Source organism: Peromyscus leucopus, chromosome 5, assembly GCF_004664715.2.
Source record: "Peromyscus leucopus breed LL Stock chromosome 5, UCI_PerLeu_2.1, whole genome shotgun sequence".
Lineage (NCBI taxonomy): Eukaryota > Metazoa > Chordata > Mammalia > Rodentia > Cricetidae > Peromyscus > Peromyscus leucopus.
Window position 1 is genome coordinate 5,510,951 of NC_051067.1, and position 288,358 is coordinate 5,799,308.

At 42.5% G+C, this 288,358-nt stretch overlaps 6 protein-coding genes and 1 long non-coding RNA gene across 23 annotated transcripts in view; 5 read left to right on the forward strand and 2 right to left on the reverse strand.

The window, feature by feature from the left end:
* Positions 1-583, forward strand: part of Hnrnpk (heterogeneous nuclear ribonucleoprotein K) — an 11,322-nt gene extending 10,739 nt beyond the window's left edge. For all 8 annotated transcript variants that reach the window (XM_028863163.2, XM_028863179.2, XM_028863187.2 and 5 more), the window contains one exon: positions 1-583. This exon is cut by the window's left edge. The gene's annotated coding sequence lies outside the window, so the exon portion shown is untranslated.
* A 6,569-nt stretch (positions 584-7,152) lies between these two features.
* C5H9orf64 (chromosome 5 C9orf64 homolog) lies at positions 7,153-17,771 on the forward strand. Its single transcript, XM_028863204.2, has 4 exons — positions 7,153-7,525; positions 9,268-9,527; positions 12,535-12,730; positions 16,165-17,771. Exons 1-4 carry the CDS (start codon positions 7,195-7,197, stop codon positions 16,395-16,397), a joined length of 1,020 nt encoding a protein of 339 aa, XP_028719037.1. The 5' UTR covers positions 7,153-7,194; the 3' UTR covers positions 16,398-17,771.
* Positions 17,772-27,305: 9,534 nt separating this feature from the next.
* Kif27 (kinesin family member 27) lies at positions 27,306-132,655 on the forward strand. 3 transcript variants are annotated; one of them, XM_037205682.1, is made up of 18 exons: positions 27,306-27,470; positions 31,059-31,442; positions 36,076-36,276; positions 37,057-38,015; positions 45,158-45,301; positions 64,541-64,747; positions 71,173-71,342; positions 72,106-72,209; positions 82,432-82,587; positions 88,778-88,983; positions 97,140-97,337; positions 107,727-107,840; positions 109,561-109,737; positions 117,939-118,154; positions 125,032-125,238; positions 126,692-126,890; positions 128,762-129,007; positions 132,144-132,655. In XM_037205682.1, exons 2-18 carry the CDS (start codon positions 31,145-31,147, stop codon positions 132,605-132,607), a joined length of 4,266 nt encoding a protein of 1,421 aa, XP_037061577.1. In that variant the 5' UTR covers positions 27,306-27,470; positions 31,059-31,144; the 3' UTR covers positions 132,608-132,655. The 3 variants fall into 3 exon arrangements, with proteins under 3 accessions (XP_037061577.1, XP_037061576.1, XP_028719043.1); XM_037205681.1 differs by lacking the exon at positions 27,306-27,470 and adding an exon at positions 27,557-27,799; XM_028863210.2 differs by lacking the exon at positions 27,306-27,470 and adding an exon at positions 27,558-27,799 and having other exon boundaries at positions 128,762-128,929.
* On the reverse strand, positions 118,006-146,181 carry LOC119087989. The gene is made up of 6 exons (XR_005091538.1): positions 146,037-146,181; positions 135,587-135,871; positions 135,009-135,092; positions 132,100-132,221; positions 127,299-127,409; positions 118,006-118,091 (listed from the first exon to the last, which is right to left on the reverse strand). It is a non-coding gene; the product is annotated as an uncharacterized LOC119087989 (long non-coding RNA).
* Positions 146,182-157,947: 11,766 nt separating this feature from the next.
* Positions 157,948-199,557, forward strand: Gkap1 (G kinase anchoring protein 1). Of its 5 annotated transcripts, none has more exons than XM_028863219.2 (13): positions 157,948-158,216; positions 159,038-159,213; positions 167,069-167,327; positions 167,988-168,131; positions 173,122-173,199; positions 177,078-177,201; positions 181,308-181,330; positions 189,489-189,641; positions 192,189-192,290; positions 195,197-195,260; positions 196,573-196,643; positions 197,068-197,145; positions 199,242-199,557. In XM_028863219.2, the coding sequence occupies exons 3-13, from the start codon at positions 167,112-167,114 to the stop codon at positions 199,287-199,289; spliced, it is 1,101 nt and encodes a 366-aa protein (XP_028719052.1). In that variant the 5' UTR covers positions 157,948-158,216; positions 159,038-159,213; positions 167,069-167,111; the 3' UTR covers positions 199,290-199,557. The 5 variants fall into 5 exon arrangements, with proteins under 5 accessions (XP_028719052.1, XP_028719073.1, XP_028719079.1 ...); XM_028863223.2 differs by lacking the exon at positions 157,948-158,216 and adding an exon at positions 158,724-158,816; XM_028863233.2 differs by lacking the exon at positions 157,948-158,216 and adding an exon at positions 158,724-158,816 and having other exon boundaries at positions 159,038-159,135.
* A 26,694-nt stretch (positions 199,558-226,251) lies between these two features.
* On the forward strand, positions 226,252-263,403 carry Ubqln1 (ubiquilin 1). 2 transcript variants are annotated; one of them, XM_028863252.1, is made up of 11 exons: positions 226,252-226,633; positions 242,792-242,943; positions 245,376-245,491; positions 247,921-248,183; positions 249,029-249,187; positions 249,331-249,565; positions 256,082-256,224; positions 258,496-258,579; positions 259,718-259,833; positions 260,044-260,212; positions 261,532-263,403. In XM_028863252.1, the coding sequence occupies exons 1-11, from the start codon at positions 226,481-226,483 to the stop codon at positions 261,682-261,684; spliced, it is 1,743 nt and encodes a 580-aa protein (XP_028719085.1). In that variant the 5' UTR covers positions 226,252-226,480; the 3' UTR covers positions 261,685-263,403. The 2 variants fall into 2 exon arrangements, with proteins under 2 accessions (XP_028719085.1, XP_028719094.1); XM_028863261.1 differs by lacking the exon at positions 258,496-258,579.
* Positions 263,404-273,048: 9,645 nt separating this feature from the next.
* On the reverse strand, positions 273,049-277,671 carry Idnk (IDNK gluconokinase). 3 transcript variants are annotated; one of them, XM_028863267.2, is made up of 5 exons: positions 277,584-277,671; positions 276,738-276,768; positions 276,259-276,345; positions 274,103-274,146; positions 273,049-273,770 (listed from the first exon to the last, which is right to left on the reverse strand). In XM_028863267.2, the coding sequence occupies exons 1-5, from the start codon at positions 277,631-277,633 to the stop codon at positions 273,422-273,424; spliced, it is 561 nt and encodes a 186-aa protein (XP_028719100.1). In that variant the 5' UTR covers positions 277,634-277,671; the 3' UTR covers positions 273,049-273,421. The 3 variants fall into 3 exon arrangements, with proteins under 3 accessions (XP_028719100.1, XP_037061578.1, XP_028719110.1); XM_037205683.1 differs by lacking the exon at positions 276,738-276,768 and having other exon boundaries at positions 277,584-277,656; XM_028863277.2 differs by lacking the exon at positions 274,103-274,146 and having other exon boundaries at positions 273,684-273,770.
* Positions 277,672-288,358: the final 10,687 nt, after the last annotated feature.

Below are 288,358 nucleotides of genomic sequence, written 5' to 3' on the forward strand. Positions count from 1 at the left end.
ATATAGGCAAAACACATTGGCAATTTCAGTTTGGGTGATTTCCTAATGGTTGGAAAGATGTGGCTTGATTAAATTTCCATCACATATTCATGCTTATAATAAGCTTGGGATTTTGTTTGTTTTTGCAAATGTTTGCTGATACTTTTCAACAGTTTTCTGTGTTAGTTGTGGAGAACTAAGGTGGGGAGCAATATTTCAAGAGTTAACCATCTTAAGTATATGCCAGAAGCCTGATGGGCAATGAGCTTTATTAATCAGAATAACACTTGGTAATGAAAGTGGCTGATGCTGAGTAAATCTGGTTATTTTTGTTAGATAATTTCTCACCTATAGACAAACTGTCAACCTGCTAGTGTCTTGTTAGTTGAACTTTGTAAAAATATATATATACTTGTTTTTCCGTTGTATGCACAATGAAAGAAAAAAGATGTACCATTTCTCTGTTGTGTGTTGAATTATGTAGGAAATGTTTGTGAACGATTCAAAACAAATGGAAAAAGTTCCTGTGGATGTTTTGTGTAGTAACTTGGCATCTGTATTGATAGTTCAAAATCCACATCTAAATAAAACTTCCATGATGTTAGTTTGATGTGTGCCCAATTTGAAAGGGGGTTGACTGATACATGTAAAGTTTGTTGAAGTGTTCCTCTTGTAAGGAAATATAGTGATCTTAAATTACATTGGGGTTTTTTTGTGTGAAATGTTTTTTTAGCACATAGAGACAAAGTCTGGTTAAGGGCAGTCCATAGACAGTTCAGGAAGTGACACTGTGATACTAAATAGACCTCAGAGCTCGGTCATTTTGAGTAAATCAAGCCTCAAATGTGTGACTTATTGAAGACAGTATAAACTGTAGTGAGTAAAGATAACTTGCTTTCTGCGCCAGTAAGTTTGAAGTGGAGTTACAGCTTAAGCTTGAAAAGGTTGGTGTAAGAGTGTAAAGTGGGCAGGGTTTTGTTGTAACACATGTTGAGTAGTGCTTGCCAGAGATTATAGAGGCTGGCATGTTTATGAAGGGTATAGAGTTGGGTTAGGGAACCATTAAATGAGTTCACTCTCAAAACCAGCAAGTCATAACCTGAGATTCCTTTCCAGAAGGTAAGGCTTGGCTGTATTGCATCCTAGGCATGGCTGGCCTTGCCTTGGCATTTAAGTGAATTATGGTTTCAGTTTGGAGTGAAAAAAAAAATCAGTAACAAAATGGTAGCACTAACGGAGGGAAGCATCCCTTAAGACTGCTTTCACAGAGTTAAAGTGAAAAAACACATTGTTCTTTCAACAACATAAATGCATCAATACATGGATGCCCTGCATAGTGACACTGATTTGAATAAAGTTTTGGAAAGGATGGGCTTTTTACCCAGTGGTCTAAGGAATAAGAACTAGGCTAGCCCACAGGAAAAGGAGTGGCTTAGTTGGTGGAGTGCTTGAGGCCTTTGGTTCTATCCCCAGTGTCTTGGCAGCTGGGCAGGATTGTGTATGTCTGTAATCTTGGGACAGGCAGATGGATCATTGAAGGTTTGGGCCAACCCAGGGGTACATAGCAAGATTTCAAAGGAAACTATACAAAACAGTTTTCAAGGGAGAAACGTGCATAAAAGACTTTACTGAAGTTTGTATGCATGTGTCTGCTTATGAGGGGATTATACATGGGGTGTGGGGGCCAGAGGGTTTTCTGACTTCACCTTCCTTGAAACCGGTTGCTCATTGGCATTCTTAGCAGTTTTCAGGCTCCTGCCCTGGCTTTCTATGGGGTTCTGGGAACCCTAACACATGGTTGTACAGCAAGCACTTTTCACCAACTGAACTATTTTACTAGCCCATCAAAAATAAGATTAATAGGGTCGTTTTTAATGTGTCTACCAGAAGTTTGGAAATAAGATTTTTCCAAAAACTCATAAAATAATCCCAAATTCTATATTCAATTTATTTGGGTAAGGTGGGAGGTGGGGTGAACATTTGTGCCATGCATATGTGGGGGTCGGAACAATTTGGAAGGCTAAATAACCTTGACTATGAGCATTCCATGGATGAAACTGGTCAGAATTGGCACATTTATGAATTATCTCTATGAACCCAAATCAACTTGTGTTCTTTGTTTACTTTAAGACAGGCTAGCTGGCTGGCCTTCAATCTGTGGTCCTGCCTGAGCCAATGTAGGAGATTATAATCTTATACCACCACACCAAGGCTGGCACAGCTTCATGGTACTACAGAATTCTTGAAAATCACTATTGCAATTAGAACAAAAACAAGGGTACTAGTTAATTAAACCCAGGGGCTAGCCAGCACTTGTCACACAAGCCTTGCAACCTGAGGTCAATCCCCAGAACCCACAAAGTTGTCCTCTGATCTCCATTTACAGGGATCAGAGTGTCCACTCACGTCATACACAAGAATTTTAAATTGGTATTAACAAAAATGAAATTTCAATGTCCATTTAAAGTTTTTAAGTGAGGAGTGGAGTGCATTTCCTTTAATCCTAGCACTTGGGAAGTAGAGGCAGGTGGGTGTCTTGAGTTTGAGGCCAGCCTGGTCTATAGAGGGAGTTCAGGACAGCCAGAGCAACACAGAAAAACCCAGTCTTGAAAAACCAAATAAAAAGGTTTATGATGCAAATTGACAGCACAGGAGAGGCAGGAATAGGAAGGCGCTCAAGACCGGCCATGGCTGCGTGAGACCCTATCGAGACAAAGCAAATTAATAAGCATACCTCAACAACTAAACCAATTTATGGAGGGACTAGCAATGGGCATGTTCCTAGGAGTGATGGTGAATATTGCTGCCTATGAGAGGGAATCTAGATTGGGTTAATCGAGGTGGGAAAGACTCGCCTAAATTGGAGGCGCATCCTCTCTATGGACTAGGGTCTGAGACTGAATAAAGTGAACTAAGCATAATCATTTGTTGCTTCCCCACTGCAGACATGTGAGTGGCTAGCTTAAACTGCTGCTGCCAAGATAAAACTCTTCAAGCTGGGCCAAAGCAACATTTAAGTTTTTTGTCAGGTGTTTTTGTGACACCAATAAGACAAGTAACTAACAGCCTAGGTTACTCAACCCCATCCCCCTATGGGAATGAGTGTAGGTGCTTGGGGACCCCAACCTAAGTGGAGGTCAGAGGACTGTTTTGAAGTCATTTCTCTCCTTTAACCTTGACTTCGAGGCAAGGTCTCTTCTGCCTGCTCTGCTGTGTACTCCAGGTGGCCCGTCATGTGTATATACATTCTCAAGCATGTTGGGGCTCCAAACGTCTACTTCTCTTAGGAGAGCCTTAAAAGTCGGCACTGTCAGTTTGTGTGCACAGATAGATAGGATTCCTCCAAGGTTAGTCATTTCCCTTCAAGAAAAAAAAAATCTGACCCAAGGAAAAGCTCAGACACTTGAGTCTGAGCTCCAGGCCCGTGAGCACTCCCCTAGCCCTTTGTTCTGTAGTGTATCTAACTTGTACTGTTGCTGTTTGTTCCCTTGCTACTTTATAGTGTAAAATAAAATAATAAAGCTTTTAAAATGAGGAACTTGTCTGAGTTGGGGTGGCTATATACAATATGAAATGTTAATGGTGATGACTAATTTCTTTGAATGAAGAGATATTTAGCTGTGGCTCAACATAGATATCAAAAATGTAATAACCTGGGCTGGAGAGATGGCTCAGCAGTTAAGAGCACTTACTGCTCTTCCAGAGGTCCTGAGTTCAATTCCCAGCAATCACATGGTGGCACAGAACCATCTATAGTGGGATCTGATGTCCTATTCTGGAATAAAGGTGTATATGCAGATAGAGCACTCATACATAAAATGAATAAATCTTTTTTAAAATGTAATACACCATATAAACAAAGACAGAAACCATATAATCTCAATCAAAAAGGCTTTGACACAGTTCAACATGCCTTTTGATAAAAAGTTCTGCAGGTGTTAGAAATAGATGGATTGGATCATACTTCAAAATAATAGAAGCTATATACAACAAAACTAAGACAGCATTTTTTCTAAAATCAAGAATGGCACAAGGTTGCCCATTCTCCCTGTTTATTCAATACAGGGCTTGAAGTCTTGGCTGTAATTGAAAATAGGAAATACATGCAGGCATACATGCAGGCAGAACACTACATAATAAATAAATAAATCTTAAAAAAAGAAATAGGGGGGCTGGAGAGATGGCTCAGAGGTTAAGAGCACTGACTGCTCTTCCAGAGGTCCTGAGTTCAATTCCCAGCAACCACATGGTGGCTCACAACCATCTGTAACGAGATCTGATGCCCTCTTCTGGCCTGCAGTCACATATGCTGTATACATAATAAATTAAAAAAAAAAAAATAGGAAAAGAATCCATCGATTCCTGTTTTAAGGAAATGGAACTCTTATTTACAAGGCACTCTATATGGACTTAAGAGCTGTCCCAAAGGTGAAGAGCACTGGCTGCTCTCCCACTGGACCCAGGCGGAGCCCCAACACCCACATTGCCACTCACAATCTCCTGTAACTCCAGCTCCAGGGGCTCTTCTGACCTGTGTGGGCTTAAGGTACATACATAGTTACACATACATGCATGCAGGCAAAATACTCCTGACAAAAAATAACAATTTTTTAAAAAGACCTTTATAAAATTTACTAGAAGAATTTTGGGGGTTGGGGACTTAGGCCCTGGGTTCGGTCCTCAGCTCTGAAAAAAAAAAAAAGAATTTTGAATCTAATAAACAGCAAAATTGCAGGATACAAAATGTAGTTTTGTTTTTTAACTCTTTGAGGGCCTGCCACCCAGCTCCCAAATAAATATACAGATTTATTCCTACTTATGAATGCCTGGCCTTAGATTGGCTTGTTTCTAGCCAGCTTTTCTAACTTAAATTATCCTGTTTCTCTTTTACTGCATTTTACGTCTGGGCCTTTTACTTTTCTCTATTCTATATATATCTTTCTTTCCTTCTTAGTCCAGGCTAGCTGTGTGGCTGGGTGGCTGGCCCCTGGTGCCCTCCTCTCCTCCTTTCCTCACTCCTCGCTCACTTTCTCTAGCCTAGATTTCCCCTATTTCTCTCTTCTGCCTAGCTATTGGCCGTTCAGCTCTTTATTAGACCAATCAGGTGTTTTAGGCAAAGTAACACAGCTTTACAGAATTAAACTAATGCAGCAATAAAGAATGCAACACATCTTTGCACCATTAAACAAAATGTTCCACAGCATAAATGAATATAACACATCTTAAACTAATATTCCACAACAACAAATCAACATCTAAAGAACAAGACAAAGTTGGACATGGTGACCCATGGGTGCCTTCAATTCCAGCACTCAGGAGACAAAGGCAGGCAGATCTATGTGAGTTCAAGGCCAGCCTGGTCTACACAGTAAATTCTGGGTGATCCGAGTCTACACAGGCCTTGCCTCAAAACAACAAAATCTCAAAGAATAAAAACATCCTTTTATACTAATTCTGCATTCCCAGGCAACTTTGAATCACTTCTACATTGACCAATGTATCTATCGATAAGTCTGTTAAAACTTGGAATTTGGGGTGATGTTTCATTTATTGTCTATAGTTGCTACTTTGTTCTTCTGGGTAGCCCACTAGAGACCACCACTTACAGTACATAGTCAATTGAAAGTCTTTATTCTAGCCAGCTGGGACCACACCCAGGTATTCAGGGACTTGGGTGTGGTCCCGAGGGCCCAGATCACCAGTTTTGTTTGTTTTCCAGACAGGGGTTCTGTGTGTAGTTTTTGGTGCCTGTCCTGGAAGATGACCAATCTTTTAAAGGCAGGAACCACCACATCCTGGCACCTCGCTCAGCCGCTGTAGGGAAGTTTTCAAGAAACAGGCAGTTTTAACAAAATCGGAGAAAAGCAGTTAGCTGGAGGGGATTCCACAAAAACAGGGAGTTTTAACAGAAGCTAAGTTAGCTGACCTCTGGGTCCTAGAATAGAGTTGGATAATTTTCTATGGGATTCTCCATCAAGAGCGGCAAGAATACATGATAGAGGAACTTTTGCACTGTCTTTCCCTGTCACCACTTAATGACCAGAATGGTTGGCATTTATGATTGGTGTAAGCATTGCAACTCTGATGGAAAGGGGTTCTGGCAATCGGCAGCCAAGGAATACTAAGTGTTACAGCTCGGATGGAAAAGTGTTCCGGCATTTGGGAGCCAAGGAATAGCACAAATCACAGAGAGCGTAGCAACTTAGCCCTGCTCCAGGGCAAGATTGCTGCAATGTAACAGCTTTTGCTCCAGCAGCACAGGGCTTCACCAACGAAGTTGTTAGTTACAATTCTGCTCAGGTTTCAACAACTCTGGTCCCCTAGGGGAAGGTTTTTCCCCAGCCAAAGCGTTAAAGCCCTTCTCTGCTCCGCTCGGTCCAGGGCTTCATCTCTGCTCTGGCGAAAAAAGAGATTTATTTATTGGGAGGGAAGAATCCACTCTGCCAGGGTGAAAAAAGACAGCTGCGAACTGAACAGGCAGGCGCGCAGGGCTTACACAGTCTTCCATGAAGTTTTTCTGGGTGGGAATTGGTCAGATTTCAGTCCCTTGAGCTCTGATTGCCTAGATCTCGTCCTCGGGGATTGGTTCATTTTCTGCTTAGTTGGTTAGGGGCAGATTTGGATCTGGTTTCAGGGCTAAAGTGTTTCTTTCACTGGCTCTGGATTCAGGGCCAGGGTGGGTTTCTTTGGCTGGTCCTTTTTCCTACAGTTGGCTCATACAGTTCCCTTCGGGGAACCTCATCATCTGGTTATTCCCCTTTACTTGCAAACCGGGGCTCACCATCACTCCTGTTACATGCAGGAAATCCAGTGATTGCGCACAAGGTCAGACACACAACAGTGTTCCCTCCTCTACTCAATGTTCCAACTAATCCTAAACATCCATTCGGCCTCTGAAGTGTGGAGACAGAGGGGCTCCTGGGGGTGCAGCCCAGTAGCCGTTTGCTGGTTGCCGCCGAAGGCTTGTCTACATCTCGCCACCAGGCGGCGCCGCAGTAACTTTGAGTCCCCACAACCCACGCGACCCCCAAGTCTTCCTCAAAGACCCGCGTGCCACTGGCGTGCGACCAGGAACAATTTGGCCGAGCCCGGAGCCACAGAGCCCACCCGGAAGCCTCCTGGTGCGACTTCCGGATTTCACACCCGGAAGTGGCCCCAAGTGAGTGGCCCCAAGGTGGGCGTGGCCACAGCCGTGGGGACCAGGGCGAGAGCAGCATGGAGTTCCCGCTGCCGCCGCGCGAGGCGGCGAGCTTCGTGACCGAGAACAGTCGCGACGTGTACGTGGACCCCGAGGGCGTGCGCAGGACGGCCGAGCTGCTGCTGCCCGCCGCCTCGGCGTGGCGCGTGGAGCAGTGGAAGTCCCTGCACGAGCTCAACCCGCGCGGGGCCGACGAGGCTGCGCTCAACTGGGTGTTCGTGGTGGACACGCTCAACTTCTCCTTCTGGGCGGAGCAGGAGGAGCACAGGTGTGAGGTGCAGTACGGCGGGAGAGCGTACACCGGCTACTGGGCCCTGTGCGCCGCGGTGAACCGAGCGCTCGACCAAGGTGGGTGTGGCCGGCCCTTCGCACCTGTGGCCCGGTGCGGGTCGGGAGGTGTCCTCTGCCTGAGGCTGAAGTCTGCACACAGAAGCCATGTCAGTCAGCAGAGGTGACTGTTGGACCCAGAGTCCGCCGAAGACCACCAAGAGACGGAAACCGATGCAAAAGCAGACTCTGTATTGTTACCGGTTAACTCGGGACTCTCCGTCAGTCTGACAGCAGCAGAGCAGGAGAGACCCCCCCCCCCCATTAGCAATGGGGCAGGGTTTTTAAAGCAAGGGAGGCTTGGGGTCTACAGACTACATAGAACAGGGTGGGGGGAACAGACTCAGGATTGGTTTATGGGAGTGGCAATCAGGTTAGTGACTTTTAATTGGCTAGGGTTGTCGGCAGCAGTAAGTTTGCTGCCTTAATTTTAAATGCCCTTTTGGGTCCTGTCCCAGTTAAGTTGTTTGTGTGAAAAATGTGCATTTTGGTTCCGGAGGGTGCTGGAGATCAGTTAGTTCCCCTTTGGTTTTTCGTGTTTGGAAAAGTGTTGGGCTTGCCTCCGGATACAGAGTAACCAGTCCTTGACCCCTGCTGTTAGAGGGGTATATAAGCCCGTGTTGGTTTTACTAAAGAGAGCTGCTTCCCTGACGAACTGAAACTGGGTGTCTAGAGTGCTGTTTAACCTCGGCGTCCCTCGCCAGATTTCGTGCTCCAGCTGCGCAGGCCGCAGCAAGGGTTGTTAGTTGGGGGTTACCGTAATCATTTGGGGCAGGCCTGGAGCTGCCTTGAAGGCTGGCTGGACGGGGACGTACTGACTGGGAGCTAACTCAGTGGTCCAGGCTCTGTCCTTGACTCATGCACACAGCTCTGAGTTGGTGAGGGGTCCCAGACAATAAACAATTGGCTGAGCCTTGAGCAGTCAGAGTACATGCAGAAAGGGAGCCACTGCAAGACAAGGATTTTGTCTTTTGTTTATGGCCCTCCTAGAAACTGCTTGCTCCTGTTAGGGCTTCTGCCTGGTCCTTTCAGTGACAAAGCCAGTTTTCTTTAAAAAAAAAAAAAGTCACTTTAAGTTGGCCATAGTGGCTCCTGTCCACAGTCCAGCACTCCAGGCCACAGCAGGAACCGGAGGATCACCGGTTTCTAGGCCAGCCTGAAGAGCGTAGTTTCAGGCCAGGCTTGTAGGGAGTGAAACCCTGTCACAGGAAAATAAATGAAAAGTGAAGGCCACCTGAAGAAGAAAAGGACAGATTATAGAACGTTTTACACAGTGTCACATTTTACAGCAATGTCACATTGCTGTCGTGAGTAGTGTTGGAGTAAATACACAGCGAAGCAGGGGTTACTTCAGATTGTTATTTGTGCACCTTTTATGCATATCTGGAGCACTTATTTAGAGTTATTTATTTTGTTTGTATGTTGTTTTGTTTTGCCTGAATGCATATCTGTGCACCATGTGCATGTTATGCCCACGGAGGTCGATGCCCTTGAACTACAGTTACAGAAGGTCGTGAACCGCCACGTGGGTGCTGGGAACTGAACCCTAGCCTTCCGACAGAAAGACATCTCATTGAGTAGCCCTGGCCGGTGTAGAATTCAGACTTCACTGGCCTTGAACTCACTGGGATCCCATCCTGCTGCCTCACCCCCTACCCCGGTGCTCAGAGTAGGCCAGCAGCACCGCACTCCATTGTCTTTAATGCGAATTTGATTCCATATTATTTACAAGTTGTGAAAATCTCTGAATTTTCTCTTTAAAGGGATACCAATAACTAGTGCCTCCTACTACGCCACAATGACTCTTGATCAAGTTCAGAATATATTTCGTTCAGACACAGCTGTGCCCATGCCTTTAATAGAAGAGAGGCATCGGATTCTAAATGAGACTGGGAAAATTCTGCTGGACAAGTTTGGAGGCTCTTTTCTTAATTGTGTCAAAAAATGTGAAAAGAGTGCACTGAAGTTAATGTACCTGGTTGTAGAATATTTTCCTTCTTACAGAGATGTGGCACTGTTTAAGGTGAGTTTGTCGCCAGAGGATTTGGAATCCGTAATGATTCTGAGTTAATGCTTTTCTTTCTAGAGCTGTTTTTAAGGCTAGCAGCTTAAAATTTGAAGCTTGTTTACTGTGGACTAGAAGCAATAACGAAATTTGCCTTTCAGATCCATTATTTTTTGTTTTCCAGTTGGAGATTTCCTTTATTTTGTCTTTTATTCCTTTAAAATGTTTCAGCCCTCAAAATAATGCTGTCACTTGAGGATAAAGAAACACCTTTAGTACTTTAAAAGTTCACGATGTTGGATGAGAATCAGAAGGTAGAATGTATAACAGTTTTTCTCTAGGAAAAAAGTATTTCTTGGAAAGCTTGGTGTATGTTTTCTTACACAGTTATAATAATTTGTTTTATGATACAAAAAAAATTAAATGGGTGTACTTTTTAATGATGAGCATTGGTTTTATGCTCCCACTACACACCTAGGTTTCATTTTTGTGAAATCCTTTGGAAGCCTTGTCACTGAGTATTTTCTGTTTTGACTGATTAATTTTATGTGTATGAGCTGTGAGCTTTCGGCCTCCTGTGCTATGCCGTCAGTCATGCCTGTGGCCCATGGCCAATCTCCTCACCCAGAATCTCCCTCTGGATCTGTAAACCCAAACCAACTCTACTTTTTCTAAATTGCTTTGGATCATGGTGCTTTATCACAGCAACAGAAAAGCAATTAAATCTCCCTCCTCCAGGCTGAGTTTCTTTTCTTTTTTAGATGTGTTTAGCTTGTGTATGAATGTTTTGCTTGCCTGTGTCCACGTGTGCCATGTTCATGGTTGGAAGGAAGGAGTTCAGAAGAGGGTGTCCCCAGGAGCCAGCGCTAGGGATGGTTGAGAACCACTCGTGGGTGCAGGGAACCTGCTTCCTCTCACCCAGAAGTCCCCAGTAGCCACTTTAGAAATGTTCTTTTCATAAAAGGAGGTAAACCTTTTATGAAAGGTTAGGTAATAGGTTACTCCTCATTATGATGGGGTATTTTTATAAGATATCATTTTTTACTGTTTAAAATTTACGTTTTTACATTTTTACTTCTCTGTGTGTGCATGTACACATGCCCAAGCACTTGTGTACACTGCATGTGTGTCAAGGCACCCATGTGGATGTCAGAGGACAAATATGTAACCGCTGGACTATACTCCCCGACCACAGATAAGCATGTGGTCAAGGTTAAAGAATTTCTCAAAAACAATGCTGTCTACATATCAAAATAATAACTAGTTGAATTATAGCACATTGACATATATTTATGACTAATATTGAAAATGAGTGCGAGAGACTGGAGAGCTAGCTCAGAGGTTAAGAACACTTACTCAGTAGGGCAGTGGTGGCTCAAGCCTTTAATCCTAGCACTCAGGAGGCAGAGCCAGGCGGATCTCTGTGAGTTCAATACCAGCCTGGTCTACAGAGCCAGTTCCAGGACAGGCTCCGAAGTTACACGAGAAAACTTGTCTCAACCCCCACCCCACCCCCCAAAAAAACCAAACACTTGCTTTCCCAGAGGACCAGTGTTTGGCTCCCACCACCCATGCTGGGCAGCTCACTACCACCTGTGACTCCAGCTCCAGGGTATCTAATGCCTCTGGCTTCTGCAGGCACCCATGCATGTGTCATAGACCACCACCACCCCAAACACGTGCGCAAATGATTAGAAATGAAATAGTTTGTTTTTTTCCTTTTAAAGAAAGAAAATGCTGGTGTCTAGGGATCTAGCTCCTTGGTTGCTTGCTATAGCTCCCTGTGCTTACCTTGTGCACATGAAGCCCCGAGTTTGATCCCTAGCACTGGGGGGTGGGGGGAGGGAGGGAGAAAAGAAAAGAAGAAAATGACTACTGAATGCCGAAAGGTATCAAGACTGAATATGGTGATATTTTATTTGTGGTGAAATGTGATCTTATTTGTATGTTAATAAATAAAGTTACCTGGGGGTCAGAGCTAATAGCAAGCCATAGCAGAAGTCTGGCAGTGGTAGCACATGCCTTTAATCCCGATCACATGATAGGCAGATCTCTTGTGTTCAAGGATACAGCCAGCATGGAGACACAGGCCTTTAATCTCAGTACCAACCACAGAGACCTAGAGGTCAGTATAGACAGGCAGTGACGAGGAGGTCATGTGGTTGGGTTTACAACCAATAAGAAGGCAGAACAGAAAGTCAATAAAAAGACAGACACACAGGAAGTAGGTCTCTTTCTGAGGGCTTTTAACTCAGCATTTGCCTCTGTGTTTCTTATTTAATAAGACCGTTACATCTACACTGAATATTTTGTGTACCTTGGATAGCCGGGTGAGGGGGTGGTGGTGGTGTGGGACATGACAAAACCAGGCAGGCATAGTGGGCACGCCTTTAATCTGAGCACTAGAGAGGCAGAGGCAGATATGTCTCTGTGAGTTTGAGGTCAGCCTGTTCTATGGAGTGAGTTCTAGTACAGCCAGAGCTACACAGAAACCCTGTCTCAGAAAACAAAAACAGAGGATTTGTAATGATAATGTTAATGTTTCGAGACAGGGTCTCACTGTGTAGCCCTTGCTAGTCTGGGCACTGTGTAGACCAGGCTGCCCTCAAACTCAGAGATCTGCTTGCCTCTAGCGCTGGGATTAAATGCATGGGTTGCACACTGGGCAAGAATAATTTAAAAATTACATGTATTTATTATGTGTTTGGGTCAGGGTTGTGTGCTGTAGTGCAGTGTGAGTGTGGAAGTCAGAAAACAACATTTGGGAGTTGGTTTTACCATGTGGGTCCTGGGCAACACAGACTTTAGCTTGCTGAGCCATCTTGCTGTTAGATCCTTTTATTTTCTGTAAAAAGTTTATAAATTCTTACCAACAGAATAGGATTGTTGTCTCTTGAAAAAATGCTTTCAACAAGTGCCCTTTTTTGTTTTTTTGGGACAGTCTGTCTCCATCAAGTGCCTTTTTTAAATAGTATACGTTAAGAGTACACAGAAGCCACAGTGATCTGTATTCTTCACTTACCAGGGGAAAATGATTGCCTTTTACAAACGAGCCCAGATCCTGGTGGCGGACACATGGAGTGTGCTGGAAGGAAAGGGAGATGGCTGCTTTTGGGACATCTCCAGCATCACCGTATTTGCTGATTACAGACTGCCACAAGTTCTCCTTTACTTTGGAGCCCTGAAATACTCGAAGGAATTACTGAAGAAGCTTCTCAGAGGTTTGCAACTTACATCCTTGTTTGCTGTTCTGTGGTTTGTTGCTGAGTCTGTTTGGGCTTGTTTACAAACAACTTTGCTTACAGTGTGGAATGTGGACAGATTAAAAATTGTGTTTATATGGACATTATAATTTCAGAGCTTGATAAATGAAACCTATTTTGTTACATGGAGATGTGTAGAATACATGTAGTGACTGATGTGTGTTAACTGAGCTGACTAAAGTACATTGTGATATGAAGGTGGTATCAAAGAGGTGGTAGGTACAAGATTTTGAGTCGAGAGAGTTAAGGCCTGCCACTGAGTTATCTTTTGTAGTCATGATTGGGCACAGTTACAGACATGAGGCTGGGCATCTTGCATGTTAGAATAGGTAAGGTAAATTAAAAAGTTTGTGTGAAAGTTGTTGCACAAATCCTAAATGGTAGTATAATAAAAACTCAGCGCCAGATATTGGAGTAAATGCCAAGAGATCGAATGTCTCTAAGTCTTCAGCCAAAGGCTCTAGTTCCTGTCTCCTCACACCTTACGTGCCTTTCTCCACCCAGCCATTTCACTTCCTGTCTCAACCTTCCTAGTGCTGGGATTAATGGCGTGTGTGCTTCCTAAACACTGGAGTTAAAGGTGTGTGCCACCACTGCCTAGCTCTGTTTCTCTCCTAGACAGGATCAATCTCATGTAGCCCAGTGTGGCCTTGAACTCACAGAGATCCAGACGGATCTTAAAGGGTGTGTGTCACCACTGCCTGACCTCTATGTTTAACTCTGTGGCTGGCTCTGTCCTCTGATCTTCAGGCAAGCTCTATTTCTTAGATTACAAATACCACCACAGAAAGTGACTTCTTTTTACAAGAAAAAGGACTGTATTACTTTCATGTTAGTTCTTTATTTTTTAACTTTTTTTTTGGGGGGAGGGGGGTTCGAGACAGTTTTGGTGCCTGTCCTGGGTACCAGCAAGCTGTGTATCGTATTGGTTTGGACACATTTCTCCCCTCCTTTTCTGCTGAAATCAGCCAGTGAACTCAAAGATAACTTGATCATGAAAACGCTGTAGTTTCTTTAGGTTCGGTGTTGTGCTTCTGGCTAGTGAAGGGCCCCAGCAGGCCCCAGCATAGCAAACGTGGTGCCAACGGTTCCCCTCCCCTGAAGAAAACCGTGAGATCACACTCCTAAAGCCAGCCGCCAGGAGCTAGGCCCTTGTTTGGCCACTTCCTCCTCCTGAGGCTGACTACCAAGGTTCAGCTATCAAAGTATTAAACTCCAACACAAAATCCCCCTTTGGCCACCCTAATTAATGTGCCCAATTAAAATTAAACACCTCATCCTAACATGGTTTCCCCTTTTCCCTTTATAAACCGCCATTTTCCTATGGGCCACATCTGTCTCCTTTATATCCAGAGGCAGTCCTTTGCCCCTGGGGAAAATATTCCTTCCCTCTCCCTCCTTCCCCACCCACCCCCTCTATCTCCTGTCTTTGTCTCTTATTCCTGCCCTTTGTCCCTCTGGGGCAAATCAGTCTTTGTGCCGAGAACTTGGTCTTGTGTCCTGTGCTGACTGATTCTTTCACATTCCCCGTTCCTTTTCTGCTGAAATCGCAGTTAGCTGAAAGATAAGTTCTTCGTGAAATGCTGTAGTTATTTTAGGTGTAGCACTGTGCTTATGATTTGGGTTCTAAGAGACTTATTGCAAAGCTGTGAGCCAGCGTGCTTCAAGAGTCCATTCATGTTGTCCTCAGTGGCCTCTTACCAGAGTCAGTGTAAACTTAGCCCTGGGTTCTCTGTAGCATGAATCTTAAAGAGTCTTATTAATAAAAACAAATCCGGGCCAGGTATTGGGGTGAAATGCTGGATGGTCAGAGAGACAGAACAAGCCACAGCTATCTCACCTTACCAGTTCCTCAGCTGGTCCTGTTTCCCCAGACTGGAGGCCTCTGAGTCCTCATCCGGAATGAATCTCAGCTGAACTGTGTTGCTCCAAAGCCTGAATGCTTAACCAGCCACATGCTTAACCAGCCAAATGCTTAACCAGGCCAAAATCTTCTAGTTTCTCGTCCTCACGCCTTATAGATCTTTTTGCTTTCTACCACCACTCCCTGGGATTAAAGGCTGGCTTTCTGGGATTAAAGGTGTGTCACCATGCTTGGTTATTTCCAATGTGGCCTTGAACTCACAGAGATCCAGAGGGATTTCTATCTCTGGAATGCTAGGATTAAAGGTGTGAGTGCCACCATTTTCTAGCCTTTGTATCTAGTGGTTGTCTGTTCTCTGACCCCAGATAAATTTATTAGAATACACAATACCACCACATTTCCTCTCTTTTTGTCTAAAATTAAAGAAAGCTTATAACTAATACAAGAAAAACTATCTTCAATAAGTATATGCAATATACAGTCAAGATTACATTAACAATGTCTAGTCCATTAACATTTGACAGATCCAGACAAAAAAACTCCATTATATATATTAACAATGTCCAGTCCAGTAACATCTGATAAACTCAGACCAAAAAATTTTCATTACTTATCTTATTTAAAACAAGTAGTTCCTTTTTAAAAGCAGATTCCATAAGTTCTCTACCTGCAGAGACCTCAGCCACATGGGTGCTTTCTGGAGTGAGTATCGGCTAGTTGGAAAATAAACAAACTCTGTTTCCTCCAGTTTGGATAACACATGTTGAGAGGAAACAACAGCCAGGAAACTGTTGGGTAGCTGTCCTCTGACGTATTCCTTATATTGACCTCACTCGGGTCCCCTTATGTGAGGTCATGCACACAGTTTTGGTAAGTGGCTCTGGTATGAAGCTCCTACATGGAGGAAACCTATGAGAATGCTCATCTGTATCTCTACCATTTAGTTCTGATTCACATCTTAAGAAGCCTTACCGCTAACCATGTGTTATGGAGCACACCTTTAGTCCCAGCATTGGAAGACAGAAGCAAACAGATCTCTGTGAGTTCTAGGCCAGCCTGGTTTTACCTAGTGAGTTACAGGCCACTCAAAGCTACATAGTAGGACCCTGTCTCCGAAAAAAAAAAAAAAAAAAGTCCTTTAAATTTCGGGCTACCATATCTTCATATAACAGATTTGCTTGAGGAACTAGTATGTGCACAGTGTAATACTAGGTTCTGGTTCTGGGAGTACTGAATCAAACAAGCCAGACACAGCCTCAGTCACTGCGAATTTAACTTGTGTTCTTACATTAATGCCTAGACTTCATTTTTTTTTTTTTTTTGTTTTTGTTTTTGTTTTTCCAGACAGGGTTTCTGTGTAGCTTTGGAGCCTGTCCTGGAACTCACTCTGTAGACCAGGCTGGCCTCGAACTCACAGAGATCAGCCTGCCTCTGCCTCCTGAATGCTGGGATTAAAGGCAGGCACCACTGCCGCCCCGCAATGCCTAGGGTTCTAAGTGATTTCCTTTCCCTTTTTTAATTCTTGCAGGAGAAATGCTCTTAAATGGAGATAGACAAGAGGTGGAAATTAGAGGTTGCTCAATTTGGTGTGTCGAGCTGATCCGGGATTGTCTTCTGGAGCTTTTTGAGAAAAGCGGTGAGAAACCTCAGGGCGAGATCAACTCTGTTCTTCTGGATTTTCACTTGTGGGACTATGCCCGCAACCACAGGAATGACATGAGAGGAATTCCCTTTCATCGCACACGCTGCATTTATTACTGACCCTGAATGTAAATGGATCCAGTGTAAATACTTGCACTTTTAGGTCATACAGTCATTTGCATCATTTTGATTTGATATAGATAGAAATCACAAGAATAGGTAATTGACTATCCAGTCTTTTCTTTTTTTTTTCTTGGCATATCATTGTGTATTCCCATAATCCCATAATCATATTGCATAATCTTCATTGATAATAGTCATGTTCTTCTTCTTTCCCTCTTTTGTGTTTCTATGGCCCTGGGGTCCTTGTGTATGCTAGGCAAGTACTCTACCACTGAGTCACAGGCCAATTCACTTATTTTCTATGTGCTATAATAATTAATATTAGATGGCGTACTTTAAGGATGAATCTTTAGCCTTTCCAGCTGCAGAAGGACTCAGTCTCTCTCAGACTGAGACACCCTTCCTTTTTTATTTACAAGGGCATCTTTATTATTCTTCAATTTACACTTTTAGCAAGTCGATATCCATATCCCCAAAACATCCTAAGCTTCCAAAAGGACAATGGCAAATGCAGATTCTCAATTTACAAATATCACAGTGTGCCGGATTTTTCCCAACTAAGTTTTGCATAGGCTTTGCACCCTTGGGACTCTCTCAGACAAGACTGACTTTGAGGGCAACAAGGAAAACAAAAGGTGGATCAAGGCTAGGTGCTCTGGAGCCAGACTAGGTGTAGCTCAGTGGGAATTCTCCCATCAAGTAATGCTTGGTATGGTGTGGCACACATACATGTAATCCCAGTACTCAGAAGTTGGAAGCTGAGGGATCATGAGTTCTAGACCATCTTGGGTTATCTTAAAAGTCAAAAATAAGTGCTAAAGAGACAGTTCCCCAGTTAGCGACATTTGCTGCTCTTGTAGAGGACATGAGTTTGGTTCCCAGCACCCACCCTGGGCACTAACAACTACCAGTAACTCCAGTTCCAAGAGATCAGTGCCCTCTGCTGGCCTCCACTGTAATCCGCATACATGTGCACATACACATAAAGTCTTTAAAAAAAAAATGGGCTATGAATGCAGTGCAGTTGATGGAGTGAGTGCCTGCCATGAACAGGGGCCCTGAGTTCAGTTCCCAGCACTGTATAAAACCAAGTGTGTGATGTTGCATACTGTGATCCCAGCACTGAGGAGACGGAGTCAGGAAGGAGACATTTAAGGTTATTCGTCTCAGCTAGATAGTACAAGACTAACCTAGAATACTTAAGACCTTGTATTATTTTAATACAGCACTCTAATTAATTCTTTGAGAATTGTATACAGTGAACTTTGACCCTACCCCCTCAGTCTACCCCTAACTCCTCCCAGATTCACTCTTACCTCACCACCTCCAAGAACTTGTCTTTGAAAAAAATAAAAAAGATGAAGCTTGGCATTTGGGGGCTTTTTGTTGGTAATAGTAGTGGGTTTTGAATATCTGTTTGCCTAAATGTTTGTTTTTAGACTTCACTGGAACTGAATTAAGATCTTAGAAACTTCTTTAACATGGAATGGAATATTATCATCAAGATAGAATTTTCCAAGTGTAATTTTAAGAGACTTACAGTAAGATGATTTCCTGTGTCACGGAGCTAAGTACCAAAGCTCTGGTACAGCTGGTTAGTGTGTGGCGATGAATGCCTAGGGCCTCTCCTCACCCCTGCCTTCTTGCTGTAAGCACATAAACCCGGGAGAGGTGCTTTGTGTCTGAGTACCCTGCTGCCATCTGCTGGACACTTGTGACAGTGACTAAGCAGTACACAGCTTACATGGAGTAGCTGGTGCCTATCCCTCTTTTTTGTGTGATTCAAGGGCAGGTGATCCTGTGCCCAACCAGAGGTAGGTGTGGTACAGTTTCAGTGAGTAACTGTCAACCTGTCTCCTTGCTTGTGATCATCCTGGTAGCGGGAGATGCAGCTGTCAGGAAGGACACAGGGAAGTTCTCTTCTTTGAGAGATGGTCTGTTGAAGCATGGCAGCTGAGACAATAGTAGCCTTTGTTTTTATTCCATTTGATGTTGGGAATGGAACCTAGGGCCTCTGGTATTCTGTAGGTAGGCAAGTACGCTCCCACAGAGCCACATCCTCCCCCATTGCTGCCAATTTGAGGATCCAGAGTTCTGCTGTACCCCTGGTACCTGTTCTGTTCGTGCACTTCATGCTTGAGACAAAAAACACTGTTGCTAGAGTTTTCCGCCTTGCCCACAGTCAGGACAAATCTTTGTCACCCGTCAGTCCCACAGCCGCTCAGACCCAACCAAGTAAACACAGAGACTTATATTGCTTACAAACTGTATGGCCGTGGCAGGCTTCTTGCTAACTGTGCTTATAGCTTAAATTAGTCCATTTCCATAAATTTATACCTTGCCACGTGGCTGGTGGCATACCGGCATCTTCACATGCTGCTGGTCATAGCAGTGGCTGCAGTGTCTCTTGCCTTCCTGTTCTTTTATTTCTCCTCTCTGTTAGTCCCGCCTATACATCCTGCCTAGCCACGACCAATCAGGTTTTATTTATTGACCAATCAGAGCAACTTGACATACAGACCATCCCCCAGCACAGCCAAGTGCAGACCATCTCAGACACCTGCACTCAGGCCCATGGTCCTAATCATCCTCTATGCGGACCTGCTGGGTAACGCCACAAAGAACCCAAGAAGGGCTCCCACAGGACATACAGAACATCCCACAGCAAAATACATTACATTTTCAGTTTGTTTTGTTATGTACTGTGTGTGTGCACATGCATGTGCTTGCCATGGCACATGTGTGGAATTCAGAGGGTAACTTGCAGGTGTTGAGTGTCTTCTGCCACCATGTGGGTTCCAGTGATTTAACTAGAGTCATCAGGCCTGGATGGGTTGATATGTACCATGTGCACGCAGGGTCCTGCAGAGGCCACAAGTGTCACTTCCCTGTAATTGAAATAACGGGGTTGTACACCACCTGATGAAGGTGCCCAGAACCAAACCAAGGTCCTCTGAAAAGGAGTAAGCACTCTTAACTGCTCCAGCCCCTTGCGGAAAGTAGTTTCCACTGCTCAGCCCACATGGTACCACTGGCTTCTGATGTCGCTACATCAAAGCAAAGGGCACACTGTTTTCAGGCTGCTTTCAGAAATTGTTTTCTCTATGCTACAAATGCAGCAGCTGTGCATTTGGAAGCCAGGCCACCATATGTCACAAGTAGCTTTACACGTTTGCTGTGACAGAGCTCAAAGTCTGTCAAGAAGAGCATCTATAGGAAGCCTCGGTGGGTCATGCCTGTGGTTTCAGAATTCTAGAGGCAGAGGCAGGAGGATGACTGTGAGTTTGAGGTCAGTCTGTGCTATAGAACGGAATTCTACTATTAGCCTGTACCATAATAAAAGGTCCTACCCAAGTAGTAACAACAAAAACCTATAGGGAACAAAAAATTTAGTTTTCCAAGATTTTCTCCAAAAGACAAACTGTTAGTTTGACTTTTATAATGTGAAGAGCAGCTATTACAGCCTCATCACTTTCTTTCCTATTTCTCTGTTCTCAGGGTGGGCTAAAGGTCCGTCGATACTAACTAACTAACCACTATCCATGTTGCAGGGCTGAAATTCAGTTTTTAAAATTTGATTGTGTGGTTTTTGTCTTTTGTTTTGTTTTTTAACTTATTTTATGTGTGCGAGTGTTTTGCCTGTGTATAGGCATATGCACCATGTGTTGTGCCCAGTGCCTACAGAAGTCCCATCTCCTGGAACTAGTGTTCTGAACAGTTGTAAGCCATCATGTGGGTGCTGGGAATCATACGCAGGTCCTCTGCAAGAACACGTGCTCTTAACTGCTAAGCCATCTCTCCAGTCCCTAGTTCAATTAAGTTTAATGAAGCCTGGGTCAAAATGAAATGAAAGAATCTGTGGTGAGGCTGGAGAGAGGGCTTGAGAGCACTGGCTGCTCTTGCACAGGACCTGGGCTCTCTTCCCAGCACCCACATGGTGGCTCACCACCCTCTGTGACTCCAGTTCTAGGAGATCTGATGTCTTCTCTGACTTCCTCAGGCACAAGGCACACATGTGGTACAGAGATACATATTGCAGACAAAACATACACACACATAATAATAAATCCTTTTTCAAAAATAATAGGTGATGATGGTATCTGAGAAGCCTAGAAACTCTTTGAGACCCAATAGAGTATTGGAAAGCAAACAAATAAAAATCTATAAATTCATAATTACACATACTCTAAGGAAAGAAACTATATTTGGTTTTGGTATGTTGGTAGGAGTCAGTTCATCACTGTCAAAATTGATAAATGAAAGAAGGGAAGCAGCACTAGCCCTCTTATTCCTGCATGAACACCATTTCAGGGTAACTAGGTGGAAAGAGGCCTTTATTATAGAAAAATGTGAGCTAATGAATGTAAAATGACTATTAGAATTTGAGGGCTGGAGAGATGGTTGAGAGGCTAAGAGCACTGGCTGCTCTTCCAGAGGTCCTGAGTTCAATTCCCAGCAACTACATGGTGGCTCACAACCATCTGTAATGAGATCTGATGTCCCCTTCTAGCATTCAGGAATACATGCAGACAGAACACTGTATACATAATAAATAAATCTTTAATTAAAAAAAAAAAGGCCAGGTGGTGGTGGCACACGCCTTTAATCCCAGCACTACGGAGGCAGAGGCTGGTGGATCTTTGTGAGTTCAAGGCCAGCCTGGTCTACAGAATGTGATCCAGGAAAGGCACAAAGTTACACAGAGAAACCCTGTCTCCAAAAAACAAAAACTATATATATATATATATATATTACTGTTCTGCAATCCAATGAATAGATCTTGAAAATGACTGTCAGTGGCCACTGAAGTCATTAGGTGAGATACTGAGGAGGGAGGGGCTAGAGAGGTGGCTTAGAGGTTGAGAAAACTCTGCTCTTGCAGAGGATCAATGTTCGATTCCTAGCAGGCACATGGCATCTCCCAACCATATGTATCTCCACTTCCAGGGAACCCAGCACCCTTTTCTGGCACCAGGCACACATGTGGTGCAAAGACATACATGCCGGCAAAACACCCACATAAAAATAATCTTTAAAAGCAGGTTGTGTGGACATCACCCATCTGGTGGTGTGCGCTGCAGGAAGTGCACAGACACTCTGATCTTGCCATAAGCTCTGAACATGAATCTAATAAAGACCTCAATTCTACTGTTTTACAAAATCTGATCTTGCCATAAGCTCTGAACATGAATCTAATAAAGACCTCAATTCTACTGTTTTACAAAAATGAAGGCAATAAAAGAAGTTAAATGAAAACACAGATAGGCTAGATCAAATCTAGTTTAAGAAATTCTGCTGGGCAATGATGGCATACTCCTTTAATTCCAGTATCTGGGAGGCAGAGCAGGAGGCTCTCTTGAGAGTTTGAGGCCAGTCTGGTCTACAGAGAGTGTTCCAGGACAGCCAGGGTTATTACACTGAGAAAACCTGTCTCAAAAAACCAAAGGAAAGGAGAAAGGAGAGAAAAGGAAAGGAAGGGGAGGGGAGGGGAGGGAAGAGGAGGGGAAGAAGGGAAGGGGGAAGGGGAAGGGAAGGGGGAGGGGAGGGAGAGGGAGGAAAAGAATTCTGTACTAATTGATGGAGCTTCTTCTCTCCCCTTTTTTCTCCTCTCTTCCCTTTAACATGCTCTTAGTACATATCCAATCTGTCCTCACACTTGTGATCCTCCTGCCTCAGCATTTCAAGTGCTGGATTACATTTCACCTGACCCAACATAGATTCCTTTTAATGAATGGTGAAACAAACAATCCATAAAGAAAGGGGGTGGGTGGGTGTGGAGGTTTGGGGGTTGTCTGTCCACAGGTATCCTAAACTTCTGGTCTGCCATTAAGTCCTTTGTGCTCTTATCAGGAAAAACATAATTCTGCCAGGTGGGCAAGGTAAACCTGGGTCAACTATTTGAAAAGAGTTAACTGAAGTGTTTATCTAATTTTTCTTTTATCAATAAAAACTTGGGAGTCAGATATGGAATAAAAACCTGAATGATCAGAGAAGCGGTGAAGAAGCAACCACTGATGTCCTCTCTCTCCTCCCTTGATCCAAAAGGGCCGAGACTCTTTCTGAGCCCCTCCCTACTACTTCCTGTGTCTCTATATGTCCTCAGTCCTCCAAAACCTCTATGGCTGGTTCTGGTCAGCTAGTAGCTAGTTCTGCCCTCTGATTCAAGATAAACTTTATTGGCAGTCTCAGGAGTGTCAGGGTACAATCAAAATATCCCACAACAAGAAAGACTGCTGTACTTAAAATAATTCCAGTAATATGTAATATTTTTGCTGTGTAAATAAATCCCCTATCTGCCAGAACAGCCAGACTTTAGTCTTCTTTGTGTAAATTGTTCGAAATGTGACCTGGGGCCAGGATCTGGAAGAGATTTAAGGATGACAGTGTTTGTGGAATGCATAAGCCTAAAGTGTATATAATTTAGTAAAATCTGTTGAACACCCAGCTCTTCCTTGGACCTTAGTCCAGCCAACAAGCACCATGAAAGAGATTTTCCTTAATTAATCTCTAAGTGTGTGGAGTGATTTCTCACTAGGAAGTTATTGCAGGCAAAGGTAGGTACACTCAGTATAACAGAAATTATCTTTTGTTATGCTGAGGGTCTTCACACAAGGTTTGCACTCCAGGTTCCTGACTGTGATCCTAAGCCTATCTCCCCAAGGCTGCATGTCTTAGCAGGAGGTCAGGTCCAGTCTCTAATAGTAGTCTCCAATTCAAGGGTCAGGATCCTGGGGGACAGTCTTCAGCAGCAGGACAGATCAGGTGGCATCTCTCCAGTCTTCAGCAGTCCTGAAGAGTGTCAAGTGGGTGTCATAGGGTTTCTACTTACAAAGTTGTATGCCTGGTTACCTTGAGTAAGCGGTGTCACTGGGTTCTGGTTATTAGGTACAGCATTGAGTGTAGTGGGGATCCTGACTAGGCTATTTCTATGTCCAAAAGTCATTTTTAAAATATGTTCATTACAGAAGGCTTTCTATTTTATCAGGGACCTTTCTCCCCTTATTTTGATTTATGCTCTAGACTAGAGCTTCTCAACCTTCCTAATGGTAAGACCCTTAACACACTTCCTCACGTTGTGCTGACCCCCAACCATAAAGTTACTTTCACTGCTGCTTCATAACTGTAATTTTGCTACTGTTTTGAACTGTAATGTAAAAATCTGTGTTTTCAGATGGTCTTAGGTGACCCCTGTGAAGGGGTTGTGACCACAGGTTAAAACTGCTGTTCTAGACAGATCACTAGAGAGAGCATAGGACCTTTGTGAAGCTCCTGAATCAGTACTCGGCTGAGCCATTCCCAGGCTCTGGACTCAAACTGTGGAAACTTTCTGTCTTTTTTCAGCCACTAATTTTCAGGGTAATTTGTTGTTTGGTAGTAGGTATTAAATGCAATAGGTGAATAATGTATCAGTCATCTTTCTGTTACTAGAGCAAAATATCTGGGCTGGTTTGAATGAGATTGGCCCCCACAGACTCATGTATTTGAATACTTGGTACCCAGTTAGTGGAACTGTTTGGGAAGGATTTGGAGGTGTGGTCTTGTTGAAAGAGGTGTCACTGGGGGTAGATTTTGAGGTTTCAAGGGCCCAAGCCAGGCCTGGAGGGGTCCCTGCAAGGTTTACAGCAAGTAGGGAAATGATCTGCAAAGAGACAAGAATGAAACTCAGTCTAGACCAATTTTTAGATACCGGTGCTGGGCCATAGCTTCTAGAGTCTGATACCAGATCATTTACGTTAGCCATAGTTAAGCACAGCCCAATTTTGAAAAAAAAATTTTTTTTCTGATAACTTATTTCCAAGTGCACAACAAATTTAAGACATCTTTACATTGAGACTTGGCCTCGAACTCAGAGATCCACCTGCCTCTGCCTCTCCAGTGTTGGGATCAAAGGGATGTGCAGCCACCACCACCGGACCTACATTAAGATTCTTTACAAAGTACATCTGGCTTCTTTCACAAGAATCATTACTGTTGACTCAGAGATAGTACCCAAGATTTAGGGTCTAGTGAGATTTACTGAGGTAAACATAATGCCTGTGGGAGTCAGGATTGGCCTGGCCCTAAGATAACATAGAAGTCTCTTAGGCTGTTGTAAATTACAAGTGACATTACTCATAAGGATGGGTTTTATGGCCTAGAAGTAATGCTCAAGGTTTTAGGGGGAAAGGGTCTGGAAAATATGGGCATATTTCCTATATTCTGGGAAATATGGGCAGAGCCTGGCTCATCAGACAGCAAAGGATCATCAAGCTGTAAAGCACACCATTCCCAGCATTCCAGGAGGGGCAGGTTAAACATCTCCTTCCTTTGAAGGATGCCTGGGAGTTTAACTTCCCTGGCTTCTCCAGGGCTTATCTGTGTGCACTTCTTGCCCTCTCCAAGGCCCCTGTCTTACCCTCTGTGCCTACAACTTGAAGATCATATGTGTGCTCTCAGCTGCTGCTCTACTGCCTGCCTGCCTGTCACCGTGCTCCCTGCCATGACGATAATGGACTGACCCTCGGGAACTCTAAGTGAGCCCCCGATTAAATGCTTTCTTCTATATATTGCCTTGGTCTTGGTGTCTCCTCACAGCAGTAGAACAGCGACAGACAACACCTAGGATAAATAACTCACAAATTCTTGTAACAAGAAGTTATCTGGCTCACAGTTTCAGAGGGTTTATATGGTGATATTTTATTTGTGCTGAAATGTGATTTTATTTATATGTTAATAAATAAAGTTGCCTGGGGGTTCAGAGCTAATAGTAAGCCATAGCAGAAGCCGGGCGATGGTGGAGCATGCCTTTAATCCAATCACATGGCAGGCAGAGTCTGTGTGTTCAAGGACATAGCCAGCTTGGAGACACTCGCCTTTAATCTCAATACCAACCATAGAAACCTGGAGGTCTGTACAGACAGGCAGTGACGAGGAGGTCATGTGGTTGGGTTTACAACCAATAAGAAGGCAGAACAGAAAGTCAATAAAAAGACAGACACACAGGAAGTAGGTCTCTTTCTGAGGGGAAGGACAGCAGCGGCAGCAAAGGGTAAGAAAGGGTTTTTAGTCTCAGCTCTTAGCTACTGCTCTGACCTCTTGGGCTTTTAACTCTGCATTTGGCTCTGTGTTTCTTATTTAATAAGACCGTTCATCTCCAGGTTTAGTCCGTGGCCAGTCGGTGCCACCCTACTCTGACCCATGGTCAGGCTTACCATATAGCAGCTAGTGCACACAGAAGCAAACTGCTTACCTCAGGACCTCGAGGTAAAAGAGGGAAAGAGGAGAGGAGGCTTCTCGTTAAGGACAGACTCTGGATGGTTGATGAGATATCCATCACTTCCCAACAGCACATTTAAACCCAAGTTTTAATTCGGCTGGACACAAGCTACAGTAGTGTGAGAGGAAGGAACCTCAACTGAGAAAATGTCTCCACAAGGTGGGGCTGTAGGCAGGCCTGCAGGGCATTTTCTTGATTAGTGATTGATATGAGAGGCCCAGAACATTGAGGGTGGTTCCACCTGGCCTGGTGGTCCTGGGTTCTGTGAGAAAGCAGGCTGAGCAAGCCAGTAAGCCGGACCCCTCCATGACCTCTGCATCAGCTCCTGCTCCAGGTTCCTGCTCAGTTTGAGTTCCTGCCCTGACTTCCCCCCTCAATGGACTGTGACTCAGGATAAACCTGAGCCAAATAAACCGTTTCCTTTCCTCTCCAGGTTGTTTCATTACAGCAGTATCAACCCTAAGACACCAGAGTACAGCAATAACTGTTGTGTAGAAAATGTCTTATCTGGTCATCTTCAGCTTTATTTTCACTGAAGACCAAAATACATTAAACTGCAGGTTCTGTCCTATCACTGAGTTGTGAAATCAGTTGTTTGTGGAAAAAGTCACGGGAAATGAACTATGGGCCTTGTACATTATAAACACATGCTCAATCGCTATACTATACCCTTTGTGCCAATGTAATCAATTTAGGGAGTTGTAGTCAACATTAAGTAAAAGTTAAAGGGGGCTGGAGAGATGGCTCTCCAGTGGTTAAGAGCATTGACTGCTTCCAGAGGACCTGGGTTCACACCCACATGGCAACTTCCAATTGCCTGTAACTCTACCTCCAGGAGACCGACATTCTCACACAGACATACACGCAGGCAAAATACCAACAATGCACATAAAATTAAAATAAATTAAAAAAAGAAAAGTTAGAATAAGATCAGAGCTAACTTTTGTTTCATGAAACTCGTTTTCATTTATGTACTTACACATATGTATTGAGTCATATGGTAAATTTTTTTTCATACTGCCTCATACATTGGGTTCTCAAATTTATCTCTGTTAATGGAACAGGTAAAAGTTGAAAGCCATTGTTCCACTCCCCCCACCCCAACTTTTTTATTCCTAATCGGGTATCAATATATAGATCAGGCTGACATTGAACTCAGTCTTCTTGCCCAGGTCTCCAAAGTGCTGAGAATTACTGGTGTTCACCCCCACCAGGTCAGGTTCTGCACCTATAAGCAGTGTGGTGCCAGGTGCCTGGGGTTCTAGGTTTCCAGAAGCGAAGGCAAGATTCGCCTGGGCTACATAAGACCCTGTCTCAAAAACAAGCTACCTGAGATGGTAGCTGGATACTGAAACTCAACGTGGGATCCAGTTTATTCATTTTCAAACCTGGCTCACATCTGTGTGTTTACTGGGATGCTCAGAGAAGGCTCCTGGGCAGAGCCAAGCCCGGGACTCCTCAGAGGGGGACCTTTGTGGGCGGGGCCTTGTGGGCGGGCTTTGCGTGAACCTGGGCCTACCTAGGGCGGGGACATCTTGGGGCGGAGCCAGCGGGGGGCGGGGTCGCGGAGGGGAGGGGGGGCGGGAGGCGTGCTGCGCCGTTGCCGGGAGAACTGTTGACAACAAAAGACGTGCGCGCGGCGGGGCGGAGAAAGGCCGCTCTGTGAGGCGGGGGCCTGCGAAGACCTGGGCTGTCCCGAGCCGGACGGTGTGCGGCGGGCCCGACGGGCGCGAAGCTGGCGGCGCCGGCCTGCGGCTGTCCCGCTGAAGATCGCGAACACGGCGGGCGAGCGGCGGACGGAGCGGGGTCCTGAGGTAGCCGCGGGGCCAGGGCGCGGGCCGGAGGGCGGCGGGGCGCGCGCGGCTGCGGCGTGAGGTGGGCGCCGCGGTGTGCCCTGCCCTCGCGAGGGAAGCCTCGGTGCGGCGCCGCCGGTGTCCGCCACCGGCCCGGGGCTGCTCCCCGCTCACGCTCAGGCTCCTTTATGCCGTCGTGAGATGCTGCGAGCTTCGTCACCTGCTGGAACCCGCAGTCCACAACTTCTGCACTCCCGCCACGTCCGGAGAAGCCGGTATTTGAAGACCCTATTCCTGGCAAATGACAAGGCACGAGGCCCAGTACTTACCTTGCACAGTTCAAAAATCCAGTGGGTGTCCCTAAATATTACCAGCCAATTAGATCTCCCTGCTGTTTGTCTTTTAATAGGTTTCCGAGGACCAAACTGAAGCTGAAAAATAACTGTTGCATACAAGCTTTAAAAAACTTGACTGAATATTGTTTATGAGCCATATATTTATGTATCATTTTTCTTATGATTGCAGTAAGTGATTGCAACTGCATATGGCCACACTGCTTATGTCAACATTGCCGTCACAAAAAACAGTGAGGTGAAAATACTCCAATTACAGTTTGTATTTCGTTCATTTGTTTTTTGTTTTTTTTTCCAGACAGGATTGCTTTGTGTATCTCTGGCTGTCCTGGAATTCACTCTCTAGACCAGGCTGGCCTCTAACTTGGAGATTCTTCTGCCACTGCCTCCCGAGTGCAGGGATTAAAGGCGTGGGCCACCACTGCACAGTTGAAAAATACAATTGGTATTTTTTTAAATTAGCAGTTTCATCGAAAGAAGTTGGGTTAAGCTTAACATAGACTATAACCGTGTGTGTGTGTGTGTGTGTGTGTGTGTGTGTGTGTGTGTGTTTGTGAATGTGAGCATATGGAGGTCAGAGGACAACTTAAAATTGTCAGTTCTTTACCTCTGCTATGTGGGTTCCAGAGATGGAATTCAGGTTGTCAGGCATGTGGCCACAACTGCCTTTGCGGGCTGAGCCATTGCACCGGCCCAGACCTTGGATTTTCCTTACTGAGATGACCTATTTTTTTAAAAAGTGGTCTAATCTGTATGATGGCTGTTGGAAGAACCATCAAAGACTGCATCCCTGAATTTCTTAGAGTGCTTTAGAATATAAGTATTTACCATACAAATGAGTGTTGCTTTTTTGTTGTTGTTGATTTGATTAGAATTATTGATTAGAATTACTGCCAAGCTATGTGTTATCCATCGCACCCCACCCCACCCCACTAAAGATAGTTTGTTGACTCTGGGATGTTGACGCTCAAGGGACCTGAGTTTTTAGTAGTGTCACATACAAGGTTTCTGTTGTGATCCTCTTGGGCATTCGTTTTTTACTGTTGCTCAGCTTTTTTTTTTTTTTTTTAAGGACTGGAGACCATTAATTTCATGGCTAACATTTCCATAACTGTTGGCTGTTGTAGCTCACAGCTCTAATGCCAGTGCTGGGGAGGTGGGGGCAGCAGGACTGCCTTGAGTTCCAAACCAGCCTTGGCCACAGAGGGGGGACCTGTGTAAAACCAAAATGAGTATTTCCACACCAAGTAGTTCACAAGATGCCATTGTTGTCCAGTGGTCTTCTAGGTTGGTGATGATCTTAAGACCCACTCTTACAAAGACTATGCCCCATTCCGGACTGGCTACTTTCCCTCCTACTCCTAAAACGAGCGCTCTGGAAACCAAAAGAGATGTCCAAACAAAACAGGATCCAAACAGCCAATTCAGAATAAACCAGCGCACCACTGTCCAAACCAAGGGGGGCTGAGCCCCAGAAAGAACTCATTGACACACATGTGAGGAGGCACTGCCTGAACATTGAGCATAAGAAGTACCGAGGGCCAGACCGGGGGGGCTCCTCCTGTGAAAGCGGATCGTTCTTGGGCCCCCATATTAAGGCATCAGAAACTGTTATAAAAAATTGGCACTTCAAAAAGGAATAAGAAATAGTTTATTCTAGGGCTAAATATGTGTGACCATGGTGCAGTCCCAGCATCTGGGCATGCCTGTAGGACATTATCATATGTTAGTTGATGTAGGAAGACTCGTGTGTGTGTGTGTGTGTGTGTGTGTGTGTGTGTGTACACATTCATGATGATCAGAGGACATCTGTGAAAGCCTGTTCTTTCCCATGTAGGTACAGGGATCAAACTCAGGTTGTCAGGCTTGGTGGCAAGTACCTTTACAAACTGAAACATTTTGCTGTCCTGGGAGATCCATCTTAATTTTGGGAAGGACTGTTTCCTGGGAAGGGAACACTGGCCTATATAAAATGTAGAAGGCAAGCCGAGCACTAGCATGCACTAATTGCTCTTTTCGGGCTGTGACTATAACATGATCAGTTTCTTCAAGCTGCTGTCTAGGCTTCCCTGCCATGAATGACTGCACCTTTAAGTTACTGTCAATGGGATGTTTAAATCACAGCACAGGAAAAGGAACTAAGACAGTGTTTAGAGATAGGAAGACAGACATTTTCCTATTTGTTAGGATTTTTCAAAGTTAAAGTCATTGTGTGTGTTGGGGTTGTGGAGTGAGTCATGGAACATGAGTGGAAGTCAGAGGACAACTTAGTGGAGTTGCTTTCTCTTTCCACCTTTCCATGTGTCTCAAGGCTTGTGTGGCAAGTGCTCACCTGCTGAGCTATCACTATAGCCTATAGTTTGGATTGCTTTTGAACTAATTATTTTAATTATTCTGATACAGAAACTCTTAAAACTGCTTTCATGGTTTAATTCTGATGTTCGTGAGATGAAATGCCATTTATCAATACCTTCAAATATAATACAAATAATTTATAAAATTTATTTACTTACTTTGGTTTTTGGAGACAGGGTTTCTCTGTGTGGCCCTGACTGTCTTGGAACTCACTCTGTAGACCAGGTTGGGCTTGAACTTGGAGATCTGCCTGCCTCTGCCTCCCAAGTACTGGTGGTTTGTCATCACCGCCGGGCTAAAATCTATCTATCTATCTATCTATCTATCTATCTATCTATCTATCTATCTGTATGTATGTATGTATGTATATATGTGTGCCTGCATGTTTATGTGTACCATTTGTGTGCAGGAACTGGAGTTGTAGGCAGTTGTGAGTTGCCTGATGTATGTGCTGGGAACTGAATCAGGTCTCTGGAAGAGCAGTAAGTGCTCTTAACCACTGAACTATTTCACTGCCTTCCCAAATATTTGCTTTTAACATGTTTAGAACTCCTCAGTTATTTTTTTCCTGAATTTTCTAATTCTGTTAGACATTATTCACTATATTAGTGAACTAGAAAACATTACAACTGTATAAATATACAATAGAATCCTTTATATTTACTCCTTAACTTTATAATTAACCAATTCAGTGTCCCAAGTCCCCTCAACTATTTTGAAGCAAACCTAAATGCTGAGTTGTTTCATTATTAAATTAAGCACTTTACAAGACAGATCAACTCTTTGTAATTTAATTTGTACTGGTAAAGAATCCGTTCTAAAGGATTTTGCTTTAAAATGTGTGGTTTTATTTGTGTAATGGAGCCAGTAATTAAGTTGTATCTTTTATTTTAATATACAGGAGTCCTGATCTTACATAAAATGGATGTTTCTCACACTGTTACTGAACATTAAGTAGGTAATCTATTCAGTAAAATCCAAGCTGCAATGGAAGAAATACCAGTAAAAGTCGCTGTAAGAATCAGACCTCTGCTTTGCAAAGAAGTTCTTCATAATCATCAAGTTTGTGTGAGGGATATTCCAAACACCCAGCAGATTATCATTGGGAGAGATAGAGTTTTTACTTTTGACTTTGTTTTTGGCAAAAGTTCCACTCAAGATGAAGTTTATAATATATGCATAAAGCCCCTGGTGTTATCACTCATTGAGGGCTATAACGCAACAGTTTTTGCATATGGACAAACTGGATCTGGGAAGACATACACCATTGGAGGAGGCCACGTTGGTAAGATTTTCAGACTCTGACTTAGCATTTTATAGCATGTTTGAAGACTTGGTTTCTTTTTGTGACTGAGCACTGTTTTATTGGGTGTGTTTTATTTGGCTTTGCCCTGCTGATAAGCCGTGGCTTGTCTCCTGTTCTGGATGCTGCAAACACTGGTGTACAGCTGCCTGTTTGAGTCCTTCATAGACCTTAACATTTTAATTTGTTTGGTTTCTATGGTACTGAGATAGAGCTAGGCTGCTGTGCTTGCTAGCTACGCACTGGCTGCTGAGCTGCATCCATTGCCTCCTTTTGACTTTTTTGTTTCAAGGGAAAGTGTCATTCAGTTGCCCATGCTGGCCTTAAACTCACTCTGTAGCTCAAGTAGTCCTTGAAAGTATGATTCCCCTGCTTCAGCCCTCACCAGAGTTGGGTTTGCAAGTATGTGGCACTAGGCCCTACCCTGCCATAGCCTTTTAAAATAATTTTTGAGGTTAACATACAAAGTCCCAGGTCTCCTCAGGCGTCTTTGTGTGCATATGTCACTACATTTTCTTCTCCGTCATTGGCCCCTCGCTACCCTCTCTCGTGCCCGATTCTCTCCAGCGATCCCTTTCTTCCTTCAGCTAGTTCTCATTTCTGCCTCTTGTTGCATGTTCCTTTACATTGTTTCCCAACTCCTGTTAGATCTCTTCCTTCTCATGAGCCCCTTTCTAGTTTTGTGACCACACATTTGTGCATATATATGCATATATATGATTCCTGCAAGCATCATGGTTTCATTTTTTATGGCTGTATAAATTCCATTTTGTGTATGTACCACATTTATCTGTCAATGGACATCTAGGCTGGTCATACTATCTGTCTTCTATACATATGTGATGTGTCTTTTTTTTTGTTTTTTTTTTTTTTTGTTTTTTTCAAGACAGGGTTTCTCTGTGTAGCTTTGCGCCTTTCCTGGAACTCGCTTTAGAGACCAGGCTGGCCTCGAACTCACAGAGATCCGCTTGCCTCTACCTCCCGAGTGCTGGGATTAAAGGCGTGCGCCACCACCGCCCGGCGTGATGTGTCTTTTTTTTAAAAAAAAAGATTTATTTATTCTAAGTATGAGTGCTCTATCTGCATGTACAACTTTATGCCAGAAGAGGGCATCAGATCCTCCGTGTGGTTGCTGGGAACTGAACTCAGGCAGGACTTCTGTTAGGGTAGCCAGTGCTTTTAACCGCTGAGCCATCTCTCCAGCCCACTGTGTGTCTTCTATACATATGTGATACCGTATGTATAGAAGACACATGTGTCTTTGTAAAATCTAGACCCACAAATAAGAGAAACCACATGATGCTTGTCTTCTTCAAGATGATGATAATATGAATGTCTCCAATTGCATCTATTAAGATGACATAACTTCACTATTCTCTATTGCTGAAAAAAACGCCACAATGTATATAAACCACATTCTTTATCCATTCTGCTATTGATGGATACCTGGATTGCTTCTACTTGGCTGTTGTGATTAACACTGCAGTGAACATCCACATGCAAGTGTCTCTGGAGTGTGTGAACTCAGAATCTTTTGGTTAAATACACAGAGGTGGTATAGCTGGGTCATATGGTAGGTCTGCTTTGTTTTCTGAGGACATTCCATTTTTCTGATTTCCACAGTGGTTAGACTAGTTTGCACCCCACCAGCAATGTGTGAGGGGTCTGTGTTATCTGCATCTTTGCCAGCGTTTGTTGTTTCCATGGTGACTGCCGCCCCAACAGAGTCTTCTTTTAAGAACTGTCTGTTCCATTAATTAGTTCATTTATTGATGGGATAATTTTTGGAATTTAATTTTTGAAGTTGTGTATTCTGGATATCAATACGGGTGTGTTGTGTAGTTGAGGAAGATATTTTCTAATCCTGCACTCTGTTCACTCAAGTGATTGTTCCCTTTGCTGTATGATACACATTTTAATTTTATGTAGTTTGTCAGTTTGGGGGATAATTTTCTGTGCCATTATAGTTCTTTACAGAAAAGCTATCTTTTAATTTTTTTTTATTTATTATTGGGGGGGCATGCCATGGCATATGAATGGAGGTCACAGGACAACCTTCAGGAATCAGGGTTTTATTTTGTTGTTTGTTCAGTTTTTGTTTTTAGATCCAGTTTCTAACCCAAGCTGGCTTGAACTCAACGTGTAGTCATCCTTTGGCCTCCACCTCCTGGGTGCTGAGGTTACAGATACACACCACTGTGCCTGATTTACGTAGTGCTGGAGCTCAAACCCAGCACTTCCTGCACACTAGGCAAACACTCCACCACGTGAGCTACAGTTCCCAGCTCCTTGAAATTGATTTTCAAATTAATTTACATCAAGGCCTAAAACTATCATCTGTGACTATTTTCATTTTCCTCCCGCATTCTTTCCTTTTTTTAAAAAATTGTTTATATTTTATGTATAAGTGCACTGCCTGTATACCTGCACAACAGAAGAAGGCATCAGGTCCTATTATAGATGGTTGTGAGCCACCTTGTGGTTTCTGGGAATTGAACTCAGGACCTCTAGAAAAACAGCCAATGCGCTTAACTGCTGAGCCATCTCTCCATCCCCCAACCCCATTCTTTTTTTTTTTTTTGTTTTTTTTTTTTTTTTTTTTTTTTTGAGACAGGGTTTCTCTGTGTAGCTTTGCGCCTTTCCTGGAACTCACTTGGTAGCCCAGGCTGGCCTCGAACTCACAAAGATCCGCCTGCCTCTGCCTCCCGAGTGCTGGGATTAAAGGCGTGCGCCACCAACGCCCGGCCCCAACCCCATTCTTAAACTCAATCTATTCAGACTTCTACAGTCATTGAGATTGCACCTGTTGAGATCACTCTGATAAATCTAGTGGTCAGTTCATTTCTTACCTTACTGGACCCATTAGCACATTCTCCACTTGGTTTCCAGGTGACCGACCACATTCTTGGTTTTTCTCCTACTCTACTAGTCCCTTCATAGGTGCTCTGGCATGTGAACTAACAATTACAATGCTCAAGCTCAGTTTTTGCTCCCCCTACCCCTTTCTCTTTAAAAATTCTTGTCCTTAGTGGTCACAGCCAGCCTCATTACATTACATGCTGTCGGTCTATCCTGATATCATATCAGGACCTGTTATATTTATCTTCCAAATCCCTCAATTACCAGAGTCCCACTCTGAAGTGGTCTCTCCACTTATCTCTGCAAAAGACAGCAGCGAGAATAGTCTGTGTAAAACTTCAGACAGTAATGTTACTCTTCTACCCCTGTGGCTCTGACCTCAGTCAGAATGACTCCAAATGTACAGTAATCTACCAGGACTTCCATGATCTAGTGTTCGCCACCCTCTGACCTCACCTCCTGTTCCTCTGTTCTTGCTCCCTGTGTTCTGGCCATGCTGGCCGTGTTTGCAATCACATCAGGTAGTGCCTTCAGCATGTGTCCTTCCACACCAGGTTTTTGCTCATGACCTTCGTATTTCAAATTGCAATTACAGAGTCACACTCCAGTCTCCGTACCTTGCCCTCCAAACACTCTTCCAGTTTTTGTTTATTTGGACTTATTTATTTATTTACTTTTGAGATAGCCTCCTCTGTAGCCCAGGTTGGCTGTACTCCCAATACCTCCTTTCTCAGCACCTCAGTGGAATGTTAGGTGTGTGTACACCACTGCGTGTGGCCAGGGTTTTAATAGACCATAGAGTCTGAAGCTTTCCTTTAGGATCTCACAGCATTAGAGAAGTTTTCCTTTGTTTTGTTGATTGATTGTTCCAGAGCCCTAGACTATTGCATTGTATGTAGTAGATACTAAATGCATATTTGTTAAATGAATAAATTCTGCATGAGGGATACATGTGAAAATGTTTGCCCTGAATTTTTTGTATAGGTATATGTGCATGGTATGTATACACACACGTGTATGTTTTCATGCCTGTGTATCACTCTCAACTCTATTCCCTTGAGACAGGGTCTTTCACTGAATCTGGAGCTAGGCTGGTGACCGTCCAACCCCAGTGATCCTTGTGTCTCTGCCCTCTGGAGTTACAGGCGTGCTTGTGCTGTGCCTGACTTATTACATGGGTACCTCAGGGACTTGTGCCTGTGCAGCAAGTGCTCTTACCTGATGAAGCATGCCCCAGCCTCCCCCTCGCCCCCCCGCCGAATTTTTTTTTTTTTCCGAGACAGGGTTTCTCTGTGTAGCTTTGTGCCTTTCCTGGAACTCACTTGGTAGCCCAGGCTGGCCTCAAACTCATAGAGATCCGCCTGGCTCTGTCTTCCGAGTGCCGGGATTAAAGGCATGCGCCACCACCGCCTGGCTCCCCCTCCACCCCCAAATTTTATGGTTGTATGGTTTAACCCTAGAAGGCCTTGAACTTGCTATATAGACCAGGCTAGCCTTGCATTCATTAATTCAGTTAGTTACTATACATTTTGAGACTGTGACTTGCTATGTAACTCTGACTGGAACTCTGTCTATAGGCCAGCCAGGCTGTGTCTGCCTCTAGAGTGCTGGGATTAAAGGTGTGAGCCACCATGCCCACCCAGTTTTTAAATTTTCATAATAGAAATGTAAGAAAAATATATTAAGCATAAATTTTGGATTGTAGTTTTTCTTATATTTCAAGTTTCAGATATACTTTCTATTTCTAAATTTTCAGCGTCAGTTGTGGAGGGTCAAAAGGGAATCATTCCTCGGGCTATCCAGGAGATATTTCAAAGCATCTCTGAAAACCCTAGCATTGACTTTAAAATCAAAGTGTCATATATAGAAGTGTATAAGGAAGACCTAAGAGATCTTCTAGAGTTGGAGACTTCCATGAAGGACCTTCACATCCGCGAAGATGACAAGGGAAACACAGGTGAAATAGCTCAGTGAAATTATGGAGTGCCTTCAAGTGGCATCTAGAAAATGTCAATATTCCAAGAATTAAAAATGCATGCACAATGAATTTGCTGTTACTTTTTATTCATATACTTGCTTTTCCATGCTGGAAGTCATCCAGCCAGGAAAGTGCCACCAGCCTTCTCTTTTCGTATTTAAATTTAAAAGATTTGGGGTCAGAGTCTCATTATAATTCACCTGTGCTGGCCTTGAACTCACGATTTCCCAGACTGGCTTTGAACTTTAATTCTTCTGCCTCAGCCTCATGAGTAGATGGGGGTCACAGGTTTGTGCCACCAGGCATGGCTCCTGTGTTCTTGTAATAATTACAATCAAAATATTGAACCAGAGTTTTTCTGTCTTTTTCTTGATTTGAGAAATGGCCTCAAATGCTCTTTGTACATATTCTCCCACTGAGCTATATAACCCCAGCTCCAGAGGTTTTAATTGTCAGTCATTTTAAAGAATTAAGTATGATGTTTGACCAGAAGCAATAATTGGATCTTAATGAATAAAATACGTCTTTTAGAGTTTAAACATAATACTACTTCTTAAAACCGTTCCTCCTGGAGCTTTGCTGAAATTATTTAATGATGCTAGTATTTGAAACATTTGAATCATGCTAGTCTGAAACATTACTGCTTCTTTTAAGGGACTATCTTTTGGGGTTGCTTAGCAAAGGGCAGCGGTTGTGTGATTAATTTAATTTGTACTGAATTTTGATGAAAACATGGTTTTTAAAACTTTTTGTTTTAAGTGATTGTTGGGGCCAAGGAATGCCAAGTAGAGAGCGTGGATGAAGTAATGAGTCTTCTGGAGGTAGGGAATGCGGCCAGGCACACAAGCACCACCCAGATGAATGAGCACTCCAGTAGATCCCATGCAATTTTTACAATAAGCATTTGCCAAGTTGAGAAAAACACAGAGGCAGCTGAAGATGGAGAGTGGTATTCACATCGGCATATTGTCTCCAAATTCCATTTTGTGGATTTGGCTGGATCAGAAAGAGTGACCAAAACGGGGAACACTGGTGAACGATTCAAAGAGTCCATTCAAATCAACAGTGGGCTGCTTGCTTTAGGAAACGTAATAAGTGCCCTTGGGGACCCACGCAGGAAGAGCTCTCATATTCCATATAGGGATGCTAAAATTACCCGGCTTCTGAAAGATTCCCTGGGAGGCAGTGCCAAGACTGTCATGATCACGTGCGTCAGCCCATCCTCCTCAGATTTTGATGAGTCCTTAAATTCTCTCAAATATGCCAACAGAGCACGGAACATTAGAAACAAACCCACTTTAAATTTTAGCCCTGAGTCAGACCGAATGGATGAGATGGAATTTGAGATTAAGTTGCTTCGAGAAGCTTTGCAGAGCCATCAGGCCAGTATCAGCCAAACTAGCCAGACCCCTTCAGAGGGTGTTCCTGACCAGAATCGGATCCATTCTCTAGAGGAACAGGTATCTCAGCTCCAGGAGGAATGTCTGGGCTACCAGGACTGCATAGAGCAAGCATTCACCTTCCTGGTGGACTTAAAAGATGCTGTCAGGCTAAACCAGAAACAGCAGCACAAGCTACAGGAGTGGTTTAGCAGGACTCAGGAAGTCAGGAAGGCTGTCCTCGCCCCATTCCCAGGACACCAGGGCATTGGGAACCTGGAAGAAGGACCCCAGCATGTGACAGTTCTCCAGCTGAAGAGAGAACTTAAGAAATACCAGGTACTTAGACATTACTTTATTAATTAATGTGTGTTTTGAGATGGTGTCTTGCTCTGTAACCCTGGCTGGAACTCAGTATGTAGACCAGCCAGGCTGGCTGGATCTCTTTCTTCCCTTGTTTCTTGTGTTCTGGGATAATAGGAGTGTGTGATCCCACCTGACTAATAGAATGCCCCTCCCTGCTCTGGTGGTAATGGGATTGAACACACAGCCTTGTATATGCTAGCAAAGTACTCTCCTTTCTGAGATACATTGCCAGATCTGTTTTATCTTCTTTTAAATAAAGTCTTATTTGGTTATCCAGGCTGGTCTTGAACTCAAGAACTGCCCCTGCTTCCTAAGTGCTGGGGTTTTGGGTGTGAACTCTCACACCTGGATCATAGACAGCACTTGCTTAAGTACTCCATTTATTTGGACAAGTAAGTCCTAAAAGTCATTTTGGAATTTCAGAAGTTCTAATTTTTTTATTTTATTTTATTACTGTGTAGATGGTATGTGAGGAATGCAAGCATATATTTGTGGAAGTCAGAGGACAATACTTAAATTCTTTTTTAAGTATTATTTAAAAATTAGCTGGATGTATTGGTAGACTTCTTTAATCCCACCACTGGGGAGGCAGAAGCAACTGGACCTCTGTGAGATCTATACCATCCTGGTCTATACGGCGAGTCTAGGCTGGCCAGGGCTGCATAGTGAGATCCTGTCTTTACAAAAAAAAAAAAAAGGAAAGAATTATATAAAAGTCTCACTCGCCTTTCTTCCTTGACATCTCTCCATCTCATTTCCTGTTCTTCTTAAATTTATTCTTTATTAGTTTCTTTTCGCTCTCCTGTGATGTGAGCAGAGTACATTTTAAGGTACTGTGTTATTAAATAGAACCTTTGAACTTCTATAGAAATTTAGAGGATCAGAGAAACATTTTTATTTATTTTTTAATTTTTTATATTATTATTATTATTATTATTATTATTATTAGGTTTTTCGAGACAGGGTTTCCTGGTGTAGCTTTTACGCCTTTCCTGGAACTCACTTTGGAGACCAGGCTGGCTCACAAAGATCCACCTGCCTCTGCCTCCCGAGTGCTGGGACTAAAGGCGTGCGCCACCACCGCCCAGCTCAAAGAAACATTTTTAGAAACAAAATTAAGTTATGTTGCACTGAGTTCCCCTTCTTTGGGTGTGTGTGTTTGCAAGCTTAAACCCAGGGCCTTGAACATGTTAGGCACTCACTGTGTCACTAAGCTACACCCTCAGTCCGTTCTTGATTCTTTTTCTTTGAGACAGTCTGGTACGATAGCCTAGACTTGCCAGAAACTCCCCTAATATTCTAGTCTTTTCTGGAACTTGGAGTAATCTTCTGCCACAGTCTCCCAAGTGTTGGAATTTCAGGTATGAGTCACCATGTCTGGCTTATTGGGTCTGTGGTTCTTTTTGGTTTTTCGACAGGATTTCGTATAGCCCAGGTTGGCCTCCAACTTGTTAGCCAAGGATGGCCTTGAACTTCCAGTCTTTCTTCCTCTACCTCAAAGTGCTGAGATTATAGGAGTATGTCAGCCACACTTAGTTTTATTCATTGCTGGAAATCAAACTCGAGGGTTTTTTTTTTTTTTTGGTTTTTTTTTTTTTTTCAAGACAGGGTTTCTCTGTGTAGCTTTGGTGCCTGTCCAGAATCTTGCTCTGTAGACCAGACTGGCCTCGAACTCACAGAGATCCGCCTGGCTCTGCCTCCTGAGTGCTGGGATTAAAGGCGTGCGCCACCACCGCCCGGCTCAAACTTGAGTTTTATGCATGCTAGGCAATCACTCTACCAATTTAATTATATCCCTAGAGTGCCCACTATGGTTCTTTTTTTTTTTTTCCTGTTTTTTTTTTTTTTTTTTTTTTTGGTTTTTCGAGACAGGGTTTCTCTGTGTAGCTTTGCGCCTTTTCCTGGAACTCACTTGGTAGCCCAGGCTGGCCTCGAACTCACAGAGATCCGCCTGCCTCTGCCTCCCGAGTGCTGGGATTAAAGGCGTGCACCACCACCGCCCGGCTTTTTTTCCTGGTTTTTTTTTTTTTTTTTTTTTTTTTGGTTCCACTATGGTTCTTGAAAGAAGAAAATACTTTATCCTTTGAGTCTGGATTATACCTTTTTTTTTTTTTTTTTTTGAGACAGTGTTTCTCTGTGTAGTCCTGGCTGCCTAGAACTTACTCTGTAGATCAGGCTGGCCTCGAACTCACAAAGATGTGCCTGCCTCTGCCTCATGAGTGCTGTGATTAAAGGCAAGGTATGTGCCACCATACCTGTCTACATACTTGATTTTTAAACAGTGGGTGTATGCATGTATACATATTGTGTGTATATATATTTAGTCCAAAATTATCTCCTTACATTTAAAAAATTAAATTTATTATGTGTGTGTTTGTACCACATTGCATATATAGAGGTTAGAGGAAAATTTGTAGGAATCAGTTTTCTCCTTCCACCATGTAGGTCCCAGGGTTTGAACTCACATCATCAGGCTTAGTGGCAGGCACTTTTACCCACTGAACCATCTCACTCCCACTTTTTTTTCACTAAAGATTATGTACAGGAACTAGTAGAGAACAAGATAAAAATCAGTTCTGCTTTTGTGGAGTTTGCAAGCAAATTCCAGTGAGAGGGGCCTTCAGTTGTTCCTTAAATAACACCAAGACCAATTTCCATGGTATTGCTATTTGCTTTTTAAAAAATTTTGTGTTTTTTTTATTTTTCATTATTTTATCCTTTTATGTATATGAACATTTTTGTCTGCATGTATGTATGTGTACCACATGCTTGCCTGATGCCCACAGAGGCCAGAAGAGAGCATCAGGTCTCCTGGAACTGGAGTTACAAACAGTTCTGGGCTGCCTGGGTTCTGGATATTGAACCCATGTCCTGTAGAAGAGCAGCCAGTGTTCTTAAACCATTGAGCCATCTCTCTATAACCCTATTTTTCTTTTTTCCAAGGAAGGATCTCCAGTAGTGTGAGATAGCCTTGGACTCTATATGTAGCTAAGGATGGATCCTCCTGCCTCCATCTCCCAAGTCCTAGGATTACAAGCATGTGCCACCATGCCCACTGTTTTTTGTTTGTTTGTTTGTTTAAGCTGGAAAACAATTAAACACAATCTTTTTAGTTATAGATTTCAGCAAAATACCTCTTTACATGTACTAGGAAGAAGCCATTCCAAGCTGTACATGTGGCACATGCCTGTAGTCCCAGTACTCAGGAGGTTGAAGCAGGAGGACCCAGAGGTGGAAAAGTCTTCTGGGGCTACAAATTGAGCCTTGTCTGAAAATAAACAAAAAAGCTCTTCTTGAACTTTTTAAATTCAGAGTTTGTTTTCACTTTTAAAGTTTGTAACTTCCCCATAAACCTTTGAAAACATGGACTGTGTGTGGCTTAATGGTAGAGTACTTGCCTGTAACTTGGAAAGCCCTGGGTTTGATCTCCAGCACTTGGGAACAACTTAGTAGAGCCGTTTACATTTTGGTAAATGTCTTTGATATGTGACTTAGTAGAAGATACTTGTAATTCCTTATGATTTAGCAAGATCTTGTCAAAGTTATAAGGAAAATATATCTTTTTTTTTTTTCAGAGCTGAGGACTGAACCCAGGGCCTTGCGCTTGCTAGGCAAGCGCTCTACCACTGAGCTAAATCTCCAACCCCAGAAAATATATCTTTATGTAGATTTATAATTGGCAGGGATGAGTATTTCAATAACTTTTGAGATAGTTGTGGACATTTTTTGATATTACACCAAAACTTAATAAGTGAAAATTATCTATTGACTTGCAAAGAGTGATTTGAAGTTATTTTGTTATATTATGATTTGTAAACTAAAACCTACTGGTCTCTATCTTGACCTTTGAGTGAATCTTTTTTCTGCTTATGATTTTAATGATTATACAGTGGTCATTTGGAAAAGAATTTAGTATTACAGATATTCCAAGTGTTTAAACATTTTTATTTTAAATTTCTTAATGTCACTGGTGATCTCACTAGCAGAGAGTCTTTAGCAGTTATATGGGGCTGTTACACTCACAGTTGCAGAAATGGTTTCTAAAAAAATCTTAATTTTTTAAAATGAAACTTCAAGTTTATATTTTTGTAACAAAAATATATTATAGCACAAATTCTAATTGGTCTTAATAATAAAAACCCAGAGTCAGATATCAGAGAAAGATCAGAGAAGCAGAGCAGCCAGCCACTAGAAATACCTCTTGGAATCCTCAGCCTGAAAGGGCTGAGCTCTACCCCACCTGTCACTTCCTCTTTCCTTCTAGCCATATCACTTCCTGTTTCCTTCTCCTAAGTGCTGGGATTAAAGATGTGTGCCACCACTGCCTGGCCTCTAGTGGCTTAGCTCCATACCCTGATCTCCATGCAAGCTGTATTTGTTAGAGCACAAAGTATCACCACAATGTAACAGTTACTTTTTGTTACTGTGACAGAATATGTACCAAAAGCAACTTTTAAAGGTGAAGTTTTCTTTTGGGTCACAGTTTGAAAGTCTAGTCCATCATGGCAGGACAGGCATGACAGCAGGAACGGGGCTGCTGGCCACATAGAGAAGTGAATGCTGGTGCCATACTCACTTTGGGTTTTTTATTCATTCTGGGATGGGTCTTCCTTCTTCAGCTAAAACATTTTATAATATCCTCATAGACACACCTGCAGTTGTATGTTTCCGTAGTGATTATAAATTTAGTCTAGTTTACAATGAAGATCATCCATCACAATTCCATCCCTTATCAACTTGACACCCATTGTTTTAGGTCATAACATCCCATCCCTGTCTCTAGATCTCATAATACAAAATGCATTTAGTTTATCTCTAAATATCCCCATAGTCTAACAGTCCTAAGACTGCTCTAAAGTCTAAAGGATCTTCTGAGACTCAGATTCCTTAACTTTGGGCCCTGTAATGTCAGTGTGCAACAGCACCAAACAAACGTGTGTAATGTAGGAGGGGGAAACGGGACATAGCAAGGAAGTGGGACCGAAGCAGGACTGAAACCCAGCAAGGAAAACACCAAATCTTGGCATCTTCATGTCCAGCATCTGGGGCTTGTGATGTATCACCTGGGCTACAAAGGGCTTAGGTAGCCACATTTCTCTAGCTCTGCTGCTTCAGTACAGATATTCTCTCTCTTAGGCTTGTCCTACTGCTTGTCTATAACTTTCCTTAATTGGTGTGCCATGGTCCTGGCATCTCCAATACCCTGGGGTTCCATTACAACTTAGGCATTGCTCTCACAGCTTTACCCATTGGCCTCTCAGGGATTCCTTGCAGGGAATTCTACATTGCAATACATTGACTAGCCTCGGTGGCTTTCTAAAAACTTGGTACAAGCCTCCGTGACCTCCACACTCTTGCATCTGTCACGCCTACACAATCACTATCTCCTGGATAATGCTGCTAAGTTCTGCTGTTAGCTGGTGCTGGGGCCTGGCTCCTTTGTACTGCAGTCGTGTCCACCTTTCGATGAGACACTTTCCTAGGTTTTTAGAAGGGAACCCCTTCAACAGCAAGGCCAGTTCAGGCTTTCTTCTTTCAAATGAATTTTTATTCTTACAAGTTGGAGCCTTTCTTAGGTAGACTCTTGCCATCAAGGCACATTTCCTATTGTCCAGCCATCTCATCAATAGCTTTCAGCCCATTTCTTTCCCTGCCAAACGGTACATTTTTCCAACAAATGTATGCTTTGCTTGCTGCTTTATCCTACACTATGGATCTGGGTAAGAGGAGTGGGTAGTAACTATGCCATAGCCTGAATGCTATCCTGTTTTGAAGTTTTCTTCACCAAACAAATTAGTCCAGAATGCTTTGAATTCAGACAGACTGCAGCCTAAGTCTTTGTCAACTGTAACAGTTCCCATTAGAGTCCTTGTTTCCCTCTGAAGCCTCATGAACTAAGTCGCCACTGTCCACATTTCCTTTGGTGTTCTGGTCTACCAAACTGCTGCCAGAGTGGTCATTAAACTCCAAGTATAGCATTCTAGGGTTTTCTACATTAAATTTCCAAACTCTTTCATAGTCTTCTGGCACACCAGGTCACGTGATGAGGTTCATCACAGCAATGGCCCCGCTTGTTAGTAGCCATGCTTTTCTGTCAGTTAATTTTCTTGTTGCTGTGACAAAATATCTGAGAGAAGCAGCCTGAAGAGAGGAGGACTCCCTTTGGCTCACAGTTTGAAGGGTCCGGTCCCCCATGCAGGGCCGCCGTGATGGCAGGAGCAGAGGGCTACTGGTCATGTTGCTCCTGCTGTCAGGACAGATGAGTGCTGGTGTTCTACATGCTTCCTCATTTTTGTTCCTGGAGAAGGGTACCATTCACAGTTACTGTGGCTTTTCCCTCAGTTAAGCCTTTATTCAAAAACCTTAAGGACACATCCACCTTTTAAAGCCAGCCTGGCTGACAGATTTCTTTGTGCTTATTTAGTTTAAAAACTGTTTACTATGTATCTTAAGTTTATGTTAAACCTAACAAAAGTAGTCACAAACAAGAAATAAGACATTAAATTTTGTTTCCAGGCTTTAGAATCTGTCTCTTGCTAGTAAAAGTATTAAAAATCCACAAGGAAACTTTATTTAAATGCCCAAATGAGTTTTTATATCTTATAGGTCTTATAGGAAAATATGAGAGCTTTGATTATTAAAAACCCACATTAAAATCTCATGACAACTGTAGCAAAGTTATAAAAATCTTATTGATCACACTCTAGAATCTAGATAAGGGAAAAATCATCAAAAAATCTTGTTTTCGTGGTAATTAATTCTCAGAGAGCCACAGTGATAAGTCCCTCTATTTCTGCCTTTCTCAAAAAGAATCTAGGAGAAGTGAAGGGAAGAGGATAAGAAAACACTAAATGAGCCGGAAGGTGATGGCACACGCCTTTAATTCCAGCACATGGGAGGCAGAGGCAGGTAGATCTCTGTGAGTTCGAGGCCAGCCTGGGCTACAGAGTGAGTTCCAGGTCAGGCTCCAAAAGCTACACAGAGAAACCCTGTCTTGAAAAACCAATTAAAAAAGAAAAAACAACACTAAATGACACCATCAAGCGGCCGGGTTTTATATCATTGTGTAGTTCTCTGAGTGGTTCTGAGCTCTGCCTTCTGCCCCCCACCCCCAGTGTGCCCTGGCTGCTGATCAAGTGCTGTTCACTCAGAAGGAGCTGGAGATGGAGGAGCTCAGGAGTCAAGTGCAGCTGATGGTGCAGGAGAACAAGGGACACACTGTGACTTTGAAGGAAGCACAGAAAGTGAACAGAATACAGGTAGGTCTCAGTGGTGAAGCTTTGCAATGCAGCATCTGGGTGAACGAAGAACATCTGAAACCATAAACTCGTGCTTCACAGAGGTGTATTCAGGTGGATAGCTCTGGACACTGGCAGCTGAAAGAGTTACTTTTTTTAAACCCTAAATCTTTTTTTTTTTTGTTTTTCGAGACAGGGTTTCTCTGCGTAGCTTTGCGCCTTTCCTGGAGCTCACTTGGTAGCCCAGGCTGGCCTCGAACTCACAGAGATCCGCCTGGCTCTGCCTCCCGAGTGCTGGGATTAAAGGCGTGCGCCACCACCGCCCGGCCTAAACCCTAAATCTTAAGGAGAAACATTTTGTTGTTAGCCTGGTATCTGTTTCACAGACAAAGAAAATACCTATGGACTTGATTTACAAATCATGCACTAGTTATCTTTTCTCCAGACTTTTCTATTTACTTTTGTCAAATTACTAGGCAATATGGTATTAAGTAAGAACTGCAAAGCAGGACTGGTGGTGTGGTGCAGTGGTAAACAACATATATATATATGTATATATATATACACACACACACACACAAACACACACACATACATACATATATATAACTTACAATGTATATTCAAGACCATGGGTCAAGTCTCTCATAACATATACTCTTTCTCTTTCCTCTCTCTCTTCTCTCCTCAAACCCCAAAGCAATTGTAGGGTAATCATAAAATTGAAACTTTTATAATTTATGAGGTTATCCTTTTACACTACCTGAGTGATTTGCTCTTTGATTTTAGTTAAGTCTTCAAATTCTCTATCTTGGAATTCTTATGCATAATACACATATGCCTGTATATTTAAATTTTTCTTGCCCATGGCCAAGTGTGATGGCTCATACCTTTAACCTCAGCACTCAAGAGGCAGATGCAAGTGATCTCAGTGAGTTAGAGGCCAGCCTGGTCTACATAGGGAGTTCTAGGTCATCCAGGGCTACATAGTGAGACCCTGTCTCTAAAACAAAACAATATTTTGCTCAAACTAGTGTTCTGAAATATTTCCTGGTTTTTTTCCCCATTAGTTTCAGGCCTTGCATTTTGACCCCATTTTAACTTGATTTTTGTATAGAAGAGACTGATGTCCATCCAGTCTCTCTCTTTTTTTTTCCTTTTATTTTATTTTACAATACCATTCAGTTCTACATATCAGCCACGGGTTCCCCTGTTCTCCCCCCTCCCACCCCTCCCCTTACCCCCGGTACACCCCCCATTCCCACCTCCTCCAGGGCAAAGCCTCCCCCGAGGACTGAGATCATCCTGGTAGACTCAGTCCAGGCAGGGCCAGCCCCCTCCTCCCAGACTGAGCCAAGCGTCCCTGCACAAGTCCCAGGTTTCAAACAGCCAACTCATGCAATGAGCACAGGACTTGGTCCCACTGCCTAGATGCCTCCCAAACTGATCAAGCCAATCAACTGTCTCACCTATTCAGAGGGCCTGATCCAGCTGGGGGCCCCTCAGCCTTTGGTTCATAGTTCATGTGTTTCCATTCCTTTGACTATTTTTTTTCAGTAATTGAGTAAAACTGAAATTTATTATAAGCCACAGTCGTCCTAGGGACCTCCATGCTATATATATAGCCTCCATGGTTCTATGGGTTGTGGTCTGATTGTTCTTTATTTTATATCTAGAATCCACTTATAAGTGAATACATACCATGACTGTCTTTCTGGGTTTGGGTTACCTCACTCAGGATGTTTTTTTCTAGTTCCATCCATTTGCCTGTAAATTTCATGCTTTTATTGTTTTTTTCTCTGCTGAGTAGTACTTCATTGTGTATATGTACCACATTTTTTCCATCCATTTTTCCGTTGATGGGCATCTAGGTTGTTTCCAGGTTCTGGCTATTACAAATAGAGCTGCTATGAACATAGCTGAGCATGTATTTTTATGGTATGAATCAGCATTCCTTGGGTGTATGCCCAAGAGTGGGATGGCTGGGTCTTGAGGTAGTTCGATTCCTAATTTTCTGAGAAACCGCCATACTGATTTCCAGAGTGGTTATACAAGCTTATATCCCCACCAACAGTGGAGGAGTGTTCCCTTTGCTCCACATCCTCTCCAACATTGGTTGTCATTGGTGTTTTTGATCGTAGCCATTCTGACAGGTGTAAGGTGGTATCTCAGAGTCGTTTTGATTTGCATTTCTCTCATGATTAAGGATGTTGAGCATTTCTTTAAATGTCTTTCAGCCATTTGTGATTCTTGTTTTGTGAATTCTCTGTTTAGCTCTTTAGCCCATTTTTTAATTGGACTGTTCAGTATTTTGATGTCTAGTTTCTTGAGTTCTTCATATACTGTGGAGGTCAATCCTCTGTCAGATGTGGGGTTGGTGAAGATATTTTCCCATTCTATTGGCTGTTTTTTTGTCTTATTGACTGTGTCTTTTGCCCTGCAAAAGCTTCTCAATTTCGAGAGGTCCCATTTATTAATTGTTGTGTTCAGGGTCTGTGCTGTTGGCGTTTTAATTATAAATGGTCTCCGGTGCCAATGCATACAAGAGTGCTTCCTACTTTCTTTTCTATTAAGTTTAGTGTAACAGAATTTATGTTGAGGTCTTTGATCCACTTGGACTTGAGTTTTGTGCATGGTGACAGATATGGATCTATTTGTAACCTTTTACATATTGACATCCAGTTATGCCAGCACCATTTGTTGAAGATATTTTCTTTTTTCCATTGTATAGTTTTGGCTCCTTTGTCAAAAACCAGGTGTTCATATGTGCATGGATTAATGTCAGGGTCTTCAATTCGATTCCATTGGTCCATATGTCAGTTTTTATGCCAGTACCAAGCTGTTTTTATTACTATAGCTCTATAGTAGAGTTTGAGGTCAGGGATGGTGATGCCTCCAAAGGTTGCTTTATCGTATAGGATTCTTTTAGCTATCCTGGGTCTTTTGTTTTTCCACATGAAGTTGAGTATTTTTCTTTCCAAGTCTGTGAAGAATTGTGTTGGGATTTTGATGGGGATTGCATTGAATCTGCAGATTGCTTTTGGTAAGATTGCCATTTTTACTATGTTAATCCTACCTATTTATGAGCATGGGAGATCCTTTCATTTTCTGATGTCTTTTTCAATTTCTTTCTTTAGAGATTTAAAGTTCTTATCAAAAAGGTCCTTCACTTGTTTAGTTAGTGTTATCCCAAGGTATTTTATATTATTTGTGACTATTTTAAAGGATGATGTTTCTCTGACTTCTTTCTCAGCCCTTTTATTTTTATTTTTTTTTTGAGTTGATCTTGTATCCTGCCACTTTACTGAAGGAGTTTATCAGCTGTAGGAGTTCCCTGGTAGAGTTTTTGGGGTCACTTATGTATACTATCATATCATCTGCAAATAGTGAAAGTTTGACTTCTTCCTTGCCAATTTGTATCCCTTTGATCTCCTTTTGTTGTCTTATTGCTCTAGCTAGAACTTCTAGTACTATATTGAATAAGTATGGGGAGAGTGGACAGCTTGTCTTGTTCCTGAATTTAGTGGTATCGCTTTGAGTTTCTCTCCGTTTAATTTGATGTTTACTTGCTATAAATTGCCTTTATTATGTTTAGAAATGTTCCTTGTATTCCTGATCTTTCTAAGACCTTTATCATGAAGGGGTGTTGAATTTTGTCAAAGGCTTTTTCAGCATCTAATGAGATGATCATGTGGTTTTTTTCTTTCAGTTTGTTTATATGGTGTATTACATTGACTGATTTTTGTATGTTGAACCATCCTTGCATCCCTGGGATGAATCCTACTTGGTCGTGATGGATAATTGTTTTGATGTATTCTTGGATTCGGTTTGCCAATATTTTGTTGAGTATTTTTGCATCAATGTTCATGAGGGAGATCGGTCTGTAGTTCTCTTTCTTTGTTGCATCTTTGTGTGGTTTGGGTATCAGGGTAATTGTAGCCTCATAAAAAGAGTTTGGTAGTGTTCCTTCTGTTTCTATTGTGTGGAACACTTTGAAGAGGATTGGTATTAGTTCTTCTTTGAAAGTCTGGTAGAATTCTGCACTGAAACCATCTGGTCCTGGGCTTTTTTTGGTTGGGAGACTTTTGATGACTGTTTCTATTTCTTTAGGGGTTATTGGTCTATTTAAATGGTTTATCTGGTCTTGATTTAATTTTGGTATGTGGTATTTATCCAGAAAATTGTCCATTTCTTGCTGGTTTTCCATTTTTGTGGAGTACAGGTTTTTGAAGTATGATCTGATGATTCTCTGGATTTCCTCGTTGTCTGTTGTTATGTCTCCCTTTTCATTTCTGATTTTGTTAATTTGGGTGCCCTCTCTTTGCCTTTTGGTTAATTTGGCTAGGGGTTTGTCTATCTTGTTGATTTTTTTCAAAGAACCAACTCTTTGTTTCATTGATTTTTTGTATTGTTCTCTTGTTTTCTATTTCATTGATTTCAGCCCTCAATTTTATTATTTCCTGGTGTCTATTTCTCCTGGGTGAGTTTGTTTCTTTTTGTTCTAGAGCTTTCAGTTGTGCTGTTAATTCATTGGTATGGGATTGCTCCATCTTCTTTATGTGTGCATTTAGAGCTATGAATTTTCCCCTTAGCACTGCTTTCATAGTGTCCCATAAGTTTGGGTATGTTGTACTTTCATTTTCACTGAATTCTAGGAAATCTTTAATTTCTTTCTTTATTTCTTCCTTGACCCATTGATGTTTCTGGTGGGCATTATTCAGTTTCCATGAGTTTGTTGGTTTTCTATAATTTTTGTTGTTGTTTAAGGCATGTGGTCTGATAAGATACAGGAGGTTATTCCAATTTTTTTGTATCTGTTGAGATTTGTTTTGTGATCAAGCATGTGGTCAATTTTTGAGAAGGTTCCATGGGGTGCTGAGAAGAAGGTATATTCTTTTGTGTTAGGATGGAATATTCTGTAGATATCTATTAAGTCCATTTGAGTCATAACACCTGTTAGGTCCTTTATTTCTTTGTTACGTTTCAGTCTGGTAGATCTGTCTTTTGGTGAGAGTGGTGTGTTAAAATCTCCCACTACTAATGTGTGGGGTTTGATGTGTGTTTTAAACTTTAGTAGTGTTTCTTTTATGAATGTGGGTGCTTTTGTATTTGGAGCATAAATGTTTAGAATCGAGACTTCATCTTGGTGGATTTTTCCCGTGATAAATATGTAATGTCCATCCTGATCTCTTTTGATTGATTTTAATTTGAAGTCTATTTTATTAGATATTAGGATAGCTACACCAGCTTGTTTCTTAGGTTCATTTGCTTGGAAAGCCTTTTCCCAGCCCTTTACTCGGAGGTAGTGTCTGTCTTTGAAGTTAAGGTGTGTTTCTTGTATGCAGCAGATGGATGGGTCCCGTTTTCTTATCCATTCTGTTAGCCTGTGTCTTTTTATAGGTGAGTTGAGACCATTGATATTGATGGATATTAATGACCAGTGATTGTTAATTCCTGTTATTTTTTTGTGGTTGTGTTGTGTTGTCCTTCTTTGGTGTATGTTGGTGTGGGATTATCTATTGCTTGATTTTTCATGGATGTGTTTAGCTTCTTTGGGTTGGATTTTCCCTTCTAGTGCTTTCTGTAGGGCTGGGTTTGTGGACAGGTATTGATTAAATCTGGTTTTATCCTGGAATATTTTGTTTACTCTGCCTATGGTGATTGAGAGTTTTGCTGCATATAATAGTCTGGGTTGGCATCCGTGGTCTCTTAGTATCTGCATAAGATTTGTCCATGATCTTCTAGCTTTCATAGTCTCTATTGAGAAATCTGGTGTTATTCTGATGGGTTTGCCTTTATATGTTACTTGGTCTTTTTCCTTTGCGGCTCTTAATATTTTCTTTGTTTTGTGTGTTTAGTGTTTTGTTTATTATGTGGCGAGGGGACTTTTTTTTTGGATCCAGCCTATTCGGTGTTCTGTAAGCTTCTTGTATCTTCATAGGTATTTCTTTCTTTAGGTTAGGAAAGTTTTCTTCTATGATTTTGTTGAATATATTTTCTGTGCCTTTGAGTTGGTATTCTTCTCCTTCTTCTATCCCTATTATTCTTAGGTTTGGTCTTTTCATAGTGTCCCAAATTTCTTGGACGTTTTTTGTTACGACTTTCTTGTCTTTAGTGTTTTCTTTGACTGACGAATCTGTTTTCTCTATTGTGTCTTCAGTGTCAGAGATTCTCTGTTCCATCTCTTGCAATCGGTTGGTTATGCTTGTTTCTGTAGTTCCTGTTCGTTTAGTCAGGATTTCTATTTCCAGCATTCCCTTAGCATGTGTTTTCTTTATTGTCTCAAATTCATTTTTCAGATCTTGGAATGTTTCTTTCATCTAATTGCTTTTTCTTGGCTTGATTTGATTTCTTCCCATTTTTTGTTCGTTTTTTCTTCCATTTCTTTAAGGGAGTTTTTTTTTATTTCCTCTTTAATGGAGTTTTTCATTTCCTCTTTAAGGGAAGTTTTTATTTCCTCTTTAATGGATTTTTCATTTCCTCTTTAAGGGAAGTTTTTATTTCCTCTTTAAGGGAATGTTTTATTTCTTCTTTAAGGGCCTCTATCATCCTCTTAAAGTCATTTTTAGGATTGATTTCTTTTGTCTTGGTATGTTCAGGTCTTGCAGGTGTGGAATCACTAAGTTCTGATGTTGCCATATAGGTCTTTATGTTGTTGCCTGTATTTTTGCACTGGCGTCTACTCATCTCTTCCTCTGCTCGGTGCAGGTGGTGTCTGTGTCTGAGAGTGCCTCCCTTGTTCTAATTTTTAGCCTTGGTTCACTAGGAGTTTTTGGTTAAATTGGTGCTATTGGGCTGTTTCTTCAGGAGCAGCTGATCTCAGTCGGTGAAGTATATACTTATGATTCTGGTGATCTGGTTTGGTGGCTAGGCAGCGCCTTCTTCTGTGTTCCCAGGTCACGTTTTGTTCATTCGTCAACTCCTCAGCTGATCTTGTTTCTTCAGACTTCAAACTGTAGGGATCTGAATCCTCTCCCGGATGGATTTCAGCTGAGCAGGGTAGTCTCACCAACACCTCCAAGTTTTTGGTTTTCGCAGGATCAGCAGCTGGGCCCTGGGTTGTCCTCAGACGGAGTTTTCAGATTCGTTCTGGTTCTGTCCCACGGAGATAGCTTCTTTTCCGGGTGTTGGGGTTAGAGGCGTCCCTGTTCCAAGCTCTTGATTAAGAGCTTGTTTTCACTAGCTCTTCAGCGGGTAACAGCTCTGTTTCTGGTCTTTATTGCAATTGTGTTTCAACCGACGCCCGCTGGGCCTGCCTGCCTCTGCACCGGGCCTGCCTGCCTCTGCCGGGCCCATCTACCTCTGCCGGCCGCCGCTGCGGGCCTACCTGCCTCTGCTTGTCTCCGCTGCCGTGCCTGTCTACCTCTGCTGGCCACCGCCGCTGGGCCTGTCTGTCTCTGTCGGCCGCCACCACCACCACCGGGCCTGTATGTTTCTGCTGGCCACCGCCTTGGGCCTACCTGCCTCTGCTTGTCGCTGCTGCCGTGCCTGTCTACCTCTCGATGTCCAGTCTCTTTATTCTTTGTGTGAATATCCAATTTCCTAAGCACAATTTGTTGAAAATATTGTCTTTTCTCCACTGTGTATCTTTACTGTCTGTATAAGTCAGGGTCTCTGTTGCTGTGACAAAACAGCATGACCAAATAGAAAATTGGGGAGGAAAGGGTTTATTTGGCTTTAAATTTCCATATTGCCATTCATCATCAAAGAAGTTGGGACAGAAACTCAAATAGGGCAGGAACCTGGAGGCAGGAGCTGATGCAGAGGTCATGGAGGGTGCTGCTTACTGACTTGTTCGTCATGGCTTGCTTAGTCTCTTTTCTTATAGAACCCAGGACCACCAGCCTAGAGGTGACACCACCCACAGTGGGCTGGGCCATTCCCCATCAATCACTAATTAAGAAAATGCCCTACAGTGGATCTTATGGGGCATTTTCTCATTTGAGGTTCCCTCCTTTAAAATAACTCTAGCTTATGTCACGTTGACATAAGACTAGCCAGCACAACTGACTTTGTCAGCTTGACACACAAACACATCACTATTAAGCCTCAACCCTTCCCTTCTTATTCTGTCCCCAAGGTCTCACATTAAAATCATAAATAACGTTAAAAATCCCACAGTCTTTAAAAATTCAAACACATTAAAATTTCAGTCACTTTAAAATAGCCAATCTCTTTTAAAATCTAAAGTCTTTTAAATTTCAAAGCCTCAACTGTGGGCTCCAGTAAAATAAAAAATAAATTAAATACTTTCTTATTTCAAAAAAGAAACACTGTAGCAAGCTTTCTCATCAGACTTTCTTTGCACTGCCAGCCCGAAAATAATGAGACAGAGACTTACTAATTATGAAAGCTTGGCCTATAGCTTATGCTTTCCCCCCAGCTAGCTCTCATAACTTAATTAACCTGCTTTTATTAATGTACGTTTTACCATGTGGCTTTTACCTTTCCTCAGTATGGCACATCCAGCTTGCTCTGATTCTCACTGTCATCTCTCTGCTTCTCTTCTTCCCGGAGTTCTCTCTCTCCCCCCCCCCCAAGTCCTGCCTATTCTCTCCTGCCTAGCTATTGACCATTTAGCTCTTTATTAAGCCAATCAGAAGGCATCTCAGACAGAGACACATCTTTACCGTGCAAACAAACATTTTTACAACAAAGAATCAGGGCACAATTACAATCAAATCAAAGCAAAACCAAACTCCAAAATTATAAATAACTCAGCATCCAATATCTAGATTCACTCACAATCTTCTGGGTTCCTCCAAGGGACTTGGGTCAGTCACTTCTCCAGGTCTGTCCTCTGCAGCACATACAGCTTGTCTTCTAGGCTTCAATTGGCTCCACTCCAATTGCTGCTGTTCTTGGTGGTCATCACATGATGCTGGCCATCCAAAATTCTGGGGTCTTCTACTGCAACTGGGATGTACTTTCACCAGTATCCTCATAAGCTTTCTTCCTGGTACCAAGCCTCAACTTCTCTGCATGACCCCTTCAATCTTGGGCCTTCAACTGCCGCTGAGGCTGAATCTTCACCAATTACTTCTCCTGGCCTCTCATAGTGCCAAGCCTCAGCTGCTTTCCATGACACCTTCATTCCTTCAAAACCAGTACTACTTAGGTGATTCTTTTTTTACTCAAAGATTAAAACATCTATTCAATCACACATATCTTCAGCAGATCATCACAATAAAAATAAATGTTCAGAAACATTATATAACAATTAATAACATTCTAAAAACCAGGGTGATTCTTAACATTACCCAAGTTTGGCTTCCAGCATGAGGTACAACCTTGGCCACCTTTGGAACACAGATTCTGTGTGCTGACTCTGAGGAAACACTTCTCAGAAGATTTCCCCTCAATGATTGATGCTAGTCTCCTCCTCCTCCTTCTTCTTCTACTTTTTTCTTTTTAACATTTTTTCCTTTATTTTACATACCAACCACACTTTCCCCTCACTCCTCACCTCCCATTCCCCCCCCACACTCTCATCTACCCACCTCCCCATCCACCCATTCCTCCTCTGTCTCCATTCAGAAAGGGGCAGGCCTCCCATGGACTTGAACATAGCATGGCATATCAAGTTGAGGCAGGACCAAGCTCTTCTGCCTGTATAAAGGCTGGACAAGATCATCCAGTTAAGCATCAGGGACAGGTCTTGATCTCACTGTTAGAAGCCTTACAAATAAACCAAGCTACACAACTGTCACACTTATGCAGAGGGCCTAGGTTGGTCCCATGTAGGCTCCCTGTTTGTCCAGAGTCCATGTGTTCCCATGAGCTCAGGTCAGTTGTCTCTGTGGGTTCCTCTGTCAGGACCTTGACTGCCCCCTGGCTCATACAATCCCTCCTCCCTTTCTTCAGGATGACTCCCAGAGCTCTGCCCAGTACTTGGCTGTGGATCTCTGCATTTGCTTCCGTCAATTACTGGATAAAGGCTGTCTGATGACAATTAGGGTAGTCACCAATCTGATTACAGGAGATGGCCAGTTCAGGCACCCTCTCCACTATTGCTAGGGGTCTTAGTTCGGGGTCATCCTTGTGGATTCCTGGGAGTCTCCCTAGCACCAGGTTTCTCCCTAACATCTGGCCCCCAAACTGCCTTCTGCACCCAGCCTGCTCAACCCACTCCCCCAAGTTCCCATCCCTCCATTTCTCCTCACCCCTGCCCCCAGTTTACCCAGGAGATCTCTTCTATTCCCCTTCCCAGGGAAATCCATGCATCCCTCTTTGGGTCTTCTTTGTTTTCTAGCCTTTGGGGCTGTGGATTGTAGGTTGGTTATCCTGTACTTTACTCCTAATACTCACTTATGAGTGAATATATACCATGTTTGTCTTCCTGTCTGGTTACCTCACTCAGATTTGTTTTTTCTAGTTCCATCCATTTGCCTGCAAATTTCATGAGATCATTGTTTTTTACAGCTGAGCAACACTCCATTGTATAAATGTACCACATTTTCCTTATCTATTTTTTGGTGGAGGGACATCTAGGTTGTTTTCAGGTTCTGGCTATTACAAATAATGCTACTGTGTAGTTGAGCAAGTGTCCTTGTGGTATGACTGAGCATCCTTTGGGTATATACCCAAGATTGTTATAGCTGGGTCTTGAGGTAGATTGATTCCCATTTTCTGAGAAACTGCTATATTGATTTCCAAAGTGGCTGTACCAGTTTGCATTCCCATCAGCAGTGGAAGAGTGTTCCCCTTACTCCACATCCTCTCCAACATAAGCTGTCATCATTGTTTTTGATCTTAGCCATTCTGACAATTGTTTTCAAGTTCTACTGTAGAGCTATAGTAATGAAAACAGCTTGGTATTGGCATAAAAATAGACATGTGGATCAATGGAATTGAATTGAAGACCCTGATATAAATCCACACACTTATGAACACCTGATTTTTGACATAGAAGCCAAAATTGTGCAATGGAAAAAGGAACGAATCTTCAACAAATGGTGCTGGCATAACTGGATGTCAACATGTAAAGAATGCAAATTGATCCATATCTGTGGCCCTGCACAAAACTTAAGTCCAAGTGGACCTAAGACCTTAACATAAATCCAGTTACACTGAAGAGAAAGTGGGAACTATCCTTGAATGCATTGGCACAGGAGACTACTTCCTAAATATAACACAGACACTGTGTTATTGGCACAGACACTGAGATAGACAATTAAATGGGACCTTCTGAAACTGAAAAGCTTCTGTAAGGCTAAGGACACTGTCAATAAGACAAAACATGGGCTGGAGAGATGGCTCAGAAGTTAAGAGCACTGACTGCTCTTCCAGAGGTCCTGAGTTCAATTCCCAGCAACCACATGGTGGCTCACAACCATCTGTATGAAATATGGTGCCCTCTTTTGGCCTGCAGTCACATATGCTGTATACATAATAAATTTTTTTAAAAAAAAGACAAAACAGCAGCCTACAGAATGGGAAAAGATCTTTACCAACCCCTCCTCTAACAGAGGGCTGATATCCAAAATACATAAAGAACTTAAAAAACTAGACATCAAAATATCAAATAATCCAATTAAAAAGGGATACAGATCTGAACAGAGAATTCTCAACAGAAGAATCTCAAATGGCCAAAATACATTTAAAGAATTGTTCAGCATCTTTAGTCATCAAGGAAATGCAATTCAAAATGACTCTGAGATATCATCTTACACCTGTCAGAATGGCTAAGATAAAAAACACTGGTCTCTTCTTAATCACAGCTGATTGGCTCCAGCTAACCAGCACCAGTTGTCCCAGTAAAGGTTTCACTTCTCTTGTTAATCACAGCTGACTCTTCAGCCCCAGTTGACCAGAGTGACAGAATCTTAATTCAAATAGAAGACCCTGATAGAGTATTTAAATTTCCCTCTGAATATTCATAAGCCGGGCCTCCATTGTCTGCATTACTCTTAACACTCAATGGCTTTTCTAGCTCAAAGTTCCAAAGTCCTTCCATAATCCCCCAAGAAACATGGTCAGATCTGTCACAGCAATACCCTGTAGCATGATTCTTAAAGGTACTTAATAATAAAATCAAACCTGGAGCCAGGTATTGGGGTGAATGCTGGAAGATCAGAGAAGCAGAACAAACCACAGCTACCTCACCTCGCCAGTTCCTCAGCTGATCCTGTTTCTTCAGACTGGAAGCCTCTGAGTCTTCATCCAGAATGAATCTCAGCTGAACTGTGCTGTTCAAAGCCTAAAAGCTTAACCAGCCAAATGCTTCTAGTTTCTGGTCCTCACGCCTTATATACATTTCTGCTTTCTAACACCACTCCTTGGGATTAAAGGCGTGAGTCACCATGCTTGGCTGTATCCTTGAACACATGGATTTCTGCCTCTGGAATGCTAGGATTAAAGGCATGTGCTACCACTGCCTATCCTCTATGTTTAATATTGTGACTATTCTGTCTCTGACCCCAGATAAGTTTATTAGCATGCACAATATTTTGGGGGAACACAATACCACCACAGTACCCCACTCCAGGTACCAACTTCTGTCTTAGAGTTTCTGTTTCTGTAACAAAACATTATGACCAAGAAGAAAATTGGAGAGGAAAGGGTTTATTTGGCTTAACACTTCTGGATTCTTCATCATCAAAGGAAGTTGGGACAGGAACTCAAACAGGGAAGGAACCTGGAGGCAGAAGCTGATGCAGAGGCCATTGTTCTTTTTTTTTTTTTTTTTTTTTTTAACAAATTCTCAGTTGTTTGAGTTTACCAATAAAGACTTGGGAACCGCCGGGCGGTGGTGGCGCACGCCTTTAATCCCAGCACTCGGGAGGCAGAGTCAGGCGGATCTCTGTGAGTTCGAGGCCAGCCTGGGCTACCAAGTGAGTTCCAGGAAAGGCGCAAAACTACACAGAGAAACCCTGTCTCGAAAAATCAAAAAAAAAAAAAAAAAAAAAAGACTTGGGAACCAGATGCTGGGGTGAAAGCCTGTGAGCTCAGAGAGGCAGAGAAAGCACCCAGCTGACCTTCCTCCTCAGCTGATGCCCCAGAAACCTCTCCTCTCTCCTGCTGTCTCAACCAAGTCTCCTCAAACTCAGTGTCCCTCCCTTCTATTCCCTATATCTCTCTATCTGTCCTCCCGACTCCCCTTTACTCTCTATGGTTTTTTTTTCTTAATTATCCTGTGTTCAATTCCTGTCAACTGGTTGCTTGCTCCACCTCTTGACCTATGGTTGACTTTATTTAATTCTGTTTACAATATTCAAGCAGAAAGCTCTTGGATTAAAGGTAAGGTGTATGCTAAGGTTGAGCCACACCAAAACTAGAAGCAGGTTTTTCCAGCAATCTTTGGGTTTACAGTATGATTAGATATCCTGCAACAGGCCATGGAGGAGGGCTGCTTACAGACTTGCTCCTCATGGTTTTCTCAGTCTGCTTTCTTATAGAACCCAGGACCACCAGCCCAGAGATGGCACCACCCATAATGGGCTGGGCCCTCCTCCATCAATCACTGATTTTTTTGTTTGTTTACTTTTTGCTTTTCTTTTTGTTTTTAAAGGCAAGGTTTCTCTGTGTAGCCTGGCTGTTCTGCAACTCACTCTGTAGACCAGGCTGACCTGAAACTGCCTCTGCCTAAGTGCTGGGATTAAAGGTGTGCGCCACCACCACCTGGCTGGCATTAGTCACTAATTAAGAAAATTACCTACAGCCGGGTCTTATAGGGTGTTTTCTCAATTGAGTTTCCCTCCTAAAAGATAACTTTAGCTTGTGTCAAGTGGACATAAGACTAGCCAGCACACTGTCTTTATCAAAAATCAATTGGCTGTAAACACTGTCTGTAAGGACTCTGTTTCATTGTTCTGTGTAACAACACACCCCATGGTTTAAATAAACATATGTTCTGTTTTTTGCATGTATCATGCTGTTTGGATTGAAGTTAGTGTTTTTTAATGGGCCTAACTTTGTTCCTGTGCTCAGAATTACTTTGGTTATACAGTCTTTGTAGTCCTGTACAGATTTTAGTAGTATTTCTTATACCTCTATGAAGAATATCACTGCTGTTGGGATAGGAACTACATTGACTCTATAGACTGCTTTGGGTACTGTGGAGTATTAATTTAACTGTTATTTCTTCCAGTTCACGAGCATGGAAGGTCATTCTGTCATGGGTTTCCCCTTTACATTCTTTCATTAGGGTTTTGTAGATGTAACTGTCTTATTCAATAAGAAACACAGAACCAATGCAAAGAAGAAAGCCAAGAGGTCAGAGCTAAGAGCTAAAAACCTTACCCTTCCTCTTGAGGTGGTCCTACCTCTCTGAAAGAGACCTACTTCCTGTGTCTGTCTTTTTTTATAGTTTCTGTTCTGCCTTCTCATTGGTTGTAAACCCAACCACATGACCTCCTAGTCACTGCCTGTCTGTACAGACCTCCAGGTCTTCTATGGTTGGTATTGAGATTAAAGGCATGTGTCTCCAATGCTGGCTGTATCCTTGAACACACAGAGATAGATCTACCTAGCTCTGCCTGCCAAGTGCTGGGATTAAAGGCATGCACCACCACCACCACCACCACCACCACCACCACCACCACCACCACCACCGCCCAGCTTTCCTATGGCTTGCTAATAGCTCTGACCCCCAGGCAACTTCATTTATTAACATACAAATAACATTTTAGTACAAATAAAATATCACCATAGGGTTTTATAATTTTCATTGTAGAGGTTATTCACTTTTTGGTAATATTTAATATTTAACTATGAATGAGGTTATTTTCTTGATTTCCCTTTTCAGGAATTTTGTTATTAGTATTTAAAAGCTCTACTAGTTTTTATAAGTTGATTTATATTCTGCTAACCCTGATGAGTTCATTAGCATTTTAACAAGGTTTTTTTTTGTGGAGCATTGTTTGTTTGTTTGTTTTAAATAAGATCATAGGGCTGTAGAAATGGCTCAGCCATTAGAGGCTAGGCTCACAACCAAAAATATAAAAATAAGATCATATTGGAGGTGGAAAGATGGCACATTAGTTAAGAGTGCTTACTACTCTTGCAGAAGATCTGGGTTTGGTTCCCAGCACCCACATCAGGGAGCTCACAACTATCTGTAACTCCAGTTCTAGGAGATCTGACACCTTCTAGCCTCCACAGGCAGTGCATGCACAGTACCTCAACTCATGCAGGTGCACATATAGGCATATAAGTCTTAAAAAGATCACATTATCTACAAACAGGACCAATTTGATCTTTTCTCCTTTAAAATTTATTTATTTATTTATTTATTTATTTATTTATTTATTTATTTTTACAATTTTGTATAGGTATAGATCGTATTGTGATAATATTCAATGTTCATCACTCTCTTACCCCTTTCTCACTCTTCCTCACAACAACCCCTCCCTCCCCCCACCCCGTGTGTGTGTGTGTGTGTGTGTGTGTGTGTGTGTGTGTGTGTTGTGTTTGTGGCTTTAACATGACATAGGGTCCAGAATATGATATTTCATAGTGTTCCTCTCCATTCTCTGGCTCTTGTAATCTTTCTAACCCCTCATCTGTGTTGTTTCCTGAGCCTTGGAGGGAATGATAAAGATGTGATGTTTAGGGCTGAGAGCTCAGCAATCACTAATTCACTTTGCCAGTTGTGAGCCTTGCATTGACTGTCATCTTCTGCGAAAAGAAGCAATAGTTAGAAGATAGTATTGTCCATTTAGCAGTGCATCAGTAGTATATTCTTTCCCAAGGCCATTAACCTTCCCAGCCATAGGCTGTTGACCAAGTTTACAATACTAAGTACGGATCTCTTCCTGTGGAATGGGTCTCAAATCCCATAGTGAAGCAACTGGTTAACACCAAAACATGCCTGCCTGGAAAGTCAGCTTGTTCACAAATTGTTCACAGCTGGGAAAGACTGGCGTTGCCTTTTCTCCCCTAGAAGTATGCACAGCACCTGTGGCACTGTGAGAACTAGGCACAGGGGTGAAGCTTCCAGTTCAGTTCAGCTTGATTTCTCTGTTTTGCAACCAAAGTGTGGTGCCTTCAGCTTTATGTTCTTCATTTAGTTCTGATGAGTAACCAAGAACAGTAGCAATGAGCTGTATCATGGAGAGCCCTCAGAGGGCTCACAGGGAGGAGTCCAGTATTGCACAGGGGTATTTACTTAAAGATCCATGGCTTCTGGGGGCAACAGTTTCACCTCTGCATGGCACTTCCTCCATTCAAGCTTCTTACATTGCATTTTTAGTTAGTTTATACAGTAGGTGTCCATACATCCTTACTTTGGTTGACCCTTTCTCCAACCTTCCCTTTTCCCCATCTCTGTACCCTCATCCCTGTTTCAATCTTTCAGCCCCTAATATTCTGCCCTCCACTTTATAGCAGATGCTTTTGCTCTTCCCATTCCCATGAAGAACTTACCTTCTTGTCCCCCTCTAATGGATCTTTCTTGCTAGCTGGCCTGTGCAAGTATTCATTCCAGCTGGCACATATTGACTGAAGGTTTTGAAGTTAGGATCCACATATAAGAATGTCTGGAATTTGTTTTGCTGGGCCTGGGTTACCTCATTCATAGTCCTTTCCAGTTGCATCCATTTTCCTGAAAAAGCTCACTTTTCCTTTCAGCCAATTTTCATTATCCATTCATTAGTTAATGGGAGTGTAGGATGATTCCTTTTCCTAGGTATTGTGAACAGAGCCACAGTGAACCTGGATATGTAAGTATCTCTGTCCTATAGTATAGATTTTTCTTGATAAACACTCAGGAGAGGTAGAGCTGGGCCATGTGGTAGTTGTACTGTAACCTTCTTAGACACCTCCACCCTGATGCTCCCAACAGTAAGAGTTGCTCTTTTCCCCACGTTCTTGCCACCATTGCTGTCCTTTTATTTTCTTTTACATTTATTTACCCCGCCCCCCACACGCACACGGTGTATATGTGTGTACTTCTGGAGGTCAGAGGATAACTTACTGGAGTTGTTTTTTTCCTTCCACCATGTGTGTCCTGGGGATCAAACTTGAGTCATTAGGATTGGCAACAAACATCCTTAACTTTTAACTGTCTTGCCATCACTTTTGGTTTTTTGGTAGCCATGGTGTCTTAGGGTAAGCTGCTATCTCAAAGTAGTTTTCACTTTCTTGATGATGACAAGTGATGTTAGCAACCTGATACAGGGCCTCATGAATGCTAGGCAAGCACTCTGTACATTTGTGCATGAATCCCCAGCTTTCTCTGTTCATCTCTCCCTTCCTTTTCCTCTGTGTGCGCACGCGTGCTCGTGTGTGTGTGTGTGTGTGTGTGTGTGTGTGTGTGTGTGTGTGAGAGAGAGAGAGAGAGAGAGACAGACAGAGACAGACAGAGATAGACAGAGAGAGAATGAGTGTGTGTATGTGCATGCGTGTTCCTGGAAACTGAACCTAAAGCCTCATGCGTGCTAAATAAACACTCTACTACTGAGCTATATTCCTCAATATTCTTTTTATTTTATTAAATTATGTATTTTATGTGTATAGGTGTTTTGTTTCCATGTATGTCTGCATACCAGAAGAGGGCATCAGACCCCAGGAGAATATAGTTATAGACTGTTGTAAGCTGCCATCTGGGCACTGGGGATGGAACTTGGGTCCTCGGAAGAATAGCCACTGCTCTTAACTGCTGAGCCATCTCTCTAGCCCCTTACCTTTTATCTTGAGCCATGACTTTATTATATCATCAAGGTTGATCTTGAACTCATTTATAGCCCAGAAAGGCATTGCACTTAGAATCAGTCTTCCTGTCTGTTTCCTACACCACCAGATCCAGCTATCTCCAGTCCTTCATTGTTTGTTTTGAGACAGAATCTCACTCTGTAGCCCTGGCTAACCTGAAACTTGCTGTGTAGACCAGGCTGGTCTCCAACTCACAGAAATCTACCTGCCTCTGCCTTTCAAGTGTTGGGATTAAAGACATGAGCCACCACTCCCAGCCCTAATATTGTATAGTTCAGTGATCCTACAAGGTAATTTTAAAATAAGATTATATTTTATTATTCTGTATCAACTCAGTGAAATCTTAGCTGTTTTCTCCCTAATTAAACTTCATAGTGTATGTGAAGTTAAGATGAATGACATTTTTTTTTTGTTTATCTATTTGTTTTGCTTTTGAGGTCAGATCACATAGTGTGAGGCTGGCTTTGAACTTGTGATCCTGGTCCTTCCTCTTTCTCACACTGCACCTAGCAGTCCCTTGCTTTGGTTGTTTGAGACTGGGTCTCATGTAGCCTGGACTGGCTTCATACTCATTACATAGTCAAGGATGACCTTGAACTTGTGTTTCCCCCTCCCAGGTGTTGGGATTATAGGCATGAGCTACTGTGCCCACTTTATGTGGCACTGGGATTGAATCCAGGGCTTTGTACATGCTGGGGGAAGTTCTATCACTAAGCCACATTCCCAGCATTGTCTGATAAGTTTTTGTTTACATACTTTCTGTGTTTTTGTTGTTATTTTTAAGACAGGGTCTCATGTAGCTATGGCTGAATTGAAATTTGCTGTGTAGACTAGGCTGGCCTCAAACTCACAGATATCCAGCTACCTCTCTGCCTGCAGAATACAGGTACTAAAGACAGGTGGCACCACTGGTGCACTTTCTGTGCTTGTGAGACATTATTGAAGTTAGAGCTTTCTGCATTGGCCATGCTTCAAACCCAAACTGTCCACAGAGCAGAGATACACTCCTGTCATATCCATTCTGCCTTTAAGTTCCAAATCCTCTGTCCCCGGACTGTTGGTTCACTGTCTCCTGTCTGTGTGTGCGTCGGGCTTCCTTCGTCACATAGAGTTTCACTTGCTCAATTCACCATTTTCCGTCTCCTTAGCTGTAATCTCCTATGTGTAACACTTTTTGTGCTTCTCAGCTTTGTCTAGTGCATCTTGTATTTCCGCCAGAAAGTTCAAACTTTTATAAAAATAGCTAGTTAAGTAGACCGTTAGAACCACAGTGTCAAATTATCCAATTACAGCTAATGAACATTATTATTCTGTAGTATTTTCTTTTTTGCCTAGTTCTGCTTACTATTCAGTAGGTTTCTATGGGTTAGGGATGCAGCTCAATGGTAGGGCCCTTGCCTAGTGTGCACAAGGTCCTGGGTTTGATGTCAGCACTGAAGAAGAAAACATTCTCAGCTCTTAGAGTAGCACAGTTACTGATGAATACCAGAGGGAAGTGGTGAGGTGCCATTTAGGCTGTTGTGATTTTGGCCAGTGTAACTTAGTCCTTATTCATGATTACATGTATACTAAGGTTCTCTGTTTCCCAATTATCTCTCTTTTGCAAAGAATGAAAAGATAATAGAACAGCAACTTCTTGTGGATCAGCTGAGTGAAGAACTAGCAAAATTTAACCTGTCAGTGCCATCTTCAGTTAAGGAAAATTGTGGAGACGGGCCTGATGCCAGGATCTCTGAAAAGAGACCTCACACGGTACCATGTGATAGTCACGGGGGACATCATGTTTATATCCCATCAAGGCAGGATTCCAAACAGGTGAGTCAGGTGTTAGCATCAATCCTGCTTTTGTTTGTTTGTTTGTTTTGTTTTTCGAAACAGGGTTTCTCTGTGTAGTTTTGGTGCCTGTCCTGAATCTCGATCTGTAGACCACGCTGGCCTCGAACTCACAGAGATCTGCCTTGGCTCTGCCTCCTAAGTGCTAGGATTAAAGCATGCACCACTGCAACCGCCCGGCTCCTGCTGAGATCTTAAAGTTATTTATAATATCAGAGTGTTTATAAAGTCTTGGGAGTTTTTTTTTTTCCTTTTGGTTTCATGGACACTCTGTGTGTGTGTGTGTTTCCTTTTAAACACTTTTTAAGATAAATGTTAGTAAATAAGAGGGTGTCTGTGTAAGAGGTTTAGGGGGAATGCTGAGTGAAAGCAACAGCTGCATCTGCTGCTGTATTTTCAGACACGATTAAGATTGATGGTGTCATGAGATTGTCCCTGTAACTTCTCACAGTGAAACGAGGCTAGGCAGTGGTTTTTGCTTGTTTGTTTGATCTAATTTATCTGTCTTTGTTTTCAAAGTTAAACTTTTGTATCATTTGGCATTATCAAGTTGACAGTCAAGACGGTGTAAACATCACATGAAACTTAGTTTTAATTTTTATTTGTAAAGATGTAGGTAGCAAATATACGTCCATGTAGATTAATTATCTCTTTAAAGTTTTATCTTATGTGTATGGGTATATGCATCATATGCTTGCCTGGTGCTCATGGGCTGGAAGAGGACGTCAGATCCCCTGGAACTGGAGTTGTGGAGCTGGTTGTGAGCTGCCATGCAGGTGCTGGGAGCCAAATCTGGGTCCTGTGCAAGAGCAGCCAGTGCTCTTAACCACTGAGCATCTCTCCAGCCCTAGCCCCAGTGTAGATTTATCTTGAATAAAACACAAAAAAATTACTATGGTGATCTAATTATCTGATTGAGTTTTTGTTTCTACTTTTTAATTTCAGGAATGGAAATGATTTGTTTGAGATCTGTGTAGTAAGTTAATCAGTAGGATAAGAAATAGGTGAAGCAGCAAGGTGTGCATAGGGGATGGACTTTGTGTTAGATGTGATTAAACCTAAGTGATCTTAGGTTCCTTAGGGAAGCGTGGGGACCCCAGGGGAGTGTACAGATTTTATAAGAGTGTGACTCTGACACTGCTGCTGCATTGCATCCTCACCACACACCCGTGGTGTCTGTAATGTCCCAGGCTCGGGTGACCGTGCCCAGCATAGTGCTGCCCCACTGTACCCTCACCCTGTACCCACAGTACCTCTGTTATGTACCAGGCTCGGGTGCTTCAGGGTCGGTAAGACAAATGCTCTCTTATCTGTAGCTTTTCAGGTTTAAATGCTAGGGCTTTGTATGTTAAACCATTGTAATTATTGATTTCAGTTTTGCTTTGGGAAGCTGCTGACTTCTCTATGGTCAAATATGTGGCTAATTTCCATGGACTTTTTTTTTTTTTTTTTTTTTTTTTTTTTTTTTTTTTTTCCGCTTATAGAGTTTATTAGAAACAGAGGATAGAAAGTGCGCAGGCCTGTGGGAGAGACACGTGCGTGGAGAAGGGGAAGGGAATATAGCGCTGTACTTTTAAAACCGGCTAGGGGCGTGGCCAGGTCACGTCACTACTCTACGTGTGTACGTAGGGCACATGGTGGTGCCGCGCGCTTGCATCACCATGCAACGTCACGGGACTCTGATCACGCGAGACCCCTTGGCCCGGGACATCCGGGCCCACCGGTATCCTAGCTATGGGACGCTCTTGATGCGGAAGTGGGTGGACGGAATGGAACCGCGTTGTGAACCCTTCATTCCCGACTCTTTTACTTTTAAAAAGGAAAAAAATTGTGGCTGACTGGGTGCGGGGGCGACGTCTCTCTCAAAGACTGCTTCCAGCTGAATAGTGGGCGTCGGTTGGCTCTTAGGGGGAGGGTGAAGGGTATCTTGTGAAGTCCGGGAATGATGATGCGGGGTCCTGGAACGGCGTTCTGCCTTCTCCTGGTTCCGCGGCTGTCGGCTGTCCATCCGTACTGGTGCTGGGGCCTCCCATTTAGCAAGATACTGTTGACATAGAGAGAGCTTAGAAAGAAAGAATTATTATTATTTTGTTTTGGAGTTGGCATTTGTCTGAGGTAGATTTGGCCTGCCCAGATAGAGGCATGTGACATTTACCTGAGGTAGATCTGGTCTTAGTACTTTGCTTAATTTCTATCTGAGACAAGCCTCATTAGAGGTAATTCATGTAAGGCACCTGTTTTCCTCAGGCAAGCCTTGCTGGAGGTAGTTTATTTTAAGATACCTGTTTCCCTTATTAGGTTAACACTTGGGAACCACAGGTGATCAGTTGCTGAGTATTGAACAATGATAAATTACTGTATTACATTATTCCTTACCGCCTGGATATTTTGATGGTCCCTTTTGCCTCCGGCTCTGTGTGGCCCTGGTTGGAAAAGGAAGGGGTGGTACCTTATTCCTCTGGAATTGGCGGCAAAGCAGGGGATCCTGATGTCCTCTGGAGCTTGAGAGTGAGAGGACCTGTTTGTTTCACTGTATATGAAGAGAGATTCTTCTGGGATGGAGGTGAGATAAAAGGTTTTAGGTGAGACAGGTGGACCCAGTGAGGAAAGCCCTCGAGTTTAGCAGCTGTAGGGGTTACAAGAATTACTTTGAAGGGTCCCTGCCACTTAGGGGAAAGGGGAGAAAGGCGCTGACCCGGAGGGGAAAGAAGAACCTGATCCCCAATGTGTATTGGAGCTGGGCAAGGATTGTCACATGGCTGAGGCAGTGAACAGTCGGCTAGCTCCATAGAATAGACCTTAGGTAACATAAAATAGGAATTAACAGGCTATCTGGAACAGCTGGAGGCTTGGAAAAGACCTGGTGTTAGAACTGGTCTGAGGAGATATTTAACTTTTCCTGCTGCATGGCCATTATATGGCCTGAGACACTGATCCTCCTTTTGCTGTGAGAAGTCCATGCTCCCTCCAAATAGCAGCGTGGGACAGGAGGATATGAAAAGCATATTTGGAGTCTGTAGAGTTGGTGGCTAGGAGAAGAAGTAAGAGAGCTGCTGGCGTGTCTGGGAGGAGGCAAATGTGTGGGGCGAAAGAAATGGACGCCCCTACCTTAGCTAGGAGATCCCTCCCCATTAAAGGTACAGGGCAACTTAGCACCACTAAGAATGTATGTGTGAGAGGAATGCCTCTGAAAATACAATTAAATGGCGGTGTCTGCTGAGGTAGATAAGGCTGTCCCCTGTACCCGACAATAAAGGAGAGGTGGCATCCCAAGACTCCCAGGACTGAGTCTGGCTCTGGTGTCCAGAAGGAAAGAAACGAATCGCTTCCCTGCTGTGTTCTGGGTTCCCTGTTATGTCTGTAGCCAAGCCTAGGTCTGTTGGAGGTCTTAGCTTGATGTACCCATGCATCTTGGTGCCTGGGGGCAGTCAGCTGACTCTGTCTTCCTAGGCGGCACTTTTAACAAGGCTGTTGATGGCCTGGCACGGCATTCGGTAGCCTGTGGCCTTTTCCTCATTTAAAACAGGGACCCAACAGCTTTTGGAAGTCAGCGAGTGCCAGCACTTGGCAATTTTGTTTTCGGGCTTTTATCTCTTCCCTGGCACACCTTAAATGCCACAAGTGACTCTTTTGCCTGTGGGGTCAGGAGCCTCGCTCTCCAGATGCTTAAGTTTTAGTCAGGTAGGTCTGGGGAACAAGAGACAGATTCGTCCTTATCCTGAATTATTTACTGGTTTTAGGGCAGCCTTATGGAGGCCTGTCAGGAGACAGGTAATAAACCTATCTCTGGCTAGACAGCCACTCTGGGTGTTGTAGCCCCAGTGTGGCTCCCGGTCAGGAACCGCTTCGGCTCCTGGGGGGTGTGAAAGGTTAGTTTGATGAATTTCGTCTGCATGAATCCTAGCCTGCTTCCCATACCCGCCTGAGCTCCTCAGAAGGTCATGAAAGGTGAGACTATAAGATTGAGTTATATATTGAAACTGTTTAATGAAGGAAGCAGAATTAGACATATAAGAACCCAGCTTACTTTTTATCTGAGAGAGTGGATGGAACATGAATTTTAATTATTGGTTCCTTAGCAAGATCTAGAGTCAGAAATTCCGGAGTCAGAGAATCCTCTGGTTTACGTATAGCTAGGAGCATATGAGCAGGAGAGAAGGAAACGAGAAGAGACAGTTTAGCGTTGAGAAAGAAGAAAGCAACTCTTTCCATTTGTCTGAACGCCGACAGTGATTGGATAGTTCCCGTGAAATATCGGGATCCAAGGAGCCGCTTAGTGGCCCTTTGTTATTTTTTTAAAGCATACTTTGGCCATCTCTTTTTTTTTTTTTTTTTTTTAACATAAACGAGTTAGCTTAGAAATCTTTATGTGAGGCATTAAACTGAGAGGTTTTAAAGCTTCAACAAGACAGCCCAACGGAGAGGAAGGAGTAACAGAGTTGGAAGCCTTGTTTCCCATGTCTGCAGCAGAGGCAAAAAATAAAGGAAAAATAAAAAGAAACGTAATCCGGAGCCAAGACCTCAGGCGTCCCCAGGGTCCCGGACGGATTTCAGGCACAGGCTGCTTCTGGGCTCGTCAGCCAAAGAAGCAGGGGCCCCCTCCACGGTGAGGAAAGGATCCCCCGGGAATCCAGACAGCGTTTGCCCCTCCGTCAAGGGGAAAAACGTGTCGGCCTCACGTGGCTCTCCAGGACGCACCAACGGCGGTGGTCCTAATTGAAAAAAAACACCTCAGGCTGCAGACGTGGGAGAGGCCAGAAAAATTAGGCCAGTTGGCCAGCGATAGGGGCCGACCGTAGCCAATGAAGACCGTGGTCGGGGGTTCCCCCGGTCTCAAGAACACGTGTAAGGCGCCGGATAACCTACGGTCGTTCTCACCGGTTCAGGAAACCGTTTACGCCGGCCGAAAGTGGGGTGCACTCACCAATCCGGTCCGGTGTTGGATGGAGTATGGATGCGATTCAGGCTAATGGAGAGCGGTCTATCGCGTACGGAGCAGATTCCCCGGTCCGCGGGCTGCCGGCGGCGGAAGCGCCGGCAGCGCCCGCTCGGTTCACAGCACCAAAAATGTTAGTTTTCTGGCTGCGTTGTGTTCTTACCCTGCAAGGAACGTCACGAAACACGACAGAATCCGCTTATAGAGTTTATTAGAAACAGAGGATAGAAAGTGCGCAGGCCTGTGGGAGAGACACGTGCGTGGAGAAGCTCCATGGACTATTATAGAAGAATATTAGGCTTCTGAATCACTGTGACCAAATATCTAAGAAAAGCAACTTCATATGGGGAAGCTTTATTTTGGCTTTACCATTACAGGTTCCAGGGCTTTAGTCCTTGATTGCTTGGCTTCCTGTTTCCAGGCCCATTGTGAGACAGGTATCATGGACTAAGGAGCATGTGATAGGAAAGCTTTATTGTCTCAGTGGCTGCAAAACAGAGAGAAGGGAACCATAGGGAAGGGCCAAGGTGCTCTCTCTCTTGTGCCTCAATCCTCGGAACTGGGAGGCAGCCACTTAGAATACTTTACTCCCTGTCCACCTCCTTGTTGACAGTCCCACCTGTGACCAACCACAGGAACACAAAAATCAGATGTAAGAGAACCAGCGCCAAGTACACACTTTTGGAATGAGATGCATGAGGGCTCTGTCAGCTAATTGAATTTTTAAATTAATTTATTATTTGAAGTCACCATATTGTTTAGTTATTGAGAATGATGGATGAGGAAACATTTGGAAATAGAATCTAGAGCAAAAGTATAAAAGCAGTTTCTACTCCACCATTGTTTCCACGATCAGTTTTTGAGCACTTAGAGTATGTTTACAGTAGAAACATAATAGTGAAGATTCCTAGCTGGCCCATAAAATTTGTTTATTGTGTGATGTATATTAAATGTATGATTTGGAGCATTAATTCAGTGATTTCTATCCTCTGCATGTATCAAGGATTTATGACTCTGTTCTAGTTTCCAGGTTTGGAATATTATCATAGCAGGGAGAGTGCATTGGTGTGAGATTTGCCCTGTGTTGGAATTGGGGTGCAGGAGATGTGCATCCTGTGGCAGCCCCACACTTCCCCAAGAGCTTCTAACTGGGACCCTTAGGTTATGAATACTTTTGCTGGGGAGCATGAGCTATGCCAGACAGTGGGGATTTTATCATTGGCTTTATTTTTGAATACTATTCTCTGTAAAAACCATCACTGAAAATAGAACTTTATAGTATCTGAAACAAATTTGTGTCTGTGAAGCATAATAGTATTGTAGAATTAATTTTGACATTTGCAGAGCATATTTTTAGTGACTGGCTACCTAAGAGTACTTACCTATATTCCCTCAAAAACATTTTGAGTCCTAGAATAAAAGTCGGCTTAAAGAATCACCTCTTTTGTTGTTGGGTGGGGTCACTTGCAAGGTCTACTCCAGTCCTCCTATATACTCTCTGGATCAAGTATTCGCTGGGTTCCGGACTCGAAGCCAGATGCTCATGGGTCACTTAGAAGAACAAGACGAAGTTGTCCACTGCCAGTTTTCTGACAACAGCGATGATGAAGAGTCAGAGCGCCAAGATAAACCTAGAACTAGGTATGTTGTCTAGAGACCCCTTTAGTGACCATTGTTATAGTTGTTGATGGTTTCATTCATTGTGGTGTCTTTTTCATTTAGTAAAGCAGTGGGTAGTTTCTGCTAAATCTTACTTAGTAAGAAAATAGTGTTTGAATAGAAGTAATTTTTTAATTTTTTTTGGGGGGGGGGTTTCTAGACAGGGTTTCTCTGTGTAGCTTTGTGCCCTTCCTGGAACTCACTCTGTAGCCCAGGCTGGCCTCGAACTCATGGAGATCCACCTGGCTCTGCCTCCCAAGTGCTAGGATTAAAGGCGTGTGCCTTTTAATTTTTTTAAATTTATTTACTTTATTGTTTTATGTGTATGAGTGTTTTGCCTGCATGTCTGTCTTTATACCACCTGCCTGGTACCCAAGGAGGCGGGAAGAGGGCTTCAGATTCCCTGGACTGGAGTTACTGATGGTTGTTAGCAGCCGTGTGGGTGCTGGGAATTGAGCCTGGATCCTCTGCAAGAGCAACGAGGGCTCTTGACCTCTGAGCCACTAGACTTAAGCATTCAGAGATTTTTTTTTTTATTTCTGTATTCTGCTACAATGACTGTAAACGGTGGATCCAAAATGGGGTAGTCTCTGTATTTTAAAGAATACTAGTAAAATGTGCTTGTTCCGTACAATTACCTTTTTAAAACATTCTGTTACCTTTTGGAGGATCTAATTTGAGAGCCTAGGATGTGCTAACAAGGAAGTTGCCTTTAATCCCAATCTTTTACAATGTTCTCTTTTAGATCTAGAAGTCACTCATGGGTCAAAAAGCCAGGCTCTGCTTGCTCTCTTGTTGAATTAAGTGATCCTCAGGATGAAGCACAGAAGTCCCATCTGGGGGATGGAGGTAGGTGTCTTTCTCAGACTGTGTAGACATGGTGGTGGTCTTCTCCATGGTCGTTAGAAGCACCAGGCGCTCGGGGCCAGTAGGTCCAGAGCTCTCCATGCTGGTGGGGCTACTTGCATGTTCTCAGTCAGCCTCTGTCTTTCCAAGACAGTTACTCTGTAATATTTTTATTTTTGGTTTTTTGAGACAGGGTTTCTCTGTGTATCCCTGGCTGCCTGGAACTCACTCTGTAGACCAGGCTGGCCTCGAACTCAGAGACCATCTGCTTCCTGCCTTCCGAGTACTGGAATTAAAGGCGTGCGCCACTACACCTGGCTTTCTTTAATTTTTTAAAACACGGGTGTACTAGTACACCTGAAGTCTCAGCACTCAGGCTCCTCAAGGAGAAGGATTAAGAGTTTGAAGTAACCCTGGGTTACTTAATGAAACCCTACCTCAAAACAAAAACAAAAAAAGTTTCTACCAACCAGTTCTGGCTGGAGACATAAACTCTTCAGAACAGAAGTTTAGATCCAGACTTGCTCTGATCTGTGCTGTACTACTACTGATTACCCTGAAGTGTACTGTAAGCAGTCTGCCAGGAGTCTGTCCACTTGGCATTCTATTAGTAATCCATCATGCCTTGAAGCCTAATTAGTGTCCTAGTAATGTTTTAGAAGAAATTGGTAGAATTTTTTATGCATCAAACAGCAATATTAAAAACAGTTATGTAGTGTGTGTGTGTGTGTGTGTGTGTGTGTGTGTGTGTGTGTGTATAAAAACAGTAATAATCAAAGAAAAAGAAACCATGAATTTGAGAGGCAGTTGCAGGGGCATGGAAGAGGTTAAAGTGAGGAAAGGGAAGGGGGGAATATGTAATTATATTTTAATTAAAATTTTAAAAAATGAAAATTTATGTAGCAAAAATACTAATAGGATTTTTTTTTTTTTAAACTCTGGGTGTCTGTGTTTGGGTATGTAAACATAAGCACAAATATCGGTGGAGGTCAGAAGTGTCGAATCCTCTGGAGCTGAAGTTACAGTCATGAACCTGCAGGGTGTTTACCCACCAACCCCACAGTTCCCCAGAGTTTTGAGTGCGAGCAGCAGGAAATATTAGATAGAAGGATTTAGATTGTTGACATAAACAGGTAGAAAATAAAGGATAGCCTCCAGAGGGCCTGAAACCTATTCCAAGGAGCCCGACTATCTCTGCCTCAGGGTATTTATAAAGAGATGCCAAGAGCAAAACACACACACACACACACACCCAGCTCAGCCAAGTGCAGACCAACTCAGACACCTGTACTCAGGCCGGTGGTCCAATCATCCTCTCTATGAGGACCTGCTGAGTAAAGCCATGAGGAACCTGAAAACAGGCTCACACAGGTCCCCCTTTCTTAATATATAAAAAATAACTCATTATTCAGCAATCTCCATAGCTGTTACACCTCCCAGTATGGGAGTAGAGGATGATAAAGATGGCATTTCTTTTTTGGATTAGGTCCAAGGTGACTACAGCAGTTTTAGCTGCCTCAAGCCCTTTCTAAACCAAAAACTTAATGCAATCGCAAACTTAAAGAATCCCCTAGCTTCATCATTACCATTAACAGGTCAACATAAATATTGCTATACATAATCACAATTCTCCCAATCTTACAATTCAAAGCAAACTCTTGACAGAACCATTTGAATTAACATAAATGGTGCTATATATAGTTAACAATTTTCTCAGTCTTACAACTTAAACTCTTAGTAGAATCGTTTGAATTTTCTTGCTAAGAGAACATAGGAAATACTTCTGATGTTTACACAAGCTTAAATGTTTCCTTAACTTCAAACCAGGGTGCATTAATATCAATAGGTTGACATAATTTCTGCAAACATACATTCAACTTTAATTCATTCATAATTCCTCCTTTTCTTTATAAACTTTTTTGAACAAAACCTTGAACCTAGTTAGAAAAACCCAAACTTACACAATTTCTACAAACCCGTATTGAAATGCAATATTCTCAATCTAACCATTAACACTTTGAAAACTTTTAGTAAAACATCCAAAAGCATGCCGAACGGTGGTGGCGCACGCCTTTAATCCCAGCACTTGGGAGGCAGAGCCAGGCGGATCTCTGTGAGTTCAAGGCCAGCCTGGGCTACCAAGTGAGTTCCAGGAAAGGCGCAAAGCTACACAGAGAAACCCTGTCTCGAAAAAACAAACAAAACAAAACAAAAAAAAAAAACATCCAAAAGCAGTTTCTTAATAAAACTCTTTACACTTTAAAGTAATCTCTTAGTATATCCATTTGCATTTCCTACTAAAAACATTAATCCACTCAAATAACAATTTTTTAAATTAAATAGAGTAAGGAATATTAACTCTCCCTTTTCTTTATAATTTAAGCAAAGTCTCAAGCCTAGTTAGAAAACCCAAACTTTTCCATTTAAACAGTTCCATTTGTAACACAAAACCAGTTCCATAAGTAATTCCATTTTTACATAAAGAGTTCCATAAAACAGTTCCATTTTTAACACAAAACAATTCATGAATCACCAGTTAATAAAGCATATATACATATACAAAACTGCTTTGGAGTCTAGGTAGAAACAATAAATTTCTTCATTTAAACAGTTCCATTTTCAACACAAATTCCAGAAAACAGTTCCTAGGTCACCACTATAAATTCAAAATTATCCCATTGCAATGAAATCACTGTTGTTCATTTCATTCCTTAAGTCCCCAAATTCATAAATTCAGGTAGTAGCCTTCCAAATATGAAGAATTCCATAACAGACATTTTTGTAGTTTTATCTCTTTTTTTTTTTAGTTCAAAAAGTTCAAAAAAAGTAAATTCTGGTATTAGACTTTCACTTCCAAATATGAAGAGACATTTTACAGCCAAAACTTTTTGCAGTTAACAATTTTAGTTCCAACAAGCATCTCTGCAAGTTTCATGCTCAAGTCAGAGACCTTCTTAGTTACAGTGATATTTTAAACTGCACCGTGTTTGATGTTAGCTCAGGTTTTTCTGTGTTGCGTTGATTTTCCATACATCTCAGCTGCGGATGCCTTGTTGTGCAGGTTCGGGCATCCACCATTCTTAGCTTCTTAGCAGCTTTTGGAGCTTTTGAAACCACTCAGACTGCCTGCTTTGCAGTCTACTAGAACACTACTGCATTTCAGGTTCTTTCACCAGGTACATTAAGCATAGACTCACACTTAACATTTACACTTTTTTACAAACTCATATCTTGCAAAGCATTTAGACTCACATTCAACATTTACACTTTTTCACAAACTCACATGTAACAAATTCTACTTATTTATACTCTTTAAGGAAACTATAGAACTACTTTAGCAAATATATTTCTTATTTACTTCTTGTATTCGTCTTTTACAACTATCATCTTTACTTCTTACAAGCTTATTACTATATGTCTTAAAGGAATTCTATTAATCTATTTTACACACTTATACTATTAAGCAAACTCCAGGACTACCATTAGGATATATTTTTTATAAGCTTATATTCTTTAGCATATATCTAACTTAGCAAACACCTAAAGATTTCTTAACACTGAGAGATTTAACATTTTCTAACAAGACACAATAATTTTCTACTTCTTACTCTTAATTATTATCACTATCTCTATTAGAAAGATTCTCTTAACTAGACAAAGTACACAAATCATTTCTAAAGTTCAGAGCTTATAGACAGCTTTAATAGTTCTGAGAGTTCTTTTGAAAAGAGTATTTCTTTGATGGCTTTAACTCTGAAATTTAGTGAGTGTTTCTAAACAGTACTTTATGCATTTCAGGTCCTTTATAACAACTCTATTAAGAGCTATGTTAGTTTACAGCAAACCCAAAAGAAAGAAAAAAGAGAAGAAAAACCCAGTAAGGAATATTCTGTTTCTGAATTTCTTAGCTGTCTAAATTGGAGTCAGGTTCCAGACCTGCAGCTTTCAGCAGGCCTGAAAACATTGCAGAAACTTAGTTACAATTGTCTCAAACTCCTCAGCAGTCTGGAAGCCTCTTTATCCTCCTACTATCCCCAGACTGCAAGATGGAACCTTAATAACAAGAAAATTGATTTAGTTGCTTTTTATACTCAAACTCTGATACAATTTTCCCCCTTAATTTTAAAGCTATATTTTTCATGAGTTCTTTAACCATGGTGATGTTTCTGATAGGTTTTTATTAGCCCAATATTTTCACCAAAACTACTACTATTCAAAGGAGTCAAGAACATAGATTTCTTTCATGAAACATATCCTTTGTTAGCTTACTGAGGAAAAGCATTTTCAGGATTTAGTATTTTCACTTCATTAACTTTAATGAGCTGTGATATTTAGCATTGATTTTTTTATAAGGAACTTTCAGATGAAGCAACTCTTACTTCATAAGACAGCTAGATTTTCTGAAGTTTGTTCCCATATATGAAGCAGTCATTTCTTTTTGAATGCCTGTTTCCTTGTCTCCTTAATAGATTTGCAAAGGAATTACTCTTTGCAGGCAGTTTGTTCAAAAGGCAAAGAACTTTATTTTCCTATAAGTTTCTTCATATCTAAAACAATGTTCAGTTTATGGACTGCTTTCTCTTGCTTTCTGAAGGATTGTTTGCTCTTAAAGGTAGCTTTTTGTCATCCAACTACCGTAAAAACTTTGCACAGCTCTTAGGGTAAATAAGGCATTTTACCAAAGGAGCCCCAAACCGCGAAGCTCCTAGTTCCGTATCCTTTCAATTTTTCATTGGAACTGACATTTAACAAACTCTTAGACGATTTTCCTCCTTTTTCTTTTAAAAGCTGTATTTTAAGTTTACTATGAATGTCTTTTTGAGCTGAAAAGTTCTTCCAGGCACTGTCGCCATCTTTGGTGGAAAAACTACTTTTCCCAGAATTCATTTCTCTTATATCAGTTCGCTGTTATGAACTAGCTTATGGACTCCATTTCCCATAGTTCTTTTCAGATCTGACAGTCATCTGGTTCTCTTTTACTGGGCTTACTTTAGAAGTTTTTGCTTTTGCAACAGGAGATTTGAACAAGCGTTTTACATTTTCAGCTATGGGACATTGAGAGATTTCTGGTCTCTCCTCAACTGGCTTTAACAGGTGTTTTTCCTTCATCAGACACTGGCCCCAAATCAGAACTGCACATTTTGGCGGGCATTCCTTTTACCAGCTTCCCTCCGGGCTTGTGTTTGCCTCAGCCAGTCAGTAAAAAACAAAAACATTTACAGCAGAGCTTTTCCATAGCTCCTTCGGAGAGATTTTCTCCCACTGATAGGTCTTTATGTCATTTTGCTTTTTCCTCCCCACCAGATTCAGAGCTTCATATCTCAGGCTGTGGCTCTGCTCCTCTGCTAGCTACCTTTGGAGGTAGGGGCTCTCCTCCCCCCAGTCCCCCTATTACTTTGTCTTTAGTCCCTGCTCATTTATCTTTAGTCCCTCTTCGTTTGTCTTTAGTCCCTATTTTTTTTCTTTTTTCTTTATTCCCCTGTTCATGGTGCCATTCTGCAGGGCGTTTACCCACCAACCCCACAGTTCCCCAGAGTTTTCTTGAGTGCGAGCAGCAGGAAATATTAGATAGAAGGATCTAGATTGTTGACATAAACAGGTAGAAAATAAAGGATAACCTCGAGAGGGCCTGAAACCTATTCCAAGGAGCCTGACTGTCTCTTCCTCAGGGTATTTATAGAGATGCCAAGGGGGTAGAGCAAAAGACCTCCCCCCCCCCGACCCCCAGCACAGCCAAGTGCAGACCAACTCAGACACCTGCACTCAGGCCCATGGTCCAATCATCCTCTCTATGAGGACCTGCTGAGTAAAGCCATGAGGAACCCGAAAACAGGCTCCCACATGAACCACCAATGTGAATGCTGGAAACCAAACTCAGGTCCTCTGAGAGTGCTTTTAGCTTCTGAGCCATTTCTCCAGCTACCCTAATAAACTATTTTAGCTTCTCTTTTTAAATTATAAGTGGGTTAGTACACAAAAAGTAAGATTATAGAGAATTTAACATAAAAAGTATCAAATTGTTAAAATAACATCTTTTAAAGAGCCTATGCTAATAAATACGTACCAAAAGTCAGACTATGAATAAAACTAATGATAATTTTAAAATGTCAAAATAGTAAAGACAAGTGCTAGTCAAGTACCCATCCTTGAGTTATTTGTTACTGGTCTACAGTCAAAGGAAACTCAGACCAGAATGTACATGAGTGCATACACTAGTTACTTCCTTGAAAATCTGGTGATGAATATGAAGTAACCAAACAAAAGCAGTGTGCTTTGCATTCTGCTCAGGACACTGACATACTCTATTGGAACACACTCTTGAAGAGCAATGTAGGCAGATTTTTCTGTTCCTCCTGCCAGCTCCTAAATTATGACATGGAGACTTCTTATTAATTAAGAAAGCTCGGCTGATAGCTTAGGCTTGTTTCTAACTAGCTCCTATAACTTAAGTGAACTCATTTCTGTTAATTTACTTTCTGTCTCATAGCTTTATTTCCTTTACTCTGTATGGCCCATGTTGCTTTCCTTTTTCCTGTCTCTGGCTGGCAACTCTGCATCTCAGCCCTTCTTCCTGGCATCCTCTCTGCCTTGAAAAATCCTACTTAGCTATTGGCCATTAATCTTTTTATTAGACCAATAAAAACTGATATCTTCACAGTGTACAAGAAGATTATTCCACAACATTTCTCCCTTTTGTCTAAATAAAAAGGAAAGATTTTTAACTCTAATATAATAAAACTATAAACAATAAGAACAATTCATTAGATTACAATGTCCAGTCCATTTGTATTTGGCATATTTGGAGAAAATACTTCATTATTTATTCTATCTTGATGAGTCCAAAGCTCTGTACCTAATTTACCTTCTATCATAACTAAGGAAAACTACAACTATAAATACCTAGTCTTAAACTCCTTTAAAAACCCAAGAAGGATAAAATATTGCTTGAGTAAACAGGTAGCGCAGAGCAAACATCTTCCAAAACTAAAACAAATGACGGAGACCTCTGGCTGCCTGGACAGTCACTCAAGGTTCCTCCGTAACGTTGGGGCACCCATCTTCAACCTACAGGCCTAGAATATCTGACACACTTTCTGTGAAGCAGGAATTTCTGAAGGACTGTCCTACCCTGTCTTTGCAAAGTTCAGCAGTCACTTTTCTTTGTGTCCTGCTGGTCCAGTTTGGTCAGAATACTGTCAGCAGTTGAGGCAAGGGCAGTTTATTGCCCAAATGGCTGGCTTTTGCCATAAAGAAAATAAACTCCATATGAAGATTCTTCAATGCCTTTCATCCTTTTTTGAAGTAGATCAGTGCTGCCAGGAGCAGACATGTCTCACTGGCATGAAAAGCCTTATGCTATTAAAGCATTTTAAATGCCATATTCTGTAGGTCTTTGAAGTATTTGAAGATCACCTACCTATCTGAAATACATCTCTGTATAACCTTGAAAACATACCTGACTATACTTTTAGTAGTTATGACTCTATTATTGTATTTATTACCCTAAATAACTTTTAAAGACTAAAACTTTACATAACCTTTTTAAATGAGCTGCATAGGTACAATACCTTAAACAAGAGTAGAAACATATATACAGCATAACAAAAATAACCTTAAATTTGTATCAATATACAAAAATCCATGCCAATGTAAAATATTTGAGACCAGTGATTGTTTAAAAGTAGACTCAACAATCCACCCTTTTATCTCATCATTTTTATACTGTATCACCCTTTGTTCCTTCTTAAATCTAACAGAGAGATTCTTAAATCTAACTCCTTTGTTTAGTTTTTTTCCTGACCATGACTTGTAACAATCCCCCCCCCCCGTAATGATGACAAACATCTGTAACCCATCAAATGACCAAAAGCCATCCACCCCACCTCTTGGGAATGTGGGTGTCATGTTCTCTAGACTGCTTCATGTTGTCTGGGGGCACTGGCATCTTTAGGAGATCCTGAGAAAATTGAAATAATGGTCAAATCCTGGGAGAGGTCACTGTGTGATGGGAAAGTGTAAAGCTTATCTGCAGTCCTGGCTAGAATAGTCTGTGAGGCTAGACCATCTCAACCAGCAGCCTTGAAGCTCTTCTGGATGCAGAACTCTGAGGAAACTGCAACAGAGGCACTCTGAGAGGCTGGATCACCTGGGCCACCTGTTTTCATTGGTGTCTGGTCCCCTTGCTCTGAAAACACATAAACTTTTAAAGGTAACATACATATCTGCATTAACACGTGTATGGAATGTGCAGTGTGCACCAGTCAGTTAAAGATGATTTTTTTTGTTTTATGTTTGAGCAGGTAAAAGGCATCTGTTAACTTTATAAGTCTGTTTGAACTGTATAATTAAATTTCAATATAAATCTCTATCCATGCCTTATGAAAGAATAGCAGGTAATAATAAGTCATGAGGACTCTGTAACCAACAAGATTTATCATGTCTCATCTTATCTCAGAGCTGTTCCTATGTCAAGGGATCAGCTTACACATTATCTGTCCTGTAGTCTTTTTTGGCTTCATCCCCCATGAGTATCCCCCAAGATACTCAGGAGGTCTCCCCTGGCCATATCTGATCTTTATTAATCTAGAAGGAATTCACAACCTTTTGTTTCCCGTGGAAACAAAAGCATAACCTCTCCCCCAACATACCACATTGTCTGACTTCCATTTTGAAGTTAAGACATTTTAAAAATATGTAGGTTGGTTTAATTCGACAGTTTCCATAGTCCAGTTTTTCTCAGCAGCTATTATTTTTTGTACATTAGCCTTAAAAATAATTCAAAGTTAACAAGATACCATATAGATCCAGACTCCCTCTGTATTTTCCATCCTTATGTGGCTTATTTTTTTTACTCTCTCTTTGAAGTCTTTATTATTTTTAAACTAATTTTTCTTTGACTATCTATACCCATTTGAGCAAAACCTTAAACCTGCCATATGACTTAGCTCTTAGCACACTGGCGGCTCAATTACACAGGCAGCTACCAGGAGACATGTCTCTGTACCATGGTCAGCATGAGAATCACAAGACTAGGAAAACGAGCTTGGTTCAGCTTTGTGTGTGTGTGTGTGTGTGTGTGTGTTTAGAACCTATTTCTAAGCTTTCTCTGGTCTTATGTGGATATACATGCTGGATGACATTTGTAGATGGACTTTTCTTTGGGCCACCAGCTCACACACACAAAAAATGACACAGAGACTTCATATTAATTAAGAAAGCTCAGCTCGTAGCTTAGGCTTGTTTCTAACTAGCTTTTATAACTTAAATTATCCCATTTCTGTTAATTTACTTTCTGCCTTGTGGCTTTATTTCCTCTACTCTGTACCACCCATGCTGCTTTCCTGCTTTCTCCATCTCTAGCTGGTGGCTCTCTACATCTCAGCCCTTCTTCTTCCCAGCATCCTCTCTGCCCCCCAAATCCTGCCTAGCTGTTGGCCATTCAGCTTTTCATTAAACCAAAGTGACAAATCTTCACAGTGTACAAAAAGATTGTTCTACAACAGAGTAAGCTAAAGACTACATTCTCTGCTTATCGCAAAATCGAGGTTAATAGGACAGCACTCACTGTTCTGCTCACCTGGAGATCATTTCCAACTCAAATAACTTTAGTTAAAAGGAATAAAAGCTATTTTTCCAAACTTATGGGATATGATAAAAATATATGCATAGCTATATGTATATGTGTATAAAGGTATGTATTTTAAATTAGAAAACTTTTAAGCTACAAACTTCCTGTAAACCAGAAGCTGTACATTATTCCTGTTTTCATTCTCTTCTTGTTTGCCCTCCTGCTACCTCTATGTGATGATACAGATAGAACAGCCCCCAGAGGCTTATTTGAGTACTTGGTCTCCAGTTGGTAGAACTCTTTGGGAAGGATTAGGAGGAAAAGGTGTGTTAACTGGGGACAGGTTTTAAGGTTTCAAAAGAGTCACACCATTCCCAGTGTGCTCTCTCTGCCTCATCATTTTGGGTCAGGATGTGAGCTCTCAGCTGTTCCTGCCACCATGCCTTTGCTCTGCCCTCATGGACTCTAACTCTCTGAAACTGTAAGCCAAATTAAGTGCTATCTTTTATAAGTTGCCTTGGTCATGATGTTCTTTTCACAACAATAGAAAAGTAACTAAGGTACTCTAAATTGCTTTTGTTTTGATTTTGTTTTGAAATTCCACTTCAGTTGAATATTTTAATCACAGGGATTTTTTTTGTGTCTTTGATTTTAAAGATTTGAAGATGGAATGTCTCCAGGAGAGTCAAGAGTTAAATTTGCAAAAATTAAGGACTTCAGAATTCATACTTAATAAAGCTAAACAAAAAATGAGAGAACTTACAATTAACATCAGGATGAAAGAAGATCTGATCAAAGAGTTAATAAAAACAGGTAATAGTGTCTTGTACTTGTGTGAGAAGACTGCATGTGATGTGGTGACATGAAGCTCCCACCCGTCCTCTGCAACTCGGGTTTGTCTCAGAACCAGCGTGTGCGGAAGTTTATGAGTTTGGGGGACCAGTCTCCAGGCAGAGAAGGGCTTGAAAGAAAATCCACAGTGTCAGCATGTACTAGACTTTTTTTTTTTATCTGAGGGAATTAGGGAAAAGACACTCACACATTCTTGATGGTTTCCTTCAGACCTTTTCTTTATTTTTCTTTTATGTTCTCTATTCTTTATTTTCCTGGTGATTTTTTTCTCTCTCATTCTTGATGTTTTCCTTCTAACTTTATCTTTAGTCTTGATGTTTCCCTTCTAGTTTCTCCTAACTCTCTCATTCTTGACATTTTCCTTCTAACTCTCATTCTTGATGTTTTCCTTCTAGCCCATTTTAACTCTCTCTAACTCCATCTCTATTCTTTCCCTTACAGCTTATATACCCCAGCAAAATCTTTCAGGAAATTTAAAAATTACAGTGTGGTTACATTCTGTTTCTCAAGTGAATGATTACAGTGAATACAAAACAGCATGTTTTCCATATCCCTTACATGATTAAACATTTACATATTACAGGTGAAAAATAAAATTTTCAAGAACCCATGTATATTAATACCCAAGCAACTTGTTATAGATTAACAGAACTTGAGCAAGTAGAAAGTATTTTTTCACAGCCAGCTATTTTGTTGGCAGGGTGCAGTTACAAAGAAGGGGCCAATTACCTGATTACTTATCTTGGAAGATAATCTTATAAGGAATCTTAAAGGAATCACAAACCTAAACTTTTATATGAAAAAGAATCAGTCAGCTCTACTTTAAATCTTTGGGGTGCATACTCACTCATCAGTAGTTAGTTGCTTATATCAGGAGATTGAGGGCAGAAATGAGTACAAGAAATTAATCATCACCTTTGGTCATCAACCAATCCTAGCAAGAATAGTGTGTCAGCTAGTAGTAATTGAGCTGCTTTGTTCTTGTTTTCTGACCTTAAAGAGTTCCTCACTCAACTATGTGCCTTTCTAAAACTTTAGATTGTCTCCTTGGGTTTTTCACCTCAAAGCTATTTAACAAAAACATCTTAGTCTAATTTTAAGTTATTTCCAAAGCTTTGTTTCAGCTATGATGCACTTCAAAACCTGTGAACACATCTCCCAACATTAAAGTTAAAAGAATTTAAGCTAGTTAGACTAACTGGGACTCAATTGTTTTCTTAATCATTAACCTAAGCCACAGTCTATACAGCTCCTCAATAGAAACTCATGTGTTGTAGCTGTGTAATACTTCCTTGTTTATATTTTAAATAATCAAAACTCTATTCAAACTAACATTATTATCATCATCATCATCATCATCATCATCATTTAGACAGTACAGCTTAGGAAGAAATCATCCTCATAATAATGCACAGGTAAAAATGCCCAGTAGAAAGGTATATTTCCATGAGATAAACACACTACATTACAGGCAGTGGGGGTCTCCCACACCCATTCACACCATGCCAGATACCAGAGAAAGATAACAGCAGTAAACATAAACATGTAAAGGCACAGCAGAAGCAAAAGACATGCTGGGGTCTGTGGTCTGAGGGCCTTGCCTATCCAGGATTCACCCATCATGGAGTTTCCTCCTGGTGGGCTGACACCTTGAACTTCAGTTGCCACCTGCTGCTCCTCTGACACACCACTGGCAACTGGGACTCACCTTTCAATTGTTCTCGCTACTGTCAGCTCTGTGTTGGATGAAACTTTATGGCACTTAAACGTGTGGACCTAAAAGGAACATATTTATCTTACTTTTCTTTTCTTCCTGGAGAGCAGGGGATTGAACCCAGGATCTTAGCTGAGCCTCACTTCTGTTCTATAGTCCTAGCATTTTAGAGTTTGAGGAGGAGGATTTCTGTGAGTTCAAGGCCAATCTGGGCTAGGTAGTGAATTCCAGACCAGCCTGGGCTACAGAGTGACATTCCCTCTGAAATAAAACAACAGTAATAACAAAACCAAAGCAGAGTAGCTTAGGTATTTGCATGCACTGAGTAACTGTCAAATAAGTATCCCCTTACAATGATTATTTTTAATTATTAGTCACCATTGACTTAGATAGTTCACTTTTTTTCCGTATTGGGGGTTGAACCTAGGGCTTTGAGCATACTACACAAGTACTCTACCAGTGAGCTATATCCCCAGCCTGGTAGTTTATTGTTAACATTAAATATTGTACTTTGGATATAGGTAATTTTTATTTCTCTGAAAATGTAAATATTTATTTATTTTTTTGGTTTTTCGAGACAGGGTTTCTCTGTGTAGCTTTGCGCCTTTCCTGGAACTCACTCTGTAGACCAGGCTGGCCTTGAACTCACAGAGATCCGCCTGCTTCTGCCTCCTGAGTGCTGGGATTAAAGGCGTGTGCCACCACCACTCGGCGTAAATATTTATTTTTAAGAGTTATTTTCTTTGGTGAGCCAAGCTTTTAATTCTTGTCTTACATCTGACTTTTGTCAGGTTGGGGTGGATACCATGTTCATCATCAGGCAGATTAGTTTTGCATTAAAGAAGGGAAACTCAAGCTCTTTGGTCTTTTTCTTCCCAGTAGTCTAAATGATTGGCCCTGACTACTTTGAACTTCACTAAAGAATTGAAGGTGTAAAAGACACCAGCATTTATTCCCAATTCTGATGCAAAACAACTCTGGTCTCATTTAAGGGAACTGAAGAAAACATTCCTTTGTGTGGGAGCTGGGTAAAGAGCTGCGTGTGCCTGTGGTAGCCAGAGAACAACCATGGGTGTTCTTCAGGCACTGTCTGCCTATTTTTTGAGATTCTCTCATTGGCTGGAACATGCTAAGTAGAGTAGGCTAGCACAAGTGTGTGCCACTACACCAGCTTTTATTGCATGGCCAGCACTTTTATCAACTACATAAAGTATGCTAAGTCTCAAATCTGCTCCAGCAAGAACATGGCTTCCCCATTTCCATGTTCTTCCTTGCAAGCTGTTGTCTAGCTATCGGTGCTTCCCAAAGTCTATTTCCTGCCTCATTCTTAATGATTCTCATGCTCTGTGTCACCCTCACTCCAGTGATCACAGATGTGTCAAGTTTGACTGTGTCCCCTCATGATGTGCAGTCAGATACCCCTTAGGAATGTAGAGAGCTGATTGAGGTGAGTGGCTTTTCCATCCTCACAGCTTCAGGATAGTGCCTCTGCGAGTTGACAGTTATTACCTCCTGGAATAAACGATCTTTCAGAGAGGGGCCTCACTCACCCTGGAGCTCCCGGAGCACATATGCTTTTATAGCTGTGTACATCTATGAGTGATTTAAAATAGAAGACATCCAAGCTTATATATAGGCAGTCTTTTCACTCATTAGAGCCGAAGGTGGTTGTGGGGCTTCCCTAAAGATCTTTAGAGACGATGATTAGGAAAATGAATAGTGCATGCTTATTTTTAGTACTCTCAGTGAAGACTTCTCCCAAACAACACCCATGACAGTCATTAGTAATGACAGGGACATGGATACTGTATCTCATCTATTCCAATATACTTTTTATGCCTTAGTGTCTTATGAAATCAGTGTGTGTCTCTTCATTTTGAGCAAGGTCTCATTATGGAGACTCATAGAGATCTACCTATCTCTGCCTCCCCAGTTTTTTTAGTTACTTTTCTGTTGCTGTGAAGAGACACCATGACTAACACAACTCAGAAGAAAATGTTTAATGTGGGCTTATAGATTCAGATGGTGAGTCCATGACTCTCATGGCAGGGGGCATAGCAGCAGTTAGTCTTGCATGGTGCTCAAGTCGTAGCTGAGAGCTCACACCTCAATTCACAAGCCTGAGGCACAGAGAGCTCTCTTGCAGACAGGCAATAGTGAGGCTTAAGAAAGCTCAAAACCCATCCTCAGTGACACACCTCTGAATCCTTTCCATTTTCACCAACTGCAAACCAAACATTCAAATACTTGAGCCTGTGGCAGCCATTCATTCAAACCTCCCCATTACAAGGAGTAAGGTGTGCACACTCACAGCAGTGCAGGGAGTAGAGGTGTGCACCCTCACACCACCACAGCAGTGCAGGGAGTAAAGTGTGCACCCTCACACCACCACAGCGGTGCAGGGAGTAGAGGTGTGCACCCTCACACCACCACAGCAGTGCAGGGAGTAGAGGTGTGCACCCTCACACCACCACAGCGGTGCAGGGGGTAAGGAGTGCACCCTCACCCCACCACAGCAGTGCAGGGAGTAGAGGTGTGCACCCTCACACCACCACAGCGGTGCAGGGGGTAAGGAGTGCACCCTCACACCACCAAGCAGTGCAGGGAGTAGATAGAGGTGTGCACCCTCACACCACCACAGCGGTGCAGGGAGTAGAGTGTGCACCCTCACACCACCAAGCAGTGCAGGGAGTAGATAGAGGTGTGCACCCTCACACCACCACAGCGGTGCAGGGAGTAGATAGAGGTGTGCACCCTCACACCACCACAGCGGTGCAGGGAGTAGAGGTTTTGTGAGACAGGGTCTCACTATGTAGCCCTGGCTGGCCTAGATCTTGCTGTAGTGAGTGGTCTCAAACTCACAAAGACCAACCTGTCTCTACCTTCTGAGTGCCAGGACTAAAGGTATACACCACCATGCACAGCTGGATCCCAGATATTATATCATTTCATTTATATTTTCTTGGAAAGTATGTGCACAAAGTACAGACATAACCAAAAAGTCTTTATCACACCAACAACATTAGTACCCACTGATCCAAACTCAGACCTCCAGTTTTAACATGTCTTTTTAATTTATTTATTTTAATCAGGATCTAAATAAGGTTCACGATATATCTGATTGTTATATCTATTAGGAATCCTGTAACTATGGCAAGCAAGATGGCTCAGTAGGTAAAGGTGTTTGCTGCCAAGCCTGCCCAACTGAGTTCAGTCCCTGGAACCCACATGATGAAAGAAAAGAACTGACTCTCTTTACATCGATGCTGTGGTGTGCAATACATACACATAACAAATAAATATAATTTAATTTTTTAAGTATCCTTTAACACAGCTATTTTTCATTTCATGAAAGTAATTAATGTTGCTGACTCTGCAGTTGGGGTCTCACAAAACAACAACAAAATAATATCTGGGATCTATTTTGAAGCGAAAACAGGCTTAACTGAAATAGCTGTTACAAATACTGATCTCTTAAGTCTAAGCAATGGGGTTTCATTTATTATTCCTTTATTTTTAATACATTAAAATATTTCATAATAAAGTTCCCCCCTTTTTTGGAGACAAGTTCCTGGTTGTCCTGGAACTCATACTGTAGACCAGGCTGGCCTCAACTTACAGAGATCTGCCCGCCTCTGCCTCCTGAGTGCTAGGATTGAAGGCATTTGTGATCCTGCCTGGCATAATAAAGTTTCTTAAGAAAAATATTTCATAGTGATTGTTTTTAAATTAAGAAGACATCATGGATAGCAAAAAGCTCAAGTATCCTAAATAAGAGGACAAGTCCCTCCTAGTAGTTTTTATTTTTTTAATGTCTGTGGATGTTTCACCGGCATGCAAGTATGTGTACTACATGTGTGCCTAGTACTCACGGAGGCGAGAAGAGGGCATTGGATCTCCTGGAACTGGAGTTGTGGGTGTTTGTGAGCCCCTATGTGGGTGCTGGGAAATGAACTCATGTTTTCTGGAAAAGCAGCCAGTTCCCCTAATGCTGAGCCTTCTCTCTGGCCTTCTCATATCTTAACTGAAGTGTGACACTAGCAAACCTCAGTTGCAAATTTGGAAGATAAAAACAGCTCACTGGGGTGAAAGAGGCCTGGGTTTGCTTCCCAGCACTCACACTGGGCCTCATAACCATTTGTAACTCCAGCTGCAGAAGATTGGCAGCCTCTTCTGGCCCCAGTGGGTACCAAACACATGGGCATCTACATGTACAAATACACACATTCATACATAGAAAACAGATCTCGACTGTAACATTAAAACGCAAAGGATAAACCAGTGAAGAGATCAGCTAGAACTACGTGGGGACAGTCACAAGCTGGAGTGCACGAAGGTCAAGCTGGGTGTTTAATGTTATACCTTAGTTGTAACTGCCTGCCATTCTAGAGTAGAGGGCTGGACTTGTAATGACCCTTACTGCTGTGTTTTGTGAAGGTGACAATGCCAAGTCTGTGAGCAGACAGTATTCTTTGAAGGTAACAAAACTGGAACACGAAGCCGAGCGAGCGAGAGTGGAGCTCACTGAAACCCGAAAGCAGCTGCAGGAGCTGGAAAGCAAAGATCTTTCTGATGTTGCTTTGAAGATAAAGTTACAGAAAGAGTTCCGTAAAAAGATGGATGCTGCAAAGCTGAGAGTTCAGGTAACTTACTAAATGCAATCAAGTAAACTTTGTAAAGTCCACCTTCCTTTTGGTTTGTTTTGTGTTTTTGAAACAGTCTCATTAGTGTAGCCATGGCTGTCCTGGAACTCTCTATGTGGACCAGGCTGGCCTCGAACTCATAGAGATCCACCTGCCTCTGCCTCCTGAGTGCTAGGATTAAAGGAATGCGCCACCATGCCTGGCCATCCATCCATCCTTTCCTGAATCTTCCTGGGCTGAGGATGAAGCTCGGGTCGAGTCCTTACCCAGTTGGTGTGAGACCCTGGTTTTGATCCCCAGCACCACAAAAAGAAAACGAGTCTCATCTTTGAAGAGTCTTGTATTGAGAGAAATGGGATTCAGTTTTTAGTCATCAAAACTGTATGACATTTCCTTTTGCCTAGTGTGCCCATTGCTTTATGTATTTACAGTCTGGGTAGTATATTTCTTCATCTGTAAATCATATATAATAAGACATAAAGGTAACAGAAGTTGTATCCTTTTTTGAAGGACAAAAGATTAACAGTTAAGCAAAGCATATAAACATTAGGTACCAGTGTGACACTTTGTAGACAGTCTGCAAATATGAACTATTTCAGTTTTTAAGACCATAATTGATTGGTTTTAAAACGTTATTAACTTTTGCCAGGTGGTGGTGGCATGCCTTTAATCCCAGCACTCTGGAGGCAGAGCCATGTGGATCTCTATGAATTCGAGGCCATCCTGGTCTATAGAGTGAGATCCAGGACAGGCACCAAAACTACACAAAGAAACCCTGTCTCGAAAAACAAAAACAAAAACAAAAAAATGTTAGTAACTTTGAGTACTACAATTCAGACTTCATTTCCAAATGCTTTGGATTTACCTGTACCTTTAGAAAGAGTTAAAACTTCTGTTCTGGGGTTAGGTATGTTGCTTAGTGATTATGTATGAGGCTCTGTTCAATTTCTGGTGGACACACACACACACACACACACACACACACATCCTATTCAGTAAGAATATTTTATACAGAAAGGTTTTTGTGCAAGGGAGCCATTTACAAGTGCTTTGAGGATTCTAGAATGCCTCTTCCAATTCTTCTTTTTATGTATTTCATTTGTTTTATATTTCTGAGGCAGGATCTTATGTAGCCAAGATTACCTTCCTCACTGTTGTCCTACCTCAGCCTCTTGATTGGTTGTATTAAAGGGGCATGCTACCATATCTAGCTTGTTTTTCACTGTATCTACTGTTTCCATATTGTAGAAACATATTTATATTGTCCACATTTGTAGGTAGAATTGAGTTATAATTGACCTATTCAGAGCTTTATTATAAATGGAGGTTTTTTCTGTCCCACCCTGTCCCATGACTGCTTGTAAATAATCATTCAGAGGCTTAATATTAATTACAAATCATTTGGCCTATTGCTCAGGCTTATTACTAACTAGCTCTTACACTTAAATTAACCCATAAGCCGGGCGGTGTGGTGGTAATCTAATTGTACTGAAATGTGATTTTGATTGTATGTTAATAAATAAAGTTGTCCGGGGGTCAGAGCTATTAGAGCCATAGCAAGAGTGTGGCGGTGGTGGCACACGCCTTTAATCCCATAGATCTCTGTGTGTTCAGGGATATAGCCAGCATTGGAGACATATGCCTTTAAGACCTAGGGGGCTGTACATTCAGACAGTGACGAGGCAGTCATGTGTTTGGGTTTACAACCAATGAGAAGGCAGAACAACATACTATAAAAAAAAGAACAGACAGGAAGTAGGTCTCTTTCTCGAAGCTGGGACAGCAGGAGGAAGGGTGAGATTTTAGCTCTGAGCTCTGACCTCTTGGCTTTCTCTTTTACATTGTTTCTGTGTTTCTTTTCTTTTCTTTTTTTTTTTTTTTTTTTTTTTTTTGGTTTTTCGAGACAGGGTTTCTCTGTGTAGCTTTGCGCCTTTCCTGGGACTCACTTGGTAGCCCAGGCTGGCCTCGAACTCACAGAGATCCGCCTGGCTCTGCCTCCCGAGTGCTGGGATTAAAGGCGTGCGCCACCACCGCCCGGCATGTGTGTTTCTTATTTAATAAGACAGTTAGTTACATCAATAGGGCGGTGGTGGCGCACGCCTTTAATCCCAGCACTCAGGAGGCAGAGCCAGGCGGATCTCTGTGAGTTCGAGGCCAGCCTGGGCTACCAAGTGAGTTCCAGGAAAGGCGCAAAGCTACACAGAGAAACCCTGTCTCGAAAAACCAAAAAAAAAAAATTAACCCATAATTCTTATCTATGTTTAGCCATATGGCTTGGTACCTTTTCTCAATATGAAATTCTCATCTTGCTTCCTGTGCATCTGGGTGGCAACTCCTGACTCCGCCCTTCTCCTTCCCTGTATCTCTGCTTGGATACCACACCTGGCTCTTATCCTGCCTTGCCATAGGCCAAAGCAGCTTTTTTTTTAACCAATGGGAGCAACACATATTCACAGCATACAGAAAGACATCCCACATCATTTCTCCTTTTCTGTCTAATCAAAAAGAAAGATTTTAACTTTAACATAGTAAAATTACATATAACAAAACACTTATCAAGTAAGAATTATAGTTAAAATGTTTAGTCTATTTGTATTTGGAAAAATTAAAGAAAATATTCTATTATCTATTCTATCTTTGTGAGCCTAAAGTTTCATATCTAATTTATCTTTTATCATAATTAAGGAAAACTATAATTATAACTATTTAGTCTTCAACTACATCAAAGATCCTAGAAAGATATAATATTACCTGAGTAAACAGGAAGTGCATTGTAAGCAGCTTCCAAAATTCTAGAAATGACAGAGACATCTGGCTGCCTGGATGTCCCCCAAAGTTCTTCTGTAACATTGGGGTATCCAACTCCAGCCTACAGGCCTAGAGTATCTGGCAGATTTCTCAGTGAAGCAGTAAATTAGAAAGACTTTCTCACCTATTTTGGCAAAACTCATCAGTCTCTTTCTTCTGTGTTCAGCAGAATATCTGGCTGACTCTTTCATGAAGCAGGAAACCTGAAGTTTGTTTTGGCAAGTTCAGCAGTCATTTTCCTGTGGGTCCTGAATGTTCAGTTTATACAGCATATTGTCAAGCAGTCTAGGCAAGGGCAGTTTCTTGCCCACATGGCTAGCCTTGCCACATTGAAAACAAACTCCATAAAGAGCTTCTTTGATGCCCATCATTCTTTGGAAGTAATTGGTGATGCCAGGAGCAGACGTGTCTCATTGTCGAGAAAAGTCTGAGTTCTTAAAACATTTTAAATGCCATATTCATTAGGTCTCTGAAGATTATCTAGCCATCTGAAATATATCTCTGTGTGACCTTGAAAACATACCTAACATGACTATAAGTTTGCTGTTATAGATGACTATTAATCCATATTTCTTAACTATATACTACATTTTTAAATGATCTGCATAAACAAAATACCCTAAACAAGAGTAGAAATATACATATAGTATAACAAAATTGACCTTAAATTTGTATCAGTAAACCAAAATGTAAAGTATTTGAGATTAACAGTTGTTTTTTGGATTAAAGTAGATTCAATAATCTACATTTTTATCATTTCTGTATCACTTTATTACTGTTTTGTTTTGGTTTTTAGGATGTTTAAGGTAGTACTAGAAACTTCAGAAGGAAGGACTCTTTTGGTCTGGCCACCTCTGCATCTCCAACAGTGATAAATCCTGACATACCAGAGAGGTAGCAACAGACCTTTATCTTGTTGAAATAAATACAAAAATGACATAGTTTTACTAAAAAAAAAAATACTAAAGCTCTGAATAGGTGAACATATTTTGTTTTTCCTGTTTTCTGCTATATATTCATTTTTGCTCATAGTACTGAAAAGGAAAGAAAAAAGACACAGACTGAACCTCAGAAACATCTGACTGAGGAGGCCTGAAACAAAATGTGCCCTTTTAGAAGATCTTGTGCTTTTGACATCTGTAGGCACATTGGGTGGGAGTGAGGTGATGGTTGGTGTTGGGTTAAGACAAGGATGTAGTAACCATCTGCTCAGTGTCTTCAACATGCCCTGTACAAACCCGATATAAATACCTATCAGTTACTCACCACCCTTGGCAGTAGATGTTTTTACATTACTTTAGAAAGAAAGAAACAAGTTAAGTGACTCATCTCAAGTTGCAGAATGGTGATACTAGTTTTCAGTACTCCAATGTGCATCTTAGAATATTGAAATATGCTGGGCAGTGGTGGCACACGCCTTTAAACCCAGCACTCGGGAGGCAGAAGCAGGCAGATCTCTGTGAGTTCGAGGCCAGCCTGGGCTACAGAGTGAGTTCCAAGAAAGCCGCAAAGCTACACAGAGAAACCCTGTCTCGAAAAACCAAAGGAAAAAAAAAAGAATATTGAAATATTAGTGTTTTTATTCCAATGGAAGTTTCCATTTTAAAACTTGATTTTTAAAGTTATGAAAACTTTTTATCTTCATAGAGAGCTATATTCTGCATTAATACTATAATGCTGATAAAGGTATACTTCTGAGCCTCTGTGGAATAAATGCAAAATACAGTGACAGCCTTAGTTGTTTTTTAAATAAGTTCATTAGGCTACACACTGATATTTAATACTATATGAAAAACACTCAAAATGCTAGCATTGTTATTTTTCTATTATCATGGTAAGTGGCAAAGCCGTCTTACAATTGCAATGTGAGAAACTGCAAAGGGCTTGGGGTCCAAGCTGGTGGGACCTATGTGCACAGTGTTAGTTCATGATTTGCAATGAAATACAGTGAGTCAGTGCAGTTTCCTTCATCAGAAAGGCTTGCATGACCGAGGATGGCAGAAATGGTCTTTTCTAGGGAAGATCCCCCAATTGGCCATCCAATACCAGGTGGTCAACTCTCACATCATATACATACAAGTAACATTATACAGACTCAGCAGTTGTATTTAAATATTTAGAAATATATATATATATGTATATGTATACGCACATGTAACAGCAATTAAAGAAAGAGAGACCATTAATTTGAGAGAGATTGGGGGAGTGCAGAGAAGGTGAGGGAGGGAAGGGAAGGGAGGAAACAATGTAATTATATTTTATTTATTTTATTTTACAATACTATTCAGTTCTACATAACAGCCACAGATTCCCTTGTTCTCTCCCTTCCTGCCCCCCTCCTCTTCCCCCCAGCCCACCCCCAATTCCCACCTCCTCCAGATCAAGGTCTCCCTTGAGGACTGGGATCGACCTGATAGACTCAGTCCAGGCAGGTCCAGTCCCCTCCTCCCAGATTGAGCCAAGCGTCCCTGCATAAGTCCCAGGTTTCAAACAGCTAACTCATGCAACGAGCCCAGGACCTGGTACCACTGCCTAGATGCCTCCCAAACAGATCAAGCCAATCGACTGACTGTCTCACCTATTCAGAGGGCCTGATCCAGTTGGGGGCCCCTCAGCCTTTGGTTCATAGTTCATGTGTTTCCATTCATTTGGTTGTTTGTCTCTGTGCTTTATCCAACCTTGGTTTCAACAATCTCGCTCATATAAACCCTCCTCTTTCTCACTAATTAGACTCCCAGCGCTCCACCCGGGGCCTAGCCGTGGATGTCTGCTTCCAGATTCTTCAGTCCTTGGATGGGGTTTATGGCACAACTATTAGGGTGTTTGGCCATCCCATCACCAGAGTAGGTCAGTCCCGGCTGTCTCTCGACCATTGCCAGCAGTCTTTTTGTGGGGGTATCTTTGTGGATTTCTGTGGGCCTCTTTAGCTCTTTGTTTCTTCCTTTTCTCATGTGGTCTTCATTTACCATGGTCTCCTATTCCTTGTTCTCCCTCTCTTTTCTTGATCCAGCTAGGATCTCCCGCTCTCTTTCCCTCGACCCTCGCCCTTCATTGCTCCCACTCATGTCCAGGCTGTTCATGTAGAGCTCATCCATTTCTCCATGTCTTTCTTGGGGTCCCGTTTTCCAGGTAGCCTCACTGGTGATGTGAGTAGCAGTCCAGTCATCCTTGTTCCACATCTAGCATCTTCCTATGAGTGAGTACATATCATATTTGTCTTTCTGAGTCTGGGTTACCTCACTCAGGATGATTTTTTCTAGATCCATCCATTTGCCTGCAAACCGTATGATGTCATTGTTTTTCTCTGCTGAGTAGTATTCCATTGTGTATATGTGCCACAATTTATTTATCCATTCTTCAGTTGAAGGGCATCTAGGTTGTTTCCAGGTTTTGGCTATTACAAACAATGCTGATATGAACATAGCTGAGCAAGTGCTCTTGTGGTATGATTGAGCATTTCTTGGGTATAGTCCAGGATGGGCTTGAACGCATAATCCTCAGAGAGCTGAGGATTATGCGTTCAAGCCCATCCTGGACTATTCTCTGTCTGAAGTAAACAAGATGTCTTGCATGGAAATAATATTGCCTCAGTCTGATAGTGTGTTTTGCAGTGCAGGCAACAGTCTGACTGATGCTGGTCCATAGATTGACTTTGAATAGCACTGCTATAAGCGGCACCATTTCCATGAATATTTAGATTAGAACAGAATATGTTTATGTCAACAATCCATTGCTATAATAAAGATAGTGATTACTTAGGACCTGCATAATTCATTAATAACTTCCTTAATTTTTGTTTGTTTGTTTATGAGTTAGTCTTGCTTTGTAACCTTGGGTAGCCTGGAATTCCCTATGGAGAACAGGCTGGACTTGAACTTGTGTTCCATCCTTCTGTTTTTGCCTTCTGAAACTAGGATAGCCACCACTCCCCATCCCCTGAACTTCTCACGGTGCCGTGATACAAGTGGCACTTATATGTGTCATTTGTTTGACTGGGATTAACTTGTAACATGCCAGTGTTTAATACTACTATAAACACTTGGAAAATGTGAGCATGTTTTAGTGCTGCTAACAGATCATTATAGACGTAATGGGCGTTCAGGAGAGATGACCAGTTTTATTCAGCTTTATTCAAAGGTTCATACAGTTGAATCAGAAAAATAAGAGTGGAATATTGTGTAGTCATGTACAAAGCAAGAAGTTTTAGAACTCCAGGATCCATAGAAAAGGGAGGGGATCCATTTACATGCATATGTCTCTTTACATCTGATGAACTTGTCATGAATAATTTGCGTCATGGAACAGGACAGGTAGCTATGGAGTCTAGGATAACATAATTTATATATAAACTCAGTTTGTGTTGTTCTAATTATACACACACACACACACACACACACACACATTGTGTGTGTGATTGAGATAGTGCCTCACTCTGTAGCCCAGGCTGGCCTGGAATTTGTGATCATCCTGCCTCAGCCTTTTCAGTGTTGAGATTATAGGTGTGAGCCTCTGTGCCTGTGTGTGTGTGTGTGTGTGTGTGTGAGACTGTGTCTGTGTTTGTGTGCAAGGGGCTTGCAGACTAGGCGGTAATTAGAATACTTCATGCCATATATATTTTAAATTAGAATTCTTCATAAAAACGCAAAAGAGGTTGTTTCCTCTGATTGTCAATGCAAGTTTCATCATTCTTTGTATATCTGATGGAAGTACAATGTTTTCTTCAATTACAAAATTAGAAGTGAGAGATCCTATCTCAAAAATTTTTAAAAAGAAGTGTAGAAAAGTAAATGTGTTGGTGAGCCTGTCAAAAATAAATGTAAATACAAAAATGGCCACCTTTACCATTGAATATTGTGTTATTTGGAAATTGTGGTGGTATATTGTGTACCCTAATAAACTTTGCCTGAAAATCAGAGAGACAAAGGAACAAGCCACTGCCACTTCTTACCTCGAGGACTCTTGAGTCTGAACAGCCTTCAGTTCCTGTATCTTCATGCCTTACAAACCTTGCTCTGCCCTAGCCACTGCAAGTGTGTGTGCTTCCCAAGTACTGGGATTAAAGGTGTGTGCCACCACTGCCTGGCTCTGTTTCTCCCCTAGACCGACTGAGTCAGTCTCATATAGTCCAGGGTGGCTTTGAACTCACAGAGATCCAGGCAGGTCTCTGCCTCCTCTCCTGAGTGCTAGGGTTAAAGGTGTGTGCCACCACTGCCTGGCATCTATGTTTAATCTAGTGGCTTGTTCTGTCCTCTATTCTTCAAGCAAATTTTATTAGGGTACACAATATATCACCACAGGAAATGAGAGAAATACTCTTTCTCATTCTGGAATATTCCATGTGATTCCAGGTCTTACAAAAGAAGCAGCAGGATAGTAAGAAGTTGGCATCACTGTCCATCCAGAACGAGAAGCGTGCCAGCGAACTGGAGCAGAACGTGGATCACCTGAAATATCAGAAAATGCAACTGCAGAGAAGGCTTCTCGAAGAGAGCGAGAAAAAGAAGCACCTGGATGCAGAGATTAAGAGAGACCAGCAAAAAATCAAAGTAATACTGTCCATACTTCCTGCTTAGCATTGTGTGAAATGGTGATCCTCAGGCTAGAGCAGCCCGTGCCTCCCCCAGCTGCTCTGTGCCGTGTCTCTCGCCTTGCCTGAGTCTCAGCACTGTCCTCTTCCTGCAAAGCTTGCTCAGCCACACAGTAAAACCTGTTGACTCAACTCTGAGTACTTTCTTGAAGGTTCTGACATCACAATAAGTCACAATGATAAAAACTCTGATCTTTAATTAAGGATGTCACATTTTTAAGCTTATGAAGCTCACTTTCTACACAGTATCACTTGTAAAGGATTGCTCGTTTTCAGAATGCTTTGACACACATTGTTCCTGCTGCTGTGTGGGAGAAGGTCCAGGTGGAGTGATGGCATCCCCTGCCAAGTGCGAATGGCCAGTCTGTGCACCCAGTGGGGATATGGAGTGGAGAGCTGGAAGGGAACATGGGTCAGCCTGGGACCTGGAGCCGGGCTGGCATGTGTTCAACCCCAGCTTTCTCTATTCCTGCATGAGATGTGTGGAGAAAAGCATTGGCCCTCTGGATTTGTTTGGTCTTCTCTAAAGTTGCCCTCATCACACTTAGCTCCCAGGACTCTTTGGGAAAGAAGTGGACAGTCCTAAAAGTACTCCCTAGCTGTGTGTGCCAGGCTTTGCTCTGTTGAAACAGCAAACAGAATCCAAGGTTGCAGCATAATTAGAAACTCCCTAGGATCTTTTTAAATTAAGACTTCTTTCTAGAGTGGTTCTAGAGTCTTGGGAAACAAAAGATACTATCTGTTGCTGCAACACATAGCTTCCTCCATTGTCAGCACTCTCAGATTAGATATATTTTAACATTGGTTGTAATCTGCTTTCAGACTATTTAAAATCCAACACAGAACCTAATTATGGAACTTAAGTATTTGCCCATTCTTAAGTTTTTTTGTTATTGTAAAATTTTTTATTGGGATATAATTTCTTTACAGTGGGTTTTGATAGATCATTAAATTTTATTTTTAATTTTTGAATTTTCATTTTTGCACTTATTTTTCTGTATGTGTGTGTATGTGTGGGTGTGCATGTGCCACAGAGTGCATGTGTGGAGGTCATGGAACAAGGTGCAGGAGTCTGTTCTTTCCTTTTACTTCTCCTGTGTGTTCTGTGAATCCAACTCCTGACGTTAGGCTTGGTGACAAGCCCTACTGAGCCAGCTTGTTAGCCCTGTCAGTTTTCATAAAGTATGACAAAATGTATGTAATGTAAGACTTACCATCTAACCCTTATAAATGTTTAATTCTGTGGCATTAATTATGTTCACAGTGAGGTGAAGCCGTCATAGTTTCTAAAATGTTTCTAAGACTTCAAAGAGAAACTCCATAACTATTAATAATAATTCTCTGTCTCCACTTTCCTTCAGCTTCTGATAAGCTCTAATATTTATTTCTTCTCTGTGAATTTCATTTTTTCTGTATGTCCTGTAAGTGGGATAATTCATCCGTTGGAATCTGGCTTATTTACATAGCATGTTTTCAGAGTTCATTGGTGTTTTTAGGATTTGTCAGATCCTCACTCTCCTCACTGGGACATTGAGTGCAGTAGCATCTGTGTGTAGTGCCAGCTCCTGAAGCGGAGACAGGGTGGTTTCTTGACAGTTTGAAGCCAGCCTGAGCAACATAGCAAGACTCTATCTCCATCTCCCCCCAATAGGGTTTTTCTATGTAGCTCTGGCTGTCCTGGAACTCACTCTGTAGACCAGGCTTGGAACTCACAGAGGTCTACCTGCCTCTGCCTCCTGAGGGCTGGGATTAAAGATGTGTGCCACCATGCCTGGCCTTTTTAATCATTTTTAAATTTTTATCCATCAGTAGATGCTTAGGATGTACATTTTACTATTGTACATAATACAGCAAGAACATTGGCGTGGTATTTGCTGCCTTTTTAATTTACAAGTGTTGAAGTTCTTTTAGCTTTTTGAGGAGCTGCCAGTAGTTGGTTTTTCTGTAGCATCATTTTGCATTCCTACCAGTAATACAGAATAGACTTATCATGATTTTTTTTTATTTATTCTTATCTTATACATTACGTCCCAAGTGTAGTTTCTCTACTCCTTTCAACCCCCACCCCCAGTTCCCCCAGATCCATCCCCCATTTCCCTTCAGAAAGAGCAGGCCTCCCAGGGATAGCAAACGAAACAGCATAACAAGTTATGATAAGATTAGGCACACCCCCTCATATTTAGGCTGTATGAGGAAAATGAGGGTCCCAAAGGTGGGCAAAAGAGTCAGAGACAGCCCCCACTTCCGCTGTTGGGAGTCCCACAAGAACACCAAGCTGCACAATCATAACATATATGCAGAGGACCTAGCCCAGACCAATGCAGGCTCCATGATTGTCTCTCCAGTCTCTGTGAGCCCTGATGAGCCCTGCTTAGTTGATTCTGTGGACCATGTTCTTGTGTCCTTGACTCCTCTGGCTCCCACAATCCTTCCTCTCCCTCTTTCACAGGGTTCTCTTGGCTCTGCCTAAAGTTTGGCTGTTGATCCCTGCATCTGCTCCCATCAGTTGGTGGAGGAAGCCTCTCTGATGATGATTGGGCTAGGCTCCAGTCTATAACAGACTAGCACTAGGAATCATTTCATTGACTTTTTTTTTTTTTTTTTTTTTTTTTTTTTTTTGTCAGTGTTTAGTTCTATCCTAGGTCTCTGGGATATCCAGCCTTTGGTTCCTGGCCCTCCAGGAAGTGTCAGACATGGGCTCCCTCTTGTGGTGTGGGCCTCAAGTTGGACCAGTCATTGGTTGGCCACTCCCACAAGTTTTGTACCACCATTACCCCAGCATATCTTGTAGGCAGGACAAGTTGTAGGTTGAAGGTTTTGTGGGTAGGTTAATGTCCCAGTCTTGCCACTGGAAACCTTTTCCTGGTTACAGAAGACGGCCAGTTTAGGTTCCATATCCCCCCTTACTAGGAGTCTTCAATAGGGTCATCCTTGTAGCTTCCAGGGAGTTTCCACTTCCAGGTTTCCAAATTGGCCCCCCAAGTGCCTTCTTAGTTCCAGTCTTCTCTCCCAGGACTCTCTTCCTCCACCCCCCACCCAATCCCTCCAGTTCTCATCCCCATCCAACCCAGTCTACCCTCGATATCTCTTCTATTTCCCCTTCCCAGGGAGAACCATGCATCCCCCCTTGAGGCCTCCTTGTTACTTAGACTCTCTGGATCTGTGGATTATATAGCATGATTATCCTTTACTTAACAGCTAATATTCCACTTATAAGTGAGAACATACCATGTTTGTCTTTCTGGGTCTGGGTTATCTCACTCAGGATGATTTTTTCAGTTCCACCCATTTGTCTGCAAATTTCATGTGGTCATTTTTGAGCAGCTGAGCAATACTCCATTGTGTAAATGCACCAGATTTTATTTATCTATTCTTCAGTTGAAGGACATCTAGGTTGTTTCCAGTTTCTGAGTATTATGAATAAAACTGCTATAAACATACTTGAGTAAGTCTCCTTGCTGTAGGCTGGAGTATCCTTTGGGTATATGCCCAAGAGTGGTATAACTGGGTCTTGGAGTAGATAGATTCCCAGGATTCTCAGGAATGGCCATATTGATTTCCATAGTGGCTGTACAAGTTTGCACTCCCACCAGCAATGGAGGAGTGCTCCCTTTGATCCACATCCTCTCCAGCATGAGCTGTCACTTGTGTTTTTGATCTTAGCCATTCTGACAGGCTGAGATGGAATCTCAGAGTTGTTTTGATTTGCATTGCCCTGGTGGCTAAGGAGATTGAACATTTCTTTAAGTGTTTCTCAGCCATTTGAGAAACCAGTTTGGTTTGCTGATGTCTAGTTTCTTGAGTTCTTTATATATAGTGGATATTGGCCCTGTCAGATGTGGGGTTGGTGACTATGACATTTTCATACATGCACCTACTGTATTTGGAAGTCTCCCCGCTCCCCCACTACCCTCTTTCACCCCATCTCACTCCTATTACTTCTCTTTCCCTTCCAATCTCACTTCACTCCGCTTCTGTTTTCATGTCTTTTTGTTGTTGTTGTTACCCAGTGATTCATTTGGGTTGTCTACAGGAGCATGTCCTCATTACCAATGGCTACACCACTGAAGAAAGGTTTCTCCCTCCCCTGTCAACTGTTAACTGCTTATAAATCCTTGTTGGGTGTAGGAGTCCATGAGTCCCTCCCCTTTCCATGGCAGGGTGTTGAAAGGTCCAATAATATGGGGTATAATGCTATTCTTTTTTTTTTTTTTTTTGAGACAAGGTTCAGCCTGGCCTCCAACTCACTATGTAACGAACCGATGGCCTTGATGAACTTCCAGTCATATAGGCTCCACTCCCTGAGTGCTGGGATTACAGGCATGCACAACCATGTCCAGTTTATGTGGTGCTGGGGACTGAACTCAGGACTTCCTGCATCCTAGATAGGACCTCCACCAATTGAGCTGCATCCTCATTACATCCCTGTAATGTTTTTGATGCACAAAAGCTTCAAATTTTGAAGCCCACTTTATCTATTGCTTTTGCTATCAAGTCCAAGGTCATGAAAAACTTAGCTTGTATTTACTCACAGAAGTTGTGTGGTTGTAGCTGATACAGTCAGAGTGTTAATCTGCTTGGTGTCAGTTTTCCCATATGGTGTGATTCATGGGCCTGGCTTCATTCCTTTGCATGTAGAATTGCAGTTGTACCAGCGCCATCTGTTGAAGACACCATTCTTTCTTCCTGATGGAACTGAAGAGGATGTTGTCAAAACTGAGTTTGGATTGGGAAATGGAGGAATGTTGGTTAAAGGGCACAAAGCTGGATGAGTTAAGTCTAGACATCCAATGGGTAGATTACTGACGACAGTTAAAGAATGTTGTATTTAGAGTAACCTAGATCTGATAGCTCAGGCTTGGAATTCCCGCATTCAAGGGACTGAGGCAGGAGGATTGCAATTTCAAGGTTAAAATAGGCTACAGATTTATATCCTGACAAAAAGCTTAGCTCTTGGACTCTAGAGATTTGGAAGAGTACAGGCACAAGGTAGCACAACATATTCAATCCTGGTCCCCAGGGCTAAGGGACACAGAAGACAGGATTCAGGGTTAGCGTTAGAACAGAGGAGAATGTAAAGAGGGAGAAGTAAAAAGAAGGGATGAGAGATGATAAGGCAGCTAAAGGTGGGAAGGCAGAGGTCAGACACCAGAACAGCCCAGCGCCTGGGAGGTGACAGCCTGTCAGAAAAAGGGAGGAGAGTAAACAGGGTAAACAGCTGGTCTGCTGACTTTGCGGGTCGATATTAAATGAGGGAGGTGTAGCCATGAAGGAAAGACTGTGTGCGTCGTCTGTGTTTGTCCTGTGCTGTGCTCTAGTGCTGGCCCTGACTATTTAACTCTTCATGTGAACGTGGGTGCTGGGCCGCCTTCTGTATGGTCCCTAGTATAGCCTAGCGTGGGTGCTGGGCCTGTCTCTATGAGCCATTGGGATCCCTAGCCTAGGTCGGATCCCCACCTCATGGAATACTGTGGTTCAGATTTTCCCTCTTTAGTTAGAGATATTCTCCAGCTCAAATCTCAGAATACAGTACTGTGACATTTGCTTTGGGTTTTCATAGTGAGGCATCCCAGGGGGGATCGCTACCTCTTAACTGTCTAGCTGCCAGCTTGCTGCTTAGCAATGCTGTTTGAGTGCTGGGAGGAGAGGGTTTTCCTGGCACCCTTCCCTCTGCCAGTGCAGCTGCTGCAAGTGCCTCCCTCCTCTCCTCCCTCCTCCCTTCCTCCCCTTCTCCCCCCCTCCCTCTCCACTCTTTCTCGCTCTCCTTTAGAATGATCTCTGTGCAGTTTCTGGGGCTTTCCTTTGGTCCTGCTATGTCATTCGGTAGCCTGTGTTTGTCCTTGGCCAGGAAGAAGGCACCCCAGTCAGGGACAAGCCCCCTAGGATACACTCTACACTTTCTCCACTGTTCTGTTTTCCAAAATTCCCTTTCTTTCTTCCTTTGCTACTGAAATTAGTGTTTGCCATTACCCACCGCCTCATAGGGCAGCTACTCTAACTGCCCCTGGATACAGCCTGTGAGTGGATGTTATCTGACATCCTTGGAAATGTCAATTGCCAGTTTGTAGGGTTTCTAATTCTGCCTGTATTGCTCGAATTCTAAACGGTCTTTTAATAATAAAAATAATAATAAAAAAAAAGTACCAGATATTGGGGTAAATTCTGAAAGATCAGAGAGAAAAGGAACAAGCCACAGATACCTCTTACCTCTAGAACTCCTCAGCCTGAAAAAGCCTCAGTTCCTGTCTGCTTGAGCCTTATCTACCTTTCTCCGCCCAGCCCTCACTTCCTGGGATTAAAGGCATGTGGTGCTTCCCAAGCAAAGGCATGATCTCTCAAGTGCTGGGATTAAAGGCATGTGACTCCCAAGTACTGAGATTAAAGGTGTGTGTGCCACCACTGTCTGGCTCTGTTTGTCTCCTAGACTGAGTCAATCTCATGTAGTCCAGGGTGGCTTTGAACTCACATCCAGATGGATCTCTGCCTCCTGAGTACTAGGATTAAAGGTGTGTGCCACCACTGCCTGGCTTCTATGTTTAATCCAGTGGCTTGTTCTGTCCTCTGATCTTCAGGCAAGCTTTATTAGGGTACACAATATATCACTAGTCTCTGTTGTAAGCAACTGAGTCTTGGTCTACATTCTTCCATTGGTATAAGGATCAGGCCTGCCTGTCAGACTATGGTTTGGGGTTTTGTATAACACAGACCATGGCTTACCTCAGACATAGTGCTGTCTAAATCCATGCTATAAACCGTTGAAATGCAACTCTACCTATAACTTAAACTTTCACATGCTTTGTGGCAATTGTTCAGTATAGGTATTCCAGACAAAGAAACAGATTACTCCAAATGTAGTAACATTATAAAACAGAGAACCTTCCTTCCTATAAAACAGAGAACCATGCTCAGTCCAAAAGAATACCTTGGCATTTGTTTGGAGATAACTTTTAGTCTGTTTATCTAATTTATACTTGTCTAAACCATCCAGAGCATAGAATGGCTTGTTCATGGGCTCTTCTTCTCTGTTTTGTCTTGGGCACACTAGAGTCAGAACCCAGGGTCTTTTGTGTATGAGTCATGCACTGGGTGCCCGAACCACATCTCTATGGCTAAGATTCAGGTTTTGTTTGGCTTTGAGACAGAGTGTGTCTCTATCACTGAGGCTGGCCTAGAACATGCATTCCTTCTGCCCCGGCCTCCATAGTGCTTTGGTTGCAGTCATAAGCACCATACTGAGTTTATGCAGGGAGATACGGGAGAATCTCTGAAATCGTGGGTTGTGTTGTGACACTGGGCTGTTTACTTATCAGCAGCTGTTTCCTTCTGACACGGAGTTCACAGTAGTCCTGTTCTCACGGTGTCACTGCAAGGGTTACATGGGGCAAGCTTTCTTGTTGGACTATTTTGGATCACCAGCCTACACATAACAACATGGAGACTTCCATTTAATTATGAAAGCTTGGCCTTTACTTAGGCTTGCCCCCAACTAGCTCTTATAGCTTAAATTAATCTGCATTCTACCATGTGGCTTTTTTTTTAACCTCTTCCCTATTTCTATATGTTGACTTGTTCTGCATCTTCTGGTGTCTCCTGCATGCCTAGATTCTTCTTCCCAGTTTCTCTCTACCCAGAAGTCCCACCTATACCGGTGCCTAGCTATTGGCCATTCAGCTTTCTATTGCATCGATCACAGCAACACGTCTTCACACAGTGCACAAATATTCCGCAACAGTTAAATACTATAATTAAGTGGTTGGTTTTTTTCAAGTCCGGCACAAGGCACCAGTTTCACCATTACTTTATATTGTGACAGGAATTAGTTATAAAGAAAAGGCAGTAGTTTCTAAAGTAGCACATGGGAGAGATGAATAGGTATTGTATAGGTTCACCTCCCAGGTTAAGGTGCCTTTGCTCAAAGGAGGTTTCTTTCAGTGTCCTGAAATTCCCGGGTGTGACAGGGTAAATTATGACTATGAACTAGAGCCAAAGGGGAGGTTCTCTGAGAGTTCAGCTTTGCATCCCTATCCATGCTACACTAATGCTGCAAACAAGGTAAGCACTTAAAAACACCTGTCCACTCAGCTTGTGCTGAAACACAAGCATTCCCTTTATATCATTCTTAGTTCTCTGGAATAAGAAGGTCCAGTCCATCACCTTCCCTATATTTCTTGCCCTTGATGGCATCTCCATATCTGGTACCAGAGTGTGTGGATCTCCTGCTGCATCCACAGAGTTGAAGATACTGCTGACTAGAATCTGGCCTGCCTTAACCTGTTAGCCCAGGCTCTTGATGATGGGCCCCTGGCTGGAGTAACTTACAGGCTGCTCTGCTTTAGAGCATGACAATGCTTTTATTTCATCTTTTCTCCAATGACATTCTAAACTGTGTCGAGGCCACTGAGTCTTTTTATCTAATTTGTTAGCCTGGTCTTTCCCTGCCTTCAGCTTTGTGTCCTTAATTGTCCTTAATGACTGGCCGGCATGCTTTTCCATTTAGAATACACACCAAATGGTACCAAGAAGTCTGTCAGTGTCTCCTAACTGTGCCTGTCTGCTCCTTCACAGAGGCTGAGCACCCCTGTCCCCCAGGGTCAGACCCCTCTGCTCCCCTGAGCCCTTTCCTACCCTGTCTGTGCCAGAACTCAGGAGAGGCCCGGTTGCAGCACAGATCTTTGTTATTTCTGCTCCATCAGAAAGAACTCAGATCTTTCCGTTTGCTGCTTTTGTGATGACACTCCTGAAATGATCTTTGAGAAGCAGCTTTTATTTCCTTATTCATTTGTGACAGCCCAATGCTTTTGTAAAAGATAAACTAGCAGAAAAATGAAGTAAAATTACACTAATAAAAGCCCCCCCCCACACACACACTTTTGATTCCTTTCTCTACTTGTTTGTCTTTGTGACATGATCTCAGTACGTAGCTCAGTCTGGTCTCAAATTCATGGCTGAGGGTCAGGGGACAGGTGTGTCCTGCTACTATGCCTTGTACTCTTTTTTTAAGTATCTCACTATGTATCCCTGGCTGTCCTGCAACTCACTATGTATAAAACCAGGTTGAATTCACCACAGAGATCTGCCTGCCTCTGCCTCCCCAGAGCAGAGATTAAAGGTTAACTTAAAACACACACACACACACACACACACACACACACACACACACACACACACACACTATTGTTGTCTAGGTTGGCCTCAAACATGTGATCCTCTTATTTCAAACTCCCAAGTAGCAAGATTATAGGCATAAATTATGCTCAGATCAGCACAAGACTTAACTGATTGAAGTCAGTAGGTAAAAGAATTATGAGGTGGAATTGCTATGAAAGTGACTGAACACTTTCAATCTCTATACTTACCCATTGTTGATCAGTAACAAATCCATATTTAACCAAATATCTGTTCAAATCTTACTCTGAAAATGTAAATAATCCTTAGGTCTCTTGAAGTCAAGGCCAGGCCCCTTAGTCTCTTCCTTCCTGAATCTCTTCTCCTTAGTTACCGTCCAGCACATGGGAACCATTTTATCCACAGCCTCCTTCCTGACTCCAGGTGTCGGTAGTGGGGGACACCACGAGCACTGGGCTTCTTGATTCAGTCCTTAAGACGGAAAAGAAGCTAATGAATTTAGAGATTGCTCTTTTCAATGCTTTGTTCTGTCTGATCTTAAGCTACAGGCTCCCATTTTAAAAATACTTACTATTTTTAATTTTGTATATGTGTGTGTGTATGTGCATATGAGCACAGGTCCCACAGAGGTCAGAGACATCTGATCCCCCAGAGCTTGAGCTATAGTGGTTGTGAGCCACCTGACATGGGTTCTGGGAACTCAACTCAGGTCTTCTGCAAGATGAGCACCCACTCTTAATTATCAAGCTATTGTTCCAGCCCGAGAATTACTCTGCACTGGAAACTTGCATTTCTACTATAATAAGTTCAGATACATCTATGGCAGGTAAGTATCATAGGTGACTGTGAGGGTCACAATCTCAGAAAGGTAGAAAAGAAGAACACAGGGAAATTTGTAATACAAAGAATGAAAAAGATTCAGTTTTGTTAGTAAACCGACTTTATTTCCTTAAAATTCAAATGACCTCACTCTATCTTATTTTTGCTCTTGTAACAAGGAATGTGAATGCTAAGAAAATCATTCAGAGGCTGTGGGTGTAAACTCAACCGAGCACACTTGACAGGCGTGCGGCTCTGGGGTCTAACCTAGCATTGGAAAGGAAAGGGGCAGTGGGAGAAGGGAAGAGGAGGGAACAGAGAAAGAGTGGTCATCTGCATAGTTAACGAGCAATGGTAGCGGGCAGGGAAAGTGAATAAGGCATTTTAATTTCTCTGTATGCAGGAGCTGCAGTTAAAAACAGGACAAGGAGAAGGTCTGAACCCAAAGGCTGAAGATCTCGATGGGTTTAACTCGAACAGAAGAAAAGGTCCTTTTGCAAGTGTGGACCAACTCCAGGTTGGTCAGCTCTGTTCAGTGTTTCTAATGCTCTTCAATTTTGATGAGAGTCTAAGTATAGGTTAAAAAATAGCAGATTCTGAATAAAATCTTCAGACATTAGATTTTTTTGTTGCTTGTTTGTAAAATGTCCCATATTTCTTTCAAAAATTTTTATTAAATTATTTCTCATCCAGAAATGTGTTATCTTCTTATGTCGGCAGAAATGATTTATTTGAATATTGTATGAAATACATGTTATAATACTAGATTATATTTATTCCCATTACAGACAGATTTATTCTCAGAGAGACAGGTATATTTCTAAAATCTAGAACGCTACATTCAAACAGAATCAAATTATGTATGTACTATAATATATTAAGGAGTATTTTAGTGTCATATTTTAAAAAATAAAACCACAACCCATAAACTACTTTCCAAGGTCAAAGAAATTGAAAATATTTATTTAAGAAAAACAGTGTACTTAAAATTGTAATCATATTCAGAATACAAATACATCTATTTAAATTTGAAAAATATTTACATTTTACATATTTTAATAGTAACATTTAGAGTATGAATGTATTCCCACAGATACCATTTGCACCCAGAAATATTTTCACCAATTGTAATTGTCTTTTTGTCTACTGGAAACCCCACTCACAGTTGAGAAATGCTGTAAATATTAACTTAATTGTGGACTTCCTAAGGCCTTTTCCTGGGTCTAGGCTAAACTGAAGTATTTGAACACTTCCCACTCCTGATAACTGCAGGGCTGCTGCTCCTGTGGGCATCAGTGTTGGGTGGAGTGAATGCTCGAAAGGCCATACTTCACGGGTCTGTTGGGAGATTAACTGGCTTTGCGCCTTAGTTGCCTTGGCCTCACTGCTCTCTCCCCTCGTGCGTTCTTATTGCCTCGTTTCTAGTTGTTGTTTTGTGGCAGGGTCTCAGGTAAGCCGAGGTTCCTCTGAAAATTTCTGGAGTGCAGGATTACAGGCTTGGGACACCATGTCTCCTTTCTCACTCTCTTAATATAGATTCCAGTTCTTTCTGTGCTGTGTTGACTTCTCTATTTATTTGTTGTTTTAGTGCCTTTAATGACATTTCAGTGAGCTTGTGATAGGATGTATTTTAGTCATGTTTTATTTATATTTGACTTGCTTCTGGTTGTGTTAACAGGATACTAACACACTTTGTATATCCTTCCACCCTTTTGTTTTATTTTGCAATATTTGAAATTAACAATCTATAAAGTAGATTTGTTTTTTCATGGAGTATTTATTCCAGTGGGTGATTGAATAAGACATTTATTTACTTACTCATTTGACCTTGTATCAGATACCATCTGCAGGCCAGGCAGCACGTCCGAAATGAATCATAGAGAGCTGGAAGGTACTGCTCATGGAGTCTTTCAGGTAGCTCAGGTTGGAGGACGGCTGCTTAAAGAGAGCCATGGTGGAAGCATGGCCTCTAAACGTGTGGAGATGCCCAGCCTGGCTTTAATAGATGTAGAGAAAAGTGTAATGCCTTTGCCAGGCAAAAATAGCTTGAGTAACACTGTAGGATAATAAACTTTAACTCTCTACAAAACAACACAGCAACATGTTAACCAGAATCATCAGAGCCAAATGGGAAGATGAATAATTTTAATGTTCATTTTTTTTAAAGTTCTAGCCATTTAAAATGATAAGAGTTTATGGTAGGGGAGAAACAAACCACAGTGTTTCTTTTAATGTAGAAATTGGATGAGCAAAAGAAATGGTTAGATGAAGAAGTAGAGAAAGTTTTGAACCAACGCCAAGAACTAGAGATGCTGGAAGAAGACCTGAAGAAACGTGAAGCCATCGTCTCTAAAAAGGAAGCCCTGCTACAGGAGAAGAGCCACCTGGAAAATAAGAAGCTGCACTCTAGTCAGGTATCCTGTTTGTCACTTTATTCCGCTTCTAGGATATTTTCTCTCTAAAAGGTAAATCTGGAGCTGGATAAATGGCTAAGTGATTAAGAGCACTGGCTGCCCCTCCGGGGTCCTAGGTTTGATCCCAGCACACACATGGAAGCTCACAACCACGTATATACAACTCCTGTTCCAGGGGGTCCTCTTCTGGCCTCCTTGGGCATCAGGCATGCACATGGAACACAGACATACATTCAGACAAAACACCCATAAACATATAAAAATTAGAAAATTAAAAGGTAAATCACAACCTTAGTAAGTCGCTTTCCATCCAAGGGTGAGGTCCTGAGTTAGGATCTCAAGAACCCACACAAAAAGCAGTCACTTGTAATTTCCGTGTTGGGGAGGCGGAGATGGAGTTCCTGGGGCTGGCTGGCCAGCATGGCCAAATCACTGAGCTCCAGGTCCACTGAGAGACCTTGTCTCCAAACATAATGTGCAAAACCCATTGAGGAAGACACCTGATGCTGACCTCTGCCCTTGAAACACATGTTCACATACATGGACACACAGACACATAAAGATAAACTGTAGTTAAAAGCCAAAGCAAAATTATTATTCTCAGTGTCTTCTGCTCCTTTATCAAATGATTGACATCAAAGCATTGCTGCTTTCAGGTAACATGTTCCATAGTCTTCAAGTGTTACTTACTCACTTTTATATGGTGGTAAAATATATAGAACCTAAGATTTACCTTTTAATTTTGTTCTTTAGCAGTGTCTCCTATGTAGCCTGGTCTGGCCATGAGCTTCTGCCTCAGTGTCTGTTGCTAGGTTTATAGGAATGTGCCTATGGTCATGGTCAACTTAAAATTTACTTTAAAAGACATTTTTTTTGAGTTTACAATTCAGTGGCATTAATACCTACAATGTTGTTGAACTGTCACAACTATATATTTCCAAAACTTTTTCATTCCCCCAAATAGAAGCTCTGTGACCTTCCACAGTAACTCTCTTTCCCTCCTTCCTGTCACCCTCCATTAGTGATGTCAGAGGGTATTTTAAATAGATTGTACTACATGGTATTCTACAGTGGGCATTTGGAAAATGTTATCCACATGTCACTGCCACCCAACATTAGAGGGTTACAAGATTCATATAAAAAGAAAGAGGATTGTAGAATGATGGTTAGGTGTTTTGTTTTGTTTTGTTTAATTATAAAGACTTGAATAATGTCATAAATACTTTTCCTGCAGGACTTAGACCTTAGGAGCCAAGTCATGAAGTAGTTTTATGAACAGGTTTGCCTCAGTCCCAGATTTTCAGAAAGGAATGATTGTGGAAGTGAAAGCAGCAGGAACTATTTCTTGACTTACCTGCATGTATTTTCACTAATAGCATCTAAAAATGAAGCTGGCTTGTCAGACTTGAAAAGATAATTTCTCTTAGAGCTGGCATTGGGTACAGAGAGAGTCCACACCTGTGTCATAGGACAAAGGATCAGTGGCTCACATGTCAGTAAGCATCTTGACCGGAGAGTCCAAACTGATCATGGTGTGTTCTTAACATTGCTCCCCCGGGACCTGTGTGTGACTCTGCTGTCACCCATTGCTAGTCTAGTTGTCATTGAAGACAGGGTTTGGGTGGCCGCTCTGACAAACATGATTCTTGATGGCACATCCAGGTAACTGTTTAAACTGTCAGGGTCAAGTTATAGAAACTATCCCTCAAAATATGTAAAAGAACAGTAAAAGCTTAACAAATCAAAATTACAAGGGAATGATAGAAGAAATTACCTGTATCTTTAAGATATGTTTAGTTACAAAAGAGAGAAGAAAGTAAAGGTCTGTGGAGTAAAATACTATCTTAAAGTTTACTTTATGAGATGGGAAAAGAAAAAGCATAAAACAGCTGTTTTCTGATTTTAAAGAGCTGTAATTTTTTACAAAGATTTTGTTTCTTAAAATTAGGTGCATATGTCTATCTGTCTGAGAAGTATGTGCAGTGTCCTGAAGAAAAGAGTGTAGCTAGAGTTACAGGTGGTTGTGGGCCACCTGTTCAGGGTGTTCAGAACCAAACCTGAGGCTTCTGCAAGAATGGCACCTGGTGTTTACCACTGAGCATCTCTCCAGCCTTGAGAGATGGTATTTTAAGAAGCAAGAACACACTGAGATAAATAGGAAGTATAAATGAGTGAAAACCACCTCAATACTTTGAAAATTTTAACAGACTTGAGACTATTATCCCACTTGATTCTTTTCAGAAAAAAGGGACATTAAAAGATTTCATTTTTTCTAGTGTTTGAGGAATATTTACAAGACTTTGATGATATGCATTTCAGACAAGGACCATGGTAGGCTGAATACTTATCTGAAATGACAGAAAAGAAAAATGCATTGCATACAGTTAACTCAAGCCAAGCATACATTTATTTAGTACCTGTAAATCTAGCATTCCTGAGGTAAGGTAAGATGATTGCAAGTTCTGGGCCCATTGGGCTATATATTATGTTTAAGGCTAACCTGGGCTACATAAGAATACCCTGCCACAAAAGAAACAAAAAAATTAAAATACTTCACTGACCTGCAAATAAGAGCTAAAAATTTAAAACTATTAGGAGAACACACAGTCTGGACTGTAGCCATTTTATAATGTAATTTTTTTAAGATTTATTTTTATTTATATTCATGTGTCTGCATCTATGTATGTGCCCACAGAGGCCAGAAGAGAGTGTTGGATCCCTGGCGTTGAAGTCACAGGTGGTTGTGAGCCACCTAGTATGGGTGCTGGGAACCAAACCTGGGTCCTCTGTGAGAGTAGTAAGTGCTCTTAACTTCTGACTCATCTCTCTGGCCTGCTTTGTGACTTTTGAGTAGTGATTTCTTGGATGTTGCACCTAAAACACAGCAGGAAAAGAAAAAACAAATAAATTGGACTTAATATTAAAAATATTGGAGATTTAAAAGACATGATCAGGAAAGTAAAAAGATAGCTTACAGAATATAGGAAAGTATTTGCAAATTTTTTATTATCTGCTAAGAGATTGAGAAAGACTTAAAATTTGATAATAAAAGAGTAACCTGCGTTCTCTCTTAACACTTGGGAGGTTGTTGAAGTAGGAAGATTATATAGCATAATCTTGTCTAAAACAAAAACAAAATAAATATGACCTAATTAAAGAAGAAAGGATCTGAAAAGACTTTTTTTCCAAAGAAGAAAAGTGAAAATAACCACATAAGAAAACAATCATAAGTTAGTCATCAAAGTAATTAATACAAAGCACAACCTTCAAAGAGATCCCACTCACTGGGGTGGCTATAATTAGAAAACCAGATTAGAAGTATTGCTGAGGGAGTGGGGAAAAAATGGAGCATTTGTCTACTGCTGGTGGGATTAGGATGGTACAGTTACCTCGGATAACCATCTCGGAGTTCTTCTAAAGGTTAAATATTCAGGTATGTGTTAACCCAGCAATTCCTTAGGTATATATTCAAGAGAAATAAAGGCACATGCCCATGTCAAAACTTCAAGGTTTATGGAATCATAGCTAAATAATAGAAACACTACAAGTGTTTATCAGCTGATGAATCAGTAGACTGTGATATATTGAGTATTGGTATTAGAAAGCAATGAGGCATTGATATCTGCTACATATGGTGAACCTTGAAGATACACGTTAAGTGAAATAAGCTAGTCACAATATGTATTGTGTAATACTCTTCCTGAATAGGCGATTCCAAAGCAAGTAGAATAGTGGGTGGTCGCCTTGGCTAGTGAAGTGAGGTGAGATTGGGGGGAAAATGGAGTGACTTACTGAGTCTTTATTGAAGGGTGATGAAATGATTCTAAAATGGATTGTGGCAGTGATTGCATAATTCTGAATATACTAAAACCCTTTACCGTACTTTAAATAGATGAGTTATATTATACATGAATTTTCTTATTCACAATACCTACCTATAGGCTGGGTGGTGGTAGTGCATGCCTTTACTCCCAGCACTCAGGAGGAAGAGGCAAGCTGCTCTACAGAGCTAGTTCCAGGATAGCCAGGGCTACACAGAGAAACCCTGTGTCAAAAAGAAAACAACAACAACAACCAAAAAACAAAAACAGCCACATGGTGGTGGTGGTGCACTTGGGAGGCAGAGCCTGGTGGATGGCTGTGAGTTCAAGGCCAGCCTGGGCTACAGAGCGACATCCAGGACAGGCTCCAAATCTACACAGAGAAACCCTGTCTCAAAAAAAAAAAAAAAAAAAAAAAAAAAACAGAATAATTGTAAAGCCAGGAAAGGACTTAACAAAAGCTGCATGATTACTCAGAAACTGTCTGTGAGATGGAAACAATAGGTGACACCCAGAGTTTAGGACAAAAGATGAAGGCTTGAGGGAGAACTTCAGCCCCTCCCCCGCACACACCTTTAAACAAAGGAACAGCGTTAGTGAAATGCAGTTCACTTACAGCATCAAAGTGTCAAGGTGGAAAGCAGGAGTAAGGCATAGGATGGAGCAGAACATAGTTGGCAAACTTCTTTTCTCACAGGATGCTTTTTCTTCATGAGGTGGCAGGCATTAGTCAGAATGCCCCACATAGGGAGTGCATGGAGGTCCACATGCAAATTCTGAGGTATCCCTCTTGTAACTTTGGCTTAGACACCAACATGCTGTCAGCTGGAATTACACTTCCAGCAGCCCAGCACATGTTTTTAAGTAGTCCCTACAAAAGTAGAAACCCTTATATTTAGGATCCCACATGATCCTCTCATCACATCTTACCAGCTCGTGTTTGCTTTTGCTCATATGTTTGTCTGAGACATGGTCTTACTATGGAGCCTAGGCTGGCATGGAACTTGAGGTTCTCTTGCCTCACCCTCCCATGTCCCAGAAGTGCTGAGATTACTGCCACTATTCCCAGCAGTCTTAGGAGCTAGTAAATTCCTAACTCATGCAAGTAGGGTTTTTTTTTGGGGGTGGGGGGGTGGGGATGGTGGTACCATAGCATGCATCTGGAGGTCAGAAGACCTGGTTGGGTATCAGGTCTTGCCTTCCAGCTTATTTGAGTCAAGGTCTGTCTTAGTCACTGGTGGGTAGATGAGGCTAGCTGGCCCACAAGCTTCTGGCAATTTTCCTATCTCCATCACCCATCTCCCTATGGGATGCACTGAGATCAGAGACAAGCTAGTGCATCCAACTTTTATAACGGTTCTGAAATCCATTCAGGTCATCAGGCCTGCACAGTAAGTGCTTTATGCACTGAACCATCTCTCCAGCCTAGTACATGACTCATAAATGCTACCACATTGCTTGGCATGGTGGTGCATGCCTCTAGTCCCAGCACTGGAGAAGCAGAGGCAGGTGGAGCTCTGAGTTTGAGGCCAGCCTGGTCTACATAGTGACTTCCAGGCAAGCCAAGCCTACATAATAAGACCCTTTCTAAAAATAAATAAATAGGAAAATAAATGCCACCAATGTTAAAAACAAGCAATAGAACTGAAGGAAAAAGGAACTGGAGGACACTAGGAATAGAACAAGAAGCTGGAAAAGCTTCAGGAAAGACTCATTATCTTCAATGTGGTTTTTAAAAAAGATACTGTAGCCATAAGACAGGAAGTACAGGACATTAATGACATGAACTATTAGGAATTGAAAGGGCAAACAGAAAAAGTTGAAATATTTGAGAGTGTGTTAAAAGAAAAATCACTAGAAAATAAAGGGGGAAATCTCAGATAAATCTAGGAAACCCAGCACTGAAGTAACAGGAAATCCAAAAAGATGAGTCAGAGAAAACACAACGTCAAAGCTCCTGGGATGGGGAGATGCTCAGTGGGTAAGAGCCCTGCTGCTCTTGCAGAGGACTCAGGTTCCATTCCCAGCCCCCGCATGGTGGTTCACAAACCATCTGTGACTCCAGTTCCAGAGGATCCTACGCCCTTATCTGTAGCTGACATCTGTAGCTCCCAACATCACATTAGCCTTCACTTTCTCCCTTCTAGGAACACTTAGGTTCTGATCTCAGGTACATGCATGGTGCATGTGGTAGTGTGAAAGAAAATGGCCCCCAAAGAGAGTGGAGCCATTAGGAGGTGTGGCCTTTTAGAAGAAGTGTGTCACTGTAGGGGTGGCTTTGAGGTCTGCTTTGCTCAAGCTACTAATTTTCCCAGTTCACTTCCAGTTGCCTTTGGATCAAGATGTAGAATTGTCCAGCACCATGGCTGGCTGCACGCTGCCATACTCGCAGCTGCCATGCTCCCCTCCATGATGATAACTGTCAAAACCTCTGAAACCGTAAACCACCACCTCAATGAAATGTTTTCCTTTCTAAGAGGTGCCATGGTCATGGTGTCTCTTCACAGCAACAGAGACCCTAAGACAGCACATATACATACATGCAGGCAAAACATTCATATAAAATAAAAACAAATTAATCTTAAAAAGAAAAGTTTCCCAACATAATATAAGATTCTAGACTGAAAAAAGCCCATCAAGGACCCAACACAAAAGCCTTGTGAAGGGTTTAGGTGACCAGAGGAAAGCAAATCTTTGATACTCCAACTTGAAAAACCAGTCACTTGTCAATCTCAGGAGCCACTTTCTCCACTTAAAAGATTTGAAGCATCTTCAGATTCATGAGGAAAATGTTCAACTAAAAATCCTCTTCTTGGGGCTGGAGAGATGGCTCAGAGGTTAAGAGCACTGACTGCTCTTCCAGAGGTCCTGAGTTCAATTCCCAGCACCCACATGGTGGCTCACAACCATCTGTAATGAGATCTGGCACCCTCTCCTGTCTACATAATAAATAAATCTTTAAAAAAAAAAAAAATCCTCTTCTTAGTCCAAATTCCTATTTAGTATAATGGTCCAGTGTTTCCTGTCAAACAACTGCACTTCACATATGAAAAAGGAACATGCAGCGTCTGAAGACATCACTCAGCATGGTCATGCAAGAAAAGAATTGCTGAGGTGGCTCAGTGGGCAAGGGTGCGGTCACCAAATGCAGTGTGACCCCAGGGCTCACCCCGGAGAAGGAAAACTAATACATGTAAAATAACAGATTATTGAATACATTTCCTGACAACTTTGATTAAATGAAAGTATGAGATTTTACAGGTTTGTAGAAGAGTTAGTTATAAGGTATAAAAAGATGTATCTAGTGGAAGTCTGACCATGTTTTACAGATATATCAGCTATGGATAATAGTCACAGGTTCCTAATGAGGTAAGTGAGTATCGATTTACCCCAAAGCTCTCATCTAACTTACAGTGGGAAAATAGAGGAGGGAGGACACAGAGAAGGGTGTGAGTGCTAAATTCTCCAACCTGTAGTAGACAGACAGTGTCTAAAGTGGGTTGTTTAGACAGGTGGGCAAACCATTAGAAGAACCAACTAGAAGGAGTTAAGGAGACTTATTTTAGGAAAGGTTCTGCTTTCTATTATGATATGATAAACTTTATGATATGATATGATAGTCTATATGTATGTTAGAAACAATATGGAAGTATATAATACAATATCTTTGCACATTGTTTTAAGTTATAAATGGACAGCTCCATAAACTTGACCAGATTCTTTTATTTTCTGACCATAATGAAATAATAAAAAGTATGCTGAACACACCAAATATTAACCTCTTAAGAAATTGTAACGATTTTACCATGTAATGAACTGAGGAGTAAAATAATAAAAGAAAAAGAAAAATACTGCCTCTCAAAACCTTTGATTTTTTTTTAAATGAGTCTGAGTGTTTTGCCTGCATGTATAGTGCATTATGTGTGTGCAGTTCCCAAGGAGGCCAGAAGAGGGCACCAAATCCCCTGGAACTGGATTACAGACGTTAGCTGTCATGTGAATGCTGGAAACTGAACCCTGGTCCTCTGCAAGGGGATCTTAACCACCAAGCCACCTCTCTAGCCCCCATAACTTCATATTTTGAAATGTATATAGGTAGATAGGTTTTTCGGGACAAGGTTTCTCTGTGTAACAGTTCTGGCTGTCCTGGAACTCATTCTTTAGACCAGCCTGGCCTTGAACTCACAGAGATGCACCTGCTACCAACACCCAGCAAACCTATATATTTTTTAAGAACCATTATTTAAGATTTTAGAAAGTTTATGGAAGAAAATAAAAGATAAAAACAAAATCATTTGGTATCATAATGATGTTTTTCCTGTTTTCTAAGCTGTCTGAATTTCTTGTTAACTCTTTCTATCTGATGGCTGTGTCCTTTAGGACCTAAGCACAGATAGTCTGAAAATATCAACTCGCCTGAACTTGCTGGACCAAGAGTTGTCAGAGAAGAGCTCGCAACTTGAGAGCAGCACCGCTGAGGATAAAGTCAAGATCGCAGAACAGGTTCAGGCCCTCCAGAGAGAGAAGGAGCAGCTGCAGAGACAGAGGAGCATCATGGACGAGAAGCTTCAGAATGGTAGAGTGCTGTCCCCCAAAGTAAGTCAGTATTCTCTGGAACTGGAGTTGCTGTACGATGGGTGATGTGGTGACCCCCTGGACTCTGCCCAGTGATCATAAACCTGATAAACCATCTCAGGACTGTGTCAGTAATGGGCTCCCCTGGCATCTGTTGGGTACGATAAGCCATGCTTGATGAGAGGCAGAGACCTTCACAGAATGGCACCTGCATCGACTCTTCCTGGCATCCAGGCACTAGGGAACCAATACATCCTTGAGCATGGCCTGCTCAGCTGTTTCTCACTTGACATCACAGATCACAGAAAATCATGTGAAAGTCTCCTTCCGTTTGTCTTTCAAGGAGAGCATATAACTTCTGGTTTTTTTCTTTTCCACATTTTGGAGGGCATGCACTTGTGTACATGTGCACATACTGTGGTGTGTTTGTGAGGTTGGAGGACAATGTGGAGGAGTCAGCTCTCCCCTTTTTACCATGTGTTACTCAAGGGTCAGGTGTGGCCCTCAGCTCATCTGTATTCTGTGTATGTGTGGTAGTTTTGCTAGGTAGTTCACTACAGAAAACAAGCCTGTGGCATTAGGAGTTAATTCTTTCCATGGAAACTTGACTGAGAATTCTCCACCATTCAAATGAAAATACAAATTCTAATAAAATACCTTTTAGGTACAGTTTTCATTGGAGAGGGCATATAACTCAGCTATTTTTGTTTTTTGTTTGGCTTGGTTTTGATTTTGGTTTTGGTTTTGGTTTTTAGAGACAGGATTTCTCTGTATAGCCCTGGCTGTCCTGGAACTAGCTCTGTAGACCAGGCTGGCCTTAAACTCACAGAGATCCACCTGCCTCTGCCTCCCAGTTGCTAGGATTAAAGGCGTGCGCCACCACTGCCCAGCCTGCTTTCATTTTTTTTTAACATGTAAGAAATGGCTCATTCATGGCTTTCAAGTTGCCCCAGACTTCATCTTTTAAAAGCTATTTTATTTCAATGGAAAATGATCCCAATGCCCTGTTCATAGGAGTTGTTGGACCTGAAATCTCTCTCCAAATAGTTATTGTTATGGCCTGTTATTACCTAAACAAGGGAAAGTGCTGAAAGAAGGTGAACTGCAGGAGCCTTGTGCCTTGCTAAATCTTGTGTCTTAGATTGGGCAAGGGGTGGGGGTGCTAGAAGGGCTCCAGAAGAAACAGCAGAAAGGGGTCATGTAAGTCTACTGTGAACCTACTGTCGGATGAACTGATGAAAGGAATTAAGACTACAGTAGGCGTCTAACTATCCACTGAAGGGACATTCCACACGTGTTGCCCTGTTTTATGACTTGACTTGGAAGGGATAAGCCCCTAAAACACAGCAAGTATACGTAGTGAGGAATTCCGTCTGCCAGGATGGTTACCAGGCCGTGGAGAGGAAAGCAGACACAAACAACTGCTAAGTTATGTTTCTCTTGAGAGTTCGTATTCCAACTGGGAAGACAGAAATATAAGAAAAGAGAATCCCTAAAGAACATGAAGAAGACAATGACGAGCAACGTAGGAAAGCTGTACTTATTACATTATCTACACAAACAGTGCAGAGAAGTCATCTGGGGAAGCTGTGTCGATGCTGCCTGGTGGACTGAAATCATAAGTTGGATTTTGATAGAACATTACTAGGTAGAGCAGACAGAAGAGTGAGGAAACTATTAGCAGAGGGCAGAAGCCCATTATTAATAAACAGTGAAGCCATGGTGGGTGGTATACACCTGTACCCTAGCACTTGGGAGACTGAGGTGGAGAGATGGCTGCAAATTCAAGGCAAGGTCTAGGCCAACTACGTGGTGAGGTGGGTCTCACAGAGAATGACTTCTGTTTAGTGTGGAGTTCTGTGGCAGGTAACATTGACAACACTCCCTGAACAATACCATCCAGGTGCAACACAGTCATGTGTTCCATTTGGCCTTGTAAGCTTCCCTTTGGCTTTCTTTAGTGTAGTTTTGAAGTACACTCTGCTTTCACTACCATGTTTTAAAGCCAAGATTAATATTCTCAATAAGTCTGCCAGTAGCAAATTAACGGAAGGAGATTCTAAAGTGACCCAAGACACGAATAGGTATGGAATAGCTTGCTATCTTGATGTCTTTAAACTTGCTTAAAGTTATTTTCTCTTTTTACAGTAATTATTTTTCTAATTATGTTATTTACAAGAAGTGATAGACTTTAGATCGTTTTAGTAGCAAATTGACCAACAATTCACTAAAAACAGAACACTTCCATTTTTTTGATGAAATCCAAAAACTAAAAATGATATATTTGAGGCCGGGCAGTGGTGGTGCATGCCTTTAATCTAGCACTTGGGAGGCAGAGGCAGGCAGATCTCTGTGAGTTCCAGGCCAGCCATGCCTACACAAAGAAACCCTGTCTTGAACCCTGACCCCACCCCCAAAAGACCCCAGAAGTTAAAAGTCTCTTAGGACTGGAGAGATGGCTCAGTGGTAAGAGCACTTGCTGCTCTTCCAAAGGACTGGAGTTCAGTTCCCAGCAACCATTTCAAGTGGCTCACAACGACTTGTAACTCCAGCTCCAGGGGAACTTGTGTCGTCTTCTGGACTCTGAGCACCTGCACACCTGGAATACACACACAGACATATACATACGGATAAATTAAAACTAAAATACAAAGTCTAAAGTCTTTTAACTATGGGCTTCTGCGGAACAAAGTTACACACTGTCTTACCCCAGAAGGAGAGAACTAGGGCATATAAACAATTAGCAATGTAAATCTAGATCCTGTAGCTCACATCTGCCCCTGGGGCTCACTCACTGCCATTTCCAGCTCCCAAAGGCTTGAACAGTAATCTCATTGCATCATCTCTGCCATCCACAGCACAGACAGTGCGCCTGGCAGGCTTGTGCCTGCTCAGCTGTGCACCTGCCATTGTCCTTGGCAGACATCCACTACCACTGAGGGTACACCTTCACTGATGGGCTCTCGGCCTTTCTTCAGGGACTTTTTGTCCCTGCCACATGGCACCAGACGTCACCCACTCTCTATGATTCCTGCAATCTTGCATCTCTCATGCTTTCCAAACCAGTACTTTGTGGGAACTTTTGTAAATTGCCAAGTTTGGCTGCCAATTTGAGACACAGCACTGGCTGCCTTAGAGCCCAGCTTCTACTGACCCTGAGCAGATACTTCCTGCCGCTTCGGGGGAACATACTTCCTTCAGTGGTGTGACCTCTTGTTGATCATAGCAGGTTCTCAGCCCCAGCTGATCAGACACTCCGTGTCTTACGATGGCCCCATCCCAAGGCTTACTAGAGTCTTGGCTTCCCTCTGACCCACATCCCAGGCCCCATCGTCTGCATTTCTCTTAGCATCCCTGTTCTCCTGGCCCACTGTATGCTTTTATTAAGCTCTGAGTAGCCAACAGCTTTTTTAGCCCACAGTTTAAGGTCTACATTCTTCTCAAAACAGTGTGGTCAGGTTGATCATAGCAACAGCCCACTTCTCTGCTACCAGTTTTGTCCTAGTTTCCTTTCTGTTGCTGTGATAATATACTCTGACCGAAGGCAACTCAGGGAAGGAAAGGCTTATTTCAACTCTCGGGTCACAGTCCTTCACTGAGGGAAGTCGGGGCAGGAACGTGAGCAAGAACTTGAAACAGAAACCATGGAGGAACATTGCTTGTTGGCATGCTTCTGGCTCACGCTGAGCTCCCTCTTGTATACATCCCAGAACAACAGTCAGCTGGGTCTTCCTGTATCAATCAGCAGTCAAGACAGTCCCACACAGATCTACCCACAGGTCTGTCTGGTCTGGGAAGCCCCGCGGTTGGGACGCCCTTCTCAAGTGACTACCTGTGTCTAACTGGGACACCTGCTCTGCTGTGGAACATGAGAACTAGATCTGTCCCTCTGACTGTGTTGGGGTGCCTGTTAACCCTCACTGTCCTCCTCACTTAGCAGTCTCCGCTGACTGCTCTCCTACTCCCCACTTTCAGTTGTCAGCTTTTTATCCTGCTCAGGTGGATTGGAAACGCTTCGTCTTCGTTGTCCTGCCAAGGCTCATTTTATGGACACACTGCTTCCCACTTCTGTCCACGTTGCTGCAGACTCAGCGCTGCAGAGCTGCTCTCTGAGAAGTGTGTACAGGAAGGAAACAGAATAACCTTTATGGCTAGTCTGCCTTTCCGACTTCAGTTCCTTCTCTTACGATTAAACACTCACTTATCCAAAATGTACAGAAACACAATACTTGTGAGGGAGCTTTTGTTAGTCTTTTGTTTCACTTCCTTATTGAAAGGAATGTGTGGTCTAAAACATTTAGAGACCAGTGCTGTAGGCCTTGTTCTCTAGGAAGCTATTAGAAAAGTAGATCTCTAGGACTCACCTGGACTGGTTGTCTCAGACCTTTATCAATATCTTTAGTTCAAAGTAATGGTAATGTGCTGTACGGTCCCCCATGGCCACTTACCTTGAGTTAGAGGGACCCACAGCCACATGGCGTGCTTCATCATATTTCTACCTTTTCACTCTTAAAATTTCATTGTGGGGTGTGTGTGTGTGTGTGTGTGTGTGTGTGTGTGTGTGTGTGTACATGAACACTTAACATGTGTATGCATGCACATGCTTGTATGCTGTAGCACATGTATAGAGGTCAGTGGACAGCTAGGGAGTTGGTTCCTCATTTCTGACGTGTGGATTCCAGAGTACAAACTCAGATAGGCAGGCTTGGCAGCAAAAGGCTTTGCCCACTGAGCCATGGCACTGGCCCATGTGCAGCAGTTATTTGGAGTGGACAGTCCTCAGGGTTCTATAGTTATAAGACCTCATATTTCTTAGCAGTTCCTTGACTTCCATCCTAAACTATGGAAACTAAAATGATACTAAATAGATCTCAGCAACTTTTCTTATTTTTGATAAAATATAATCTGAGTATCAATTGAAAAGTCAGATGTATTCTCTTTAGGTAACTCACTTCTTTTTCTAGGTTCCTTTTATTCATTCACTTACGTATCTTTCAAAAGTACTTAAGGTGGTTTTTTCCTCTTAAAAATGTGATTGTTGGGCCTGAAAACATGGCTTCGGTGACTAGGACCTGGGTCAGTTCCCAGCACCCACACTGAGCAGCTCACAGCCACCTGTAACTCCAGCTCCAAGACAGACAACATCCTCTTCTAGATTCTACAGGGCACCTGCACTCACATGCCAGACAATACACAATATACACAATGTAAAATCATAAAAGTTAATCTTTCAAAATATGATTATTCTGTTTATTTTGGAACAATTATCATATAAGCAAAGGATGGTTAGTTACTGCACAGAGAAATGGCAATTGAATGATTTCCCCAAATTGCTCTTCCAGAAGATTTTATAAGATGGCTTTTTAAAGTAAATATTTGACTTCCTGCTAGGTGAAGTCATATCTGATTATTGAGCTGGGAAAAAAAAAAAAAAAAAAGGTCTGGGAGTCACTAACAACTCTTAGGAGTGGTGAGGAAATGGAAATTTTTTTTAAATTTTCATTAACACATTCAACAAATAGTAAGTTTAAATTATGTGATAAATACTGTGCTCAGCAGCAAGGATGTGAGTATGGGTCAGTAGTCTTCCTGGAGAAGCTTGCTTTAGGTGACCTCAGTGCAGACATACATAGGAGGACAGAGATACATCCAAGTCTCCATTGCTAGGACCTGGGTTCCCCTGCTTTCTCCCAGACAGCATGAATTTGGACAACTCAAAGGACTATTTTGTCTTCTGACACAAACAGTATATTAACTGATATTATAGTGCCACCATTTAAAATAACACTTCATTGTACATGAACTGCGAAATGGTCTTTCAGTTAAAAAAAAAAAACAAAAAAAACCCAGTACCAGATATTGGGGTAAATGCTGAAAGAGCAGAGACAAAGGAACAGCCACAGCCACCACCTCTCACCTCACCAGCTCCTCAGCCTGAAGAGACTTCTAGCCGAAAGGGCTCCTCAGCCGAAAAGCCTTTAGTTCCTGCTCCTCACGCCTTACATACCTTTCTCCGGCCAGCCATCACTTCCTGGGATTAAAGGCATGTGTGCTTCCCAGTACTGGGATTAAAGGTGTGTGCCAGCACTGCCTGGTCTCTATGTTTAATCTAGTGGCTCGTTCTGTCCTCTGGTCTTCAGGTAAATTATTTTTTATTTTACTAGAGTACACAGTATATCACCATGCTTCATAGGAATCTTTTTTTTTTTTCTGAAGGGGGTTAAAATAGGGTCTTGTTATGCAGCCCTTGAACTCATGATTCTCTTGCCTTAGCCTTCCAAGTACTGGAATTTTAGGCAGAGGCCTCTGTGGCTGGTCCATTTCATAGGAATGAAATGTTCCACTTAATGAAATGTTCCACTTCGTCGGGTCTGACTGCTTCTGTCACCTTTGCTGCATTTCCTCCAGAGACTCTTCTGATCACAGTTCTCAGTGCAAGTGTCCCTTCCCTTTGTCCTCGCACTCTTTGGAGGTGCAGCAGACCCACCAGGTCTCCTTAGTGGAGAGTCTACACTTAAATGCACTTTAGGAATATTGGAAGGAGATGACAGTATTGCAACTTCTGTGAGCTGAGGCCATGTTCCGGTGTATCCTTTGGATTAGGTAACCAATGTTTGCTGCATTGGAACATTGTGGAACTCACTTAGCTTTTACATCTTCCATTTTGTTATGTAATGTTTATTGTGAAGACTTGATGATTCTGCATTGTACAGTGACAGGTGATACATCATACATCTTAGCCAAATCGCAAACACCGAATGAATCCTTAACATCAGTGAGAGTCTAAGGGGATAGTCCTTTAGACAGAGGCTCTGTCACATGGTAAGATCTGAGCTAAGCGTGTGACAGAATTCAGGTTATACCTTTTCTTAAGATGAATGCTCTCTGTGGTCTCTAGGAAGAACATCTTCTTTTCCAACTTGAAGAAGGAATAGAAGCCTTGGAAGCTGCGATTGAATTTGAGAACGAAAGCATCCAGAGTCGCCAGAACTCACTTAGAGCATCATTCCAGAATCTCTCTCAGAGTGAAGCTAATGTCGTGGGGAAACTAGTATGCCTAAATCTTACTGAGATTAGAGCTATTCTTTTCAAATATTTCAATAAGGTATGTTTCCAAGGAACAACACTTCCCTTACAAGAAATGGTCAAGGTACCCTTATTTATATCAAACTTTTAAAGAAACTAAAAGATTGAAAGATTTGGTGACATAACTTTAATTTATAGCCTTCCTTATTATTCCTTGATTCTAAATTTAAATGCTGTTCATGAAAAGTCTAGGGCCCTGTGAGTTTTCCTTCCTCCGTTGCTGTGAGTAGACTACACTGCATTTCTCATCATGATGTGGAGCTGGTGGAGATGAAGTGGTGCCCGGTACAGGGATAGGCTTTATTCGTCTGAATGTGATCGCTTCATGAGATCGCCTTACAGAAATCGGCAGTTCACTGATGGACATATTCTGTGTCCTTGAGAATATGTTCACATTTTCTCTAATATTTTTTCACTTAAAATATACATCATGAAAAATGGCTTTTCCCTAAAAATATATTGAATTAATGAGAGTATCCAACAGTTGATACAAAGTTAGACAAAGACTTTTTCAAGGTCTATTTGTGTGAAATAAAGTGAATGAAAAGCTCAGGATAGTAATATACCACCTTTAATCCCAGCACTAGAGAGGCAGAGGCAGGTGGATCTCTGTTAGTTTGAGGCCAGCCTGGTCTACATAATGAGTTGCATGCAGGAGAGCCAGAGCTACATAGTGAGATCTTATCTCAAAAAAAAAAAAAAAATGAAAATCTGAGGCTTGTGTATCAGTCAGTAGTCAGTAGCTATTACTGATGAGACTGTTTTGTTGGCTTGTGGCCCAGGCTTGGAGATAGAGTCTCTGATTGCATCCTGAGGGCTCCTAGCCCAAGGCCACTGTGTAAAGTGGGTGCCGTTTTAGTGAGGTCATTGGAGATTCCTGTCGGGTTCTACTGCACAGACACCGTCCCCATTGCTCTGCTTCCTACAGCACAGCAGACCTCAACAGACACATGCATGGCCTCAAGAGGAACCTCTGTGTCGATGTCAGAATGCTCTTCAACTTAGACAGAGTGATGTTGCAAGAATAGAAACATACCCCAGTATCCTTGTGGACTAGAGAAACAGTTATAGCCAGGCATGGTGGCACATGTCTGTACATTCCTAGCACTTAAGAGGCAAGTTCAAGGCCAGCCAGGGGTATACAGTAAAAACCTTGTCTCCAAAAGAAAAAGCAAGCAAGAAAGAGAATCATAAAATCTGAACTCAGTGATCTTATCTAAGAAGTTTTAGAGTGGTGACTATTAGTGCACTATTGTATTGAAAATGAAAATATTACCAATTCAAAATTCCAACAAATTCAAAAGGTTGTTAGGCTATTTTATAGTTATGTTTTACAGCATTTGCCGAGGCATCCAACACCTTTTCAAAGGCACTGAAGATGTTACTGAGGTTGAGTAATCCAAGAAAACTGGACTGACCTTTTGTTAGGCTATGTAAGCTACACTTAAAAGGCCAAAAAATGTCTTTGATAGGTGATTAATTTGCGAGAAGCTGAGCGCAAACAACAGTTGCAGAATAAAGAGATGAAAGTGAAGGTTCTGGAACTGGATAACATGGTCCACGAGTTAGAGTCGGCACTGGAGCATCTGAGACTGCAGTGTGACCGAAGACTGACCCTCCAGCAAAAGGAACACGAACAAAAGATGCAGCTGTTGTTACATCACTTCAGAGGTAACCCCTTGGGTGTCGGCTGAGGTGGGGAGTGCCGAGGAAGGAAGCCAGGCCAGAGTGGGATCTCCCAGTGTGTGTGCATAGCTCCTCCTCACAGACAATCTGGACCTTTACGTGTGTGACTACCATGCTTCGTACCTGCTCCCAGGCAATCAGAACCTCCTCTCATCCTGGTGGTCTGTTAGTCTGCCTCTTGTGTGGAAATGTAAGACAATTTCTGGCTTTTTCATGTACAGATAAGTGATAGGTTCTGTTGTCATTCCTGGTTATATTCCTTGTTATAATTTTAGTTGAGTTATATCACAGGTCAAAATTGATGGACACATAGTACTATAATATTATTAATGACCAGCAGCACAAGATTCTGGTGTAGAAAGAGAGCTCTCACACAGTCTGGCCTCACGTTACCTGAGTACATGGCTGGTATCCAAACAGGTGCTGTGGCAACACAGTCTTGCCAGCCGAGTCTCCTTCAGCTCTCGTTCAGGCTGCTTAGCCCTGAGGTTCCTGAATACAGAGCTGCAATGGGTGGAAGGGATTTGAAAGAAGCAGAAAATTGGAAAACATAAATTTGGGTCTTGAGGAAACGACAGTGAGCTAATTTTACAATGTAAATGTAACTTTGCCTAACGAACAGGATTTCCCTTGGCAGGACCCCACTGCATTCAAATATGTCCTGTTCCTTCTGTAGTTCTGTCTAATGACTCTGAAGTGGTAACTGAATCGAATGCCTGGTTTTGAGATGGCTAGGATTGCAGAGCAGTGAGTCCCGGCTCAGTTGGTGGAGCGCCACAGACCATGGGGAAGCCTTGGGTTCCGTTCCCAGCACCTCTTATTCTCATGACACTGTGTCTCAAAAAAATCAATAAGGACCCAGTTGTTCCTATAGTTATGCATGCAGGTTATACACAGTAGCTATGATTAAAATTACTAACAATTTGAGAATTTTCTAATTTCAACTGTATTTGTATGGGAAATAAAGCTGATAGGCTATGTGTCTTTTGGTTGGTTGGCCTTTTTGGTTTTGGTGCTGAAGACCAGACCCTGGGGCCTTGCACGTTAGTCATGCATTCTACCATCGGAATGCTACTGGTTTGAAGTAATTTTTACAGCTAGATGATGGGTTAAGTAAGAAAGAAGGATGGCAAAAGAAGATTGAATACCAATAGAGTTACATTTTTATATGTGCTGTATGAAGGAGGGCATAATTCTGAAAGTGTATTTTCTGAAGGTCAGAAAACTGGATTTTATCATTACAGAACAATAGTACATATTCACAATATTAACTAGAAGTCTTAAGTTACCTGGAACAACAACCAAAGCTCCCTAACCCCCATTCTGCAGTGTTTTTTTCCTTGTTATTTAATCTTTCTAGGCTCATTATTCACAGCTTTTCTTGTGTGTGTGTGTGTGTGTGTGTGTGTGTGTGTGTGTGTGTGTGTGTGTGTGTGTTTTACTGTATATTTCTTGGACCTATAAACCCAGGCATATAACTTGCCATATATCCACAGTCCCTAATGCAAGCTTGAAATAATATATTAACACAGATGATTGGTAGAGTTCTACACATTTGAGTTGTTTTTAAGAGGAATGCCCATTTGATAAGGTTTGTTAGTAGTAATGGCAAAAAATGCTGAGTTGTGAGCAGGACGTGGCAGGTAGAGAGCAGGTAGAGAAGGAAATGAAGGGATCGATTCTTTGAAAGAAGTTGTATAACCAGAAGAATCCATATTGTGGCTGAACAAATCTCTCAGGTAACAGATATGTATAACATACTTCTGACCCTTTAAAGTCAGTCTGGAGCTATGCTAAAGTATAATGTTGAATCATTTGTTTAAAGCCAAGGTTAAATGTAAATTTTTGCTTTGTAGAGCAAGATGGAGAAGGCGTTATAGAAACCTTAAAAAAATACGAAGATAAAATCCAGCAACTGGAAAAAGATCTTTACTTCTATAAGAAAACCAGCAGAGATCTCAAGAAGAAACTGAAAGAGACTGCGCGAGGAGGAGCATCACCGCGGCAGCTCTCATTAGCAGAGCGTAAGGCTTTGAGTGCCACCTGCCATGTTAACCCTGCCTCCCCTTCCCAAACATCTGCTGAGTCCTGCCTGACGCATAGTGAGCACTTCCCAAGTGACCAGGTGGTTTAGGGGAGGTACTTAGTTTGTCTCTGTAGACAGTGTTTCCTCAGTTTGTATGTAAGACAGACCCCGTGAGGAGTGCTGGGAACATGAACACATGTATGTGTGTAGATAATGGTCATGCTTTTCTTTTCTTTTTCTTTCTTTTTGTTTTTTATTTTGTTTTGTTTTTTGAGACGGGGTTTCTCTGTATAATGTCCTAGATGTCCTGGAACTCACTCTGTAGACCAGGCTGGCCTCGAACTCACAGAGATCCACCTACCTCTGCCTCCTCAGTGCTGGGATTAAAGAGGTGCACCACCACCACCACCATCACCCCCTGGTGATCACTTTTTTCTTATGGGCAAAGCTTTATTCATTATGGAAAATATTAAAATCAAATTTGAAAATGAAGGTATAATATGCCCAAAGTATTGTTTCAGAAGAATATATATAAAGGTTGTCTCAAATCATATCTTGTGGTAGTATAAAGGCTGCACTTAGTTCTTCCTTGTGTGGTGAATTAATGAATTGAACCTCTTCCCTCTTGAACTGAGAGTGTTGTACCTCACCCATGCTCAGCAAGTATACACTCTTAAGGTTAGCCTTAGTGCAGACTCGTAAATCTGCCCTGGAGTTTATCAATATGAACAGTAGCTACAGCCTTGTTAACAATCTCTTATTAACCACTAAGGAATGTACTTGATTTCAAACATTAAAAATGTGTAAAACTTAAATATATAAGCTATGCTAAGTAATACACAAACTGTAGAAATGATTATTTTTACTGATTGCCTGCTATGTGAGAGTAGCTTTTGCTATCCTTGACCTTCAGCCCTTAGGGCGGCCCTATCATTTAACTCTTACTTTCCTATGTTATAAGAAAGTAAGCCTTCTGAGTACCATAAACACTGTACAGAGGAAATGCAGTGGTTAGGAGAATTGGCCGCTCTTGCCACAGACCTAGGACCTACATGGCAGCTCACAGCCACCTGTAACTCCATCTCCAGAGAGTCTGAAATCCTCTGGCCTCACAAACATACATGCAAACACATAATAAATAAATGAATCTTTTAAAACAAGACTTTAAAAAAAATGTTCAAAGTAGAATAGTACAAGTGAAACTCAGGTCAGTCCTAAGGTGTGCCCTCCAGAAATTTAAAAAAATGACCAAATTCAAAGATATTTCCTTGTATAACCATTAAATGTACATATGTAAAATTAGTCCCTTCATAATAAAACAGTTACCATGACAAAGTACTCTGCAAAAGTCAGAAGCTCCTGGAAAGTAATATATTATTCCTTTTTATAAGACCTCAAAATAGGAGGGCAATCAATATTTCTGAAATAGCTTGACCCCAGATTTAAAAGTTAGGAAGTTTATAGAAGAAACACTTTAGCTGATTTTTAAAAATAATTTCTATGACTAAAGAAGATATTAGCCAACCATATTCTAGTTTATAATTTAGGGTTTAAAACAACCAACTTTGTAAACTTTGAGCTTGATCCCTGGTACTGGGGAAACCAAGCAGAACTTATTGTGAAGCTTTTTCAAAGCTTCCCTCCAAACCAGAACGAATGGACTAGGTGCTGGCACAGGTCTTCACACGGAGGGAGGACAGACACAAAGGTGACACTAAGCAGTGGCTCCCGAAGTTGGCTGTGCGAGCTTTCTAGTCACCATTGAGCTTTAACAGTCCTGCCGTCAGTGTCTGCCCACGGAGCCAGCTCTCTGAGCAGTCGTACATGAGACAAGACCTGGGAAGCCAGGACCCAGACACGCCCACTGGGTTTCTTTCCATTATTATTTATTGTGTGTGCATGTATGTGTGTGAGCGTGGGGGTGGGGGTGAGGGGTCAGAGACACAACTTGCAGCAGTCAGTTTGCTCCCTTGATAATGTGGGTCGGTTTAAAGGCAAGCTCCAGGTAGGGGGAGAAGGTAACCCTGTGTGGGCTTGAGTGCTGCCAGGATACCACCTGTGTTTACATTTTGACTTCAAGGACTAAAAAGTATACGAAACATCTGACATCACGTGTTAAAGTTGGCAACTGATTTATCACTACTAACTATGTGATAAACCACAAGCAAGATTTTATATTGGATATGTTATAATTGAAGACTTCTGAGGTTTTAACTCTCCAGTCACCCTTAATCATCCACTGAAGGGGGCTGTACTCACCAAAGGTGTATGCCCTGACCTCCATTCTGATAGCAGAAGTTGTGGAACACATCACAGACTACAGATGGATAACAGAATATTGCTATCATGCTAGGGGCCAGCCAAGACCGGGTTTTCATACGTGTATGTGAGGACGAGTGCCTGGAGGTAAGGGCAGAGCAGGCTTAACTTGGCCCGAACTTGGCATTAACCAGTAACAAGCCAAGCAAAGAGAGAAATCAAAATGGAGAGATGGCTCACTGGTCTTGCACAGGACCCAAAGTTCAGTTCCTGGCACCCATGTCAGGTGGTTCATAACGCCTGTTAAGTCCAACTTTAGGGGACCTGACAACCTCTTCTCGCCTCCTCAGGCACTGCACACACGTGATACCCATACATACATGCAAGCAAAACGCTCAGATACATAAAAATAGATAACTCTTCAGGCTAGAGAGGTGGCTTAGCGGTTAAAAGCACCGCCTGCTCTTCCAGAGAACGCAGGTTTGGTTCCCAGTACCCACATGGCAGCTCACAGTAGTTTCCGGCCCTAGTCCCGAAGCATATGTATCCTCTTGCTCTCCGCAGGCATCATACATATATATGCAGTAGGTGTGCAGACACACATGCAGGCAAACACTATTCACACAAAATAAAGCAGTGAATTACATTAAATTAAACTTAAAAAATTAATAACTGTTTTTTAAAAGATTTCAGAGACACACCAAGTACTCAGGTTTCTAGAGATTACCAAAATCACTACATGATTTTTCAACTTAAGTGAGTTTAAAAAAAAAATCTGTTATTCACATTTATAAATGAAATTTATAAGTGAATCAAGATTGATTCTTAGTCACACATCTATTTGAAGAAGTCATTAAGCAAAAGTCTGAAAACACTGTATATGTTCAATCATAATGCTGTAGTTAGTACCTGGTTTTGAGATGTTTCTTTTGTTTTGTGTGGATTCTCCTTAGACCGTGATGCTGGAGATGGAGTCCTGAATCCGGAAGAGGCGGCTGTGCTTTCTGAAGAACTAAAATGGGCATCTAGAACTGAAAATACAAAAATGAGTGGAAGAGAAAGAGAAGTAGACAATTCTTCAAGTAGCTTAAAAACCGAACCACTGCCTGTGCAGACTCTGGAAGGTAGCCCAGACTCACTTCCAGTCCACGGCTCGTTAGCACCCTCCAGTGGCCGACTGTTAACCAATGCCGATAAGCCAGAGGACCATCCCTTCGAACAACCTCCGAGTCCACCGCCCTCCCAGTTTCAGCCTGTGGGAAATGCGGGGCAGCTTCAGGGTGTCAAGCCCGTTAGACTGTGTCGCAGAGAATTACGTCAGGTTTCTGCTTTGGAGCTGTCTTTGCGACGCTCCGGTCGTGGAGCTGGGACCCGGTCTGTAATTGCGGATTCCCTTGAAGTGCCCGGGGAAACCTAGCGACTTCAAAGCATAGGCATTGGACAATAAAACTTTTAATTTAGTAAATATGTGAATGATCCCTTTTTCTAACTAACTTACAAAATGAAAACTCAGGGTCACCAGCTTTTTCCCAGGATATAGGAAAGGGGGGTTGATAGTACTCTTTTTTTTTTCCATTTTTCTTTATTAAGAAATTTTCTACTTATTCCACATACCATCCACAGATCCCCCCTCTTCCCTCCTCCCACCCCCCAGCCCTCTTTCCCAAGCCACCCTACATCCCCACATCCCCCAAATCGAGGTCTCCCATGGGGAGTCAGGAGAGCCCAGCACACTGAGTCTAGGCAGGTCCAAGCCCCTTCCCACTGCACCAAGGCTGTGCAAGGTGTCACACTACAGGCACCTGATTCCCAGAAGCCTGTCCATAGACCAAGGACAGATCCCTATCCCCCTGCCTGGGTGCCCCCTAGCCAAAACCTGGAAACAACCTAGATACCCCTCAACTGAAGAATGGATAAAGAAAATGTGGCACATATACACAATGGAGTATTACTCAGCACTAAAAAAACAATGGTATCATGAAATTTGCAGGCAAATGGATGGAACTAGAAAATATCATCTTGAGTGAGGTAACCCAGACTCAGAAGGACAAACATAGTATGTACTGACTCATAAGTGGATTCTAGATGTGAGGGAAGGGATGGCCAGATGGTACTCTTGTGTACTATAGTGTATTTTAGGGTTTTACTATTTCATAAATGCATTTTTGAATGCTTGGTACATTGAACTATTTCTACTTATATAAGTGTATTTAAGTTCTTTTCCAGGAATATTTGCTTTATTTTTTAAGTACATTTGAAGAACAAAACTAAGACTAAAACACTTTTCAAATGTATATTATTCTATATAATATAAAGGCGTATTATAGAAGTACATTATAACCCTTAAGTATTGGAATGTTAAAGTATACATATGTTGCTATTTTTTAGCTCCAGATAAATCCCAGTTGTGCCAGAGTTACCTACCTACTGTGTTTGTTTGGTAAGATGAAAATGTTTGCCAGAATTAAGCCTGAGGGCCAAGGGTGCATCACAGTTGTTAGGATCCACAGAGGTGGCACATCAGCCTTAACTCTAACATGGTATCTTTCATTTTTATAGTTATATATTCTTTGTTTGATAATACAATAGAATGCAAGTTTTCACCTTTATCTTGCTCTGTGCATTTCACATCCCTCTCATATGTCTCATATGATGACAGAATTGTGAGAAATGTCTGCAGTTCCTGGAACAGGACAGGGAACCACATAGAGTAACATAAAACATTCCAGCATTCTAAGGAGCAGCATGGCCTTGTGGAGTGCGTGGGTAATGCATGCATCTGACAGGCTAAAAGTTGAGACCTGACCATCTCAGCTTTCCAGCTTTGAAGACCCGATGGCACTGGGGTGTAAATATGTACATGAAATCTTGTTAACATTTCCCTTTAAGTTGTTCCGGTTCAATTAAATGAGCAATTAGTTCTTCCCTGCCATATTTGTCTATGGTAGGCAACATCTCATCATAATGCCCTGAAATATTGTTCCTTTTCCAAACTTTCATGTGTAAGTCAGGGTTGGTTTTTGTTTTGGTTTGGGTTTTTTCGACTAATTAAAGTTGTGTGGAGCCAGTAGCTTACAGGTGCTTACTCAGTTCCCACTGAATTCTCTTGCCACCTCCTTCCTTGCTGAGTTTATTTTTTAAAGTGTATCTATGTTTACACACACACACACACACACACACACACACACACACTATATCATATATTAGTATTGTGGCAAAAAGTCAGTGCCTTCAACTAAACATGTTATATGTTAATCTGGGTGTGGTGGCACACCCCTTTAATCCCAGCACTCTGGAGGCAGAGGCAGGTGGATCTCCGTCTGCCTGGTCTATATAGTGAGCCCTAGGACAACCAGGACTACATAGAGAGACCTTGTCTCAAAAAACAATTATGTAGCAGTAAATATCTTTTTATTAATGAAGGTCTTAACTGTAAATTTCTTTAAGAATAAATAACGTGCTATGCCTCAGTAAGCAATTCATACAATTATGTGTTTTGATGCTAGAATCTCTTTTGCCCAAAGAATTAAAACATTTACTGTACCTGTGGAAATATAAACCTCGTTTTCACTAGCAAAGCAACAGAAGTTACATAAAACTACAATGATTTCATCATACAATACAATGTGAATTGATTGCCAAGTAACAAAAGTATTTTTCCCCTGTTTTGTTAAACATTTCATTTGTATCTTGTATATGCTTTGATAGATTTTATTCACATACTAAAACATATATAATGTTCCAAACATGTAATTTAGGTTGAACAATTCAGTCTAGTTAGGTCAGTATGCTTACAAAGTAATCAAAATATAAGGTACCTCCTCCACAGTGCAAACTCAGCCCCATTCTCCATGGGGGTGTGCAAGCATTTGTCTGCTCCTGCATATTCACTGGGCATGTGCCTGTGGAGGCCAGAGAAGGAAGTTGGGTACTTGCCACATAATTTTTGGGGAAAGAGTTTCTCACTGAACCTAATCACTATCTAGACTAGGCTGGCTAGCCAGCAAGCCCCCAAGAGCACCTGCTTCTCTGCCCGCCCCGCCCCACCCTGCCTCGCCCCGCCCCGCCCCGCCCTGCCCCGCCCCTGCAATGCTGGGGTTTACAGTCCCCACCACACCTGGACAAACTCAGATCCTCATGCTTACGCAGCAAGCATTTGGCCTCCTGAGCCGTCTCCTCAGCCTGACTTTCTCAGTGTATATAAAATGGGGCTTTTGTTTTGTTTTTTCAAGACAGGGTTTCTCTGTGCAGCTCTGGCTGTCCTGGAACTCACTCTGTAGCCCAGGCTGGCCTGGAACTCAGAGATTCATCTGCCTCCCTAGCTGGTATTAAAGGTGTGTGCCACCACCTCTGAGCTTATATAAAACAGGATCTTTGTTGTTGGGTATATTCTCACATTTTCCACGTGCAACAGAACATTTAAAGGGAGAATGGTTCGCCTCTTTAAATATCCTTTTCGTCGCTAACTGGAGTGTTTGTAGGAGAAGTTTGTAAATCTGCAACCGTGGGGAATGACAGCAGGGATGCAGTTGCTTCTGCGCCCCTTCCTGAGCTGGGGTCACCGCAGGCTGTGGGCACACTAGAAGGTGCTCTGCTGCCCTCGGCACTGGATGCTCCTTTAGTTTGATTTCACTTCTGATGGAATTGTTTGGGCCCCTCAGTTACTCATATCCTTATGAACCTGGAGTTCAAAGAGTCAACAGAAATACATTATGATTTTTAATGACATGGACTTGATTTTCATTAGCTATTACTTTGTTTATACTAATCTACAGCAATAAAGTCAGGCTTACTTAAGAACAGGTGCCTTACATGACTGGTTATAATGGAATCAAATCACTAACTAGTAAGGGCAGTTCGTGCTCAGCACAGGTTCTCAAACATGAGGTGCAGGATGATACGCAGGGGTCCAAGTAGAAGGTCATTCATAGTGACAGTTCTCTTCTTTGGAATTTTAAAAATATTATGTGTATCTTACATTTAAAACTGGAACATGCTATAGGCTGTCTTAATCTGGGTAACATTTTCAAAACGTACCAAATGTGAGAATGAGCCCCTCTACAATAACTGTCTCTAGTACTCTGAGTACTGGCTGTGAGCCTATAGTGGTGTAATTAGAGTCACAAGTAGGGTCACTTACCTGGTTCACCATGAGAGCACATCCACCCAGAAGGCAGTGTTTTACCTCTGCAGTTGCTGCTGGTGGCTGGCTGTGCAAGGGATTTAACTGTTTACATTCTCTACAGAAATACACGCCTCACCTGCACATGGCCACTGCTTATTTGCTCCTCTTAGCATGAACTGCTCACAGGCACCAAATACTGAAAATGGTATTTGATGGTCATAACATCCTTTGAAATGAGCCAAGCATGAGAGTAATCAGAACCAGGGAAGTTATAAAAAGAAAGAAAGAAAGCCTTATGTTACAGTGTCATTTTTAATGTTTCCAGTGGTTTTCATTTGCTCCCACTCGAGACAGTTTTATTAGAATTTAAAGCTGGGCGGTGGTGGCGCATGCCTTTAATCCCAGCACTTGGGAGGCAAAGCCAGGTGGATCTCTGTGAGTTCGAGGCCAGCCTGGTCTACAGAGTGAGATCCAGGAAAGGCGCAAAGCTACACAGAGAAACCCTGTTTCGAAAAACCAAAAAAAAAAATAATAATAATAATTTAAAAGAAACCCCTCCCCTAGGGAAGGCAAGCTGTATTTGTCTCTTTTAATATATTTTAATTTTTTTTATAGGAAGGCCCTTGTAACAGAGCCCCAGACCTTAGCACAACTGACTCCATGATAGAAGTGCCGTTCAGTCTGTAACACTCAGCTTGTAGACAGCACCACCTGCCAAAACTTTTCAGAGGCCTAACCCATCAAAGCCCACAGTTGGGGGAAGTCTCTAAGTACACTGACCTTGCCTTTTGGCTTCTGCAGTTAGTTACACTTCTGGCTAACTGTTCTTGTTAACTCAAGTATGACAACCCAGGATATGGTTGCTGTGCTTAAAAGCTCACCCTGGAGGCCCAGCGGCAGCCGGCAGAGACAAGCAGACACAGGTAGGCCCGTGGCAGCGGCAGCCCAAAGAGGTAGACAGGCCCGGCCAGCAGAGACATACAGGCCCGGCGACAGCCTGCAGAGGTAGACGAGCCCCGCAGCAGCGACAAGCAGAGGCAGGGACGCCTCTAACCCTAACAACTGGGGAAGAAGCTTTCTCCATGGGACAGAACCAGAACGAATCTGAACACTCCGTCTGAGGACAACCCAGGGCCCAGCTGCTGATCCTGCGAAACCCAACAACTTGGGGTGTTGGTGAGACTACCCCGCTCAGCTGAAATCCATCCGGGAGAGGATTCAGATCCCTACAGTTTGAAGTCTGAAGAAACAAGATCAGCTGAGGCGTTGACGAATGAACAAAACGTGACCTGGGAACACAGAAGAAGGCGCTGTCCAGCCACCAAACCAGATTACCAGGATCATAAGTATATACTTCACCGACTGAGATCAGCTGCCCCTGAAGAAACAGCCCAATAGCACCAACTTAACCAAGAACTCCTACTGAACCAGGACTAAAAATTAGAACAAGAAAGGCACTCTCAGGCACAGACACCACCTGCACAGAGCAGAGGAAGAGATGAGTAGACGCCAGTGCAAAAATACAGGCAACAACATAAAGACCTATATGGCAACATCAGAACCTAGTGATTCTACACCTGAAAGACCTGAACATACCAAGACAGAAGAAACAGAAGAAATCAACCCTAAAGACGACTTTAAGAAGAGGATAGAGGCCCTTAAAGAAGAAATAAAACATTCCCTTAAAGAGGAAATAAAAAATTCCCTTAAAGAGGAAATGAAAAACTCCATTAAAGAGGAAATAAAAAAAAAAACTCCCTTAAAGAAATGGAAGAAAAAACGAACAAAAAATGGGAAGAAATCAAAGAAAGCCAAGAAAAAGCAATTAAACAGATGAAAGAAACATTCCAAGATCTGAAAAATGAATTTGAAACAATAAAAAAAAACACATGCTGAGGGAATGCTGGAAATAGAAATCCTAACTAAACGAACAGGAACTACAGAAACAAGCATAACCAACCGATTGCAAGAGATGGAACAGAGAATCTCTGACACTGAAGACACAATAGAGAAAACAGATTCGTCAGTCAAAGAAAACACTAAAGACAAAAAAGTCGTAACACAAAACGTCTAGGAAATTTGGGACACCATGAAAAGACCAAACCTAAGAATAATAGGGATAGAAGAAGGAGAAGAATACCAACTCAAAGGCACAGAAAATATATTCAACAAAATCATAGAAGAAAACTTTCCTAACCTAAAGAAAGAAATACCTATGAAGATACAAGAAGCTTACAGAACACCGAATAGGCTGGATCAAAAAAAAAAAAAAATCCCCTCGCCACATAATAATCAAAACACTAAACACACAGAACAAAGAAAAAATATTAAGAGCCACAAAGGAAAAGGACCAAGTAACATATAAAGGCAAACCCATCAGAATAACACCAGACTTCTCAATAGAGACTATGAAAGCTAGAAGATCATGGACAAATCTCATGCAGACACTAAGAGACCACGGATGCCAACCCAGACTATTATACCCAGCAAAACTCTCAATCACCATAGGCAGAGTAAAAAAACTATTCCAGGATAAAACCAGATTTAATCAATACCTGTCCACAAACGAGCCCTACAGAAAGCACTAGAAGGGAAAATCCAACCCAAAGAAGCTAAACACATCCATGAAAAATCAAGCAATAGATAATCCCACACCAACATACACCACAGAAGGACAACACAACACAACCACAGGAAATAACAATTACTGGTCATTAATATCCATCAATATCAATGGTCTCAACTCACCTATAAAAAGACACAGGCTAACAGAATGGATAAGAAAACAGGACCTATCCATCTGCTGCATACAAGAAACACACCTTAACTTCAAAGACAGACACTACCTCCGAGTAAAGGGCTGGGAAAAGGCTTTCCAAGCAAATGGACCTAAGAAACAAGCTGGTGTAGCTATCCTACTATCTAATAAAATAGACTTCAAACTAAAATCAATCAAAAAAGATCAGGATGGACATTACATATTTATCACGGGAAAAATCCACCAAGATGAAGTCTCGATTCTAAACATTTATGCTCCAAATACAAAAGCACCCACATTCATAAAAGAAACACTATTAAAGTTTAAAACACACATCAAACCCCACACATTAGTAGTGGGAGGTTTTAACACACCACTCTCACCAAAAGACAGATCTACCAGACTGAAACGTAACAAAGAAATAAAGGACCTAACATGTTATGACTCAAATGGACCTAATAGATATCTACAGAATATTCCATCCTAACACAAAAGAATATACCTTCTTCTCAGCACCCCATGGAACCTTCTCAAAAATTGACCACATGCTTGGACACAAAACAAATCTCAACAGATACAAAAAAATTGGAATAACATCCTGTATCTTATCAGACCACCATGCCTTAAAGTTAGACCTCAACAACAACAAAAATTATAGAAAACCCACAAACTCATGGAAACTGAATAATGCCCACCTGAAACATCAATGGGTCAAGGAAGAAATAAAGAAATTAAAGATTTCCTAGAATTCAGTGAAAATGAAAGTACAACATACCCAAACTTATGGGACACTATGAAAGCAGTGCTAAGAGGAAAATTCATAGCTCTAAATGCACACATAAAGAAGATGGAGCAATCCCATACCAATGAATTAACAGCACAACTGAAAGCTCTAGAACAAAAAGAAACAAACTCACCCAGGAGAAATAGACACCAGGAAATAATAAAATTGAGGGTTGAAATCAACGAAATAGAAAACAAGAGAACAATACAAAAAATCAATGAAACAAAGAGTTGGTTCTTTGAAAAAATCAACAAGATAGACAAACCCCTAGCCAAATTAACCAAAAGGCAAAGAGAGAGCACCCAAATTCACAAAATCAGAAATGAAAAGGGAGACATAACAACAGACAACGAGGAAATCCAGAGAATCATCAGATCATACTTCAAAAACCTGTACTCCACAAAAATGGAAAACCAGGAAGAAACGGACAATTCTCTGGATAAATACCACATACCAAAATTAAATCAAGACCAGATAAACCATTTAAATAGACCAATAACCCCTAAAGAAATAGAAATAGTCATCAAAAGTCTCCCAACCAAAAAAAGCCCAGGACCAGATTGTTTCAGTGCAGAATTCTACCAGACTTTCAAAGAAGAACTAATACCAATCCTCTTCAAAGTGTTCCACACAATAGAAACAGAAGGAACACTACCAAACTCTTTTTATGAGGCTACAATTACCCTGACACCCAAACCACACAAAGATGCAACAAAGAAAGAGAACTACAGACCAATCTCCCTCATGAACATTGATGCAAAAATACTCAACAAAATATTGGCAAACCAAATCCAAGAATACATCAAAACAATTATCCATCACGACCAAGTAGGATTCATCCCAGGGATGCAAGGATGGTTCAACATACAAAAATCAGTCAATGTAATACGCCATATAAACAAACTGAAAGAAAAAAAAACACATGATCATCTCCTTAGATGCTGAAAAAGCCTTTGACAAAATCCAACACCCCTTCATGATAAAGGTCTTAGAAAGATCAGGAATACAAGGAACATTTCTAAACATAATAAAAGCAATTTATAGCAAGCCAACAGCAAACATCAAATTAAATGGAGAGAAACTCAAAGCGATGCCACTAAACTCAGGAACAAGACAAGGCTGTCCACTCTCCCCATATTTATTCAATATAGTACTAGAAGTTCTAGCTAGAGCAATAAGACAACAAAAGGAGATCAAAGGGATACAAATTGGCAAGGAAGAAGTCAAACTTTCACTATTTGCAGATGATATGATACATAAGTGACCCCAAAAACTCTACCAGGGAACTCCTACAGCTGATAAACTCCTTCAGTAAAGTGGCAGGATACAAGATCAACTCAAAAAAAATCAGTAGCCCTCCTATACACAAATGATAAAAGGGCTGAGAAAGAAGTCAGAGAAACATCACCCTTTACAATAGCCACAAATAATATAAAATACCTTGGGATAACACTAACTAAACAAGTGAAGGACCTTTTTGACAAGAACTTTAAATCTCTAAAGAAAGAAATTAAAGAAGATATCAGAAAATGGAAGGATCTCCCATGCTCATGGATAGGTAGGATTAACATAGTAAAAATGGCAATCTTACTAAAAGCAATCTACAGATTCAATGCAATCCCCATCAAAATCCCAACACAATTCTTCACAGACTTGGAAAGAAAAATACTCAACTTCATATGGAAAAACAAAAGACCCAGGATAGCTAAAAGAATCCTATACGATAAAGCAACCTTTGGAGGCATCACCATCCCTGACCTCAAACTCTACTATAGAGCTATAGTAATAAAAACATCTTGGTACTGGCATAAAAACTGACATACGGACCAATGGAATCGAATTGAAGACCCTGACATTAATCCATGCACATATGAACACCTGGTTTTTGACAAAGGAGCCAAAACTATACAATGGAAAAAAGAAAGTATCTTCAACAAATGGTGCTGGCATAACTGGATGTCAATATGCAAAAGATTACAAATAGATCCATATCTGTCACCATACACAAAACTCAAGTCCAAGTGGATCAAAGACCTCAACATAAATCCAGTTACACTAAACTTAATAGAAAAGAAAGTAGGAAGCACTCTTGAACGAATTGGCACCGGAGACCATTTCCTAAATAAAACACCAACAGCACAGACCCTGAGCACAACAATTAATAAATGGGACCTCTCGAAATTGAGAAGCTTTTGCAGGGCAAAAGACACAGTCAATAAGACAAAAAAACAGCCAACAGAATGGGAAAATATCTTCACCAACCCCACATCTGACAGAGGATTGATCTCCACAGTATATAAAAAACTCAAGAAACTAGACATCAAAATACTGAACAGTCCAATTAAAAAATGGGCTAAAGAGCTAAACAGAGAATTCACAAAACAAGAACTACAAATGGCTGAAAGACATTTAAAGAAATGCTCAACATCCTTAATCATCAGAGAAATGCAAATCAAAACGACTCTGAGATACCACCCTACACCTGTCAGAATGGCTACGATCAAAAACACCAATGATAGTCAATGTTGGAGAGGATGTGGAGCAAAGGGAACACTCCTCCACTGTTGGTGGGAATGTAAACTTGTACAACCACTGTGGAAATCAGTATGGTGGTTTTTCAGAAAATTAGGAATCAAACTACCTCAAGACCCAGCCATCCCACTCTTGGGCATATACCCAAGGAATGCTGATTCATACCATAAAGATACATGCTCAGCTATGTTCATAGCAGCACTTTTTGTAATAGCCAGAACCTGGAAACAACCTAGATGCCCATCAACGGAAGAATGGATGGAAAAAATGTGGTACATATACACAATGGAGTACTACTCAGCAGAGAAAAACAATGAAAGCATGAAATTTGCAGGCAAATGGATGGAACTAGAAAAAATCATCCTGAGTGAGGTAACCCAAACCCAGAAAGACAGTCATGGTATGTACTCACTCATAAGTGGATTCTAGATATAAAATAAAGAACAATCAGACCACAACCCATAGAACCATAGAGGCTATATATATAGCATGGAGGTCCCTAGGACGACTGTGGCTTATAATAAATTTCAGTTTTACTCAATTATTGAAAAAAAAATAGCCAAAATGAATGGAAACACATGAACTATGAACCAAAGTCTGAGGGGCCCCCAGCTGGATCGGGCCCTCTGAATAGGTGAGACAGTTGATTGGCTTGATCAGTTTGGGAGGCATCTAGGCAGTGGGACCAAGTCCTGTGCTCATTGCATGAGTTGGCTGTTTGAAACCTGGAGCTTTATGCAGGGACGCTTGGCTCAGTCTGGGAGGAGGGGACTGGACCTGCCTGGACTGAGTCTATCAGGTAGATCACAGTCCTCAGGGGAGGACTTGTCCTGGAGGAGGTGAGAATGGGGGGTAGGCTGGGGGTAAGGGGAGGGGGTGGGAAGGAGGAGAATAGGGGAACCCATGGCTGATATGTAGAACTGAATGGTATTGTAAAATAAAATAAATAAAATAAAAATTAAAAAAAAAAAAAAAAAAAGCTCACCCTGAGAAAGGCTCGGTGCTACAGTGGGATCCCGAACACCCAGTGTAGTCACCAGCCGGCTGATAAAGACTTTCTATGGCTTAAACCCATGTCTGAGCAGTCTTCTCTGGTGGATCCCCACAACAGTCCCCAGTCACAGAACTGCCTTTATTTGGTAGCAATGTAATTTGAACCCAAAGATACTCAATTAGACCTAAGTGCTATATTCTACTGGCTAATTTTAACACAGAGACCTCGACTGGGTTATCGTCCTCTCCTCCCCTCCTGGAGCTCTCCTCTCTTCCTCTTTCCTCCTCTCGCTGCTCCCCCTCACTCTTTCTCTCTCCTCTCCCCCTTCCTCTCTCCTCTCCTCCCCTCTCTTCTTTGCCTCCCCTCTTCTCTCTGCTCCTCTCTTCTCTCCCCCCTCCTACTCTATCCTGTTCTCTACCCGCCATCACTTCTTCCTTCTGGCGAGCCTTTGCCTTACGCTCCTAGCTCTGCTATCTAGGCCGTGTGGACTGATGGGATGACAGGCAGTCACCACTGCACCAGCCTAAGAAACATCTTATGTATTGTTTCAGAAGAACCATCACTTGGACCCCAGACCCCCAATTATCTACGCAAATTATAGGCACATGGTGCTTTACCCTGAATCTCAACTGGGATCCAGGTGACTTCTGAGAAGACACATGTCTAGGGACAGGAATGGAGGGAACAGTACAGAAAGGTTTATAGGAAAGTATTTCATAAACCAGCAAAGAATTTTTTAAGTATTTGGAGGGGATTTATTTTAGTTTTCTAGCAAAAGAACTAAAACTTACTATCAATATTCAAGTGCCTCTAAGCCTACAGAAGACTCCTACAGAAGACAGACATAGAGGACCCTCCTGCAGAAGACAGACACCACAGAGGACCCTCCTACAGAAGACAGACACCACAGAGGACCCTCCTACAGAAGACAGACACCACAGAGGACCCTCCTACAGAAGACAGACACCACAGAGGACCCTCCTACAGAAGACAGACACCACAGAGGACCCTCCTGAAGGAAATTCATAGTGAGCACTGAACTTGCCATTTGAAAATACATGGCCCAGCTGGGTGGCGGTGGCACAGGCCTTTAATCCCAGCACTCGGAAGGCAGAGGCAGACAGATCTCCATGAGTTTGAGACCAGCCTGGGCTATAGAGCGAGTTCCAGGACAGGCTCCAAAGCTACACAGAGAAACCCTGTCACCAAAAACAAAAACAAAAACAAAAACAAAAAAAAAAAAGAAAGAAAAGAGAATAAAGAAAATACACAGCCCAGTTTTATATCTGTTTCTTTTCCTGGGGTTACCATTTACTCAGGATTTTATAAAAAGCCTTCTAAGGCTGAATTGGGGGAAACGAGAAGCCATACAGGTGACACACAAGAAGTCGTCACTATGTAACTAATGGAATTAGTGAAGACTTACGTGATTTTACAGTGGGGAACCACGAAGGGTTGGCCAAATATCTGACTTGGACAACCTGTTGATTCATCTCTACTAAGCAGTATAATCTCAATTATTTTGCTTAATTTTTCCTTCATTAAAAATATCCATGTGGAAAGGTTTTCACTGAGGACTGACTAAAACCAGTAGCCATTTGTCTGCCTTGAGAGGCTGAACTGTCCACTGTTGTTTGTGCCTTGCAGCAACGTTCCCCAACACCGTCAGGCTGAGGATTTAGCGGATTTATTAACTGATAGTTCTGATAATTTGCCAGTTTTAAGCTTGGTGGTGTTGTTATTTTTAGTGTGACTGCATTCTCCAGATAGGAAGAATGAAATGAGAATACTTTTATGCTGAAGCCAGTCTCTTTGAAATTACCATCATCTCAAGGTTGGGCAGCATCTGAATTGTTAATTCTAGGCCTCAGCCTAAGTATATCTCCTCTCACGGGACGTTTTCTCAGGTGGCTCTGGGTATCATCAATGATCACAACCTCAGTTATAATCTTAATAGAGTGCATTAATGGTGTTTTCTAAACCACCAGTAAGCCTCTTTAAAAATAAAAAGGCCACTTATCATTCTTTTACTCTTAAAAAAATTTCAAATGCAACATTTAATCACTTTAAGAAGAAAAATGACTATTTTAAATTATATATGGCAAACAGTCTGTTGCTTTACCAGAGAAATATACAAAAGTATATTATAAGTAGTGCATTGTTTAGGATGAGATTATCCATTGGTTCCCAACGGCTATGTAAGTAGAATAACTTCCAGTATGCATGTAGTAAAGCATTTTCTAAATGGGCTGACCTCCAGTTTAGTCATAGATCTTAACAACAGGAGCTGCCATATCCTCTGCATTTTCATGTGACTTCTGTCGGGAAAGTATTTTAAACACTCGCTGAATCCATTTTCCTAGGCATCAGTCATACTGTGTGACTACCCTTGACTTATGAGTGAAAAACTACATTTTTACTGAGATTTTGACCAGTATTTTAGGCTATTAGTTATTTCTTCCATTAGCAATAGTCACTTCAGAGTAACTGAACCAGACCAGAGCTGGGAGATGACATTTCTTGAAGCTGAAGAAGCCTGCTTCAGTTGGTAGTTCATTCCATAGGAAGGTAGTCAGACTGCCAGACATCATCATTGGCATGTCCTGATCTATGCTACCAGATACAGAAGTAATCAGAGCAAATTTGACGTTACCATGTCGCCTGTTCAGCATGGGTTTTCAGAGGGAGCTCCTTCCTATTAGTTTATACGTATCTAGCAACATTAAGAAATGCTTCATCTCAAGATCGGAGTATCCGTGACCTGAGCAGGCAAGCCAGGAGGACAAGACTCGAGGGAGTAGAACCTACAGTCTGAAGAGTTCTGTGGGATTGTGAATCAATAAGGGGAGAGGAAGACTTCCATATACTTCCTGAATGAGTGCCAGAAGGCTTGCCTAGCATGTAAAAAGCCCTAAGTTAATTTCCCAGCATCTAAAGGTAGAAAATGTAGTGTCTCCCATAAGCAAGGGAACTAGTTATTAAAGATCTGACTGATTTTAATTGGCCAAGTTATAGCAAACCTGGACTCCTCGGGGACAAAGACAGTGACCTGCATAGGTTTTTGTTTTGTTGTTGTTTGAGATGCAGTCTCTCTATGAGCTCTGGCTGTCCCAGAGATCAACCCACTTCTGCACCACACTGACAACCCCAGAACCCTCCCTACGCCACTGTGCTGTTAATGAGCTTTCCACAATAAAGGATTCCTTCAGTGATGCCTCACACCCAGCAGTGGGAGAGCTGCAGGTCTCTTCTCAGCTGTCTGCACTCCTGAGCTGTAACATGAATCTTAAAGGGTCTTATTAATAAAATCAAACCTGGTGCCAGTTATTGGGGTGAATGCTGGAAGATCAGAGAAGCAGAACAAGCCACAGCTAACCTCACCTGGCCAATCCCTCAGCTGGTCTTGTTTCCTCAGACTGGAAGTCTCTGAGTCCTTATCTGGAATGAATCTCAGCTGAACTGCTGCTAAAAGCCTAAAAGCTTAACCAGCTCTAGTTCCTGGTCCTCACACCTTATATACCTTTCTGCTTCCTGCCATCACTTTCTGGGATTAAAGGCGTGAGTCACCATGCCTGGCTGTTTCCAGTGTGGCTCTGAACTCACAGAGATCCGAATGGATCTCTGCCTCCAGAATGCTAGGATTAAAGGTGTGAGTGCCTCCATTTCCTGGCCTCTATGTCTGTCTAGTGGCTGTTCTGTTCTCTGATCCCAGATAAATTTATTAGGGTGCACGATATATTGGGGAACACAATACCACCACACTGAGTAGTGTCTGTGGCAGAGCAGGCAGGGAACCACGACGTGGTACAGCTTCTGCCTCGGCTTCATTGGCTAACTGATGAAAGCAGAATCCTGGAACAGGCAATTTGCTAGAAACATGTTTCCTTGGCATTTATAAACCCCTCCTGTTTAGTTTGCCTAGTTTTCTCTCTACCTATCAGCATTTCAGCTGTGTGTCCCACCAGAGTTGGAAAGTTTCATCATATGGTTCAAACACACTGGAGATGGGTTCTCTGGAGCTTTGGGAAGGGCCAGTTGGTCTCTAGCCCTAGCAGTCTTCTTCTCGGAGCCCCCTGCACCTTTACCTAGGCTAAGGGAATTTCGTTCCCCTCTCTCTTCAGCTTCTATTCATTAGATGCTTATGTTTTTATGTTTCTTGATCTGTGCCCTTATTTGGATAGAGTGCTTCTCTCTGGCAATTTCCTGGATAAAGCAGGTGGGAATCCTAATATTTAAGATTTGGGGCTGGAGAGATGGCTCAGCAGTTAAGAGCACTTGCTGCTTGTGCTGGCATTTTATGTCAGCTTGACACAGCTATAATCACGCTCCAGTATGGGCTGTCGGCAAGCCCATAGGGCGTTTTCTTAATTAGTGATTGATGGAGGGCCCAGCATATTGTAGGTGGTGCCATCCCTGGGCTGCTGGTCCTGGGTTCTGTAAGAAGGTGGGCTGAGCAAGCCATGGGGAGCAAGCCAGTAAGCAGCATCCTCCATGGCCTCTGCTTCAGCTCCTGCCTCCAGGATCCTGCCCTGCTTGAGTTCCTGTCCTGACTTCCTTCAATGATGACCAGCAATATGGAAGTGTGAGCCCAATAAACCCTTTCCTTCCCAAGTTGCTTTGGTTATGGTGTTTAATCACAGCAACAGCAAGCTTAACTAGGTATACTGCCCTACCAGAAGACCAGGCTTCAACTCCCAGCAGCCACAGGGTGGCTCAAAACCATCTCTAACTCCAGTTCTGGGGAGCCAGTGCACTGTTCTGGGCTCTGAGGGCACTGCATGCACATGGCACACAAACACAGAAGCAAGCAAAACACCCATATACATGAATTATTTTTGTTTTTTAATTTTTAAATTTTTTTAATTAAAAAAAACCTGATACATTTTTACACTCTGTGCACTGGTTTTATTAACACCCCCCCCACACACACACACACATCTTATTCTTTTAAAATTTCTTGTTTGATCATTTAGGCTGGTCTTTCATGCAAGGGGCTTCTCCAAATACATGCATATCCTAAAATATTACCTACATTTGAGAGCCAGTGATAGAAATCTAATGAGGTCTCTGATAATGTGGATAACTTCACTGTAAGAGTTTTTTTTTTAAAGTCACACTCCTCCTCACTATAGTGGGCCAAACTTCATATTTAGAGATCTCTTCACTTGGAGTAGCTGGTTCCCAAAGCACGCTAATCAGCTTTGCACTATGGTGGTAAGCACCTAACGTAGACAACTTACAGGAGAAGAGTAATTTCGGCTCAGTCTTGGAGGGCCCACCTGTGACTGGCTGGCCCCACTGCACTGGGACAGGAGCACTCGGCAAGTGAGACCACTCCTTTAACTGCTGGGGACTACATAAGGGAAGGTGTGGGTTCTGCCACCCCCTTCAGGAGCTGCCCCCACTGACCTAAAGACCTCCCACCAGGCCCCCCCTCTTTAAACTTCAATCACCTACCAGTAGCACTGAATGGCAACCAAGCCTTTACATGGGGGGTCTGGGGGAACAAAGAGGAGCTCTCTTCCCACATATGTATGGAGAGTCTGACATTGTGTAATGACGGGGATATGTCCTGAAAGCGTATGGTGATTTAGTCATTGTACAGCACAGAGGGCCACTTACACAGACAAACACAGCCAGATGTCCTGAGGCAACATTACCTTGGTTGGTTGTTGTTAGGCTGTGTTTTTATTTCTTTGAGATGGGGCTTTGTTTGCCTCAAACTCTTTTTGTAGCTTAGGCTGGCAGCAAACTCATGACCTTCCTGCTTCCACCTCCCAAGTACTGGAATGGAACTGTACAGCATCATGCACTTCGATCTCTGAGACCACTGCTGTATGTGGTGTGTTGTTAACCAAGACAACACATGACTACATATGAATAATAAAATGTGGATAACCAAGACAATGCATGGCTACATATAAACAATAAAACATGGATATTTGTTGTGGAATATTCCTTTACACTGTGTGAAGATGTGTCACTGTGATTGGTTTAATAAGGAGCTGAATAGCCATTAGCTAAGCAGGAGGTATAGGCGGGACTTCTGAACAGAGAAAAACTGAGAAGAAAGGAGGAAGTGCCAGCCAGACATAGAGGATACAAGACATGCAAGAGGAGAGGTAAAAGCCATGAGCTGTAGACAGAGGCTTTTCTCTGTCTTGTTCCACTTCACAGCTGCTTCTAAATAATCACTCAAAGGCTTTTATTAATTATAAATGCTCGGCTGGTAGCTCAGGCTTATTACTAACTAGCTCTTATACATAAATTAAGCCATAATTCTTATCTATGTTTAGCCACATGGCTTGGTTCCTTTTCTCAGTGCAGCATTTTCTTCTTGCTTCCTCTGCATCTGGCTGGTGACTCCTGATTATGCCTTCCTCTTCCCAGCATTCTTAGTTTGGTAGGCCCACCTATACTTCCTTCCTGGCTACTGGCCAATCAGTTGTTTTCTTAAACCAATTCGAGTGGCAAATCTTTACATTGTACAAGAGGATTATTCCACAGCAATGAGCCATGTGGCAACACACAGACAAATAGAAATAGGTTAATTTAAGTTATAAGAGCTAGTTAGAAATAAGCCTAAGCTATAGGCTGAGCTTTCATAAGTCTCTGTGTCACGATTTGGGGGCCTGTTATGACTACATATAATCCTTTCAAAACTCGTACTGCTGCTGCGGGCCGCAGGAATATATCATAAGAACTCAGCTGGTTATGGCAAAGTCACTACCTGGAGGGATCAGGGAATTCCTCCAGAGGAAGCCAAATCCCAAGGAGTTTTTGGTGTTACTTGGCTTGTTATATATCAGCTGTATTCTGTTATGAAAATCATGTGTGCCTTCATAGTTTTTCCAATTGACTTTCCCCTAAGAAGAACTAACAGTGTAGGCTGATCACTCTCTGGACATACACATTCCAGATATTTGGAGAACAGCCTCAGGAAAGGCTTTCTCTGGAATCAGATTATCTCCCTTAGCCACTTTCAAGGACTACAGGAAACACCACTCAGGTGGGTGCCCATTGTTAGTCCCAGGTGGACTAACAATGATAACAGCCCACATGCAAGTCTCCTGACTTACGGTAAATTCCACAAGGAGACACTGCCTAGGAGAGGTGGACGTTAAGTAATAGCTTTACACAATTTAGCTTGGACCCTTCCTTTATATACCGAGACTTCCAGGGCATGGAGAGAAGAGAAAAGAGAATGGAAGAACTAGATGGGTAAAAACTTGAGAGGAACAAACTGAGATGGGGAAGAACTAGATTGAAGGGCTAAAAGAGAGGACTAGAGGAATGAGATGGAAGATGAGGAAGAGCCAGATGGGGAAGAACAAGATGAGGAAGAGCCAGATGAGAGAGGAGACAGGAGAGGAGCTGATAGGGGAAAGAACTAGATAGATGAGAACCTAGAAGGGACAGAACTATATGAAGGAATTAAGATAGAACCTAGGGGGGACAGTAGATAAATATAGAGAAATCAGGCAAGAAAGGAGCTAGACATGAGAACAGAACTGAAGCTGTGTGTATAGGATGTTATGCCAGAGGAATTAAAGCAAGTGGACGATAGAGCTCGGTGTGCTGAGATTCTATTTCCTGAAAATAGTCCTCACCGTTAGTAGTTCTCTCTCCTGCGCCCCTGGGATGTATAATATCAAGGCTGGTCCCTCTAATATTAAACAAGATACTGCCTCTTGATTCTTTGACCCTTTCCTCTCTTCAAAGGACCTTGGATCCTCTGGTCCTTCACTGTTAGTCAGCTATTATGATAAAATACCTGGCAGCTTTTAAAGAGAGAAGATGAGCTCTAGCTCACAGTTTTGTGTGCTCTAGTGCACGACTGACTGTTGCTTCAGAGCCTGTGGTGAGCGTCATGGCAGGGAGCAAATCCTAGACTGCTTACTTCACAGCCAGGAAGGAAAAAGGGACTCAAGTGGGGCCAGAGTGGACTATATCTTTAAAAATACCCCCAAAGATTCTGGGCACCAAACCTTGATCAGGTAGACCTTCCTTTGGGGAGCACCTTGGGATCTGAAATATAGCATACTTCATATATATTATATATATTATATATATTACTCCTCATGCCCATCCCCTGCACCCTGATATTACTAATAACTACAGATCTGTCTCAGGATCAGAAGCCACAACAAAGGGAAAGGAAATTAGGATATTTCTAATCTGAGGGTTTATGGAAAAACTCACACATGTGCTGTTCCAGTCATGTCTCTTTATTGTTCTCTGTTATAAATTCCCAAGCATATCTATATCCATTCATTAGTAACTTGTTAGTAATAAAAAAAAAGCTACAAGGCAAACTCTCAGGGACAAGCATTCTTTGTAGATACAATAAGAGTCACACTAGGCAAAAGCTTTGTCAGCTTAACTAATGGCTGGTCATAGCTGCAGCCGTAAAAAGTTCTGGCTTATCTCTTAAAGGGATAGCTACAAGGGTTACAATGGAAAAAACTAAACCAATGAGAGATCTAAGGAAGAGGTGAAGAATACCTGCACTCTAAAATATTTCTTAAGTGTGATTAATAATATCCAGTTAACAGCCTTTTTCTGTTAATCATCTGAATCGCAGGGCCTAAACATAGTCTATTGAGCCTAAAATCTTGCATTAAAAACTAGTGTAGAAATAAATACAAAGTGTTAATTGCTTTTTGAATCAGAGTGGAGAGGTGTTGATAAGGCAGAGCTGGTGGAGGAAGCTTAGGGCAACATAGGTGCTGTAGATCACTTGAAGGACTGAGATATACCAAGGCACCTGCACTATCACGCTAGTTCACCATAAATCTTTTGAATGATTTTGATGCAATAAGGCCAAACACCTGCAATTTCACTCATGAATAAAATCTGTGAAACTTATGCCTGTAATCTATCCCAAGGACACTTCATTTGGACAATTTGCCCTGTCAGTAAGCCAAGGATGGAGAGCAGACCTCTAAGTCATAGGGAGCAATAGATCTAGTTATGAAGCATATTTTAGTATGTTTCTATTCATCAAAATTACACAGCTAAATGAGAAGTCATCTTCCTGACCATCCACAAATATGTGTGGCCGAAAGATTGAGATGTAATCATGAGATTACATGTACACATTACATGAAAATGCATGGTAATGGGGAGATATCATAACTGTGATAGTGCAAGTGAAATTACAGATGAAAGCAACTGCTGTGGGATGGTCTGTATGTCAAATTACTCTGATTGGTCAATAAATAAAGCACTGATTGGCCAGTGGCTAGGCAGGAAGTATAGGCGGGACTAATAGAGAGGAGAAAAAAAAGAACAGGAAGACAGAAGGAGTCACTGTCAGCTGCCGCCATGACAAGCAGCATGTGAAGACGCCGGTAAGCCACGAGCTACGTGGCAAGGTATAGATTTATGGGAATGGATTAATTTAAGATATAAGAACAGTTAGCAAGAAGCCTGCCACAGCCATACAGTTTGTAAGCAATATAAGTCTCTGTGTTTACTTGGTTGGGTCTGAGTGGCTGTGGGACTGGCAGGTGACAGAGATTTGTCCTGACTGTGGGCCAGGCAGGAAAACTCTAGTTACAAGCAACAGTTTTCAGAGTCAGTGATCCATAAGCCTTGTTGACAGGGTGTCTGTAGCTGGAGTTTTCTCTCTGGGTCCCGCCAAGCTCCGGCAGTCTGACAGCCCACTTATAAAATAAAATAAACACACAGACGCTTATATTATTTACAAACTGTATGGCCAAGGCAGGCTTCTTGTTAACTGTTCTTATATCTTAAATTAACCCATTTCTATTAATCTATAAGTTGCCACATGGCTCGTGGCTTACCGGTATTTTAACATCTGCTTCTCATCATGACAGCTGGCAGTGTCTCTCTCTGAGCCGTCCTCCTCCCAGAATTCTCCTGTTAGTCCCGCCTATACTTCCTGCCTGGCTACTGGCCAATCAGTGTTCTATTTATTAACCAATCAGAGCAGCACATTTAACATACAGAACATCCCATAGCAGGTGCCCCATCAGAGAATCATTCCTCTGGTGGGTTGATATCTGAATTATCAATTGCTATAAGCTGTAATTACATCATGGCCTGCAATAGCTCATGACAATCACTTCTGACAAGGCAGGATTTCCAAGGAGAAAAAAGACTCTGGGAAGAAGAAGTGGGAAGACACCAGTGAGATCAGATCAATTTGGACATACAGAATCGAGGAGAGGTAAAAAAGACATGTGGAAAAATATAGGTTAATAGTAGCAGGTTAATTTAAGTTATAAGAGTTAGTTGGGAACAAGCCTAAGCTAAAGGCTGAGTTTTTCATAATTAATAAGAAGTCTCCATGTCGTCATTTGGAAGTTGGTGGTACAAAGCAAGATTCGCTACATAGATCTCCTTTTAATTTTAATGTGCAGATTCTACTTTTCACTTGTGCTGTTTTAGGTCATTCCCCATAGGAATGACCCAAATGTAGGTGGAGTCTTTCAATGGGAACACAATCAGCTCTGCTCTGCCAGCCACTTCCCAAATAACCACTCAGATACTCATTATTAATTATAAATGCTCAACCCATAGCTCAGGCTTATTGCTAACTAGCTCTTACAACTTAAATTAACCCATTTCTATTAATATGTGTGCTGTCCTGGGGCTTGTGAGCTTTACCTTTCCTGCATGTCCTGCTTCCTGTCTGTCTGGCGACTCCCTCCACTCCGCCCTCCTTCCCAGCATTCTCTCTGCCCCAAATTCTGCCTAGCCATCATCCAATCAGCTTTTTATTAACAATGAGAGAAATACATACAGTGTACAAAGATTGTTCCACAGCACCTGAATTCTAGAAATTACTTAACCTGGTCAAATACTCCAGTTTAGAAAGTTTACCATATTTTTTTTAATGTTTTCAGATGTTTGTCTGCATATATATCTATGCACCACATTCATGCATGGTGCCTGTGGAGGCCAGATCTCCTGGGATTGGAGTTACAGATGTTTGTGAGCCACCATGTGGGTGCTGGGAATCAGACCCACCCAGGTCCTTTGGACAGCAGCCAGTGCTCTTAACCATCGAGCCACATTTCCAGCCCCAACCTTACCATATTTCCAGCTACTCCTTACCCTCTTCTTAACCTTCTCTTCTACCATGCTTGACATAATAATGATTCCTTTGTTTCTACCTTCAAATACCTTGTCCTTCTCCCCTATTATACTTCCTGGCCAGCTCCCTGTCCTGCATAGTGCCCACACTATCTCCTCAGTGCCTCACATGGACTGGAGAATGTAGGACTGGTTGACTGGTCCCCCTCTAATTTCTTGGCCCTTCATTGAAGGGTTTAGTGGTGTCTGGAAAGCTCCGTCTGATCACTTTTCTTCACTCAGACATGCCAAGTTCTATTCTTCCTTTATGAGTTTTAGTTAATGCCATGTTAAGTAGAGGAGGCCAAATGGCTACAACAAATGGACCCCAAAATCTTAAGGCTCTAGTTCAATCCAAGTCTACACATCATCACATAATTGGGTGTTCTGGGTCAAGCATCAGAAGCTCCTCTTCCTCCAGGCGCTTTCTTGTGGCTCTGCCACTTCCAGGTGCTTCCAGAAATCTAGATAATCGAAGCAGAGCTGCTGTGTCCTGGGTCCAGTTGGCAGGAGGAGGAAACACCTGGAGGAAGCACACTGCTCAAGTAAAGACTCCGGCAAGTCCCACTCTAGACTGAGAAAAGCAGTCTGTGTCCAGGGACATAAACTGTAACAGACAAAAGATGACCTTGCTCCTCACTCTGCTGAGAAAGCAGAAGCAACCCTTAGAGACGTTCTGTTCTCCATCTATCAGTCCACCCGCTTACTTCGACATGTCCCAAGTGTGTGCACACAGCAAGGACTGTCTCTAGGCACTCCACAGTCAGAAAGTAAGTCTCTAACCTTCCACTGAGAACTGGCTGGCACAGTGCTCATGGCATCGCTGTCCCTCGTCCTTCTCAATCTCTACAGTTCATGGCACTGACCTGCACTCCTCATGCCCACCTTCAGGAGACTCAAGTCCCCCTGCTTTGGTGTTCCGGCCCTGCTCAGTGCCTCTCTTCCTCTTCTGCTGCTGGGTTTTCTCACCTATACCCAGCTTCCCAAACACCCATGTGGATCACCTCCTGCAATGTCTTTGAAGCCTAGGGTGTCAGTTGGCAGGTTTGTGTTGGGGCCTGAGATCACCATATTTCTAACAGACTTGCTGATGACACAGATGTGGCCATACTTGAGATAGCAAGACTAACAATGTATTGAAGACTGTGTCTACCCACTTCTCTCACAGCAATACAATGCTAGGCTGAGGAGTTCCCAATCTATTTCTGTGTGTATGTGAGTGGGGGCAAGTGGACTGTGTGTACATGTTTGGGGGGTGCTCATATACATGCATGTGGATTGTGTGTACATGTTTGAGGGGTGCTCATATACATGCAGGTAGATTGTGTGCATGTGTGTAGATGTGGGGGTGCTCATATACATGCATGTGGATTGTGTGTGCATGTGTGTAGATGTGGGGGTGCTCATATACATGCATGTGGATTGTGTGTACATGTTTGAGGGGTGCTCATATACATGCAGGTGGATTGTGTGTGCATGTGTGTAGATGTGGGGGTGCTCATATACATGCAAGTGGATTGTGTGTGCATGTGTGTATTTGTGGGAGTGCTCATATACATGCAGGTGGATTGTGTGTGCATGTATATGTGGAGGCTAGAGAGACAACTTTGATTATCATTCCTCAAGTGCTATCCACCTTGGGTTTTTTGTTTTTGTTTTTTGATTTTTGTTTTTTTTAGATAGGTTGGCTAGCAAGACCCAGGGATCCCCCTGTCCCCATCTGCTAATCACTGGGACAAGATCATGCTACCATGGGAGATTTGACACTCACTCTGGGGACAGAATGCACTGCACTCTGCCCTCAGCCCACACGTTCCCGTTCAGTTCCTTCCACCTGTTTCGAACTTTTCTAACTTCTTAGTGACCACGTCTGTTTGGCTGCCTTCAGCCCTTCCACATGAAGTAGTCTAAACTGATCATCTTTTCCTGAAAAGTAGCTGTCTGGGGGCTGGAGAGATGGCTCAGTAGTTGAGAGTACTGTCTGCTCTTCCAGGGGTTCAACGCCCAGCACCCACATGGCAGCTCACACCAGGCTGTAACTCCAGTTCCAGGGGATCTGGCACCCTCACACAGACATACATGCAGGCAAAACACCAATGAACATTTGAAAAAAAAAAAAAAAAGCAGCACCTGCAGGGGCCATCTCTGACTCTTCCACTGGCTTTTGAGACCTACTCTGAACACTGGGTCGCCCTGTCCAGCCTTAACACATGGGGAGGTGCTTAGTCTTAAGGCAACTTGATATGCCATGTTTTGTTGATATCCATGGGAGATCTGCCCTTTCCTAAACAAAAAAACAGAAGAGGAGTGGATTAGGGGGTGTGTTGTAGAATATTATTTTAAGGTGAGTTACTTTTGTTTATGTTGCATTTGTTTAATTCTGTGAAGCTGTGTTACTTTGCCTGTCTAAAACGCCTAATGGTCCAATAAAGAGCTGAATGGCCAATAATGAGGCAGGAAAGAGAATCAGGCAGGGCTGGCAGGTAGAGAGAATAAATAAAAGGAGAAATCTGGGAGGAGGAGAAGGAAGTAGCCAGAGAAGGAGAAGGAGGACTCCAGGGCCCAGCCACCCAGCTACATAGAAAGCCATGGAGCAAGAGTAGAATTTACAGAAGTAAGAGAACGGGAAAAGCCCAGAGGCAAAAGGTAGACGGGATCATTTAAAGTTAAGGAAAGCTGGCAAGAAACAAGCCAAGCTAAGGCCAGTCATTCATAATTAAGAATAAGCCTTTGTATGTGATTTATTTGGGAGCTTTGTGGCGGGGCCCCCAAAAGAGTAAAAAACCAAAAACAATGGGTGGGAACATGGGGTGGGGGAAGGGACTGGGAGGAGAGGAGCAAGGGGAAACTTCGGCCTGGATGTAGAATAAATACATTTTTTAAAGTAATTTTTTAGAGTAACTGTCTCCTTTCTCTTCTAAGTATTGTCCCTCTTACGACCATCCAGTCTCACGCCCCTGTTTCTCTCTCCCTAACCGATCAAGCTGTCAAATCCTGTAAAGTGTACTGCACATCATTTAAAATTCTTTCTGCCCCTCCCCCATCTCAGTCTTACCCCCTCCGATGGTCCCTAACGCCCAGATCAATCTGTCTGTGTAACCACCGACCTCGGACTCCCAGTGTTGGGATCACAGGTGTGTGTCACCACACCTCACTAGCTGTCATAGCTCCTCATTACCTGCTCTACATGGGGCTGTCAGTTTTCCATCTCTAACGTCTGCTTTCCTTCAGACAGTACTTAGAAAGCAAAAGCCTTTTCTTCCTCCCAACTTCTAAACCTAGAAAACGAAACACTGCCTTAAATACAAATCCTTCCATTTGGAAGTTGTGCCCCATTTCCAGTTCTCTCTGCCACTCGTCACCATGCCCCAGCCTCTGGCGTCTTCAGTCACTGGAACGCTGCGTCCAAAGGCCTCCATCTGAGGCCCCAAGGTCTCCCTGCAAAACTCCACCTCTTCCCAGGCCAGTTCCAGAAGCCTCCTCCCTCACGCTGCCCCACGGATGCACGCCGTCCTCCTGTGCAGTGCTCTGTATTTTCCCACCAGGCCCCTACGGTGGTCCGGCGTTTTCCACAGTTTCAGCTCTGCTTCGCTCCTTTCTCCGTGAGGGCGAGGATAACTTCAACGCCTCCCGGTGTCCCCGCAGCATCCTACCCGTGGAAGTGACTTGTGTGGGACAGCGTCAGGGCAGTGCAGCGCCGTTCCGCTCTGCCGCTGGCTGCCGGGATTGGGTAAGCCACTTAACTTTGCAAAACTAAACCGAGACCGATAGGTGTCCGGGGCGGCAGAGCCCAGCAGCTCTCTTTTCCCTAGGGAATCGGCGGCCGCCCGGCTGTTTGCATCTCGCCGGCGGCACCGCCCTCCTTCCCCGCCTGGAGGTCCTCCTCCGCCCCCGGGCCTCGGGAGAGCCCAGTGATCCCGCCGCGCGGCGCGGGCGGCGGCCTAAGCCTCTGTCCCGGAAGGCCTCCCACCTTCCCGGCTCCGCGACCCCGAGGACCGCGGAGCCGCAGCCTACGCGAGCCGTTTGGACCCTGCGCGGCCCCCGTAGCGCGGCTCCTCCAGCAGGTGGTTCTGGTCCTCCGCGGTCCGTCACCCGCGGACCTCGCCTCGGCGCCAGCGTCCGCGTCCGCCGCGCCGCGACCCCCAGGAAAGGAGTCCCGCGCGCCGCTGCGGGCGCCAGGCCTGCCGCTCCGCTCTGCGCCGCGCCGCCTCCGCGCGCCCGCCGCCCGGCCGCGGGCCCGTTACTGCGGACGCCCTGCGCCCGCGCCCAACGCCCGGGGCTGCGCGGGAGCGGCGGGGAGAGGAGAGCGGCCGCGCCGCGGCCAGGCCCGGTGAGTCCGCGGAGCCCCGCAGCTCGCGGCTAGGGCGACGCGGCCGAGTGCGGCCTGAGGCGGGGACCGGGCCGGGCGGCGGGAAGGGCGAGAGGGCCGCGGAGGCTGCGGGAGAGTGCGGGCCGCAGGCCTCGGCGGGCCGCGGGCGTGACAGGTGCGGCCGCCCGCCCGCCCGCCCGGAAATTTCTAGAGCGCCCACCTGACTCCCGTGTTGCTCGCAGGCTTGGACGCCGCGTCTCGGCTGCAGCTGGGGCTCGCCCACCCCGCGCTCTTTCTCCGGGTACTTCGCGAACAAGTTTTGGAGCACCCGGAACCGCTCGTGCGTGAGATTTGGCTTTGGGTCCCGAAGGAGGGAGAGCGAGGGGACGGCCACACCGGCCTCCTCCCGGCACCAGAGGTAGACGCGCGGGCTTCTCAGGCGTGCCTTTGCTGCCGAGGCTTTTAACAGCTACGCCTTGTGGCGGGGTCGCCTGCGCTAAGGTGTTCCTAAATCCTGAGCAGTTGGGACGAAAGTTTATTCCATTGTCTGCCCCGCCCCCTCCCATTGCCATGTTTCTCAGCTGATATCGGTGGAGAGTTCTAGCGAAAGATGGCTTTCCTAACGCCGAGAACACGTTGTTTATAAGAACGTGCTCGCACCTGTAACCAGAATGAAGTTAAGCCTGTAGCTCCAAAAATATTTGAGAAACTGTCGAAAAAAATCGTAAAACTATATTGAAAAACCTTTCTAGAAATCTAGGGTTTCCCTACACTAGTTTATACCACTAAAATTGGCAAGTAGTTAAAGCTTAATGAGCTTATCTATTAAAGATCAAAATAAACTTACTTGCACTAACCCAGGGGCTTCTAGCAAACATGAACGTGGATCAGAGGGATGCTGTGAAAATCCTTACACTTCCTTCATGACAGAATCCCTTAGTACATTGTTTGGATTTCTTTTTCTTTCTTCCTTCCTTTCTCTCTCTCCTCTCTCTCTCTTTCTCTCTTTCTTTCTTTTTTTTCTTGAGTTTTCAATCCCAGAAATTGAGAGCTGCAAATCAGAGAAGGCAGGCTGTACTTTGCCAGTGTATGTGGGGGAGGTGGGATTTGGGGTAGACCTTTAAGTTTATGCTATTTGCAATAAGTATGTTGAAAGCAGAATTTCAGAATGCACTTGGCCCTTGATGCCTGTGAACCTTAAGTTTTAAGAAGTCAAAATGACAGGCACAAAATTTAGTGATACATAATGAGATTCATTTTATGCTCATTTGTAATTGGGCTTGGCATCAAACCCAGGGCCTTTCGTGGTCTAATTCATCAGTTTGTTGTTTTTAATCTATTAGATTTTACCAAGGCCTCTCTAGATGGATGTGGTGGTGTACATCTGTATTTCTAGGACTCAGGAGGCTGGGATAGGAGGATTGAGAGTTCCAGTCTGGGCCACACAGTGAGATCTTGTCTCAAAGCATATGGCCACATTCATTGATGGTGTATACATTGTGAATTTTCTTTTTGGATCTAGCTAACTGGTTGATGGTATTGATAGATGGTAACTACTGTTCATTTAAAAAGGAGTAAAATTGATTGTTTTTGAGTGTAATTGAGTTCCCTGGACAAGTTCTTTCCTGACTCTAGTGAGGTCATAGAGGAAGGAGGTCATAATGGCTGTGGCCCTTCATAGAGGCCAAGAACCTAGATCATTTATAAATCTTGCTGATTGCAGCTTAGCCTTTTCTTTACTATAAACAGTGTATCTTGCACCCTCACCCTTTCAAAACCAAAAGCTCCCCATAAAAACAAGATTCCTAGAAAAAAATTAGTTGTAGGAATAATTAGTTGGGATGGTGCTTTTAATGAAGTAGTTTTGAACTGATTGTTCATTTGCTTGTACTTTGTACCCTCATTTTCCTAGTTCAGAAGCACACATTTCAGTGCACACCTAGATGTGTGTAGCACTCTGTACCTGGAAAATATAATTAGGCCCCAACCAGTAAGCTTGATATCATTATTGATATATTTAATGTTATTTCTTCTTTCTTTTTGCTGAGACAATTTCCTAATGTGTAGCCCAGGCTAGCCTTGAACATAGGACCTTCCTGCCTTAGCTCTTCTAGTGCTGAGACTGCAGATATGCACCATTACAAATGACTGATAAATTTATCTGTTAATGTGTGTGCCAAGTTCTTTATGTTCCCTGGGAACTCGGGGAAGAGATCTATGTTCAGCATTTTTAAATCAGGACAGCAGGGAGCTAGATACAATAACAGCTATTTTAAGGAATCCATTGAATAAGAGGAGTAAATAGGAATATTAGAGTGAATGCTTAACTTGAGGGCAGATCAGAGTTGACTTTAGAGGGCTAAATTTGAGGAATGGAGATGTTTTAGGTGGAGGAGACATTCTAGACCTCGGGATTGTAGAGTAGGGAGCACACTGGAGCCTCGGGTAAAGCAGTGGACTCGTGAGATGGATTTGCAGATGATAAATTACCTGCATGGTTTTTATTGTAAACCTGTTTTTTGGTTTTTTTTTTAACTTTTCCCTTTAACATTTGCTTTTAAAGTTACATTGTGAACTTGTTTTGTCTTTCATCAACCCCTTACACTAGCTTTACAATTTATTTTATAGAGGACACGTTTACTTTTTATGTTTAGCAGTACTGGAGAGCAAAGCAGTTGTCCTTTACTAAGCTGCCCTCCAGCACCAAAGTTACTCTTAATGGAAGACTCACAGGGTAGAGAGGGAAAAATACAAAACTATATTTAGATTTCTTGATTTAAAACTTGACTTTGCAGTATTTTAGTGCTATATAGATGTCTATATAGTAAACACCATATTTATAGACTACCTTAGTGCATTATTCCTCCATTTAATTATATAATTAATTATTAACTAATTGTGTAAGTATGTATAGGTAAGTATCTAAGAATCTGGATTTAAAGAACTAAGTATGCTTGAAAGAGGATGGGAAGAGAGGAAGTGATGCTGTGTTACTCTCAGATGTGACTGGAGGTGAGATGCTGAAACTGAGAACACAAGACTAAAGGAGCACTAACCCCAGCCACATCCTGCGGGAAGAGCTTTAAGACCTGAGATGTCTGTGAGCTGTAGGGACCTGGGATGTCTGTGTGAGTTGTAGGGAACCTGAGATGTGTCTGTGTGCGCTGTAGGGACCTGGGATGTGTCTGTATGCGCTGTAGGGAACCTGAGATGTGTCTGTGTGCGCTGTAGGGACCTGGGATGTGTCTGTATGTGCTGTAGGGACCTGGGATGTGTCTGTATGCGCTGTAGGGAACCTGGGATGTCTGTGTGAGCTGTAGGGACCTGGGATGTCTGTGTGAGCTGTAGGGACCTGGGATGTCTGTGTGAGTTGTAGGGAACCTGGGATGTCTGTGTGAGCTGTAGGGACCTGGGATGTGTCTGTGTGAGCTGTAGGGACCTGGGATGTCTGTGTAAGCTGTAGGGACCTGGGATGTGTCTGTGTGAGCTGTAGGGAACCTGAGATGTGTCTGTGTGAGCTGTAGGGACCTGGGATGTGTCTGTATGTGCCTTAGGGACCTGGGATGTCTGTGTGAGCTGTAGGGACCTGGGATGTGTCTGTGTGAGCTGTAGGGAACCTGGGATGTGTCTGTGTGAGCTGTAGTAACCTGGGATGTCTGTGTCAGTTGTAGGGAACCTGGGATGTCTGTATGAGCTGTAGGGACCTGGGATGTCTGTGTGAGCTGTAGGAACCTGGGATGTCTGTGAGCTGTAGGGAACCTGAGATGTGTCTGTGTGAGCTGTAGGGACCTAGGATGTCTGTGTGAGCTGTAGGGCTGCAAAGGAGATGGTGATTGTATGAAATGACTATTTCTGGGAAGTCTTAGAAGTTGATTAGTGAAGCTAATGGACTCTAGGAGCATACTTTCCTTCTGCTATCCTTAGGCGTCAGTAACACGAAAGACTGCAGTCTGACTGCCAATTCTAACTCTCAATTCTTCATTTTGATTCATGGTAGGAAAAGCCCTACTGTATTGGTTCCACTCTGCTTTTTCAATTTGGGGAGAGATAGTAATTTTCCCTTTTCAAGATGTTTTGTTTTTCATAGGAGTCATTGGAAAACATAATGTAATTTCAAGCATTTTGATTTTTCTTTTTATATATTGTAAGCTCAAGGAAAATTTTATTGCATTTTAAGATTAAAAACTGCAGGAAAGTTATGCACTTTGGTAGGTTCTTGGAAGAAGGAGATAGTGTTGTGTCTTTTGAGATCATATCCAAGAAGGCAGGCTCAGAGTGGAATTCTGCAAGCAGTTGTATTGAGTTTAGGAGTATCTTTTTTCTTTGTTTTTGGTTTTTATTTTTCGAGACAGGGTTTCTCTGTGTAGCTTTGGTACCTGTCCTGGATCTCACTCTGTAGACCAGACTGGCCTCGAACTCACTAAGATCCGCCTGGCTCTGCCTCCCGAGTGCTGGGATTAAAGGCCACTGCCACCCGGCTGACTTTAGGAGTATCTTGAGAGAAAGTGTGAGAATGAGAATACCCAGAGTGTTAGGACAGGTATATTTAAGAATTTAGCAAGTATCTGAAGAAACTATGGAAATGGAAACAGAAAAAGTTATACTTGTAGAGTTAAGAGCTCAGAAAATTGAAGATCCTACTGGCGAAGAGCTGTCAGCAACTGCCAATGGATTGAGTATGGTTTTTACATTAAATTATATTCTCTTTTTTTCATTTAAAATTTACATCTGTCACTTTAGAAGTACTGGTTACTCTGCCTTTGCCATGGCTTGTAGATCCCCTCATGGCTGCTGAGATAGAAGACATGCCAGCTGTTTGTCTTAGGTTCAGTCAGTGTTGTGGTACACACCTATCATCCCAGCACCTGGAGGCCACATGGGCCTCAGAGTAACGTCTCAGCTTGCCTAGGTTACCTAGAGAATCCTGGTCTTAAAAAAGAACAGGAACCATATAAACCATGAAATTTTAGCTTTGAAGACTAAGTAGAACAATTTTTTGTCTTTACTGTATTTACTGTATTAAATATTTAGCATATTATAATAATTTATTATATTATTGTTCAGGTGACTGCCACTGTCCTGTCCTTTTGCGCCCTTGAACCTGAGCAAACGAGGAGTTGCTCACGAGCATTTCCACCTTTGCACTCTCCTTTAATGCTGTGCCACCCTCCACGCTGTTGCAGTGGTGCAGCCTTCTTAGTGAGCGTGCTTTGTCTTATGAACAGTCCTTGTTGGCCTTTCTCAGGTGAAAAACGTACTCTAGTCCCTTTGTGCTTTGCCTTTTGTTATTCTCACTCATTCAGGAAACACTCTGTGTGTCCAGTGTTTAAGACATAGTCCCACTGGACGAGGTGATGCACGCCGTTAACCCCAGTACTGGGGAGGCAGAGGCAGGTGGATCTCTCTGAGTTCAAGGCCAGCCTGGTCTACAGAGTGAGATCCAGGGCAGCCAGGGCTACACAGAGAAACCTGTCTTGAAAAAACAAAAACAAAAACAAAACAAAACAAAAAAAACAACAACAACAAAAAAAACCCCATAGTCCCCACTGTAGTGTGGTCTCAGGTAACCCAGGCCTATCTTCTGTCCTGCACTAGTGGACTCGTTAGGCCTTTGATGGAGCTTTGCTGACTGCCTGATTTCTACTTCATGCCTGAAAACTTGTTTCTTTCATTTCAAAGGTTAAAGCCTTAGCTTCTAGGTAGGGCAAATGTTGGTTTGAATTTCAGAACATACTTTGTAGTGGAGTCATTGTGTTTAGTCACATTTTAGTTGTTCCAGATCCTAACTCCTCTTCAAGAATTGTTTTAGAATAGATATTTACGAGCATTTTAACATGTAATACGAGGAAATGCTGACGTCTGATGTATGCTGCCACTGTACAGTTGACACATACTGACCTACTGAAACCAGACAGCTGTCATTCCCATCTGACGGAGGAAGACGATAGCAGGCTGCCTGGGGGCTCACCCTAAGTAGCACACGGGGCCTGACTAGGCTCCCTGGCTCCCAGGCTGAGCTCCTGGTTAATACCCCTGCCCTGCCCTTTGACACCTGCATCTCTAACACACAGGAAAAAGGTGTCTTTAATCTCAAACTGGAAAGAGACCTGTGAGTGTTCATATAGAGCTAATGGAAGAAATATATTCACATTTTAGAAATAATGTTATCAGGAGGAAGAAAACAATAAGTTAGCAGGGACAGGCACTACATACTGAATTAGTATAAGTTCAGTAATTCAAATTTAATCAGACTTTCTAACTTCAGGTGTTTTAAACTGATGACAAAGCTCTGATTGGCAGAATATGTTTGCATTGTCTAAACAAGGCCTTGTAGATAGATTTCTGTGCTATTAAAAGGGCATGTTATTAGCTAGCAAAGGAGAGAAAATGTCAGTGTAGAGGTTTAAGGCCATTGCTTAGAATCTGCTCATAGGGGATGGAAAGATGGCTCAGAGGTAAAGAGTACTGGCTGCCCTTCTACAGGTCTTGAGTTCACTTTCCAGCAACCACATGGTGGCTCACATCCATCTATAATGAGATCTGGTGCCCTCTTCTGGAAATGTCTTTAAATATGCCATGATAAAGCTAGGTTATACTGCAGTAACAGTTTGAAAATCCCAGGAGCCTAAAGTGGCACAACTCTTTGGTTCAAGCCACATGCCTACCACAGGTTATTAAGGGTTTAATTCACTGTGGCTTCAGATTCTATCAGTCTGGCTAATAGAGCCAACCCCATGCCCTAGTATAGCATACGCTTCCAAGAATTTAGATGAAGGGGAAAGAGAACAAGCACATTGTCGTTTGAAGCTGGTATTTCGGGCTGAAGTGGTCCAGTGGGTGGGAGCATTTACTGCCCTTGCAGAGGAACAGTGGTTCAGGGGGCGGGAGCACTCACTGCCCTTGCAGAGGACCCCATCTGTACAGTGGTCCAGTGGGCGGGAGCACTCACTGCCCTTGCAGAGGACCCCATCTGTACAGTGGTCCAGTGGGCGGGAGCACTCACTGCTCTTGCAGAGGACCCCATCTGTACAGTGGTCCAGTGGGTGGGAGCACTCACTGCTCTTGCAGAGGACCCCATCTGTACAGTGGTCCAGTGGGCGGGAACACTCACTGCCCTTGCAGAGGACCCATCTGTACAATGGTCCAGTGGGCGGGAGCACTTACTGCCCTTGCAGAGGACCCATCTGGACAGTGGTTCAGTGGGCGGGAGCACTCACTGCCCTTGCAGAGGACCCCATCTGTACAGTGGTCCAGTGGGCGGGAGCACTCACTGCTCTTGCAGAGGACCCCATCTGTACAGTGGTCCAGTGGGCGGGAGCACTCACTGCCCTTGCGGAGGACCCGTCTGTACAGTGGTCCAGTGGGCGGGAGCACTCACTGCTCTTGCAGAGGACCCCATCTGTACAGTGGTCCAGTGGGTGGGAGCACTCACTGCCCTTGCAGAGGACCCCATCTGTACAGTGGTCCAGTGGGCGGGAGCACTCACTGCCCTTGCGGAGGACCCGTCTGTACAGTGGTTCAGGGATACAATGCCCTTTCCTGGCCCCAGTTGTTTTAACTGCACTCCATTCTAAACAAAAGACTCCCTGGCCGAGGCTAAGAGCAGCACTGGTCAAGGTGGTTTGGCATGCCTTTTCAGCAAATCTACTGTAGTAGTAAGCACCCTAGGCCTGCGACCGCTTCAGCATAGGCTTGGCCAAAGTTGACAGTACTAGGCATGAATTCCATGGGTGAGGGAATATAAGCTCTTTATTTTTTTAAAATTAGTTGTAAGACCTCAGTCTTTATAATCAAAGTTCAGCATTTTGAATATAAGAATGTTCTTTTCTGTTTTTTTGTTTTCTTGGAAGTTGGGGAAAACCATGTAACTGCAGTAAGGGCCTTTGTGTATAATGAAAAGTGCTGTTCCTCCTCTTCCACAGCAGACCATCGTGATTTAGGATTTTCCCCATGAGTGTATACACACCACACCACACAAGCATTCAAAGAAAAGAAAGCCAAGGATGCTAAAACCAGATGTGGGAATAAGCATTATGTATGATTGTAGTCTTGTATTGATAGCTGTGAGATAAATAAAACCCATGTTTTCTTAATTTTTTTTTTACTTAAGTTAAAAAATATGTTAATGCCAATGAAATTGTGGGTACAAATCCAAATACTACAAAATCTGATGTTAGGAGAAATATAATTTTATATGTCTGGCTGTTCTAGACATTAGAATAATTTTTCTTCAGTGTGTTTTCTCATCTGCTTCCTTTTCTCCCTGCCCACAGGAGTTACTGTTGACATAAGAGTTTTAAAAAACAGTTCTGAACCATGGCTTCAGCAGTCCTTAGCTCTGTTCTCACTACTGCCTCTCGATTTGCCCTGTTACAAGTTGATAGTGGCAGTGGTTCTGATTCTGAGCCTGGAAAAGGCAAAGGCCGGAATAATGGGAAGTCTCAAACTTTGGGAAACAAATCAACCACAAATGAAAAAAAGAGAGAGAAACGAAGAAAAAAGAAGGAACAGCAGCAGAGTGAAGCAAATGAGGTACTGTTAGAGTTCTTTGTCTGTTTCCCTAAGCTACTGGTGTAAGCCACGCTGTGAGCACTGATGTAAGCCACGCTGTGAGCACTGGTGTGAGCCACGCTGTGAGCACTGATGTAAGCCACGCTGTGAGCACTGGTGTAAGCCACGCTGTGAGCACTAGTGTGAGCCACGCTGTGAGCACTGGTGTGAGCCACGCTGTGAGCACTGGTGTGAGCCACGCTGTGAGCACTGGTGTGAGCCACGCTGTGAGCACTGGTGTGAGCCACGCTGTGAGCACTGGTGTGAGCCACACTGCGGCAGCCATTGTGCCCCATCTCTGGAGCAGAGCTGCTTGGTGAACATACAGGCATCTTCTCCTGACCAGAGCAGCTTGGGTGTTCAAGATCTTAAGTTAAAACAGAAGTCTTAAAAGGAGGCAGCCCATGCCTGAGCCCCAGCTTGTCAGGAGACTGAGCTGATGGGGTTCCTTGAGCCAGCCTGACAGCATAGAGCATAGTGAGACTTTATGTAGTAAACAAATTAAGAAATTTATAAGTAAAGATAAATAAAATCCATAAATAACTTTTATCTAAGTTTTAAAAGTTAATATGAGTACTTAGACTAAAAATATTTTAAAATTAAAATTAACTGAATTTAATATATGTTGTGCTTATTTTATAGCTCAGGAATCTTGCTTTTAAGAAAATTCCCCAGAAATCCTCCCATGCCATTTGCAGTGTTCAACATGAGCTTCCATTGCCAAACCCAGCACAGAAGGAGTCTCGGGAAGAGAACTGGCAAGAGTGGAGACAGAGAGACGAGCAGGTACAGCCGGGTCGGCAGAGGGAGTGCCCCAGCTGTTCGCTGAGGTCACCTGAGTCCCTGTCACTGCCTTCTAGAGAACAGCTAGGGTTGGACGCTTCCTGTGTGCAGCTTTGAGAGCTGGTGGCCAGTGTGTACACCGTGTTAGATCTGTCAGTGCGAAGCAGTTGAGTGTCTTCTTTGTGTGTTTGTGGGTTCTGGGGATCAGACCCAGGGCCTTGGGCATGCAAGGCAGTGCTCTACCCTTGAGCTACAACCCTAGCCCTGTTTTTTGTGTGTGTTTTGTTTTGTTTTTTTAATTCATCTACTGTTTACATATGAGAAGAGTGTTAGGAACATAGAGAAATATAATTAATTTATTTCAGATTTTCGAGGACTGGAGAGGTATCTCAGTGGTTAAAAAGCACTTGTTCAGATTTTTTAAAACCAGATTTGCAGGGCTACAGATCTCCTGTTAAAATGTCTAGTAACAGTTTTGATTAAACATAAGGACTTTGAGGTGAGAGTTCCTTTCTAACTTCAGTGCAAAATTGTTGAAGGCAGGTTTGTTCTGCTGACTTGTTTATATGGTGTTTTATTCTGTGTCTCTGAACGCTTATTATGAGAGCACACACGAGGGAGGAAAGAGAGAGAGTGGGGGTGGGGGTGCACACACACGCACACGCACGAGCTCTGCATGCATAGGAAATGAACGTTGTTTATTTGCATACTTATTAAACTATAACTTGGTCCATAGGAAAATAGGCATATTTTTAAACAGATGTTTGGTCCATTTAGTGGATTTTCCTATCATTCTTATGTTACCAGTTTTAAAGGAAGTAGAGAAAGCTGGGTGTGGTGGTACTTATATGTGATCCAAGCATCTAACCACTTGGGAAACTGAGTCAGGAAGCTCTTGAGTTCCAGACCAGCCTGTTTGGGCAAGATCCTGTCTGAGAAGCAAGACGAGCTAACACAGGCCGCCAATGCTTCAGTATGCTCCTCTCACAAGCTGTGTGTGTTCAGTGTATTTTCTTTAGGATCTTGCATTGTCCAAGACTCTGCTTATGAGCACCAGCTATTAATCAGGAGCCCTGCATTAATGGCATTGACATTTCCAGATAGTGAGGTGCTGTTGGGCAGTCATAGAATTGACATTGTCTTCACCAGAGGGAATTTCTCTCAATTGCCAAAAGGTGACTGGACCGTGATGTAGGACAATGACTGAGAGTCACTCAGAAATGCGTGCAGTATGCTAACAAGAACAGTCTCTGGGTCCCTTTCTGGTCCATGTTTGCCAGCACAGTGATCAGGTGTTCTATGTAAACCTTTCCTCTGTGGCTGAGGATATTGGAGGAGTTCGTACTGGGTGTGTTGCTGGAGCATGTGGGAAGACCTAGATCTTTGTTAGAACTTCTGCCCAGAAGCAAACAGCAGTCAAGTTATGCATTCTGTGTCAGGATGGTCTTTAGTATTCCATAAGACAGCTGTACTTTGTAAGCTGATGTAAGCATTATATGTAAGAATTGCTATGGTTCCACAATTACCATTTTCCCTTTTTCTACCTATCAAAATTATTTCTGTCCTTTAAATATCAACATAAAATTAATTTCCAGAAAATTGTCAGTATATCCCAACTAAGGTTCTTTTCTATTCCTTAGAATTTTGAATTTCATTCATTCATGCTTATCTGTATACTAGTTTATGTTAATAAAAAAGTAAGTTTAAGGGATAGGTCAGGGTTTTGTTTGATGCTTTATACTGTGTCATTGCTTCTTATCACGCTTAGACCAGTTGCCAGCACCACAATAAAGGCAGGCAGATCTTGAGCTATTACGGTGAGACTCAGATCCCAGGGAGAGCCGTGGCTTTGTTTTCTTTGTTGTTGTTTTGTTTGTTTTTCACTTTTTCATTTCTATGTCAAGACAAATCTGGTCTGTGTAGTGAGTTCCGGGACAGCTAAGGATAGGCAGTGTAGTCTGGCTTTTCTTTGGGCCACCAGCTCACAAAAAAACGACAGAGATTTATTATTAATTATGAAGGCTCAGCCTTTAGCTTATGTTGTCCCACTAGCTCTTATAACGTAAATCAACTCATATTTTTAAATCTGTTCTTCTGTGTGACTCAGTTACCTCTATTCTCTACTGCCCATCCTGCTTCCTCTCATCTGGCTAGTGACCCCCCTTTCTTCTTCCCAGAGCTCTCTCTGTCCAGAAGTCCCTGCTCCACCTTCTGCCTAGCTGTTGGCCATTTAGCCTTTTGTTAAACCAATCACAGTGACACATCCTTATACAGTGTAAAGGACTATTCCACAGCAACATAGTGAAACCATCTAAAAAAAATTAATTTAATTCTTTTTTTTTGTTTGTTTGTTTGTTTTATTGGAATGCTCTACCTTAACACTTACATTCTGTGAGTTAATGTGGAAAATCACAGTATCTTGCAAGACTTCCAGCTTCCTAACCTGTTTTTCTGTCTGACTCATTGGGATATCAGCCCAAATATATGATACATTAGAAATAACCACAAATTTTCTTTCCATAATTAAATGTTAAAAATAAGATTTTAATGACAGTTAACGAGCTTTGTTCAGAATAAACTAAGATTTGCTACCTTTTTTGTTAAGATCATCATATTTTTAATTCATGAACAAACTATTCAGCTTAGATGTAGAAATTAGTTTATACTTTCTTTTTAATGTGGCTAACACATAAATCCTATTTTTACTTTATTATTTTTCATTATCAATATAATGATTTAGGGTTTTTGTTTGTGTATGGGAGTTTTGCTTGCATGTATATATGTGTACCACATGTGTACTAGTGCTTGCAGAAACCAGAAACAGGTGTTGGATCCCCTGGAACTGGAGTTATAGATGGTCGTGAGCAGCTATGTAGGAGCTGGGAATGGGTCCTCTGCAAGAGTAGCCAGTGCTTGTAACCACTGAGCCGCCTTTCTGGGCTCCTATAATTAAATTGTAAAGTGCTGTTTTCTGCTAACAGTTAATTTGAATTGAGTTAATCCTCACTCTTTTTAGATTATTGTAGCTTACTGTGGGCTTACTTAGATTCTTGCATTTATCATTTTAACTCTCGCTGTATTTTTCTATTAGATCATGCTTTTCTATGCAAAGCTGACTTGTTTTGCTGGTTTTGTCTCAGCATAGGATTAGATGAGACACTTTCAAAGGGGTGACTTCAGTTAGAAAGTTGAATCTGTAGTGTTCAATATTAAGTTTTCTAGTTTTCAAGATACCCTTATACCCTCTTAACATTGGTTTCTATTTTAGTCTATATATTTTTAAACATTAAGTAACAAATAATTTTTAATAACTTGGGCAAAAATTTATTGAGGAGTGATTAAAACCTGAAAACTTAGGCCATAGCAAAGATGGAAACTAAGAAGTTCTGGGACACTCAGAGGCCAGAGCTAACAGATACCACATTCTAGGGGTGATGTCAGGTGGTTAAACCTTTCTTAAGATAATGCCTAAAAGAGCAGAGAAGCCCTGGCTCATCTCCCTGACCTGTTGCTGGTGGTTCAGCGTGGGTGCTCATGTGGTAGAATGGTGGACATGCTCAGCTGTCCTGTTGAATCAAGGGGTATCAGAATAGTTCATTTAAAGTATGGAGTAAGGGGTTCTGGAGAGAAGAAATAGGAGACAGCTATAGCATATGTAGACACAGATATGTACTCAACAATGAAAGAGGAAATAGACATTTCAAAGATAGGAGTTATGCTTTTATACACACAGGGTTCCTAGGAGAGCATGGTTAAACTTTGGAAACCAGATAACTTTTTATTTAAAGTACATTCTTTTTCTTTTCCTGTATGTCTTATCATAATCATCGTTATTTTGAGAGTGTGGGATAACACTGTGTTTAATCATCGTTACTCTGAGAGTGTGGGATAACACTGTGTTTAACCATCGTTACTCTGAGAGTGTGGGATAACACTGTGTTTAACCATCGTTACTCTGAGAGTGTGGGATAACACTGTGTTTAACCATCGTTACTCTGAGAGTGTGGGATAACACTGTGTTTAACCATCGTTACTCTGAGAGTGTGGGATAACACTGTGTTTAACCATCGTTACTCTGAGAGTGTGGGATAACACTGTGTTTAACCATCGTTACTCTGAGAGTGTGGGATAACACTGTGTTTAACCATCGTTACTCTGAGAGTGTGGGATAACACTGTGTTTAACCATCGTTACTCTGAGAGTGTGGGATAACACTGTGTTTAACCATCGTTACTCTGAGAGTGGGATAACACTGTGTTTAACCATCGTTACTCTGAGAGTGTGGGATAACACTGTGTTTAACCATCGTTACTCTGAGAGTGGGATAACACTGTGTTTAACCATCGTTACTCTGAGAGTGTGGGATAACACTGTGTTTAACCATCGTTACTCTGAGAGTGTGGGATAACACTGTGTTTAACCATCGTTACTCTGAGAGTGGGATAACACTGTGTTTAACCATCGTTACTCTGAGAGTGTGGGATAACACTGTGTTTAACCATCGTTACTCTGAGAGTGTGGGATAACACTGTGTTTAACCATCGTTACTCTGAGAGTGTGGGATAACACTGTGTTTAACCATCGTTACTCTGAGAGTGTGGGATAACACTGTGTTTAACCATCGTTACTCTGAGAGTGGGATAACACTGTGTTTAACCATCGTTACTCTGAGAGTGTGGGATAACACTGTGTTTAACCATCGTTACTCTGAGAGTGTGGGATAACACTGTGTTTAACCATCGTTACTCTGAGAGTGTGGGATAACACTGTGTTTAACCATCGTTACTCTGAGAGTGTGGGATAACACTGTGTTTAACCATCGTTACTCTGAGAGTGGGATAACACTGTGTTTAACCATCGTTACTCTGAGAGTGTGGGATAACACTGTGTTTAACCATCGTTACTCTGAGAGTGTGGGATAACACTGTGTTTAACCATCGTTACTCTGAGAGTGTGGGATAACACTGTGCTCACTCTGACCCTTTTGTCTTAGCTGACATCTGAAATGTTTGAAGCTGATCTTGAGAAGGCGTTGTTGCTGAGCAAATTAGAATATGAAGAGCACAAACAGGTACTTATATATTTACCAATGTAACCATTTAAAATTAAATTTAAAATTAAAATTTTTTATGTGGTCAAAGCTCAGGTCAATCCTTCCTGAATTTATATAAAATTTCTTCTTTAGGGCTTGGATGTAACTTAGTGTTAGGCCCTGGATTCATTCCCTGGAACTACAAAAAAAATAAAGTTTGCCTTAAAAATCCATGATAGGATTCCCTCCTCAGATTCTGAGGGACAGAAACAAGTGAGCTATACCTCTAATGACTTGGAATGTGAAGTTTCTCCAACCAAGATGAAGCAAACAAAAGAAATAAAATTAATGTCAGATGATTTATTTTCATTTCAAATGAGCATTGAATCTAAGTACATTTAGGGAGCTTTGAGTGATGCTCAAAGGCCAAGTGTGGGCTTACCACATATTGTCCAGTCATCAATGCTGCTCCCTCCTCAAAAGGAGACTTAAAAATCTAAGGAAATCTGAGTGCTGCAGTGTACAGGAATCCATTCAGAGGCTCCCTGCCAGAGAGGCATGGCCGTGCAGGACAGAGCTCACCTCCCAGACTGTGTTCTTACGCTCAGCATGTGTCATGAGCACTGGCCTTAGGCTAGAGGTTGGAATATATTGTGCAGCTCTGATTAGAAGGATACTAAGGGAAAAGTAATGTTGGTTTCCAGTTCCTGTATTTACTTGGGATTTGATTTATGCAATGTATTCTTAACACTTATTAGGATTCTGTTGTTCTTCACTAGATTAATTCATGGTATAACTTGATGGTTGATCCAAATGCCCCCCTCTCATGATTAAAGCCCTTTTGGCCATGCTACTGTCCACTGGTACCTCTATCCCAGGAAAGGAAGAGAGGAATTAAGACCCACAGCAGATGATTTCGCCAAAAAATAAATACATAAATGAAACTTGCCAGTCTGGTAGTCTATGTATCCTGTGTGCTTTATTTTCCATGTCCTTATTCCTTGTATGCTAAATAATTGAAAATGATTGTGACCAAAATCAGGGCTGGAGAGATGGCTCAGTGCTTAAGAGCACCAGCTGCTCTTCCAGAGGACTCAGGTTTCAATTCTTAGCACCCACAAGGCAGATTACCTGCAGCTTCAGGCCCAGGGGATCTGACACCCTCTTCTGCTCTTCAGAGGCACTACATACACACATAGTGGTAAACATACTTGCAGCCAAACTACCCATACACATAAAAATAAATATTTTTACTTATTTATTTTTATGGCTGACCACTTTACGCTGGACAATTAATAAATGGACTCATCTGTGGGGGAAGCTAACTCAAAAATATATATTTTTTAAAAGAGAAAACAAAAGAATGATTATAACCAAAATGGTTAGGTGTCCACTTAGATAAAAATGAAGCTAGTATAAAAGTGAATACAACATGCTTGACTGTGATTTAGCCATTTAAATGGACTTAGAGATTATGCCTGGCAAGGTCCTTCTTTACTTCTGAATTAATTCATAGGATTTTAACTTACAGAATATTACCATACAGTAATGATTAGTTGTCGGATGTATCTTGTTCTGAAGCTGAAATGATTCGCTGTTCAGGAGTGGAGCAAATGGTGTTGATAAAATGTCATGATCCCAGCCAGTTTTCTTGCTAAATTCATAGGCCTAGTACCCCAAAGCATTGATTTTTGTGAGACAATAATGACTCGAAGAGAATGGAAGTGCTACTTTTTAGTTTTATGTAGTTGTGTTAGTGTGTTCATAGTTTATAAGTCAGTTTGTCAGTTTTTCAACCAAATAACCATAATAGTGTGTGTGTGTGTGTGTGTGTGTGTGTGTTCGTGTTTGTGTTCACGTGCCTGCATGCATGCGGGCACATGTGTGTATGTTGGTGCCCATACACAAGATGTGGGGAAGCCAGAAATCCGCGTTGGGTGTATTCTTCAGTCTCTGGACAGGGTCTCCACTGAAGCTGGAGCTCACAGACCCAGCTAGATGGGCTGGCCAGCAGGCCCCGGGGTCCTCCTCTCGGCCCCATGCCCAGCACTGGGGTCACAGGACTCACTACTGCACCAGGTGTCTTTATTTCCGTGAGACTAGGGACTGAACCCCAGTCCTCAGGCTTGCCCAGCAAACACCAACTGATCATCTCTACTCCCCACCCCACCCCTGCCATGATTATTCTTACCTGTGAGTTTGTATAACAAATGATGAGTTTGGGCCATGCATTGGCTCACATCTATAATCCCAGCACTGATAAGGCAAAGACAGGAGGATTGCCACAGCATCGGGCCAGCTGGGGCTGCACCGTGTGTCCTAAGCCAGATTGGGCTACAAAAGAACTGCTGTCTCAAAACCAGAAAAGAAAGAAAATAGGGATGCTGTCTTCTGTCCTCTTCCATTACTTACACACTGGATGCTTATTAAATAGCCAGAATGTGCTGCCTAGGATGTAGAGATAAAGACAGTTTCAGCCCTTGAGCTCAGTGCAAGAGGCATGCAAATGATCATCCTGTTAGTGCAGAGAGTTACCTGTTCTTAGCACAATGAAGGGTCAAGCATCCACAGCTTCTCAGCCTTTGATGAGGATGGGATTTTTCAAAAAAGATTTTTTTAAAGTCTTACTTAATGTATTAGCTGTTTTTGCAAAGCAGACCAGAGAGAGGTAGGCACTCTCAGGGAAGATGTACGAAAATACACAACAGATCACATGTGAGAGAATGTGCTGTATAGGAGACTAATTGAGTGACCTAGGAAAGCTTCAGTGTGGAAGGAAGACAGGGTGTCAGAACACAACAGGTGGGCTTGCCTTCTCCTAAGATACTGCTATTTTAACTTCCAGATTGATTTCAGGTTTTATTTTAGAAAGACATGTGATCAATATTATAGAAGGTGAAATTAGAGACCGTCAGTGTCCAAGCCAGAGAAGAGAAAGGGAATGACAGAAATACAAAGGGCAAAGAGATCCTTAGGAGATGGACTCAGCAAGACCTGGTAACCAACTGAATGGCTCATTTGCATCTAAGATGTCGCTTACAGCCGATGGCCGTGTAGAGGGTGGCATAGCCGAGCACGCAGCAGAGCGTCAAGTGGAGGCCAGGGTTGCTGACTGGGAATACACACGGTGTGGCAGAGGGTGCAGCCGAGCACGGCAGCTGCTGTCTGTGCATAGGGAGATTATTAGTGTAAAAGTGGAAACTTGGATATTGAAGAGCATGTAAGAATAGGTTAGGACAACAGCTGTGTTCTTAGGAGGAGGGTTGGGGGAAGAAGGCAGCAGTGGAGACCCGAGGCATTACAAATATATGGAAAAAAACATTTTTAAAAAATGTATGGAGTTAGGGGCTGGCTCAGTGGTTAAGAGAACTGGCTGCTCTTTCAGAGGACCAGGGTTCCATTCCCAGCACCCATGTAAGAGCTCACAACCACCAGTTCTAAGGGATCCAGTGCCCTCTCTGACCTCCTTGGGCACCAGACATAAATTTAGGCAAAACACCCATACATGTAAAATAAAAATATTTTTAAAAACATGAGTTGATTAAAAAATGTCTTTTAGATTTGTAAATTAAGAGAAAGTTGATCTTAATGTTAGTGTCAGAGAACAACACAATCCCCATTTCAGGGTATGAGATTGGAAATTGTAGATTATTCTCTTAAATTTAGTCCTGAAGGAAAGAATAAGAAGTTGGCAGCGGGGGAGGCTTATAAACCAATCTATGATATTTTTACTTCAATGTTTTCAGTTGAGAAGATGAACAATAACTAAATAGGAATTTTCATACAACTTGGCTGACCTAAGTTTTCAGTTTTTTATTTGCCTTTAATCTTTAAAAGTAAAACATTAAGAAGCATGTTGAGGAGTTGATGTTGTGCTTTATGAACCAAACTTACTTACTGTTGGTGATTCTTTCTAGGATTATGAAAATGCTGAAAATGCTTCAACTCAGTCAAAAGTTATAAATAAAAAAGATAAAAGAAAGAACCAGCAGGGGAAAGACAAACCTCTCACAGTGTCACTAAAAGATTTTCAGTGTGAAGGTAAAGTATGTGCAACCCCGGCCATACCAGACCCGCTTCAGTGTGTTGTCTCTCAGATCTGGACTCTCGTTCCCCAGGCTGACTCCACACTCACTGTGTAGCCGAGGGTCCGCCTGCCTCTGCATCAAGGTCCCAGGCCGTGCATTAATTACCATGTCTAGTTTATGTGGTGCTGGGGGTCAGACCTGGAAGCTTGGTTGTGCTGGCCAAGAGTCTACCAACTGAGTCTTTCTTATAGTTAGGAGTACTTTTCTGATTTTGGTTTGTTTTGTTTACCATGTAAAGTATAAAAATGTAAGCCTGTTAATTTTGTACTGCTGTAGTAGTTAATTCCCAACAAACAGAAATGCACTGGCTCACAGTTCTCGGGGTGCTGGGATCTGTCAGAGGAATGCCTGCTGCTCAAACGGTAGAAGGCAAAAGGGCCAGAGAGAAGGTGCTGTGTGACTTCCTGAGAGATGAGGACAAGTGTGTGTTCACCCAGGAGGGGCACCAATACGGACCAAAGACAGCTGCCTGCAAGTCTGGCCTGCCCAACCAATGAACTCATAGGGCTTTCCTACAGAAGCGCAGGGGAGAGGGGAGAGGTTACCTGGAGGACATAGGTGCACCACCAAAGCCATCTCAGCCTGGGTGGCAGCTGTGAACACCACATGCACCCTGAATATCACTGTCCAGCCTGCAGCTGCTCTCTGAGGCATCTGTGCCGCTTGGGTGCCTCAGACACAGGCCTCGTGGGCCTTCCAGAACTGTAGGAGTCTCCCTCTGCCCTCTAGGGAATTTTTCCTCCAAATTACTGATTGTTTCATCCACTTGGTAACTTTCTTGTCTAATTCTTGAATTGATTCAATCATTTTCTTGTATACATCTTAAAGTCCTTATCTCTTTGTTTGGATTTTCTTCAGTGGTTGGTTTTTAAAGTGGGGCTCTGAGGTATTTTTGGCAATTCAGGAACCTGGTCATCCTTGTTCTGTAATACCAAGAAGCTATCAGCCTGTGGTGGTGTCCACAGCTCCTGAAAAGGTGGGCGTGTCGATGTTTGCTGACCTCCTCCCTCTGCTTCCTCTGTAGAAGCCCTGCTGTGGGGCTGCACCCTGTGTGCTGGAGTAAGGGGGCTGGATTCCACTCCCACCGTCCCTGGCTGTTGGGCACATCGCCTGCTCTCTGAGCACTAGCACAGGAAGGGGAGTTGTGCACTGTCTCTACTGTTGTAGCACGTGCTCCAGGTCTCCTGTGGTGTCGTTTCTCCCGGGGCTATTGAGCTCGGCCTCCTTTGGGGTTCTGGCAGTGCACACATTTCTTCTGAGGCTCTCACTGGGCCATGTGTCCTTCACTGTGCTTCCCGACAGGGGCCATCTTAGTGTGCCCTGCTTAGTGTGCTTGGATGTCCCGCAGGCTTTCTTTTGGAAAAAGTCAAATGTGGCCTCCCTTCTAATTTTCTATTGCTCTTTTATTTCTCTCTTGGCACTTTTTTTTTTTATCATAGCCATTTTGCACCCAAACTCCTGGTCTCACAGACACCTACCGTCTTTCCATACTTTTGGTGAAAGTTTCTTAGAACACAAAGAGCAGTGTTTCCAGAGCCTCAACTGTTCATGGCAGACGTTAGTTTGTGAACTGTTCATGGCGGGTGTCAGTTTGTTTCTCAAGAGGGCAGAGGCTAAAATCAAATTCCCACTGCTTAAAAATTTTCCATTGACAGTTACATTTCAACATGAATTTTACAGTGACAGAAATTTAAGGCAGAAATGTGTTTAGAAATAACTGTGTGAGGGCTTAAACATTAGACAAGTCAGTAAGACTGTAAAACTTAGTAAAAGTTGACCTTGTATTTCTGAATTTGTCCCTTTTCTAAAACCAACTAAAAGTAAAATTTGACATTTCTACTTTTTGAGGAATTAAGTACGATATTTCTGACTGTGGTAGTACATTCCTGTAATCCCAGAATGTGCGAGGCAGGAAGAGCATAAGTTCCAGGCCAGTTTGGGCTGCATTACAAGACCTTTCAAACAAAACAAAAGATTATTGCTGTAGTGTTCTCTCTCTCTCTCTCTCTCTCTCTCTCTCCTCTCTCTCTCTCTCTCACACACACACACACACACACACACACACACACACACACACAAATCATAAAAAGGAAGAAAGTTTTTCTGTAGTCTGAGTAAGTTGCTTGGTTTAGGGATGAATCATACACAGTAAAGTAAAATAGCCAAGTTTGCCAAGAAGAATTTTTTATATAGTAAATGTTGGGTCTATGGAGAAGCTCAGCAATTAAGGCAGCACCCACAACTGTGTCAAATAGTTCTGGGGAAACAGTGCCCTCTTCTGGCCTCCTTGAGCACCACTCAGACATGGTACACAGACACATGCCAGCAAAACACCCATGCACATAGAATAAGATAATAAATTTTTAATTTTGTAAATTTTTAAAAATTTATGTCTTTATTTCTATTGTAAAATTGTTTTGCCTGAATATATGTCTGTTCTCCACATGTGTGCCTGGTCCCTGTGGAGGTCAGAAAAGGGCATCAGATCCCCTAGAACAGGAGTCACAGGTGGCTATGAGCCACTATGTGGATGCTGGGGATCCAATCCAGGTCCTCTGCAAGAGCAACCAGTGCTCTTAATCACTGGGCCATCTCTCTAGCCCAAATTTAAAAAAAAAAAAAGAATTTCATTAAAATGTAGGCAGAAACATACTTAATAGGGGCTGAGGATGCAGCTCACTTGGTAGTGGCCTTGTCTACCATGCCAGAAGCTCTGAATCTGATCCCTAGCACCACATACACTGAGCTCCGTAGCATGTGCCTGTGATGCTAGCATTGACGAGACGGAGGCAGGAAGGCAAGAAGTTCCGTTTCATCCTCAACTGCATGATGAATTGGAAGTTCATGAGACAAAATGCATATCCAAAATACTTTTTTAAAACTCTAATTTATTTTCTGTGTGTTCGATTTTTCAAATTGTAAGCAAACTTATTAGCTGCATTGAGAGTAAGGTAAGCTACATGCTTTTTAAAAGGTGTGATTATCACAGTTGTGATTTTTCCTTGGATTATGGCATCATATTACCAGGTAGGACATACCAGAAGAACAATCATTTGGTAATTTGATGTGAATTAGCACTTTGATATTGACCATATTTTATACTGTTCTGATGAACAAATGATGTAGAAAATGAGGCCAACTTTCAAATTGTTGATCATAAAAAAGCTAGTCTGGGACTGTAGTGGCACATGCCTTTTAATCCCAGCACTCGGGAGGCAGAGGCAGGCAGAGGCAGAGTTCAAGGCCAACTTGGTCTACAAGTGAGTTCCAGAACACCCAGGGCTACACAAAGAAACCCTGTCTACACAGAGAAACCCTGTCTTAGGGAAAAAAAAAAAGAATTTTATCAGGTTCTTCTTTGAGAGGGGATAATTGTTTGTATACAAGAACATTGTTAAGTAACTAGACATCCTGATAACCCTGACTTAAATGCAGTGGTTAGTTCTGTTTGTACTTTATTTAGTTTGACTGTTGTCCATGGTTTGTTTCATCTATAATTTGTTATTGTTCCATCATTAAATTCTATAAATACACATTTATAAATATGTATATAAATATGTTAAGGGTTTTATTACAGTGCAATTAAATCACTATATCTTAAAAATAATATAGCCAATAGCTTTCAAGGACATAAATTGCTATCATATTTTTTATTTCATTCAACAAAGACAGTAATCTGAACAGTTTCAGTTAATAGTCCTCTGTGATTTGATTTTGGACATAGATGTATCTCTTCAAATTTCTTTTCCCTGAAAAATAAATGAAGCCAGGTAACTGAGTTATATATAAAACTCACATGCTTAAAATCTAATAACATCCCTCCATGTGGTGGCATCTACTAGGATATAAGATACAGTCCCTGAGCTGAACCAACTAGCCAGTCTGTGCTAGATTTTTAACATCCTAAGCCTGAAAGTAGATCAGATGTGAGTCTTAGAACATTCTGTTTGCAACTCTTTACAGTTTTAATATTCTTTTGGATATTTTGTTTTTTACATGTTAAAATATTTGTATTTGTTAATTCTTTCCAGTAAAACTTTTTTCTTTTTTCATTTACAGATCATATTAGTAAGAAGGCAGAGGTAAGTTTTACTATGATTGTCCTGTAGTCTAGAAAACACTGAAGAATAGTGCTATAATGACTAACAGTAAGTCTTTTTCTAGAGACACGGCCACTTAAAGGTTTGTCTTGACTAAACTCATTATGTTCTGGTATTATGAGGACATAAACTACAGTTCCATTTGGCATCACTGTCCTAATCTGTGTCTGTTTATAAGGCTTAAAACTCAAAGAAGTGATTTAGTCTCCAAATCTGTATTTTAATTTTTGTATTATTATTATTATTTGAGACAGGATTTCTCTGTGTAGCTCTGACTCTTCTGGAACTTCTTCCATAGCCCAGGCTGGCCTTGAACTCACAGAGATCCACCTGCCTCCGCCTCCCAAGTGCTGGGATTAAAAGCGTGTGCCACCACTGCCCTGTGCTAATTTTTGTGTTTATAGTGCATTCACTCTATTGTACTTGGGAAGACATGTGTCTGCACAGGTGTGTGTTCATGCATGTGTGTGCATGGTTGTGTGTGGAGGCCAGGAAACAAGTGCAGATGTTGTTCCTTACATGCTGTCCACCTTTGTGGACCCACATGGTGGAGGAGAACTGATCTTTTCTGCATGTGTTCTGGTACACATGCCACCCTAAATGTGGCACACAAAAAAACCTTTGAAAATGCTTCCCCTTCTAGGTGTGGTGACACATATTTACAAATCTCACACTTGGAAGGCAAAGGCAGGAGATTTTTGGCTCAAGGCAAGCCTGAGCTATATATAGCATGATCCTGTGACTAAAAGCCAAAACAACAGAAAAATCCAGGGGAAAAAAAAAGACAAAACAACCAAAAGGCTGGCAAGATGGCTCAACACATGAATGTGCTTGCTGTCAAGCTTACAACCTGAACCTGATCCTTGAGACCATTGGTGGAAGGGAAGAGCCAGCTAGTGTCGTCTGTGGTAGTTCACTTGAGGAACACCACTAGTGGCTGCTTCTTGGAATACATTACGAACACTTGACTAGTGGGGCAGCATGTTTAGATGGACCGTTGTGAAGATTGTGTATTGCAGTGCATTAAGAGATGTTTAGCCGGGCGGCGGTGGCGCAAGCCTTTAATCCCAGCACTCGGGAGGCAGAGGCAGGTGGATCTCTGTGAGTTTAAAGCCAGCCTGGTCTACAGAGTGAGATCCAGGACAGGCGCCAAAGCTACACAGAGAAACCCTGTCTTGAAAAGCCAGAGAGGGAGAGAGGGAGAGGGAGAGAGGGAGAGAGGGAGAGAGGGAGAGAGAGGAGAGAGAGAGAGAGAGAGAGAGAGAGAGAGAGAGAGAGAGAGAGAGAGAGAGAGAGGAGATCTTTAATTATAAAGATGGACATACGAGGTTATGTGGAACCCTTAGAAATCAGAAAATGTTGGACTGGAGAGATGGTGTAGTTGTGAAGGCCTGAGCTCAGATGCCAGAGACTGAGGATCGCACTTATCCTGTAACCCCAGCTCCGAGAGGGGCAGAAGCAGGAGGATTACTAGGGCCTGCTGGCATAACTACAGCCTGTGAGTTGATATAAGCGCCAGGATCAGAGAGAGATCCTGCCTTAAGGAATAGGTGGGAAGTGACAAAGAAGGGTGCCTCGTGTCCAGTTCTGACCTCTGCACACATGTACAGAAGCACTCAAACATATACAAGATAAGATTGTGCAGGCCATCACAGATATACCTGCTCTAGAGAAGCTTACATATGTGACCACCTGGGAACCATGTACATTAATGTTGGTATTTGTGTGTGTGATGACCAGGCCTACCCTTCATCTTACCCAAGAAAAGACTAGAATAAATCCAGATGTTTATCTTTAGTAGAATACTTACTTTAGAGTAATCACACAGAGGTTTATGAAGTAATGATATAACTTAAGGATAAGCAAAACTATCCTTTAAAGTTTTGTGTGTGCTCAAAAACAGTGCTTAACCTAAATATAAGTCAAGCCTTAAGAGGGGTGTCTATGCTACATGAGGTTTCGGGCTCAGATGTGCAAGTGAAACAAATCCTAAAGGAAGCAGTTAAGATGCTGCTGATGGCGGAGCATTTCCCTGCTGTGAATAAGGCCCTAGGTTGATTCCCAGCAAACCTGGGGAATGGATTTCTGTCTAACAACTCACCTGGTCTCTCCAAACAGAATGTGTGAAGAAAAAGTGGGTTCTGGAAAGGGGTATGTTCTAGATTAGAAGAGACTTGAGAGATCAGCAGCTGTAGATGTAACCAACTGTCTTATTAAATAAGAAACACAGAACCAATGTAAAAGAGAAAGCCGAGAGGTCAGAGCTCAGAGCTAAAATCTCACCCTTCCTCCTGCGGTGTCCCAGCTTCCCGAAAAGAGAGCTATATCCTGTCTGTTCGTCTTTTTAAGTATTTTGTTCTGCCTTCTCATTGGTTGTAAACCCAAACACGTGACTGCCTCGTCACTGTCTGTATGTACAGCCCCCCAGGTCTTAAAGGCATATGTCTCCAATGCTGGCTCTATCACTGAACACACAGAGATCTATGGGATTAAAGGCGTGCGCCACCACCGCCGCCGCCACCACCGCCACCACCACCACCACCACCACCACCACCACACTCTTGCTATGGCTCTAATAGCTCTGACCCCCGGGGAACTTTATTTATTAACATACAATCAAAATCACATTTCAGTACAATTAGATTACCACCACAAGCAGCTGTAATGTCAGGCCTCATTCAGATTAGGCCATGGTGTCCCAACTGCAAAAAATACCTAAATCAAGAAGTATACAGGTGAAATAAAACAAACAGAATGAAGTTATATTGTTGAGTGCTGTTTACCTAATAACAAAAAAGATGGAGGTGATAAACACTAAATTCAGGGTCATGGTTACTTTGTGGAGGCAAGAAGTTGAGTATGGGAGATGATGAAGGGCACAGGTAGGTCATGCTCTAGTTTTCAATAGAAATGAGGTCACGGGTGGCTTTTTTACCAGCAGTTTTACTGACTGGTAATGTGGCTAGTGGGAAAGCACTTACTGCCAAGCCTGATGATCCTAGTTCAATCCCTGGGACCCATGTGACAGAAGACTACTAACTCTTGCAGAAAACAAGTTCTTCTCTGGACCCCTTCAGTAAACAAAATATAATTGAAAATAGCAGCTTTATTGAGTTATATAATTAATTTACCATTGCATGTGTATAAGTCATGAACAAAGACAGAGAATCAAACCAGAGTCTCCGATATATTAAACAATTGATTTACCATTGAGTTAAACTCCCAGCCTCATTTGTAGTGTATTTAAGAAGTTATTTGGCCATAATCACAGTCTAGATTTAGAATTGTCTATAATTCCCCAGAGTTCCCTTGTAAATGCTCCCCTCTTGACTCCCTGGCAATGACTATTCTGTTTTGATTTCTAGAGATTTACATTTTCTGGTAACCTGTGAACAGACTCTGTGTGGTCTTTTATGACTGGCTTTTTCACCTGGCATAGTGTTTTTAGGTTGATTTACGTTGTAGCATCTATCAGTAGTTATTCAGCTAGACACAGCTGCACACTGTATCCCAACACTGAAGAGGCAGGGCCAGCCTGGTCCGCATAGTTCCAGGCCAGCCTGCACTACAGAGTGAGACTCTGTCTCAAACAAGTAAACAATAGTTCATTCAGCTTTATTACTGGACATTGTGGAAATGTTTTGTATTCAGTTACAAACTGTTGATAATATTTATGTGGTTCTGTGTTTTTCTCTGTAGGGCTGAAATTGCTTAGGCTGTATAGTATATTTTTCTTTTTTGCAGAGGCAGATGTTGAAAATGTTTGCCTCTTTGTAATGTTCTGAGGATCAAGTCCAGGGCCTTGAGCAGCTAAGCAAGCATTTTATTACAAAGTTATCTAGGATGGCGTTGAACTCTGTATCACAGGCAAGCCTTGACCTGATTCTCCTCCTACTTCAACCTTGCACTATCTGGGATTGTAGGCCTGCACCAGGAGACCTGGTTGAAGCTATTTAACTGTCAAGAGCCTGTTGGGTTGTTTTAAAGAGTGGATGCTCCATTTACTGTCCCCACCAATGATGTAAGGCTGTAAGGCCACCAACGGTTTTTTAAAGAATTTTTGCCACAGTGGGTGCCAATTGTAGATGAATTTCTAAACAGTCTTATTAAATAAACACAGAGCCAAATACAGTGGTGCAAGCCGTAGAGATCAGAGCAATAGCTGCCAACTAACCTTAGCTTACCACCTCTCTGTAGCTTCCCAAGAGAGCCTCTTCCTGTCTAACCTGCACCTTTATTGCCTTCCTGTTCTATCTTCTCATTGGCTCTAAGCCCAGTCACATGACTTCCTCGTCACTGCCTGTCTATATAGACCTCCAGGTCTCTATGGTTGGTATTGGGATTAAAGGCGTGTGTCACCACTGTCAGTGACACACAGAGACTCTGCCTGCCATGTGATCTGATTGAGGGTGTGTGCCACCACCGCCTGACTTCTGTTTGTGTCTATGACCTCTGGTCTCCAGGCAAACTTTATTTATTAACATACAGATAAATACTACATTTCAGCACAAATAAACCATCGCTACACGAGTGGGAGTGTAGTGTTCGCCGTTGGATTTCAGTTGCTTTTCAGGATAACTAATGAGTATGTTTTCATGTGCTTGTCAGAATTCTGGTATTATTACTGAACAGTCTTCTCTTTTTGCCACTTCTAATGTGTTTTTATGTGTGTATCATTCAGAAATACTGAGGGGCTAAAGTTGTTTTGGGGCATAGGAATACTGGTAAGAGGAGCAGCAGTCAGAAGGTATGTGTGGTAGTTATGGTGTGCATGTCCTTGATCCCGGCATAGAGGTGTAGGTCTCTGTGAATCCAAGGCCTGCAAAGCTGCAGAGTGAATAGTGAGATCTGTCTCCAAAACTGTCAATCAAACAGGGCCACTGACTAGTGTAAATCCAGAAGCTGGTTAGTTGATGTCAGCCTGCTTCTCCTTCCATGGAAGCTCAGCACTGTTGTATGCTTTAAATGAGATCTTACCATATAGCAGACATGTTTTATAAAGCAATACTTGGAAGTATGGTTATGCCACATGGTGGAGGCTCCTGGGCATCCCAAAGCCTTGATGACTCTGTCAGCCTCTCCTGGTGTTTATGAGACTCAGGTAAAGCGGGGTCTTAGTGCTCTATAGAACATGAAGTTCTCTGCAGGTAGTTAACAGTTTCATTTGTATTGATAGACAAGTAAACTATCAAACATTTCACTTTCTTAGGTGAAATGGAAGTAAAACAGTGAGCAGCCATTTAATTGTCTATCGCTATTTACAAATACAGTTGAACTTGATAAAACTCAGTACTGTAGCCTAAGGGTGTGGAATTGAGGGGGACAGGAGGAGAATTTCTGTCAGTCTCTCTGCTTGATACTGAGAGGGGAAATCTTATTTCTATTAGAGAATGTGTAAAATTTCCAAATTTAAGTAATTTGATAGTTTGTATCAAAATCACTCCTCTTTAACATATTGTCTTTATTTGTATGCACAGTTTATGTCAAAATGGCTTTTTTTTTTTTTTCAAGACAGGGTTTCCTTGTGTAGCCCTTTGTCCTGGAGCTTGCTCTGTAGACCAGGCTGGCTTTGAACTCACAGAGATCTGCCTGCCTCTGCCTCCTAATGCTGCAATTAAAGGTGTGCACCACTACCACCTGGCATCAAAGTGAATTTTAAATGCATTGTAAAACAGTGCATTTACTAAACTGTAGTAATCAAGTCAATTTGATACTGAGAATTGAATCTTGAGAATGGACACAGAGGTGGATGGAATTGAGTCCAGAAATAAACCTTGATATCTGTATTTGTTTGAATTTTTGAGTATGAGTGCCAAGACATCTCAGTGTGGAAAAATAGTCTTTCCCTTGAATAAACGTAAGATAGCTGTATGCAGAGGAATACATTTGAATGCCTTCTGCGTACCATGCACAGACACTAACTCAAAGTGGATCACAGAAGTCTATGTAAAACCTAACCCCAAGCAGAAGAGCATGCACTGCAGTCCAGCTGCTTGAGAGGCTGGAGCTTGCCTGGACACAAGAGTGGCAGGCTGGAGTTGCAGCTCCTGTGGTCAAGTGCCCACCACTGACATCAGTGAGGCCATGCCAAGGTTTGAACCCCGACACCACAAAGGCAGATCTAAGTTGAAAGGTTTGCTGGAACTCCAACACTCTTAGAAGAAGTTTGGAAGTAAAGTGGTGAAGTGCTCACCTAGCATGTGATCCTGAACTCAACCCCTAGTTAAAAATAAGATTAAAAAAGGCAACTAAAACTTTTGTGTTATGTAGAGGACATGAAATACTTGCTAAGGCAACCCTTAGAATGAGAGAAAATACAAATAATATTTAATGAGATGTTTATTTAAAATAAGGTTTTGTATGTGTACATGTTCATGTATGTGTGCATGTGTGTGTTTGTGGGGGCCAAAAGTCAATTTCCAGTGTCTTTCTCAATTGCTCTTCATCTTATATACTATATTGAGGGGGTGTCAAATCATTTTATTCACAGACTTGAGAACGGGAGGGTGTCGGCAGAAAAGATACACAATCAGAGGTCCTCAGCAGGACAAAGCTTTCTGGCCCCTCTGTCACTCACTGAATTATAGACATTTGTCACCATGCTCAGCTTTTTAGAATACATTATTTTCTTTTTGATTTGTATTTATTGTAAATATGCCTGTATGTTTTGGGGGATATGTCGAAGGGACAGGTATGTGTATGTGAGTGATAGTGTCAGATCCCCTGGAGCTGGAGTTATAGGCTGCGGTGAGTCACCCAGAGTGGGTGCTGGGAACTAAACTCCAGCCCTCTGCAAGAGCAGTACACACTCGTACCACGGAGCCATCTCTCCAGCCAGAAGACAGAAATCCTTGTAACTTGAAAGTGAGTAGGCAAATAACTCAGTTAAAAATGAGCAAAGGTGCTAAGCAAACATTTCTCAAGAGATTATTATACAGTGTCTAGTAAACATATGAAAGCAGGCCTGCTCTGTTAGCCATAGTGAAAATGCAACTCAAAACCCTGATGAAATAGTCGTTCACATCCATGAAGGTGTCTACAATAAAAACACAATAACATATGGGTGAGAATATAGATATTAGAACTGTCTCATGTTGCTGATTGTAATATAGTGAGCTGCTTGGAACACTAGCTGGAAGATTTCAGAGGGTTAAACATAGACTTTGCGCACCATCCGATAACCTTACTCCTAGGTATATGCCAAACAGAATTGGAAACTTGTTCATAAACATCTTGTGTATAAGTGCTCATAGCCCCACCATTCATAACAGGCAAAAGAGATGTCTATCCACCAGTGACAAGAAAAACACAATGTAAAATGGGGTATTTACTTGGTAATAAAAATTAAGCACTAATCCATGTCATCACGTAAAAGAATCTTGTAAACATATTACTAGAACAAAGAAGTTTGAGACAGAAAACACAATTATTCTGTTTATATGAAATGTCTGGAATAGATAAGTTTATAGAAACAGAAAGTTAGTGTTGCCTAGGGTGGAGAAGAGTATCAGGGACAGAATGACTGCTAATGAATGCGGGCGGAGTGAAGAGAATATAAAGCTGTTTGGTGACAGTTGGACAACTCTCGAGAGTACAAAACTTGGGACTTTCACATGCTAACAGGTGAACTGTGTGGTGTGTGTATAATAAAAATTTAAGCCCGGCGGTGGTGGCGCACGCCTTTAATCCCAGCACTCAGGAGGCAGAGCCAGGCGGATGTCTGTGAGTTCGAGGCCAGCCTGGGCTACCAAGTGAGTTCCAGGAAAGGCACAAAGCTACACAGAGAAACCCTGTCTCGAAAAACCGGAAAAAAAAAAAATTAAAGGGCAAGTAGTACCTGGGCATGATGTCACAGAGCTGTAGTTTCAGCATTCGAGAAGCTGAGGCAGGAGGATCACAAGTTTCAGACCAGTCTGGGCTCTGTAGTAAGACCCTCCCTCTAAAATCTGTCAATCATATGACACTCCAAAATACAAAGGAGTAAGAAAAAGATACCTGCAAGTGTATCTCGTGCTTCTCTTCCAGAGACAGGGTAGAGTGGTGGCCTGTCTCCTAGCAACTTCCACTGCCCTCCTAATGACTGGCGGGGTTCAGTGTGTGTTTGTGTGGAGTGATCGTAAATCATGACTTATTTTGACAGGAATTGAATTCTTCTCAGACTTCATCACACGATGGGGGATTCTTCAATAGACTGGAAGATGATGTTCATAAGATTCTTACTAGAGAAAAAAGAAGAGAACAACTTACAGAACATAACGGAACAGATAATTGTCCCGCTCCGGAGCACAACCAGGCATGTAAAATAAAATTCTCTTAAAATCACAATGAAGTTTTCTTTTTCTTTTTAAAAGAAGGTAAATGACAGATTTCAACTCTATCCGTACAAAGTGACAGTTTTAGGATATTATCTTAGTGATCATTCTGAGAGGATAATGTGTATGTGCAGTTAGTTCACTAATGACTATGGAGCACATGCTGCACTGTGTGTCTAGTTAAGAACTGGTGCTGGAGAGGGTGGTCCTGTCTCTCAGGCCCTCTCTCTCGGTAGAACTGAGTTGAGTATATAAATGTAGTTAAGATGATTAGGAGGCATTAGTGCTATATAAAGCCTGAATGACAGTGGGGTGTAATGGAAAAGAACAGTTGTTGAAATCAAATATTATAAAAACATCAGCGTGGGAACTCATCTGCTGTACTGCACTGGACATAATTGTTTCCTTCTTATGTTAGAAATTACAGTTTAAATACTTAACAGAGTCCATGTACACAGTATATGTTTATAGATGATTGTATAGATAAGAGTTGTGAGAACAAAAATAGCATGTTAGTGTGATTGGGAATGGACATCAGGATGAGTTTCTGGAGAGAAATCAACACTTGAGTTGGAAGATGACAGGACAGAGGGTCTGAACGTGCAAAGCTGATGAGGAGACTCGAATGTCTTCAGTAAAACCATGAACAATGAAATTAAATCAGTTGAGTGAAAAGAGGAGGTTGTATAAGTTGGCGGAGGTGGATTGGAAAGGATTATGGAGCATTTAAAGCCTAGTTTGCAATTTAGTGTGTAGACAGGAAAGGATTTTAGGAAATTTTTGAGCAAAATAAACTTTATTTAGTACTAATAATTTTATTGCAGAGTCTAGGAAAATTGAAGGAACATGAAGAATATGCATGGAGCTAGATAACAGTTTGAAGGAGACAGGACGGCATAGCAAACTAGGCAGAATGAAGATAGGAATTGCCATTTCAAAACCAGTGTGGCAGTGTCTTTGAAACCTGAAGCTAGCTGATGGGCATGACTTAAGCTGTACTAATTCTTTTCAGTTCTTTTGAGATAGGGTTTTTCCTTGTAACAGCCCTGGCTCTCCTGGAACTTGCTTTGTAGACCAGGCTGGCCTCAAACTCACAGGGATCTACCTGCCTCAGCCTCACAAGCACTAGGATTACAGACCTGAGACACATCTGGAGAATGAAAAAAAAATATATATATATATATATATATATATATATATATATATATATATATATATATATATAGTTGAACTATTATTTAGTGACTTTTCTCATTACACAGTGTATTTTAAAATTCATTGTGCAAACACACATAATAAATAAATAAATATCAGATTTACACACAAGATGGCAGACTTGAGAATGCCTCTGTGAACCAGTGGAGCTTTTAAGAAAGGCAGAATAAGGAAAAAATAGATTCTATTCCAAAGAGAGGAACAGCTTTGGAAACCCACAAAAGAAATAAAAGGAGCCTGGAAAGAGCTGGAACACAGACAGGCAGCACAGGGAGCCAGGACAGCCCCACACTTAGCCCTGTCAGGGAGGGGAGAAGCAGAAGCCACTTCTAAAGGCAGTTTGTTTTTGCTTTGGTAAGTGTACCAGAATCTAGTCTTCAAGAGAAGACTGAGTAAGCAAAGGATCCACACACACACCCCAGAATAGGAAGATACTCAAACCAACAGATGGGAAAATCACAGGACAAAAACATAAGACCCTTCCAACAGAGAACACCCTGGCTACTGACCTCATAAACAGTGAGATGGGCACAGGGCCAGACAATAATTTCAAATGTTTTCAGAAAAATGAAGAGGACCTTTATTTGTCTTGCGTGGGTTTAACTTGTGGGCTCCAGTAGTCCTCTGGTGTTAGCCTTCTAGGCACTGGGACCACAGCACATCACCACACCCAACTCAAAGTCATCTCCTGCCATCTCCCTCATCACACTGCCCAGAGTTTACCTCACAGCTTAAACCTTGGCTTCTATATACATGTGTGTTTTATGTGAAACGCCCATGCTATACTAGACAAGTTTCATAAGGACAAAAATGTTTCAGTCTCTTGCATGGCACCTAGAAACTACTCACTGAGCATCTGTGTGTATCACTCTTTAGGAAAATATAACCAGGTTACATTCTTCAGAATAGATCCAGGCCTAATGGCCCATGCCTTAATTCCAGCTCTTGGGAGGCAGAGGCAGGAGAGTCTCTTGAATTCAATGCCAGCCCGGTCTACATAGTGAGTTCCAGGACAGCCAGGGCTATGTAGAGCTTCATCAGGGAACTCCAGCATGTGTTTATTCTAGGACAGAACTGTCATTTCTAGGACTGGATATTGGTCTGGCGTATACTTACAGCTTGTCATAAAAACCTCACTTGCTATCACTGTATGAAACTAGGATCATGTAATTGAGTAAAGGTAGAAATGTAGTAATTCAGAATTGTCTTTAAAAAATACAGTATTTTTCCTCTTAATATTTTCACAAAGGACTATTGTAAACAATGATAGGTGGAACAATCTTGGTAAAAAGCAGTATTTTTCTTTTTTTCAGGAAGTGGGTCTAAAAGATGGAAGAATTGAAAGACTAAAGTTAGAACTTGAAAGGAAGGATGCTGAAATTCAGAAGCTCAAAGCTGTGATCACCCAGTGGGAGGTATGTATCCATTCCTGTAAAAGAATTAGGAATTTACATTTTATGGGTTTTTATATATGTTTATTATTCAGTTACTAGAAATAGTCATTCTGTTATTCAGTCTTTTAAACTGACTATTCACTTAAAGTCTGAATAATGGTATAAATTTTGTTAGAAAATATATATTGTAAAATACATTGTATGTTACATGCATTTAGCTGTATAAACTATTTTAAGCATGTAGTTTAGTAGCATTAAGTTTATTTAGTTACTTGTTCTTTGTGTTTGTTTGTTTGCTTGTTGTTTGAGACAGGGTTTCTCTGTGTAGCCCTGACCATCCATCCTCACTCTGTAGACCAGGCTGGCCTTGAACTCACAGATATCAGCCTGCCTCTGCCTCTGCCTCCCTCCCGAGTGCTGGGACTAAAGGCCCAGTAACATAAAGTATTACCTTCCCACTGTCGAGTGACTGTTACTGTGTTACTGCCGTGTGTCGTGTCGTCGTGCCCCATCACCTCCATCCCACCCCCCCACCCCCACAGAGACTTGACCTTGAAGTGGCTCCCTGTTCCCGCCTTTCCTCTCCTGTTCTCTCTGACAGTCCATCTCTGTGAATTGCCTGCTGTGGATTCCTTTTTTTGGAGGATCACAGTTTTTGTCTTTTCTTTCTGGCTTATTTCTTTTAACATAATGTTTTTGAGGTTCCTGTGTGTTGTAGCATTTATCAGAACTTCATTCCTTGTCCTACCTTAAAAACATCCTCCTAAATGTACAGACTACATTTTGTTTATGAGTGCACAAGTATCTGAGATCCTGCTCTGAGTTCTTTGAATATTTTGAGAAACTAAAAGTAGAATTGCTGATTATATGATATTCTGTTTTAGCTTTTTATGTGACTTCCAAGCTTCCCCAAAGCAACTGTTATTTTTCCTTTTTTTACCAGAAATGCACAGGGATTCTAATTTCTCCATATCCTTGCTAATACTATGTATACAATTGTTTTCTTTTAAAGATTAGTTTTAAAATTTTATTTGTGTGCATGTGTGCTTGTATGAATGCACATGTGTGTTCAGGTAGCCGTGGAATCCAGAGGAGGGTGTCAGATCCCCTGGAGCTGGAGTTACAGGTTGTGCTGGGAACCAAACTGGGTGAGTCCTCTGCAGCGCAGCAAGTGCTCCTGACCCTGGGCTCGTTCCCCAGCCCTTACAGTGGTTTTTAACCACAAACTTAGGAAGCACTTTCTTGCTGCTCCCCTTTAGACTTGGAAAGACGCTCCAGTTCCTAGGCATGGTGTGTCTTCTGACCAACGTTAGTCTACAGATTATTTCCTGAGAGCCTGTGGGCATGCCAGGGTCCTGGGGTTGCCGTGTGCAGCATCTCTCTTTAATCTCAATGTCTTAAGTGTTTCTGCTTTCTTTATATTTACTGTGGCAGACACTTCAGTTCCCTGTGTGGACTGCAGTATTACTCAGTAGATAATTATTATCAGCAGTTTAATTGGATAGAGTACCATTTAGTAAAAGTCACTTTTTATAGAATTTAAAATATATTGGGCCGGGCGGTGGTGGCGCACGCCTTTAATCCCAGCACTCGGGAGACAGAGGCAGGCGGATCTTTGTGAGTTCGAGGCCAGCCTGGTCTACAGAGCTAGTCCAGGACAGGCTCCAAAGCTACAGAGAAACCCTGTCTCGAAAAACCAAAAAAAATAAAAAAATAAAAAAAAAAAAATAAAATAAAATATATTGAAAGCCAGGTGGTGATGGCCCACACCTTTAATCCCAGCACTCAGGAGGCAGAGGCAAGCGGATCTCTGTGACTTTGAGGCCAACCCAGTCTACAGGACAGCCAGGGCTGTTAGACAGAGAAACCTTGTCTCAATCCCTCCCTCAAAATAAATAAATAAAAATAAAATATATTTAAGTCCACTGGGCCCTGGCATCGTTCAGTGGTAGCTCCTTGATTTGTGTGTTTGGTGAGGCCCTGTGTTGGACCCCGGCACTGTGGAAATAAAGAGGGAACTGGTAAGTTCTGCCCACACTTGATACATGCTGAGAGAAAGAGAGAGAAGGTTTTTATGCTGATATTTCTAGGCTTTTCTCTTTTTATAACATTTAATGTTTTCACTAATTGCTTATTAGTGTTTGAAGGTTTTTAGAGTACTAAAAGAAATGTTAAGTGAAGACAGTTTGGGCAGATAATTATCAGAAATTCAAATGGCCCATGTGGGAGCACAGTTCCTCTTATTCATGAATGGATGGTGTATTGTTTGTTAGGACTGGAAGAACCAAGCCATTTGGGAGAAGGAACTGACAAAGTCCAATAGTGCTGGTAGTTCTGTATCTGACCGTAGCAGTTGTAGAACGGACAGAGAGTTCTGGGAAAACTTGCAGGGAGCCACTTTCTTTTGATTTTTATCAAAATTAGTTGGAATTATTTAGAGTTTTTATTTGGGAAGAAAGAAAAAAAAATCCTTTAGGAAATTTTAATAATTTCCTGACTTCACTTTTATTCCCCTACTACTTTGAAACTTTATAAGTTTAATTTTATTAGTTGGGGGGGGCATGAGTATGTGTGTGTGCATGTGCCTGCACGTGTGTGTGTGTGTGTGTGTGTGTGTGTGTGTGTGTGTGTGTGTATGTGTATGTAGACTTCAGTCCTGTGGAGTCAGTTTTGTCCTTGTACCTTTGTGTGGGTTCCAGGGATCAACTCATGTCATTAGCTTTACCCTTGAAGCCATCTTGTTGGCCCCTCTTCAAGTTTTCTGAGATTTAATTGAGTAGTTCGATTACATCTTCCTCTGCCCGTTTATTCCCTAAATGATTTATGTTTTTAAACAAGCACAGAATGTACAGCCCAATAAATTAAAAGTGGACCATAATTTATCATTTATTTTTAAAAAGTTAAAATCTCTTTTCTTTGATTATTAGACAAAGTATAAAGAAGTAAAAGCAAGAAATGGACAATTATTAAAAATGCTTCAGGAAGGAGAAAGTAAGTGATTCATGTGTTTTTGGGTGCGAGGGTTGTTTGTTTAATTATTTGAGGTGTGTGGGTATTTTGCCTGCATGTATGTAAATGTATTGTGAGTGTGCCTGGTGCTTAGAGACACCAGAAGAGCGGCATGGATTCCCTGGAGCTGGAATCACGCTGCTGTGGCCACCATGTGGGTGTGCAGGTTGAACTCTGGCTCTCCATACGAGTTTAGTTTGTTTCTTTGAGATAGGGTCTCACTGTGCAGCTCTGGCTGGCCAGAAACTTGCTTTGTAGACCAGACTGGTGTTGATCTCACAAAGATCCACTTGCCTCTGCCTCTCAGGTGCTTGGGTTAGCGCCGTGTGCACCACACTCAGCCTTTGAGTGTTTTTTAGAATTAGAAGTAATCTTAATATCTGAAGACAAATCACCAAGTTACATGTTTTATCAATGCGCACACATACATTTCCCAGAGTGATACAAGTTGGATAGTTTTTTGTAATATCACCACCTCTTCAAGTACCTGGCTTTGTGCACATCTACCACTATTCAGATAAGAGGGCTGAGGTTTGAGTTCTTACACACCGTTGCACCAAGCCGGGCATAGTGGAGCACACCTTTAATCCAGCACTCTGGAGGTAGGGGCAGGGGATCTCTGAGTTTTAGGCCAAGTCTGCATGGTGATGAGCGCCCCCCCCTCAAAAAAAAAAAGGAAAAGAAATAAAATAAAATCTTTCTTTTAAGAATAGCCAAAAATCAGGTATAGTGGTTTGTTTCTGTAATCCCAGCAACTTGGAGACTAAGGCAAGAGGATCAGAAGCTCAAGGGCCAGCCTGGGCTACAAAGTAGAATGTTGGCTGAGTGGGTAAAGCTGAGCTGCCAAACATGATAGACCTGACTTTCACAAGTTATCCTGACACGTGTGGACTGCAGCGCATGCACACACATGCACACACACATAGTAAATAAGTATAACAAAAAATATAAACATGACCTCACAAATAGATAAATATTCAAGATATTTCTTTTTTCTTATAACTTTTTCAGTTTTCTTATATACCTGTCCTAGTGGTTGTAAATTGAAAAATTAATCATATCTATGCAGATAATATTTCCACATCACAGAAAAAATTAAATTGCTAAAAAACAAAACAAAAACCTGTTGCTGTAGTAATGACCAGTATGTACTAGTGAGAATACGGCCGGTCAGGCCCCGGAAGGACGTGCATTCAGCAGAGGAGGAAACCACTGCTCTGGCTGTGCTGCCCTGAGTTTGTCTACTCGGCACTGCAGTGACTGAACAGTGACGCCGCTGCTTTCTTTCCCTCAGTGAAAGACAAGGCCGAGATACTCCTGCAAGTGGATGAATCACAGAGCATCAAGAATGAGCTGACGGTCCAGGTGAGGGGCTTTGGGACCTGTTGACGGCATGTCTCATGCTATTCTCAGGTCTTAATTGTTATGCTCCACAAAACAGAAGTACTGCCCAGTAAGCAGGCGAGAAACAACAGAGTATTCATTATTACTGTGTACTAGCAAAGAGAGTTTCTGCTTATTTAATTAAAGATGGTAGGTATGTCCTAAAGAGTCTGGAAAGGTAAGGTTGAGATAGTGGACATGAACACCAGCAGCAGGCAGAGCTTACCCTGCTCTGGTGGGTTTTCTCTTCACCGTCAGCCTCTCCTCCTGTCTGCACACCTGTGCTGTCTCAGGGGAACCATCTCTGATACTGACGGTTGTCAGATTTTATCACACAGTATGTTCAGAATCAGTGTACTTTCCAAAAAAGGCAAAAAGAGTTTTCTTACTGATTATTTGGCTATAGGTGACTTCACTTCATGCCGCATTGGAACAGGAAAGATCTAAAGTGAAAGTATTACAAGCAGAATTAGCCAAATACCAGGTATGTTTTTATAATTTTTAATTTTTCTTTATAGCTACATTTGGAATAGATCCAATGTAAGAATAACTGTGCTATTTTATTTTTAAGTGAAAATGTATTCACCAGATATATTAATGATTTTGTAAAAGAAAAATAGATTTATTTTATTTATGTGTATGAGTTGTGTGTGTATGGGGGGGGCAGGGATGTACCTGTGGAGGCCAGAGAGTGTGCTGATCCCCTGATGCTAGAGTTAGAAATACTCATAAGCCTCCAGGTCCTCTGGTCTTAACCACTGAGCCACTTCTCCAATTCCATGTTAATGCTTTTGTGATTAGCCAGATAAAGTACATTTTCAAAAATATAAAGGTAATTCTAGATACTGGTATGTAGACCAATAACTAAAGTGATTCGAGAAGTGCATCAGAGCTATGTAGACAGTCTGTACTGTTGGTTATGTAACAGAAAGGCGCAGGTGACACAGCCCAGCATCACACGTTTGGCGACTTGGGTATAGACTCTGTTCTTGTTAACCGACAGGTGTGTAGAGATTGATACTTTGAGATGGTGTGATCTTTCACCAGTGACTTTGTAGCCATTGATGTTATTTGCATTCATTATTATTTTGACGATATTAGATTCTGCTAGGCTTAAGAAGATAACTCAGCTCTTTTTTCCTGTGTAAAACAGTTGAGAGTAATCATCAGTATTTTCCATTAATCAATGCATCAGATATGTTTTTCCATACTTACACATATACATGTAAGTCATCAATGTGAAATCATGGTTTAAAAAAAAAAAAGGCTTGAAAGCCATTGGAGGCATAGAAAATATAAAAAGTATTTAATCCAGCCCGGCATGGTGACACACACCTTTAATTCCAACACTTGGGAGGCAGAGGCAAGTGTTTCTCTGTGAATTCAAGGCCAGCCTGGTCATAATGAAATGTTGAAAGCAATCCTTGTATGTCTGTTATTTGGGGTTTTTTGGTTTTGTTTTAATCTCATTGGATTTTCACACTGGCAGCGTCATAGCCAGTGATACTCATCCATCTGTGTTATTGGTAATTCTGATCTTTGAGAAGCATGCTAAGAATTTTAGGATACACTATAGTAGGGCCTGAGCATAGTGGCTATTTACCTTAAAAGAATGTTTTCTAAACTTATTTTTATTTTCCTACTAACAGGAAATAAATCTCTTTTTAAATATATGTTTATTATACATTTCATTTCCCACAAAATCAGTACATTTTTCCCCTAAATGAATAAATCTTTTGGAACCTTGTGTGTGATCAGGAGTGAAGACCAGCATTCATTTATTTAAGAGTTTTTGCTTTTTAATTTAGAAGGTCGATGTATTTTACTTCAAATGGAAGCTGTAGGCCCAGAGGGTAAAAGAAATCAGAGAAGCCACTTCCCTTTCATGTGAGCCTGCCTGACATGCCCCCAGTACGGCTGAGAAGTAGACTTTTCATGTATTCTTAAACTTTTAAGTACTTATTTTTATTTTATGTGTGTCGGTGTTTTGCCCTTCGTCCCAGCATGAAAATCAAATTTCTAATGCTGGAGCTGAAGAGTTGGGTCAGCAGTTAAGAGCACTGACTGTTCTTCCAGAAGACCTGGGTTCAATTTCTAGCACACACATGGCAGGCAGCTCACAACCTTCTGTAACTTTAGCTCCTCTGTCTCTGACAATCTCCTCTGTCCCCCCTAGGAACCAGACCCTAAAGTACACAGACATTTATGCAGGAAATCGCCCATGTGCAGAAAATACAAATAAATTTAATTTTTTTAAATTCTAATGCTATTTAATAAGAACAAAACTATACATAAATTAAATTACCAAAAAAGAAATTAACTGAATTACCAGATTTGCTGATTATATGAGATGAATAAACTTTGCTTGTTTTATACTTTTTAAAGTATTTAGGACAAAGTAAACTCTGAAAAATGAGGTATTTGTGATCTTACTTAATCAACCTAAACAATTACTTTATGTAGTCTTTGTAAAAGTAACTGTGAAAGCAGCCGGGTAGAATACCTAGCTGCACTTTGATTTTGTGTGTTTATAAACTGAAAATGCCCCAAGCTGAAGTAATGTGCTGTTTTTCCTCACAGGGCGGCAGAAAAGGGAAAAGGAACCCTGAGTCTGACCAGTGTAGGTGATTACGGCAGCCTTGGAGGTCAACACACAGATTTTTCAGAATTCTGCAAAAAATGTGTATATTTAATGCTGTATAACTGCTAAACTGCAGTTTTTGTTGAAGGAACTAAAAGTAACTAGCTCACTCATAGTCTACAATTTTATGTTCTTTTGGCTTAAAGTTAAAAGAAAATATAGAATACCAGCAGAACTTGATTATTGTTTTCTGTCCAAACTTCTTATGACTTTAGTTTTTCATCAGTCAATAAAATTAATTTACTCTTCCACTAATCTGCCTGATCTTTAAAGTCTCCTGAACAGTGTGGTATTGTTATTGCTCAGTTTTCCACACCTTTGTGTGCTGAACCTGACAGGATCGCACCATGAGTAGAAAGAATACGGCTGATGTCCTCAGGTGGTGGTGAGCAAAGAGGAAAAAATAATGACCACATGTTTCCAAGAGTCATCACAAGTATATCACATGTTCCTCAATGTAAATTGAGAAAGCTTACAAGAGAGGATGCTTACAGAGAGTTTTTCCTGTGTTTTTGTTGAGAAGCATTCTGACCAAAGGAATAAAATCTGGACTAGAAGATTTGCTGAAATTTCCTGGCCTAGCACAGTCAGACACAGCAACACTGAGGAGGCTCAGTGAGGGGGGTCAGCAAGGGACTCTTGATTGCTGGGAAATTGCTAGAATAATTAACTGCAAATGGGGACTTTTTTCCTTCAATATGTTCAATGATACACAATTATGATTTATTAAAATTTGTCTTTGTCTTTTGAAGTAGATTGCTGAGTGGAAGAAGCAGTGTGTAATGTTAGAAGTGAATACATGCACACTGAGCTTGGCCTCTTGAGCTAATATTACTGAAATACTCTGTGTGTGCACGCGCTTTACGTGTAGAAAAACACGCATGTTTTGCCTGAATGTATGTGTGTGCCTGGTACCCATGGAGGCCAGAAGAGGGCATCAGATCCCCTGGAACTGGAGTTTGGGATGGCTGTGAGCTGCCATGCAAGTTCTGGGAACAGAACCCAGGTCCTCTGCAAGAGCCACAAGTGCTGTTAACCACTGAGCCAGCTCTCTAGCCCCCAAGATTCCCTTTCTTGGCAGTCTTTCTTTTTTTAATTTACTAAAGCGGTGTGTGCTGTAGCATGCGTGAAGAAGTCAGAGGACACCTGGAGTAACTCTTGTCTCCTTCCACCATCGGGGGCCTGGCTGTCAGATTTGGGGTGCTAAGCTTGAGGGCAAGCGTCCCCGGCCCTGAACCATCCATGGCTCTGTGTCTGGACAGTTTTTGAGAAACAAAACAATTTGAACAGAAATGTGATGAGTTGTCATTGCTTCTCTCTCTCTGACTTCTTCCATTAGGTTCTCTGGGCCTTGTAAAGAGCTGTGGTTATCGTTCCCTGTGCGCCCAGTGCTGCTGCCATGAGGCCTAGAGTAGACGCCAAAGCAGTGTTTGGTTGATAAAGAGGATATGCAGGGGAGAAGGAAAATTAAAGTTAGGAGAAAAGAAGAATGATAAAGTATGGTGAAGGAGTAGAAGCCTGAAAAGTGATTTTATGCTGGGGTCTAGTCCAGGGTCTCACACACACTTAGGAGAGTAGGACACACTCTGCTGAGTTACACTTGCCACCCAGGTGGCCTTCATTGTGACTAAAGCATGGATGTTTACACAGGATAGTAATTAGAAAGGTAGAGAAGTAATGTGCAGATAGCCGACGATCCAGCTTGAACTTCAAATTAGGAAATCGACATAATTTGATAAGTGAAGGAAAACCATGAAAAGTTTACATGAGAGTCCTGTAATCCTTGTCCTTTAAGGAAACTGAGTTTAGGACAGGTGTGGTGACACTCGCCTTTAATCCCAGCAGTTGGGGGACAGAGGCAGGAGAATCCCTGTGAGTTTGAGGCCAGCCTGGTCTATATAGCAAGTTCCAGGACAGCCAGAGATACATAATAGATCCTGTCTTAAGGGGGGGGGGTGAATAGTGAGAAAGAAAAAAACTTTGTTTCAGAGACAAAAACAAGATCTCAAGCCTAAATGAGAATGAACTGATCCTTTAATAAATACTTAAAAGTAGAGTGGGAGAAGACAGACTTGTGGGCCAGTGAGATGGCTCAGCAGGTAAAGGTGCTTGCTGTCACATCTGCTGGCCTGAGTTCAATCCCCAGAGTGCACACAGGAGAAAGAGGACACAGAAATAACATACAAAAGTCATTAGCCTTCCTTTCTACCAGTAACAACCTTGCTGAGAAAGAAATCAGGGAAGGGATCTCTTCACAACTGAAGAAAAAACACTTAGAAATAAACCTAACCAAGAATATGAAAGACTTGAAGGACCTCCCATGTTCAGGAATTGGGAATATGAATACTGTGAGAGGCTAAGCTGCCAAAGGCAGCCTGCAGATGCAGCGTGAGCCCATGACAATGGCAGTGCCATTCTTCACAAAAGCAAAAGAGTCTTCTTCAAATTCGCATGGAAGCACAAAGGACCCAGGGATAGCCAAAGTAGGCCTGACTCTGCAGGCCTTGTCTTCTTGCTGTGCTGTACAGCTATGAGCATGATATCAGCTTGTCTTCTTGCTGTGCTGTACAGCTATGAGCATGATATCAGCAAAACAGATCTGTGGAGTAAAACGGGACCAGATATCAACCCACACAGCTGCAGCCACCCAATTTTTGAGATGCTAAAATACGCCCTAGAGAAAAGACAGCCTTTTCAACAAACATTGATGAGGAAACTGGATACCCACAGATGGAACAAAACTAGATCCCTACCTCTTACTCCATCTAAAAAAATAACTCCAAATGCTTCAGAAACCTTAATGTAAGTCCTTAAGCTGAAATTGTTGCAGGAAAAAAAAAACCCACTTCTAGAATCATAGGCAAGGACTTTCTGAACAGTATTTCAGTTGTTCAGGAAATAAGACCAACTACTGGCAAATAGGACCTCATGGGTTAAATTAGCACAGAAAAGGAAACCACCATGTGGAGAGACAGTTCCTGAATGAGAATATATTTGTTTGTCTGACAGGATTACTATCTAGAACATTCACAAAACTCAAAACTCTAAAGAAATGGAACCACTCAAAAGAAATGGGCTAGTGAACAGTTCTTCAAAGAAATTCAAACAGCCAGGTGCAGATACACAAATACACATAATTAAAAATAATTTTTAAAAAGTACTTTAAAGCAAATTAAGCTACATTGAATTTTCATTTACCCTAGCCATTATGGTAGTCATGAACAAAACAAAACAGTGACAGACTTCAGGGGACCTTGTGTCTAGGTGTTTCTGTGCTGCAGGTGCTTTGTGGTTTCATCACATTGTTAACAGGTCAAAATACCCTGACTGACAAGACCATAACCCTACAAGTGGAGCCCAGTGGCACCACCACGTGAAGGACAAGATCCAGGATAAAGAGGGCACCGCCCCCAACTCCCAGCAGCGACTCATCTTTGCAGGCAAGCGGCTGGAAGATGGCCACACTTTCTGATTACAACATCCAGAAAGAGTCACCCTGCACCTGGTCCTCCATCGGAGGGGTGGCTATTAATTCTTCAGTCTGCATTCCCAGTGGGCAATGATGGTACTACTCTGCACTATAGCCATTTGCCCCAATTTAAGTCTAGAAATGACAAGTTTCAGTAATAGCTGAACCTCTGTTAAAAATGTTAATAGAAGTTTTGTTGCATGGTTAAAAGAAAAAAAAAACGAGCAGAACTTGGGGGGAGGAGGAGGGTGTAAATGATGTTAATGCAGTACTCATTCTCCAAAAGAAAAATAAATGCTGGTACCATTGTGGCCAAGGGAACCCTTACATGATGCTGGTGGAATGTGAGCAGGTACAGCCACTGTGGGAATGACTATGCAGGCTCCTCAGGAACCTGAAAATAGTCATCTACTATTTTCAGCATCTCACAGCGGTACTTGAGAACCAATGTGTATTGCAGCACCAATCACAGTGTCTAATTACAGAACCAACCTAGGTGTCCAACAGCAGAGGAATGTGAGATATACATGTGTGTTCAGTCACAAAGAAGAATGAAGTTATGTTTTCAGCAAAATGGATGCAACCCGAGATAATGGTATAAATTAGGCCAGTCTCAGAATGGCAGATATTGTATGTTTCTCTCATCTGTTGTTTCTAGATTTTAGATGGATGTATAAAACCATGTGTGCATGGCATGAATGTAGAGTGAAAAATGTCTAGAGCAAAGGGGACTTCCAGGAAGACGGACAGAAATGGAAGATGAGAAGTAAGGTGGGAATGCTCAAGTACATTATATAATTGTATGAAAATGTTCTTATTTAATACCAGGCACAACTCATATATACAGTGATAAACTTTAAAGAAAAGGTACAAAAAAGAAAAAAAGAAAAAGCTTAATTAAGCTAGGTAGTAGTGACACACGCCTTTAATCACTTGGAAGGCAGAGGCAGATGAATCTCTGTGAGTTCGAGGCCAGCCTGGTCTACAAATCGAGTTTCAGAACATGTAGGGCTGTTACACAGAAAATCCCTGTCTCAGGAAACACAAAAACCAAACAAAAATAGTAAAGGGACTACTGTCCGCTGTTGGTGTGCACTGTGTGCACTCACCACTCCAACAGTAGTGTAAAATGAAACGTGCACTGCTGGTGGGAAGGTAGCCAGTAGCTCTCTGCTCTCCAATGAGATTTGAGACCAGAGGAAAGCCCATGGCTTAGCACTGTGAACCTAGTCAAAAATCAGTGGTGGAAGAAATTATAGGCCCTGGGAGGCAACCGAATACCATAGCTTGGCAAATTGACATAGTATTAAGCTGTCTTCTAAATATTTATGCTTATGCCCATGGGCAAATGCTACTGTCAACCTTAATTAGAAAAGCTCTTTCCAGTGACTGGTGGTGAATGCAAAGCCTCATGGGGCCAAGAGTAAGTGACAGATGCAATCCAGCCCTGGACGACATTTGTACAATCCTCTCCAAGGCTCAGGGATCACTGCAGAAGAGTGGGTAAAAAGAGAAAGATAGCAAAGGACTGCAAAGTGTTATCTTCTGGACAAGACACGATGGAGCTGCACAAGAAGGCCGTGCCCTTCCCAGCTGAGGTATTGCTACCAGTAGATTCAGGCTGAGGAAGGACCATTGGCTTCTGCATGTGCATCACATCGATGACCACGCAAGTTGTCATACAGATGGCCCTGGTCAAACTATGTGGGGCACCAACAGCCGAAGTCAAGAGTGTGGGGAAGGACTTGCTAGTGATGGGGCAGGACGTGGGGGAGGGGAATAAGGGATGTTAGGGTGGAAGCCAAATGAGAGAGGATGGAGAGCGAATAATCAGAACACATTACATATGTGTATGAATCGGTCAAATAAGTTTTAAAAAGTTGTATTTCCCATTCCAGAAGCCCTGGGTTACTAAACAAAAATCCCAGTCCTGGGTATGAGATACCTCTCTAAGAATTATTGGCCAGGAAGTCCCAAAGAAAGACCTCCTAAATTATGCAAGTTATGGCCATTGCACCTGCTTGCCCACCAGAACTGGATGTTAAGATATCCCTTTTATTGATGACAACCACACATCTTGGACACAGAATATAGAGAAGCCATGTTGGAACCAAGCAGGAAGCTTCCTCACTGCTGGGAGGCCATCATGGTGCCAGAAGTTGCTGTGTAGGCAGTTGAAGGAGTAGGGGAAGCCAGGAATGGTATTTCTTAGCTTTGGACCTTGCAAACTACAATATCAAGTTGCCAGGCAAGGGATGCTCACTGAAATAAGAGTGGCACAACTGTTAGGAGGTAACCAATTTGTTTCTGATGGGCTCTGAGGCCCATGCCATAGGAGGGACTTCATGCCTAGTACTGCGGATGTTGTCAAAGACCCAGAACTCATGAGCACTTTTATTTTGCTAAATGGATATGTTGTCAAACCTTCTGACTGGTACAGTCCTCAGTTTTGACCAAAGAAGTTTTTGCAGCGAATAGCAGTTAATGTAGAATCGTGACTGGTCAAGACATTGAGAACAAGTGATTGCTGTGTGCTTGACCTTAAGTGGGATATCCGTCTCACACCTTCAGTGTTCAGGGACAGATGATGAGGATCAGAGCCATGAAAGGATGTCTTATCTAATGGCAATCACAGGTTGCTTGGGGAGAGGAATTCATTGTCTTGTGATGTAGTCCTTGGTGAGTTACCCATGTTCCAGTGGATAGCCCTACATCCATACCATTGCAAGTGACACTGGTCAGACCCATGGGTCACACAGCAAAAGCTAAGACATGGAAGTGGAATGGGGACTTGAAGCAGGAAGTGCAGCCAAAAGGAGGAGGAGGGGGAGTGTGACTGGGTTGTATTATAAACGTGTACAAAGTTGTCACAGACAAAACTGATTCTATAAGTGATGTTGGCATTAATTAAGTTTATCTTTCTCCTCCCTGTCCTTTTGACTTTTCTCCCTGAAGCAAAAGCTGTTTGTTTGGTGGGACCCTCACTTGACAGTTTTCCTGTGTCCTTGGGCCTCACTGGAAGGGTTCAGCTTAGTTGAAGCCTTACGGAAATTCTGAGCTACTGAGGCAGTTCAGTCTCCATGCTGACACACAGGGTCAAAAATATCCACCATTATACTTATGAACAGGAGTTAGGGTTTACCTCCTATCTCTAACCAATTGTGATATTTTTATGTCAGTTTGACCCAACTGAATCATTTTGTAAGAGGGAACTTCGATTGAGAAAATGTTCATTATGGGTGGTGCCACCCCTGTACTGGTGGTTCTGGGTGCTATAAGAAAGCAGGCTGAGAAGCCATGAGGAGCAAGCCAGTAAGCAGTGTTCTTCCATGACCTGATGCATAAATCTAATTAATCTTATCAATAAAAACCAGGAGTCAGGTATTGAGGTAAAACCTGAAAGATCAGAGAAGCAAGTGAGCAGCCACAGTCACTTCCTGCCTCTGAGGTTTCTCTGACCAAAAGGGCCAGGATCCTCTCTCTGCCCCCCCCCCCACCTTATTCCTTCCTGTCTCCTCTCTGCACAGACCTCCAGACCATTTTGGTTAACTAGAGGCTAGCTCTGCCCTCTGACTCCTGTTGGAGCCCACTAGGTTGCCTAGTGGCTGTACCCAGCAGGACTGCATAAGAGGTTGACTGGACCACAGGCCTGAGTATCAGGTGTTTGTAAGGGTCTACACTTCGCTGTAACTAGCAAGGGGGAGGTCGTTTGCCCCTCCCCTTGGCATTGTTATAAAAAGCCCTTTGGAATAAAGCTCTGTGTCAGTGGATAAGGATCCAGGCTTACCCGAGATTATCCTGTGTTTCTCTCTCTTCTTTATTTCTACCTAAGTCTCTTATCCCTCATTCCTCAAGAGTCCCTGGGGTAAATAAATGTGGGAGCTGGTCCCCCACAGACTCTAAGCAAGCTTTATTTGTCAGAACCAAACAAAATATCACACAACAGTGGCCTCTGCCTCAGTTCCTGCCTCGAGGTTTCTTCTGTGCTTGACTTTGTGCCTGTGCAGTGATGGATTGTGATGTGGAGCTGTAAGATGAAATAACCCCTTCCCTCTGCATGTTGCTGTTGTCACAGTGTCTTATTACAGCAGTAGAAATCCTAACTAAGGTACCAGCTGCCATCTTTATGAAACCTCCTGTATTTGTTCTCACCCTTGAGCTGTTACCAGTGGTCTGGCTGGACTTGGCATGCTAAAGACTAGTAGATTGAAAATGGTTTTGTGACTGAATTGTGAAAATGAATCATAGCTGCTGACCCAACCACATTTCAATACATGTTTATGATAAGGGCCAGTTCTCCTGTTGTAGAATATTCCTTCACACTGTGTGAAGATACGTCACTGTGATTGGTTTAATAAAATGCTAAATGGCCAATAGCTAGACAGGATTTTGAGGGCAGAGAGAATGCTGGGAAGAAGGCAGAGTCACCAGATAGATGCAAAGCAAGCAGGATGGGCAATACAGAGATGAGGTAATAAAGCCACAAGACAGAAAGTAAATTAATAGAAATGGGTTAAGTTATAAGAGCTAGAAACAAGCTATCAGCTGAGTTTTCATAATGAATAAGTCTCCATGTGGTTATTTGGGAGCTGGCAAGTGGGACAGAGAAAGACTCACTACAAATGGCATCTAATGTGGGGACACATTTCCACATAAGACCTAAGAACGCTTAAAAAAGCTTCCAGACACACAAAAATGGAGCCAGATGCAGCTTCCTAGTCCTGCAGTCTCTCGTGTGGGCGGCAGTACAGAGATGCGTCTCCAGGCCATCGCTGTGGGTTGAGCTGCCAGCATGCCATGAGCTAAGCTGCACAGTGATTTAAGTTTTGCTCATCCAGTAAAGTAAAGTAAAGCAGATTCAGACTATAAATAAATAAATAAATAAATAAATAAATAAATAAATAAATAAATAAACCTCTAAACAGGTTATAGTGTGTTTAACAATGTATGTAGGCTTAAAAGAAAAGAAAAGAAAAAGGACATATACAGTCATAAAAATAGTTTTAAAATAATATAGTCTTTAAAGACAGAAGTAAAGGAGCTGGAAAGATGGCTCAGTGATTAAGAGCACTGGCTGTTCTTCCACAGGTTCTGAGTTCAATTCTCAGCAACTACCTGGTAGCTCACAGCTATCTATAATGGAATCTGATGCCCTCTACTGGCATTCAGTTGTATATGCAAACAGAGCATTCATATAAAGACAGAAGTAAAGTAATTAAAAAAAAAAAAAAGGAATAAGCCACATAAGGATGGGAAATATTATAACACAGGGAGTTTGGACCATATATGGTACTTTGTTAATTTTGAATTGACAGCTGCTGAGAGACATGGGATGGTGAAAGGGACTGCTGAATTAAACCAACCTATATATTTTTAAAATGTCTTAACTTCAAAATGGAAGTAAAAAAATAAGTTACATTGGGGAAGAGGTTATGCTTTTGTTTCCACAGAAAACAAAAGGCTGTGGATTCATTCAAAGTTGATAGAGATCAGATTTGATCAGGGAAGACACCCTTAAAATCCTGGCTATACCAAAACTGTACAATGGAAAAAAGAAAGCCATCTTCAACAAATGGTGCTGGCATAACTGGATGTCAACATGTAGAAGACTGCAAATAGATCCATATCTGTCACCGTGCACAAAACTCCAGTCCAAGTGGGTCAAAGACCTCAACATAAATCCAGCTACACTGAACCTGACAGAAGAGAAAGTAGGAAGTACTCTTGAATGCATTGGCACAGGAGATCACTTCCTAAATATAACACCAGTAGCAGACACTGAGAGCAACAATCAATAAATGGGACCTCCTGAAACTGAGAAGCTTCTGTAAGGCAAAGGACACAGTAAATAAAACAAAACAACTGCTGTGGATATTGCTCTATATAAATAAAACACTGATGGCCAGTGACCAGGCAGGAAGTAGGTGGGACAAGGAGAGAAGAGAATTCTGGGAAGCAGAAGGCTGAGGAGGGAGACACTGCAGCCACCGCCAGGACAAGCAGCATGTAAAGACTCTGGTAAGCCACCAGCCACGTGGCAAGGTATAGATTTATAGAAATGGGTTAATTTAAGATTAAAAGAACAGTTAGCAAGAAGCCTGCCATGGCCATACAGTTTATAAGTGATATAAGCGTCTGAGTGATTATTTTATAAGTGGATTGTGGGACTGCGGGGCTTGGGGAACCTGGAGAGAAGCCCTCCAGCAACAAATGGCGCCCAATGGCTCGAGTTTCCACCTTAAACCTGAGAATATTTAATAACAAATTCTAAACAGAGCCAAAAACAGGTTCCTGCTTCTTGTCTCATACAGGCAGCTAGACGCCGCAAAACGCAGGTTTGAACACTGGCGGGTTTCTGGCGTGTGCATTTGACCGACAATATGGCGGGAATGAGGCGTCTGCCAGCGGCACATTAAGCTGTGTGGTAGATTTAGTCTTTACTAGTATTTAAAAAAAAAAAAAAAAAAAAAAAGAGGTTTCTGGGCTACACGCTGCTTTGATAAAAGCTTAGACCCACTATTTCTGAGACTTGATGACTCCCAGAGCTGGCGGAAAACATACCACTGCCGTGTTGGGAAGCTGAAGTGGGCGGAGCCAGCAGCCACAGAGCCGTTTCAGTCTTAGAATGGTTCAGTTTAAAGCAATAGGCTCAAGGTAATATAAAAAATAAGCCATGTAAAGATGGCTATCACACAGAGAATATGGATTATGTTCTCTTTGATATTCGTAACTGAAGAAAAACATTTGATTACAAAAGCTGTTGAGTTATGCCAAAATGTATATTTTAAAGGTACCTTGACTTCAAAATTTGGATTTAAGGATATGTTGCTTTGGAAAAGAGGTTCTGCTTTTGTTTCCACAGAAAGCCAGAGGCTGTGGATTTGTTCCAGATTAAGATACATCAGGTTTCACCAGCCAAGACCCCCTGAAAGGTCTCCGATGACACCATGGCCCAGATGATCCAACATCCAGAGCGGTTTCAAGGCAACTGGTTCACACAATACAGCCTCACGGACTACCCATAGGCCTAAAATTTTTTTTGCATCCCCATAAGATACAGCGCCCCCCTCCAGCAGGAAGTAGTAAGAGATGCTACGCCCAAATTCCCAAATATACCAAGCTGGCTTTAGAGGTGGAATTGGCTCACTCCCCCTCTAAACCCAGACATATTGCTTTAAAAAAAAATGGTTAAGAGATTCTTGTGTCCCAAATCAGAAGAGCCCTCTGGTGTGGGACACAGAAAAACCAATATTTTTATTTAAAACAGGTTGATTATAAATGTGATCTCTTTCTAAAAAAGAAAAGGGGATATGATATATAGGAGGATATGGAGATGATAAGATAAAAGGGTAGACTAATGAATCTACTTTTAAAGAACAACTTGTTTAAAATGTTTTACATTGGTATAGATTTTAGTTTATGTTTAAAATGTTTTACATTGGTATAAATTTTAGTTTATTGATACAAACTTGAAGTTAATTTTGTTATACTGTATATATATATATTTCTATTCTTGTTTGAGGTATTATGTTTATGTAACTCATTTAAAATTGTAATGGATAATTAAAAATAGATTAATAATTAGTCATCTATGATAATCATATCTGTAGCCATGTTAGTTAAGTCTTCTAGGTATACATAGATATATTTCAGATAGATAGGTAATCTTCAAACACTTCATAAACCTAGAAAATATGACATTTAAATAACTTAAAATTCTGTTGACGTGAGACACAATTGCTCCTGGCTGCACCAATTGATCCCGAGAGAATGTTGGGCTTCTAAGACCTTTCCATTTGGAAGTTTGTCTTTTTGGCACAAAATGGCCTACTGGGCAAAGAACTACCCTTGCCTTGATGGCTGACAGTACAAATGCAATGCTGTCCTTTCTGGACAAGCGGGACACAAGGAAAGCGACCACTGTACTCTGCCAAGACAGGGTAAGATGGTCTCTCAGAATTCCTGCTTCTGAAAATGGTCTGTCAGATACTCTAGGCCTATAGCCAATTTGAATGCACCAACAATGCTGAGAAACATTAGGTGACTGTCCAGGCTGTCAGCTGTCTTGGTCTACTCTTGCAAGATTCCCGAAAGTTGCTTGCATCCTTCTACCATTTCTCAGGTACCATTATGTTCCTTCTCAGGTCTTTGATATGGTTGAAAACTAGATAGTTGTTGCGGCGCGCTCCTCGGCCAGCGAGGAAGAATGACCACCATATGAGGATCCTTCTCAGAACACACTTTATTGGAGCGCCTCCTGATTAAGGGAGAGCGGGAGGTGAGGGGCCCCGAGGACTAAACTGCCGCTGCTTATATAGGGAATCAGGCAAACATGCCGTACTGTGATTGGGTCCCGCCAGAATGCAAGCACGGGGAGCCACGGGATAGGCTGAGGACATAAGGCCAATTACCATACTCGTGCATCATAGCCAAATATGGAGTTATTTACAGCTAGGCTACCAGGAAGCCAGCGCCATCTTAGAATGGCGGCTCCCTACAAGTTGTAATTTCCTCAGTTATGATAAAAGATAAGTTAGATATAAAACCTTAAACTCAGAAATATAAGATAGATAGGACATCTTCTTTAATATTGTAACTATAATTCTTGCTCGGTAATTGTTTTGTTATATGTAATTTTACCATGTTAAAGTTAAAACCTTCCTTTTTAAAAAAAGAATAAAAGGGGAAGTTCTGTGGATATTGCTCTATATAAATAAAACACTGATGGCCAGTGACCAGGCAGGAAGTAGGTTGCCAGGCAGGAAGTAGGTGGGACAAGGAGAGAGGAGAATTCCAGGAAGCAGAAGGCTGAGGAGGGAGACACTGCAGCCACCGCCAGGACAAGCAGCATGTAAAGACTCTGGTAAGCCACCAGCCACGTGGCAAGGTATAGATTTATAGAAATGGGTTAATTTAAGATAAAAGAACAGTTAGCAAGAAGCCTGCCATGGCCATACAGTTTATAAGTGATATAAGCGTCTGAGTGATTATTTTATAAGTGGATTGTGGGACTGCAGGGCTTGGGGAACCTGGAGAGAAGCCCTCCAGCAACAAACAACATCCTACAGAATGAGAAAAGATCTCCACATCTGACAGAGGGCTATTTCCAAAATATATAAAGAACTCAAAAACTAGACAGCAAAATACCAATCCAATTTTAAAAAAATGGGCTACAGATCTAAACAGAGAATTCTCAACAGAAGAATCTCAAATGGCCAAGAGACATTTAAGGAATTGTTCAACATCCTTAGTCATCAAGGAAATGCAAATCAAAATTACTGTGAGATACCATCTTACACCTGTCAGAATGGCTAAGATAAAAAACACTGTTGACAGCTTATGTGGGAGAGGATGTGGAGCAAGGGGAACACTCCATTGTTGGTAAAAGTGTAAACATGTACAGCCACTTTGGAAATCAGTATGATGACTTCTCAGAAAATTTTGGCATCAGTCTACCTCAAGACCCAATGATATCACTCTTGGGCATATACCCAAGGGATGCTCACTCATACCACAAGGACACTTGCTCAACTATGTTCAATAGCAGCATTATTCATAATAGCCAGAACCTGGAAACAACCTAGATGCCCCTCAACTGAAGAATGGATAAAGAAAATGTGGTACATATACACAATGGAGTACTACTCAGCAGAGAAAAACAATGACATCATGAGGTTTGCAGGCAAATGGATGGAACTAGAAAATATCATCCTGAGTGAGGTAATCCAGATTCAGAAGGACAAGCAAGGTATTTACTTACTCATAAGTGGATACTAGATGTAAAGCAAAGAATAATCAGACTACATACAACCCACAGCTCCAGAGAAGCCAGGAAACAGGGAGGACCTTAAAAGTGATATGCATGGATTGCCTTGGGGAGGGGTAATAGATGAGGTCTCCATGAGTAAACTGAGGATGGGGAGAAATACAGGGGAGGGGATGGGGGGTGGAAACATAAAGGAACAGGATGGTCAAGCTGGAGGAGGGACAGAGTGGGAAAGCAATGAAAGAGTTATCTTGATAGAGGGAGACATTATGGGGTAAGAGAGAAACCTGGTGCTAAGGAAATTCCCAGGATTTCACAAAGATGACCCAAGATTAATACTACTCGCAATAGTGGAGAGGGTGCTTGAACTGGCCTACCCCAGTAATCAGACTGGTGAATACCTTGACTGTTATCATAGAGCCTTCATCTAGTACCAAGCTCATAGGAACTCATGACCTTTAGACCAACACCTGTGGAACCTGCATGGGACTGGACTAGACCCTCTGCATATGGGAGATAGTTGTGTAGCTTGGTCTGTTTGAGGGGCCCTTGGCAGTACAATCAGGATCTATCCCTGGTGCATGGGCTGACTTTCTGGAGCCCATTACCTATAATGCCTTGCTTAGCCTTGATGCAGGGGGAAGGGGCTTGGACCTACCTCAACTGAATGTACCAGGTTTGCTGACTCCCCATGGGAGGCTTTACCCTTTTGGAGGAGGGAATGGGGGGCAGACTGTGGGGGGAGAGGCTGAAGGGGAGCAGGAGGAGGGATGAGAGGGGGATCTGTGGTTGGTATGTAAAATGAATAAAAAAAATTCTTAAAAAAATTAAAATCACAGAAAGGCACAAAGCTACACAGAGAAACCCTGTCTTGAAAAACCAAAAATAAAATAAACACACACACACACACACACACACACACACACACACACACACACACACACACACACGAATCCTGGCTATAGACATAAAGAAATAAACCTAGAAAAACTATAATACAGATGATGTGTAGCTGAATTTTTCTGTGTCCCACCGGGTCCACAACCGCTCAGACCCAAGTAAACACACAGAAGCATATATTAATTAAAACTGCTTGGCCATTAGTTCAGGCCTACTACTGACTAGCTCTTACACTTAAACTCAGCTCATTTCTGTTCATCTGTTGTGGGAGCCCGTTCTTGGGTTCCTTGTGGCTTTACCCAGCAGGTCCACATGGAGGATGATTAGGACCACAGGCCTGAGTGCAGGGGTCTGAGATGGTCTGCACTTGGCTGTGCTGGGGGAGGAGATCTTTTGCTCCACCCCTTGGTGTCTCTATAAAAACCCTGGGGCAGAGACAGTCAGGGCCCGTTGGAATAGGTTCCAGGCACTCTCAAGGCTATCCTTTATTTTCTATCTGTTTATCTCCGCAATATTCTCCTCAATAAATCCTTCTATCTAATATTTCCTGCTGCTCACACTCAAGAAAATTCTGGGGAGCCATGGGGTTGGTGGGTAAACACCCCACAATCTATATGTCGCCACGTGCTCTGTGGCTTTACCTGTGTGCCATTACATGCTGCTCCCTGAATGGCTGGCATCTCCTCACTCAGCCTTCCTCTTCCCAAGAATTCTCCTTGTCTGCTTATCCCACCTATACTTCCTGCCTGGCTACTGGCCAATCAGCATTTTATTTATTAACTAATCAGAGGAACACATTCACAGCATACAGAGCAATATCCACAGCAGTGATGTATATTTTAACTGCTCAAACGTAAAACAAAAAATTATCTTTGGCTGGCTTATATACAGTGCATAGTCCATACTTGTGTTAATGCAGATATGTATGTTACCTTTCAAAGTTTATGTGTTTTCAGAGTAAAGGGACCAGACACCAATGAAAATGAGTGGTCAGGGTGACCCAGGCTCTCAAAGTGCCTCTGTTGCCTCAGAGTTCTGCATCAAGAACATTTCTTACATTTCCTTTTTACTCAAGTTATATTTCATCCTTCTTGGGTCTCTAATGGAAATTGAAGACTAGATAGTTATAGTTTTGCAGTTTTCTATGTTACCAAATTCAAAAAAGAAACTTACATAAGCAATGTAAAGATTATAAGGTTGAAAAACATAAAAACTTAAGGTCTAAAAAGATATTTTTTAGGATGCTAATACAAGTTATGATAAAAATGGTTTAGGTATAAAACTTTGGACTAAGACAGGATAGATAATGAAATATTTTCTCTAAATTTGCCAAATGCAAATGGACTGGATATTATAAATTTAATTATCACCTGATAATTGTTCTTATTGTATATAGTTTCACTGTGTTAGAGTTAAAACCTTTCCTTTTTATTTAGACAAAAAGGGAGAAATGTTGTGGAATATTCCTTTACACTGTGTGAAGATATGTTACTGTGATTGGTTTAATAAAAAGCTAAACAGCCAATAAGTAGACAGAGAGGATGCTGGGAAAAAGAAGGTGGAGTTACCAGCCACATGCAGAGCAAGCAGGATGAGAAATACAGAGATGAGGTAATAAAGCCATGAGGCAGAAAGTAAATTAATAGAAATGGGTCAATTTAAGTAATAAGAGCTAGTTAGAAATAAGCCTAATATATTGGCTGAGCTTTCATAATGAATAATAAGTCTCCATGTGGTTATTTGGGAGCTGGCAGGCAGGACAGAGAAAGACTCACTACATTCTCTGATGAATTTGAGTGGTGTGTCAAGCTGCTGATGCACCGTCAACAGACAAAATTGCTGCCTGTGTACATTGATGTGCTAGGCCCAATAACCATCCATCATCACAGACTGAACATAGAGCTATCAGCGTATCTGCTGAACTGGCTGTCATACAAACCATATTGTGGTTCCTGATGAAAGCTCACACATCTATCTCAGTGAAGGGGATCATGTTCTTAATGTATTGATTACCAGAGGTCTCTGGCAGTTCCTCAGGGATAAAGGTATTTTCTTCTCTGGTTGATATTTGTTCAGTTTATGTATTTCTACTCCACCCCAATCAGTTGATTTTTAACCACATAGTTACATGGTTGTGGCTCTTAACACTAATGTGTCTTTTTTTTTTTTAACTTTGTGAGCTTTTCACAGTCTGACAGTTGAAGCATCTTTCATTGCAAAGGTCACTCCCCAGAGTGTCAGTGGTCAAGGTACTTAGTGATCTTCTGTACTCCCCATCAATCATTGGCATGTTGGGGTGTATTGTGTTCCCCAAAATATTGTGTATCCTAATAAACTTATCTGGGGTTAGAGAACAGAAAAGCCACTAGATACTTAGGATAGGCAGTGGTAGCACACGCCTTTAATCCTAGCATTCCAGAGGCAGAAATCCATCTGTTCAAGGATACAGCCAAGCATGGTGACTCACACCTTTAATCCCAAAAAGCGAGCCTTTAATCCCAGGGAGTAATGGCAGAAAGCAGAAAGATATATATAAGACGTGAAGACCAGAAACTAGAAGCATTTGGCTGGTTAAGCATTTGGCTGGTTAAGCTTTTAGGCTTTGAGAAGCAGTTCAGCTGAAATTCATTCTGGATGAGGACTCAGAGGCTTCCAGTCTGAGGAAACAGGACCAGCTGAGGAACTGGTGAGGTGAGGTGGCTGTGCCCTGTTTTGTCTCTCTGATATTCCAGCGTTCACCCCAATACCTGGCTCAGGTTTGATTTTATTAATAAGAACTTTTAAGATTCATGCTACAGCATGTGGTATTGTTCAGTATTGAAAGATATATTGTTGAGTCTAGCCTGACCTTTGGACAGTTCTTGGTATAGGAGAGTGTGGATTAAGAAATAATCGGGGGCTGGAGAGATGGCTCAGAGGTTAAGAGCACTGACTGCTGCTCTTCCAGAGGTCCTGAGTTCAATTCCCAGCAACCACATGGTGGCTCACAACCATCTGAAATGAGATCTGGTACCCTCTTCTGGCCTGCAGTCATACATGCTGTATACATAATAAATAAATAAATCTTAAAAAAAAATAATCGATATGAAAAATAGAGATGAAGATGTGAAAGAAAAAGACAGAGACACAGAATAGCATCAAGAGGGCTCTGGGTCAATACCACGTCGCCCTGAGTTTATTTTTTCACAGCCTTTTTATACCCAAAGCAAGTGGGGCAAAAGACCTCCCCCTTTCAAGGACATCACGGTTCAAAGTACGAACAAGTGTAAATACTGGGTAACCACACCTTTGGCAAAACATTCTGTTATACAGACTTGTGGAGGTAAAACAAGCTCAGACCTTGAGTCAAGATGGAATAAGACCTCACTATGGAGTCTCTGTGGGGCCCCACAATATATCAAAATCATCTCTGGAAACAGCCAGGCATGGTGACTCACATCATTAATCCCAGGAAGTGATGGCAGAAAGCAGAAAGGTAATAAGGTGTGAGGACCAGGAACTAGAGCCTGGCTAAGCTTTTAGTTTCTAGGCAGCAGTTCAGCTGAGATCCATTCAGATGAGGACTCAGAGGTTTCCAGTTTGAGGAAACAAGATCAGCTGAGAAATTGGTGAGGTGAGGTTAGCTGTGGATTGTTCTGTTTCTCTGATCTTTCAGTGTTCACCCCAGTATCTGGCTCTCATGCTTTTATTCATAAGACCCTTTAAGATTTGTGCTACAAGGAGGTGTGGCTTTGTTGGAGTAGGTATGGCCTTGTTGGAGGAAGTATGTCACTGTGGGGGAGGGTCTTTCAAGTTTCATGTATGCCCAAGCCATGCCCAGTGTCTCAGTCTATTTCCTGTTGCCTGCAAATCTACATGTAGCAGCTCCGTCTCCAGCACCGGGTCTGCTTGCACACTGCTGTGCTCCCTGCTGTGATGATAATGGACTGAATCTCTGAAAATGTAAGCTGCCACCTCAATTAAATGTTTTCCTGTATAAGAGTTGCTGTGGTCACGTGTCACTTAGTCCACTTCCTGTTGCTTTCCAAGATGTAGCCAGCACCATATCTGCCTGAATGCTATCACGCTCCCCACCATGATGATGATGGACTGAACCTCTGAAAATGGAAGCCACCCAAATCAAACAGTTTCCTTTATAAGAGTTGCCATGGTCATGGTGTCTCTTCACGGCAACAGAAATCCTAACTAAGACAGAAGTTGGTACCAGGAGTTGGGTATTGCTATGATAGGCCTGACCATGGTTTTGTCTGGAGGAATCTGGACTTTGGTACTCTGGATTAGGAGAACAGTGGAATGCTTTAAGCACTGCTTAATGGGCCATACCAGTAGGAGCATGGAAGACAGTGGTGTTAACAGAGATTTGAAGCTGGGCAGTGGTGGCACATGCCTTTAATCCCAGCACTTAGGAGGCAGAGACAGGCAGATCTCTGTAAGTTCAAGGCCAGCCTGGGCTACAGAGTGAGTTCCAGGAGAGGCACAAAGCTACAAGAGAAACCCTGTCTCGAAAAACCAAATAATAATAATAATAATAATTTTTTAAAAGTGATTTGAACTGTAGAGATCAGAGGTTTCAGAGGAGAAGACTGTTATTATGTGGTCTAGAGGTTGGTCTTACAATATTTTGGTGAAGAAAGTGGCTGCTTTTTGCCCTTCTCTGAAAAGTCTGTCTGAGGCTAAAGTGGAGAGTTTTGGATTAATTTTATAGGGAGAGAAAAATCTCAAAACAGCCTTGTTTAGACTCTCGTGTGATTATTAGTGTTAACTCTCATGAAGATTTATAATGAAAAGGAGCAAGCTAAGCAAATAAAAATACAAAATGTACAGATTTAGAAAAGGGGCACCAGGAAGTGGAATAGAGTAAATTCCTGTGTTCAAAGAGATAGATTAAGAAATGGAATAAAGGGGGTGGTGACCTCAGGGCAAGATTCCACCCAGCTAAGTTTCCAACTTGTGAAAAGGTACTAAAGAAAAGCCAGGAGCTTGGTGTGGTGGGGCACACCTTTAATTCAAGCACTCCAGAGGCAGAGGCTGGCAGATCTCTGAGTTTGAGGCTAGGCTGGTCTACAGAGCAAGTTCCAGAACAGCCAAGCTTAGGCAGTGAAGGAAATGATGGAAAACAGAAAGCTGGTAGGGATGTAAATGAACAAAGGGGCCATATTTGAGCTCCAGTAAGCAGCAGTACTTGGCAGTTTTGGCTACATGGTTCTAGAGTTAAAGATAGAAGAAATGAGTTATGGAATTTGCCTCCATGACTGAAGAAAGCTGCTGAGGCCAGGCATGTGTCTTAGGTGTCCCTGAATGGAGGCCTAGGGAGGACATTGCATGAAGCTGTGAAGTTGAAGCCTGGATTGCCTTGTATATCCCAAAATGTTGGAGATGCCAGAGTTGTGGGTTACCTGCTGAGGAGAACTGCTAATAGGGAATGGAATCAGCCCAAGAGAAAGAAGTGTGCTGCAGTCAACAAAGCTGAAAGAAGTTGGTGTTGTGTAATATTTTGTGTTCTGACAAGTAAAGCTTGCCTGGAGATCAGAGGGCAGAGCTAGTCACTAGTTAACCATAGAGGCCAGGCAGTGATGGAGGCTCACACCTTTGATCCCAGCACATGGGAGGCTCACACCTTTCATTCCAGCACAATTGGGAGGTGGGGACAGGAATATAAGGAGACAGGATCTCAACCCCCTTTTTGGTCTGAGGATTCAGAGAGGTAAGAAGTCTTTAGTGGCTGCTGCTCTGCCTCTCTGATTTTTCAGCTTTATCCTGATATTTGACTCCTAATTTTTATTGATAAAAATAATTAGGATCACACTTCCAGTTGGAGATCTGAAGAGCATTTTGACATCAGACATGGAGAAAAAGAGTTTGGAGTTTGTCCAGCTGGTTTTGGTCTTGCTTTTGTCCACTATTTCCTCACTATGCCCTCTGCCCTACATTTTGGAATGCTAATGTATATCCTGTGCCATTATATGTTGGAAGTATTTGATATGCTTTTTGATTTTTATTTTATAGGGGATTATAGTTAAAGAGATCGCATGAATCTCAGAAGAGACATTGAACTTTGGACTTTTAAATAAGTTTGAGACTGTTATAGATTGTGGGAACTTCTGAAGTTGGACTGAATGCATTTTTACATTATAATATGGCTACAAGCCTTTGGAGGCCAGGAAGTGGAATGTGGTGGTTTGAAAGAAAATGGCCCCCAAAGGTAGTGGCACTATTAGGTGTGGCATTGTTGAAGTAGGTATGGCCTTGTTGGAGAAAGTGTGTAACTATGGGGGTGGGCTTTGAGGTCTCCTTTGCTCAAGATACCAGCCAGTGTCTCGACCACTTCTTGCTGCCTGTGAGTCAAGATGAAAGGACCCTCAGCTCCTTCTCTAGCACCATGTCTGCTTGCAACCTGCCTTGCTTCCTGCCATGATGACAATGGACTAAACCTCTGAAAATGTAAGCCACCCCAACTGCATGATTTTCCTTTATAAGAGTTGCCATGGTCATGGTATCTCTCCAGAGCAACAGAAACCCTAACTAAGAAGACAGTGAAGTCTTCTGAGAAGGTTCTCTTGACCTGGCTGGGTCTGATGTATGCATCAGACAGCTCTGGGCACATAATCAGTCTTCTCAAACTGTCCCTAAGAGTGAGCACAGTCGGGCAGTGGTGGCACCTGCCTTTAATCTCAGCACTCATGAGGCAGAGCCAGGTGGATCTCTGTGGGTTCAAGGCCAGCCTGGTCTACAGAGTGAGATCCAGGACAGGCACCAAAACTACATGGAGAAACCCTGTCTCAGAAACAAAACAAAACAAAACAAAACAAAAAGAGTGAGCACAAACTGCAGCAAGTTTCTTGAAGATGACTGTCACTCAGAGAATAAGGGACAGGCCTTGAGTCCTGCCCACTAAGTACAATAGGAGAGTAAGACAGCAGGGAATAGATTAACTCTTGCCCCTCTTAAGCAAAGCATCTGTCAACACTTCTGAGTATCTTTCCCACTAGCATCCCTGTTTACCCTTTGCCAGCCATTCTGTAGGGTAGATGAATGATACTTACTGTGTGACACAGTTACCATATTTTGAATTGATGCTCTTAGGCAGTTTCTCCTTAAACAAGAACTAGACTGAATATCCAAACTAAGGTGTAGCGATCAACCACTTTGAAGGTCCTGCCTGCCTGTACTTCCCAACTGATGCAGGTCACAATTTTGGCCTCTAATAATTACTAACATTTTCTTTCAGGTGCACCACATACATCACCAGCACTGTATTATACAAAAGTCAGCAATAACACCCTACTCTGGAAACAGTGACTTAGGGCTAGTCATAAGAGCTCCAAGAGTTCAACAGATCTCTGAAAAAAACTGTCTAAAAATGAGACTGGTTAGGATTGCTTCAGGAACTTCTCAGAAGGATGGCTGGTTGGTATTTATGTGATTCTTGTATATGTTATTCCTACAATGTGAACATCCAATTGAAAGAGATGGAACAAAATCTGGCCTTATTTGAACAGGAATGATCAATGATGTCACATTAGCCTGGGGGAGTATTCAAGCTGACTGCAGCTCACTGTTGTGACCAGTAAGACTGTCCTAGATTTCCTCCTTGCAGGCCATGACAAAGGATGTGAAAACTCTGATACTTCTAGTACCTGGACTAATGCTTTGGATCAAGGGAAAAAGTCAATACAGATACAATAATTAGGCAGCGCCAACGTAGAGTCTGATGGTTTGTGGTATTTGTTTAGATAGCCTAGGAGTGGGGCACTAGAGAATGTGGTCCTTAATTCTGCAGGCTGCTCTTGTCTTGCTAACAGTCTTGTGGACAGTAACCTTATTAAAACAAAGTAAAACAAATTGAGATGGTTTGTCCCAGAACCTGGAGTTCAGACTGATCTGTGACCAGAGGACTGTCACGCTCACAGACAGTGAAGAGTGCAGTGACAATGTGCAGGTAGTTGAAATACAGTTCTTTATGGGGTCCTCCTGCTTGCATGTGTTGTGTGATAAAACTTTTCCTGGGGAGACACAACACACACCCCTACTCACCCCAGATAGGGATCCCAGGACAGATCAAAGTAGGGATACCACCAAAGTCCAATTTGGTAAGCCAATGAGTTTTTCTGGAGTTACTTACAGGAATATGTGTGAGGGGCTTCTTATAGAAGCAGAAATGAGTAAAGACAGTTGCATCAGCAAAGCCCATTCCAGCATGGGTGACAACTCACAAAGCTGGAAACCTGAGCTCACTGCAGACTATAGGCAAGTCAGGTTGGAGAGTGTTCTTTCTTGGTGCCTCGTTGGTGTTAACCATCTTCCAGGCAGCTGGGCTGGGGGTCAGTCTTTTTTGCAGCTTGGCTTGACTGAGAATCTCCTTAGCAACTCTGTTTCTATTGCTTACTTGTCTGAGAATCTCCTTAGCAACTGTTTCTATTGCTTACTTTGACAGGAAGTGGACCTAGAGAACCTGGTCAGTTTCAGGGACTTCCTGAAGCTATTTTGAGTTGTTTACCTTCCTAATTAAGGAGTTTTCCTGCAGGATAGAATGTTTCAATCTCAGAGTAAACTGTTTCACAATACCTGTCCAAGCCTAGTCTAAGGAATTCTTGTGTACATTGTTGCATATAAAGGAAGCCTGCCTATCTAGGTGGGCCAACCATCCTTACGATGAGAAAAGGCAAATAGAAAGTGACAACCGAAGTAGAGTAAATGATGTGGCAGCAAAGTCACAGAACATAGGTATCCTCCAGAAACCAGAAAAGCAAGAGATGGATTCTCCCGAGTGCTCCAGAGGTAAAAGCCTTTCCTTAAAGACCTGATTTCAGTCCTGAAGACCTGTTTTCCCTAAGATGCCTTATTGTCCTAGAAAATTTGTTTTGCAGATTAAAATTTTGTTACTGCAAAGCGTCCACCATTTCTACACAGTTCACCTGCGTATGGTTTCCACAATGTGTAACAGCAAAATCTTTACATAGAGAAGCTCAGGGAACACATTTTAAATCCAATTGTTTGGGGTAAATCTGTCATCTACAGAGAAATTATTAGGCTTGCACTTTTGAAAACCAGTAAGACTGGAGCCAGAGCCTACCTACCAGAGCAGTTACATTGTGTTCCTAGTTTCCAGGAGAACCAGTCTTACAACTTCTGTGAGATGGGCTGCACTGGGAGGTGTGTGTTTAATAGAAGATGCCACAGGAAGATTCACTGGGATATTCTTAGGCCTGTTCCCAAATCCCCAAAAAACAAGGTCACAAAATACAACTGAAATTAAATGTAAGTTTATAATGAGATCTTGGCAATATTACAGACTAGGGAAACCACACTAAGATTTATCTTGAATATTACACAGATATGGAACTAAAAGAACTTTCATAAAATGTCATTTCTTTTTCTTTTCTAGGTAGGCCTCAGACTATGCAGCTGAAGATGATCTGTACTTCAGGTCCTCCTGCCTCTATTGAAGCTCTTGGGTTTTTTTTATACAAATTGTACAATAGGGAAGTGTCCTGGTTAGTGTTGCTGTTGCTGTGATGAAACACCATGACCAAAAGCAACTTGAAGAGGAAAGGGTTTATTTGGCTTCCATTTACATATCATCATCAAAGGAAGTCAGGACAGGAACTCAAAGATACAGGAGCTGATACAGAGGCCATGAAGAGGTGCTGCTCACTGGCTTGTTCCTCATGGCTTGCTCAGCTTGCTTTCTTGTAGAACCCAAGACCCTCAGTTAAGGGGTGGCCCCACTCACAGTAGGCTGGCCCTCTCCCATCAATTACTAATTAAGAAAATGTAATGCCCCACAGGCTTGCTTACAGCCTGATCTTATGGAGGCATTTTCTCAATTGAGGTTCCCTCCTCTCTGATGACTCTAGTTTGTGTCAAGTTGACATAAGACTAGCACAGGGGGTAACATAAAGAGTGCATGTTACTTTTATCTATCTGATATATAAATGACATTGTGTTTGTTATATTAATTCTTATACACAGGCTTAGAATAAACTTGCTAAATGGTGCACAATAAACTCTTAATTCATGTTGTCAAGGAATACTCCCCTCAACACAAGGTTTTTCTGTGTAGCCCTAGCTGTCCTAGAACTTTCTCTATAGACCACATTGCCCATGAAATCAGAGATCTGCCTCCCATGTGCTGGGACTAAAGCCATGAGCCACTACCTAGTTGGAGCTACTCAAACTAGCTTGTGAGAGCTGAATGGTCAAATTCCTCAGTGACCTCAAGTTGGTAGTTTAAATTGGACATTTGCAAGGAAGTTGGGAAATGCTATCCATCAATCCTTGATTCAGTATTTGGGAATCAATTGTACTCAACTAAATGTAGAACAATTGAAATATATTCTTATAATTATCTCTAGGCCAACCACTTAATAAAAGCCACCCCCCCCCCCCCGCAAAAAAAAAAAAGACTCAAGTAGACATCTAGACCAAAGATCAGCAATATATCCCCACTGAATGTTTTAGAGAGAGAATGTATGGCCTACTGGACCCCTATCCTTGGAGAAAGTTTACAGATCCCTTATCTAGAAAATCCCTGTCCAATTGCCAATGGTCCTTTATAATTTATGATTCTGTCAGGTTAACATTATGATGATGGGCAATTAATGACACCCTATCTTCTTGACTGTGATGGTTAATTTTGATTATCAACCTGATTATACACACCTAAGGCATCAGTGAGGCTCATCTTTGGCTGTACCTACCTTTTGATTAAAGCAATGAAGAAAGCAACTAACACACTAAATACTCATAAATAAATTATGCCATATTGTGAAAATTCCTTCCCAGGGGACAACAGAAGCAATGGCTACCTCTTCTAAGGTCTCAACAACAAACCAAGGCATGATTCCACCAAAGTTCGCTTGGGAGAACCTGTGAGTTTATTGTACTTCCTTACACAGCATGGGTGAGGGGTTCCTGACAGGGATGCAGATGCTCCTGGAACACCTTTCCACCGCAATGGTGAGGGCCTTCACTTAGTCACATGGATGGGGCCTTCTCCCCTAAGTCCCTTCAGGGCCCATTTACCCTAGCCCTTCCTTGTACATTTACCCATATATGATTAGGGCAGCGCTGCAAACAGATCTTGTGACTCTACCTACTACCCCATGATGGGGTGTGACAGTCAAGACCAGCTGGGATCAATCTTTTCCAAGAGAATGCAGCTGCTTGCTTGGCTGGGAGAACAGTCATTCACAACATGTTATATTAGAAATTTTTAGAAATCAATATAGGCCGAGTGGTGGTGGCACACACCTTTGATCCCAACACTCAGGAGGCAGAGGCTGGGAGATCTCTGTGAGTTCCAGGCCAGCCTGGTGAACAGAGTGAGCTCCAGGACAGCCAAGGCAACACAGAGAAACTGTCTTGAAAAACAAACAAACAAACAAAAAAGAAAGAAGAGAACAAAAACAGACAAAAAATGGACAATTACAAGACTATTACATATGTACACTGTTAGAGGTTATCTACAGCCGATTTATTAGAGCACAAGAATTCAGGTTTCTAAAGGGCAAGGAACTGAAGACTTTCAGGGGAATGTGATATGAGAATAAATAAAGGTAGGCAGGGGAAGGTAAGAGAGGTCACTGTGGGCCTGAGAGGCAGCCTAGGGAAAACAAACAGGGAGAATACACCATGAAGGAAAGCAAGACAGCAACAAGGAACTAATGGAATTGGAAAGAAATTTTACTTAAATATACAGGAGAAAAATTCCCAAATGCTTGCTAGCCCAATGGTGGAACTTTCTACCCCAAGAAGTAACACTTCTTATACCTGGACATAAGCCTTGTAACTTCTTCCAGTTACCGAACAACGCTGGCAGGCATTTAAGTGATATCAAATCATACCTGTATTGCAATTTATACCTTTGAAACTCTGACCCAGATTTCAAAGGGCTCTGCTCAGAAGTGTTGATGCAACAGTAGTTGATCACAGAACAGGGTTCGATGGCCCAAGAGCAGAAATATGGAATGTCTTTGCATATTTGGGTCACAGTATGCTGTCAGGGTTCACATTTGTGAAATGCTGATATAAAGTGCCAGAATGTATTGCAAGTTATCTTTATGAATAAATGACGTGGGATTCACACATAAAATAGCTTATTTGTACCTACGTGATACTGAAGATACTTTTTCAACGATCATCCCCGAATCCACCTCAAGCCTGAGGGGTACAGTAACTTAACTGGACAGACTACTAGAGGCACGCATCAGCTAGGCTAAATCCTGCCGGTGGGGTGGACAGTCCTGGGCATCCTGTTTCTGCCCCGCACAGCTTGGCAGACAAACAAGGGTTGCCCTATCTTCTGCCCAAACCGGTCTGACTCCGGGGAGGGAAGCGGAAGACCCTTCTCCCCCAGTGACTTAGCTTGCAACCCCCGAGCACGAAACGGGGCCGTTCCAGCCCCCTCCACCCGGGCCAACACCAGGCTTATTAAAACAAAGTCACTCGCCGCTCCTTTGTAGGCCGACGCCCACGGGGGCCAGGTCGGGGCTATACCGGGACGTGAGCGCCGGTGCGCCAGGCCGCTTCTAGCAATTTCGCTGGCCTGACGTCATCTCAGCGCACCATCATGGTGCCGTCCGGAAACCCCGACTCATTTCTTTGAACGAAGGGTGGGAGAAGCGAACTGAGTGATGCTGCTCTCCCGCCGAGCCCCGCGCTCCTTCGAACTGGAGGAGGCCGCGCTCCGTCCACCAGCGAGGAAAGGAGGGAGCCCTGCCATGACTCGGCTCCTTCGCCAACGCGCTACCCGGCGTGCCTCGCGCCGCCGGCCGCCATGAGTCGGCGCCGCGGCCAGCGCGTTACCCAGCGTGCCCTGCGCGGCGCCGGCGACGGGCGTGGGGGAGGTGCAGGAGGAGGAAGCGGCGGCGGCGCGGAGAGTCCCCTCGTCCACACGGCAGCCGGTCGCCCACCCGGGCCCGCACCCGCACCCGCACTCGCATCCGCAGCCCGCGTCTACGCGCCCTCGGTGGCCCCGCAGCCCGCCGCGCCCCGCGGACCCGGCCGCAGCCGCCAGCGTCCCGGTCGCCTGAGTCACCGCCATGGCCGAGAGCGCGGAGAGCGGCGGCCCCCCGGGCGCGCAGGACAGTGCGGCCGACGGCGGCCCCGCTGAGCCCAAGATCATGAAGGTCACGGTGAAGACGCCGAAAGAGAAGGAGGAGTTCGCTGTGCCCGAGAACAGCTCGGTCCAGCAGGTGAGGTCCCGGGCCGGGCAGCCGCCGTGTCGCCGGCGGGGAGGCAAGGGCGGCGTTGGCGAGGCCAGGCCGGGCGGCGGCCCCGCCGGGTTCCGCTGCGGGAGCTCTGCGGGGCCTGGGCGGGCGGGCCGCGCGGCCTGGGCTGGGCTGCGCCGCGGCCGGCGAGCTCCGGGCCTCGGGACCCTTCTCCTCACAAAGGAGCCGGGCGCTGGGGGGAGGCTGGGCGCGGGCGGCGCTCGGCCTTCGCTCGGCCTGGGTGGGGGGGTCATTGTTTTACCTGCTTGCGAATCGGAGAGGTTTGGGGGTGAGAAGCACGTGGAGGCTCAGTTCTCAGCTTTGAATGCCGAAGTCTTTCCCACCTTTCAGCCTTTTATATAAAAATTATGACGTGGAGTTGTTTTCAGTCACATTGTAATAGCTCACGCCCGAAGGGGAAAAGTAAATGGCTTTGATTCATAGGCGACTCGCTGTTTCTGTTTCAGTACAGTCGTCATCGCTTAGCTGCAGTGGTTGGGTAGGTTTTTGTTCGGTTTTAGGGGGACGAGAGCTATACCCGGCTGGGTATTAGTGGTTGCAACCGAACGCAAGGAAACAAAATTGGTGTTAATGGGAAATCTTACTAAACGAGTAATTGCTTTAAACTCTGTTCAGGAAAACAAATTTTGCAACTAATTAAGAGCCTTGGCAGAATTTGTCAAATTTACCTTTTCAACACATTCTAGAGCACTTGAATTGTTGTTGACAGTCTCAAACGTTGTGCGCAGTTTTGTGTGAGGAAGCAGTTAACAACCACTGGAATGGACCTTCAAGTTCTCTGAACGTTTATCTCGTTCCAAAGGTGAAGTCGTTTTTTTGTGAAGCAGGAGGGTGTGTGGCATCAGCTGAGAGAAACTCTTGTTGACTGAATCATCATTCCTTGTTAACGCTATTGAAAAGTTTTAGCATTTTTGTTTTTCAGCATGTCTGTGCGTCACCCACCGTTGACATTTTCCTGCATTTGCTGTTTTATGCGTCTCATTTCTAGAATACATTTCGAAGTTATAAATATCAGCATTCCTTGATAAGGCAATAAGCCAGTGCATGTTAGTAACTTGAGAACAACTGTTTTGAAAAATTTATTCCACATAAATTTGAGGTGCAATGAGATGCACGTGGTTTGCCTTCGCTAGTTTTCACAAATTCATCTACACCTGTGTCAGCACACAACTAGGTGTAGCCTGTTAGAGTTGACTAGAAAGGTTTGGTCTCACCTTCTCTTTTCAAGTCACTTTTTGTCACTCCTGTGGGATTGAGTTTGCCTGTTCAGAAGTCCCGTAAGCAGAGTCACATATAGTGCAATCTTTTGGGTAAGGCTTTTTCTTTTTTCTTCTTTCCCTCACTCCACTTATTTTGTGAGTGTTTGCACTCCCCCTACCCCAGAGATTTGCATACTAGGCCCAGGCTCCATTCTACCACTGAACCATGTCCCCAGCTCATACTGCGGTTTTCCATACTGTGAATGAACCAGTGTACTTACTGCCCCCGGGGCTTTTTCAGCTGGGTTGCAGTTCCTGTGAACAGCCTCAAATAAGTCATTTTGAGACTATATGCTTTTCTCTGCATTGGAATAGTTCTGTTTAATTTGTTGTTGTGGGTTTTTTTGTTTGTTTGTTTGGTTGGTTGGTTGGGTTTTTGAGACAGTTTTTCTGTATAGCAGCCCTGGCTGTCCTGGAACTCTGTAGACCAGGCTGGTCTCAAGCTCACAGAGGTCCACCTGCCTCTGCCTCCCTAGTGCTGCGATCAGAGGCGAGTGCAAACATGACCTGCTTGTTTTTTGTTTTGTTTTGTTTTTTAAAGACAGGATTTCATCATGTAGTCCCAGCTGCCCTGGAACTCACCTTGGAGCTTGCTTTGTAGACTAGACTGGCTTTGAACTCACAGATTCATCTGCCTTTGCCCCCTGCCTCCCAAGTGCTGGGGTTAAGACCTGCACCAACACGCCTGGCCAGTTCTGTTTAGTTTTATAAGAAGCAGTCAACAGCATATGGGTGTGTGTTTCTGTCTCTGTATCCTTGCTAATATTTGCTATGAACAGTTTTTTTGTTTTTTAATTGTAGCTGTTTAATGAATGTGTAGCTAATATTAATTATGAATCTCTTGAGTCTGAGACTCCCAGTTTAGATTTCCATCATTCTGAAGCTTCCACTTTTTACTTTAGGACATTAGAAATAATATTTTATAAATAGAAAAAATTATTTATATGAACATCTGTAAGATTTTTTTTTGTAATAGTGGCACTAAAATTTTAAATTCCATGGAAGATTATATTTTACTATGCTGTAACTAAAAATGACTTTAAAGCTTTCTTAAAGTCACTTATTCTGATATTGGTTAATGTTTAAAGTTTCATCTGTTTTCTGTGGAAATAGAAAATATGATAAAAGTTGAAAGCTTACCCTTGCACCACAAACTGAAAACACATCAAACTGCTGAGTGAGGAGAGCACTCTTAGAAACATGTACAAGAAAAAGATAAATTTTTTTTTTTTTACAGAATTGCTATACATTAAAGCTTGTCAATGAGCAATGTTTGATGGCAGTAGGATTTCCTTTAAAAATGCTTAGTAGTTAGTAATTGTGAAGGGGCTGGAGTCATAGTTCAGTGTTGGAGCATGTGGTTCTGATACAGGAGACCCTGGTTGACTCCCCAGCGCATCCCCATATCCTAAGTGGCAGGCTAATGTTGGGAAGTATTTGATTCTGAAAATTCTTTTTTTTTTTTTTTTTTTTTTTTGGTTTTTCAAGACAGGGTTTCTCTGTATAGCTTTGCACCTTTCCTGGAACTCACTTTGGAGACCAGGCTGGCCTCAAACTCAGAGAGATCCGCCTGCCTCTGCCTTCCGAGTGCTGGGATTAAAGGCGTGCGCCACCACCGCCCGTCTTGATTCTGAAAATTCTTAACCTATGAAGGGGAAGAAGGAAAAGAATGATCTTGGCTGTCCTGGAACTCCCTCTGCCGACCAGGCTGGCCTTGAACTCAGATCTGCCTCCCTTTACTCCGGAGTGCTGGGACTAAAGGTGTGCACCACCACCTCACGGCTGGCAAATCACATTAAAAACATGTGTTAGCACACAAAGTAATGGGTTTCATTATGGTAGGAGATCTCTCTTAAAATCTTTGTGTGTTGTGTGTGAGAGAGAGGGAAAGGGGGAGACACATCCAGAGTCTCAGGGTTGTGGAGGTTGGAGGACCACTACAGGTATCCTCTTTGCCTTCCCCTTGCTTTGTGATAGGGTCGTCTTGTTTGTTTCATAATCAAGGTTAGCTGTGACCCCTCTCCTGGGGATTCCCTGTCTGTGGTAGCTCACTGTATGAGCACTTGGATTGCAGGCCTGCCTTGGTTCTGAGGATTTGTACTTAGGTCCCCCTTACATTTGTGTGAAGTGCTTACCCCACTGAGCCATCTCTCAGCTTCAATGCCCCATTTTCTATGACTGTTATTATTAATTAGATGACTTATCTTAAACCTCCTCAGTAATTGGTAAATTAAGTAATTTAAATCCCACATACACATAGGGTTTCTCTGTGAAACAGCCCTCCCTGGCTGTCTGGAAACTCTTGTTGTAGACCAAGCTGGCCTGGAACTCAGATCTGCCTGCCTCTTCCTTCCTCAGTGCTAGGACTAAAGGCGCGTACCACCAGGCCCAGCTTAATTCTTGATTTTTTTTTTTTTTTTTGTGCGTAACCAACAAATAGAAACAAGATTTCTATGCAGTGCCACATACAGTTGGCATTTAATAAGTATTACTTGTTTTATATGTATTAATAAAGCTTGAAATTTTACCCAAATTAGAGCAAAAGCATTTTTTTCATGGAGTAGCTAGAATGAATTGTGTAATGTTTAATTTGTTATTTATGAGTAACTGGAACAGGTTATATTCCACAGTGGTTTCATTAATAAAGATTCTTTATAACAGATTTTGAAAAGGCAAATGTGTAGTGGCTTTGTGTATGAGACTTTTTCTGCTACTTATGAGCTCTTACAGGCAGCTTTGAGAATTCCAGGATTCTTGGTCAAAAGGCAAGATAGAGGTGTGTGTGTGTGTATTGGTGGGGAGAGAGAATGGAGGGGAGCTTGTATCTAACTTTTGAATGTGGGCCCCTCTTTGATGAGGGAGATTACATACTTCTAGGTCATCACAAGTAACATTGACATGAAGCTGTGCAGGGTATGAAACTCCCATGCTCATCTTAATGCTAAGAGCCGCTTGTGGGTGTTGAGCTTGTAAAATTGTAGTTGTGCACTGAGTTAAGCTGTATTGTAGCTATGAAATATCAACCAGGTTTGGGGAATTTGGTATTTTTCAAAAACCTTAATAGACTTTAGAGGTAGTAAGTGTTAAAATAATATTTTGCACACACTACATTAAATAATGTGTAAATGTGAATCTGACTTCTTTCTGGTGCTGGGGATTGAACCCAGGGCCTCTTGTGCTATGTGCTCTACCACCATGCTATCCTCAGTCTCTACTTTTCTAGTGTGTCTGCTTGAATGTTTGAAATCATTCCTGTGGTTTCTGTGTATTTTTCTGGACAGCATCTTATCCAGAAGGCTAGGTTGAGCCAGTATCACAGGATATATGCCCCTGAGATTAGTGTTTTGTGTGCTCTAATGAATTACGAAGAACTGATGTAAAGATTCTAATTAACAGAGAATGAACTTTAACAGCATAATTTAAGATTTCAAAGCCGGGAGGTGATGGTGCATGCCTTTGTAATCCCAGCACTTGGAATGCAGAGGCAGGTGAATGAATCTCTTGAGTTCTAGGCCAGCCTGGTCTAAAAAGCAGTTCCAGGACAGGCACCAAAGCTACACAGAGAAACCCTGTCTCAAAACAAACAAACAAAAAAAATCAGAAATTGTTCAGTTGGTTCCTTTAACTTGTAATTGACATTTTTTTAAAAAGAACATTCATAGACTTTAAAGAACATTCTTAGGCTTATGTAACACCTCCCTACCCCCCCACCCTCACCTCTGAGAAACCCTATACTCTTCCTTGTTTTAGTTTTTGAAGCAAGTTCTCCCTGTAGAGTCCAGGCCAGCCTTCAGTTTGCTGTCTTCTGCCTCAGCCTTCCTAGTGCTGGGATTAGGTTTGTTGCTGTGTTTGCCTTAGAATGTTTTCATAGATCATCTGAATTGTAGTCTAGCAGTACTTTTTTTTAAAAAAGCATTTCTTTATTCATATGTGTGTGTTTGTGTGTGTGGCGGCGATCAGAAGGTAATGTGTGGGTCCTAAGGATTGAAGTCATGGCGCCAGATATGATGGCAAATACCTTTACCTTCTGAACTCTCTCAAAATTGCCCCAAGTATTTCCTATGTATTGCTCAGTAATATGCTACTCTATGAATGTGTACCACATTGGATTGCTTCATCACCTACTGGACATGTAAGTCTTTGTTTTGTGTTATGAATAATGTCTCTGTGAACACTTGATTTGTGTGCTTTTTTTGTAGACATATGGTTTCATTTTTCTTGGGTGTAGACCTAGAAGTAGAATTGCTGGGTCACATGGTGACTGTATGTTTAAATCTCTGGGTAATTGCCAAAGTATTTTCTAAACAGGCTGTTTCAATTCCTAGTTTCTCATTGACACTTTCTGTTGTCTGACTTTGATTATAACTGTTCCAGTGGCTGTTGAGTGTCACTAAGATTGTTTATTATTACTAATACTCTTTTAGGATGGCCATGTCATAGTAATTTTGCGATGTTGTGGGTTTTTTGTTTTTGTTTGGTTTGGGTTTTTTGTTTTGTTTTCTGAGGCAGGGTCTGTTCTGGACTCACTCTTTCAATTGGCCTCAAACTCACAGAGAGTCACCTGCCTCTGTTTCCCAAGTGCTGGGATTAAAGGTGTGCGCCACCACCGATGGGCTAGAGATATTGTGTGTTTTTGTTTTTTTAAATATCACAAATTTTTTTTGGCAGATTTTGAGATTATGGGATATTTGCAACATGAGAAAAACCCAGCTGTCATCTGTTGCAGTGACTGACAAGGTGGCTCAGAGGAGAAGGGGGCTGTCATCAGTCCTGACAGCCACTCAGAGTGGAAGGAGAGAACTGACTCTCAGAAGTTGTCCTCTGATTTCCATTGTGCATCTTGTCCTGTGTGTCCTCCTCCCCATAACAGTGTGAATATAAACACAGTTTCAAACAGTGAAGAAAAAAAGCTCTTTAATAAAATGTATGTGTATGGGCGTTTTGCCTGTACATTGATGTACCACGTGTGCCTGGTGCCTGTGGATGCCAGAAAAGGGTGTTCGATCCTCTGAGACTGAGTTACAGGTGGTTGTGAGCCACTGTGTGGATGCTGAGAACCCAGGTCCCTGTAAAACAGCGCTTGCTCTCAACACTGATCATCTTTTCTCACTCCTGGTGCAACTTTCTCTACTAGGAAATTACAGCTGTCTTTCTGAAGACTGTAGTAATATGGAAAGAGTTTTTTAATTAACATTTTAGATTATTAAGTTTTAATTTCCAGTATAATACCAATAGTTGAGTTTGGCCTGAACAGCTCTTGTGTGAAATGACATCTAGCAAATTGCTGTAATTAAGTGTAATTAAATGACAGGTAGTTGCTTAAAAACATTTGAGGACTGGCCCCACTAAGTTGCCATTGCTTCTTGTCTGGAAATTACATTGTAGTTTACTGGTAGTCTCTGACTTCTATATGTCTCCCCTCCCATTTATTCCCAGAGTAAAATCTGAAAATTGTTCACTAGATGGTGTCCTTATGCATAAAACTAAATGTCCGGGCTCCTTGATCTTGGTTAGCCACACTGTCTCTGTAATACCTTGACCTCTTACGACATTTACTCCTGCCTTAGGACTTTTGTACAGCTTGCTCTGGCCTGCTTCCTACTCTTTGTTGGCTTCCACCAATCCTTGGAATTGCAGAACAAAGATCGGTTTCTCAAAGTATCTCTGATTGCCCAGGCTAAATTGGGGTCACCTGTTGCATTTTCTCACAATGCCATTAGCGCTTGTGCGTGCATGATAACTTGTTACAGTTCAAAATTATATAGTTATGATTATTTAATGCTTCTCTGCTAGGAAAGGGCTGTGATTGTTACTTTTCTGTCCCTAGAACCTGGTGCATAGTATAGACTCCATAAACATTGCGTTTGTGGATGAATTTGGAACATTTTGCACAGTAATGTGTATTTAATACTAAATATCCATTGTGGGACTTTTACTGAGTAAAGCATAAACAAATGGCAACTGTCCCCTGGAAACCTCATCTTAAGCTTCTCTCCCGTAATTAACCAATTCTCCTAGCTCAGAACTCTTTTTCTTTGAAATGGGGTCTAAGTACCCCTTGCTGTCCTGTGACTCACTATGTTGACCAGGCTGGTCTCAAACTCACAGAGATCTGTCTGCCTCTGCTTCTTGAATGCTGGGATTAAAGGCATGTACCACCATACCCGGCCCAGATCAACTCTTAAAAATTATTTTTTAAAGTTATTTTACATGTGAGCTGGGCTTGGATAGCAATGTTTTCCATGCCTGAGCCGTCTCACTGGCTTCTTATTTCTCAGTTGAAGAGATCTTCGGGCACATAGAAAATGATTTTAGTATTCACCTCTTTATATCAGAGATGGTTTATAGGGGCTGGAGAGATGTCTCAGTGGTTAAGAGCACTGGCTGCTCTTCCAGAGGACCCGGATTCAATTCTCAGCACCCACATGGCAGCTAACAACTGTCTGTAACTCCAGTGATCTGACACCCTCACACAGACATATATGCAGTGTGCATGAAATAAAAATAAATACATTATATTTTTTAAAAGATGGTTTGTGACTGATGAGAACTATTTTATTACATTTGTCTTTTGTGTGTGTGGGCCTTTGCACCAGGACAGGGTGCATATATGGAAGTCAGACAACCTATGGGAATTGCTTCTGTCCTTTTTCCACCATGTCAGTCCTATTGATTGAGCTCAGGTCTTCCGGCTTGGCTGCAAGCACTTGCTGAGCCATCTCACTGACCCCTGGTAAATTATCAGATGTGTAGAGAAATTAATATTTTGCAGAGTCCATGTTAAGCTGGTAAATGATTGTCAATCTGTTCTCCAGGAAAAACACAGATTTGGAATGTTTATTTGTTCGTATGTAGTATATATTCACACAATGGTAGATTTCAAGCCACCAGTATTAAACTGCTTCAAAAATTCCTAAAAATTAAGAAGCTATTACTTAAGTGGGTTCCTTAGACAGAGGTTAGTGACTATGGCAGGGCAATTCTTGTCTGCCTTTGTATTGTATATGGCTGGTTCCTTTCACAGCCAACCAGTCTGGCCTCTAGAAACAAAATAGACTTTGTGTAGCCCTTTACGGAAACTGCAAGCTTCAGCAGCTTGTTACAATGCTCACTGGAAATCTTTTACTATGTAACAGTGTGATCTATGAGAAAAGGTGTGACGGGATTGGAATGGGGGCTTAGCCGTTAAGAGGTCTGTGGGCTGCTCTTGCAGAGGGCCAGAATTAGATCCCTAGCAACCTCATGGTGGCTTACAACCTTCTGTAACTAGTCTCAAAGGATCAACACCCTCTTCTGGCCTCTACAGGCACCAGGTACACGTGATACACAGACATACATGCAGGCAAAACATCATACACATAAAATAAAATACATATAAACACTACCCAGGGGAGAGGCAAAAGACCTCCCCCATTCAAGATCAAGTAGACCCTTCAAAACACCTGGTAGCCACTCCTGTGGCCAAATCATCCCATTATGCAGCCTTGCTGGGTAAAGCAAGCTCAGATTCTCTGACCTTGAGTAGTAATGTGGGCCCTCACAGTTGTTCCAACTTAACTTTTTTTCCGAGATGCTCTCTCTTACTGAACCTGGAGCTCATGATTTGTCTAGACTATGTCCTCGAACTCTGAGTAGCCAAGGATCACCTTAACTTCTGGCCCTCCTGCTTTGACCTCTTGTGTGCTGGGATTGCAAGTAGTGTACCCAGTGGTGTCCATGTAACATCTGGTACATGCAGATGTTAGGCAAGTACTCTGCTAAACCATATCCCCAGTCCCACACTTGTCTTTAGAAAACAGATTTACCCCTTGTGCCCTTTTTTCAATTTTATATAAATAAAACCAGAGTTTATCTTGATTTGTAATTGATTTCTTTTGAGATATCCATGATGACATGTGGCTGCTGTTCATTTGTTCTTGAATACCGTATTCTTCTAGTAAATAAATGTGCAACTGAGGCACATATTAGTTGTTTTCACTGTTTGGTTAATGCAGGTAATAGTGTTTGGAACGTCCTTGAATGTAACTTGGTAAAACCATGAACATGGAACCTGTTAGATGAATAGTGGAACTGTAAGGTCTTAGTAATCAAACCCAGTGTCTACCATGAAACGTCTTTATAAAACCGACTAACTTACACTTGAGTCTGAGGTTTATGTGGTGTCCAGTTACTGCACATGCTCTGCAAAACCTGTGTTTTTTAGTGATGGTCTCTGGTTGTAATTTGTAGTTGCCTGATTGTGGACAAGGAAGAGCACCTTTTCCTGCCATGGAGAGGTCCTTTTCACCATTCTTTGTTTGGGTCGTGTTTCTTGCTAATTTATAGGACATTTTTATGGAATCTGAGTTTGTGCTCTCTGTTGGTTATTTTTTTTTTTTTTTTTTTTGGTTTTTCGAGACAGGGTTTCTCTGTGTAGCTTTGCGCCTTTCCTGGAACTCACTTGGTAGCCCAGGCTGGCCTCGAACTCACAGAGATCCACCTGGCTCTGCCTCCCGAGTGCTGGGATTAAAGGCGTGCGCCACCACCGCCCGGCCTGTTGGTTATTTTTTAAAAGATTTATTGTTATTTTGTGTGTGTGTGTGTGTGTGTGTGTGTGTGTGTGTGTGTGTGTGTGTGTGTACACCATGTGCATGCTGATGATGATGGAAGCCAGGACAGAGTGCTGGATCCTCTGGAACCAGAGTTACAGATGGTTGTGAGCTGCCCTGTTGGTTATGAGGAACCAAACTCAGATCCTCTACCAGAGAGAGCATCAGGTGCTCTTCACAGCCCCCTCTGCTGGTGGCTGTTTTATCTGACTTTCTTTTTCTGTTTTTATATCCTTTGGAGATTTCTCCATGAATTTTATAAATTGTTCAAATCAGGAAGTACTCGCTACTTCTAGAATAATGCATAGATGCCATATCTCTTGAACTCTATGTACCCTGGATTTCCTGTTCCCTCTCTTGGTCCCTGTCAAATGACCCAAGATGTATAGGGGCTTTGTAAAATTGGCTTTAAGAGTTGTCTGTACAATTTTTCATTTTTATTCCTTCATCCAGGGTCATTTTCTAACCTATTTGCCTGCTAGGTGTCACATTCTTTGTTTATGTGAGTATGGAAAAGATCCTGTGGGCTGTTTTGTTTTTACATTTCAGTTTAATTTTGAGGAAATTTTACTGAATATAAAACTCTAGGTCACTAGTTCTCTTTCTCTTAAAAAAAAGTTTATAATTAAATTCAAGTAGGTGAAGACTAGGAAGTGATATTACTCAGTGGTAGAGAATTTGCCTGGGCTTGATCAGTGAGTTGGAGCCACATAGTAGGTCCCTTTTCAGTTTGTCAGCTTTTGCTTAGTGATATACATCTAAAGTTTCTCCATATCCTTTCATGACCTCACTTCTTTTATTGCTCACTTCTTTTGGTGCTGAATATTTCATTATCTGAATGCACCACAGCTTATCTACTAAAGAACATCTTGGTTACTTCCAAATTTTAGCAGTTATGAATGAGGCCTTTGAAGATGTACATACATGAAGGTTTTAATTTGAATACCTTTCAGTTCTTTGGGATAAATATAAAGGAGTGGTTGCTGAATTTCATGCTGAGTGTATGTTTGGTTTCCTGAGAAACAGCTAGGCTTTCTTGTGCAGTGGCTCTTGATCCTGCCTTCTCACCTTGGCGAAGGCCTCATTGTTGCTCCTAGCCTTGCCAGCATTTGGTGGTGTTGGTATTCTGAATTTTGACTGTTTTAATGCATCTCTGTTGCTTATCTCTTTGCTTTAGTTCTACATCTTCTGGGTGTGATGGAAGAGCATCTTTCACACTAATTTGTCATCTGTATATCTCTGGTGAAGTGCCTGCTTTGGCCCGTTTTAAAATTGGGTTGTTATATGTTATATATTTGGACAATAGCTGTTTATCAAAATATGCCTTTTGCAAATATTTTTGTCTCTTCTGTTCATCTTATTTCTTTCTTTCCCTGCTCCCCCGAGACAGGATTTCTCTGTGTAGCCCTGGCTGTCCTGGAACTCACTCTATAGACCAGGCTGGCCTCAAACTCAGAACTCAAGAGATCCACCTGCCTCTGCCTCCTTAGTGGTGGGAATAAAGGCATGCGCCACCACCTCCCGGCTCTTCTAATTTCTTGAAAGATGTTTTTAAGTTGTGTCCAGTTGTGCTTTTAAATGGCCGGAGACTGATAAGAGCTTCCTGCTCTTTTCTTTCTTTCCATCTTTCCAACTTCTTGCATTGGCAAGGACTCCGAAGACCACATGTCCCCAGTTGACACACTCCACTTTGTTACTGATTTTAGAGGGAACCATCCATTGGTTCACCGTTAAATCTGTGTTTGCCATTATTTTGTAGGGACACTTCTGTCTAGTCTAAGATGTTTGTTTGTTTGTTTTCTTCTTCCAAACTCTTAATTTGCTGAGTGTTGCTGTGAAGTGATGCTGTCAAATGCCTTTCCGGCACTGACTGTGTGGCTCTTCTTTGTCAGTTAATCCAATGAGCTACCTGAACTTTTCCCCATATGGGGAACCTCCCCTGTATAGACTTAAGTTCAGTTGGTCACTTAGACTTTTTAAAAGTAACTTTTTTTTATTCTTTGATAAATTTTGTGTGTCTATGTATTTTGATCATGTCTATCTACTATTACCTCCCTCCAGCTCCCCCTAGTGCCCACATAGCTGGATTAGATCTGATGGTGTTAGTCTGTTCAGGAGAAATGCTGGTTTTCTTCACTAACTACCTTTACTAGTTTTTGTCTCTAGTAATAAGGGCCTTGTGAAATGAGTTGAGAAATGTTTCTCTTGTGTCTATAGGAGATTGGCTGTTTTTCTAGGTTTCATCTTTCAGGAAATAGGGGAGTCTTGGGCATAGCTCATTTGCAAGCATGAGGACCTGAGTTTGGCCCCCATGTGTGCATACACCACGTTCACACACAAGGAAAGTGGGCAGTGAGCGTGTGAAAAAAGGACACAGTACCATTTGTGTCATGAGGAGAATGAAGATCAAAAGTGCATAACATCTAGGATGGCCATGGAAAAGTCTGATAATCAAAACTGTTGGTGAGACTATGGGAATGTTGGAATCCTATGAAGCTAGGAGAAATGGACACCCGCAATCACAAAGGAGATTCAGACTATAGAGATGAATGAAGTACAGACACACACTACATGAATAAATTGTTGATGCAGAGCACAGATGTCACTTCAAAGGAAATGAGTTTATTGAACCAAATATGAGTTGATTAGGACCCAGGGACATGTGTAGAGGTTAGCTTGAAAGGCATGTTCTGCTGTGAAGGTGGTTATAAGAGATTTCATTACAGAATCCAGTATTTTTGCCAGATGCATTGGTGAAGATCGCAGGTAGGTTGTAGCACGAATCTTAAAAGGTCTTATTAATAAAAACAAACTCAGAGCCAGGTATGGGGTGAACGCTGAAAGATCAGAGAGACAGAACCAGCCACAGCTACCTCACCTTGCCAATTCCTCAGCTGATCCTGCATCCTCAGACTGGAAACCTCTGTGTCCTCATCTGAATGGGTCTCAGCTGAACTGCTGCTAAAAGCCTAAAAGCTTAACCAGCTAGTTCCTGGTTTTCACGCCTTATATACCTTTCTTCTTTCTGCCATCACTTCCTGGGATTAAAGGCTCTTGTTACCACGCCTGGCTGTTTCCAGTGTGGCTTTGAATTCACAGAGATCTGGACGGATCTCTGCCTCTGGAATGCTAGGGTTAAAGGTGTGTGTGCCACCATTTTCTAGCTTCTAGCCTCTGTATCTAGTGGCTGTTCTGTTCTCTGACCCCAGATCAGTTTATTAGGGCACACAATATTTTCGGGAACACAATATCACCACAGTAGGTGGGGTATAGCAAAGAGAAAATTGCTATAGGTTTCGGATGCTGTATAATGGTTTCTTAGTTTTTGCATTGGATAAGCTAGTGGCTTATTAATACATTTTAAAGATTTTTTTGATTCAAGGAGATTAGGTCAGAAACAGAAGGGTATTCTGAAATTGACTCTTGTCATCATTGCAATCTATTTCTGAATATACTAAAGCTCTTTGAATTACACACTTAAGTGGCCAAATTATATGGTGTGCGAGATATATGTATTTGGAGACAGGGTTTCTCTGTAGACCAAGCTGGCTTCAAACTCAGAGATCTGCCTGCCTCTGCTTCCCAAGTGCTGGGATTAAAGGCCTGCACCACCATGCCTGGTGAGTTATAACTCAGTAAAGTTTAAAAGCATCCTTTTATATTAGTGGGAATTTGGAGGCAAAAGTGGGAGCATGTCTTACTTAGATCTAACATCTTACCTTCAAACACTATAAAATGCTATATAAATGCATTTATTAATTGTGTGTGTGTGTGTGTGTGTGTGCATTCACAATTCAAAGCCCAGTTCTCTCCTTCCACCATGTAGGTTACCAGGAGTAGATCTCAGGTTGTTAGGCTTGGCAGCAAGCATGTTGACCCATCCTGCCAGCCCAGTAATTTTATTTTAGATTATTTACTTCAGAATGTGAGGGAGATCAAACTAAAAGGACTTCTGAGTTTAAGAATAAAACAGTTGATTTAGATCAGCTTTCCCATTTTATGTATTAAATACATTTTAATCTATTATAATCTATAATAAAAGTTATGAATTTAATAAATTTTATTTATTTTGTGTATGGTTTGTATAGATTTGTCCTTGAAATTGGATTTATGATGGAAACCCAATGCAGCAACTTAATATCTTTAACCCCTTTCTCTGTTCTTGTGGATTAAGAGGACTGGCAGAAAAGTGGCCCTTTACTGTGTTTGATGCTTGTATTTTATGCATTGTGATTTAATCTTATACAAATATTTTCTTCATTATATTATTTCTGATAACTACCAAAAGGAGGGAGTACCTACTGGGTGGTTAGGTTGTGCTCTTTCCGTGTATAGTGGTACAGAATGTAGAATGGTATTTAGTTTGTGTGTGTGGAGGGGGTTGCTTGCTTGCTTGCTTGTTTGTTTTTTATTTGGTTTTGTTTTGTTTTTTTGAGACAGGGTTTCTCTGTGTAGCCCTGGTTGTTCTGGAACTCACTACCTAGACCATCCTGGCCTTGAACTAGCAGAGATCCCCCTGCCTCTGCCTCCCAAGTGCTGGGACTAAAGGTATGTGCTGCCACCACCCAGCTTGTTTTTTTAGTTAGCTGGAAATTGCTTAGGTGAAAAGATTATATATCACATAGCCAGGTGTGGTGGCGCATACCTTTAATTTCCTGTAGAGGCTGTCAGATAGCTATGAGATCAAGGCTAGCCTGATCTACCTACATAATGAGTTCCAGGACAGCCTGGGCTATGTAGAGAGAGACCTTGTCTCAAAAAACCATCAATGACAAAAAATATTATGTACCATATAGTTTCAAATGGAGGTGGGGGGCTCAGATGAGAAAGTTCCAGATTATTTACTGTAGTTCAATTTTGGGCATCTTTATGCTTTCTTGGCCTTTTTCAAAATTGTGGCTGTGTGCATGAGTGGAGAAAGTAGGTTGTAAAATCCAGGTTGTTGGGTGAGGTGATGATCAAGCTTGTGATGCCAGGACTTGGGAGGATGGCTGGGAGTTTGAGGTCACCCTCTGCTACAGAGTGACATGTCCTGTCTCAGAACCAAGCCAACCAAACAAAGCCTTGCAGTTACATAGTGTTGGGACTTGTCTTGGGGGAATGTTATTTACATGTGAATGTATAGAATACTGTGAATTTTTATGCATCTCTGGTTTTCAGCTCTGGTTGATAACATGTGCTGGCTGTGTTGTTTTGTCTGTAGCCCTTATTTATATTCCCTGTTCCTGGAGGATCTTCTAACACTCAGTTACACAGACGGCTGAGCTTTCCTGTCTGAAATGATCTGAGATCAGAGACCTTTTGAGAGACAACAGGACACTCAAAGTTTCAGATTATTTTGGAACAGTTTTAGATTTGGGCTATTTTGAATTAGAGTCACGTACTGATATTAAAGATGAGCTAGCTGCTTCCAGAAGCATTTCAGATAAGGAACACTCAGTAGATTTATGTTATTATAACAAAGCTTCCTCTTTGTAGTAGTACTGGATTGAAACCTACCACTGTGTAGTAGTGGGTAGAGTTGAAGTGTTTATTTTCTTTAGATTTGAACTGTGGTACTCTGAGGTAGTCTATTTATGTGGATTCCCAGGCCCCTGTGAGGTTTTCTGATTTGAATAAAGCCTGTGTATTCTGGTTATTTTAATAGAAACTTAATGGTGGTCAGGATAAGTACGTTTTTCTCTGTAGTACCATCTTTATCTACATTTGCAGGCTATTCTGTTCTCTAGCAAGCAGTTCTCCATGTTTTCCTGATTTCTAATCTTTCTTTTGGTTTTCAGTTTTGTAAAAGTTTTGAAAAGCCTTCGCCAACTGTTCTTTGTGCTTTCTCTGTTTATAGTTTGACTCTCTCATGAAAAGATTTTACTATTTAATCTTTGTCTTTCCGTGGTGCTGCTCGTTACTAAATGTTGAAGGAGAGAAGTGGTTAGGTTAGTCAGTAAAAAGGGCTGAGAGGATGAGCTTGGCTATAAATCAACGGGGTTGGAGATGGGGGTCCAGGAAACAGGGTAAGTTTAGCAAGAGCTAATTTGTGACCCCCAATGAAACTTGGTCCTGTTGGCATAAGAAGAAGGAAACACACCACGTTCTCCATCTTGGGGCGCAGTGATCATGTCTCTAACGAACACACCTGGAGTAAGTCCTTTGTATTAGAGACAGGACTGTTGGACACTCAGATGGAGATGCAGTGCTTGTATTATAGGGCCTCTCCAGTCTGGATGGTGCTGTGCAAACGCCTGGGATTAAAAATACATATGTTATTTTATCTCACTCAGTTCAAAGAAGAAATCTCTAAACGTTTCAAATCTCACACTGACCAACTTGTGTTGATATTTGCTGGAAAAATTTTAAAAGATCAAGATACTTTGAGTCAGCATGGAATTCACGATGGACTTACTGTTCACCTTGTCATCAAAACACAGAACAGGTATGTCTTCTAAAAATAACCAGTTTCAGCCTTAAGGGGCTTTCCTTATCATTAGTATTTAAATGGTTAAAGTATTTTCTTTGTTTCTGTTGGTAGCAGAATGTTTAGCAGTGTGGCTCCATGCCAGTATTAGTTCTGCTGCGTTCCTTAGATGAACGGTTTTTGTGGAAAGGGATGGGTGCAAAACTAGGGCAACCCTCATTTAATACGTCAGAAAATTCAACTGGCACTGTGTAGAAATTTTTTGAGTTAGGGAACAACTTGGCTTTTTGTTTTTTAGCTATTCTCTTTGCTTTGGGGAAGTTTTAAACATGATTTTGGTAATATACTATCAGACTATAGACCAATCATAATTTATTGTGTGATCAGTTTTTGAGAGAAGCTATTTTTTATATCGCTGTCACTCTGAATATCATTTAAATTTTTGTTTCATCATTTGCTTCATCTGATTTATTGAATATGAAGTTTTATTACATCATTCTGCTATACACATACCTAAGATAATGTAATGGAGTAAATGACTAAGGTCTCCTAAGACGTTTTCATGTTTATTCTTAACTTTGAGGCTAGCCATGACTTGCTGTGCCGCATAGCCCGGGTCAGCCTGGATCTCTTGCCATGTTGCCTTGGCATCCCAAGTCCTGGAAGTGCATACCTATGTTGCTACACTAGCTTTCTTTTTGAGAGAGGTATCGGTCTAGTCCAGGCTGACATGAACTTGCTCCTCCTGCCTTAGCCTCCTGAATGCTGGGGTTATAGGTGTGCCTCACTATGGACATGGAATCTTTTGATTCTCCCATTGCCACAGACTGCAGTTGAAAAGCATTGTAGTGAAGCATGTCTTTCACAAGCTTGCATTTGCTCTAGGAACTTCTAAGCCATCCATACTCATTAGGCAGGTTTTTGTGCTGGTGTTCCCCAGAGAGCTGATAAGGAAATGTGTTCTTCCTGTGCTTTTCTGTGTCCTTGATAAAGCTGCATCACAGTCAAGTAAGAAGTTATTGAGGACACATGCAGTTAACTGTGGTACACAGCACACAGCATACATGGTGACTGATGCCAAGTTGCCAAGCAAGTGTAAGGCAGATTATGATTTCTGGGATGTTAAAGTGAAAGTAGACCTTTGAATCAACAATGAAGTGGTGAGATCTACAGTCTTACCTGACCTCAGATGAGAGAGGCTTCTCTAATAAAGTCCTGCTGTTCTTAAAGTACTAAGTAATGATGACACCTGAATTGTAGGCGTCATAGTCTGAGCCCTGGCCTCCTTAACAAGCTGGCTCCACCTCTCGTCCTTAGTGTCCAGTTACACAGACAAGTGATGCTGAAGATCAGAGAAGGGAAATCCACTGAATGTAGTCACACTCTGGGAAGAAGAATATCAAAGAGAGTCCAGTGACAGCCTCCCCACCCCTTTTTCCAGGTCCTGACAAAGGTTAGGTTGAAATGGAGGATAAGAGGTATACATATTTAAGCAGCCCTGGTAAAAGTGAGGTCCCGCCTATGGACCCATCCTTTTCATGGCTTCAATCTCTCCTACAAGGTATTCTATCCAGTTGTCAGAACTGTGAAATTGAATTCCAGGACAGGTTCTCCCACTAGTTGACACCAGCTCTCCAGCCTTTCCTTCTCCCAGCATGTGGTTCCCGGAGAAACTCCAGCTCCTTGGACCAGTGTGTCAGGAGTCTGACAGCCAAAGGGAGATGCATGGGACAGGGTTTCAACTCTTGCATAGTTACAGAGTAGTGTCGGAACCTGCACCCTCACAAACTCTCTCCTTCGTCACAGCCAATGCCTTGGCAATCAGTCAGCTTTTGTGATTAAAGTGTCATCCTTTTGAGATTTTTGTTTGTTTGTTTGTTTGTTTCGAGACAGGGTTTCTCTGTGTAGTTTTGGTGCCTGTCCTGAATCTCACTCTGTAGATCAGGATGTCCTCGAACTCAGAGATCCGCCTGGCTGTGCCTCCTGAGTGCTGGGATTAAAGTTGTGCGCCACCACCGCCCGGCGAGCCAGCCTCTTAAAGTGTCTTCTTAAGTTCTTTTACTTTTAACAGTCTTCATGGACTGAAATTAAACCTGCCCCTAATCCCATAGAACTAGAAAATGGTGTAAGTATTTGAGCTTTGTGGGTGTTAGTGACCATGGATTGTCTTCTGTGAGGTGACTTGTTGGCTCTTTCTCATATAATCACTATGATTGAAAGTAATGAAACATTCATGTATATATTATATTCAAAGAGGAGAGACAATAGTAATTTTATAAAGTTTACTGTTTCCAATATTTGTTCCTAATGCTCAGTCATTTCAGACAGGGTGTTGATGATAGTTGTGTTTATGAGAACTTACCCTTTGTTTCTGGCTATTAGAATTTTAGAAATTCTTTTAAAAATAATGAGTTTTGCATTTTACATTGTGGTTTAATTATTTTCACTAGGCCGCAAGATCATTCAGCTCAGCAAACAAATACCACTGGAAGCGATGCTACCAATTCATCATCTCCTAATAGTAACCCCACATCTGCTCCTGCTGCTAACAGCCCTTTTGGCTTAGGTAAGTGTTGTTTTGGTCCTTTTTGTTTTTATTTTTTTTTAGATAACGATAGGAGTAAAACGTTCTCTTTCTCCAAGGGTAGTTTTAGATAAAATGACAGGATAAAACATGCCATTAGAAAAAAAATTTTTTTTAGACTTTTCATAGTTCTGTAATTGTGTTAAGAAAGTAGCTTGGGATACAAGCATGTTTGATTAGCTTACATTTATATTTAGTAAATGACACACCTCTGTTTTATAATGAAAGAGATGTAGCCTGTGTGTACCTAGTAATCTGACTACCACATAATTGCATATGAAGATACAGTTAATTGATGATAAGCTGTGATCAAGTGAATGATATTGTTTTTATTTGTACAAGAAAGGTATTAGGCGGACTATGTTCTTTGTTACCTTTTAGTCTTGTGTTTTGTTTGAGAAAGTCTTGCACATGTAGCCTGAGTTAGCCTTGAACTCTGGTCTTTCTACATTAGCTTCCTGGTGTGGAGATTGCAGGTACACAGAATCACTGGACCTGCAGTAGTTACTTTGAAACTGTCCTAGGGGCTGGAGAGAGAGCGCTCAGTAGTTAAGAGGTGGCTCATAGTTTGCTCTTGGAAGAGGACCTGGGTTCAGTTCCCAGCACCCACACTGTGGCTCACAACCATCCATAACTCCAGTTCCAAGGGACCTGATGCCCTCTTCTGACCCCTGTGGATGCTAGGTGTGCATGTGGTACACAGGCATACATGCAGGCAAAACACTCACACACACAAAATAAAAAATAACTAAATCTAATACTTCAGCCCAAACCACACTCCTTCCCTTCTGCCTTCCTCCCTGCTCACCTCAGCCCCTCTGCTCTCCTCCCCTGCCTCTATGTCCCCCTGCTCTCTATGCAAGCACTTCACACTGACCTTCTCCAGCCCCACACTGCTACTCTTTGTCCAGTTGCATATGTTGAGATTTTGTTGAGGAAAAATGTCCTGAAGCTAACAAAAGTTGGACTTAATAGAAGAATTGCTTAAATGTTGGTATCAGCCCTGCTGGCTATAGCTAGTATAGTGCTTTGAAGTTTTCCTTAGGTATCATTTTCACATAATTGGAATCACACACCTTTTGCCCTTTTCATGGAAATTTTTGGGTAGCTCAATTATAGTATGCCAGTATATGGTACACAAGTTCTAGAGCATGGCATGGATGCTACACAACACACAGTACTAATAACAAGTAAATAGAAACTTTTGTAGGTTTACACAGAGAGGAGTCTCCAGCTGCTTCTCTTCTCCTTCAATGACTGGTTGGTGGGGCTGAAGGTGACCAGATCTACCATCCTGGTCTTTTCACTGTTATCCTCATCAGTGGAGAGGTCTAAGGGCCTGCTATAACAACAAAAGGCACTCAAGATGCCTAGGCTATTAGGAATCCTGTAAGGGATCAAGGAGCAAATAGGTTGTGTTTTACTAGACAGGTTAAAAAATATGTCTTGTTAGTTCTGTTAAATATCAAAGTTGAAAATCTGGCTGGTTTTGATTGTAGAATGTATTTGGGGTGGGGGCTCCACTGTGCAAACACCGAAAAGAAGCGGTTTAGATGAGGAAAAAATGTTGGCCCATGGTTTCAGCTGATGGACTGCTGCTGCATCAAGGCCTGTGGTGTGGAAAAGGAGGGGCAGCAGAGAGCTGCTTCCCTCCCAGAGTGACTGTAGTCGTCTTGAGCTTCTGCCTGTCACTGCAGAGGCAAATGAGAAGAGGCAGATTGAGTCTATAAGCCGTGCTTTATTTCAGAGCTGGTAATCTGAGGGGGCCACATCTTATCTTCCACCAGCAGATAATATTGGGTGGGGGAGAACAGAAACAAGGTAGTTGATCATTTCAGAGCTCAGGTTTGCCTCTCTGGTTAGATGGTCAGCCATGATACTGGTAGTGTCTATGTCTCCTGTGTTAGACCTTTCATTCATCCCCTAGTCCTTGGGTGTCTGGGTTCAGAGAGTTCTTGAAGCCCTGAGACTAATTAGTATCTGCTTGGTGTCAGTGCTGCATTGATAGGGGCATCTGGTCTGCTGTGGGTGCAGTGTGTGCTGTACAATGTGGAGTACAAGTATGTCTTCACAATACAGATATAGAAGTCCTCTAACCGTAGCGGCAGGAAGTCCCTTCAAATGTACTGCACCCCATAGCTCATTGGGCTATGAACTCATAGAACCAGTCACCTTCATCAGTGTCACCAGCTGAGGATCAAGGCTTTGGGGCAGCAGCACTTCATGTCTAAGCCATAGCATAGGAATTAAAGCTGAATAGTATATTAGTGTATAACCTAATATCATAAAAAATGAGTGAGAGAAGTTGTTTTGTTTTAAATGGTTTCTTGTGTATTATTGAGTTAACAATTATTCATGTTTTAACACAAACTTCTGAATTTCATTTTTTTGTTTCCCTCTTATCCTCTAAGGTGGACTTGGAGGACTTGCAGGTCTCAGTAGCTTGGGTTTAAATACTACCAACTTCTCTGAACTACAGAGCCAAATGCAACGGCAGCTTTTGTCCAACCCTGAAATGATGGTCCAGATCATGGAAAATCCCTTCGTCCAGAGCATGCTCTCAAACCCTGACCTGATGAGGCAGTTGATTATGGCCAATCCACAGATGCAGCAGCTGATACAGAGAAATCCAGAGATTAGCCATATGCTTAATAATCCAGATATAATGAGACAGGTGTGTAGAGAAGAGTTCCTTTCACTTAACTACAAATTTATATATATACATTATATGTTACTTTCTGTGGTTTCAGAGGTTGCATTGTGTATGTCCTACTAAGAGAATTCCAACTATTGTTTAAGGAAAGTCAGCAAAACACAAATATTATTTGGGTCTGTTTGAACACTGAATTTTCTGTTATGCTTGAAAATTCTTTAAAAACACACTCTAGGGGACAAACCTTCTGTGCTGGGGGTCCAAGAGAAGGTTCTTAGAATGCAGGATGGAGAGATGACATCAGTGCCCTGCTTCTCCCTCACACATTAAAAAACAAAACCGTTTTGGGAGAGGGGAAAACACTGCCAAAATATACTGTATGAAAAAAAATACTTTGATCCCAACACTTGGGAGACAGAGGCAGGAGGATCTCTTGTGAGTTAAAAAGTGCTTTCCTAATTTAAATATTTTAAGAAATTTGGTTTAAAACTCTTATTTGGCTTTTATGATGCTAGAATTCGATGACACCTCGTCCTATAAAATAGAATTAGTGTTTCTGTGAACTGAACAAATGAGTTGGGCTTTCTAGCAGGCAGGAAACAGGTGAGGAGAGCCAAGACAGGCACACGTGTGGCAATCACTTTCCTAACCATTAGGAGCTGACTTGGCTTGCCCGGAATCCTCTGTTTGGTTTTCAAACAGCTGTTTAAAAGTTCAGTCTGACTGCCTGGCACTTAGCACGAGTGGTTCCCTTCAGGTTTCCGGGGCCTGGTACAGGAGCTAGTCCAAGTCAGTGGCGTCTCATAAACTTAGCTACTTAAACGCTATTTCAGTGCCTATTTTTAAAATGGAGATTTCTTTCTTAGACATTGGAACTTGCCAGAAATCCAGCAATGATGCAGGAAATGATGAGAAACCAGGACCGAGCCTTGAGCAACCTAGAAAGCATTCCTGGGGGCTACAACGCTCTACGACGCATGTATACAGATATTCAGGAGCCTATGCTGAGTGCCGCCCAAGAGCAGGTGATCCATTTATTCCAAGACTCAGGCCTAAAGATTGTTCATGTCTAACACGGATAGTCTGTGATTGAGGGACCGATATGTGGAAAATGTGGCTTCGTTGAAAAATAACTACGTGTTTGTTAATATTTTTTCTTTTCTTTCAGTTTGGTGGTAATCCATTTGCTTCCTTAGTAAGCAGTACTTCCTCTGGTGAAGGAAGTCAGCCTTCTCGAACAGAAAATAGGGATCCACTCCCCAACCCATGGGCTCCGCAGACTTCCCAGAGTTCACCAGCTACTGGTAGCACCACCAGCACTGTGAGTGCCTCTGCTGGGGGTGCCACCAGTACCCCCGCTGGGCAGAGCGCCTCAGGGCCAGGCCTGGTGCCTGGAGCAGGAGGTATGTGGCCTTGCATTGATAGAATGAAACTATTGTTGATACTGTCTATCATTCATGTGCATCCCTTTTATAAAGATTCTTTGTTGCAGGCTTTTGGGATTGTTTGAAGGATAGAATTTTTAAATTGTATATGTATCTATGAGGTATAACATACTTGTTTTAAGTATTTATCTATTATAGTGTGTGTGTGTATAGTAGCCCATGGAAATCAGAAAAGGGTGTTGGGTCCTCTAGAACTGGAGTTATAGATGGTTGCAAGCCATCATGTGGGTGCTGGGAATTAAACCCAAGTTTTCTGCAAGAACAGTAAACTCTCTCTCTTAATCACTGCTCTATCTTTAGCCCCTAAAACATGTTCTGATCTGTGTATTTGTTGTGAAATGATTAAGTGTATGTAGTCACCATGTTATACAGAAGATATCCAGAGGTCATTCCCAGGAAATTTTTAAACAGAAGAATAACATATTTTAAGATGATAATGAAATTATCTTGGCTACTATTCGAAGAGCATGTATTGAGTACTATGGTTTGGAATGAAACGCCCCTCACAGGTTTGTGTGTTAAAGCCTCAGCTGCTGGCACTATTTTGGAAGGTGTTAGAAACTGTAGGAGATGGGTAGGTTACTAGAGTGAGTCCTAGGACGCCCCTTCCCTGCTGTTTGTCTGCCATGATATGTTTGCCACAATTTCCATGCTGTTGTGGACTGGTGTCTTCAAAACCATAAACCATAATAAATTCCTCTTTTAAATGGTCTTATGTCCAATATATTGTCACAGTTACATAAAAGTACTAATATACTGGGGGGGAGTCAGAATTAATGAAAGGAACTTGATTCTGAATTCATTTGAGTAACCTAGGACATGAAATAATGGCTGAATGACTAAAAAAAAAAATAGGAAAATAAGCCACATATTCACTTATTGATGAAGTAAAACAATTGCTTTCATTATTACCATGATTATACTGTTATTGTTAGATACAAAATATAAAATGCAGATTTAGATGTCTAACACCTAAGTTGTTGCCACACTAATTCAAACATTTCCATCTCTTGCTTCATTCTTTCTCTCTCTGAGACAGCCATCTTTAGCTCTAGAAATTTATAGAAATAGACTATACAGTGTGTAGTTCTTTTGTGTCTGTCTGCACTCATTTTGAAATCCATTTATACTGTGTATATCTCTGATTTGTTTTGCTGAAAGGTATTTCCTTCTGGGGGTATATGGCTTCATTACCACATGTGTACTCCCCTCCTCACCCCCCTTTAACCTAGTTTTTCTATACTTTGTAGAGATGTAGAGCCATACAAATTAGGCATGGAGCTTGGAAAACAAAATTGAGATTCCCAGATAAGGTGAAAGCACTATGTGTTGGATCTTAGCAGAGGCCAGAAAGGACTTGAAAATTGTGACATCTCCTGAGTTGGAATGAGTGTGGGGGATGATGTGTGTGAACTAAGGCTCCAGAGTTGACATAGTCAGAGATACGGATATGTCCATATTACTCTGAAAAGATTGGTCTTGACTTCACACCCGTAGGTAATTGCTGGTGGTGAGATCCTTTTGCTCTGTGCTTTTTTAACCAAATTTTCAGTACTGTTGGTATGTGCGTCTGTGTTTGAGGCCGGCCATATTTTGTGAAGGCTGGAATCTGAGTATTGACATGCTCAGGTCTCGGGTTGCTTTTCACTTAACATTTTGTTTGTGAGTCTTTTAATTGGATGCTTCCTTCCTGTTCATTCCCATTGTTATGTGAACGATTTTGTTTTTTTCTGAAGGAAACTTGACATACATGATGGTTAATTGTGCATTGTCAGTAAGAGTGTTACTGAAGGTTTTTTTTTTTTTTTTTTTTTTTTTTTTTTCTCGAGACAGGGTTTCTCTGTAGCTTTGCGCCTTTCCTGGAACTCACTTGGTAGCTCAGGCTGGCCTCGAACTCACAGAGATCCGCCTGCTTCTGCCTCCCGAGTGCTGGGATTAAAGGCGTGCGCCACCACCGCCCGGCTTTTTACTGAAGATTTCTAAAGCAGTTTTGTGACCACACATCCTAATAAGATAGTGTCAAAAGAAATTGTTTTCATTTCCTGGGTTTTAGTTGGTCTTATGATCTATATCTGTGGATTCTCAAAATCGAGTCTAAAGGCCAAGCCCAACTGAGCTGAAGTAGAGCAACTGCCAGATGTGTTAACTAGCAGGTTTTTGCCGTCAGGCTCAGGTCCATAGTCCAGCTACTTGGGAGACTGAGATGGGGAGACTACTTGAATATGGAAGTACGGGACCAGGCTAGGTAACAGTGACCGATTCCCACCCTCAAAAGCCAAGGTTCTGGGTCTTAATGTCAGACCTCATGAACTAGAACCTTTCATTGTGAGGTATGAGATCTGTGGGGGAAGGAGGTTAATTTATTATTTCTAGATTAGCATAAAAAGCATTGGGTTGCCATGCGTGGTGGCACACACCTTTAATCCCAGCACTCAGGAGGCAGAGGCAGGTGGATCTCTGAGTTCCAGGCCATCCCCATCTGGAACCCATGAGTTCTAGAATAGCCAGGGTTGCACAGAGAAATCCTGTCTCAAAAAACAAAAACAAACAAAAAAATTAGATTTCACAATGACAGCTTTGTGCATATGAATCATTTTACATTTTTCTTATTTGTTCCCCTTCCCTTCTATCCTCCTGTGGCGGACCAGCCCCCACATTTATTTACCCCAGGGACTCTTGAAGAATGAGAGATAAGAGACTTAGTTAGAAATGAAGAGGCGAGAGAAAACAGGATAGACTTGAGTGGGCCTGGATCCTTACCCACCGACACAGAGCTTTATTCCAACGGGCTTTTTATAACAATGCCAAGGGGAGGGGCAAATGACCTCCCCCATGCTAGTTACAGCGAAGTGTAGACCCTTTCACCTGATACTCAGGCCCGTGGTCCAATCAACCTCATATGCAGTCCTGCTGGGTACAGCCACTAGGCAACCTAGTGGGCTCCAACATCCTCCCCCATGTCCCATCTTCCCAAACTGGTTTCCTTTCTTCTCCCAGTTGACCCCAACCTCTGCTTTTTTTTTTTTTTTTTTTTTTTTTTTTTTTTTTTTCTTTTTTTTTGGTTTTTTCGAGACAGGGTTTCTCTGTGTAGCTTTGCGCCTTTCCTGGAGCTCACTTGGTAGTCCAGGCTGGCCTCGAACTCACAGAGATTCGCCTGGCTCTGCCTCCCGAGTGCTGGGATTAAAGGCGTGCGCCACCACGCCCGGCCCTCTGCTTTTTTATTACATGTACCCAGCCTTATGTCTAGTTCCACATGTGAGAGAAAATGTATCTAAGTCTGGTTCATTTCACTTAGCATAAGGATTTCTAGTTGCTCCCATACATATTCCTGCAAATGGTAGTTTTCTTTACAGTTGCATAAACTTGCATTGCTTATATATTTCATATATTCTCTTATCTGTTTGTCTGTTGGTGGACACCTAGGCTGGCTCTTTAGCCTGGCTGCTGTGAATAACACAACAATATGTTACTTCAGAGTCCTTCAGATATATACCCAAGAATGGTCTAGCTGGGTCATGTGTGGTTCGATTTTCAGTTCTTTAGGATCCTCCACACTGACTTCCATAGTGGCTGCACAAGTTTATATCCCATGTGCAGTGACTAAGGTCTCCTTTTGCCCTCTATCCTTCCTTGCCCGTGTTCTAGCTGAAGTGAGATGGAATCCCAAATCAGTTTAATTTGTGTTTCATGGATTGAACTTGAAAAAGTATTTGTATGTCTTTTGAGAACTGACTACCTCAGCTTATTATTGTATGGACTTACTGAGTGGGTGGTTTGAAGTTCTTTTGTTCAAGGCTAGCCTGTCCTACAGAGCTAGTTCAGAACAGCCAGAGATACACAGAGAAACCCTGTCTTGAAAAACAAAAACAACAAAAAATTAGTTCATTACGGTGAATGAGTGTGAGTTAGCATGCTAAGTCCTTGGAGAAACATCAGTTTCTGGCAAAAGCTGATTTCTAAAGTTATCGAAGGTTTCATAACATTGACTGGGTGTTCTTATTTAGAAAAAGATTAATCTCACCCATGAACTAATAAAAACACTGCTGTACCTCTGCCAAGATACCATCCATGCTTTGGCACATCAGGATATTGAGCTGTTTCTGACAAGATAGAACTTAACACATTAAGTTTGTAGGAGTAAGTGATGGTCATTGATGGTCTACTGTTGCAATAACACCAATTAAGTATTTTCTCAGGTACCAGCCTATAATGAATAAGCCAGTCATAAGACTTGTAAATTGGCCCAACTAAACCCTTTTAGTTCTCCACACATATTTTGGTCAATGTCAGATGGTGCTTACTTGAGCAAACCCTACTTTAGGTCTCACTGAAGTTATATTTTCTCACTTGGTTGTTTTGTTGGTTTTTTAAGGACTCACTGTAGCTCAGGCTGGTCTCCAACACTAGATCCTTGGTGCCCTTGAAAACAATCTCCCTGAGCAGTTCCATGAAAGATGTTATATATATGGAAGTTGTGGATCCACGGGACCTAGGGTTACATGTGGGTGCTAGGACTGAACCTGAGACATCTGCCAAGAGCAACAAATGCTCTTAACCACTGAGTGATCTCCAGCCCAGGAGTAAACTTTGTGATTTCCCTAAATAACCTAGGACAGGACACCATTAGTAATGTCTTTTGACCTTTAGGAACCAAGAAACTATTACTCAGAATCATTAGTACTGTTTTTTTTGTTGTTGTTGTTGTTTGTTTTTTTTTTAATCTAATATTGATGCTGGCTCCACTGTCCTTAGTTCTGAGAAAAGCATCTGTTCTCCCCAAAAAGGTTGTGTTTACTTTCTCTAAACACATTTGCCTGTACAATGTAGATATAATTAACTGTGAATTAGTTACTGCTGATATATGACTCTCCTTTACTGACATGCTCCTTGAAAATTTAACTGGTTGCAGCATAATCAAAGAAATAATAGTTCTGCTGAGATACTTCACATTCATTTTGTAATTTTTCTGATCTTTGTTCTCCTGTGAGTAGACAATGTTGGTTGAGGTTGGGTTTTGTTTTTTAAATATCTTTTTTAAAAGATGATTTTATGTATATAGGTGTTTTGCCTGCGTGTATGTCTGTACCATGTGCATGCAGTGCCTGAGGAGGCCAGCAGAGGGCATTGCATCTAGCATTGGAGTTAGAGATGGCTGTGAACTGTCATGTGAGTCCTCTGAACTAGGGACCAGTTCCCTACAACCAAGCCATCCTGAGCCAGCCTCTTGCTTCATTTTTCGAGACTGGGTCTCCGTTATGTACCACAGACTGACTTGGAACTTCGTGTTCTACCTCGGCCTCCTGAGTGAATGTTCTCGTGTCTGGATGGAATACTGTGATAAGTGTTTAGTCTGATAAAGTCTATTTATGTTGTATTCTTTGATATGGTCAAGTAAAGGCACTCTTCTGTGCCTTCAACCCATGATATTAGCAGTTTACTTCTCTTACTTTACTTCTTGTATGATTAATTTGCACTTGTAATTAAGAAGAAACAGGATGCTAGAGGTTTCTTGTGGCGCACTACAAAGCCACATGAAGCAGTGTGACACCACAGTCCGTTTAGGTGTCCTCGCCTTTCTAGAGTAAAATCACCTAGCAGTATAGTCAGCCTAAGTATTCCTGCAAAATGATAACTCATAGACACCGAGCATGCATTTCAGTAGCCTCCACATTCATACAGATATTTATCTTCACTAGAAGTTTTCCTCTTACCCATTTAAAAATGTAAAAACAATGTTCACTTTGTGGGATATAAAAAAACAGGTTATGAAAGCCAGATTGGTCCTGTAGGCTTTAGTTTGCCAAACTCTCTAAGATATTTTTGAACTATGGAGTGTGGAAAAAACTAACTTGAAACTTGATAAAATAGGTACACCACAAGCACAAGACTTAGAGGCAATTAGAAAGAGAAGTGGAAAATGTAAGTGTTTTAAGTCAGATAAGGAACATTAATTCAAAAACCAGAATGGAAGTAAGAATTAAATAGTTCCGTTAGCACTAGACTGGCGTTTCCTTTTTCTTTAGTATTGTGTCAGAAGTGTTCTCTCTTCACTTGAGGGAAGCATACTTGCTTTTTTTTTTTGTGACTCTAAAGTGCCAGTGTCAGAATTCTTATGCTTGGAGACCAGTAAAATAAGGGTTGATCTGAAAACAGCTAAGTGATCGCATCAGGTCATGGACCCTTATTAGGAACGAGTGTGCTGGAGAAAGGGACAGAGTAGGGTGGGACAGCATTTTCTCATGCTTCTCAGAAACCATACAGTTTAAACTTAGCTGTCTACTTGGAAAGGTTGTCATTCCATATTTGGGAGCTGTGGTTGACTATGGGCAACCAAATTTCATAAAGTGAACCTATTGCTGAGAGAGAATGGCCATATGCCACTTTAAGTAGCTAAAATTTAAGTACAGTGTACACTGTTTTAAAATATTAATATGTCTTAATCTGGTTTTTGTTTTTTTGTAAATAAAATTTTAGCTAGTATGTTCAACACACCAGGAATGCAAAGCTTGTTGCAACAAATAACTGAAAACCCACAGCTTATGCAGAACATGCTGGCTGCCCCATACATGAGAAGCATGATGCAGTCACTAAGCCAGAACCCTGACCTTGCCGCACAGGTGAGCTTATAAACGTGTCTACGAGTATTGTGAGCTACATAGTTCTGGTCTTGGCTCTCCGAGTACTAGAGATGTAGACAAATTGTGTCTCCAGCTTTGGGGCAGTTTTATTTCATACATGCTTAGAACAACCTCATTTCTGCTATTTGTTGATGCAATGTGCTTTAAAAAAAAAAAAACCTGAAGCTTATGGAGAATTTGTTCTGATCACACTCCCCCGTTTGCTGTTTGGGTGTCAGCCCTCTGGGTGGAGGTAATGTCCCACCTGGAGCAGCGCCCACTCCTGGGCCTGAACAACTGTGGAGGGTGTGCTGTAAAAACTGTGATTGGCCACAGTGGTTGCTCTGGGTTAGAGGTTTAGAATGCTTTCCTTCATAGCTCCTCTATGTATGTCCAAAGACTCCTTGTTTCATTATGCTGGATGAAATGGTTTTTATTTTCAAAATTCTGAAACCACATTGGCAGAAGGATATAGCAGGTGTCCTTGAGGTGGGATCCTCAGTGAAAACTTCCATAATGACAAATCATTAAAGAATAATGCTTTGGGATAATTTTTATCTTAAACTTTGTATGTTATGGGTCTATTTTTATGAAAGCTGGTCTTGTGACTTTATTACTGAAATGCTTGATGTCAATGTATCCTGAGCCACTTTTGTCCCTTGGGTGGCTAAGATGTAGAAATGTGTGAAGAGATCCTCTCCTGTATTTTCAAGTGTGTATTTAGTTACAACACTGAGTGTGTATCTTATTCTTAAAATTCTTCTTTAGTAAGCATATTTCGTGTACCTTTATGTTTATAAAGGATTCGGGCTGCTTTGCACACTTGTTTTCTAACTTGAAAGCAAAACACTGACAATGCCAGGTGGGGTCTCTTCTTAGAGAATATTTTAAAACTTACAGTGTGCTCTGGCATCAGATGGTTAAAGTTTTTAGTTTATTTTTTGAAATTTAAAATGTAAAAACTTAATTGTGATATGAAGGTTCAGGTAAGTTAGGAGAAATAAATATAATAAATGAAAAGATGATTTTTCTGTGACAAGCTTTTTCCAGACTAGTTGAATAATTTAAAATGAAAAATGAATGTGATAACTGGTTAATAACCTCAGAGTAAAACTGCATTTGTCTGGAAGAATAAAGAGACATTCCTGGCCTGGAGCAGCTCCTGCTTTATTTACTGCTCATTCAGAAATAATCTGTGTCCGTAAAGCATTAACTATTTCCTGCTTTGGTGATGTTGAAATTAAATAATCTACTTTGAAAGAGTGAGGGGAGAACTCTCTCGTTTTTTTTTTTTTTTTTTTTTAAACAGGATTTTCATACAGTATGGTTACCTAATTGAGGGCAAAGGTCATTTCCTCCCCAGACTTTGGACAGGTAAACAGGCTGTCAGTCACTCATTGGAAAGTGACACACCATCTGTCTTTTGAACTGAACAGTCTCTGGTTTGCTGACTGTGTGAGTGTACCTTCAGGCAGTCAAGTCCTGTTACTACTGCCCTGGCTTTTCAGTTGGTCAGACTTCGAAGGTTAGAAGGCATCCCACTTTTCTCCTGTGGTGCTAAGGAGGTGGAGTCCAGATGTTAATCTTGGTGGTCTCATTTCCATCTTTGGGTCTTAGGTATTTTAACCCTTCCCCAGAGGACTGCTGGTGCTAGTTTGGGCTGGTTTTCATCTAGCAGCTCCATTTCTCTGGCAAGTTGGTTGCTGTTTGGTGGTTATTCTGGACTTAATATCAACTGTTAGATGTGGGCAGGTAGATAATAGTGGCTCCAGAGCTGAGTGTTTTCTGTGCTTGCTGTTTGTGTGTGGAGGTCTCTAAGCAAGCCATATTTAAGCTTTTACAGATTGATGTTTCTTTTATTCTGTAGTGTAGCCAAAAGCGTTATCATCCTGCGAGCCTGGCACTCCCAGTTTTTCCCCAAAGGCAGAAGTTCCCCTTTGTTCAAGGAAAAGACCACGAAACAATTGTTTTCATTTTTTAGGGCCCAGCATGTCATCATCATGCACCATTCTCGGTGAAGAGAAGCTGCCTTCCTTCCTTCCTTCCTTCCTTCCTTCCTTCCTTCCTTCCTACCGTCCTACCTACCTTTCTCCTTTCTTTCCCCCTGAGCTCCTTGTGGATAGAACTTCCCTGCTCCCTTTTTATCTGTGTTCTCCCTTCCTCCCTTTGAAGTGCCAATTTAGGCACTTGGAGGAAGGTAGAATATTAAACCAGGTACATTACTTGTTTCAGATATTTCCAGTTAAAATTGTTTGAACACTTGCCCCATAGATGATGCTGAATAATCCCCTATTTGCTGGAAATCCTCAGCTTCAAGAACAAATGAGACAACAGCTCCCAACTTTCCTCCAACAAGTGAGTAAGCAAAGATGCTGCTGTCTTTGTAATGATCTGCTTGAAAGGTTGATGGTGATGGTGGCCTCCTTCCCGACTGAGAGAGGAGCGTGTGATTCCACCACTTGCAGACCCCAGCCTGATCCTCCCCAGCCCGTGTCACCCCTGACTGTGTTTAATACCGTGTCGCCTTCCTTGCTCACAAGGATTTAGGGTTTGGAAGGCTTTGTTAATAGCACAGGCCATTTCCCTTCACTTTGCTAGCCTTGAAGTGCTTACTTGTAGCACATACACGAGTTTGGATTAGTTTTGAGTGAGCTACCCTCTCTTACTTCACAGGTTGGGTTTTGTTGTAATGTCTCAGTTTCTTCCAAATTAGCAGAATGCTTGTTCTCCAAGGAGTAGACCTCATTTCCTCAAAACCAGAAATAGTAAGGTTAAAATTGTCAGTGTTGTCACATCAGGGAGGTTTAAAAACACAGTGCCCAAGATTGTCATAGTATTATTTAAGAACATGAAAGTGGTGTTGGTGCTTTGGAAACTGGTAGTTCTCAGAGTTCCTATCTACTGAAAAGATTGTTAGGCCAGCCAGCCGTTATCCACGTCAGTGGTTGTCCTTGGTCTACTGCAGTGGTCTCCGCCCCCTTTTGTCAGTCAGGTGTGGGTGTTTGGAAGGAACAAAGCTAACCATGGGACACTGGGTTGACCTCACTTCGGAGCAGTTGTTGAGGTGGCAGACTAGTGACACTGTTCAGTTAGCAGCAGACAGTGTGTGGTCAGGAGACATTCACACTTTCACCAGCGTACCACCATCCAGTAAATGTGCAGTTGGAGTTGCTTAGAAATGGTTGGCTTTGTGTTTGGTTGGTTTTTGTTCTTTTTTTTCTTCAGTTGGAGTAGGGGGAAATGTGGCTTCTGGAATTGCTCTTAATTGTCTTCATTCTGAAAATGGCTTTTATGGTAGGCTTGCAATCGAGTCAAGTCATGATTTGTGTATGGAATTTGCTGTCAAAGAGGAGGGTTTGTGTGTATTTTGGGAAGAAATATGGAATACTGGTGTCTGGTTTTAGATTTTCTTTTAAAAATGTAGCAGAGTTGGAAAAATGTACCTACCTTGCTTTTAATTCTTTGATAACCACTGTTTGTCCTTCTTCCTTAGATGCAGAATCCTGACACACTGTCAGCAATGTCGAACCCTAGAGCCATGCAGGCGTTGTTGCAGATTCAGCAGGGCTTGCAGACATTGGCAACAGAAGCCCCCGGCCTCATCCCAGGGTAGGCTTATTTGGGAAAGATTTGAAAGCTCATAATGGTTCATTTCTCTGAGAATTGCAGAATTAATATTGTTCTGCCTTTTATTTTGGCTGTTGACTTATTTCTTAGTTTTAAAATTTACACCTGCTTACTTTTAAGAAAATAACAGCGAATACTATGTTTAAATGTAACTGGTTGATCAGCTGATGGGGATGTGTGTGCTTTCCCTAGGTTTAATCCTGGCTTGGGAGCAGCAGGCAATTCTGGAGGCACTTCCGGAAACAACGCACCTAGCACTGCACCTAGTGAAAACACGAGCCCCACAGGGGGCGCTACCGAGCCAGGCCACCAGCAGTTTATCCAGCAAATGCTACAAGCTCTTGCTGGGGTGAATCCTCAGGTGACAGTGCTTTTCTTTACAAATTTTGCATTCCTGACTTAAGTATAGAACTTTCAAAAAAGGCAAAAGGAAAGCAGCAGCAGTGTTTAGGTAATGAAAAGTACTATTCAAGGATATTAAATCTAAAACCAGGCATTACAGAAATTAATTTCGTTGCTATATCAGATACCAAAGGATAGAATGCTTCAATCTAATGCCATAGTATTTAGAAATAGGACTTCAAAACTCCCATTTTATAAGGCTTTCTTCAAAGTCATTTGAAATAAAGTTTTATAAGAATTTATCAGAGAGAACCTAAAAATATTGTCAGTGTTTCAGAACACCAGTATCTAGGCTTCCTCTTCTAGCTCATCCACTACCCCAGCACTTCTTGTAGTAACTTAACGTGTGTGGACTCCTAGTGATGGTCTTGCACCTGTGAACATTTATTGTCTTTACTAAGAATTTACCACTAAGAGGGCCTGGAGAAATGACCTGCTCAGTGGTTAAGAGCATTGGCTGTGCTTCCAGAGGACCCAGATCCAATTCCAGCACCCACATGGCAGCTCACTCACAGATGTCTGTGACTTCGGTATCCAGTCTCAGGGCTCTTCTCAGGCATGCACATGGTGCACATACAGGCAAAACCCACAAGATTAAGTTTTTAAAAAATTCTGCCATCAGGCTAGTTAGTATATTGTAGTTGAAGTACATTCAGTATCAATACATGAGAAAGCATTAACAGTCCGTGCATAAGCTTTAAAGGGTTTCTGCTTGTTCACAAGCCTTAAAGCAATGGATTTAGTAAGCCTATTTTACCCTTTGTGGGAGAAGGGGAAAGGGGGGACCCCAAGGAATCAAATCCAAGGCCCCAAGCACTCATCCCCAGGCTATGAGGTTTTTCAAAAGGCAGAATTATATAGTCTATTTATCATGGTTGTTTAGATATAAACTATTCTAAAATAAAATGCTAAACAACTTTTAAATGTGATGGGTATTTATAAATTATAGCTAAATTATTTTAAATCATATTTTGCTCATTTGAAGTAAATATGCACTTATATATGTAAGGATAAAATATAAACTAAACAACACCTGGAAATATCTACTTTCTTAATAAAATAGTTGTAGCTGGTCTTGTATATTTTAGTTGAGTAAGTTCATTCTCTTCAATAAATAACCACATATGGCGTATGTACCTCCAGGCACAGGTAGCAATTTAGAGAAAGCTCAGCAGACCCGCATGCATCATTTAAAAAGCCGCTGAGGTGTTTGGACAGGGACTTGGCATTAGTGTGGCCTGCCTTCCTCAGAATGTGCCTCTTTGCTCCTCTCAACAGCTTCAGAGTCCGGAAGTCAGATTCCAGCAGCAGCTGGAACAGCTCAGTGCCATGGGGTTCTTGAACCGAGAAGCAAACTTGCAAGCACTGATAGCAACAGGGGGCGACATCAACGCAGCGATCGAAAGGTTACTGGGCTCTCAGCCATCATAGCAGCACTTCTGTATCCTGAAAAATGTAATTTATTTTTGATAACGGCTCTTAAATCTTTAAAATAACCTGCTTTATTTCATTGGAATTCTGTGCTGTTATAAACGAAACCAATAGGAAGCATCTGAGGTGGAGTGCAGTAAGATGTGCGGGTTTTCTGTATCTTTGGAACAGTGGGAATCAATGTTTTCAGTTAAGGCTGCTGCATGCATCAAACACTTGGCATTTATTGTAATTTTTTAAAAATATCACCTTTTCTAATTGGGTGAACAAATTTTTGTCCTGCATCTGTCCAACTAACTTGCTTTTTAAACATAACCCTATGGTAGTAATTTATGTAGAATAAAGGCATTAAAAAGCAGATCATTTGCGCTCCATGATTTGTGGGACAGTATTGCTTATTGTGACTTTGGCATGTATTTTTGCAAATAATGCTGTAAGATTTATACTACTGACAATTTTGCTTATTTGTATACAGTACAAATTATTGCGCGTTTCTAGATCATCTAAGCAAAATTCCTGTAACCAAAAAAGTAAAATAAGGATTCTTAATTGTGTAGAATCTTACAGCACCTTTGATAAACATCTCTCAGCAGAAGTGCCATTTAGTCAGGTTTGTTGAAAATAAAGAAAAACTGATTCTGGTTATCTCTTTAGGGACATTTAATTGTACAGAAAATATACTGTAATAATATCTCAACATTTACATAATGGCTGTAAATTACCTTTCTTTTGTTCAGATTGAAGAAGCACTGTAACATACTCCAATGCATATGCCTGGGGCTTTCTGCTCCCCATAGCTGTCTCAGCAGCATTGAGTTTGATTGAATGTTGCTTTCACTGAAAGTGCTGATGTTTCCGTTTTAATTGCCATATAAAAGTAGAACTATCTTTTGGTTTTATCAGCTTTCTCATTCATGGGCAATACCTGGGTTTAAAATGATTAGTGAGCCATTTGTTTCTGAAGTGTTTGCCTAGTTCTATTAAGAAATAGTTGAATGTTGTGCTGTTCAGAGCCTCAGAGAAGGGGGGTGGGGGAGGGGTAAGACAGAATCTTATTCTGGATTGGGCCAGCCTGAACTAAGTAATACTGGCAACCAAGATTCTGTGGAGACTCTATGCATATAGTAGTGTCAGTCTGGTGAAAACAAAGAGCCGTTTTAACAGTTTTGAGTAAGTTTGGCTATCCTATAGCCTCTTTCTTCCTTCCCCAAAGAAGTTCTATTTGCCTAACTCTCACACTGTTGGGGTGATACATTCCTTCGGGACCAATTAAAATATAACTTTAGGGTCAGTGATATATGCAGCTGACTCTGGTTCAGTATTCTCTTAGGTCATTGTATTCTTTCTTGTACAGTTATCCAAAATTATGATGTTAAAATAATCTAAAACGAGTTCTGACAAATAAAATCAAGGGAACTAGAAGGTGAATTCCGTAACTTCTGTAAGCTGCTTGCTATTAAAAGGTTGAGAGGCCAGGTTGCCCCCAGACTGCACTGTTGTGACACTTTCCCCAGGAAGAAAGCATGTACAAAAGTCAGGGTGGAGGCATGGCTGGAGGGGCTTGGCGAGGATGGTGTTGGTGTGTCCCTGCGCTCTGCCTTACGCCTCCGTCTGTCTGGGTTAAGGACTTTGTACTGGTGAATGGTACCACAGGCGGGGCGGTGTCATCTCCAGTTTGATTTATTAATCACAAATAACAATAAATTTCCAGCTTTTACACTGGTTTGTCTTGCCTCTTTTGTAGAAAAATGTCTGTTTTTTCTCAACACGTCTTAATGTAAAGGCTATTTGGCTTAATTTATCCCAGATTTTGTGAAAAGTTGGCTATTTCTTCTTTGGGGGGGGGGGTACAGCAGTGGTTTATGCAACAGGGTGTTACTTGGTAGATCCGGCTGTTGGGAAATTCATTATCTATCCCTAGACTGAATCTGCACTGGTCCTCCTCCTGAGTAAGTCTCCTGAGTATCGCGATAACATGTGAGCCGTCCTGTCCTGCAAGTGCAGTGTTGTGACAGTGAACCATCGAGTAGGTCAGGTTACCGAGTGTTCTTTGACTTGATGCTTTCCGCTCCCAGTAGGTTTGTTTAAGAATGACCCCATGTACGAACAGCAGAGCTGTTGCTAGAATTCTTAGAAGTGCTAAGAAAACATTGAGTGCAGGCATGGATTGTTCTTACGTCAAGTCCTTTAGAGCAGTTTGAGTAAAGAATGGAGGGGGTGAAATTGAAACTCTAAACAAGTTACCAGACAGCAAACAGCAGCCAGGCACATGACAGCTGGGTCTCTGTGTGTGCAGGATTTCGACTTTCAAGCCAGTTGGGATCCGATGTGCCTGTAGCTGGGGGGAGATCCAAAGTTTGAGGCCAGTCTGGATATACAGTGAAATTCTGTGTATCAAAAGAAGAAAAGGGAAAAATACTCAAATCTTGGATTTCAAGTTTGGTTTAACCAATGTAATGAAAGGGATTATTAATTAGACAAGGCCTTACCATGTATCCCTGGCTATCCTTGAACTCACAAAGATCCACTAGCCTCTGTGGGTGGGTTTGTTTGTTTGTTTGTTTTTAAACAAATAGCATTTCCTTTTAAACAAATAGCATTTCTTTTTATTGTGGGGCAGCAGTGGTGTATAGTCAAAACAAAGACAACCTATGGAAATAGACTAAAGTTGTTACCAGGGAGTATGGCAAGGGGACAGGATAATATTACAGGGAGCAGAAACTTCCTCAGAGCTCAGTTTACCTCACTGTACTTTGTGTCATAAAGTGTGCCAGGAACTTACCCTACTTCTGAAGTCCATATTTAAATATGTGTATGCATGGAAACATTCACTACAGGCAGCAGAAATCTCATTATGTTGAAAGCATCTCTTGTCTGAAATGCTCTAGACCAAAAGTTCCAGTTGTTTTGGGTTTTAGAGTAGTGTGTCTAATGAGATATCTAGGGAGTAGATATAAGTCTAGACATAAAATTCATTAATGTTTCACACATACCTTATACACAGTATTTTCAATCACTTTGTGGATGAAACAGTTTGTGTCCACTGACTCACCAGAAAGCAAAGGTCTCACTTTCCTCCCTCTATGGACAATCTGGCTATTTGACCTCACCATAACCCTAGCTGAATATATACGCCACCAGTGAGCAACCATTTCCTTATGGTTGCACATGGCATCTAGAGGCAGTTTGTAGTGCTCCCCACGCCGTCCTCACCACTGTTACGGCCATCTGAGTGTGCGCAGTCCATCTGCTTACCACAGCCTAGTGAGGGAAATGACCGAATACCTGGAGCCTCGCTCATCGTCAATGTCCAGAGCGGCTTCAGTATTTATGTTGTCCATGAATTTCTGTGCTGTAGGTCTGTTTTGCCACACATCTTTAAAATGTTAATGCCGTTCCTTAAGTTTCTGCAGTCAGCCCTTGAATATTCACAGTTCCGCGTGATCATTGGCTGTTTCACAAGCAGCACACTTTCCAACAGCACATGTTCACTGCTAACACTGATGGGTCCACTCTTTCAATACTTCACCAGGGTGCTTCAGGTTTAGCCTAAGGCCATGTTTTTCTGTTCTTCATTACTCTTAGCTCACTTTCAGCCCTGACCTTCAACAGTTTCTCTTCCTGTTTCTTCAGGTCATATCTGGTAGTCGTTCTAGTACCATACTCTTTAATAAGATGGTTTACCGCTGTCCAGTTTTTCCGGCAGGTTGACTTCCTGTGCTGTAGATGGACATAAATGCTTCCTCTTTTTCTTGTCCTATCTGCTGGTCTTTTTGACATTTTAAACAAAATCATTATACCACAGAGCAGAAAACAAGCAAAAAAGAAAAAGCAAAGAGTGAGTATAAGTAGTATTTGTAAGTCTTGGTTACATGTGGGTGACAGGGAGACCATTGTTATTTTGGACCTGTGTGCTGGCCATTTTATTGCATACTGAGAGGATGTGTGGGTCGATGGATCTGGGCATCTGCTACAAAGGTACATCACGGCTGAAGAGGACTGGAAGGGTGTTCTCTTTTGGGGGTGATGCTGTTCAATTGGAAGCTCTGTGTTCTGTCGCCCAGGTATAGCAGTCAAGTACAGTTCTGTCTGATACTGACAGTAGTGGGGCCAGGCTACGCAGGAGACAGTACATACCCCATACTGCCTGCCAGGATCAGGAGGTGCCGCAGGAAGTAGCCTTGTGATAGAATCTGGGCCAGCAGTGGGCATTCTCATACAAGGGGCAACATTCTTTTTCCTGGTGTGTTATGTGTGGTGAACATGCTTGTCAGTGTGGGCATATTTATCTGTGGACTTGAGTGTAGAGGCCAAAGACCAGTGTCACATTTCTTTCCCTGATCACTCTCTTCCTTTGTTTGTTGAGGTGGGATCTCTGAGCCTGGACTCACTGAGGAGGCTAGTCTGGCTGTCTCCACTTTCCTAGCCCTGGGATTGCAGGCCGCTGTAGCATGCCAGGCTTTTTAGTGGATGCAACTCAGCTGCTCCTGCTTCTGTGGCAGATACTTCACCACCTGAGCCATCCTCAGCCTAGATCTGCCATTCTTAATTGAGAACCAAGGGTCTAGAGAAAACAGGGTGGAGTGGGAGTGTTAGCAAGGGGCAGTCTAGGTAAGAGGTCACGGGCACTTGGGCTGGCTAGATGTGTTCTAGTTTTATTGTGGAGACTGTGAGAGATGCTGTGATCAAGAGCAACTTAGGGGAAGAAAATGTCGATTGTGCCGACAGTGGCAGGTCATGATCCATCAGTGAGGGAAGTCAAGGCAGGAATTTGAAGGAAGGCCTGCTAGCTGTTCCATACAGCATTGCCTCTGATCAAGGAAGGACAGAAGCCATGGAGAAACCCTGCTGGCTCACTCACAGGCTGGCTGGTACTCAGGACCACAGTGGACATGGTGGGGTTAGACTGTAGTTATGGTAAACCAAGGGGACACCATATGATCAGGAATGATCTGGGCAAGGCCTGGGGAACACACATGGAATGGCACCAGAGCTTGAAGTAGCTTGTGAGATTTAGAAACTACTACTTTTTATTTATTTCCCCTTTACTTCCTTCTCCTGCATTCCGTAACATATCCTAGTCTCTATTCTGGTCTGAGGTGTTTGAGGCTGTTCACAAACATCTGTAATTCCAACATGCCCCACACGGAGGCCACAGTTGACAACAGCTAACTGTTCCGGGCATCAGACAATGTATATTCTGAGGGCTAGGCAAAGCCATTCAAGAAAAGTTCAGTTGTACATAGTCACAAAGACAACCCATTCTGGGAAATAATTACTACACCTGGTGGAGCACATCCAGGAATGATTCATGTTGTGGAGGAACGGAGGTCACAAGACTCTGGTTTTGGATACTTGGAGTTTTCTCACAAGCTCTCCGAAATCTCACAGGCTTCATCCATGGATTGTGTTCTGACAGGCTGCCACAGCAGCATCTGGTGCAGAGTGCGTGCATGTGCTCAGAAGGAAGCTGCTGTAACATACTACAACACAGCTGAGCTCCAGAGATACCTGGGGTTCTTAACATGTTTGATTTTAAATTAACCTGTGGGTATTGCATGTCAGAAACCTATTCCTGGCACTTGGGATGTCCAATGAGTGGAGACAAACTGAAACCTTTGTTTCCATTTGCTTTTGGTTTTTGAGACAAGGTCTCACTATATAGCCTTGGCTAAACTAGAACTCACAATGTAGACCAGGCTGGCTTCAAAGTCACAAAGATCTGCCTGAGTGCCAGCAGTAATGGCCTGTGCTGCTACACCTGGCTAAACTTTAGACTCTAATCTACTAAAGCCAACAGTCTTAATAGAATCTAACTGCCCATAAACTGCCTTATATCTCCTCTCCAGTCAGTCAACCTTACAGGGGGTGTGGTGGGGTGGGCCATAGAGCCAATCATTCCAGAATTCAGTTTTGTCCCTTTCTTCTAGGGACTCAGCCAGATCTCTAAGACCTGTGATGTCTTTCACCATCTCTTGGCATTCTCTGCATGTCTGGGCTCAGGCAGTTCTTCGAACCTCGAGTCTAGTTAACATCCGCCAGTGCCAACCTTGCCTACTCCTGGGGTGTCTGTGCTGTAGGGGCAGGGTAGGAGAGGGTGCTGACTCAACCAAAAATTGATTGTGTACATATGAACTAAATACAGTAGACTCCGTTCAGCAATGTGAGGTAAAAATGTCTTTAAATACAGAATATAGATGTGCCTTCCTGTCCCCCTACCATTACTATAGCCAATTTTTTGTGGCCCCACATTTTTTCCTTTTGGGGTGGGGCTCTTTAGCTCTGGCTGCCCTGGAACTCAGTAGCTGAGGATGGTCTTGAACTCAGAGGTCTGCCTGTTCAGTATGCACCCCAGGCCCACCAGTCCTTTTGTGTACAGAAAGCTGGTCTGTTGGTAATGCTCTCCGTTGAGGTGATGTATTAAACTTCATGTTGCAATATTTTTGTTTTTATTTTTTAGAATCCTTTTTTGCTGAGTTTCTCATTGAAGTTGAAAATCTCACCCAGATTGTAAATTGACTTCATTTAAAGTCTCTTGAGGTCATTCATGATTAAAACAAAATAATTTTATGTGTATGTGTGTGTTTTTGAAAGTATGTTTATGTACCACAAGTATGCAGAAGCCTGCATGGGTAGAAGAGGAGTTGGATCTTCAGGAACTGTTTCTGCGCCACCATGTGGGCGCTGGGAGCCAAATGTAGGCCCTCTTGAAGAACAGTAGGCACTCTTACCTGCTGAGCCATCCCTCCGTTTTTTATGGAGATAGGATCTCACTATGTAGCTCTGACTGAGTGACATTTCAGTGTAGACCAGGCTGGCCTCGAACTCACAGAGATCCACCTGCCTCTGCCTCCCAAGTGCTGGGATTAAAGGTGTGTGCCACCATGCCTCTCTCCCATTTATCATTTTTTAAAACTAGGTGTCCAGTTCTTTGTGCAGCATTTCAGTCATTTTAATAGCATTGAATTCAGCTATTGGAGTGTTAAAAACAACACAAAATAAAAATTAATAAAAAGAAAACAATAGTAAAATATAATAAAAAGGTAAAATGTTGATTATGCCTATGTGGGAGGTGGGGGGTGGGCGTTGAATGTAGGAGCTTCTTTCCAGGTCCTCTAACATGAGTCTCCCAGCCCTCTGCGTGAGATTTCCTCCATCTGTAGATGGAGTTCACTGCAATTCCTCTTGGCTCCCACTAGCTGAGGCCTGGGCTGGTCAATGTTAAGCTGCCAGGGTCAGGAGCTGCTGCTGGCTCCCATGGGCTTTGTAGCCTGTAACCTGTTTCGGTTCCCAATCCTCCAGAGCACCCCCTTCCACCCTTCTGTACACCCAGAGGTAATAAATGTCCAACTGAAGTGTGTCAGAGAGGGTCAGCAAGCCGAGCACTGAGTTCTGCATGCAGGAAGAGAGAGGAGGGACTTGAAGTTGTGCCTGTTGGTGTGGGCACTTACAGACCCACCCAGCAGCAAACTGCCCTGTGGGGAGGAGGCTGGAAAGATGTGCAGTCCTAGACATGTGCTCAGCTTTCTGTTTCCATGGTAATGTGCAAGCTAAAGGCTTGTCCCTCCCCTCACCACAGAAGTGGATGAACACTGCATTCTATAGTCAGGCTCTGCTCTCCAGTGTGTTCCAGCCTCTCACTGGGTCTACATCTGGCCCTCCCCCTTTCCAAGCCTTTGTGGCTGTCTCCATGGCAACCCAGTGGCAGGGAGTCCCCAGGATCCCTGATTGCTGCTTGCTTTCTGTTCCCCAGAGTGCCTGGGTCTCAATAAGTATCCCCTTCTCAATATGGTGGCTGACTGTATCGCACTCTCTGAGATATAGGGGGTGACAAAATGTATTGAGTCTCCAAAGCTTGCCTGCCAGACAGGTTTAAGGCCTGTCAGCAATGTGGTCTTTTCTGACTAGGACAAGTCCAGCCTGCACAGCTTAGGTTCCACCTTTGCCTGATTCCCAATGCACTTTCTCTTGGAATGCAGTCTCCCCTGTGTTACCCAGACTCAGCCTCACTGCTGCTCCCCTGCCCTTTGTCACTTGAGAGTGGGGTGGCCCAAGGCCTCTTCAAATGACATTAAACAGTTTCCTTTTCCTGTGGGAAGACTGTCTTAGCAAGCTCAGCCTATCCTATATTCTTTTTTTTTTGGGGGGGGGGGGAACAACAGAGTTTCTCTGTATAGCCCTGGCTGTCCTGGAACTCCATGTGGACCAGGCTGGCCTTGAACTCAGAGATCCACCTTTCTTTATTTATTATTTTATTTATTAACATACAGTCAAAATCACATTTCAGTACAATTAGAATACCACATTTCCCCTTTTCTATTTTATTTTATTTATTTATTTATTTTGGTTTTCCGAGACAGGTTTCCTCTGTGTACCTTTGTGCCTTTCCTGGAACTCACTTGGTAGCCCAGGCTGGCCTCGAACTCACAGAGATCCGCCTGGCTCTGCCTCCCGAGTGCTGGGATTAAAGGCGTGCGCCACCACCGCCCGGCTCCCTTTTCTATTTTAATAAAAAAAAAAAAAAAAAGCAAAAGGTTATAACTAACAAAAGAAAAACTATATACAAAAGTACAATAACTATATACAATATATACAAGTAATAAATACCTAAATAAATAAATAAATAAATAAGTAAATACCAGGCTGGCCTTGAACTCAGAGATCCACCTTTCTCAGCCTCCAGAGTCTGGGATTGAAGGTGTGCACCACCACCGCCTGGCCTATCCTGTATTCTAAGCCAGTTCACCTCACCCCTTTCTGTGCTCTGTTCTTCCTTTGGTCTTCTGAGTTCTCACCTGGAGTTCTGTAGATTTGTGTGAATTGTCCAGTGGGGTTTTTGGTCTGAATCCACCAGCTCTGAACTTGACCCTAATGAAAAGTCTCTGAAGCTTCCTTCCAGGTGGTGCTCTACATAAACTGCATATCCAGATGGGTCTGATTGGCCAGAGCTTGCCCCAGTTCTGGGCCAGGCTGCTCTTCACAGTTGTAAGGCTCTCGGGTCAGCCACTGGAACACCCTGGTTGAGATGGTTTAGTGTGCTTGCTGGGAAGGCATGGTCTCTGGAGTGCCGGGGCTCAGACTCGGGCCTCGAACATGCTAGGCAAGTGCTCTACACTGAGCTATATCTGCACCCCCTGAGACATCAAGACTAAAGTGCATTGGATGTTGGGAACCAATGCCTTTCTCTTTTCATTTTCTTGTCACATGACAGAGGGTCTAAGGTCCAGCTGTGGCACATCTGTGGTGATTTGATACAAATCTTATCTGGGATATGCTTTCAGTTCTGTCATGGGAAGGGAGTGGGGCACAGGGACATTCTACCAAGTCCCAAGGTTCCTGCCATGTCCTTCCTTCCTCATGAGGAGTCTAGCCTGATAACACAAGATGACCTGTCTTTCCCTTTCCCTCCAAATGGAGCTAAGAACCACAGCTTTGTGTTATCACCATCCAACCTTTCAGAAGACTACCATAGATGTGGCTCAGTGAATACAGCTGGTTCATGGTTCCTTCCTCTATTTCTTGGTGTGGGGAACTCTTATTTTTATTTATTTGTTATTTTGAGGCAAGGTCTCACTGTGTAGCTCTGGCTAGCCTGGAACTGAGTATGCAGGCCAGGCTGGCCTGAAACTTGAAGATTCAGCTGCCCCTGGCATGCTGGGATTAAAGGTGAGCATCACCATGCCTGGCCCATCCTCTGACAGGATTGGACCATGTCAAGTCTGAAACCAAGGAGAACATGTTCCAAATAACTTGGCAAAGAGGAAGAGCAGAAAGCTTCATGTTTTCACAGGAGTGCCAGCTGTGTGATAGGTACCTTTCCTGTTGCTGTGACCAAGCACCTGGCAAGCAGCAGCTTGGGGAAGCCAGGGTGGGCTCATCTGGTTTCACAGTTTGACAGGATACAGTCCAGCATGGCAAGGACAGCAATGGAGGCTTGAGCTGGTGATGACTGGTCACATTGCATCCAGTCAGGAAGCACAGAGCAGTGAAGTCTGCTTCTCAACCCACGTACTTTTACTCAGTGTGGGACCCAAGCCCGTGGAGTAGTGTTGCCCACACGGGGGTGGGTCTTCCCACATCCATTAGCCTCACACACCTTTAATCTCAGCTCTCTGATTTTGAGGCCAGCCTGGTCAATGTAGGGAGCTCCAGGACAGCCAGGATAACATAGAGAGGCACTGTCTCAAAACACAGAAAAAAACAGTGATTTTTAAAAACAAGAAGAAAGAGAATCCATCATAGATATTCCCCATGGTGATTCTAAGTCTGTCAGGTTGACAGTCAAGATGATCCATCAATCTATTCAACTAAAAGAGCCCTTGGAGTCTGTTAGCAAGTCAGCTATTTGTAACCCCTATCAGGAAATGGAGCCAGCACTCAGGAGGCAGAGGCAGGTGGATCTCTGAGTTCAAAACCAGCCTGGCCTACACATCTACACAGCTAGTTCCAGTACAGCCAGGGCTACACAGAGAAACCTTGTCTCGAAAAACAAACAAAAAGTTAAATGTGGTGTATGTACACAATGGAATTTTACGTGGTTGTAAAAAGGCCCATATTTTCTCTCAAGCAGGACTTTAAAGTTTATATACATATATGATGTCCTCGCTCAAACACGCAGGAAGAGATGCTGAGAAAGGGTGAGAAACCATAAATGCAGGAAGGTGGTCACCTGGGGAAAGGAAGGGAACCAGCCAGAGAGGAGCAGGGACACGGGGAAGGGGAAGGCAGTGAAAGGGGAATGAATTAGAACAAAGAATAGAAACGTATGTGTGAAGACGAAGGCAGTTATGGCAACGCACGCCTTTAATCCCAGCACTGGGGAGGCAGAAGCAGGCGGATCTCTGAGTTTAAGGCCAACCAGGGCTACATAGTCCCTGTCTCCCCCCACCGCCCCAAAAAATGATAGTCATAATACCTGCCTCAAATGAATGTACCAGGCTTTGCTGACTCCACATGGGAGGCCTTAGCTTTTCGGAGAAGGGAATCGGGGCTGGGTTGAGGGGAAAGGCTAGGGGGAGTAAGAGGAGGGATGAGAGGGGAATCTGTGGTTGGTATGTAAAGTGAATAAAAAGTTTCTTAACAAAAAGTCATAAGAATAAAGAAAGATATAAACAATAATAACTAAAGAAAATGAAGCCTGTGATTTTGTATGTTAAGCTAAATATTTAAAAACAGTAACTGCAGCTGGGCAGTGGTGGCGCACACCTTTAATCCCAGCACTTGGAAGGCAGAGGCAGGTGGCTCTCTGGAAGCTTGAGGATGGTCTACAGAGTGAGTTCCAGGACAGCCAGAGCTGTTACACAGAGAAACCATGTTTCAAAAAACTAAAGGCAGTATGGTATGAAATGACTTGCAGTGGGTGGCTGGTTTTTGTTCGGTTTCTATTGCTGAGACCAACTTCCAGCGGATTTCCAGGACAGCATATTTCGTTCATTTGTATAAACACAAGCATGAGGCATTGTTCTTTTGAATGGTAGTGATTTCTAGCATTGATTACAGGATTTCCACTGACAATCTGGTTGCATTATACATGACTTTACACAAGTTTCAGCTTTAACTTTTGACATCCTTCCCCTCCTCCTGGCACACCTGCAGGATGCCGAGCATACCACAGACTCCTGTCAATACAGTCAGTGACCTCCACGCACTGTGGTTTGTTCTCAGGTAGGGATTTAGAGTACACCACTGGTGAGGCGCTTGGAACCAGAGTGCGCTGTAAACCACAGGTGAGAAGTGATTACTTCATTTGCAGCTCCTCCATAATGGCGTCAGCCATCTCCGAGACACTTTGGTCCACGCTGACTTGGATGAAGTTTTCAGGAGCTGATGGGGGCTCCAGAATACTGAACTGAGACTGCAGTAACTCAGGTGGCATAAAATGTCCTTTTCGTTGGAACAAGCGTCTGGAAATGATCTCAAACGACCCACAGAGGTAGACCACCAAGAGCTGTTTGCCAGCCAGCTTTCCCTTTGCTGACTCATCGCTTTTCAAAGGCACATCATTTCTTCCATGTATCAAGATGTCTCTGTACATTTTCTTCAGTGCTGAACAGGCTAGAACAACATGCTGTCCTGAGGCCACGTCTCTGTTTTCAAAACATAAGAAATGCAGAATAGGGGTACTCTGTGCCAATTCTAGGGGAGCCAGTCCCTGCCGATGGAAAATGGTCCTTGAAAATGGAGATTACGCCTGGGGTGCTCTCAGCCTTCCTCAGTGAACTGAGTAATCTTGGGCTCAAGTGTTCCTCTCCAGGCATCAGTTCCTCGCTTGTTACGTGGCCAGAGGACAGAGCTAACGAGTACCTGGTGTGCACAGTGTTTGGCTCCACCGTGATGCAGCTGGTTCTAATTTCAGAAGTGATTTTTTTTTTTTTTTTTTTAATTTACTGGATTATACCAGGGCCAGATGACTTCTTACCTTACTAAAATGTCATGCAAGCTGCAGAGCCATGGGATCCTGTCCTGAAATTAGAGCAGGAATTACAAGCTTTCCCAGGTGTTGCTTGTACAGAAACAGTAGTACCACAGTCACACACGCTAACTAACCCCAGAGACCTCGGTGGGAACTGGGCATGGACCATCTGAGGGCCACACCCAAGGCCTACAACCACAGAGGTAGTTCCTTGGTTCTGGTATCAATGGCTCTTTCACGATATAAGTCCCCTTAAGCTACAATCCTTTATACCCTCTCTACCCCCCCCTTGTGTAAATGTCTCCCAGCTTTGATGCTCACACACTTCTTACTGTAGCTAATATATTCTTTCAGTGAATCTAGTCAGAACCTGTAGCTAAGCACATGCTCTGCTGCTGAGTTCTATCCCAACCCTCGAGCTAACCCCCAACAGGGCTTCTCTGTGCAGCCCTGGCTGTCTTGGATCTCCCTCTGTAGACCAGGCTGGCCTTGAACTCAGAGATCCTCCTGCCTCTGCCTCTGGAGTGCTGGGATTAAAGGCATGCTCAAGCACCACCCTGCCTAACTTCTTAATGTAGCACTTTAAATCTTTCAAAATGACTCTTGCAATACCTCGTGGTTAGCCAAGGTTTCCTACAACATTCAAGAACTAATAGGGATAAAAAAGATTATTTAGCCGGGCGGTGGTGGCGCACGCCTTTAATCCCAGCACTCGGGAGGCAGAGCCAGGCGGATCTTTGTGAGTTCGAGGCCAGCTTGGTCTACAGCGTGAGATCCAGGAAAGGCGCAAAGCTACACAGAGAAACTCTGTCTCGAAAAAAACAAAAAACAAACAAAAAAAAAAATTTAAGTTCTTGGATATATATTTTTTCTTTTTTTTTTTTAAGTATTAATTATTTCATGTGAATGTTTCGCCCGTGTGTGTGTGTGTGTGTGTGTGTGTGTGTGTGTGTGTGTGTGTACATGCACTGAGTGCATGCCCTCAGAAGCCAGAAAAGAGTGGAGGAATCCCCTGGAACTGGAGTTACAGGCAGCTATGAGCTGCCATGTGGGTGCTGGGAACTGAACCTGGGTCCTCTGGAAGAGCAGACAGTGCTCTTAACCCCTGAGTCACTTCTCCAGCCCCTCAGGTGTTGTGTAAAGCAGCTCCTAGGCCTGTGTAGCAGAAGGTGACTCAGCCTTGACAATGCCATCCAAGAAAGTTCTGTCTCCTTTCCTGGGATTCTGTACAAGGGTTGTCACCGCCATCCACCTCGGCCACACCACACCACTCCCATACCCTGGTGGATTATCAAACCTTCAGCTCAACAGGGAAGGTATGGCCTTTGAGTAGGCATCCCCAAGGAGTAGCCTAGGAGCTGAGATATTAAGGATGAACATCAGTCACTCAATGAAGGAGGAAACATTCCAGGTAGCAGGGGGGCAGTGGACATAAAGGCCCTATGAGGAAGAGCATGGTCACAGGAGGGACTGAGCCGCTGAGAGGTTCCTGTGGACATAGAGGAGTACCTAACACTTTTCTAAAAGAGACTCCACATACATGAGATCAGTTAAAAGCCTAAAGGGTCTCAGACATGGTACCTGGTGCCGTGGTTTGAGTGAGAACGGCCCCCATAGGCTCAAATACTGGTCCCTGGTTGATGGAACTTTTGGGGGAGGATGAAAGGGTGTGGCCTCCTTGGAGGAAGTGTGCCGTTGGGAGCAGGCTTTGTGCATTCCCAATGCAGCTATTGAACATTTCAGCTGTTCCTGCTGTCTTGCTTTTGTTCCACCATCATGGACTCTAATCTTCTGAAGCTGTAAACCCAATTAAACGCTTTTCTAAGATGCCTTGGTCATGGTGCACAGCAACAGGAAAGTAATTAAGACACATGGCCACATTGAATTTGCATGGCCACTATGGCCTTGGAGTTCACCGGAACTTGATGGTGTGGGAAAGGGGAAAGGACCTAGGAGGCACTAACTTCTGTGTCTGAGAACAAGGGAGCCTCTGCTCACTTGGGGATTAGAGATTAAAATCCTGCAACAAGCTGTGGCTGGCTGTGCACAAGACAGGGAGAAGGTGGCTCACTCCTGGCCTCAGTTCATGGACAAGTCAGGTTCTAGGCTACTAGACAAGGAGGCGTGATGCAGAGATACTGGACACCCACGGCCAACATTACCTGGTCGCTCAGAGGTACTCCTTTTCCCATCTTCATCCGATTCTCTTCAGAGTGGTAATCATCGGCATCATAGAATTTCCATCCCAGCTTTAGGAATGAAGGGAGAGGTGTATGTAGCATCAGCAAGACCCATAAACAGTCACCAAGAGCTTACTGGCAGGCAGGTATAGAAATCACTGGTCTAGCCAGGCAGTGGTGGAGTACGCCTTTAATCCCAGCACTCAGGAGGCAGAGCCAGGCAGATCTCTGAGTTCGAGGTCAGCCAGTCTACTGAGTGAGTTCCAAGACAGGCTCCAAAGCTATACAGAGAAACCCTGTCTCGAAAAATAAAAAAGAAATCACTGGTCTGAGGCTGCCCCTCTCACTTATAAACACCAAGAAGATACTTAGATTGCCATGCTGAGGCATCTGCACAGACCATAGGTCAAGAGAAAGGGAGGAAGCCTTGGACAAGAGCACAATGGATGGAGGGACGTTACCTTAGAGGTCAGCAGCGCGCCCACGGTAGATCTGTGGAAAGAATACAGATGTGTCCATTCCTACTCAACACATGTAAGTGCCAGCTGTTTTGAGAGGATGCCTGAGAGATGAGCAGCTGTCACATTAAAATGCAGGTCCCTCTGTGGTCCTAAAGCAGAGATGCCCTTAACCCTGGAGTCTAGAGACAACCTTCACTGTCCTAAGATGTATTATCCAGAAAGCAGTTTATCAGAACTAATTAGACCACTGAGCCAGTGTGGTGGTACATGCCTGTAATCCCAACACTTGGAGGTCCACAACACAAACAACAAAGCATTTTCTCAATAATCGGTGTTTCATAGTTATTTGTGTTGGTACACACCTGTAATCCCATGATACAAGAGGTGGAGGCAGGAAGGTAGTCAGTTCTAGGCCAGTTTGGATGGCACATTGAGACACTGACTATTCAGAAAAATCCAGAAACTCACCCAGTAGGGAGACCATCTGCCCAACCAGACAAAGCTTTGTAAAGACCCGGGACAAGGTTTACCTCTTGGTTTGGAACCCTCCCACCTTGCTCTGCAAGATGTCCCCAGGCCCAGGTTCATAAGACTGAAGCTGAAAGTTGTGGCGGGACTCTGTGTCTCCTGGTACAACTTTCCAGGCTGCACTCCAGCAGCCTCTCTATGCCCGACCTTCGTTCCCCGGCTGCTAGCCACCATCAACAGGACCTTGGCGTTTCATCCATGGTGACCCTGGGGAGCGGCCAGCGGGGCAGGAGAGCAGGGGACCTCGGCAGGGCTCCCAGGGCTCAGGCCGCCGCACCGCCTCCCAGTTCCCGCCCGCCTGCGGCCTCCGCAACCTACTTCCCGGAGCCGCTCACGCCCATCACCAGCAACACCAGCGGTGCCTCCATCTCCCAGTTCCTTGGTCCTCGGCGCCCTCTTCCGGGACAGGGCCCGCCCAGTCCTGACGTCACAGGCCCCGCCCCCGCCGGCTCAAGTGCGGACCGCGGGGTGGTGCAGCCAGAGGGCAGCTGCTGGCATTTCCAGGTGCTTGTGCTCTGCCACAAGGAATCTACCAGGGACGGGTGGACAGTGATAGAAATATTTTACTAACAAAGACAATGAAGGACAACGACGTGGATCCAGGGATGGATCTCTCTCTCTCTCTCTCTCTCTCTCTCTCTCTCTCTCTCTCTCTCTCTCTCTCTCTCTCTCTCCTCGAAGTTCTTCCCTGTCCCTACTTTGCTAAAAGCCAGTTCCCCTGGACCCGCTTCCACGGTGCAAACAGCGAATTTGCATCAGTGGCTGTCTTCTGCAGGAAGTGACCGAACACCAACTCTGCAGGAGAACTCTCGCTAAATCCGGCAGGGCAGGCAGATGCTCGGCACATACACTGGTGCCTCGCTGACTCTCCCAGAGGGAGCCAGCAGAGCAGGCTCAGTAAGGACCCCCACTCATGAGGTAGCTCTTCCCGGCAGGGGTTTGTGTTAGTGGAGCACTGTTCGTTCAAGAAGTGGGAACTGCGGCTCTCAGTAATGTTGGCAATGAAAACAGGTGCACGTGAGCGCTGGAAGTGAGCTGCCGTCCATTCACATGAACTTCTTCCTGAGAACAAGCAACACAGTCTGGTGATTTCAAACAGTCTGGGGCTTTCGGATTGTCCCTTAGTCCACAAGCTTCACCCACAGCGACCACCAGCCAGAGCCGCTCTAAGGACAACCATAAACAGAAGGTATTGGAGAGGCCTGCATGAGTCACCAGAAGCAAAGCTTTGTCCCTGAGTCAGAGAGGTAAACTTAGAGTCTTCCAAATAAGCCTCTTCTTTCTTTTAAAAATGGTGTGTGTGTGTGTGTGTGTGTGGTCTACATGTGTGTACGCGCGCGCCTGCCCACGGAGGCCACAAGAGGATGGATCGATCTTAGGGTATCTCTAGATTTGAGAAAATACCAAAATGTTTTACAAAGTGGCTGCACCATTTACATGCCTACCAAGCAGTGCCGAGCCTTCTCATTTCTTCAGCTCGCCACTAATATTTGTTGCTGTCGTTTTCACTCTATCTTGATCTTTGCTTTTTTAAAAAAGATTTTAAATTTATGTGGATGAGTGGTTTTTTACATGTATATAGGTCCACCACATGCATGCAGTGTTTTCAGAGGGCATTAGATCTGTGACACTGGCATTACAGACGGTTGTGAGCTGCCATGTGAATACTGGGAACCAAACCTGGGTCCTCTGCAAGAGCGTCTCTCCAGCCACACCTCCATCCTTCATTCTCGAGACACTGCCTTGTAGTGACTTCTAAGTCGTGACACTCTCCTAGTTTGTCCTCTACCTCACTTGCTGCTCTTTCTAAGCCCCTGTGTATGTTTTTACCTCCTCCTCCCCTTCCTCCTCTCCCTTTTCCTCCTTCTAGTCCTCTTCCATTTCTTTTTCTCAGGTTCTAAATGTTGGAATGACCCCAGGCTTTGTTTTGAGTCAGCTTTTCTATCCCAGGGCTTTGCTATGTGATGTTATCTTGTGTGTTTAAATACTATGTGTAAATTACTTCCCCGTAGGTCTTTATCCCTGATCTCCATATATCCAACTGCTCACTTAACTCTTAGATTGTCTAATTCAAGACTTAATATTAACAAAACAAAAGTCATAAGAATGCCAGCCTCCTCTCTTAGCCTTCCAAACTTTAGACCATGAGCCTGCTTACCCATGGTTGGCCAACTGAGCCTCCCTGAGCTTGTCTTGACTGCTTTGTCTTACATGCTAGTCAAGACCAGCAGCAAATTCCTTGCCACCCCACAGTGTTTGAACTCATCATACTTTTCATGTCTTCTTCCATGAGTTTGGTTCCCAACATCTCCCTCTCTGCTTGTGCTACTGAAGGAGACTGCTACTGATTTTCTTGCTTCTGTCCAGCTGTCCAGATCCACATAGAAGACACTCAAAGTTTTATAAATGTTTATTTTAATTATGTACATGCATGTGTGTCTGTCTGTGGGTGTGCGCACACGAATGCAGAGCATGTATAGCCTGGAAGAGGACATTTGGGTCCCTGAAACTGGAGTGGAGTTGTGAGTCACCCCATATGGGGCAGTTCTGAGAGCCCAGTCTATGCCCTTTCCAGTCTCTCCAGCGACAGTCTTGGAAGTTTTAAGAAATCATATCATGCTAGTTCCTGTTAAAGCCTTCCTGTGAGTCTATTGTTCTCTAAAACCTGTATTTGTGGGCCTGGTACACAAGGGCCTGCTCGTCCTGCCCTTGCTTAGCTCTCTTTTGAGTCTGGCTTTCCTGTTGCCCTGCAGGTGATCTCAGCCCACTGAGCCTCCCGACCTGCAACTGTCACTCTTGCTGTGCCCACTCTTCTGAATTTTTTTAATTTCCCAGTTTAAAAAAAAAAAAAGAGCTATTAGAGTCCTAACATATAGTTTCTCAGGCTGGAGAGATGGCTCAGAGGTTAAGACCACTGGCTCTTCTTCCAGAGGTCCTGAGTTCAATTCCCAGCACCCACATGGTGGCTCACAACCATCTGTAATGAGATCTGGTGCCCTCTTCTGGCATGCAGGCATACATGCAGGCAGAACACTATTCATAATAAATAAATTTAAAAAATAAATGTCTTAAACATATAATTTCAATTGTGGCCCATTTTAGAAGTTATAAAAGCCTTCAACTTTATCCACCGACTCATGAGTAAATTTTCTTGTGGATGGTGACCATCAAAAGAGGAAGACATTATTAAAATGGCTTGATCAGGTATGTGCTATTTAAAACCTGCCCTTTCCCTTCCTTCCCTTCCCCACCCATTCCCTTCCCTTCCTTTCCTCCCCTCCACTGCCCACCCATTCCCTTCCCTTTGTCCTTGCCTTGAAATCCAAAAGCCATTAGGTAGGAGACCTCTTCATTGGCCGAGGGTGCTGGTGGCAGCCCAGCATGTGGGTGAGACTTCCCACACCTATGGACTTTGATGGATTAGGTCGTTTTCATTTTGGCAGGTGGTGCTGTCTACACGCACAGTTTTACTGCCTGAATGGTGGTTCCGTCATGGGGTTAGTTGTGTTAAGGTCTGGGGGCCTGTTACATTCTGGACTGTGTCAAGCCTGAGACCTTTGCCCCTTGGGATGGACACGCCCCAGGAATAACTGAGGTTAGTGTTTGCTCTGCCCATGACCTTGGGCTCATAGAGCCCGAAGGAGGCAGTGCTTCCTGTCACCGTACAAGACCTCTAAAAGGGTCACATGCCCCTTCTCCCTGCTCCTGCCTGTGAGGTGGATTCGCCCCTGGTCAGATCAGAGGATGACTTCCGCTGTCTAGTCTGTTCTGTATTCGTGAGTGTATTTCCTCAATTTACCTTAATAAATTTCCCTAATACTTCTTAAACATACTCCCATGGATTTATCGCTTTATCTGGCACCCAACCACGTGGATCTGAACCCCATGAGCCCCTACTGGGACTACTGGTGGGACCAAACCCTAACACCAGTGGGTGGCTGCTGGGGAGTTTCTCCGCCCTGCAGAGCCTGCACAAACTGCCCCGCCCCTCCGGAACTGCCTGACCCCTGATCAAGTGACCGCCTGAATACAGCGGCCATGCTGGGAGCCTGTAGGCCAGGCAGCTCACACGGCAGCGGTTCTTGTAACCACTGCCAAAAGCGTGCAGCAGATAGAGCACTGCAGTTCTGCAGCGGATAGAGGAGCGCTGCAGTTCTGCGGGGGGGATGATAGAGCACTGCAGCTCTGCGGGGGATGATAGAGCACTGCAGTTCTGCAGCGGATAGAGGAGCGCTGCAGTTCTGTGGGGGGATGATAGAGCACTGCAGCTCTGCGGGGGATGATAGAGCACTGCAGTTCTGCAGGGGATGATAGAGCACTGCAGCTCTGCGGGGGATGATAGAGCACTGCAGTTCTGCAGCTGATAGAGGAGCACTGCAGTTCTGCGGGGGATGATAGAACACTGCAGCTCTGCGGGGGATGATAGAGCACTGCAGCTCTGCGGGGGGGATGATAGAACACTGCAGCTCTGCGGGGGGGATGATAGAACACTGCAGCTCTGCGGGGGGATGATAGAGCACTGCGGTTCTGCGGGGGGGGGGGGGGGGGGGATGATAGGGCACCGCAGCAGACAGAAAGGTATCATGTTAGGCGCCTTTCTAGATCTGCACTTGAAGTGGCCAGATCGGGTAACAGACCTCGCCTGGTTAGAGACGACCAGCCCACTGTTCCTTTACTTTTAAAACTGCTCAGTGTGGCTGCTGCCAACTCCATTTTTTGAAACTCCTGCTGCCGCCGCCGTCGTGACTGCCATTTTGTGCGGCCATCATGGAGCGCATGCATGCAGCCAGTCCTGCAGAGTGTCTGCAGGTGTCCCAGGCAGCACTTTTTTTTTTCTTTTTCTTTTTCGAGACAGGGTTTCTCTGTGTAGTTTTGGTGCCTGTCCTGGAGCTCGCTCTGTAGCCCAGGCTGGCCTCGAACTCACAGAGATCCGCCTGGCTCTGCCTCCTGGTGCTGGGATTAAAGGCGTGCGCCACCAACGCCTGGGAGGCAGCACTTTTAATTGTTCATTTGGTGTATCTCCTCATCTGTTGTGATCTGCTCTGCCTAGGACTCACGGGTACCAGGTGAGAGTTGTCTGGGTGAGTGTTTAATTCACAAGAGCCCATTCAGGGAGACTGAGTCAGCGCGCACCAGACCTGTTTTGGTGCTACACCTGTGACACTTACTGGCCAAGCAACAATACTACACCCAAAAATCATCAAATGAACCACCATTTGCCTAACCTGGTTAATTGCACCTGGAACATCTGGACACATAGGACAGTCTTTCAAAGATTTTTATCTGAGGTAAATTACTTGATAATTTTACACTTTAAACTGACTAATAAGTAAATTAATAAAATTTTTCTTTACAAATTTCGAATATTTCTCAAAAAATGGCAGACAATTTCACCACTCAGGAGTTTAAAAACTTTGTTTGTACTATGAATGAAGTATTACAAGACATATATGACCTTCCTGGGATGTATATAATGTTTACCATAATAGCAATTAGCATAGTGATTCATCTCATATCATTGAAAAATTGGCTTAATAATAACAAAAATGAGACATTGATGGGACTGATACAGCACTTCAATAGAAGAATTCTTTCATTATTGGGACTGATACAGGACTTCAATAGAAGGATTATTTCTTTGGATTCCACCAATTTACCACAAGAACTTCAGTCCATTAATAATAACTGGACAACCAGATTTAATTCTATTGATGATAAATATGAATACTTAATTGATAAAACAATAAATCTTGAGAGCAGAGAGAGTTATTTTACATATTGAAACTGCTGAATTTATTCCTGGTAATACAAAATTAACTTCACTATTTATACAATTAAAGGAAATTGTCAAAAATAGGGAACATTCTCTCTATATATAACACATCAAATTCCATATGGGTCTGCCAGGTCCCTAGCACAAGGTAACAATGAGATTGCTCAGTTATTAATGGCTAATGTGCTAGAAGCCTCAGAATTTCAAAAGAAACACCATGTAAACAGCAAAGGCTTGAGAAAGAACTTTTCCACCGGGCGGTGGTGGCGCATGCCTTTAATCCCAGCACTCGGGAGGCAGAGCCAGGTGGAACTCTGAGTTCGAGGCCAGCCTGGGCTACAGAGTGAGTTCCAGGAAGGCACAAAGCTACACAGAGAAACCCTGTCTTGAAAAACCAAAAAAAAAAAAAAAAAAAAAAAAGAAAAGAAAGAAAGAAAAAGGACTTTTCCATCACTTGCCAAGGAAATTATAAAAAAATGTCCTACTTGTTCCTTCTATAACCAAACTCCATTACCTGCAGGGAGTAATCCAAAAGGTATACAAAGAAATGAAATTTGGCAGATGGATGTGTTTCATTTTGCAGAATTTGGAAGATTAAAGTGTGTACATCATACCATTGACACCTAGTCAATATTTCAATGGGCAACTCCTATGAGTTCTGAAAAGGCCGACTCTGTGATTACACACCTATCAGAAGTTATGGCCATCATGGGAATACCTGTACAAATTAAGACAGACAATGCTCCAGCATATGTCTCAAATAAAATGAGACAGTTTTTTGCTTATTACAATATAAAGCATGCTACAGGTATACCTCATAATTCCACAGGCCAAACAGTCATAGAAAGATCCAACTGAACTTTAAAGAATATACTAAATAAACAGAAACAAATAACAATGACTTCTAGAAATAGATTACATAATGCTATATTAACCTTGAATTTTCTCAATGCTGATGAGGAAGGAACAACAGCTGCGGAGAGACATTGGACAACAGAAAAAACTCTTGAGCTAACCAACCAGTTTACTTCAAAGATGTGTTAACCTCGGAATGGAAACCAGGATATGTCCTATGTTGGGGAAGTGGATTTGCTTTTGTTTCTACAAGAGAGGAAAAGCTATAGATACCAACAAAATTAATAAAAATTTGATTTGAACAGGAGAAACCCCTTGATGAGGAGAAGTAACAGCTCATCCACCAAAATGATATCTCTACAAGTTGTAAGAAGAACTCAGTAAACAAAGGTCAGGGCACGGTTCTGTTTTTTGTCTTTACAGGATAATAAATATACCCATCTTAAAGAAATCATAAGGCCTTGGACACCTAAACATCTACCACATAAAGGAAGGACCTATTGGTACCAATATACTCTACAGGGTAGTATCTCACTGCTTAACATCAATATTGCTTTAACTCTAGAATAGTTGTGGTCTTGATTCAATTATAAATCAAGCTGGCTTTGGAGTTGGAATGTGGCTCTCTCCTTCTCTGAACCCAAGCATATTGTTCAAAGGAAAAATAGGAGAATCTGTCTCATATTGGAAGAGCCAACTGGTGTGAGACAGAAGAAAGCCAATAATCTAGGGACCATTGTTGTCAAGATTCTATATTTTTTCATGCTTGTCCTTGCTTTCTGGGAATCCCTTTTCAATCCAGCACAAATCCAAACTCTCCATTTTTATATTAATAGTGTTCAAGTTTTCCACAGTGAAAAATAAATCTTCCCAATAGCAAGCCATTCTAGCTTGGATCTGGAAGTTCCAACCCCCATTGAGACTCTGGCAACTGTCACACCTACGAGGCGGGGCCAGGGGAGGCATACTAGTAAACTGATTTAGCAAACTATCAGTCTTAGGTAATTTTCAATGTTATGAATTCTTGTATATAGATACAAACATAAACTATTCTTTTTTTTAAAAAAAAAAGATTTATTTATTATGTATACAATGTTCTGCCTGCAGGCCAGAAGAGGGCTCCAGATCTCATTACAGATGATTGGGAGCCACCCTGTGGTTGCTGGGAATTGAACTCAGGACCTCTGGAAGAGCAGCTATCTCTCCAGCCCAACTATTCTTATATTCATATTCAAGATAATTTGTATATTAATACAAATATAATTTTTTTGTTGTACACATATTCCTACTCGTTTGAAATATTTTATATATTGATACAAATGTAATATTATATTTATCATACTGTATGCATGTTCTACCTCTGTTTAGGATATTTTGCATATTGATACATATTAAGGATATTGCTCTCACTGCATATTACACTACACATTTCTATCTCTGTTTAAGATATTTTATGTATTGTCACAATTTTGAGGTCATTGTTCTTATACTGTACATCTGCTTATAGACTGTTTATCTTATTAATGTGAAGCCTTAGTCCTTAGGATATTTAGGTATCTTATCCATTACTTACAGATTTATAATCACCCAGGCTTGTCATCTCAATAGTTATGTTAGTTAGCTTGTCCAGATTTACAGATATATAGGTCAGATGGATAGGTAATCTTCAAACACTTCATAGACCTACAGAATATGGCATTTAAATGTTTTGATAACTTAGAATTCTGTTGATGTGAAACAAGATTGCTCTTGACAGCACTGATCTGATCCCGAGAAAATGTTGGGCTTCTAAGACATTTCCGTTTGGAAGTTTGTCTTCTTCTTGGCACAAAATGGCCTGCTGGGCAAAGAATTGCCCTTGCCTTGACTGCTGACAGTATGAATGCTGTCTTTTCTGGACAAGCAGGACATAAGGAAAAGCAGCTACTGAACTCTGCCAAGACAGGGTAAGATGGTCTTACAAAATCCCTGCTTCTGAAAATGGTCTGTCAGATATTCTAGGCCTATAGCCAAATTGGATGCCCCAATGATGCTGAGGAACTTTAGGTGACTGTCCAGGCTGCCAGCTGTCTCTGTCTAGTCTCAAAAGAATTTTGGAAATTGCTTGCTTGCATTTTCCATTTTCTCAGATGTTATTATTTTCCTTCTTAGGTCTTTGACAGGACTGAAGACTAGATAGTTATAGTTACAATCTAGTACTAGCTAGAACATATTAGTGCTAGAGTTAGAATCCCAAATAGGACAGCTATTGGAGTAATCTCAGTAATTTGCCATTTACCTGTGTTCTGGACATTTCTGGACATTTAGCATGTCTTTCTTGTTTGATGTTGTTCTTGTTGGTTGTAGTTCCATTTTTATTTATGTTATTACCCTTTGTTTTTCCTGGACAATACTTGATAATCATTCTTATTGTATGTAGTTTGCATTAAGATTAGAACCTTCAGCCGGGCGTTGGTGGCGCACGCCTTTAATCCCAGCACTCGGGAGGCAGAGCCAGGCGGATCTCTGTGAGTTCGAGGCCAGCCTGGGCTACCAAGTGAGCTCCAGGAAAGGCGCAAAGCTACACAGAGAAACCCTGTCTCGAAAAACCAAAAAAAAAAAAAGAAAGATTAGAACCTTCTAGCCGGGCAGTGGTGGCGCACGCCTTTAATCCCAGCACTCGGGAGGCAGAGGCAGGTGGATCTCTGTGAGTTCGAGGCCAGCCTGGGCTACCAAGTGAGTTCCAGGAAAGGCGCAAAGCTACACAGAGAAACCCTGTCTCGAAAAACCAAAAAAAAAAAAAAAAGATTAGAACCTTCTTATTTAGACAAAAAGGGGAAATGTAGTGGAATTTGCTCTGCCCATGACCTTGGGCTATAGGGCCCGAAGGAGGAGGTGCTTCCTGCCATTGTACATGACCTCTTAAAAGGAGAGGGAGAAGGGTCGCATGACCCTTCTGCCTGCAAAGTAGATTCACTCCTTGTCAGATCAGAGGGCGACTTCAGCTGTCTACTCCGTTCTGTATTTGTGAGTGTATTTTCCTCAGTTTTTTTTTTTTTTTTTTTTTTTTTTTTTTTTTTTTTTTTTTTTTTTTTTTTTTTTTTTTTTTTGGTTTTTTGAGACCAGGTTTCTCTGTGTAGCTTTGTAGCTTTATGCCTTTCCCGGATCTTGCTCTGTAGACCAGACTGGCCTCGAACTCATAAAGATCTGCCTGGCTCTGCCTCCCAGTGCCGGGATTAAAGGCGTGTGCCACCACCGCCCTACTTTCCTCAATTTACCTTAATAAATTTCCCTAATGCTTCTTAAACAGACTCCTGTGGATTTATCACTTTAAGTTAGAGTTTCAGTCACATTCGGAGAGGTTTAAGGTGAGACATGAGAATACAAAATAATGTGCATTTTTCCTCATCAAGGGCAGAGGGATAGTTTACATCTCCACCACCCCATGTTTCTAGCTCTCAGTGTCTATCAGGGATTTCTTACACATAAGAAGGCATTTTCCAATAAAATGTAGTGTGTCTTTTGTTTGTTTGTTTTGGTTTTTCAAGACAGGGTTTCTCTGTGTACCTCTGGCTGCTCTGAATTCCCTCTGTAGACCAGGCTGGCCTTGATCTCACAGAGATCTGCCTGTCGCTGCCTCCTCAGTGCTGGGATTAAAGGTGTGCACCACCACCGCCTGGCTCAAATTTCCAGGAGAAAACAAACAGGAGTGTGTAGTGGGTAGCCATTCCAGCTTTGATCTGGAAGTTCCAACGCCCACTGAGGCTTCGGCAACTGTCACGCCTACAAGGCGGGGCCAAGGGAGGCGCCTGGAGACAGCTACCCACTACAAGAGAGCATTTGCTATATACTCAGAAACCAATGCCAGACAAGTTCGTTCTACCTCAAAGAGCTTGGTTTTCTTTTATTCTCTCTAACCCAAAAGCTGGTGTTGGAAAGGAAGGGACAAGCTGTGACATTCAGGAGAAAGCCCTTTCCCCAGGACACTCTGAGCTCAAGGGACCAGCAGCAGCTTCACTCCAGGGATTCAAAATTTTAGCTCCACATACAAAATCTCATCCAAGTATCTAGCCCTTATATATGTTTTTCTTCTTAGGTTTTGGTTTTGGTTTTTTTGATACAGGGTCTCACTGTGTATCCCTGGCTGTTCTGGAACTCACTGAGACCAGAGATCTAGCTGCCTCTGCCTCTCCAGCGCCTCTCCTCCTGGCACTCCCATATATGTATTTATCTTCATTTAAGCCTGGAGAGTTCCATTGTGACACACTGTTGATGGACTTTGGCTACACAATGACCATGAGGCTGATCTGAGGGCTGGAGTTTGGTGCACAGTAGGACATTTACCTGATCCACACAAGAGTCTGGGCTCAGGGAACACCAAAAAGAAAGGGATGGGGGCATGGTGGTCTTTTTCTAAGTGGGTCAATGGACAAATGTACTTACTTAGTGATGTCTTTAATCCCAAGACTCAGGAGGCAGAGGCAGG

Bases quoted from the DNA above. Each gene is read 5' to 3' on its own strand.
- C5H9orf64 (XM_028863204.2), top strand. From the start codon at position 7,195: ATGGAGTTCCCGCTGCCGCCGCGCGAGGCGGCGAGCTTCGTGACCGAG. The intron at 7,526-9,267 runs GTGGGTGTGGCC...TTCTCTTTAAAG, and splicing joins GAACCGAGCGCTCGACCAAG to GGATACCAATAACTAGTGCC. The intron at 9,528-12,534 runs GTGAGTTTGTCG...TTCACTTACCAG, and splicing joins GAGATGTGGCACTGTTTAAG to GGGAAAATGATTGCCTTTTA.
- Kif27 (XM_037205682.1), top strand. From the start codon at position 31,145: ATGGAAGAAATACCAGTAAAAGTCGCTGTAAGAATCAGACCTCTGCTT. The intron at 31,443-36,075 runs GTAAGATTTTCA...CTAAATTTTCAG, and splicing joins CATTGGAGGAGGCCACGTTG to CGTCAGTTGTGGAGGGTCAA. The intron at 71,343-72,105 runs GTATGTTGTCTA...GTTCTCTTTTAG, and splicing joins CAAGATAAACCTAGAACTAG to ATCTAGAAGTCACTCATGGG.
- Gkap1 (XM_028863219.2), top strand. From the start codon at position 167,112: ATGGCTTCAGCAGTCCTTAGCTCTGTTCTCACTACTGCCTCTCGATTT. The intron at 189,642-192,188 runs GCATGTAAAATA...TCTTTTTTTCAG, and splicing joins CCGCTCCGGAGCACAACCAG to GAAGTGGGTCTAAAAGATGG. The intron at 196,644-197,067 runs GTGAGGGGCTTT...ATTTGGCTATAG, and splicing joins AGAATGAGCTGACGGTCCAG to GTGACTTCACTTCATGCCGC.
- Ubqln1 (XM_028863252.1), top strand. From the start codon at position 226,481: ATGGCCGAGAGCGCGGAGAGCGGCGGCCCCCCGGGCGCGCAGGACAGT. The intron at 258,580-259,717 runs GTGAGTAAGCAA...CTTCTTCCTTAG, and splicing joins TCCCAACTTTCCTCCAACAA to ATGCAGAATCCTGACACACT. The intron at 259,834-260,043 runs GTAGGCTTATTT...TGCTTTCCCTAG, and splicing joins GCCCCCGGCCTCATCCCAGG to GTTTAATCCTGGCTTGGGAG.
- Idnk (XM_028863267.2), bottom strand. From the start codon at position 277,633: ATGGAGGCACCGCTGGTGTTGCTGGTGATGGGCGTGAGCGGCTCCGGG. The intron at 274,147-276,258 runs GTAATGTTGGCC...CTCTAATTTCAG, and splicing joins GAGTACCTCTGAGCGACCAG to GACAGGATCCCATGGCTCTG. The intron at 273,771-274,102 runs GTAAGAAGTCAT...TTTTGAAAACAG, and splicing joins TTGCATGACATTTTAGTAAG to AGACGTGGCCTCAGGACAGC.